Source organism: Pipistrellus hanaki (genome assembly GCF_964339955.1).
Source record: "Pipistrellus hanaki genome assembly, chromosome: 1".
Taxonomy (NCBI): domain Eukaryota; kingdom Metazoa; phylum Chordata; class Mammalia; order Chiroptera; family Vespertilionidae; genus Pipistrellus; species Pipistrellus hanaki.
The window spans coordinates 103,521,980-103,762,288 of record NC_140503.1 but is presented as its reverse complement, the minus strand read 5'-3'; the positions used below and the strand labels follow the sequence as shown (position 1 = coordinate 103,762,288).

The window sequence follows — 240,309 nt, the reverse complement described above, 5'->3', positions numbered from 1 at the left end:
CACTGGCTGGGCCATACAATTGTTTTGAAAGTTAGAAATCTGGTTATATTTTTGTAATATCTATCTCCTTTTCCCTCACTCCCCATATATAATTCTTCACTAGAGAAGGTTTATTTTACCTTCTAAATTTTTGAGAATCTGTTCAACCCCCCCCCCATCTTTCTAGTCCAAGTAAATTGAACTGTTTCATCATCTCATTAGTAGTATTAGTCTCCCTTAAATTATCAATTCTTGTCTCCCTCTCAATTCATTCTTTACTTATTCTTTAATACAAACTCTTTAGGTATTCATTCTGACCATGTCATTCTTTGCTCAAAATTCTCTAGTCTCTTCCCAATGCCCTTGGAATAAAATTGTTCACATGGTCTCTGTGGATCTGCACAAGTAGTCTTCCTTACCTCTCTACCTATTGCCACCAACACTTTCCCGCATATGTCTTTCAAGCTACTCTGGTCTTTTTGTGCTGCAAACTGGCCAGAATTTTCCATCCTCAGGACCTTTGCAGCACAAGCTCTTCCTTTGCCTTAGAATTCTTTCCTAGCCTGCTAACTTTTTCAGCCTTTGTCCCCAAACTAATGCTTTATCTTTTTGGTTTTATTTTAAGCATCTTGTACCTAGGGAAGTTTACCTGTCCAAAGAAGTCTAGATTGAATCTCCCTGTTTATTCGCTGTTACTACTCTATTTTTTCCTTTAGTATTTACCATTGATATTATATAGTTACTAAAGGCCCAATGCATGAAAATTCGTGCAAGAGTAGGCCTTCCTTCCTTCAGCTGCCAGCACTGGCTTCCCTCCCGCACTGGGGACCCCGGCTTCCCTTCTCTGGCCGCCCTCAGGCACCTGGGATCCCAGCTGGCTTCCCGCCTGCCCTGGCCCCGCCCCCGGCTTTGTCAGGAAGGACATCCAGAATGACGTCCAGTCTAATTAGCATATTACTCTTTTATTATTATAGATGTTCTTTTTAATTTTTATTATTGGAAGAAGTAATACATCCATAAAAATTCAAATTGCACACAAAGTATAAAGCCTTTTCCTTTCTGTCCCTCTACTACCCAGTTCTCCTTAAAAGTAACCACTTCTGGATTTAAATATCCTTCCAGAGATATTTTCTAAGTACAGCATAATTAAATACATAATATTGTTCTTTGATTTTTGCCTTCTCTTTTATGAACACACATACTAATACATTTTTCTGTACTTTGTTTTTACCTGTTAATATCTTGACAATTCTTCTATATCAGTATGTATACAGTTGCCTTTCTTTTTCATGTACCATATAGTATGGGCTTATGATAATTTATTTAACCTCAATTATTGAGCATTTGGGTTGTTTTTAGGCTTTGTTTATTACAATCAATCTGTACTAAATAACTCTGTATATAATGTCATTTCCCACATTTTTACCTGTAGAATAAATTCCTAGAATTGAGCTAATTGATTTAAAGAATATGTGTGTTCTTAATTTCAGTAATTGCCAACTGCACTTAATGAAGGATGTACCAATTAGCCACAGATGATGAATGCATGATTCCTCACAACTATGCCAGTGAAATTTTTTGTCCTTTGTCAATGTATGAGGCAGAAAGTATCTCTTGGAAACTTTAATTTGCATGTTTTCTTCCTTGCAAAGTTATATTTTCATATGCTTAACAACCATTTGTGTTTCTTATTTAGTGAACTCTTTCTTCATAAACTTTGCTGTTGTTATTATTTAATGTCTTCTCCCTAAATGTCTGTTCTTCAGGTACAGGGATCCTGTTAGGTTTTGTCCATCACATAGTGGCTGGAATGAATGATGCTCAAGAAATTACTGACTTGCTCTGGCCAGTGTGGCTCATATGGCTGGGTGTCTTCCTGTGTACTGAAACATCACCATTTTGATTCCCAGTTTGGGGCACATGCTCCAGTTGTGGGCTTGATCCCCACTCAAGGGTTTGTAGGGGGAAGTCCATTGATTTTATTTGCTCTCACATCAACATTCACTCTCCCCCCCCCTCTCTCTCCTCTGAAAATCAATAAAAATATTAAAAAGAAAATAAAGCAATGACTGGCTCACATCATGCAATAGTAAAATCCAGAACTTCATATCTGACTCTAAAACCCACCCATATTTGTGATCATCCAGTGGAAAGATCAAGCATTTAATTTACCATACTAGAGGCCAGATAAGCAATGTAGAATGGCTGAAGTGTGCTGGAAGTGAGAACTGGCAAAAAGGTGAACAAAGACCTATCTATAGTTTTCAGACTTATTTTACTGCCTTGGAGGAATGAAGGCCCATTATTAGATCTTTACTTATCCTGAGGACAGGTTTCTGGCTTTCTTGTGAAATCTGACTTTTGTCCATGTAAGAACCTCTAAAGTTGTAGAAAAATTTTATAAATGTTTAACAGAATACACTTGGAAGCAAGATCTCAACAGACAGAAAATTCTCAGAATGAGAGTTTGCAGCTTCTTTTATACATTTGGAATTAAAAAGGAAAGGAAGATTACATAAAGGTGGGAGGAAGCAAGTCGGGGATTAGACTTGCTTTCAGGATAGTTAAGATTATTTGCTGTCTTCTAAAACGCACCATTTCAAAGGTGCACAAAAACAGTGGACAGGGATTGCTTAAGGCAAAAAGATTCACTAAAAAGATTATATCAAGGTATGACTAACCCACTATGACTGCCCAGTTAGCAATTTATGATCAGATTATCATCTGAAGCTACTTTCCCTAACCCCCCCTTTTTCATTCATTTAAAAATATTTCCAATCAAAACAAGATTGTGCTCAAATGCACCCCATCAGCAGTGGGTTTGCAAACTTGGGCATAAACAAGAATGGAAATGTCAATGTAAGAAACATTCAAACCTATAGAGAATTTTTGTGAGTTTATTTGAGCCTATCTGTTGACAATTGCAGGGAAGCAAATTTTTAACAGATTGCGATAATACTCACCAAGAATGGAAGCTTTGCATATTATTTTGTATCCTATAATAATAAAAAGCTAATATGCTAAGTGTACAGTCATCTGTTCAACCAATCAGAGCGTAATATGCTAATGATATGCTAAGGTCACTCATCTGCTCACTGTGATGTGCACTGAGAACCAGGGGGCAGACAGTTGACCAGTTGCTATGATGTACATGGACCACCAGGGGCAGACATTCCAACTGATAGGTTAGCTTGATACTTGGGTCCGGCCAATAGGAACTGAGCGAGAAGGGCCAGATACATCCTGGAGCCCTCTTGCAGTCCTTCCACAGCTGGCAAATGTCCTGAGTCCTAGCCCTGATAATGCCCTCTTGCAATCTGAAACCCCTCAGGAAATGTCGGAGTGTCAGTTTTGGTCAAATCCCGCAGGCCAGGCCAAAGGACCACACTGGTGCATGAATTTGTGGACCAGGTCTCTAGTATTACAATAAAAAGAGAAGACCCATTAAGTTATATGAAATCCATTGGTGATAGATTAGGGAGGTCAGAGAAAACAAAGCAGGGAAACCTCTGGGATTGGACAAAAAGCAAAATGATAGACATATATATAAATACTAGAGGCCCGGTGCTTGAAAATTCATGCACTGGAGGGGGTGTCCCTCAGCTTGGCCTGTCCCCTCTCATAGTCTGAGAGCCCTCAGAGGTGGGAGGTGACACCTCATCACACTTCTGCTGCTGCCATTGCTGGCAGCACAAACCTTGGCCAGCCCTGGTTACCTGAGCCTTGGATGGCCCTTGTGCAGCTGCCATCTGAGGCTTACCTGTGCTTCAGGCCAGCCCTGGGTGGCTGGGGGGCTGAGGGGACTGGGGAACTCTAAAGGGAGGCATGCAGAGCAGCCAAGCCCACCTGAGGGTGGTCCCAGCCTTGCTGCGTGCCTGCCGCCCTGATGGGGCTGAGGGGACTGGCTGCCACCATCTTTGAGGGAGTGACAGTCAATTAGCATATTCCCTCCTTATTGGCTGTGGGTGCTTCCATCTTTGTGCTGGTGTGAGGGTCAATTAGCATATTCCCTCTTTATTAGATAGGATATATATATATATATATATATGTGTGTGTGTGTGTGTGTGTGTGTGTGTGTGTGTGTGTGTGTGTGCATAGGTAGGTATAGAATAATTTACAGTTAATAATTAATATGATAACAATAACAATGAGAGAATTTATGGTCTCAATCTTGTGCATTGGTTGTGCCCTGAAGGGTCTAGAAAAAGCAGAGTAACCCAAAGGAATGTTATTGAAGCTATAAAAGACAATAGACAGGCTCAGTTAAAGTAAAGATTGCCTTTATCAGAAAAAATACCAGCATAAGACATGACTACCTACCATAAACTACTTTTAATGAAAAAGTTTTCATTTCAGACCATCCTTTGTGGTTACTTTAGGTCTCTGAGTTTGCAAGGCTACTATGTAGGCCTTCCCTGAGCTAGTCAGGTTAGTATGTGGCCCCTTTTTGTCCACAGAAGGCTGATGAGGTGAGTACTTCAGCTGATTGGTGACAACCAAGAAAGAAGAAGTTTTTTATGTAAGATAATAATGAGGTTCCTTGCTCTAGGGTTTGGGCTTGGAGGCTGGGCACTTCTGGAAGGAGAATTGAAATACAGTCTTCTTAAAGATATCCATACCTCTTAAAGATTAGGTAACTTGGCATTGTGTGACATCATAGCATATACTTACACACACCTTGGCTATATGGTATAGCCCAGTGATTTTCAATCTTATGGTACACATAAACTTATTACTAAAATAAGTGGTACACCAAAAGAGATTGTTTTACCAATCTGGTAACAAAAAAAGAGTATAATTTTTATTCATTCACAGCAGACAGCTATTGATGTGTTGGGTGTTTTTTTTCTTTCTTTCTTTCTTTCTTTCTTTCTTTCTTTCATTCTTTCTTTCTTTCTTTCTTTCTTTTTTTTAAAATAAATATTTTATTTCCTTGTCAAACTAAATGTTTTATTTTATTTTTTAGGCACTTATATTTATTTATTTATTTTACATTTAATAAATCTTTATTGTTCAGATTATTACAGTTGTTACTCTTTTTTACTTCATAGCTCCCCTCCACCCAGTTCCCACCCACTCTCTGCCCTTATCTGCCCCCCCAAACTGTCCTCATCCAGAGGTGTGCAATTTTTGTCCAGTCTCTTCCAATAATCCCCATATCTTTTCTCCCTGAGAATTGTCAGTCCACTCGTTTTCTATGCCCCTGATACTGTTATATTGACTAGTTTATCCTGTTTATCAGATTTTGTTATTCATTTGATTTTTAGATTCACTTGTTGATAGATATGTTTTTGTTGATCATAATTTTTATCTTTACTTTTTTCTTCTTCTTCCTCTTCTTAAAGAATACCTTTCAGCATTCATAATACTGGTTTGGTGGTGATGAACTCCTTTAGCTTTTTCTGATCTGTGAAGCTCTTTATCTGGCCTTTAATTCTGAATGATAACTTTGCTGGGTAGAATAATCTTGGTTGTAGGTTTTCACTATTCATCACTTTGAATATTTCTTGTCACTCCCATCTGGCCTACATAGTTTCTGTTGAGAAATCAGCTGATAATCATATGGGTGCTCCCTTGAATGTAACTAATTGTTTTTCTCTTGCTGCTTTTAATATTGTCTTTGTCTTTTGCTCTTGGCATTTTAATTATGATATGTCTTGATGTGGTTCTCTTTGATTCCTTTTGTTTGGGATTCTGTGCACTTCCTGGACTTATAAGTCTATTTCTTTCACCAGGTGGGGGAAGTTTTCAGTCATTATTTCTTCAAATAGCTTTTCAATATCTCGCTCTCTCTCTTCTTCTGGCACCCTCATAATTTGAATGTTGGTACGCTTGAAGTTGTCCGAGGTTCCTTACTCTATCTTCATATTTTTGGATTCTTTTTTCTTTTCTGGTTGAGTGTTTTTTGCTTCTTTGTATTTCAAATCTTTGACTTGATTCTTGTGATCCTCTAGTCTGCTGTTGGATCTCTGTATAATATTTTTTATTTCAGTCAGTGTATGCTTAATATCTAGTTGGTCATTTTTCATATCCTCATGTGTCTTGCTAAATTTATCGGCTTTTTCTAGAATATTCTTTAAAAATCTTATAACAGTGGTTTTGAACTCTATATCCGTCATTTGCTTTCCTCCATTTCTTTCATTTGTGATCTGTTTCTTTGTCTCTGCATTTTGACTGCTACCCTGAGTTGATAGAGAGTGGATTTGTGTGATAGGTATTCTATAGGGACCAGTGGTTGAGCCTCCCCAGTTGTCTGAGGTGGACACTTTTGGTGCATCCCTTTGTGGGCTGTGTGCATAGTCTTGTTGCAATTAAGCCTTGATTGTTGTTGGTATCATTAGGAGAAATTGACCTCAAGGCCAATTGGCTGTGAGGATCAGCTGTGTCCAGGATGGGAGAACTTCTGTGCTGGAGACACCCTTATGAGACAAGACTTGCAAAAGCCTTTGTGCTCAACTTGGATTGGGCAGATTCTCGGGGAGGAGCAGACAGCATTGGTTTCCCATCAGTCCTGCCTTAATAGGCCCCTGTGTCTCAGTGTCTTGTGGTGATCACTGCAAGAACCTCTGAGAGAAAGGTGGATGGTCTTGGTACACCCCTTTGTGGGCTGAGTGCAAAGTCTTGGTGTAGTTAAGCCTTGATTCCTGTTGGTACACTGGGAGGAATTGTCCTCCAGGCCAATTGGCTGTGGGGATGTGCTGTATTTATATTGGAAGAACTGCTGTGCTGGAGACATGCTTAAGGGGCAGGAGTTGCTTCAGTGGGCTTTGGTGCTCACTGAGTCTGCCTCTTGAATATGTCACTTATGGATGTGAGGAGTTGAAATCTGTGTCTCACACTGACCACTAGGTACATTGGCTTCTGGAACTCCAATGCAGGAGTTACGTTGAGAACTACAGTCCTCTCCTCCCTGCTTGGGATTTATAGATTATGGAGCTATCTTAACCAGTTTCCAAATTTGCTAGGTTAAATGGTGATCATGAAGGCCATTCATACGCAAAAGCCGCTGCTTCAAGCTTGGCTGAGTTTGTAGATTGTGCAGCTGGAGTCTCAGGGCATCACTAGGCTAGGGCATGGAAAACAGCAATGGCTGGCAGCCAGCCACCCCACGCCTCTGACTGCGTCCTTGCATCTCGCGTCCCAGCACAACAAACAGTTATTCCTCTGTGCAGCTCTGCAAGCAAGCCAGCCTCACTTTCTGACTCTATGGCAGACAGTAGAGCTTCTCCCTGTATGAGTTTGGGTCTCATGCGTCTTCCCTTTGGGTTGAAGAAAGCAACACCCACCACCAGCTGGGATCCGCTGCCAGCCCTTCATTGCATGCTCCCCCATACCTCAGCTTTTCAGTGTTTGTGCACTGCATGCTCTTTTCTCTTTCCTTCTAGTTGTAGAAATTCCACTCAGCCAACCCTCCCATGGCTCTGGGTGATAGACGTTTTGTCTTTTAGTTGTAGTTTTGAAATTGTTGTGCACGGCCGCAGTTTAGGTGTTTACCTACGCCACCATCTTTCAGGTATTGCATGTTTTATTTTTAAAATTTAATAAATCTTTATTGCTTAGATTATTACAATTGTTTCTCTCCCCACCCCCCATAGCTCTCTTCCACCTGGTTCCCACCCCATCCTCTGTCCTTACCTCCCCTCCCATTGTCCTCATCCATAGGTGTATGATTTTTTTTTTCCTGTGAGGCATTTTATTTCCACAAATGTATTACATCCCTAGAAAAAGAATCCCAGGATTTTCCCTCCTGGGTGTTTTCGTCTTGCTTCTTCATGGTCCATGATGCCCGCTGAGGTTGTCAGTACAATGAAACCAAACTGACGGGATGGAAGCAAGTTGTTCTGCCATTTTTCTAGATCTTTGAGTTGCACATCAAATCTGGGGCTGATTACTCCACACTTGTTCAACCTGCCTGTGAGGTTAACAACTATTTTCCTAGCTCTGTGGTCATCAATAATTTCAAATTCACCAATGTAACCATGCTTCATCATCACGGTCAGAAACTGGACGATGACTTTGGAGCACGGCCTAATGAGGACCTGGCGTTTGCCTCGCTTTTTGGCATTGTTGATACTCTTCAGAGCATCAGCCAGGACATTCATGCGCACCATTGTGGCGGCAGAGACTGATGGCGGAAAGAGTCATAGGTGTATGATTTTAATACAGTCTCTTCGTGCACCTCCACACCCCTTTCCCCCTGATAATTATCAATTCACTCCCTTGCTTTGCCCCTAATTCTATTATATACACCAGATTATTCTGTTCCTCAGATTTTTTATTCACTTGATATTTAGATTCACTTGTTGATATATATGTTTTTTGTTGATCATAATTTTTATCTTTACTTTTTTCTTCTTCTTCCTCTTCTTAAAGAATACCTTTTAGTATTTCATATAATATTGGTTTGGCGGTGATGAACTCCTTTAGCTTTTTCTTATTTGTGAAGCTCTTTATCTGACCTTCAATTCTGAATGATAGCTTTGCTGGGTAGGGTAATCTTGGTTGTAGGTTCTTGCTATTCATCACTTTTACTATTTCTTCCCACTCCTGTCTGGCCTGCATAGTTTCTGTTGAGAAATCAGCTGATAATCAAATGGGTGCTCCCTTATAGATAACTAATTGTTTTTCTCTTGTTGATTGTAAAATTCTCTCTTTGTATTTTGCCCTTGGCATTTTAATTATGGTGTGTCTTGTTGTGGTCCTCTTTGATTCCTTTTGTTTGGGGTTCTGTATGCTTCCTGGACTTGTAAGTCTATTTCTTTCACCAGGTGGGAAAAGTTTTCTGACATTATTTCTTCAAATAGCTTTTCAGTATCTTGTTCTCTCTCTTCTCTGGCACCCCCATAATTCTGATGTTGGTTTGATTGAAGTTGCCTTAGAGGCTCCTTACACTATCTTCAAATTTCTGAATTCTCTTCTCTTCTTGCTTCTCCAGAGGAGTGCCCTTTGCTTCTTTGTATTCCAAATCTTTGACTTGATTCTTGTGTTCCTCTAGTCTGCTGTTGGGTCTCTGTATAATATTTTTTATTTTAGTCAGTGTATGTTTAATTTCTAGTTGATGGCAGACAGTCCAGCTTCTCCCTGTATGGTGCTCATATCCTCAAGTGTCTCACTAAATTTATTGGCCTTTTCTAGAAAATTATAACCGTGGTTTTGACCTCTATATCCAGTCATTTGTTCTCCTCCATTTCTTTCATTTGAGATCTATTTCCTTGTCTCCTCATTTTTGCTGCTTCCCTGAGTTGGTCGGTTGGCTTTGTGTGTTTGGTGTCCTATATGGCCCGGTGGGTCAGCCTCCTTACCTGAGGTAGACACTCTTGGTGCTCTCTTTGTGGACCATGTGTGCAGTCTTGTAGTTATGTCTTGATTGTTGTTGGTATCACTGGTAGTAATTGACCTCCAGGACAATTGGATGTATCAGCTGTGTGTACGCAGGGATACCTTCTGTATTGGAGACAGTCTTATAGGATCAGACTTGCAAAATTGCAAAAGCCTATGTACTCAGCTTGGGGCTGAGTCTCAGGGCTGAGCTGACAGTCTTGGCTTCCCTTCAGCCCTTCCCTTGTGCATGAGCCTCAGACCTCTGCCTTCTGCAGCTCCCCTGAGTTTCTGCCTGACAGTCCAGATTCCCCTTAAAAGAGCGTGGGTCCCCCAGAGGCTCGCCCGGAATTGGGTTGGGTCTCTGTATAATATATTTAATCCCAGTGCAGTAGGAACTGGAATTCAGTGCAGTCTGGAGCTTCTCACTCCTTCTGCTATGGAGAGGCCTTGGCAACCTCCGCAGTCAGACCTCTGCACGCACTCACTCGCACACGTGTGAGCACCTCTAGACCCTGCCTGCTGCAACTCCCGGATCCCCCGAGTCTCCCATTTCTGAGTCTCTGGATGCCTTTCTCTACACTCCAGACTCCACCCATATGAGCCTGGGTCCACGGGTTTTCAGCCGGGGTTGGGGTTCAGTGCAATTGGAACTGAGGTTCAGTGCAGTGGGGACTTCCTTTCCCCTGCCACCAGCCAGGCACTTGGCTACCCTACCTCTGTGCGCACGTCTCCCCACCTCAGTGCTTTGCGGCTCCCCTGATCTGTGAGCCTCTCTCCTTCTTTCTAGTAGATTTTTCCACTCAGCCAGCTTTCCTGTGGTTTTGGATGATGTCTGTTCTGTCTTTTAGTTGTTGTTTTGAAATTGTTGTGCGAGGCCACAGCTTAGGTGCTTACCTAAGCTGCCTGCCCTCTTGGTTTCTCCTCAGGTATTGCATATTTTAAAAATTCTTGTGGCACACTAGTTGAAAATCATTGGTAAAGACCAGTGGTCCACAAACTCATTAGTCAACAAAGCCAAATATCAACAGTACAACAATTGATATTTCTTTTGAGAGCAAAAATTTTTAAACTTCTTCTAATGCCACTTCTTCAAAATAGACTTGCCCAGGCCATGATATTTTGTGTAAGAGCCATACTCAAGGGGCCAAAGAACTGCATGTGGCTCATGAGCTGGAATAGACCATTGCTCCTAGACAATACAACATGTTACTCTACTGAATACTTTTGGCAATTGTAACACAATGGTAGTTATTTGGTATCTAAACATATATAAAAGGTACAATAAAAATGTTAGTGTTGCCAAAGGAGGAACACACAAGGCCAAAGTGGAAAGGGATTATAAATTTATTAGGTTATCTGGATACCAGATGGGCTGAGCTCCAAAATGGTATCAGTACCCAGGGATGGGGAGTCAGAGATTTTAAAGTATTCTATGTGGGATTTTTCTGGGCAGAGAATTCTCTAGGTGGTCCAAATCTTAGCAAATGAAATGTGGTCTAAGCAAAAGGGAATGTTGGTTTTGAAGTAGCCAAAAGGTCAGTTCCTGGGGGAGGGGTATTGATTCAATTATTTGATCAGACCTAACATTCCAGCCTTTTTGTTTTATGGAATAGGAATGAAGGTCATATCTTCCTTAGTTACTTCCTGCTAGGGGGAATGTCGAGATCATAAGGGGATGGACTTTGATTGTAGTTGGCTAGAATACTGATTAGATTCCTCACAGTTGGAGTGAGGTATTACAGCAGCATGATTTCCCTGACAGAATAGTTGGTTAAGACTCAAAAATGGTCCTGAAAGAAATATGAAAAATAATGCATAATACAAAATCAAGAATAAGGAATAGGAATGCTAATTGTCCTATGAAGGGGAGTAGTCAGGTATACCAATTTATATTCTTTATCCAGTAGTCCCATGAATTTACAAAATATGATAGAGCAGTGGTTAAGCCCCCTATGCCAGTCCCAACACCTGTTGTCATGTTGAAGATTATGAGGAAAGGGATTATCTGGACTGCTTTTTTGTGTCAGATATAATGAGTTATGGGGACAGGTAAAGACTGATTACTGAAAGCTACATTTACATTGGGTGAAAGATAGATGAGAGTACAGGTTCCTGTCCAGTTGGTCAGGAGGCAGATATATGCGATTTTCCTACAGAGGAAGAAAAATTCCAGTTCATGGAGGCAAGCTAAAAGGTGTAGGGAGAACAGGTACCCTAAAGGGTATGACGCTCCCTTTCCTGGTTCCATGCTCCAAACCAAGAAGGTAGTCACTATGGCACTACCAATAAGTGGTGACAGATGAGTGGTTGATATTCTATTGCAGTGAAAATGGGCAATGAGCTGTTATCCAAGGGAAAAGCCAAAGGAAAGGAAAGGAACAATTGAAGCCTCAGGCCTGAATGGTTGGATAAGAAGTTAAATAGATTGGATATAGGAAATAACCAATCGCTTTTGGGGAGACCTGGTAGTCAACCCCTTTGGGACCAATGGTTGTTGGGTAGTTCTAGGTTAACTGTGGTGTTGCAAGTTGATAATGGGAGATGGTCTATTGATATATATGCCGTGTGACCTTGTAAAGCATGAAAGTGCTTGGATGATTAGTAGGGTGTGTACAGTGATAGGACCTGTGACAGGAATGGAGGAAGGAGTTATCTTAGTAAGACATTGAATATAAGAATGGAAAAGAAGGAAGGCTTGATTTGTCTAGGCTGTATGATAATTACCTAGAAGGGTGAAACCAGGGGCTGTGCCCCGATAGTTTAGCTGCAGTTGGGATAGTTAGGAGTAGATAGGGATCTTGCCATTGGAGCTGTAAATTATGGATGGATTTCCTTTAGGAGAATCCAGTTTCCTGGCTGTAGAAGAGTAGGGGATGTCTCCCATAAAAGGTTGAGCATGTTCTCAAAGTTGAATGAGATTTAAAATGGGGACATAGTCTCCTAGAGGGGTCTCTGTGGAAGGAAGGTTTCCTAATAAGAAGAGTATTCCATACATGAGTTCAAAGGGAGTAAGAAAGGAGGGTACATGAGGGAAGGTGGGGGTTGCCCTGATGCACATAAGGGCTAGAGGTAATAGAGTACTCCAAGGTTCTTTAGTTTTGGAGCATTAATTTATTTAGATGAGAATTAAGGAATTCACATTTTCTACCTTGCCTAAAGATTGGGGCTGGTAGGGAATGTGTAAGTTCCACTGGATGTTCAGAGTGGAGGAGATATAACCTATTGAATTATTGAAATATGAAAGCATTACAATTATCTGATTGTAATGAAGTGGGTAGGCCAAATCTGGAAATTATATGCTGAATGAGAGTTTGAATAACCTCAGAGGACTTTTCAGAAGTAGTAGGGAATATTTCTACCCAGCCCAAGAAGGTATCCACTAGGGTTAAGAGATACTTATTATAGTTCTTTTAATAGGAGACATATGAGTAAAGTAAATTTGCCATTCTTCTCCAGGGATTTGACTCCTAGCCTGATGAGTGGGGAAAAGTCTAACTTTCCTTGGGGAGATAGTGAGTAACAAGTAGAGCGGTTTTGGTATATCTTGTGGTAGGGAGGCTAGGCTAGGAAATGTGATGAGGCATTTTAGGAGTTGTAGAAGTGGATTGTATCCTATATGCAGGGACTTGTGAATAGCTGGTAAGATATCACGGGCCTGTCCATGGGGAAAGATATATTTTCCCTGAAATTTTAACCATGGATCTTCCTGAGTGGCCCCAGTTGGAGAGAAGGGGGTCCCTTCGATGTCAGGGGTAATCAAGTCCTGACTCACCGGACAAACTTTTCTACAAACATTTTTACCCATTCAGAAAGCTTAATTTCCAATGATAACTAAAATGTAAACAATCAGCATTTCTCAGATTGACATTTATGAACACACTTTGAACACACTCTTACTTCTAAGAAAATATACCTCCAACAAAGTACAAGAGACCTAAGAGAAGGTGAATTTAAAACTTGTCTAGTAATCAGTGTTTCAGTATTTTATGTTATTTTAAAATATTTAAATGCTTATTTTTTAACCCAGCAATGCTCCAAAACTGAAATATGGTAGCAATCATACTTGGGTAAAAACTGCTGTTTGAATTTTAACCTTGCTATCTGACTTACTTGCTTAAACAATAGGGTAGTTACAGGAGATTGACTCCCACTGACTCAGTAGCTTCAGGGGTAGAAACTATAGATAACCTTTAGTTCTGCTTTTGTATTATGGGCAAGGTAGGGCCACATTCCAATGTTCAGCAGGGTGTGACTGGGAACCAACCCTGTGGGCTGTCCCCAGTCTTTAGAATTTAGTCTTTAGGATTTAGGAACAGACAACTGATTGGCCAGTTCTTTGTCCTGAGGGGCCAATGAGGGTTAGCCGAGGCAGTGACATCACCGACCTGAATAAAACCCCTGGACTGGGCGAAATTCGCTCTCTTCCGCCATGCTGCCAGCATGAGTGGGATAGCCCATGCTAGCATGGAGATGGCTCTTTTGTTTATTGCATCGGACACGGCTCCCTGGTGGTCCTTGGGGATCATGACTGGAATCCCCATCCAGGACCATGAGGGACCCCCAATCCGGAGAGCCTGACTGGCCGCGGTAGGTGTGTGTTTGTCTGTGTTTTTGTGTGAGCGCTCTGGAGGGACTGCTCCTCCATCGGGGCTCTTACCTGGGTGTTTACCGGCTGCTGCGTCAGCCATGGTTTGAGTCCAGATTCAAATCTGTAATAAATTCTAGCATGCTTAATCAAATTGGCTCCGGTGGTCCATCTCTTGGGGACTTGCTTCGTAACAAAACCTTTAAGTTACCAAATATTTTGAAAAATTACATATAAGCCCAAGAGGCTGTAGAAAAGATAGGGGGAGGAGGGAACAGGTCCTGCAGCCTGTTCTAGGACTGCAGTTTCCAGGGTTCCAGCTACTTGGTTTTAAAACTGCCACATTTTTCCCTAGAGATAACATCTAAGGTTTGGGTGATAATGAATTCAGCTTCTGATAATAGCAAGACTGTTAAGTAAACGTTTGCAATTTTGTAGTAAAGAAAGTTGTTCTTTGGGGAGGAGGTAGCAGGTATTGAGGTGAGAGCAGTTTTTAGAGAATTAACAGGAGTGAGAATGCTAGCTTTGGGATCTAAAGTCTCAGTGAGGGGTCCCTTCACCATATACTAAAATTAAGAACCCAGAGGCAGAATTACCCAGCGAGCTCCAGGAAGGAGAGTATTTCTTGTCTAGAGGAGGGGACAGTGATGGAGGAGATATTACATTTACAGTCTAAAGGTAATGGCTTGATTTTGAGGGGTGAGAATGACACTGAGGTTTGGGACAACTGGGCTTTATGAGGGGATGGGTAGTAGCCCTGGTCAGGCACCAAGGTAGAACATCAAGATAGTGGATAAAGGGGGTGTCTAGTAAGATGCAGTGCAGAGGTTAGGTGGCTAATGGCTGTGAGATTAGTCCCTCAACTCCCATAATAGAGATTGAGGAGGGGACAAGGGTCCCAGCAACTTTGGAGAGGTCAGAATAAGTGGCCCTCGTGTCAATTAAAAGGAGATCAACTTACCTGCCACCACAATCATTACCCGAGGCTTTGTCCTGTGATGTAAGTCTGTGGGGTTTTGTCATGGCATGGGCAGTTTCAGTCTTCAGTGGCCAGTCTCAGGAGGTCAGGGAGCCCCAAACCAGATGCAGAGGGCAGCCTTGCTAGACATGCTGAGGTCCGACCTGGAGAGGCCAGACTACAGTCTGATTTCCAGTGGCCTTCCCTTCTGTACCTTGCACAGGGCCCAGGAGGGGATCTTGGGTTTGGCCCAGTGTCCTTCCTTGTTGCATTTGAGGCATGGGCCTGGAGGAGGCTTATCCCCTGACTTACCCTTGTTCAGAGGATCAGCACTTCATTTGGAGTTCATGAGAATGGTGGTTAGGAGCTGGAAGGCCTCCTTCTGGGCCTCAGCCTTAGCCTAATCTTGCCTTTGTTTTTGGATTTGGGTCTCCTCGTCTCTATTAGTAAAGACCTTAAAGGCCTGGTTAACAAAGTTCTTTTGAGGGTTTTGTGGACCTGTGTCTAAGTTTGTGGCATATGTCAGGGCTAATTAGTATATACAATGGGTGATGAAAGGAAGGGTTCCCTCTGGGCAGGTGGGGTCTAAGGTGACAAATTTCTTTAAGGCTTCTGTGAAGTGGGAGAGGAAGAAGAGCTGGGTTTTCTCCTGAGTGATTTTATTGTTTACTAATAATGGCCTGGTGGATGAAATTTGTGCACAGAGAGGGATACCCTCAGCCCAGCCTGTACCTGTAACCTCACATTTTTACAGAGGAAGAGAGAGGGATAGAGAGTTAGATACATCGATGAGAGAGAATCATCCATCAGCTGCCTCCTACACACCCCCCATCGGGGATGTGCCAACAACCAAGGCACATGCCCCTGACCAGAATCAAACCCGGGACCTTTCAGTCCGCAGGCCAAAGCTCTATCCACTGAATCAAACCAGTATCCGCAGTCTGGAGTCTTTTTAAAGGGAGGAACAGGAGAGGGTTGGACCCAGAGTGGAACAGGAAGGGGTGGGCTCCAGGGCACTTTGGCACACGCTGATTGGTGGTTCAATGTCTTGGGGATGTCTCTGTGACAGATTCCAGTAATGTCATAACTCCGCCCACCAGTTGGGGGGAGGGAGAACCTCACATTCCAGACTCTTTGATATATTTAAAAAATTGAGAGTCTGGGCAGGGATTCAGGGGCTTTGTCACCATCCACCTTGCAGATGCTTTTATTGGCTCTGGGCTTCCCCCCCCCTGCCTCTCTGGCCTTTTGGTGATAGGGGATCTGTATACCCTCTACCTTGAGCTTTACCTGGGGCTCAGCAAGAGTGACAGGGGTAGTCGATTCCAGTCATCTGGCCAACGGCAGATCATAACCTGGAAGGATGGCCCCTCTACGCTGAGATGCAAAGGGCTCGTCACTTTTCCAGGGGCAGTCACTTTTCCAGTGGCCCATCACTTTTCCAGAATGCTGGGCAGGGCTTGAGGGCACTGTGGCCTTCCTTTCTGCACTTGAAGCATCCTCTAGGTGGCGTTCGTCCTTTCGTTGTATCCCCACCACACACAGTTATGCGTGGCTGCTGTCGGCCCCAGGGTAGCAAGCAAAGGTGTAGGTTTTGCAGACTTACCTCCTGTTGAAGACGGGTTTACTCTGCCTGCTCCTCACGGGCATTAAAACCTTAAATGCAGTGAATGGATCTCGGACCTGGGTCTGAGAAGGCGTCAGGAGAGGGGGATGGCAGGGGCGGGGGGGCAGGAGGCTGGAGGTAGACCAGAAGAGCAGCCGGCCGGGCCTGAGGAGGCAGGACTTGGTTGGAGAGGGGAGGGGGCTCGTCGCGCCCAGATGGCAGTGGCCTCCTGGGAATCAGAAAGGGGAGGGACTCGCCATGCCAAGATGGCAGCAGCCATGTGGCAGCAAGGTTGCTTGTAATAAACAATGGAAAAGCAACGAAAAACAGAAAGAAAACTTAGCTGTTGCCATGTCCACCCCGCACTGACTGCAGGACTGGCTTCCAGTGTTTGGTTGAGCCTTCGGTCAGTCATACAGACCCATATATTAGGATTATAGTTGATAATATGGGCAGCCTTTTTGAGTCCAGTAATGAGACAGGTAATCAAATAGATACAGAGCTGGTGTTCTGGAGAAGTAACCTGATAGTCTTATCTCTAGTCAGCTCAGGGAACTGCATTAGTGCCAATTGGCTATATCCTATCCATGAAGGACATGGGCATGGTCTTGAGGTGCTAGCCAGATGTGCTCCTGAGGTGCTAGCCAGGTGGACATAGATGTCATGCCAGGTAAGGTCATAGTGTGAGAATAAACAAGTCATTTTTTCTGTCAAAGAACAGTTTAGACAGCTGCCATTTTGGTCCCTGTGACTTGCAGCTCCCCTGGAGGCCACCATCTTGAAATGGCAAAGGCCAACCCCTTCCCTTGAATTAGTCAATCATGAAAGACTGTGTGCCTGAGCTCCAATCAAGTGCTGATCAACAGAATTAAAAAGCCAAGCAGACTGCATACTCAGTGTGCATGTGCTTCCAGACCATGTGTTCACACCCTTCTACATAGAAGTAAAGATATTTGCCTTACTGCCTGGAGCAGCAGCAGCCACGCCCGGAGCAGCCGGGTTTGCAGTGGCCAGACGAGGAGCAGCTGGTTGTGGAACGAACCAGAGCAACAGAGGCCAGGCCCGGAGCAGCCAGGCCCGGAACAGCTCGCTCCTCGCCTGCCTCCGCCCCAAGGCTGCCTCTCAGACATGGCTGGAAATTTTTGGGGGAACTTGAGGGTCTGCTGAATCAAGTGATGAAGGCTTAGATCTGGATGTGTTGAGTTAGTATAGCACTGGGGTGTTGATTTGTGAGTGCCTTGTGTGGGGCCTGGATGAGGTTGGTTGATCTATTTGGAAATGTCTTTTGTGTGAAGTGTATCCTTGGGCATGTAGAGGTATTATTGACTGGAGAAAATGCTAAGTAACTGATTTAGTATCTGAAAGGTTTAAAGTTCTGAAAGTTTAAGGTCTCTTGCCAAAAAGAGGTTTTAAAGCTAACACCTTAATTTTAATGGAGAAAGGGAATGACAAGCCCTTCCCACCCAGAACAGGTAATCCAATTCCAAACAATGTGTCCATTTACACTTGAATGGCTACACCTTTTGATAGCCTAAGGGCAAGTTTACATGTAAACAAGTTTTCTCTCAACTTCCAGGGCAGAAAAAAAACAAGGTTTAAAATTATTACATTTTAAAATTTATTCTTAGAAGTATAAAGGTTTATTAATTAAAAACAGCAACAACAACAACAACAAAAAAGGAGATTGAAAAACCTGATGAACAATAATAGCGGTTCATTGTAGTAGAGTATGGGAGGGTCGTGAACTGACTGTTCTCGGGGGAAAGGGAGGGAGGAAGAGACAGAACATAAACTGTGCACCTATGGATGAGGACAATGGGGGGTGGGGAGGGGGCAGAGGGTGGGGTAGGAACCTGGTGGAGGGGGGAAGAAATGAGGAACCTTTGTAATAATATAAACAATAAAGATTGATTAAAAAAAATTCTATTTAGGTCCATTGCCCATTTTTTAATTGGATCACTCATTTTCCTTTTATATAGTTGTATAAGCTGTTTGTAGATGTTGGAGATTAAACCTTTATCAGTGGTGACATTTACAAATATGTTCTCCCTCACAATGGGCTTTCTTGTTGTTTTGTTGATGGTTTCTTTTCCTGTAAAAAAGCTTTTTATTTTGATGTAGTCCCATTTGTTTATTTTCTCTTTAGCTTCCATTGCCCTATCAGTAAAGAAGTTCTTTTGGCATGTGTCTGAGATTTTGCTGCCCGTGAATGCTTCTAGTATTTTTATGGTTTCCTGTCTGATGTTTAAGTCCTGTATCCATTTTGAGTTTATTTTTGTGTATGGTGTAAGTTGGTGATCCAGTTTCATTCTTTTGCATGTATCTGTCCAATTTTCCCAACACCATTTATTGAAGAGACTGTCTTGACTCCATTGTATATTCGTGCCTCCTTTGTCATATATTAACTGAGCATAGTGATTTGGGTTGATATCTGGGTTCTCGATTCGATTCCATTGATCTATATGTCTGTTCTTGTGCCAGTACCAGGCTGTTTTGAGAACAGTGGCTTTGTAATACAGCTTGAAGTCTGGTATTGAGATGCCTCCCACTTTACTCTTCTTTCTCAGAATTGCTGTGGCTATTCGGGGTCTTTTATTGTTCCAAATGAACTTTTGGAGAGTTCTTTCTAGGTCAGTGAAATATGCCATTGGTATTTTAATGGGTAGTGCATTGAACCTATAGATTGCTTTAGGAAGTATGGACATTTTGATTATGTTGATTCTACCAATCTATGAACATAGTATATTCTTCCATCTCTTTCTTCCTCTATCTCTTTTTTTCAGTGTCGTGTAGTTTTCCGCATATAGGTCCTTTACTTCCTTAGTTAAATTTATTCCTAGGTACCTTAATTTTTTTGGTGCGATGGTAAATGGAATTGCTTTTTTTAGTCTCTGTTTCTGTAATTTCACTGTTGGTGTATAGAAATGCCATGGATTTCTTGGCGTTAATTTTGTATCCTGCTACATTGCCAAATTCATTTATTAAGTCAATTAGTTTTTTAATGGAGTCTTTTGGGTTTTTTATGTACATTATCATGTCATCTGCAAATAAGGATAACTTTACTTCTTCTTTTCCAATTTGGATGCCTTTTATTTCCTCTTCTTGTCTAATTGCAATGGCTAGTACTTCCAGTACTATGTCAAACAGGAGTGGCGAAAGTCGGCATCCCTGTCTTGTTCCTGTTCTTAGAGGGAATGGTTTTAGTTTTTGCCCATTGAGTATAATGTTGCCTGTGGGTTTATCATATATAGCTTTTATTATGTTGAGGTATGATCCTTGTACTCCCACCTTGTTGAGAGTTTTTATCAGGAAAGGGTGTTGGATTTTATCAAATGCTTTTTCTGCATCAATTGATATGACTATATGATTTTTATCTTTCAATTTGTTTATGTGATGTATCACGTTTATTGATTTGTGGATATTGTACCATCCTTGCATTCCTGGAATAAATCCTAATTGGTCACGGTATATGATCTTTGTGATGTTCTGCAGGAGCATATTGCTAGAATTTTGTTGAGGATTTTGGCATCTATGTTCATGAGGGATATTGGCCTGTAATTCTCTTTCATTGAGTTGTCTTTACCTGGTTTTGGTATTAGGATGATGCTGGCTTCATAGAAGGAGTTTGGAAGTTTTCCTTCCTCTTGAATTTTTGGAATAGTCTGAGGAGGATAGATAGGTTTTAGTTCTTCCTTGAATGTTTGGTAAAACTCTCCTGTGAAGCCATCTGGCCCTGGGCTTTTGTTTGCTGGAAACTTTTTGATGACTGTTTCAATTTCTTCCCAAGTCACTGGTCTATTGAGATTTTTAGATTCTTCCTGATTGATTTTTGGGAGTTTGTATTTTTCTAGGAATATGTCTATTTCCTCCAGGTTGTTCAGTTTGTTGGAACAGAGTTGTTCGTAGTATTTTGTAACAATCCGTTGTATTTCGGTGGGGTCTGTTGTTATTTCACCTCTTTCATTTCTGATTTTGTTGATTTGAGTCCTCTCTCTTTGTTTCTTGGTTAGCCTGGCTAGAGGTTCATCTATCTTGTTTATCCTTTCAAAGAACCAGCTCTTGGTTTTGTTGATCTTGTGTATTGTTTCTTTGGTCTCTGTCATTTATCTCCGCTCTGATTTTTGTTATTTCCTTCCGTTTACACTGGGCTTTTCTTGTTGCTCTTTTTCTAACTCTTTGAGTTGTACAGTTACAACATTTGTTACCATTTTTTCTTGTTTTTTTGCAATAGGCTTGTAAGGATATGAACTTCCCTCTCAAAACTGGTTTTGCTGTGTCCCATAGATTTTGGATTGTTGTGTTTTCATTGTCATTTGTTTCCAGGATGTTTTTAATTTCTTCCTTGATTTCTCTGGTAACCCAGTCCTTATTTAATAACATGCTGTTTAGTCTCCATGTGTTTGATTTCTTGGTGTTATTTTTATTGTAGTTAATTTCCAGTTTTATGCCACTATGATCTGAGAAGATGCTTGATGATTTCTATCTTTTTGAACTTGAAGAGACTTTGCTTATGTCCCAAAATGTGGTCTATCTTTGAGAATGTCCCATGTGCACTTGAGAAGAATGTATATTCTGTGGCTTTGGGGTGGAATGTTCTGAAGATGTCGATTAATTCCATCTGGTTTAGTGAGTAATTTAGGATTGATATTTCTTTGCTGATTTTTTGTTTAGATGATTTGTCGAAGGGTGACAATGGGGTATTAAAATCTCCTACCATGATTGTATTGCTATTAATCTCTCCCTTAATGTCCTCCAACAGTTTTTTTTTTTTTCATGTATTTCGGTTCTCCCGTATTGGGTGCATATATATTTACCAGGGTTATTTCTTCTTGTTGGATTGCTCCCTTTAGTGTTATGAAGTGGCCTTCGTTATCTCTTGTTATGTCCTTCACTCTGAGATTTAATTTGTCAGATATAAGTATTGCTACTGCAGCTTTTTTTTCATTTCCATTCGCCTGGAAAACCTTTTTCCATCCCTTCACCCTCAGTCTTTGTGCGTCTTTTTTTCTGAGGTGAGTTTCTTGTAAACAACAGATGTATGGGTCTTGTTTTCTAATCAGTCTGTTACCCTATGTCTTTTGATTGGAGCATTTAATCCATTTACATTTAAGGTTATTATTGATAGGTACTCATTTGACTCCATTTTTATTCTATACCCGTGTTCCTTCTTTGCTTCCTAATTCTTTAATTTACAGTAGACCCTTTAGCATTTCTTGCATTGCTGGTTTAGTGGAGATAAATTCCTTCAGTCTTTTTGTGTTTGTGAAGCTCCTGATTTCCCCTTCAATTTTGATTGATAGCCTTGCTGGGTACAGTATTCTTGGATTCAGACCCTTCCTTTGCATGATTTTGTATATTTCATTCCATTCCCTTCTGGCCTGATGAGTTTCTGTTGAGAAATCAGTTGCTAGTCTGATGGGGGTTCCTTTGTATGTAACTTTCTGTCTCTCTCTGGCTGCTTTTAAGATTCTTACTTAGTCGTTGGTGTTTGCCAATTTAATTATAATGTGTCTAGGCATCTGTCTTCTGGGATTCATTTTGCTTGGGACTCTGCAAGCATCTTGGATTTGCGTGGTTTTTTTCTTCTCTATCTCAGGAAAGTTTCCTGTCATTATTTCTTGAAATACTTTTTCCATGTCCACCTCAGTTTCCTTTACTTATGGAACCCCTATGCTTCGAATATTATTTTTTTTTGTATTGTCCCAAAGCTCCCGTAGGCTCTCCTCCTGCTTTTTAATTTTTTTTCTAGAAGGTGCTCAAATTGGGTATTTTTTTCCATCTTGTCTTCTAGCTCACTTGTGCGGTTCTCTGCTTCATCTAGTATACTCTTGTTGCTTTCTATTGAGTTCTTCATGGTAGTGATGTCACTTTTCATTTCTTCTTGGTTCTTCTTCAATTCCTCTTGGTTCATTTATTCTTGGTTATTGTCAAATTTCTCTTCCATTCCTTATAGCCATCCTATGATCATTACTCTGAATTCTGCTCTGGTATATTGCTTGCCTCTATCTCGTTTACTTCCTTTTCTGGAGATGCCTACTTTTCTTTCATGTGTGGGCTATTTCTTTGTCTCCCCATGGTCTCTCTTTTCGGGCTGTCAGGTTATGTGGTGTTCCTTCTCCTGCGTTGATTGAAAGGCACAAAATACAACACTACCAGGTATAACACAAGAGGCACTCAAAAGGAATGTATTTACAATATTAATAACCTATAATAAAAGTTACCACTAGAGAAAGGCAAATTATGGGATAGGAGAGAAGAAAGAAAGGTAAAAATAAAATAAAGAAAAAAAAATAAATGAATGAATAAATAAATAAATAAAGATGGATAAAGAGATAGAAAAAGAAGAAAAAAAGTAATGACAAAATGAAGTTTGAAAACAGGGAAAATAGAGAGAGAGAGAGAGAGAGAGAGAGAGAGAGAGAGAGAGAGAGAAGAAGAAGCAGACTAAGAGAGAAAGGGGAAACAAACTATATATATATATATATATATATATATATATATATATATATATATGGAGAAAATTCACATAGAACAACCACTAATCCCAGCCCATGCTAGCAACGATACTTGGAGATTAGTATAAACTACAATATCCACTATTATTAGGTAAGGCTATGATATACAGAAGTCAAAAACAAACAAAAACAAAGGATTTAAAAAAAAATGTAAAATAATAGCCGAGACCGGTTTGGCTCAATGGATAGAGCGTTGGCTTGGGGACTGAAAGGTCCCGGGTTTGATTCTGGTCAAGGGCATGTACCTTGGTTGCGGGCATATCCCCAGTGGGAAGTGTGCAAGAGGCAGCTGATCGATGACTCTCTCCCATCGATGTTTCTGACTCTCTATTTCTCTCCCTTCCTCTCTGTACAAAATCAATAAAATCTATTTTAAAAATAAATAAATAAAAAATGCAAAACAACAATAGCAGCACAAGAATAAGCATAACAATTTCACTAAAAAGCATAAAAATTCACTATAATGGACATTCACGCAAACAATGACAAAACGATAGAGAGGAGAACAGGATTTTTTGTTTTGTTTTGTTTTGTTTTGTCTTTAACTAGTTAATATAGTGAAGAAAGTGGTATTTATACACTTGGATCAGGGGTTGGAAATTAGATCTATATGCATGGTGGGAGCTTTAGCAGGGGGTATACAGAAAGAATAGAGGAAAAACTGAAGCTGGAAAGGGATAGGATAAACAGGAGACAATAAGGGTAAAGATTAGTAAGAGAATGATGGTGTAAAGGTCAAGTTGAGATAGGGTTGAACAATGCTATAGTAGAGATTAAAATAGAATGAAGACTAATCCCAATGTAAAATAAAGAGAAAATAAAATGGTACTGGAGAAAAAAAAAAGAAGAAAAAGGGAACAAAAAAATGCAAAATAGCAGTAGTAATAGTGATGATTGAGATTGAAAGATGTAATAATTGAAAAGGTAAAATCAAGTAAGGAAAAAAGAAAAAAATTCGTTTCTTAAGTAAAAGATGTAAAAAATGAAAATAAAAGATGTAAAAAATGGAAATAAAATAAAGAATAGTAAAATTAGCATAAAAATGTCCAGTAGTGGTCATTCGCTTCCTCTGTTATTGTATTTGGCATGCCTGATTCTCAGACCAGACAGTCTTGCAGTTCTCAGTGTTCCACCATACCTCAGTTATTTGTGTCCATTTATTTTTGATTAGTTAAAAGTTTAAAAAAAGGCAGTTTGTAATTCTGCCCCTAGTTGGCAGTGTTTCTGGTTTGACCTCCCAGTCTTTTTGGTTGCTCTGGCCTTCTTTCTCTATGGCTCTAGCTGGCCGAGTGCCTACTGCTCCCAGACTATCTCTTCTGGCTCAGATCCCTTGTTTCCAGGAAGGCAATTTCCCCCTGCAATTTCCCCGGATATGCCCAATTGGGCAGTCCTTCCCTAGTATTCAGAAGCAAGGGGGTAAAGGGGATCAGGCGCCAAGGTGTCCAGATGTTCTGCCCTTGGTGGGACAGCCCAGATTCTTAACTATCTGTCCCGTGTCCCTGGCGTTTTAAAAAAAGTCCTGCTTCTGGGGAAGATTACACCAAACCCAGCAGTGGGTGTCGCCGGGCAGGATTCTGGCTGCAGCCTTCTTTGGGCGCAGCTCGCTGCGGGCGGCTGCTTGGGTGCTCCGTGGCTATAGTGGAGGCGGGGCCTCTTGGGAGCTCCGCAGTTACAGTCGCTGCTGGCGCAGCGGGGACCCAGAACCCTCAGGCTATCCCTGCAAACTCTGACCTTTCTGTGGGTGATTGAAGAATTCCCTTGAATCCACATGTTTGAGCCAATTGGGGCGTTACAGCTGCTTGATGGACTCCTCTGCTGTGGGTTTTCCAGGCCTCAGAGAAGATCCTCCTTTCCTGGTAAGTTGGCGCAGCCTTCCCACTGAGCCCGTAGCTCCGGGAGAGGTCGCTGCTGCCGCAGTGCTGGCTGCTTGGTCAGGAAATCCTGTCCAGCGGACCCTTCCTTACCTTCCTTTAGAGTTCCGCTGCCCCTTAGCTGCCAATCAATATTCCCTGAGCGACTCAGACGCTGCTTTTATCTCTTCTGGGACCAGGGTCAGAACAAGTCCGTCTGTTCTGTCGCCATCTTGTCCCTTCTCCCCTCGTTGGTGTTTTGTAATTTAATTATAATGTTCCTTGGTGTTAGATGAATACAAACTACAAACAACAACTAATATCAAGTGAGGCGAGGGAAAACAGAAGTAAAAACAACAACAACAATAACAACAACAAAAAACAAAAATAAAGATAAAAAGCAAAACAATCTTACAAACAAGCCTAAAAAATGATGTAATCAACAATCAAGCAAATAGCAACAAAAGGACAGAGAGAGAAAATTTTTTAATGGTGAAGAAAAAGAGAGGTATGTATGGACTTGGAGCAGGGGAATGGTAGAGTGTAATTTTAACAGTTGGTAAAAAGAAAGAATACGGGAAATCTATAGCAAGTATAGGTAAAAGAAATAGGACAGCTGAAACCGGGTTGGCTCAGTGGTAGAACGTCTGTCTGTGGACTGAAAGGTCCCAGGTTCAATTCCGGTCAGGGGCATGTACGTTGGTTGCGGGCACATCCCCAGTAGGGGGTGTGCAAGAGGCAGCTGGTCAATGTTTCTCACTCATTGACGTTTCTAGCTCTCTATCTCTCTCTCTTCCTCTCTGTAAAAAATCAATAGAGATATATTAAGAGAGAGAGAGAGAGAGAGAGAGAGAGAGAGAGGGAGAAATAGGACAATAAAAGAGGAAAAGTGAGGAAGAGACTGATGGCATAAAGGTAAAATTGAGGTAGAGTAAAATGATGCTAAATGAAAGATGAAAATAGAATGTAGTACACTAATGCCAAAGTAAAAGAAAGAGAAAATAAAATGACACTTAAAAAGGTAAAATAGTAGTGGTAATACTATTTATTAAAAATTAAAATGTAATAATTAAAAAGGTAAAATCTAGTGAGGAAAAAAGAAAAAAAAATTAGTTTCTTAAGTAAAAGATGAAAAAAAAAATGCAGTAGTGAAGGTTATTCACATCCTCTACTGTTCTTTTTGGCATGCCTGTTTCCTTGTGAGGATAGTATTGAAGTACTCTATGTTCCACTGCTCCTGAGTTATTCTAAGTCAGTCCTGATTTTCTTATATTCCTTTATTTGTGTTTATGCAAGAGTCAATTTGTCACTCAACCCTGTGTGTCAGTGTTTCTGGATTGGCCTCTGGGTCTATAGGTCCTCTCTAGCTAGTATTTAGATTTTGTTTTCCCTGTTGCACTTAATACCTGTTTGGGGAAGTGGGTTGTCCAGGGCTGGTTCTCTGATGGTTATTCCCTTCTCTGATCCACAGGTTCCACAAAAACAATTTTACCCTGCAGTCTCTTAGAGTGTCTCCAATTAGGTGATCCTATGTATTGGGCTTAGTAATCAGAATCAAGGATTTAAAGAGGGGGGAAAAGTGCCATAGTAAGTGTGCGAACTCCAGGGCTGTGTGCAAGTCTGTGCAGTCCTTTTTCCCCTTGGGTCTAAGTAGCCAACACACTCAAAATTTTTAGGCTGTCCTTTCACACCCAGATCAAAAGGGGTTGCTTTTTAGATTTCACTTATGTTAGCAGCTTTGTGGACCCCCTTCCACATTCATGGATCATGCCAACCCCCAAAACCACAGATTTTTCTAGGTGCAGAGTTTCCCTTGTCCTCCAGCTCCTGCATGCTTGTTTCTCTCTCCTGCCGGGACAGCAGACCTCACCTTATCCCAGGCGAAATCTGACCTTTCTGTGAGGGAGTGTAGAGCTTCTCTGAATCCGCCTGTTTGTGCCACTTAGGTACTATTGTTCTTGGGTTTGCAACTGTTCGGTGGGTGCCTGAGTAGTTGTAGATTCCCTGGGCTTTTCATGCTTCCAATAACATCCACTTTCCCCTTCAAAATGGCACAGTCTTTGTGTCTGAGCTGGTCGCTCAGGGAGGGAACCTAGCAGCAGTACAGCCTGCCTGGTCAGGGGAGTCCTGTCTACCAGTCCCCCACAGTATCCTGGAGTATAGCTGTCCCTCAACAAACACTCCTCATGTGACCACGCATTCTCCCTTTGTTTTCTCACTCACACACTCTTGAAAATTGTTTCTAAAGCTTGTTATTTCGGAAAGTTGTAAGACTTATAAAGGAAGATTTATGGAGATGCCAAGATGGCGGCGTAGGTAAACACACCTAAATTGCTGCCGTGCACAAGTATTTCAAAACTACAACTAAAAAACAAAATGTCTATCACCCAGAACCATGGGAAAGCTGGCTGAAAGGTACCTCTACAACTAGACTGAAAGAGAAAGGAGCATTTAGGGCACAAGCGCTGAAAAACTGAGGTACGGGAGTGCACACGCAATTTAGGCTGGTGGTGGATCCTGGTTGGATGCGGGCATTGCTTTCTTCAACCTGAAGAGAGACAATCTCCCAATCTCTCTGAAATCCAGTTTCTGAAGAGAAGCTAGACTGTCTGCCATTGAGTCGGAAAGTGAGGGTGGCTTACTTGCAGAGCTGTGCAGAATAATTGTTTGCTGTGTGGAGGCGCGAGATGTGGGGAGATGCGGGGACAAGGTTGGAGAGGCAGAGAAGGCTGACAGGCAGACATCGCTGTTAGCCATGCCCCGGCCTAGTGATGCACTGAGACTCCGCCCTGAGACTTCGCCCCGCACAATCTACAAACACACCTAAACTCCAAGCAATGGCTTTTGCATATAAATGGCCTTCTCTAGTACAGTTTAACCTAGCAAACTTGAAATCTGGTGCAGACAGCTCCAAAGCCTCCAAACTTCAAGCAGGGAGGAAAGGACTGTGGTCCTTGCTATAGCTCCTGCAGGGTGGCCTCAGACAATAGCTGAACTGCACCCCATTGGAGTCCCTAGTGGCCAGTTTCAACTCCTCATACCCATAAGTCACACATTCGGGAGACGGACTCAGTGAGCACCAAAGCCCCACTGAAACAAGGTGCTTCTCCAGTGCAGCAGTTCTTCCTTTATAGACACAGTGGGTCCCCACAGCCAATTGGCCTAGAGGTCAATTCCTCCCAGTGTACCAACAGCAATCAATGCTTAATTACACCAAGACTTTGCACTTAGCCCACAAAGGGGTGTACCAAGAGTGACCACCTCAGGTGATTGGGGAAGCTAGGCTACTGATCCCTATAAGTCACTGACCACACAAAGCCACTCCATCAACACAGGGAGGCAGCCAAAATGAGGAGACACAGAAACCATGTTACGAGTGGGAGAGATGGAGGAAAGTAAACTACTGGACGACACAGAGTTCAGAATCACATTTATAAGGTTACTCAAGAATTTTCTAAAAACCTTAAAGAAGCTTAGTGAGACCTTCAAGGACCATAATGAGAATCCAAAATACATGGGAAAAGACCAGTTAGAAATTAAGCATACACTGTCTGAAATAAAGAATATACAGAAACTCAACTGTAGATCAACCTACCCCAAGAATCAAACCAAAGATCTGGAATATGAGGAAACAAAAAACAATATGATCTGCATTGACCACCAGGCCAACGGCCAACCAGAGAGGCAGAAAGAAAGAAGAATCCAAAAGTGTGAGGATAGAGGAGGATCCAAGATGGCTGCTCGGGTAGACACCTAGCCGCAGAAGCTCACAACAATTTCAATGGAATACAACTAAAATGTAGAGTGGACATTGCCCAGAGCCACAGGTAGTCGACTGACTGAAAACTCTACAATAGGAAGGAGGGAGAAAACCAGAAGGAAAATCAGAGGAGCTGAAAAAAAGCCTAAGGTACGGAGACATGCTGCGCGCTCGCACGCACACGGGCGCGGAGAGGTCGCAGCCGGAGAGGAGGAGAGGGCTGGGTGCTGCCCGGCGTTCCCTAGCAGGAAGGAAATAGAACCCCCAGCCTGGGCTGAACCCCCGAACCGGCAGCGCTGAGCCCCAAGTTATGGGCCAGACCCTGGGGACCCAGGCTCCGGCAGGGGGAGACGGGGCTGTGAGACGGAATCCCGGGGGCCGGCGAAAGGCGGGGCCCCCGGAGTCGCGCGCACATGGCGCGCAGAGGACTGAATGTTGACTCTGATGCTGGATTACCCTAGCCGGAAGAAACAAAGCCTCCAGTGGCTACGCTGAGCCTCAGTCCGGACCGCCCCGAACTCCAGGTCTGGGCCAGTCCCTGGGGACCCAGGCTCGGGCAGGGGGAGACGGGGCTGTGAGGTGGAGTCCTGGGAGCGCGGCGAAAGGCCGAGCCCCCAGAGTCGCACACACTGTGCGCAGAGGACAGTCTGTTGACTCTGATCCTGGACTCCCCTAGTGGGAGGGAGAAAGAAAGCTCCAGACTGGAGGAACGCGACGAGGAGCAGGAGCCCCTGCCAGACACTGACAAGCCGGGCGCCAGCAAGGAGCCGGGCGACGGGGCCCCCGGAGGGGGGTGCCCCTGAGCCTTCGACTGCTGAGTGCGGGCAACGGAGCCAAGGATGGGGGCTGCTTCCTGGGCGGCGCCGACCCCGGTAACAGGCTGAAGCAGCGCAGGAGCCTGCGGAGAACAAAGGGGTGCCACAGGCCAACCTGCTGAGCTCCCAGGACAAGGAGGAAGAAACCAAAGAAGTTCTCAATGTGAAGAAATCAAGTGAGAGCAAAAAATAGTAAAATTACTTAAGAAAGAATACAAAGAAGATCTTGAAAAATCAAAGACTAAGTCAGAACTCAACGCACCAGCCAACATTGCAACATAAATGCGTTGTTTTTTTCTAAAAAAAAGAAGAAAAAAAGAGAAAAAAGGAACAGAATGTTGGAACAGCGGCGACCAGGCCTAGAGTGGCCAGGCACAAGGCAGTGGCAGCTGGGCCCGGAGCAGCAGTGGCCAGGCCCCAGAGCAGCAGCAGCCAGAACAAGAGCATCAACGGCCAGCACTGGAGCAGCCAGACCTGGGGCAGTGGCAGCCAGGCCTGAGGCAGAGGCGGCCAAGCCCAGGGTGGCCAGTCCAGGAACACCCAGACACGGAGTGGCCGGGCCCGGAGAAGCCGGGCCCAGAGCAGCCGGGTTGGGAGCAGCCAGGCCCAGAACAGCAGTAGCCAAGCATGGAGCATCCAGGCTGGGAGCGGTCAGGCCCGGAGCAGCGGCTGCCAGGCTGGGAGCGGCCAGGCCCGGAGCAGCCGGGTCTGGTGCGGCCAGGCCCGGAGCAGCGGCTGCCAGGCTGGGAGCGGCCAGGCCCGGAGCAGCCGGGTCTGGTGCGGCCAGGCCCGGAGCAGCGGCTGCCAGGCTGGGAGCGGCCAGGCCCAGAGCAACAGCTGCCAGGCTGGGAGCGGCCAGGCCCGGAGCAGCCGGGTCTGGTGCGGCCAGGCCCGGAGCAGCGGCTGCCAGGCTGGGAGCGGCCTGGCCCGGAGCAGCCGGGTCTGGTGTGGCCAGGCCCGGAGCAGCGGCTGCCAGGCTGGGAGCGGCCAGGCCCAGAGCAACATCTGCCAGGCTGGGAGCGGCCAGGCCCGGAGCAGCTGGGTCTGGTGCGGCCAGGCCCGGAGCAGCGGCTTCCAGGCTGGGAGCAGCCAGGCCCGGAGCAGCCGGGTCTGGTGCGGCCAGGCCCGGAGCAACGGCTGCCAGGCTGGGAGCAGCCAGGCCCGGAGCAGCTGGGTCTGGTGCGGCCAGGCCCGGAGCAACGGCTGCCAGGCTGGGATCAGCCAGGCCCAGAACAGCCGGGTCTGGTGCGGCCAGGCTCGGAGCAACGGCTGCCAGGCTGGGAGCGGCCAGGCCCGGAGCAGCCGGGTCTGGTGCGGCCAGGCCCGGAGCAGTGGCTGCCAGGCTGGGTGCGGCCAGGCCCGGAGCAGCGGCTGCCAGGCTGGGAGCGGCCAGGCCCGGAGCAGCCGGGTCTTGTGCGGCCAGGCCCGGAGCAGCGGCTGCCAGGCTGGGAGCGACCAGGCCCGGAACGGCCGGGACCGGAGCAACCGGGCTCAGAGCAGCCGGGTCGGGTGCGGCCAGGCCTGTAGCAGCAACAGCCAAGTCCAGAGCAACGAGGTCGGGAGCGGCAGTGACCAGACCCGGAGCAGCTGGTTGTGGAACGAACCAGAGCAACAGAGGCCAGGCCCGGAGCAGCCAGGCCCGAAACAGCTCGCTCCTCGCCTGTCCCTGCCCACGGCTGCCTCTCAGACATGGCTGGAAACTTTTGCGGGAACTTGAGGGTCTGCTGAATCAATGATGAAGGCTTAGATCTGGATGTGTTGAGTTAGTATAGCGCTGGGGTGTTGATCTGTGAGTGCCTTGGGTGGGGCATGGATGAGGCTGGTTGACCTATTTGGAAATGTCTTTTGTGTGAAGTGTATCATTGGGCATGAGGAGGTATTATTGATATGAGAAAATGCTAAGTAACAGATTTACTATCTGAAAAGGGATTTACTATTGGGGAAAGGGAGGGAGGAAGAGACTGAACATAAACTGTGCACCTATGGATGAGGACAATGGGGGATGGGGAGGCGGTAGAGGGTGGGGTGGGAACCTGGTGGAGGGGGAAGAAATGAGGAACTTTTGTAATAATATGAACAATAAAGATTGATTAAAAAAACAAAAACAAAAAAAAAACAACAAAAGTGTGAGGATAGTGTAAGGAGCCTTTGGGACAGCTTTAAGCATACCAACATCTGGATTTTTGGGGTGCCAGAAGAAGAGAGAGAGCAGGATATTGAAAAAAAAAATGACAGAAAACTTTCCCTACCTAGTTAAAGAAAGAGACCTACAATTCCAGAAAATGCACAGGACCCCAAACAAGAGGAATCAAAAGAGGACCACACCAAGACACATCATAATTAAAATGCCAAGGGCAAAAGACAAAGAGAGAATCTTAAAAGTAACAAGAGAAAAACAGTTAGTTACCTACAAGGGAGTACCCATATGACTGTCAGCTGGTTTTTAAAAATATATATATTTTATTGATTTTTTACAGAGAGGAAGGGAGAGAGAGAGCTAGAAACGTCAATGAGAGAGAAACATCAACCAGCTGCCTCTTGCACATCCCCTACCGGGGATGTGTCCGCAACCAACGTACATGCCCCTGACCTGAATCGAACCTGGGACCTTTCAGTCCGCGGACCGACGCTTTACCACTGAGCCAAACCGGCTTTGGCTCAGCTGATTTCTTAACAGAAACTATGCAGGTCAGAAGGGAGTGGCAAGAAATATTCAAAGTGATGAATAGCAAGAACTTACCACCAAGATTACTCTACCCAGCAAAACTATTATTTAGAATTGAAAGTCAGATAAAGAGCTTCACAGACAAGAAAAGTTAAAGGCGTTCATCACCACCAAACCAGGATTATATGAAATGCTGAAGGGTATTCTTTAAGAAGAGGAAGAAGAAGAAAAAGGTAAAGGTAAAAAGTATGAAAAACAAAAAGACATCAAATATATACCTACCAACAAATGAATCTAAAAATCAAGTGAATAAAAAATCTGAAGAACAAAATGGACTGGTGAATATAATAGAATCAGGGACATAGAAAGGAATTGGACTAACAATTTACAGGGGGGAAAGGGGTCTGAGGGGTGCGGGAAGAGATTGGATAAAAATCTTACACCTATGGATGTAGACAGTGGTGGGGGTAAGGGCATGGGGTGGGGTGGGGAATCAGGTGGAGGGGAGCTATGAGGGGGAAAAAAGAGGAACACCTGTAATAATCTGAACAATAAAGATTTATTGTAAAAAAATACAAAAGATTTATGAAAGTTATAAAATGTTTTTAAAAAATATTGAAAAGAAGTTGAAGATGTTGCAAAGGCCAGTAAGCCAGAATAAATAGAATAGGAAAATTGAAATAAACAGTAATTTGGAGCATCTAGTTAATTCTATATTCTCTAAATCAAGGACACTTAAGAGTAAATGATTTGCATTTTGCCTCCCTAAGCACAGAGTAAATAGTTTATATCAATGTACTCACAGAGACTGATAACAGAAATTCAATTATTAGCTGAGACCAGTTTGGCTCAGTGGATAGAACGTTGGCCTGTGGACTGAAAGATCCCGGGTTTGATTCCGGTCAAGGGCATGTACCTTGGTTGTGGGCACATCCCTTGTAGGGGGTGTGCAAGAGGCAGCTAATCGAAGATTCTCTCTCATCGATGTTTCTAACTCTCTATCCCTCTCTCTTCCTCTCTGTAAAATATCAATAAAATATATTTTTAAAAAAAGGCCTGTATGCTCACAAACTGATATTGATTGAATCTTTAAAAAAAAATCAATTATTATTGTGGGGGCCTGATGCGTCAGGGATCTCCCTTTTCTGCATCTTGCATGGAAAGAGAGATGAACGAACCAGTTCTAAGTGGAGGTGGCCAGGGATTGAGAAATAATAGAAATAAAGAGAGAAGACACATAGATAGGAGAGGCAGGAAGAAGACGAAGACGACCCTTCCCAGCGCATTTATTTTATACCCCCAATACCAGGAAGTAACACCAACTTATTTGCATTCTTAACTAGGCCCTAGCATGCCTGGATTTACATATCTAGTCCCACCCCTGCTGACATCTGGGCTGATATGAAGGCCAAGCTGACAACATGTCCACCATCGTGGGGGAAACATGTTCCCAAGGTGTGGCTCTGCCTATGCCTTGAGTTCAGCTGACGATAATTAAGGAAAATGCCCATGTGCCTTCCCAGGCGGCCCTCTACAAGTATAATTTGTTCTCTGTACTAAGGACAAATAAAGTTAGAAAATAAACCTTCTTTTGGTTAGTCCTTTTCTGAAGCAAAAGTTCTATAAATTATTATAGGTATGTTACTTCGAGGCCTGGTTTACAAATTCATGCACCAGTAGAGTCCCTCAGCTGGCCTGTGGGATTGGGCCAAAACCAGCTCTCTGACATCCCCTAAAAGGGTCCCAGATTGTAAGAGGTGGGAGGCAGAGGGATCCCACCAGTGCATGATCAGGGCCAGGGAGGGATGTGGGAGGTTGGCCAGCTGGGAGGGGCTGAAGGAGGTATCCAGGGCATATCCAGCCTGTCTCACTCAGTCCTGTTAGGCCAGACCCCACCAGCAAGCTAACCTACTGGTCGGAGAGTCTGCCTCCTGGTGGTCAATGCAGATCATAGCTACTGATTGACTGGTCAATTGTCTGTCCCATGGTTGTCAGTGCACGTCATAGTGACCAGTTGAGTGGTCTTAGCATATAATTAGCATATTATGCTTTGATTGGTTGAATGGCCAACCAGATGACCGAAACACTTAGCATATTAGGCTTCTATTATATAGGATATTAATCAGGTATTTTTAATTTTTAAAAAAGATAATCTTAGTTGTGAGACCTGAAGTTTTATTTGCTTATGTTTGTGTTTAATACCCTCTGAATTTACATATCTAGTCCTGCCATTATATGTCATGGGATTTGTGTATGACATTATATGTCACTTTGAATGCTATATAGTCTTTTGGTAGGATGGGCTTGACAACCTTCCTAGGGTTTAAATTTAAAAAAAATTTTTTTTTCCCCTAGAGTTAGCTGTAGGTGATTCCAATAGGTCCTGGAATGCCTCATGATCTTCCTACAATGGAAACTAGGGACCAAACTACTTAAGATACTGGGTATCTCTTCTACTTTAATCTCTCTCAGGTTAGAAGGCCTCCTGACCCAAAGCCCTCTTGATTTTCCAGTTCATCACCAATGATCAGAAGACTTCGTTTGTTCTAATCAAGATTTGGAAGGGAAGCAAGTTAGAACCCTCCTGGGAAGGACCCTAATTGTCTTGCTTGCCACAGAGATTGCTGTTTGGACTGCCGAGTAAGGTTAGACCCAACACATGGCTTAAGGGCAGACACACCTCAACTTGAACAGCAATACCAGGACAAATCCCCTTGAAATTGATGCTAAAAACTGTGAGATGTCTTAATAGCCATCATGTACTGAGTTCTATTTGCTGTAGAGGTCTGGCAAATTGCAGGGGCTTACAATGTGGGCTGGGAAAATGTGTACAATCTGGATCATGCATATCCAGTTAACTTAAATGATTTGGATATTTCACCTTTAGGTCAAAAGATTGGCTAGGGCTAGATTTAGGAATAGATGTCACAGGACAAGAGCCCCTAGGCCAGTGGTTGGTAAACTTATTATTAAACAGAGCCAAATATCAACAGTGCAACGATTGAAATTTCTTTGAGAGCAAAAACCAACTTCTGTGCATGGGCCACAAAGTTTCAATCACACTGTACGTGCATACCCGCACGTGGTATTTTGTGGAAGAGCCACACTCAAGGGGCCAAAGAGCAGCAGTTTGCTGACCGCTGCCTTAGGCCACTGCCACTACCATGCAAATAGAAGTAGGATATAAGGGAACAAATGCCTGGGTGGAATGGATGAAATATTCTGTACTTGCCCTAAATAAAAATGACTGTTATGCTTGTGCAGCAGGAAAGCTAGAAGCCCAAGTGGTTCCATTCCCATTTGCATGGACCTCAGTCAGTAACAGGATGGAATGTGTGCTTGGCCTGTATCAGGAGGAAACTGCCTGGGGAAATGCTTTCTGTAAGACTCTCCCTGTTGTCCCAATCCAACAGATTCAAAGAGCAAGGATCCCCTCCGCACCCCCCCCCCCCCCCAAAAAAAAAAAACAACAACCACAAAACCCAACAATAACAACAATAACAACAATAACAACAAACAAGATTCAGCCCTGTCCTCCACGTAAACTATACCTCCTGCCTCTCAAGGTGGGGGCGGGGGGGAGGGGAGGGAAGGGAGAGACAGTGCGCAGAGTTCATGAGAAATTTATCGGGAAGCCAATCATGCTGCACTGTCTATTCCCATGCTGATGCCTGGTGGTGTTATGGGGAACCCTTACTTGTGGTCTTGCTCAGCAAATGGGAGTGGAACTTGTGCTCTGATATAATTGGTTATCCCCTTCACTTTGGCATATCGTAAACCTTTTTCAATAGACAGACAGTCTAGGAAAAGGAGAGAGTATCCAGGGGGCTCCTTTGATCCCCATATATACACAAATCCCATTGGGTTCCAGGAGGAGTGCCAAAGAAGTTTAAAGCTAGAATCATATTGCTTCAGGATTTGAATCAGTCCCATTCCGGTGACCCACTGTAAACAACTTTGTTGTTGGGTTAATTATATTTACTACTAGAGGCCCCGTGCACGAATTTGCATTTCCTTATTAGCTCCTTTTGTGCCAAACTATATGTGGGGCAACAACAAACCTTTCTCCAGCTTCCTGAAACTCTCAGTGGTGTGGGCAATGGGCAATTCCTCTCCCAATTTCCCTCCCGCCCGGCCTTTTACTTCCTTCCTTCTCTGCTCAGGCCCCTCCCTCTTCTCCAGCCCACAACTTCCGTTTGTCTGGTTGCCTGGGAAACCTCTTATTTCCGGCCGTGCAGCAGCCGGGGGCCGGCAGAGATGGCTGAGGAGAGACACCCAACGGTGAGCACAGATTCTGTTTTTTGTTCCTGCCGCCGCCAGGCGAGACTGGATGGGGCAGGGCCCTAGGGGACCGGGGGAGCCTAACAGCGTGACAGGCCGTCGGGCGGCCTTGGTTTTTCGCAGCAGCCCCTGGACTAGTGGGGAGCCGGGAAAGCGACTCGCGGTGGGCGGGAGACATGGGCCAGACCCCGGGAAGTGGTTTGCTTGAAGAAGGGCTGAATTCTTTGCAGCATTTATCCATGGTTCTCTCGGGGTGACCTGGATGGAAAAGGGGGGTTTTTCATTAAAATATGTCTCTTTTCTAGCCTCATTTCGTCCGTCTCATTGGGTTTGGAGGTACTAACCATCCAGAGGCAGGCAGTTCTTTTTAATCCCCCGGATTAGGAACTGGGGGGTGGGGGTGGGGGGGTGGGGGGTGGATTTCTCTGCTGTGATTAAATTTAGGATAGGACCCTAAGGATTAAACTCCCCAGAATTGCCATTACGAAGTAGCCAGGTGAATTCGGGGTGACCCAGTAATAATTTTTGAGACGTGTATTCATAATTGGATGTAAAGTTACAATTGTGAAACTTTGTTTTCCTTATTTTAGTATTGGGTTTCAGAGCTTGTTTTGAGCATTTGTTAGAATGACTTTAGTTATTCACTTGGAGTTTATTGTCCTTTGAAAAAAACCCCGGAAAGCAAAGACAAATGTTGGCTGCTACAGAGCAGGCCAATATTATTTATTATCTGTTAGAGGGGCCGTTTGGTTTCTATTTTCTTTATATTAGCAGAGAAACTAAATTATTTTAGTGTAATCAGAAAACTCTGAGTACAGAGCAGGAAGCCCTATGCAAAGATTTCTTTAAGCTATGAATTTAAAAAAAGCATTATTAGTGTTACTACGTTTTCAATATTGGAAACATACTAAAGAAATTACTTCACCTACATAATCTTAAATGCAAAACATCATGTTAGTTATCCTTACTACAAATATTCTTTAGTGTTCATTGTAGGTATAGATAGGTGTTCACGAATAGTCTGTGAACTTGATTTCTGTGAAGGCAGAATACACCTGTGATTTTGAGTTTCTAATACCCTGTTTCCCCGAAAATAAGCAGTGTCTTATATTATTTTTTTCTCCCAAAGTTGCGCTAGGTCTTATTTTCAGGGAATGTCTTATCTTTCCATGCGCTAGGTCCTATTTTCGGAGGATGTCTTATTTTCGGGGAAACACGGTAGTGTTTTAAAGGCAATGGCTTTTAAATATATATATTGATTTCAGAAAGGAAGAGAGAGGGAGAGAGAGTTATAAACATTAATAATGAGAGAGACACAGTGATTGGCTGCCTCCTGCATGCCCCAAACTGGGGATCGAGCCCGCAACCTGGGCATATGCCCTGATAGTGAAGCATAGTAACCTCCATCTTGTATAAAAAACTGGTGTTTGAAATTCTCTGCTATTGTTAGATAGTCCCTAGTCCTGTAAACTCTGTCATTGTAAACTCTGTCACTATAAAATGACTTTGTTTTTAGTTCAAATAATAGAAAAAGCCACTCAATGTAATAGACTAATACTAATAATAATGCCCATATTCTTATGCCAAGTACTAACTCATTATGTATTCAAGGTTACAACTGTCTGTAACAATAACTCACACAGAGCCCTTTGTTTTTTTGTTTTTTTTTAATAAACCTTTAATGTTCATATTATTACAAAAGTTCCTCATTTTTTCCCCCTCCACCAGGTTCCTACCCCAACCTCTGCCCTTTCCCCATTCCCCATTGTCCTCATCCATAGGTGCACAGTTTATGTTCAGTCTCATCCCACATTCCCCTCTCCCCTTTTCCCCAAGAATCGTCAGTCTACTCCCCTTTCATACCTCTGATTCTATTATATTCAACAGTTAATATTGTTCATCAGGTTTTTTTTAATTCCCTTGGTTTTTAGATTCACTTGTTGATAGTTATGTATTTATTGTTCATAATTTTTATCTTTATATTTTTTCTCTTCCGAAAGAACCACCTTCAGCAATTCATGTAATTCTGGTTTGGCGGTGATAAACTCCTTTAGCTTTTTTTTATTAGTGAAACTCTTTATCTGGCCTTCGATTCTGATTATTTTTGGCTGTAGGTTCTTGCTATTAATCACCTTGAATATTTCTTGCCATTCCCGTCTGGCCTGCATGGTTTCTGTTGAGAAATCAGCTGACAATCGTATGGGTGCTCCTTTAGAGGTAACTACCTGTTTCTCTCTTGTTGCTTTTAATATTCTCTCTTTGTCTTTTGCCCTTGGAATTTTAATTATGATGTGTCTTAGTGTGGTCCTCTTTGGATTCCTTTTGTTTGGGGTTCTGTGCGCTTCCTGAATTTGTAGGTCTAATTCTTTCACCAGGTAGGGGAAGTTTTCTGTCACTATTTCTTTCAGTATGTTTTTGGTATCTTGTTCTCTCTCTTCTTCTGGGACCCCCATAATTCTGATGTTGGTTTGCTTGAAGTTGTCCCAGAGGTTCCTTACATTATCTTCAACTTTCTGGATTCTCTTGTCTTCATGCTTCTGCAGAAGAGTATCTTCTGGGTTTTTATGTTCCAAATCTTTGACTTGATTCTTGCGATCTTCCTTTCTGTTTTTAGGACTCTGTATAATATTTTTTATTTCAGACAATGTATTCTTTATTTCTTGTTGATCCCTTATTATTTCTTGTTGATCCCTTATTATTTCTAGTTGATCTCTTTTCATATCCTCATAGGTCTTATCGACCTTTTCTAGGAAATTCTTGAAAAACCTTATAAGTGTGGTTTTGAACTCTATATCCAGTCGCTTTTTGTCCTCCATTTCTTTTGTTTGTGATCTGTTTCCTTGTCTCAGCATTTTCACAGCTTCCCTGAGTTGGTAGCCTTAAAAGTCTCTGTGTTCAGCTTGGATGGGGCGGAGTTTCAGGGTGGAGCCTACAGCCTTAGCTTCCGTCAGCCATGCCCTATGAAGCTCCTGAGTCTCAGTATTCCTCAGGGTCCTTCAGTACTTGTTGCAAGCACCTCTGAGAGAAAGGTGCCCTCGAGTTTCGCCTGCTACCAAACAGTCTAGGCTCTCCCCCAATGAGCCTGAAACTGGTGTTCAGTTCAGTTGCAGTGGAGTTGGAAGTGGAGTTCAGAGCAGTCTGGAGCCCCTGTCTCCCTCCCGCCAGGGCAATCCAGGGGCACAGTCAACCGCCCGTTCTTTGTGTGCAATGTGCGCGCCTCCAGGACTTCCTTTCGCCACTCCCCAGGGTTTCCGCCTTACAGCCCAGGCTCCCTCTGTATGAGCCTGGTTCCCCAGGGTCTGGCCTAGAACTGGGGTTCAGTGCAGTCGGAACTGGGGCTCAGCACAGTCTGGAGCTTTTGTCTCCTTCCCACTAGGGAATCTAGCAGCAGAGTCAATGGTCCGTCCTCTGCCGGTAATGTGCGCGTCTCCGGGGCACTGCCTTTCACCACTTCCCTAAGATTTCACTTAACAGCCCAGGCTCCCTCTGTATGAGCCTGGGTCCCCAGGGTCTCGCCCAGAATTGGGGTTCAGTGCTGTCAGAACTGGGGCTCAGCACAGTCCAGAGCTTTTATCTCCTTCCCTCTAGGGAACGCCAGCCAGGCACTCAGCCACCCCCTCCTCTCCGGCTCTGTCCTCTCAGTGTACGCAGTGTGTCTCCATACCTTAGGCTTTTACAGCTCCTCTGATTTTCCTTCTGGTTTTCTCTTTCCTTCTAGTTGTAGAATTTCCCATCAGTCAACTCTCCTGTAGTTCTGGGTAATGTCCATTTTATATTTTAGTTGTATTTTATTGAAATTGTTGTGTGAGGCTCCAGTTAGGTGTTACCTATGCCGCCATCTTGGATTCTCTCCTCACACAGAGCCTTTTGTAATATCTGCAAACAAAGAGGCTTGAAAAGTATAAATACAAAAGCTTCCTGTTTGCTCAGAGATTTGGAAGAGATGGCTCCCTTTGGGCTGCACACAATAAACCACTCCTAATTGGCTAATTAAGGCATCTTGTATCTCATTCTCTGATTTATGATACAACCACAGTGACCTCCTGGTTCATACGTTCCATAAGAGACGTATGCACAGGTGACCAAGGATGCCTCAGCCAGAAATCTGACACGTACGACCCAAGGTACTTAATTAATAATCCACTGAGCATAAATTACACAGGAGACAAAGATGCAATGCACGAATCACACACGGTTTATTTACCAGAGTCCTGGTGGCAGGCCACCCAGGGATACACACTGGCACACACTGACACACACACACACACACGGTTCACAGAGGACGTTGCAGCTGCGGCTCGATTCCGGGCTCTCAGCTCATGCAGAGCTTGACAGGTGCAGGTAGGGAAAGTGGACAGTGACCTTCTGTGGAGGAGCAGAACGAGTGTCTCTGATCTCCTCTGGGGCTTGCTCTTTTTATGTGCTCAGATGGGTGTCTTCAGTGTGTCTTATCAGCGGGTCCCAGGAGCCTTGCTATCTGGTCTTACATATGGGGTACAGATTACTTTATCTATTTTCTGCATACAGTCCTCTCAAGGGTGCTTATCAATTTGGTTACATTACATTTCATACTTTCTGATATCACACTTCAATTCCACACTTTAATACTTATTCTATATTGTATTTTATCCTTATTACTATTGCTACAACAAGGTGAATGCTCAACCACTGAGCCAAGTTGACTGGGCAGGGAATAGCTTTTTTGTTTTGATATGACTTTAGCACTTGAACCTGAAGTTTAATTATTTTCATTATTGTCAAATTTATTGCCTGCAGTGTTATATTTATAGTAGCTATGTTTTCAAGTTACTACTGCATGGAAATTTGAGTTTCTTCCTTTTTGGAAATGATCTTGCATCTTGTAATAAAATGACATGATAATCCTATCGAAATAGAAGCAAAAGCAAATAGTACAAGTGTGTTTATTGCAGTACTATTTACAGTTGCAAACAGCTGGAAACAGTGAATGTCCATTGGTGAGGTAATTTCCATATGTAAGAAGATTATACAGCCATTAAAAAGAATGTTAGAACTACGTATGTTGACTTGGGGGGTTTTTCATAGTATATATTTAAGTAAGAGCTAGATGTGAAGTGAGGAATATTGTGTGATCTTAATTTTGTGACCCAAAGAAAAAAAACATAGATCTGTGGATGTGGATATATATATATGGAGAAGACAAAGACTTAAAACTCATAGAGAGAACTTTGAACAAATGTATAAGTGAAGTCTGTGATTGAAGGCCTTGAGGCCAGAGATATCCCAGCAAAATGGAATGAAACTAGCCCAATGTGTTGCACATAGGAATTCTGATTTGCTACCCAAGTTATTTATTATTATTTTAAACATATTTTATTGATTTCAGAGAGGATGGGAGAGTGAGAGAGAAATAGAAACATCAGTGATAAGAGAGAATCATTGATCATCTGCCTCCTGCACACCCCACACTAGGGATCGAGCTCACAACCTGGGCATATGCCCTTGACCGTAATCGAACCTGGGACCCTGCAGTCTGCAGGCTGACACTCTATCCACTGAGCCAAACCAGCTGGGGCTACTCAAGTTATTTAGATTAATAGTTCCTTATGGAAGAAAAATGGGGACTGATATTTATATTTTATTTAAGAATAAAATGGTTTAGATATCTTTTTAAAAATACTGAGCAAATAGCTCTGGTTTCTATGATTTATAACATTTTTTGTAATTCCCATTATTTTTGCTTTTTTTATTTTTCAAATATATTTTTATTAATTTCAAAGAGGAAGTGGGGGTGAGGGGAGAGAGAGAGAGAGAGAGAGAGAGAGAGAGAGAGAGAGAGAGAGGAAGAAGAGGAGGAGGAGGAGGAGGTGGAAGAGGAGGAGGAGGAGGAGAAGAAGAAGAGAGTGCACGCAAGGGAGAAAAAGAGAAAGAGACATCAATGATGAGAGAGAATCATTGATTGGCTGCTTCCTGCACCCCTCCACACCAGGGATCAAGCCCACAACCTAGCCATGTGCCCTGATGGGGAATCAAACTGTGACCTTCTGCTTCATAGATCAATGCTCAGCACTGGCTGGGCTAATTCATTATTTAATGTCTTCGTATAAACAACTTTCTTCCAATAAAGTTTAAATCTTTCGGAACATAAAACAAAATACTACTGCTCTAGTTGATTTGGTTCAGATAGAGTACTTATCACATATCAAGCATTACATAAATATTTGTTAGATGCACAAATGATCATAGAACTACATAAAAAGGAAGGAACCAAAAATTTTAATTTTTTATACATCCCAGCTATAAATGCAGTCAGGTGGGTTAATAGAATTTTTTCCATCTTAGTATGTTTTGGGAAGTCTTTTGAGAGAAACATAAAAATATACATAATTTGTTTTAATTCTACTTCGTAGGAAGTAGGGTTGCTGACTTATGAAGATGCTTTTTGAACCTTTAAGAATCCTTAATGCCGAAACCAGTTTGGCTCAGTGGTAGAGCGTCGGTCTGCGGACTGAAAAGTTGCAGGTTCGATTCTGGTCAAGTACATTGGTTGAGGGCACATCCCCGGTGGGGGGTGTGCAAGGGGCAGCTGGTTGATGTTTCTCTTTCACCGACGTTTCTAGCTCTCTATCCCTCTCTCTTCCTCTCTGTAAAAAGTATATTAAAAAATATATTAAAATATGTAAAATATATTTAAAATATATTAAAAATATATTAAAATATATTAAATAAAATATATTAAAAAAATAAAATATATTAAAAAAAAAGAAAAAGAATCCTTACTAAATGTTCCCCAAAGTGAAAAGAAAATCCCAGATCAAAAACAATAGAGGTGCCTGACTGGCATGGCTTAGTGGAGGTCAAAGTTCAATTCAAAGTCAGGGTATATGCCTGCGTTGTGGGCTCGATCCCTGGTGTGTTGTGTGCAGGAGGCAGCCAATCAATGATTCTTTCTCATCATTGATGTTTCTATCTCTCCCTATTCCTTCCATTCTGAAATCAATAAAAGATAAAACAACAAAAAACAATGGAGGTGTTTTTTTGTTAGCACTTTAAAACCAGCTTTGTTGATGTATAAGTATATATACTGTAAAATTTACCCATTTTAAATATATAGTTTGATTAATTTTAGTAACTTTATATAGTTTGCCAACTACCACAACTTATGTCCATCACTCCAAACAATTCTCTTGTGTCCATTTGCAGCCAATCCCTACTTGTAATCTGTGGAGAGTGGCTACAGCGTTTGGACAGGTTCAAACCTTAGACTAATGAGAGGGCATGGTCCTCTCATGGCAAAGCCATGTGCAATTCCTAACTTGGGGGGCAAAGGCTTCCCAGCACAATTATAGTCAAAGGCTATAGTTGCAAGCTTGACCTTATGGTCCAAACCTGTGGTCCCACGTGGCTATAGGTTGCGGGAGGTGCAGCAAGTAAACAAAGCTTGATCAGGTGCATGTTGAGTAGCTTTGAAACCCAGGAGAACATTGTAAACATCTTGACCACACCCTTACTTTGCCTCGTGAATCTGGCTATAAAATAAAGACTTTGCTTGCATTCTGTGGTGTTATCTCTCCATCAGAGAAGCAGCATCCCATCTAGTCCTAGCTTTATTCTCTTGTCTGTCTTTTCCATCCTTCACTTCCCCCTCTCAGGTTCACCCATAGCTGTGCCGGCATGGCACAGTAATCAAAACCCACTGTTGATCTGCTTTCTGTCTCCAGAGTTTTGTCATTTCTAGCAGTTTCATATAATGGAATCATACAATATGTAGTTATATGTGTCTGACTATTAAAATGTATTTTTATTTAACTCACTAGAGGCCCAGTGCATGAAATTTGTTCATGGAGGTATGTGTCCCTCACTCCAGCCTGCACCCTCTCCAATATGGGACCCCTCGAGGGATATCTTACTGCCCATTTAGGCCCAATCTGTCTCACAATTCAGGACTGCTGGCTCCCAACCACTCACCTGCCTGACTGCCTGCCTGATTGCCCCTAACCACTTTTGCCTGCCAGCCTGATCACTCCCTAACCACTCCCTTGCCAGCCTGGTTGTCCCTAACTTCCCTCCCCTGCCAGCGTGGTCACCCCTAACTGCCCTCCCATGCTGGCCTGGTCAACGCCAACTGCCCTCCCCTGTTGGCCCAGTCACCCATAACTGCCTTCATTTTCCAGCCTGGTCACTCCTAACTGCCCTCCCCTGCAGGCCTGGTCCCCCCCCAACTGCCCTCACTTTCCAGTCTGGTTACCCCTAACTGCCCTCCCCTGTAGGACCTAACTGTCCTCTCCTGCAGGCCGGGTCCCCCCTAACTGCCTTTCCCTGCAGGCCTGGGTCCCCCCCAACTGCCCTCTCCTGCAGGCCAGGTCACCCCCAACTGTCCTCCCCTTGTTGGCCCGGTCATTTCTAACTGCCTTCCCCTGCAAGCCTGGGTCCCCCCCAACTGTCCTCCCCTGCAGGCCAGGTCATCCCCAACAGTCCTCCCCAAGTTGGTCTGGTCATTCTAACTGCCTTCCCCTGCAAGCCTGATCACCCCCAACTGCCCTCCCCTGCAGGCATGGTCCCCCAAACTGCCCTCTCCTGCAGGTCTGGGTCCCCCGCAACTACCCTCCCCTGCAGGCCTGGTCCCCTAACTGCGCCCCCCCCTTCCCCCCCTGCAGGATTGGGTCCTCCCCAAGCTGTCTTCCCCTACAGGCCTGATTGCCCCCAACTGCCCTCCCTTGCAGGCCTGGTTCCCCCAACTGCCCCCCCTGCAGGATTGGGTCCTCTCCCAGCTGTTCTCCCCTACAGGCCTGATTGCCCCCAACTGCCCTCCCTTGCAGGCATGGGCCCCCCAACTACCCTCCCCTCTAGGCCTGGTCCCCCCAACTGCCTCCCCCCTTGCAGGATTGGGTCCTCCCCAAGCTGTCCTCCCCTACAGGCCTGATTGCCCCCAACTGCCCTCCCTTGCAGGCCTGGTCCCTCCCAACTGCCCTCCCCTGATGGCCTGATCGCCAGCAACTGCCCTCCCCCTGATAGCCATCTTGTGGTGGCCATCTTGTGTGTTGGAGTGATGGTACTTCTTTATTTTATAGGATTATTAGGATGGTTATTTTGATTTTAATATATATTTCCCTAATGGATAATGATACCTGTTAGCATCACAGAAGGAGGAACATATCAAGTAGGAACAAATGAAAATGAGGAATAGGAATGTTAATGGTCCTATGAAGGGTAGTAGCCAGGTTTACCAATTTATATTCTTTAGCCAGTAATCACATTATTGATGTTCTCTAATATTTGCATGATATTGATTGATATTCTGTAATCTTGGCGGTCCTTTCTGTTAATTTTTGGGTGGCATCCCTGACTAGGTGAGGTAATAATAGAAAATGCTTTGGCCGGACCTCTGTGGAAAGGCCAAGTGTGTTAAGATTATAGAGGAGACATCCCAGAGGAGTGGTTTTTTTTTTTTTTTTTTTTTTTTTTTTTTTTTTTTTTTTGAGGGACAGATAATTCTCCATGGTGTAAATTAGGAAAAGGAGGTAAGCAACAAAGGGATACCTTGGAAGCTAGAGGAAAGGGAACATCCCCACTGTCTACTTAGGCTCCAGAGGAAGGAGAACAGTCTGATCTGCATGGTGGGCATCCTTCTGCCTTCCCTCTGAGGTTTGATGGTCTGTTCCATGCTTCTCTCTCTCTGGATTTATTTTTGTTCATCAGTTTATGTTCATTACATTCCACAAATGAGTGGGATAAGTACATATTCAACTTCATTATTTATGGGAAACTTTAAGGTGGTTATAATAATTTACGTTTCTTCCACTAGTTCCTGTTGCTTATATCCTTGATATTGTTACAACTTTAGCTTTTGTGATTATGGTGGATGTGAAATATTTATGTGGTATTATTTATATTTCCCAGATTGTTAGTGAGGTAGAGCATCATTAGTTGTATTTTTTCTTTTTCTGTGCAATTCCTAGTTAATATGTTTTGATTATTTTTCTATTTTGCTATTTGGGTTTCATATTTTTAGTTATTTCTAGTTTCTGGCTGTTAATCCTTTGTTATTTTTTGGTTGAGTTTTGTATTGCAAACATCATCTCTTAGTTTTCTGTCTTTACTTCCTTTTTGGAACAGAAATTACTAATTTTAATGTAGTTGAATATTTAGATAACCTTATTTTTGAAGTTTGTTTTTCAATCCCTGTTGATATACAATATTATATTAACTTTAGGTCTATAACATAGTGGTTAGACATTTATATACCTTACAAAGTGATCACTGGAATAAGCCTAGTACACATCTGATACCATACATAGTTACTACAATGTTATTGATTATATTTGTGCTGTACTTTACATCTCCGTGATTGTTTTTGTAACTGTCAACTTGTAGTTCATTCTTTTCACCTTTTCCACCTATCTCCCAAATTCTCACTCATCTGGCGACCATCAATTATTCTCTGTATCTGTGTTTGTTTCTGCTTTACTTATTCCTTTATTTTGTTGTTTAGATTTTACCTATAAGTGAAATCATATGGTATTTGTCTTTCTCTTTCTGACTTATGGTGCTGCATTGAACATAAGGGTGCATATATTTTTTCAGTTGGGTCCCCAACCCAATTGAAATTTTAGATTTCTTTGAATAAATGCCTAGTGTTTTAGATTTCTTTGAATAAATACCCAGAGGTGGAATTGCTGGGTCATATGGTGTGGGGGTTCTTCAGCCATGACCAGCATGGCTAGAGAGTGAACGGATCCTGAGTAGGGGTGACTGGGAATTGAGAAAAAGAAAGAGACAGACACAGAGACAGTAAGTAAAGCTGGGACCAGGACACTGTTCTCGGATGGAGAGACTGTGACCCAGACTTAGTGCAGTGTGTTTATTATATACAGCATGATACCGGGAAGTTTCATTAGAGTTTAAAACAAAGGAAATTATGTGAAATTATGCTAAAAGATTAAGCTGCATTCTTGATTTTTGTGGCTTCTCGTAATTGTCAGGCCTGGAGCCCAGATAATTGTGTCCACCCCAGTGCCTGGCTGAACTTAGATAATGACATCCACCCCCTGGCACCTGAGCAGTAGGTCAGGACTGACAAAATTTCTGCCTTTGGCAAGGTATGTTTCCAGGACATGGCTTTGCCAACGCCACTGGACATAGCTGACAACCTTTGCTCAGGTGCTGTCCCAGGTGCTCTCTCTAATATGGTAGTTCTATTTTTAATTTTTTGAGGAACCTTCATAATGTTTTCTATGGTGGCTATACCAGTATATAACCCCAGCAACAGTGCATGAGATTTTCCTTTTCTCCACATCCTTGCCAACACTTGTTGCTTGTTGTTTTATTAATGATAACCATTTTGACAGGTATGAGGTGATATATCATTGTGGTTTTAATTTGCATTTCTCTGGTAATTAGTGACATTGAGAATCTTTTTGTTTGTTTTGCTAATCCTCACACAAGGATATTTTTCCATTAATTTCTAGAGCACATGTGTCAAACACAAGGCCCGCGGGCCAAATCCAGCCCGCCAGGCCTTGCAATGTGGCCCGCACCGCGCTGTCATCACTGCACTCCGCTGTCAGTTTATGACATTGTCAGTTTATGACTGTTCAGTAAACCATTCGGCCGGCGATTTAGGCTGGATTTTAGATTTTGGCCCCTTCTCTAATTGAGTTCGACACCCCTATTCTAGAGAGAGGGGAAGGTTGGAGAAGAGGCAGAGAAACATGGATGTGAGAGAGACACATTGATGGGTTGCTTGCTGCACATGCCCTGTCAGGACTGGGGATTGTGCCTGCAATCGAGGTATATGCCCTTGACTGGAATAGAACCTGGGGCCCTTCAGTCCTCAGGCCAACACTCTATCTACTGAGCCAAACTGGATAGGGTGCATCTATTCTTTTTATAAATGTTTTTTTTATTGACTTTTAGAGAGAAAAGAGAGGGAGGGAGAGAAAGAGAAACATCTATGCAAAAATGAAACATTGATTGGCTGCCTCCTGCAAGCCCCCCCCAGTAGGCGCTGGAAAGATGGGGATTGAGTCTACAACTCAGGGATGGACCCTGACTAGGAATTGAAACAGTAACCCCTTAGTGTACAGGATGATGCTTAACCAACAGTCAGACCAGGGCAAATATATCTATATATTTATATATCTATATATCTATATATCTACCGTGTTTCCCCGAAAATAAGACATCCTCCGAAAATAAGACCTAGAGCATGGAAAGATAAGACGTCCCCTGAAAATAAGTCCTAGTGCAACTTTGGGAGAAAAAATTAATATAAGACACTGTCTTATTTTTGGGGAAACAGGGTATATATCTATATATCTATATCTATATCTATATCTATATCTATATATCTATATCTATATCTATATCTATACCTAATCTATATCTATATCTATATCTATATCTATATCTATATCTATATCTATCTATATCTATTTATCTACATCTACACCTACATCTACATCTACATCTATGCCTAAGTGACCATTATGCCCGGTTGACCAATCACTATGATGTGCACTGACCACCAGGGGCAGAAGCTCAATGCAGGAGCTGCCCCATGGTGGTCAGTGCACTCCCACAGCCAGCCTCCTGCAGCTGGCCAACCTCCCACAGGCCCTCCTTTAGGCTACCCCTGATCAGCCCTGTTAAGGACTGGGTGAAATGGCCCCAATCGGCCCCAGTCAGCTCCAATTCCCACAGGGCAGGCTGAGGGACCCCACCCATGCACGAATTTGTGCATCAGACCTATAGTCTTTTCATATGTCTATTGGCCATATGTATGTCCTCTTTGGAGAAGTGTGCATTCAAGTACTCTGCTCATTTTTAATTCAAATTGTTTTCTTTTTGGTGTTAAGTAGTATGATTTCCTTATATATTTTGGATATTAACCCCTTAAAGCATATATCATTCATGAATATCTTCTCCCACTCAGTATGTTGTCTTTTTGTTTTGTCAATGACTTTCTTTGCTGCACAGAAACTTTTGAGTTTGAATTTGTTTCCCTTGCATGAGGACACATAGCCAAAAATATTGCTAAGAGCAATGTCAAAGAGTTTACTGCCTGAGTTTTTTTCTAGGAGTTTTATGTCTTACATTTACATCTTTAATTCATTTTGAGTTTATTTTGTATATAGTTTAAGAAAATTGGTCTAGGATTAAAAATGGTGATGGTGTAAGTGCTACACAGATATGCTCCCAGGACCAAACTGGAATTACAAGTGAAATGAAAAAAAAAAAAAAAAATCCTGAAAATCAATTGAAAATTAGCTGGAAGAACCTTGATAACCACAGATGGAAAGTGGTGACCACATAGAGACTGGTAGGAAGGTGGAAGCTAGAAAGGGTTGGTCAGGCTTCCACAGATAGCAACTGAAGATCTGGAGAGATATCTCTGCTATGGGGGGTTACCACTGAGAACTCAGGGGTCTAATCCCCAAGCTACCCCATCCCCTCCGCCCCCACATCCCAGCAGAGAGCCCCAGAACTGAGAAAGGTGTACACCTAACTTCTGAATGTGAAAAGTTCACATCCCAGCAAGGTTGCTGTCTGCCAGGGAAAGATGGCTGGAAATACAGTCACCCTCTTAAAGGGCCCCTGAACAAAATTCCCTGTGCTGACACTCACCATGGGCTCAGGCAGAGGAAGGGCAGAGTGGACTGGAACTGTGTGAGTAGAAACCAGGATTGGGGGTTCTGGAGTTAGAGCTCAGAAGGCAGATACTTTGGCTTCTTGTGCTGAGTTAGTCCCGCAAGCTGTAGGTATCTTTTTCAGGAAGAGAGTTGTTATCCTGGTAATTTTGCCTAGGGCAGTGGTCGGCAAACTGTGGCTCATTGGCCCCTTGAGTGTTCTAACACCGTTTCTTCAAAATAGACTAGCCCAGGCCAAAAACCAACTTCTGCACATGGGCCACGAAGTTTCAATCGCACTGTACATGCATGCCCGCACGTGGTATTTTGTGGAAGAACCACACTCAAGAGGCCAAAGAGCTGCATGTGGCACGGGAGCTGTGGTTTGCTGACCACTGGCCTAGGGGGAAGACAGTTGATGCACCCTATTAGAAAACACCTTGCCCCACCTGTGGAAAAACTCACCACACCTGTGGATGATTGCCTGAGGAGTTCTCAAGAATGAATCCAATCAGTCTGCAGGCAGAGCTGGTCTCTGGAGGCTTAGAGATTTTTCCTGATCTAATTAGTCAGAAACAGTGACACTGTCCTGCACTAGAGATTGGGAGGCATAGCAGATCTACCTAATACTTAGTGGCAAACCCAAACAGGCAGCCAAAATGAGGAGACAAAAAACAACCCCCAAATGAAAGAACAAGACAGTTCTCCAGAAGAAGTAATAAATGAAATGGGGATAAGAAATTTATTTGAGGAGGATCCAAGATGGCTGCTCGGGTAGACACCTAGCCGCAGCAGCTCACAACAATTTCAATGGAATACAACTAAAATGTAGAGTGGACATTGCCCAGAGCTACAGGTAGTCGACTGACTGAAAACTCTACAATAGGAAGAAGGGAGAAAACCAGAAGGAAAATCAGAGGAGCTGAAAAAAAGCCTAAGGTACGGAGACATGCTGCGCGCTCGCACGCACACGTGCGCGGAGAGGTCGCAGCCGGAGAGGAGGAGAGGGCTGGGTGCTGCCTGGCGTTCCCTAGCAGGAAGGAAATAGAACCCCCAGCCTGGGCTGAACCCCTGAACCGGCAGCGCTGAGCCCCAAGTTATGGGCCAGACCCTGGGGACCCAGGCTCCAGCAGGGGGAGACAGGGCTGTGAGGCGGAATCCCGGGGGAATCCCGGGGGACTGCAAAAGGCGGGGCCCCCGGAGTCGCGCGCACATGGCGCGCAGAGGACTGAATGTTGACTCTGATGCTGGATTACCCTAGCCGGAAGAAACAAAGCCTCCGGTGGCGGCGCTGAGCCTCAGTCCGGACCGCCCCGAACTCCAGGTCTGGGCCAGTCCCTGGGGACCCAGGCTCGGGCAGGGGGAGACGGGGCTGTGAGGTGGAGTCCTGGGAGCACGGCGAAAGGCCGAGCCCCCGGAGTCGCGCGCACTGCGCGCAGAGGACAGTCTGTTGACTCTGATCCTGGACTCCCCTAGTGGGAGGGAGAAAGAAAGCTCCAGACTGGAGGAACGCCACGAGGAGCAGGAGCCCCTGCCGGACACCGGCCAGCCGGGCGCCAGCAAGGAGCCGAGCGACGGGGCCCCCAGGGAGGGGGGGTGCCCCTGAGCCTTCGACTGCTGAGCGCGGGCAACGGAGCCAAGGACGGGGGCTGCTTCCTGGGCGGCGCCGACCTGGCAACAGGCTGAAGCAGCCCAGGAGCCTGCGGAGAACAAAGGGGTGCCACAGGCCAACCTGCTGAGCTCCCAGGACAAGGAGGAAGAAACCAAAGAAGTTCTCAATGTGAAGAAATCAAGTGAGAGCAAATGATAGTAAAATTACTTAAGAAAGAATACAAAGAAGATCTTGAAAAATCAAAGACTAAGTCAGAACTCAACTCACCAGCCAACATTGCAACATAAATGCGTTGTTTTTTTTTTTAAAAAAAGAAAAAAAAAGAAAAAAGGGACAGAATGTTGGAACAGCGGCGACCAGGCCTAGAGTGGCCAGGCACAAGGCAGTGGCAGCTGGGCCCAGAGCAGCAGTGGCCAGGCCCCAGAGCAGCAGCAGCCAGAACAAGAGCATCAACGGCCAGCACTGGAGCAGCCAGACCTGGGGCAGTGGCAGCCAGGCCTGAGGCAGAGGCGGCCAAGCCCAGGGTGGCCAGTCCAGGAACACCCAGACACGGAGTGGCTGGGCCCGGAGAAGCCGGGCCCAGAGCAGCCGGGTTGGGAGCAGCTAGGCCCAGAACAGCAGTAGCCAAGCACGGAGCATCCAGGCTGGGAGCGGCCAGGCCCGGAGCAGCCGGGTCTGGTGCGGCCAGGCCCGGAGCAGCGGCTGCCAGGCTGGGAGCGGCCAGGCCTGGAGCAGCCGGGTCTGGTGTGGCCAGGCCCGGAGCAGCGGCTGCCAGGCTAGGAGTGGCCAGGCCCGGAGCAGCAGCTGCCAGGCTGGGAGCAGCCAGGCCCGGAGCAGCCGGGTCTGGTGTGGCCAGGCCCGGAGCAGCGGCTGCCAGGCTGAGAGCGGCCAAGCCCAGAGCAACAGCTGCCAGGCTGGGAGCAGCCAGGCCCGGAGCAGCCGGGTCGTGTGCGGCCAGGCCCGGAGCAGTGGCTGTCAGGCTGGGAGCGGCCAGGCTCGGAGCAGCGGCTGCCAGGCTGGGAGCGGCCAGGCCCGGAGCAGCCGGGTCTGGTGCAGCCAGGCCCGGAGCAGTGGCTGCCAGGCTGGGAGTGGCCAGGCCTGGAGAAGTGGCTGCCAGGCTGGGAGCGGCCAGGCCCGGAGCAGCAGCTGCAAGGCTGGGAGCGGCCAGGCCCGGAGCAGCCGGGTCGGGTGCGGCCAGGCCAGGAGCAGCAGCTGCCAGGTTGGAGCGGCCAGGCCCGGAGCAGCAGCTGCCGGGCTGGGAGTGGCCAGGCCCGGAGCAGCTGGGTCTGGTGCGGCCAGGCCCGGAGCAGCAGCTGCCAGGCTGGGAGCGGCCAGGCCCGAAGCGGCCGGGACGGGAGCAACCGGGCCCAGAGCAGCCGGGTCGGGTGCAGCCAGGCCTGTAGCAGCAACAGCCAAGTCCAGAGCAACTAGGTCGGGAGCGGCAGTGACCAGACCCGGAGCAGCTGGTTGTGGAACGAACCAGAGCAACAGAGGCCAGGCCTGGAGCAGCCAGGCCCGAAACAGCTCGCTCCTCGCCTGTCCCTGCCCCTCGGCTGCCTCTCAGACATGGCTGGAAACTTTTGCGGGAACTTGAGGGTCTGCTGAATCAAGTGATGAAGGCTTAGATCTGGATGTGTTGAGTTAGTATAGCGCTGGGGTGTTGATCTGTGAGTGCCTTGGGTGGGTCCTGGATGAGGCTGGTTGACCTATTTGGAAATGTCTTTTGTGTGAAGTGTATCATTGGGCATGTGGAGGTATTATTGATATGAGAAAATGCTAAGTAACAGATTTACTATCTGAAAAGGGATTTACTATCGGGGAAAGGGAGGGAGGAAGAGACTGAACATAAACTGTGCATCTATGGATGAGGACAATGGGGGATGGGGAGGAGGCAGAGGGTGGGATGGGAACCTGGTGGAGGGGGGAAGAAATGAGGAACCTTTGTAATAATATGAACAATAAAAATTGATTTAAAAAAAGAAAAAGAAAGGAAAAAAAAATAAGTACAGCATAATATCTTGTTGAAATTACTGTTAGGTCATTTTTGACATAGAAAATTGGCTCCCCTAATAAAATACATTCATTTTAAAACTGTTAATTTTCCATTACTATATGTGAATATAGTGGCTTTTCTTTTTATTTTCTTAAAAAAAAAATTTATTTGATATAGAGTTCAGAATAATGACGTAAAGATGCCCATGACCAGGAGAAAAGATATAGTATCTATGAAAGAAGAACAGTTGGAAATAAAGAATGGCATAGCATAAATAAAGAACACATTGGAAGGAATACACAGCAGATTATGGGAAGCTGAGGGTCGGATCAGTGACTTAGAAGACAGGGTTGAAAAAAATCACTCAATCAGAGAGCCAAAAAGAAAACAATTGAAAACAGGACAGCTTAAGGGATCTGTGTGGGACAACATGAAACGTAACAATATTAGAATAGCAGGTGTGTCAGAAGAGGCAGAAGGGATAGAGTATGTATTTGAAGAAATAATTGTAGACCCCTAGCTGGTTTGGCTCAGTGGATAAAGTGTTGGCCTATGGACAAAAGGGTCCCAGGTTCGATTCCTGTCAAGGGCACATGCCCGGGTTGTGGGCTTAATCTCTAGTGGGGCGCATGCAGGAGGCAGCTGATCAGTGATTCTCTCTCATCAAGATGTTTTTACCGTGTTTCCCCGAAAATAAAACATCCTCTGAAAATAAGACCTACTTAAGGTTTCCTTCTGAGTGAAATATAAGGCATCCCCCAAAAATAAGGCCCCCCAGGCTCTGTCTTAGAATGAAAATTAATTTACTGTAAACTTTGTGAAAACCTAAACTGCAAGAAGTTGTGACTTGGGTGAAGAATTCCATGGGAGAAAATCACTGACAGTTGCATTGCAAATGCACTGCGAGCAGGCTACCTTGACAAGAAGTACTCATTTAAAGACAGTGCTATTGCTAAACATGAGAGATTTGGTCCACTGATTCTGAAAGAAATGGAGTCACAAGAAATTCACCAGGAAATTCAGGAATTGGATTGTTATGATGACGTTACAGAAGATGATGACATGATTGTCATTGAATAAATGAGTAGATTCTTGATACTGTAGGATTAACAGTTTGTCTGGTTTGTGTTAACAACTACCGTACTACCGTACCGTATACAGGTAATAAATTTCCTTTATTTTCATTTAACAATAAATGTGTACCGTATTCTTCTTCATGGAAAAATAAGACATCCCCTGAAAATAAGACCTAGAGCATCTTTGGGAGCAAAAATTAATATAAGACACTATCTTATATTCAGGGAAACAGGGTATCTGTCTCTCTATCTCCTCTCTGAAATCAATAAAAATATTAAAAGAAGAAGAAGAAATAATGGCAGAAAACATTCCTAATCTGGTAAAGGAAAAAGTCACACAATTTCAGGAAGACAGAGAGCCCTAAACAAGAAGAACCAATACAGGCCCATGCTCTGATACATTATAATTAAAATGCAAAAATTTAAAGACAAAGAGAGAACCTTAAAAGCAGCAAGAGAAAAGAAAACTTTCATATAAAGTAGTTCCCATAAGGCTGACACCTGATTTCTCATCAAAAACTACAGACCAGAAGGGAATGGCATGAAGTACTCAAGTTAATGGAAAGCAAGGACCTGAGACCAAGATTACTATATTCAGCAAGACTATCATTCAAAATAGATGGTCAAATAACAAGGTTCTCAGACAAAAAGGCTAAAGGAGTTCATCACCAAGCTAGCATTACAAGAAATGCTCAAGGGATTTCTGAGAAGAAGTAACAGAGAGAAACCTAGCTGTACAGAATTAAAATGGCTATAAATAAGTACCTCTCAGTAAATGGACTAAATGCTCCAATCAAAAGGTCTAGGGTAACTGAATGGATTAAAAAAATATGATGTAACTCTATGCTGTCTACAAGGTACCACTTCAGAACAAAATACTCACACAAGATGAGAGTGAAGGGATGGAAAAAAAATGTTTTCATGCAAATGGAAAGGAAAAAGAAATAGACTTAAAAATGAAGGCCATCAAAAGAGACAGCAAAGGTCATTACAAATACTAATGAGATCAATCCAACAAGTGGATAAAACCCTTTTTAGAAGTGGTAAATATATGCACCCAATAAAGGTGCACCTAATTATATAAGAAACTTTTAGAGGACTTTCAGGGGGAGATCAACAACAATACAGTCATAGTAGGGGACTTTAACACCCCACTGACTTCACTGGATAGATCTTCCAGACAAAAAATTTAAGGAAACAGTGACTCTAAAAGACTAGTGTCTCAGTGTGTGAATTCATGCACTTTGAAAGGAAATTAATTAGAATATTTAAATATTGCTATCCGCCCTTTCTCTATAATAGAAGTGTCAACCATATTTGTGATTGTCAATGACAGATCGAAACACACACATGCCATTGGTGCCGAGAGCTTTATATGTATGATGCATCTGTGAGTCAACTTAGCCTTTTATATGTATAGAATAAACTTGGTTTGTTAGACCTGCTTTCTGATGCAGCTAAACGTTCTTCCAATCTAGTGAAGCACCCCAACATCTCTTAATTGTCAGCAGAACAACAGTAAATATCAATTTGAAGCCGATTATTATTGTAGATAATGCAGGGAGAAGAAAAAGGGTAAAATATTTAATTGCATTAGAATATTTGACTATATTGTGCACAATAAGAAAACCTGAAGTCCTTTTCAAGGTCCACCATTTCTTCTTTTAAGTTGGGTCAATAAGTACCTCTCAGTAACCCTAAATGTAAATGGACTAAATGCTCCAATCAAAAGGTCTAGGGTAGCTGAATGGATGTTTCTAAACTTTCTAAATCTCTGTTTTTTCCCCTAATGAAAAGAAAATAGGATTTTACCGAGTCTCTCATCTATCTACTCCAGGACTTCTGAGAAGATCAAATGAGATAAGGCACTGGAAAACACTTCACAGACATTTGGTTATAGTGTAAAGTGTTTCCACCTGGCTATAAAGCAAGCTGTGTTCCTGGGCTGAAGAAACTGCAAGGAGGCTAGTCGTTGCTAGGAAGAGGAAGCCAGGCATTGCTATGTGATGTCATTACTTGGACAGAGGGAAGGACACTTACCATATTAGCCTTTATATATATATATATATATATATATATATATATATATATATATATATATATATATATAGGGTCGGCAACTAAGTAATTGCGGGTTTCACACATATATGGCTTCAGTTGAATTTTTAGGTTTGCAGACGTAGTACAAATGTAAAACACATTTTGTTATTTGATAGTTGGCTATTCAGCTGTTAATCAGTAAAAAAAGTTTTTTGATATGTTTTGTAGTTTTCGTTTGGCATTCGTTGAAAAATGGAAAATCAAAAGGAACATTTTTGTCATATTTTGCTTTTTTATTTCCGCAAAGGGAAAAACGCATCGCAAGCTCATAAAAAGTTATGTGCTGTTTATGGTGACGAAGCCTTAAAAGAACGGCAGTGTCAAAATTGGTTTGCCAAATTTCGTTCTGGTGATTTTTCACTCAAAGATGAAAAACGCTCTGGTCGTCCAGTTGAAGTTGATGACGCCCTAATCAAAGCAATAATCAATTCGGACTGTCACAGTACAACACGTGAGATTGCAGAGAAGCTTCATGTATCACATACATGCATTGAAAATCACTTAAAACAACTTGGCTATGTTCAAAAACTCGATACATGGGTTCCTCACGAATTGAAAGAATCACAGTTAACCCAACGCATTAGCAGCTGCGATTTGCTAAAGAAACGTAATGAAAATGATCCATTTTTAAAACGACTGATAACTGGCGATGAAAAATGGGTTGTTTACAACAATATCAAGCGGAAAAGATCGTGGAGCAGGCCAGGTGAACCAACTCAAACAACATCAAAAGCTGATATTCATCAAAAGAAGGTTTTGTTATCAGTTTGGTGGGATTACAAAGGAATTGTCTACTTTGAACTCTTACCACCCAACCGAACGATCAATTCTGATGTCTACATTGAACAACTAACGAAATTAAACAATGCAGTTGAAGAAAAGCGGCCCTAATTGACAAATCGAAAAGGTGTTGTATTCCATCATGACAATGCAAGGCCACACACATCTTTGGTCACTCGGCAAAAATTAATGGAGCTTGGTTGGGATGTTTTGCCACATCCACCATATAATCCTGACCTTGTACCATCTGATTACTTTTTGTTTCGATCTTTACAAAACTCCTTGAATGGTAAAAATTTCAATAATGATGATGATGTCAAATCGTACCTGATTCAGTTTTTTGCTAATAAAAACCAGAAGTTCTTTGAACGTGGGATTATGATGCTGCCTGAAAGATGGCAAAAGGTCATTGATCAAAATGGGCAATACATTACAAAATAAAGTTATTTAGTTCCATGAAAAAATTGTCTTTGATTTTCTTTAAAAAATCCGCAATTACTTAGCTGCCGACCCAATATATACACACACACACACACACACACACACACACACACACATATATGTATATACATACATATATACATGTATATATACATACATATATATATATATATTTCACCCCAAAGTTGCAAATATACATCCTTCTAAAGTGCACATGGTTCATTCTCAAAGATAGACCACATGTTGGGACATAAAATAAGTCTCTACAAATTCAAGAAGATTAAAATCTTATCAAGCATCTTCTCAGATCATAGTGGAATGAAATTAGAAATCAACTACAATAAAAATGCCCCAAAACATTCAAATACATGGAAGCTAAATAGCATTTTATTAAATAGTGAATGCTTTACCAATGAGATCTAGAAAGAAATAAAAAACTTTCTAGATACAAATGAAAATAAACACACAGCAACCTAAAATCTCTGGAATCCAGCAAAAGCAGAGAGCAACGTTCATAGCACTAGAGGCCTATCTAAAACAAAACAAAACAAAACAAAACAGAAATATTAATAATAAAATAACTCTGCAACTAAAATAACTAGAAAAAGAACAAGAAAAGCCTAGAGTAAACAGAAGGAAATAAATAATACAGATTAGAGCAGAAATAAATAACATAGAGACTGAAAAAAAAAATCAATGAAACCAAGTCCTGGTTCTTTGAAAGGACAAGCAAAATTGATAAACCGTTAGCCAGACTCATCAAGAAACAAAGAGAGAGGACCCAAATAAATAAAATAAGAAATGGAAGTGGAAAAGTAGCCACTGACACCACAGAAATATTAAAGATTGTAAGAAAATGCTATGAATAACTATGCCAATAAGCTGGACAATGTGGATGAAATGGATAAATTCCTACAAAAATGCAATCTCCCAAAGTGGAGTTAGGAAGAATAAAAAAACCTGAATAGGCCAATAACAACTGATGAAATAGAAGCAGTAATAAAAAACAAAAACAAAACAAACAAACAAAAAAACCCTCCCACAAACAAAAGCCTGGGTCTGGATGGCTTCACAGGGGAATTTTAAGAAACATTCAAAGATGAACTAATATCTGTACTTAAAATATTCCAAAAAATCCAAGAGGAAGGAATACTTCCAAGCTCTTTTTATAAGGCCAGCATTATATTAATTTCAAAACCAAATAAAGACACTACAAAGAAAGAGAATTACAGATCAATATACCTGGTGAACATAGATGCTAAAATCCTCAACAAAATATTAGCAAATCAGATCCAGCAATATATTAAAAAGGCCAAGTGGGATTTATTCCAGGATGCAAGGCTTATACAATATCTGCAAATCAATAAATGTGATACATCACATAAACAAAATGAGAGACAAAAATCACATGATCATCAATGCAGAAAAAGCAAGCATTCAACAAAGTCCAATACCCTTTTTTGGTAAAAACTCTAAGCAAAGTGGGAATTGAGGGAGTATTTCTCAACATGATAAAGACCATATATGATACACTTCCAGTGAACATTATATTCAGTGGGCAAAAACAAAAATAATTTCCCTTAAGAACAGGAACAAGACAGGGATGTCTACTTTCACCACTCTTATTCAACACTAGATGCCCAGTGCATGAATTTTGTGCACAGTTAGGGTTCCTAGGCCTGGATGGTGATCAGGGCCAGTTGGCACTTTTATAGTTTTATGACTTACATTTAAGTCTGTAAAACTGGAGCCTTTCTTCTCTGGATGCTGGCTGGAGCCTTTCTTCCCTGGGTGCCGGTTGCTAGCTGGGACCTTCCTTTATTCTGAGTCACCCCCTGGTGGTCAGTGCATGTTGTAGCAAGTGATGGAACTCCTGGTCTTCTCATCGAAATATGGAGGGGACACTGCATACTATATATATATATATAAATAAATGTAATAGATGGGTAGATAGATAGATAGTACTAGAAGTCCTAACCACAATAATCAGACAAGAAGAATAAATAAAAGGCATCTAAATTGGAAAGGAGGAAGTAAAACTCATTATTCGCAGATGATGTGTTGTGCATAGATAACCAACCCTAAAGACTCCACCAAAGAAAACTAGATTTAATAAATGAAATTGGCAATGTAGTAGGACACAAAATCAACACCCAAAAATCGATGGAGTTTTTTATACATCAATAATAAATTCTCAGAGAGAAACTAAACAAACAACCCCACTTACCACTGCAACAGCAAAATATAAGAAACTTAGGAATTAACTTAACAAAGGAGGTAAAAGACTTGTATTAGGTCTAGTAATAATTAATGTCGTTTTCTAATACTTTTTAAAATCGAATTTATTTAAACAATATAACAAAATTTAATCAACAATATAGTTGTCGTTGTTTTCTACTACTTGTGCCCAACGCTCAGGAAGCATTTTAATCCCTCTGTTGTAAAATTCTTGTGATTTTGATGCAAAAAATTCGGTCAATGCATTTTTGAGGCATTCTTCATTATTAAATTTTTTTCCAAGAAGAAAGTTTTGCAAAGAACGAAACAAATGGTAATCGGAAGGGCCAATATCAGGAGAATATGCAGGTTGAGGGAGAACTTCCCATTCCAACTGGCACAGTTTTTCAGTAGTGATTCTTGCAGTATGGCGGTCGTGCTTTATCGTGGTGAAGAATTACGCCCTTCCGATTAATCAGCGTGGGTTCTTTTTCTCTTAAAGCTTGGGCTAACCTTTCCAATTGGGCACTATACACTGCACTTGTAATGGTTTGGTTAGATGGTAAAAGTTCATAATGAAGAATTCCTTTAAAATTCCACCAAACACACAACATCACTTTTTTCGCATGCAAGTCAGGTTTTGGCGTGGGCTGCGGAGCCTCATTTTTGTCCAACCATTGAGGCCGCCTTTTCAAATTAACATACAGCACCCATTCTTCATCTCCGGTAACAATTTGCTCTAAAAACGGCAAACGGTTTTGGCGAGAGAGGAGCGAACTGCAAATTGTGACTCTTTGATTACGGTTGTTGTCTGTCAACTCATGAGGAACCCATTTTCCAAACTTTTGGACTTTGCCAAGTGCACGCAATTGATTGGAAATTGTTTTTTGTGAACAATTTAAAGTTGTCGCAAGCTCTTGTTGGGTAATTTGAGGATTTTGCACCAAAAGAGCTTGAAGAGCTTCTTGATCAAAATTGGACACACGGCCTCGACCACTCTTGTCATCTAACGAAAAATTTCCCTCGCGAAATTTCTCAAACCAATGCTGGCATTTTCTGGCGCTAACTGCATCTTGACCAAGAGCACTACAGATGTTTTTTGCAGCCTCACTTGCTTTTCTTCCTAATTGGAACTCGTAAAGCATGCAGTGCCGAATATGCTCTTCATCCGCCATCTTCTTAGCCCTAGTTCTGCAACAAAAACCAAACCAAACACAAACTTTTTCAAGCAAAACTTGTTAATTGCACTTCACACATTCTGTAGATACCACGTGTTTGAAGGTTATATCAATACAAGTCAACGCCAAGCAAGATTTTAAACGAATGTTAAAAAACGATATTAATTATTACTAGACCCGATAATTCAGGAAACTACAGGACATTGGAAAAAAATAAGATAGAGGGAGATAAATTTAAGTGGAAGCATATTTTGTGTTCATGGGCTGGTAGAATTAACATCATTAAAATGTTCATACCACAGAGTCAATGCTATCTTTATTAAAATGCCAAGAGCATATTTCACAGATTTAGAACAAATTCTCCAAAAATTTATAGAGACCCAAAAAAGACCCTTGAGAAAGAAGAATAAAGCTTGAGGAATCACAATACTAGATATCAAGTTATATTACAAAGCCACTGCAATCAAAATAGACTGGTATTGGAAAAAGAACAGGCATATAGATTAATGGAACAGAACAGAGCTGTCAGAAATTGACCCAAGGCATTACACTCAATATTTGACAAAAGAGGTAAGAGCATACAATGGAGTCAAGACAGTCTCTTCAATATATGGTATTAGTAACATTGGACAGGTACTTGCAAAAAATAATAAAACTAGTCCACCAATTTATAGCATACATAAGAATAAATAAGAATTACAGCATACATAAGAATAAATAAGAGAAAAGACTAAATGTAAGTCATAAAACTATAAAAATCCTAGAAGAAACCACAGATATATCTCAGATATATCTCAGCAATAACTTTGCCCATATATCTTCTAGGGCAAGGGAAACTAAAGAGAAAATACATGGACTACATCAAAATAAAAAGCTTCTGCACAGCAAAAATAACTATCAACAAAATGAAAAGGGAGCCCATTTTATGGAAGGAAATATTTGGCTGTGATACATGTGATAAAGGGTTAATAAAATATATAAGGAACTCATACAACTTAACAAAAGGAAGACAAACAATCCAATTAAAAAATGGACAAAGTACCTAAATAGACATTTCTCTGTGGACATGCAGATGGCCAAGAGACATGAAAAAATGCTCAAGAGACATGAAAAAATGCTCAAAGTCACTGATCATCAGAGAGATGCAAATTAAAACAACAGCTAGGCTAATGTGGCTCAGTGATTGAGCTTCAACCTGTGAAACAGGAGGTCATGGTTTGATTCCTGGTCAGGACACATGCCTGGGTTGCTAGCATCATCTTAATGAGGTGTGTAGGAGGCAGCTGATCAATGATTATCTCTCATTATTGACGTTACTAGCTATGTGTACCTCTCCCTTCCTCTCTGAAATCAATCAAACACACACACACACACACACACACTGGAGGCCCGGTGCACAAAATTTGTGCATTTGGGGTGTCCCCCAGCCTGGCCTGCACCCTCTCACAGTCCAGGATCCCTCAGGAGTTGTCCGCCTGTCAGTTTAGTAAGCTGGCAGTCAGACATTCCCTCTTGCACTCCAGGACTCTCGCAGTCCAGGACTCCTCGCTCCTTACTGCCGCTGGGCTCACTAGCCGTTAGCCCGGCCTGGGGCTGAGTGGTGCTCTTCTTGTGGGAGTACACTGACCACTAGGGGGCAGCTCCTGCATTGAGCGTCTGCACCTGGTGGTCAGTGTGCGTCATAGTGACCGGTTGTTCCACTGTTTGGTCGATTTGCATATTATGCTTTTATTATATAGGATGTATGTGACCATGAGGTATCACCTCACATCTTTCAGAATGGCTGTCATCAACAAATCAACAAATGACAAGTGTTTTTGTGGATGTGGAGAAAAGGGAACCCTGGTACATTAAAAAAACAGTATGGTATTTCCTAAACAATTAAAAATGGAACTGCCATTTGACCCAGTGATCCACTTCTAGAAACCAGAAACACTATTAAGAAAGAATGTATGCATATCTATGGTCATAGCAGCACAACTTATAATCACTAAGATTAGGAAATGGGACCCCGGACCTTTCAGTCTGTAGGCCAACGCTCTATCCACTGAGCCAAACCAGCTAAGGCTGCCTTTTCCATTTTAGTCTTCAATCCATTTTAATTCATTTTAATTTCCCTGATAAAGCCTTTTCTCTTGAAGTCTATTTTGTCTAATGTTAATATTGCTAATTTGGGAGGATCCAAGATGGCTGCTTGGGTAGACACCTAACGGCAGCAGCACACAACAATTTCAATAGAATACAACTAAAACGTAGAGTGGACATCGCCCAGAGCTACAGGTAGTCGACTGACTGAAAATTCTACAACAAGAAGGAAAGAGAAAACCAGAAGGAAAATCAGAGGAGCTGAAAAAAAGCCTAAGGTACGGAGACATGCTGCGCGCTCGCACGCACACGTGCGCGGAGAGGTCGCAGCCGGAGAGGAGGAGAGGGCTGGGTGCTGCCTGGCGTTCCCTAGCAGGAAGGAAATAAAACCCCCAGCCTGGGCTGAACCCCCGAACCGGCAGCGCTGAGCCCCAGTTATGGGCCAGACCCTGGGGACCCAGGCTCCAGCAGGGGGAGACGGGGCTGTGAGGCGGAATCCCAGGGGAGCAGCGAAAAGCAGGGCCCCCGGAGTCGCGTGCGCACATTGCGCGCAGAGGACGGAATGTTGACTCTGATGCTGGATTACCCTAGCCGGAAGGAACAGAACCTCCGGCTGCGCTGAGCCTCAGTCCGGACTGCTCTGAACAGCAGTTCTGGGCCAATCACCGGGGACCCAGGCTCAAGCAGAGGGAGACGGGGCTGTGAGGTGGAGTCCTGGGAGAGCGGCGAAAGGCCGAGCCCCGGAGTCGCGCATATTGCTTGCAAGGGAAGGAACGTTGACTCTGATGCGGGATTGCCCTGGAGGGAAGGAAACAGGAGCCCCGGCTGTGTTGGGCCCCAGTTTCGACTGCTCTGAACCCCAGTCCTGGACCAGACCCTGGGGACCCAGGCTCGAGCTGGGGGAGACGGGGCTGTGAGGCGGAATCCCAGGGGAGTGGCGAAAAGCGGAGCCCCCAGAGTCGCGTGCACTGCGCGCAGAGGACAGTCTCTTGACTCTGATCCTAGACTCCCCTAGCGGAAAGGAGAAAAAAAAAGCTCCAGACTGGAGGAATGCGACAGGGAGCAGGAGCCCCTGCCGAACACTGGCCAGCCGGGTGCCGGCCGGGAGCCGGGCGACGGGGCCCCCGGCGGGGGCGGGGTGCCCCTGAGCCTTCGACCTCTGAGTGCGGGCAACGGAGCCAAGGCCGTGGGCTGCTTCCTGGGCGGCACCGACCCCGGCAACAGGCTGGAGCAGCGCGGGAGCCCGCGGAGAACAAAGGGGTGCCACAGGCCAACCTGCTGAGCTCCCAGGACAAGGAGGAAGAAACCAAAGAAGTTCTCAATGTGAAGAAATCAAGTGAGAGCAAAAGATAGTAAAATTACTTAAGAAAGAATACAAAGAAGATCTTGAAAAATCAAAGACTAAGTCAGAACTCAACTCACCAGCCAACATTGCAACATATATGCGTGTTTTTTTTAAAAAAAGGACAGAATGTTGGAACAGCGGCGGCCAGGCCTAGAGTGCCCAGGCACAAGGCAGTGGCAACCGGGCCAGGAGCAGCAACGGCCAGGCCCCAGAGCAGCAGCATCCAGAACCAGAGCAACAACAGCCAGCACTGGAGCAGCCAGATCTGGGGCAGTGGCAGCCAGGCCTGAGGCGGAGGCAGCCAAGCCCAGGGTGGCCAGTCTAGGAACACCCAGACCCGGAGTGGCCGGGCCCGGAGAAGCCGGGCCCAGAGCAGCCGGGTTGGGAGCAGCCAGGCCCAGAACAGCAGTAGCCAAGACTGGAGCATCCAGGCTGGGAGCTGCCAGACTCGGAGTGGCCGTGCCCGGGGCAGCAGTTGCCAGGCTGGGAGCGGCCAGGCCCGGAGCAGCAGCTGCCAGGCTGGGAGCGGCCAGGCCCGGAGCAGCCGGGTCTTGTGCGGCCAGGCCCGGAGGAGCGGCTGCCAGGCTGGGAGCGGCCAGGCCCGGAGCAGCGGCTGCCAGGCTGGGAGTGGCCAGGCCCGGAGCAGCGGCTGCCAGGCTGGGAGCGGCCAGGCCCGGAGCAGCAGCTGCCAGGCTGGGAGCGGCCAGGCCTGGAGCAGCCGGGTCTGGTGCGGCCAGGCGCAGAGCAGCAGCTGCCAGGCTGGGAGCGGCCAGGCCCGGAGCAGCGGCTGCCAGGCTGGGTGCGGCCAGGCTTGGAGCAGCTGGGTCGGGTGCGGCCAGGCCCGGAGCAGCAGCTGCCAGGCTGGGAACGGCCAGGCCCGGAGCAGCCGGGTCGGGTGCGGCCAGGCCCGGAGCAGCGGCTGCCAGCATGGGAGCGGCCAGGCCCGGAGCAGCCGGGTCTTGTGCTGCCAGGCCCAGAGCAGCGGCTGCCAGCATGGGAGCGGCCAGGCCCGGAGCAGCCGGGTCTTGTGCGGCCAGGCCTGGAGCAGCAGCTGCCAGGCTGGGAGCGGCCAAGCCCGGAGCAGCGGCTGCCAGGCTGGGAGTGGCCAGGCCCGGAGCAATCGGGTCTGGTGTGGCCAGGCCCAGAGCAGCAGCTGCCAGGCTGGGAGCGGCCAGGCCCGGAGCAGCGGCTGCCAGGCTGGGAACGGCCAGGCCCGGAGCAGCCGGGTCGGGTGCGGCCAGGCCCGGAGCAGCGGCTGCCAGGCTGGGAGCGGCCAGGCCCGGAGCAGCCGGGTCGGGTGCGGCCAGGCCCGGAGCAGCAGCTGCCAGCCTGGGAGCGGCCAGGCCCGGAGCAGCGGCTGCCAGGCTGGGAGCGGCCAGGCCCGGAGCAGCCGGGTCTGGTGCAGCCAGGCCCGGAGCAGCAGCTGCCAGGCTGGGAGCGGCCAGGCCCGGAGCAGTGGCTGCCAGGCTGGGAGCGGCCAGTCCTGGAGCAGCCGGGTCGTGTGCGGCCAGGCCCGGAGCAGCAGCAGCCAAGTCCAGAGCAACTAGGTCGGGAGCGGCAGTGACCAGACCCGGAGCAGCTGGTTGTGGAACGAACCAGAGCAACAGAGGCCAGGCCCGGAGCAGCCAGGCCCGGAACAGCTCGCTCCTCGCCTGCCCCTGCCCCTCGGCTGCCTCTCAGACATGGCTGGAAACTTTTGCGGGAACTTGAGGGTCTGCTGAATCAAGTGATGAAGGCTTAGATCTGGATGTGTTGAGTTAGTATAGGGCTGGGGTGTTGATCTGTGAGTGCCTTGGGTGGGTCCTGGATGAGGCTGGTTGACCTATTTGGAAATGTCTTTTGTGTGAAATGAATCATTGGGCTTGTGGAGGTATTATTGATATGAGAAAATGCTAAGTAACTGATTTACTATCTGAAAAGGGATTTACTATCGGGGAAAGGGAGGGAGTAAGAGACTGAACATAAACTGCACCTATGGATGAGGACAATGGGTGATGGGGAGGGGGCGGAGGGTGGGGTGGGAACCTGGTGGAGGGGGGAAGAAATGAGGAACCTTTGTAATAATATGAACAATAAAGATTGATTTAAAAAAAATATTGCTAATTTGGTTTCATTTGGTTTCTATTTCCATGGTGTATCTTTTGCCATCTTTTTACTTTGTGTTTTTTCCTTGTTTTAAATTTTGCTTTATATAAATAGCATATATCTGTATTTAGAAAGTTTATTTTTATAATTTGTTTCTTTTTTTAAAAAATTGATTTTTCACAGAGAGGAGGGGAGAGAGATAGAGAGTTAGAAACATCGATGAGAGAGAAATATAGATCAGCTGCCTCTTGCACACCCCCTACTGGGGATGTGCCCACAACCAAGGCACATGCCCTTGACCGGAATCAAACTTGGGACCCTTCAGTCCGCAGGCCGATGCTCCATCCACTGAGCCAAACTGGTCAGGGCTATAATTTTTTCTTAATTGGGAAATTTCATTTTTTTCTTCTTTCTCTTTTCATGCTATACCTCCCACCCTTTTAGACTGATTTTCTTTTCCCTCTCCCTTCTGCTTTTCTCTTTTTTTTTTCTTCTCATTTTATTCCTTATATATTTTATTCTTTGGTCTTCCTTTAGTGAGTACCCCAGTTTTTAAAATCGTACATACTTAAAGTTCAAACATAAGTTTGAATAACACAAGGATCCTTGAATGCTTTATTGCCCCTCATCTTCTGCCAATGCATGCCAGTATTGTTCAGTTTCACAGTTTTTCTTTTTTTTTTTTTTTAATGTATTTTTATTTTTATTATATATACTAAAGGCCCGGTGCATGAAATTTGTGCACGGGGGGAGGGGCGGTGTCCCTCAGCGCAGCCTGCACCCTCTCCAATCTGGGACATACGTCTCACAATCCAGGACTGCTGGCTCCTGACTGCTTGCCTCTCTGTCTGTCTGATTGCCCCTAACCACTTCTGTCTGCCAGCCTGATCACCCCCTGACCACTCCCCTGCCAGACTGATCAACACCTAACTGCTCCCTGCCAGCCTGATTGCCCTTAACTGCCTTCCCCTGCTGGCCTGGTTGTCCTAACTGCCCTCCCTTGTAGGCCTGGTTGCCCCCAACTGCCCTCCCCTGCTGACCTGGTCATCCCTAACTGCCCTCCCTTGCCAGCCTGGTCACCTCTGACTGCCCTCCGCTGCCAGCTTGATCACTCCCAACTGCCCTCCCCTGTAGGCCTGTTTGCCCCTGCTGGCCTGATCACCCCCAACTGCCATTCCTTGCAGACCTGGTCCCCCCAACTGCCCTTCCCTGCTGGCCTTATTGCCCACTTCCTTCCCCTGCCAGCCATCTTGTGACAACCATCTTGTGTCCAGATGGGGGCAGCCATCTTTGGCCACATGGGAGTGGCCATCTTGTGTATTGGAGTGATGGTCAATTTACATATTACTCTTTTATTAGATAGGATATGTTTTTATTGATTTCAGAGAGGAAGGGAGAGAGAAATATCAATGATGAGAGAGAATTACTGATTGGCTGCCTCCTGCATGCCTCCTACTGGACGGATTAAGCCCACAATCAGGGCATGTGCCCTTGACTGGAATCGAATCTGGGACCCGTTAGTCTGAAGGCCATTGCACTATCCACTGAGCCAAACTGGCTAGGGCATTAATATATTTTTATTGATTTCAGAGTGGAAAGGAGAGAGGGTGAGAGGAACATCAGTGATGAGAGAGAATCATTTATCAGCTGTCTCCTGCCCGCCCAAACTGGGGACTGAGCCTGCAACTCTGGCTTGTGCTCTGACTGGGAATTGAATCATGACCTCCTGGTTAATAGGTTGATGCTCAACCAATGGGCCCTGCTTGCTAGGCATTTCCACAGTTTTTATATTTCTCAATTCAACACCACAAAATTATACTTATTTTTCTATATAAATTCAATTTATCCTTAGACTATTTTTAAAAGAAACAGTGGTGTGCTGTTTTTCTAAAAATATGCTTTTATAGATTTATATATAATATGTATATTATAAAATCCATACATGTATTTACATGATTGCTACATGCAAAAGTACAGCACTGTGTTATTACATATCTATAGGTATATTCCTTCTGCTCATCCCTGCTGTGCTGCTCCTAGGTGAAGCAGCTCTCCGCTGGCTCAGCCAGGTGCCTCTGAGTGAGGGCCGCCGTAGAGAAGGTGCGTGGCTGCTGAGGGAGCAGCAGGTTGCAAGACTTGGTGGGCAATATCTGGAGCCATCAACCCATGGTGACAATGCTGTCCTTGAGATGGAGGTGGCTGCAGAGCTTCTGGGGCCATTCTATGTCCAGGACTTGCTTGCCTGAACCAAGAACTTGTATAAGTGAGGGGAGCAGAAGGCTGGGAGGCAGTGACTCCTTCCAGCCTTGGTCCCATGAAGGGGAAAAGGCTGGATGAAAATTATAGTTTTGATTATTTCTTTTATTCAGTCAGTAGATACTTAGAAAAGTTCCATATTTTATCAATTCCTTTGCTCATTTTACTTCATTCTGGTGCTATTTTCCCTTTATATAATGTATATCCTTTATAAGTTTATTTGGTGAGTCTAAACACTCAAATTTTACTTGTCTGAAAATTATTTTAATCTGCCATTGTTTTTTGAAGTTAGTTGATTGGTTTAAGAGTTTAAAAGAACAGGGGTTGGCAAAGTGGTTTTTTAAAAGGTCAATAATATTTTGAGTTTTGTGGGCCATATAGTCTCTCTCAAGTAACTAAATTAGTCAGTTTGTAGTAAACAAGCAACCTCAGACAATATGTCAACACGTGAGTGTGACAGAAGATTTTGTTGATAGACACCAAAGTTTGAATTTTATGTAATTATCATGTGTTATGAAATGCTAATTTTTTAAACCATTAGAAAGTGCAAAAGCCATTCAGCCGGTTTGTGGGCTGTGTAAAAACAGGCTGGAGCCCTAGCCAGTTTGACTCAGTGGATAGAGTGTTGGCCTATAGACCCGAAGGGTCCCAGATTCAATTCCAATCAAGGGCACATACCTTGGTTGCAGGCTCTTCCCTGGCCCGAGCCCTGGTTGAGGCTTGTGTAGGAGGCAACCAATCGATGTGTTTCTCTCACATTAATATTTCTCTTTGTCTTTCCCTTTCTCTTCCACTCTCTCTGAAAACAGGCTGGATTTGACCTTAGGCTATAGGTTTTGCTGACCTTTTATCTAGATTAGCATTTATTTTACTTAGCACTGGATATTTGGTAGTAATCCTATATAATAAAAGGCTAGGTGGCATCATGCTCTCATGCAATGTTCTTATGCAATGTCATCACAAGATGGCTGGCAGGGGAAGGCAGTTGTGGGTGATCAGGCCAGCAGGGGAGGGCAGTTGAGGGGAATCCAGCTGGTAGGAGAGGGAAGTTGGGGGTGAGATCAGGCTAGCAGGGGAGGGCAGTTGGGGGTGATCAGGCCAGCAGGGGAGCAGTTAGATGTGAATCAATCTGGCAGGGGAGCAGTTAGGGGGCAATTAGCAGCAATTGGGCGGGCAGGCAGGCAGGTGAGCAGTAAGGAGTCAGCAGCCCCGGATTGTGTGAGGGATGTGATTAGGCCTAAACTGGCAGTTGGACATCCCTCAAGGAATCCCAGAGTGGAGAGGGTGCAGGCCGGGCTGAGGTACACCCCACTCATGCATGAATTTTGTACACCAGGCCTCTAGTTATTCTTATAATGTCTTAATGTGATACTATCTTGCATTTTTAATTATTGAGAAGTCAGCTGTCAATCTAATTATCCTTTATTTTTAGGTAATGTGGTGATATGTTTTTCTTTGGTCATGCTTTATTTATTTTTTAATATTTTTATTAACTTTTAAAGAGAGAGGAAGGGAGAGGGAGAAAGAGAAACATTGATATGAGAGCAGAACATTAATTGGCTATCTCCTGCTTGCCCCCTACTAAGGATTGAACTGGAAACCTGGGCATCTGCCCTGATTAGGAATCCAACTTGTAACCTTTCAGTGCATAGGATGATGCTCAATCAACTGAGCCACACCTGGCAGGGCTTCTTGGTTGCTTTTAAGAATGTCTTAGTGTCTCTGGTGTGAGTCCCTGTGATATATTTAAATGTGGCTTTATTTTCATTTAACCTGGTCAGGATTGGTTGAGTACCCAGAATCTGAAAATTCGTATCTCATTATTTATGGAAATTTTCAGCTGTTATATTTGCTCATATCATATTATACCATATCATATAAAACATAGGAGGTAGAAAGATCCATTTGAAGTTTCTTTGCAATTATAATGTAAGCTATTATCTACTATACTAGTGGCCTGGTGCATGAAATTCGTGTTCATTAAAAGGGGATTAATTAGAGGAAATATTTTAATATTGCTATTTGCCCTTTCTCTACAACAGAAGTGTCAGAGATGAAAGAAAATTAGTAAAATAAATATGAAAATATTCCTCCTGTCAGAGTCTGGGGCACACCACAGAACCCGGAGTCAAGTCCCCACCCACCACATGCTCCTCAAAATTGCGTGAGACCTGGGTCTAGATTCAGCCGGCCCCCCGCCATTGGACTAGATCCAGACTTGGCTGGTCTTACCCTTGTAAAACCCCACTGTGTGTGTGTGTGGGGGGGAGTGCAGCTTCAGGTTCCCTGGCCCAGTACTGGAGTGGGGGGCATGACCTGAGGTTCCCCAGCCCAGGCAGTGCACCTTTAGGTCCCCTGTCAAACTCTGCCGAGTAGGAGAAGTGGCCTGAGATCTCCTGTCAAGCCCTGTCAGGTGGGAGGCATGGCCTGAGGTCCCTGTCAAGCCCTGCCACCAGGCAGGGAGCACAGCCTCAGGTCCCCCATCAAGCCCTGCTGGGAGGAAGTTGCGGCCTGAGGTCTTCTGGCCCAGCAATAGAGTGTGGGGGGCACGGCCTCAGGTCCCCTGGCCTGGCACTGGGGCAGGGGGCACAGCCTGAGGGCCCCCATCAAGCCTTGCCAGGTGTGTGTGGGGGTGCACAGCCTGAAGCCTTGCCAGGTGGGGATGGGGGTGGGGCACAGCCTCAGGTTCCTGCTGATTTCTTGTTAAGGCTCATTACAAGAACTTGGACTCCATTGTGGGTTCAGCCATTTTGTGTTATGATTCCACTGTTGGCGCCGCCATTTTTGTGGTGGAGGGATGGTCTTATTTAATATAATGTGTTACTTAAAAATAATTCCCTCCTACTATTGAGTCCTATACAATTTCTGTGTAGTTGACCTCATAAGCTTCCTTTTAAAATGTTTTAAAATTTTATAGGTACAAGCTTTTAATAGAGCTCAGTTATTTAAAGTACGGTACTCTCTAAAAGATGCTGAAAACTAGAGTTTCAAGTCTTTATTTAAAAAAGACATTAAGCTTCATTGAAAAACCAACTGTAGAGAAAAAGACTGCAACAAGGGCCACGGCAATTCCATGGCATCTATACCCCAAGTCTTTCATGCAGTCGGTCAGTGGATATCACACTGATCTGCTGTGTGGACACAAGTATGTCTAGCCTAGGGGTGGGGAGTTGAATCTGGGTCCTGTTGTAAATTTGTTATTCTTGAATCAGAACAGGCCAAGAAGTAACTGGCATGAAGGATTAAGTTGGAATGAGCCTCTCCCCTCCCATACCTCCAACCTTCAACTTCTGGGTTTTGGTTCTTCCTATGATCTATGTTGAGTCCTTGTAAGTTTACTGTTAAATGCTGTCCATGATAGGGCCTTACAGCTTGGTCTAATGGTAGTGATTTCTGTAGCCCTTTCATGTACTGCCACTCTCATTTCACTGAGTGCTGCAAGTGAACCTTTTCTCACTATCCCTGATCTACCATTCATGAACATCTCACCGGCCAGTTGCTTGAAATATTCTGGAAGATCAGCATATTCATTTCTGTAGATGACCTTACCCCTTTATCCAGCACGCTTTCTTAAAGCTTCTTGAAATCATCTACATCTCCTTCAAACCAGTATGAAATATTCTAAGTCAGTTTTATGCTTGACAGCCTCTAACAAAAAGGGCTTAGAAAGTGGTATCATCCATAGTCCAGCCACAGTCCAGGAAAAGAAATGACTTGTTTTCATAGAGTTTCTGAGTCTCTTGTAATTTCATTGTCCCTGAGCACATTCTGATACCCTGCTGGTTAAAGACAGTGCCACTGTGGTTGGTATAACCCCAGAAGCTTCTACTTACTCTTGAGTTCACTCTAAAGCCTTTTTTCCACCAGTAAGGTCAAGGATTCAAGTTGTTTTCTCTGCTCTGCTGCATACAGTTCCAAGAGATTGTCAAAATTTGTAGTCAATACCAGGGCTCCACTTTTCATCAGGTGGAAAATTGACTGAAGTAGCTGTTTTCCAGAGTCTTCCATTTTTACTCCAAGCCATTAAATACTTCATATAAACAGTTCTTGAAAAATGTATATCGAACATTACTAGTACAAGGAGAGTCTTTGAATAGGCAACAACATATTTGTTGTTCATAATTTTTATCTTTATTTTCTTCCTCTTCCTAAAGAACTCCTTTCAGCAATTCATATAATTCTATTTTGGCGGTGATGAACTCTTTAGCTTTTTTTTATTTGTGAAGCTCTTTATCTGGCCTTCGATTCTGAGTGATAGATTTTTGTCTCCATGGAGACATTTCTGAAATTTTTTGCGCTCATCTTCTCAAAATCAATGGCAGCATCCTTAAGGCCTGAATTAACCCCTTCCAGGATTTTAGGGCTGGAACCTGAGTTGCAATTGCAGCACTAATGCTTGTTCCAATCACCAGCACAAGTTCCCAAGGCTTCTTACTTTTTAAGATTGGAAGCAGCTTCTTGTGCTTTTTGGTGGGGGGTGCACCATCTCTGAAATATAAAAAAAATATTGTTCATATCAGAATTCTGGCTCTAGGTAGAAGTCATTCATCCAGTTTTGTGCAAAGAATGAGAATTTCGTTGTCACTGCTTTTCCTCCTATGAAGCTTCTGAGAAGGCATATTCATATCTGCTCCAAATGCTGCAGCTCTAACTCATAAACTCTCTTTTATTAAAATTATCACTTTTTTGGTTTGGTTGCTGAGAAGTATAGCATTACATATAATACTAATATGTAATGTCTAAGAAATTAGTATATTTTTTTAGCACATTTTATCCTATATATAATTATAAATGATAAATACACATAAGTATTTTTATATTATTAATATGCATTTTATTTTTTAAAATTTTTTTTATTTTTATTTTTTCACCCACAAATACATATTTAATACCAACTAAGAGAATACAAATGGAGGATTTTTTTCATTTCCACTTTTTTAAAAAAATTTATTTTATTTTATTTTTAAATAAATTTTTATTGTTCATATTATTACAAGTGTTCCTTTCCCCCCCCCTTCCCACCCCACCCTCTGCCCTTTCCCCACTCCCCATTGTCCTCATCCATAGGTGCACAGTTTATGTTCAGTCTCATCCCACATTCCCCTCTCCCCTTTTCCCCAAGAATCATTAGTTCACTCCCCTTCCATACCTCTGATTCTATCATATTCAACAATTAATATTGTTCATCAGATTTTTTTTTTAAATTTCCTTGGTTTTTAGATTCACTTGTTGATAGTTACGTATTTGTTGTTCATAATTTTTATCTTTATTTACTTTCTCTTCTGAGAGAACCCCCTTCAGCAATTCATATAATTCTGGTTTGGTGGTGATGAACTCCTTTAGCTTTTTTTTATTAGTGAAGCTCTTTATCTGACCTTCGATTCTGAGTGATAGCTTTGCTGGGTAGAGTATTTTTGGCTGTAGGTTCTTGCTATTCATCACCTTGATATTTCTTGCCATTCCCGTCTGGCCTGCATGGTTTCTGTTGAGAAATCAGCTGACAATCGTATAGGTGCTCCTTTAGAGGTAACCACCTGCTTAGCTCTTGCTGTTTTTAATATTCTCTCTTTGTCCTTTGCTCTTGGAATCTTAATTATGATTTGTCTTGGTATGGTCCTCTTTGGATTCCTCTTATTTGGAGTTCTGTGTGCTTCCTGGACTTGTAAGTCCAATTCTTTCCCCAGGTGGGGGAAGTTTTCTGTCACTATTTCTTTCAGTATGTTTTCGATATCTTGCTCTCTCTCATCTTCTGGGACCCCCATGATTCTGATGTTGGATCGTTTGAAGTTGTCCCAGAGGTTTCTTACATTATCTTCAATTTTCTGGATTCTCTTGTCTTCTAGCTTCTGCAGAGGAGTGTCTTCTGGCTCTTTATGTTCCAAGTCTTTGACTTGATTCTTGCGATCTTCTATTCTGTTTTTAGGACTCTGTATAATATTTTTTATTTCAGACAATGTATTCTTTATTTCTTGTTGATCCCTTTTCATGTCCTCATAGGTCTCATTTATTTTATCGGCCTTTTCTAGGAAACTCTTGAAAAACCTTATAAGTGTAGTTTTGAACTCTATATCCAGTCGCTTTTTATCCTCCATTTCTTTCGTTTGTGATCTATTTGGTTTAGGCATTTTCGCAGGCAGCTTTTCTGATGGGGCGGGGTTTCAGGGTGGAGCCTACAGCTTTGGCTTCTGTCCGCCCCGCCCTATTCGACTCCTGAGACTCAGGGTCCTTCAGTACTTGTTGCAAGCACCTCTGAGAGAAAGGTGCCCTCGATTTTCGCCTGCTACCAAACAGTCTATGCTCTCCCACAATGAGCCCGGTATTGGGGTTCAGTTCAGTTGGAAGTGGAGTTGGAGGTGGCGTTCAGAGCAGTCTGGAGCCCCTGTCTCCTTCCCGCCAGAGCAGTCTTACGGCACAGCCGGCCGTCCCTTCTCTGTGCACAGTGTGCGCACCTCTGGGACCTCCTTTCGCTGCTCCCCGGGTTCCGCCTTACAGCCCAGCTCCCTGTGGATGAGCCTGGGTCCCCGTGGTCTGGCCTAGAACAGGGGTTCAGAGCAGTTGGGGGCCCAGCACAGTCGGAGTGTTTATCTCCTTCCCGCTAGGGAACACCAGCCAGGCACTCAGCCTCCCTCCTCTCCGGCTCTGTCCTCTCCGCGCGCGCCGCTTGTCTCCGTACCTTGGGCTTTTACAGCTCCTCTGCGCTTCCTTCTGGTTGTCTCCTTGCTTCTCGTTGTAGAATTTCTAGTCAGTCGACTTTCCTGTAGTTCTGGGTAATGTCCATTTTATATTTTAGTTGTATTTTATTGAAATTGTTGTGTGTGGCTGTGGCTAGGTGCCTACCCGAGCAGCCATCTTGGATTCTCCTTAATATGCATTTTACATTATTAATGGTTTGCTTGACCTCTGTTTTTTAAACTATATTCAGGACAATTCTTTGTACCTGTATGCAGTTAATGGATTTATTGGAAAGCTACTGATTGTTATTTGAATGCTTAAGTTTGCAAGATTTATGCTAGTACATTAATATAGATTCTTTCATTTTAGAGAACTCAGTTTCCTGCAGCTGCTGAATCTCAAAAACCCCACCTGAAAAAAGGTCTGTATACAATTTCATTGTATATTTGCAGATTTCTCTTATTATTTCTTATTATTTCTTAATTAATGCATATTTTCTATATGCATTAGAGCTTTTCAAAATATGATTGTTGATGAAAGCACTATTATTGGGTTCTTCCATAGCTAGTTTTTATTTTATGGAATTGTTAGATATTGGAAGGTTGATTTTTACCTGTAAATGAGTTTAAATGGTTTTAAATATGTACTAATTTTCCACTTGTGAAAAAACCACTCTAAAATTCCCATAAGTACATATGAGGCCTCAATAATCTCATGTATATGTTAAATAAATGTGTTTGGTTTTACAAAAATTGAGTCTGGGAAGCCTAACTTGGTAAGGACCTATACTGTACGAAGTACATTTTATAATCTGATAGGAATATGACATATTTTATTTAGAGGAATAGGTTATCTTCACTTGTTACCTATAATAGTCTTAGGAAGGTTTGCATCAAGTTGTAGGTTAATACAGTATTGGATATTTTCCTATGCCTCAACTTCTTATTTCACCAGGCTATACTTCCTTTGCAGCATGTTCTTTTCCTATAGTCTGTTAAGAGTTTGAAATTTAATTTATCAATAAATTGTTTAGTTTACTCGGGGCGTTTCTGTTATTCTTTGAAATTATAATGTAAGTTAGAAAATCTGATTGCCTTTCAGGAATTTATTTTCAAGTGTTTTCCAGGATTATATCTTTCATTGAAAGAGCAGTACATATGTAATTTTGATTATTTGTTACATTTAGATGTAATTCTCCAATCCTGTATAATAAAAGGGTAATATGCAAAATGACCCTAACGGCGGAACAACCAGAACGACAGCTGGACCAGCCACTATGAGGTGCACTGACTACCTCTTGGTCGTTTTCCCTTGCCAGCAGGCTCTGATTGCCTGATGGTGAATGGGGTCTGGGTGTAGGTGGCAGGGGATGTGGGTGACACCAGGCCAAGGCTCCCACCCTGCCAGTCACCCCACACACAGAGGGTGACCCATAGTGGGGGCAGGGCACCTCATGGTGAAAGGGGAACTGGAGTTGGGTGGTGATGGTGGGCGGGTTGAGGAAGATGGCCCTGATTGCAGGCCAGAACTATGGACCATATCCAGGCATGAATTTTGTGCATCGGGCCTCTAGTATCTATACTAATAATAGCCTAGGTGGCGTCACACCCTCATGTCATCACAAGATGGCTCTCACAAGATGGCCATATGCACAGTGGAGGCAGGTCCCAGCAGCCACTCCCCATGGTGAGGCCTGGGAGTCCCGCTGCTCTGTGTGGCAAGGAGGAGGCAGGTCCCAGCGGAGGAGGTGGGACCAGCAGGGGAGGGCAGTTGGGGGTGATCAGGCCAGCAGGAGAACAGTTAGGTGTCAATCAGATTGGCAGGGGAGCAGTTAGGGGGTGATCAGGCTGCCAGGCAGAAGTGGTTAGGGGCAATTAGGCAGCAGACAGGTAAGTGGTTAGGAGCCAGCAGTGAGAGGAATGTCCCAGGTTGGAGAGGGTGCAGGCCGGGCTGAAGGACACCCCTCCCCCGTGCACAAATTTTGTGTACTAGGCCTCTAGTCCTATCTAATAAAGAGGGAACATGCTAATTGACCCTCACGCCATTGCAAAAATGGTGGCGCCCACAGCCAATAAGAAGAGAATATACTAATTGACTGCCCTGCCCTGCACCCACAGCCAATAAGAAGAGAATATGCTAATTGACTCCTCTGCCCTCAAAGATGGCAGCACCCACAGCCAATAAGGAGGAAATATGTTGATTGCCCCAACCTCAACGATGGCAACACCCATCCTACCTAATAAAAGAGTAATATGCAAATTAACCACTGGTCTGCTACACCAGCCACACCCACCAGCCAATCAGAGTGAGTATGCAAATAAACCCAACCAAGATGGCTACAGCCACAGAGAGCAGGAGGGAGGTTTGGGTTTCCCAGGCAATGGTGGAAGCCAAGCTTTCCGCCTGCCCTTGCGGGGCTAGGCCTCCACTCAAGGCTACAAAATTTCAATTATAGAAGGTAAACAAATCCAAACAGAAATGGCGGCAGCCACAGAGTTGGAAAGAGCAGGAAGCTAGGGTTGCCCCGGGCAATGGAGAAAGCAATGCTTTTCCGCACACCCTGGCCAGCCCAGGCCCCACTGCAGGCTACAAAGTTTCAATTATAGAAGATACATACCAACAGAAATGGCTGCCAGCCATGGAGTGAGCAGGAGGCTTGGCTCTGCTCCAGGCTACAAAGTTTCAATTGTAGAAGGTAAATTCCAGATAACCAGGACCTCCACTTGGGTCACCAGGGGGCGTGGCTGGCCTGCAAATCACCACAGGCTCCTCGCTCAGGCCACCCCTTGCCCCATGGGAACCCCCACCTGATCCAGGACACCCTTCAGGGCAAACCAGCTGCCCCCACCCGTGCACCAGGCCTCTATCCTATCTAAGAAAAGATTAATATGCAGATTGACCATCACTCCAACACACAAGATGGCTGCTCCCATGTGGTCAAAGATTCTGCCCCCATGCAGACACAAGATGGCCACCACAAGATGGCCAGCAGGGGAGGACAGTTGGGATGAACCAGGCCTGCATGGGAGGACAGTTAGGGGTGACCAGGCCAGCAGAAGAGGGAAGTTGGGGACAAATAGGCTGGCAGGGAATGGTTAGGGGGTGATCAGGCTGGCAGGCAGAAGTGGTTAGGGACAATCAGGAAGGCAGGCAGGCAGCAGTCCTGGATTGTGAGAGGGTTAACCAACTGCCCATTTAGGTCCGATCCAAGCGGGCGGGCCTAAACGGGCATTTGGACATCCCTAGACGGGTCCCAGATTGGTGAGGATGCAGGCTGGGCTGAGGACACCCCACTCCCAACGCCGTGCACGAATTTTGTTCACTGGGCCTCTAGTAGCCAATAAGGAGAAAATATGTTAATTGACTGCCCTGCCTCAAAGATGGTGGTGCCCACAGCCAATAAGGAGGGAATATGCTAATTGACTGACACACTCTCAAAGATGACGGTGCCCACAGCCACAAGATGGCTGTGCCCAATCCTCTCAGCCCTACTATGTGCCTGCCTCTGGAGTCCCCCAGTCACCCAGGGCCACCCAAGGCTCAGGTAACCAGGGATGGCTGACGCTTGCACTGCTGGCAGTTGCAGCAGCAGAGATGTGATCAGTTGTGGCCTTCTCCTGATCATGGGATCGTCTCCTGAGAGCTCCAGGACTGTGAGAGGGCACGCTGGGCTGAGGGAACCCCCCTCCAGTACATGAATTTTCATGCATGGACCTCTAGTTTAACATAATTGCTAATATTTTTATACTATTTCTGGGCATGAGAAATCTTCTTATGTATTACTTCATTCAATCACCAGGGTAATTTGGCTAGTTAGGTGGAGGTAGTGGTATTATGATTATCTCTCCATTGTTCTTTCCACACTTCCTCTAGAGTCAAACCCAGAGGTTTCATTGATTCCTAGACTGGGAGAACTGTGATTAGTATATACCAATCGAGAATTGGCCCATGCCCAATCTACATTAATAAGATACAAAGTTTATAGCTATGAGGAAAAGAGATACAAACTATGCTATAAAATTTAATAGTCCTGTCCTGCCCCTTCTCATTAGTTCTTTCTCCCTTCTTCACTACAAAGTAACTGCTTTTTTATTTCTGTTATTGAAGTTTAGAATTTCCTGTTCTTGAACCTCATGAATACTTTTTACTAGATTCCAGGACTAGTGATAGGTGTTTGGAATACAAATATAAATGGGGCATTGATTCTGCCCTCTGGATTGACAGTCTTCAGGGTATCTCATATAATAAAAGCTAATATGCTAAGTGTCCAATCGTTCATTTGACTGGTTGACCAGTCGCTATGATGTGCACTGACCACCAGGGGGCAGACACTCTGACTGGTAGGTTAGCTTGCTGCCAGGGTCTGGCTGATCGGGATTGGGTGAGACAAGCTGTAAACACCCTGAAGTCCTCTCATGGTCCCTTCAGAGTTGGTCAACCTCCTACGGTCCCTCCCTGGCAAGCTGCCCCCAATTGGGACTGGGTGAGATAAGCCAGACACGCCCTGAACAAGTCTGTGCACAAAGCCTTTAGTATAGAGTATAAGCTAATAATTAAAGTTCAGTATATGCTTCCTAAGCCCTTTCTTTTGAAGGTTAAACATTTCCAGTTTTTTTCAACTCTTCACATGAGATATTTAGAACACTTTGCTATTATTGCTTTTGTTTTCTGGTGAAATGTGTTGGTATCCTAGGAAGTATAGAATTCAGGACTAAGTAGAATATTCTAGGTATGGTGTGAACGGGGCCATATGGAATGTCTAGAAGATAAAATCTCTTCATCTGCACTTTTTATTTATGTTAGCCCAGCTCAAGGTTGCATTGCCTTTTGGGCAACCATTTAATACATTTGCAATACAACTGTATTATTACACAGTGGCAGGAATATCATTCATGTAGACTGCAATAAAAATGATGCTTTGGAGTTGTGCATGGAGGTGACACTGGCCCCTAAAATATCGAGGTAATAACAACGTGCTCTTAATCTTCCCTTAATTTCTGACTCCCATAACCCATAATTTAATATATTGATATGGTGGATTACATTGAATTTTGGAATGTTGTATCAACCTTGCATTTTGGGATAAATCTCACACAGTCACGATATAGTAATCTTTTTATATATGGTCAGATTCAATTTGCTAATATTTTGTTATTGATTTCATACTTGTGTTCATGAAAGTTGTTGGTCTATAGTTTTTATTTTTTGTGATGCTTTTGTCTATTTTGGGTATCAGGGTTATGCTGGCCTCAAACAAATTAGGAACTATTTTCTGTCCTATTTCTTGGAAGATTTTGTATAGAATTGATATTATTTTGTTCTTAAATGTTTGCTAGAATGTGACAGTGAAGTAATCTGGGCCTGAATTTTTTTTGTTGTTGTTGGTTTTTACTTTTTTTTTTTTTTTTTTAAATAAGTTTTTATTGTTCATATTATTACAAATGTTCCTTTTTTCCCCCCCTCCACCATTGCTCTCCTCCACCAGGTTCCCACCCCACCCTCTGCCCTTTCCCCACTCCCAATTGTCCTCATCCATAGGTGCACAGTTTATGTTCAGTCTCTTCCCACACCCCCCTCTCCCTTTTTCCCCAAGAATCGTCAGTTCACTCCCCTTCCATACCTCTGATTCTATTATATTCAACAGTTAATATTGTTCATCAGATTTTTTTTAAAAATTTCCTTGGTTTTTAGATTCACTTGTTGATAGTTACGTATTTGTTGTTCATAATTTTTATCTTTGTTTACTTTCTCTTCTGAAAGAACCCCCTTCAGCAATTCATATAATTCTGGTTTGGTGGTGATGAACTCCTTTAGCTTTTTTTTTATTAGTGAAGCTCGTTATCTGACCTTCGATTCTGAGTGATAGCTTTGCTGGATAGATTATCTTTGGCTGTAGGTTCTTGCTATTCATCACCTTGAATATTTCTTGCCATTCCCTTCTGGCCTGCATGGTTTCTGTTGAGAAGTCAGCTGACAATCGTATGGGTGCTCCTTTATAGGTAACTACCTTCTTTGCTCTTTCTGCTTTTAATATTCTCTCTTTGTCTTTTGCTCTTGGAATTTTAATTATGATGTGTCTTGGTGTGGTCCTCTTTGGATTCCTTTTGTTTGGAGTTCTGTGTGCTTCCTGGACTTGTAAGTCTAATTCTTTCACCAGGTGGGGGAAGTTTTCTGTCACTATTTCTTTCAGTATGTTTTCGATATCTTGCTCTCTCTCGTCTTCTGGGACCCCCATAATTCTGATGTTGGTTCGCTTGAAGTTGTCCCAGAGGTTTCTTACATTATCTTCAATTTTCTGGATTCTCTTGCCTTCTAGCTTCTGTGGAGGAGTGTCTTCTGGTTCTTTATGTTCCAAGTCTTTGACTTGATTCTTGCGATCTTCCATTCTGTTTTTAGGACTCTGTATAATATTTTTTATTTCAGACAATGTATTCTTTATTTCTTGTTGATCCCTTATCATTTCTTGTTGACTCCTTATTAATTCTAGTTGATCTCTTTTCATATCCTCATAGGTCTTATCCATCTTTTCTAGGAAATTCTTGAAAAACCTTATAAGCGTAGATTTGAACTCTATATCCAGTCGCTTTTTGTCCTCCATTTCTTTCGTTTGTGATCTATTTTGTTGTCGCATTTCGCAGTTACAGATGGGAGGGGATTTCAGGGTGGAGCCTATAGCCTTGGCTTCCGTCAGCCCCACCCTATGCGGGTCCTTCAGTACTCGCTGCAAGCGCCTCTGAGAGATGGGTGCCCTCGATTTTCGCCTGCTGCCAAACAGTCTATGCTCTCCTCCAATGAGCCCAGTATTGGGGTTCAGTTCAGTTGGAAGTGGAGTTGGAGGTGGTGTTCAGAGCAGACTGGAGCCCCAGTCTCCTTTCGGCCAGGGCAATCCCGCGGCACAGCCGACCGTCCCTTCTCTGCGCGCAATGTGCACGTTGCCAGGACCTCCTTTCGCCGCTCCCCCAGGGTTCCGCCTTACATCCCAGCTCCCTATGGATGAGCCTGGGTCCCCGGGGTCTGGCCTAGAACTGGGGTTCAGAGCAGTCAGAACTGGGGCCCAACACAGTCGGAGTGTTTATCTCCTTCCTGCTAGGGAACGCCAGCCAGGCACTCGGCCTCCCTCCTCTCCGGCTCCGTCCTCTCCATGCGCCGCTTGTCTCCGTACCTTGGGCTTTTACAGCTCCTCCGTGCTTCCTTCTGGTTTTCTCCCTGCTTCTCGTTGTAGAATTTCCAGTCAGTCGACTTTCCTGTAGTTCTGGGTAATATCCATTTTATATTTTAGTTGTATTTTATTGAAATTGTTGTGTGCGGCTGCAGCTAGGTGTTTACCTGGGCGCAGCCATCTTGGATCTCTCTCTTTTGTTGGTTTTTAAATATGAACTAAATTTCTTTAGTAGATGTGGAACTATTCAGATTATATATTTCTTTGGAGAGAACTTTGGTAATATTTTCCTTTCAAATAAATTTGTTCATTTCATCTAGTTTAATCAAGTTTATTTATTTATTTTTTAATAAATATACTTTATTAATTTTTTACAGAGAGGAGAGGGATAGAGAGCTAGACACATCAATCAGCTGCCTCCTGCACACCCCCCACCAGGGATGTGCCCACAACCAATGTACATACCCTTGACCAGAATCAAACCTGGGACCTTCCAGTCCGTTGACTGATACTCTAACAACTGAGCCAAACCGGTTTCGGCTTAATCAAGTTTATTGGCATTAGGTTTATAATACTCCTATATTTTCCTTTTAATATCTGAAAGATGTGTAATAATCTTCCCTCTATTGTTGCTTTTGGTAATTTTTGTCTTTTTCTTGATCAGTCTGGCTAGAGGTTTATACATTTATTGATCATTTCAAAGAATGAGCTTTTGATTTTGTCTCCCCCCGCCCCTCCTCTTTTGCTTTTCTGTTTCAATTTTATTGGTTTCTGCTCTTATCATCTAATACTAAAGGCCTGGTATACAAAATTTGTCTACTGGGAGGGGGGAGGTCCCTCAGCCCAGCCTGCCCCATCTTACGGACAGGGAGCCCACAGAGGATGTCCTAAGCTGCAGTCTGGCCTCACCTCTGTGGCAGGTGACTGGGCTGATCAGGGGAAGGGGCCAGCCTCATCACCCCACTGCTGCTGCCACTGCTGCAACCACCAAGGTGTTTTCATTAACACGAACTCCAGTCCCTTTGCCACAAAAAAAGACAACTTTCTTTAGGCATTTTCAAGATGTGATTTTCATATGATATGACCTTTCTTTCTTTCTTTCTTTCTTTCTTTCTTTCTTTCTTTCTTTCTTTCTTTCTTTCTTTCTTTCTGTCTTTCTGTCTTTCTGTCTTTCTGTCTTTCTGTCTTTCTGTCTTTCTGTCTTTCTCTGTCTTTCTGTCTTTCTGTCTTTCTGTCTTGTCTTTCTTGTCTTTCTTGTCTTTCTTGTCTTTCTTGTCTTTCTGTCTTTCTTGTCTTTCTTGTCTTTCTTTCCTTTCCTTTCCTCCTCACCTGAGGATATGTTTCCATTGATTTTTAGAGAGCTTGGGAGATAGAGGGAAAGACAGAGAGAAACATCAATATGAGAGGGACACTTTGATTGCTTGCCTCCTGCATGAGCCCCGACCTGAGCCCTTGCCAGGGAGGAGGCTGTAACCTAAGTACATGCCCTTGATCAGAATTAAACCCTGACCTTGTGGTCAGCTGGCTGAGGCTCTATCCACTGAGCCAAACTGGCTAGGGCAGAATATATTTCTTAGCCCCTCCAGCAGTGGGCCTTAGTTTTTTCCTCCAAGAGTGTGGTAGAAAAACCCTAGATCACCTTTTTGGATTCTTATTACCCAAGTTACCAAGAACATTACAAGTGGCATACAGGGAGCTTAGGCAATGAGTAATCAGAAAAGGTGTTTCCTCTGCAGCTCATGCGCAGAGGACCCCCTGTGTTTTTGTCCGCTGGGCTGGGGGCGTTCTGTCTGCTGGGCTTCTGTCTGATGGACTGGGGGCATGCTCTAAGCCCTGAGGCAGCTACAGGGGGCACGCCCTCAGCCTGGCATCCCTCTTGTGTCCCCTGGGCTAGAGGTGTGCCCTGAGCTGTGCGGCAGCGGCTCAGAGCACACTCTCAGTCCAGCAGCCCTGCATTGTGTCCAAGCCCTTCCTCCCTCTGTGTCCCGCCACGGCCACTATGGGTGCCACCATCTTTGTTGCGGAGTGATGGTTACCCTTTTATTAGATTAAATTTTCTTGTGTTTAATTTGCTTTTCTTTTTTAGGGTTCTTAAGAGAGAAACTTGGGTAATTAATTTGAGATCTTTTCTTTTGTAAGCATTTTGTATTTTATATTTTCCTTTAACCGCTGCTCACTTGGTTTATACACATTTCAAGTGTTATATTTTAACTTTTATACAACTCTTTATTTTTAAATTAATAGTCATTTTTAATATCAACAGTCATTGTTCACATTTTCTTTATTGCTTCATAAATATACAATTCTTTTTAAAAAAATATATTTTATTGATTTTGTACAGAGAGGAAGGGAGAGAGATAGAGAGTTAGAAACATCGATGAGAGAGAGTCATCGATCAGCTGTCTCTTGCACACCCCCTACTGGGGATATGCCCACAACCAAGGTACATGCCCTTGACTGGAATCGAACCCGAGACCTTTCAGTCCCCAAGCCGACGCTCTATCCATTTAACCAAACCGGTTTCGGCCATAAATATACAATTCTTAATTTAAAAAAAAATGTTTTAATTGAGTTCATAGAGAGATATTAGAGAGATATAAACATCTTTGATGAGAATCAGCTGCCTCCTGCACACCCCTTACTGGGGATTGAGCTCACATCCTGACATTGACTGGCTTATTTCACTCAGTATAATGTTCTCCAATTCCATCCAGGTTGCTGCAAATGATGAGAATTTCTTCCTTTTTATGGCAGCATAGTATTCCATTGTGTAGATGTACCATAGTTTTCTGATCTAGTCATCTGCTGATGGGCACCTAGGCTGTTTCCAAATTCTAGCTATTGTAAATTGTGCTGCTATGAACATAGGAGTGCATATATCCTTTTTTCATTGGTGTTTCTAGTTTCTTAGGATATATTCCTAGGAGTGAGATTACTGGGTCAAATGGGAGTTCCATTTTTAGTTTTTTGAGGAAACTCCATACTGTTCTCCACAGTAGCTGCACCAGTCTGCATTCCCACGGGCTGTGCACGGGGGTTCCTTTTTCTCCGCATTCTCGCCAGCACTTGTCACTTGTTGATTTGTTGATGTTAGCCATTCTGACAGGTGTGAGATGGTACTGCATTGTTGTTTTGATTTGCATCTCTCTGATGATTAGTGACTTTGAGCATGTTTTCATGTGCCTCTTGGCCTTCCTTCTGTCTTCTTTTGAAAAGATTCTATTTAAGTCCATTGCCCATTTTTTAATTGGATCATTTATCTTCCTTTTATTAAGCTGTGTAAGCTGTCTATAGATGTTGGAGATTAAACCTTTATCAGTGATAACATTTGCAAATATGTTCTCCCATACAGTGGGCTTTCTTGTTGTTTTGTTGATGGTTTCTTTTGCTGTAAAAAAGCATTTTATTTTGATGTAGTCCCATTTGTTTATTTTCTCTTTAGCTTCCATTGCCCTAGGGGCAGTATTAGTGAAGAAGTTCTTTTGGGATATGACAGAGATTTTTCTTTCTATAGATTCCTCTAGTATTTTTATGGTTTCCCTTCTTATGTTTAAGTTTTGTATCCATTTTGAGTTAATTTTTGTATATGGTGTAAGTTGGTGTTCTAGTTACACATTTTTGCATGTATCTGTCCAATTTTTCTTACACCATTTATTGAAGAGACTGTCATGACTCCACTGTATGTTCATGCCTCCTTTGTCAAATGTTAATTGAGCATAGGGATTTGGATCGATTTCTGGGTACTCTATTCTATTCCATTGATCTATATGCCTGTTCTTGTGCCAATACCAGGCTGTTTTGAGAACAGTGGCTTTGTAATACAGCTTGAAATCTGGTATTGAGATCCCTCCTACTTTACCCTTCTTTCTCAGAATTGCTGTGGCTATTCGGGGTCTTTTGCTGTTGTTGTTGTTCCAGATGAATTTTTGGAGAGTTCTTTCTAGGTCTGTGAAATATGCCGTTGGTATTTTATTTTAATTTTTTTATTTTTTTAAATAAATCTTTATTGTTCATATTATTACAAATGTTCCTCATTTTTCCCCTTCCATTGCTCCCTTCCACCAGGTTCCCACCCCATCCTCTGCCCTTTCCCCACCCCCCATTGACCTCATCCATAGGTGCACAGTTTATGTTCAATCTCTTCCCACACCCCCCACTCCCTTTTTCCCCAAGAATCGTCAGTTCACTCCCCTTCCATACCTCTGATTCTATTATATTCACCAGTTAATATTGTTCATCAGATTTTTTTTTTAATTCCCTTTGTTTTTAGATTCACTAGTTGCGTAGCTTTGCTGGGGTAGAGTATTTTTGGCTGTAGGTTCTTACTATTCATCATAATTAAAATTAAAATTCCAAGAGCAAAAGACAAAGACAGAATATTAAAAGCAGCAAGAGCAAAGCAGTTAGTTACCTATAAAAGAGCACTCATAGGATTGTCGGCTGAGTTCTCAACAGAAACTATGCAGGCCAGATGGAAATGGCAAGAAATAGTCAAAGTGATGAATAGCAAGAACCTACAACCAAGATTACTCTACGCAGCAAAGCTATCACTCAGAATTGGAAGTTAGATAAAGAGCTTCACAAATTAAAAAAAAAGCTAAAGGAGTTCATCACTGCCAAACCAGAATTACATGAAATGCTGAAAAGTATTTTTTCTTTTTGCTCTTCCGGTTGGGTGTTTTTTGCTTCCTCTTATTTCAAATCCTTGACTTGATTCTTGGGATCCTCTAGTCCAGTGTTTCCCAAACTTCTCTCATGACGAGAATCACCTGGTGGAGTTGTTAAAATACAGATTCCTGAATTCCAACTAGTATACAATTTTACCTATATGTTCCCAAAACTTCTAATTAGCACTTCTTAGTTGGGATTCAGGAATCTGTACTTTAACTACTCCACCAGGTGATTCTCATCATGAGAGAAGTTTGGGAAACACTGCTCTAGTCTACTGTTAAATCTTTGTATATTATTCTTCATTTTAATCATTGTATGCTTAATTTCTGACTGATTTTCCCCCATTTTTTTGGCATTCTCACTAAGATCCTTGAAGGTCTCACTAAGTTCCTCAGAGGTTTCTAGAAGATTCTTGAGTAACCTTATAACTATGATTTTGAACTCTATATCCAGTAGTTTGCTTGTTTCCACACCTATGCCAGCAGGTGGACATCCCCTGAGGGGTCCTGGACTGCATAAGGGCGCAGACTGGGCTAAGGGAATCCCCCTCCTGAGTGCATGGATTTTCATGTACCAGGCCTTTAGTATATAATAACATTCCTGAAATATTTTTAAAAAGTCTTCATATTTACCTTCCATATCTAGGGAGAGTGAGAGAGGAGAAGGGACAAACAATGATTTTATTTTCTTTCAGGCCAACTTATTTGAAAAACTAATATATGCTACAAAAAGTAAAAGAAACATATTTAATTTGTGCTAGTAGGACTTGTATCTCTTAGTTTAATAGTATTTACATTTTTGATGCACTGTGTTATGGACAGCAGCATGAAGAATTTAATGTTATATTGTAAAATGTTTGTGGTTAGTTTATATGTGAGGACAGTGTGATAAAAGAGAAAATCTTACAATTAACTGTGTTGTTTGTTTTGTCAAAATATGCTGCCCAGCTCCAGAGTTTCCTATTTTGGAGAAGCAGAATTGGCTGATACATCTCCACTATATCCGGAAGGATTATGAAGCATGCAAGGTGAGAGATTGAAATGATAGGCAGACTTTGGTTAGGCGGCTGACAGTGTCTTTCACACATTGTATCTGTCCCACTAATAATGTATGAATTGCTGTTTTCCCATACTTGGTGTATTTGTTAGCCTTTGCTATGATAATTCCATTTTAGAAACAACTTCAATTCCAGTGGTCTCCAACAACAGATGTCTATTTATTGCCCATGGGCCTTCCTATTGGCTGTGGGTTGGCTGGGTTTGACTACAAGTTGTGGGTCAGGTTCAGTTATGTTCCATGTGTCTTCTCATTTCAAGACCAGATGAAGGGGCATTCATTATCTGGGACATGTTAATCTCACAATGGAGGGCAGATGTTCAACCAGCATAGTATTTTTTACTTTTTGATCTCTGGATAGGTGAAAAGTGGTATTTTATTTAGTTTTATTTTATAATTCTCTTATTCTGGTGAGCTTGATCATCATTTGTTGGTTATATTCAAAATCCATCTGTATTTTTCCCCCTCTAAACTGTGTGTATGTTTATCACATACTATATGTTACATACTTGCTGGCAGACAATAGTATTAACATGCAAAATACATCCTTGGTATTGTCTTTTTTGGCATTCAGAGATTTGTAATGTTCCTAAGGTTGTGGTTTTTTTGTTTGTTTGTTTGTTTGTTTTTTAAATATATTTTATTGATTTTGTACAGAGAGGAAGGGAGAGAGATAGAGAGTTAGAAACATCAATGAGAGAGAGTCATCGATCAGCTGCCTCTTGCACACCCCCACTGGGGATATGCCCGCAACCAAGGTACATGCCCTTGACCGGAATCGAGCCCGGGACCCTTTAGTCCCCAAGCCGACGCTCTATCTATTGAGCCAAACCGGTCTTCAAGGTTATGGTTTTTAATTTATACCTGTAGTTTTTATATCTATGGCAATGCACAGACCTAGCAATGTTTAGTACCAGTCTGAATCTTGAAAGGTTTCTTTCTTTCCTTCTGTGATAATTATTTTCTTTTTGTTTCCCTTTTTCTTTTTTAACAACTTTCTCTGTTTCCTTTTTTGACTTCTCTTTCTCTGCTTATTTTTTAAGAGTTGGGACTGACCCCTTTCTCTGCTCATTTCACATACTCCCTCCTGATCTCCAGACTAATGTGATACTTACTGAATATTTCAGTCATTTCAAATTTATCTTTTCTGTGGCTGAATTTATTGGCTTCCTTCCAAACCTATTCATTCTCCTGTTCCATATCTCAAGGATAGTTACTATCATTCACCCAGCTGTCTATGTGAGAATACCCTGACCCACTTTCCCTAATATAATATAGATAACCATCAAGTTCTGGTGCTCCTTCTCTTATTGTCTCTTGAAATTGCTTCTTTATCCTCTCCATGCCTTAGTTTAGGGGTGTCGAACTCAATCAGAGAAGGGGCTAAAATCTAAAATCCAGCCTAAATCGCGGGCCGAATGGTTTACTGAACAGTCATAAACTGACAATGTCATAAACTGACAGCGGAGTGCAGTGATGACAGCGCGGTGCGGGCCACATTGCAAGGCCTGGCAGGCTGGATTTGGCCTGCGAGCCTTGTGTTTGACACATGTGCTTAGTTAATCCCCTTCATTTTAATTTAAATTAGCAAAAGTGTTCTTATACCAACTTTGCCTCTATTCTTGCACCCTTCCCATCTATTTTCAACAATGCTTCCCACAATTTTTTTTTTTTTTAATAGAGCAAATAGAATCAGGTTACTTACTGCTTAAGACTTTTTAATATTTCCCCATTGTTCTCAGCCTTTTTAGCATGGCATTTGAAAACTTTCTCTCTGACTTTCCTGGCCACCTCATATTTTCCACCTCCTGCCAACACAGGATTTAAAACTGTTTACTCTGGAAAGCTTTATCTGGCTCTCAAAGTTAGAATCAGGTGCTTGCCCTCTGAGCTCCCATAGCACCTGGGGCTTAGCCCACCATAGTAGAAAGTGGAGCCTGTATTTTGCTCATCAGAGGTTTTTTTTTTTGTTGTTGTTGTTGTTGTTTTTCTTAGCTTAACTAGATAGGTTTTAGGTAGGGTTAGCAAACTTTTTCTTTAAGGGACCAGATGGCAACTATTTTAGGCTTTGCAGGCACAAATAGTCTCTGTCTCATAAGCTTAATATTCTCTCTCTCTCTCTCTCTCTCTCTCTCTCTCTCTCTCTCTCTCTCTCTATTTATTTATTTTTTCACTTCTTTATTGATTAAGGTATCACATATTTGTCCTTAACCCCCCCATTACAATCCCCAACCCCTCCCCACTCATGCCCCCAACCCCTTATTGTCCTTGACCACTGGTTAGGCTCATATGTATGCACAAAAGTCCTTTGGTTGATCTATCCCTTTTATCCCCACCCTCCCTCTGAGGTCCAACAGTTTGACCCATGGCTCCTTATTTCTGAGTTTGTTCTTGTTCATCAGTCTATGTTGTTCATCATTTCCCCTAGATGAGTGAGATCATGTCCTACTAGAAATATAAGAATCGAAAATAAGACAAGCAATAATGCTCATGCTGAAAGGCATCTGAATCAGTCTGTAGTGAGTTTCTTTCTGGGCCAACAGTTCTTTTGAGGCCCAATTTCAATGTCAACAGATCCTTATGTGTATATGTCAGCAATGATATTTCAGTTCTGGATGGTGGACAAATGGAGGTAATACAGGTCCAACTCTTTCTGGTTTGGTCCTGGACAGCCTGCAGTGACACACAGCTGCTGACTGCTTTTATGGCAAGGTGATGTCAGTGTCTTCCATATCTGGACTGCTTCTCTTCTGTCTTCATGGCTATTCTGTAGTCCTGTCAATTCCTCTCTGTTGCAGAAATCCATATGATCTCGGAGTTGTTTTCTGAAAATATACAAACATATTCTCTACCAAAAGTTAATAAAGGAATATTTTCTATAAATTTGACTTGGGATCCTTTTTCATTTTTTGCTCAAATGATTTTCCTCTGACTTGTTTTGAGACCATATGTGTTTTTCATGGGTGTCTTGCTGTTAGCATTACAAATAATTTTCTAAAGTACAAATTTTCTAGATGTAATTTACTTACAGGATATTTTTCCTTACATGGTATTCTTCTACTTTCCTCCTTTTTTGATTTAAATATTAGGAGGCTTTTGAAAATTTTATAATGTAGTCTTGATAGCTTTTAAATTTTAATTTTTTGCACTATAATATGACTGCTTTAGGTTCGTTTCCTGTTGTGCAATTTTATCACAACATGAACTACCAATAAAAATTTTAGTTAACACTTTAAGGACAGCTTTTAGTCTAGTACAATGAATTTTTTTTAGAATATTTCCTTATTTCAATTAGCCAATTTAAATTAGCTTGAAAACTTGACTACTATTTTACTGTCAAATTTATTACTCTAAAAACACTCGTATTTTACCCTGTAAATATTAGGGGAAAGGATTATTTGCCTTCTTGAGTAGGCTCTGAGCATTCCTGGTGCCAAGCTGGGTTTAGATATCAAAACCCACCTCCTCACACCATGGGTTCAAGACAACTCAAATAAGTCTTGTTGCAGTGAGAGGGCAGCTGCTGTCGTCCAAGTTGTCTGTTACCTGGGTCCCAATTTGAGCTGGGCATGGGAAGCTTAGCAGCCATGGGGGCAGGAGACCTCTCCTAGCAGAGATGAGGGTTCAGGCCCCTGCAGAATTGGGGGGGTGAAGGTCTGTGCCCCACCTCAGTTGACCCCCAAGTTCTCTCCTGATGGTCCCTCTTTGATTGTGCCTGTCTTAGGTTGTTCCTTCACCGAGGAATCTCTGGCTAACCAGCCATCCTCTGGGGCCAAACAGGGTGATGTGAGGTTCAGTTCTGTCTCCTTGGTAACCTATGCCCCCATGGCCTCCACACCCAGCTCTTACCTTGTGATCCTCTCATCTAACAAGAGATGTGTTACCTTTGTCTCCAAGCACCAAAAAGATGATTTTTTATTGATCACATATCTTGGGGAACCCGGGTTTCTTCTCCAGGGAGGGTCCTGCTTGCCCCACTGGGTGAGAGACAGATCCATGGTACCAGTCATCACAAGGCTTCGACATGAACAAAAAACTCAGGCAATAGCTGTATGCAATTGGATTGTGAGAAGAGGTTCCCTCTTGGCCAAAAGGGCAAGAGGGAGCAATATAGAATGCTCATGTGCCTGCCCAGGTGGCCTACACAATGAATTGATTAAATCCTTTCATGTCCTTTTAAATTGCTGCCAGACATTCAAAGAGTTAATTTGGCCAAAACTGGTTTGGCTCAGTGGATAGAGCATCGGCCTGCGGACTAAAAGGTCCCAGGTTCGATTCCGGTCAAGGGCATGTACCTTGGTTGCGAGCACATCCCCGGTAGGGGGTGTGCAAGAGGCAGCTGATCGATGATTCTCTCTCATCGATGTTTCTAGCTCTCTCTCTCCCTTCCTCTCTGTAAAAAATCAATAAAATATATTTTAAAAAAAAGTTAATTCATAAGTTTGCTTGGGATAATTGTATAATATCCTGTTGTAATTCTAAAATATCAAGAGATGTGTTACCTTTGTCTCCAAGCACCAAAAAGATGATTTTTTATTGATCCCCAGGGGTGCGCGGTAATATTATAAGTAATTGAGGTAACACAAATCTGGAAAAATTTTAATGACATTGTAGAATAATATCATGTAAGGATATTCTTTGTTCTAGGCCATGGCAATTCCATTTCATACTGGCTGTCCATTTCCTTTTCTATGGAACAGATCTTAGTTACATTTTCTGGCCCTCTCAGAGGGGCTAATAGTGATAGTAGTGACACCCTTTCTTTGGTGTCCACATAAGCCAGAAACCTCTCTTTAATTTTACACACAAAGGGGCAGTGTTTTGATTTTGTGTCATACAGAAGGGAAGCTTTCATGCCTCACCCATGGTCCTCCTGGATGACCAAGGTATTTGGTATTATTGGTAACTACATTAGGCAGGGGATCAGCCCATGTAAGGGGTCTTACCCGTGAAGGATCAGGAGCATAAGTACAAAATACTTCCCCATTTGCCCCAGGTAATATTACTGTACAGCTGATGATTGCTAGCATTGCTAGAAAGACGTTATCAGGCATTCTTGGGTTTCTGATTACCTTACAATTTCTTCCCTGAGGTTTGACGTTCTCATTGATGTTTCTCTGTCTCTGGATCTATTTTTGTTTTCATCAGTTTATGTTGTTCATTATATTCCACAAATGAGTGAGATCATGTGATGTTTATCTTTCTCTGCCTGGCTTATTTCACTTAGCATAATGTTCTCCATCTCCATCCATGTTGTTGCAAATTGTAAGAGCTCCTTTTTTAACGCAGCATACCGGTAGTATTCCATTGTGTAGATGTACCACAGTTTTTTAATCCACTCACCTGACGGGCACTTAGGCTGTTTCCAAATCTTAGCTATGGTGAATTGTGCTGCTATGAACATAGGGGTGCATATATCCTTTCTGATTGATGTTTTTAGTTTTTTGGGATATATTCCTAGAAGTGGGATCACTGGGTCAAATGGGAGTTCCATTTTTAGTTTTTTGAGGAAACTCCATACTGTTCTCCACAGTGGCTGCACCAGTCTGCATTCCCACCAGCAGTGCACAAGGGTTCCTCTTTCTCCGCATCTTCGCTAGCACTTGTCATTTGTTGACTTGTGGATAATAGCCATTCTGACAGGTGTGAGATGGTACCACATTGTTGTTTTAATTTGTATCTCACTGATGATTAGAGACTTGGAGGAGGTTTTCATATGTCTCTTGGCCTTCCTGTCTCCTTTGGAAAAGTGTCTATTTAGATCAGTTGCCCACTTTTCGATTGGGTTGTTTATCCTTTTTGTTAAGCTGCATTAGTTCCCTGAAAATGTTGGAGATTAAACCATTATTGTTGATATCATTGGCAAATATGTTCTCCCATGTTGTGGGCTTTCTTGTTGTTTTGTTGATGGTTTCCTTTGCTGTACAAAAGCTTTTTATTTTGATGTAGTCCCATTTGTTTATTTTCTCTTTAGCTTCTATTGCCCTAGGAGCAGTATCAGTGAAGAAGTTCTTTAGGCATATGTCAGAGATTTTTCTTTCTAAAGATTCCTCTAGTATTTTTATGGTTTCCCTTCTTATGTTTAAGTCTTGTATCCATTTTGAGTTAATTTTTGTATATGGTGTAAGTTGGTGTTCTAGTTTCATTTTTTTGCATGTATCTGTCCAATTTTCCCAACACCATTTATTGAAGTGACTGTCTTGACTCCATTGTATGTTCATGCCTCCTTTGTCAAATATTAATTGAGTATAGCGATTTGGATCAATTTAGAGGTTCTCTATTTTATTCTATTGATGTATTTGTCTCTTTTATGCCAATACCAGGTAGTTTTGAGAACAGTGGCTTTGTAATATAGCTTGATATCTGGTATTAAGATCCCTCCTAGTTTGTTTTTATTTCTCAGGATTGCTGTAGCTATTTGGGGTCTTTTTTTTTTTTTATTCCAGATGAATTTTTTTTGGAGAGTTCTTTCTAGGTCTGTGAAATATGCTGTTGGTATTTTAATGGGAAGTGCATTGAATTTTTAGATTGCTTTGGGTATTATGGACATTTTGATGATGTTTATTCTGCCAATCCATCAACATGATATGTTCTTCCATCTGTTTATGTCTTTCCCTATCTATTTTTTCAGTGTTGTGTAGTTTTTTGCGTATAGGTCTTTTACCTCATTAGTTAATTTTATTCCTAGGTATCTTAATTTTTTGTGTGTGATGGTAAATGGGATTGCTTTTATAGTCTCCCTTTCTGTAATTTTATTATTGGTGTATAGAAATGCTATAGATTTCTTGGCATTTATTTTGTATCCTGCTACTCTTCCAAATTCACTTATTAAGTCTAGTAATTTTTTGATGGAGTCTTTAGGGTTTTTTATGTACAGTATTATATCATCTGCAAATAAGGACAGTTTTACTTTTTCTTTTCCAATTTGGATACCTTTTATTTCTTCTTCATGTCTGATTGCTATGGTTAGTACTTCCAGAGTTTTAGAATCTTCCTGAGTATGTTTTGGCTAGTACTTTCAGTACTGTGTCAAACAGGAGTGGTGAGAGTGGGCAATCTTGTCTTGTTCCTGTTCTTAAGGGAAACGGTTTTACTTTTTCCCATTGAGTATGATGTTGGCTGTGGGTTTGTCATATATGGCTTTTAGTATGTTTGCGAATGATCCTTCTGTTCCTACCTTGCTAAGTTTTTAATCAAGAAAGGGTGTTGGATTTTGTTAAATGCTTTTTCTGCATCAATTGATATGACTATGATATTTTTATCTCTCAATTTGTTTATGTGATGTATCATGTTTATTGATTTGTGAATATTGTACCATCCTTGCATCCCCAGGATAAATTCTACTTGGTCATGGTGTATGATCTTTCTGATGTATTGCTGGATCAGATTTGCTAGAATTTTGTTGAGGATTTTGGCATGTATGTTCATGAGGGACATTGGCCTGTAATTCTCTTTCATTGTGTTGTGTTTATCTGGTTTTGGTATTAGGGTGATGCTGGCTTCATAGAAGGAGCTTGGAAGTGTTCCTTCCTCTTGAATATTCTGGAATAGTCTGAGGACAGGTTTTAGTTCTTCCTTGAATGTTTGGTAAAACTCCCCTGTGAAGCCATCTGGCCCAGGGCTTTTGTTCGCTGGAAGCTTTTTGATGACTGCTTTAATTTCAATGACTGCCTATTTAGATTTTTTAATATCTTCTTGATTAAGTTTGGAAGCTTGCATTTTTCTAGGAATGTGTCCATTTCCCCCAGGCTGTCTAGTTTGTTAGAATAGAGTTGTTCATAGTATTTTTTTTAATAAGCCTTTATATTTCTGTGGGATCTGTTGTTATTTCACTTCTTTCATTTCTGATTTTGTTTATTCAGGTCCTCTCTCTTTGCTTTTCTGTTAGCCTAGCTAGAGGTTCATCAATCTTTTTTATCCTTTCAAGGAACCAGCTCTTGGTTTTATTGATCTTTTGTATCTTCTTCTTTTTTTTTTTTTTTTGTCTCTGTGTCATTCATTTCTGCTCTGATCTTTATTATTTCCTTCCTTTTGCTCACTGTGGGCTTTACTTGTTGCTCTCTTTCTAATTCTTTGAGCTGTTGAGTTAGATTATTTATTACCCTTTTTTCTTGTTTTTTTGAGGTAGCCCTTTAGAGCTATACATTTTCCTCTCTGAACTGCTTTCATTGTGTCTCATAGTATTTGTATTGTTGTGTTTTTATTGTTATTAGTCTCCAGGAATTTTTTAATTTTTTCTTTGATATCATTGTTAACCCAATCATTATTTAATTGCATGCTATTCAGCTTCCAAGTGTTTGAATTTTTTGGAGTGTTTTTATTATAGTTTATTTCTAATATTATGCCATTGTGCTCTGAGAAAATGATTGATATGATTTCAGTCTTTTTGAATTTGGGGAGACTTTGTTTATGACTCAATATGTGGTCCATTTTTGAAAATGTCCCATGTCTACTTGAGAAGAATGTATATTCTGAGGCTTTGGGGTGAAATGCTCTGAAGATGTCAATTAAGTCCATCTGACCTACTGAGTCATTTAGAATTGCTGTTTCATTGCTGATTTTTTGTTTAGTTGATTTATCCCAGTGATGTCAGTGGTGTATTAATGTCTCCTACTATCATTGTATTGTTGTTGATTTCACCCTTGATAATTTCCAGGAGATTTTTTATGTATTTGGGGTGCTCCTGAATTGGGTGCATATATGTTTATCAGGGTTATATCCTCTTGTTGTATTGATCCCTTTATTATTATGAAGTGGCCTTTCTTATCATTTTGTTATGGCCTTTACTTTGAGGTCTATTTTGTCAGAAATAAGTACTGCTATCCCAGCTTTTCTTTTCTTTTCTTTCTTTCTTTTTTTTTTTCTTCATTTCCAGTTGCCTGAAAGATGTTTTTCCATCCCTTCACTTTCAATCTATATGAGTCCTTTTTTCTGAGGTGGGTCTCTTGTAGACAGCATATATATGGGTGTTGTTGTTGTTGTTATTTTTTTTTTTTTTTTTTTTTTTTTTTTTTTTGTGTGTGTGTGTGTGTGTGTGTGTGTGTGTTTATCCATTCAGCCACTCCATGTCTTTTGAGTGGAGCATTTAGTCCATTTACGTTTAAAGTTATTATTAAAAGGTACTTGTTTGTAGCCATTTTTATTTTTTGAGACTGTGTTCCTTCCTACCTTTTTATCTTTTCTTTTTACACCAGTCCCTTTAGCATTTCTTGCATTGCTAGCTTGGTAGTGATAAACTCACTAGCATGTTTTTGTCTGTGGAGCTCCTTATTTGCCTTTCAATTTCAAATGATAACTTTGCTGGATAGAGTATTCTTGGATTATGTCCCTTGGTTTGCATCATTTTGTAGATTTCCTTCAATTTTTTTTTTTTCTGGCCTGATGTGTTTCAGTTGAGAAATCCTTTGATAATCTAATGGGGGTTCCCTTATATGTAACTTTCTGTCTTTATCTTAAAGCCTTTAAGATTCTCTCTTTGTCCTGAGTATTGGCCATAGTAATTATGATGTGTCTTGGTATGGGTCTTTTTGGTTTCATTCTGTTTAGGACTCTCTGAGCTTGTATGATTTTTTTTTTTTTTTCCTTCCACATCAGGGAAATTTTCTGACATTATTTCTTCAAATAGTTTTTTTTAACCCTTGTTTTTCTTCCTGTTGTTCTGGTACCTCTATTATTCGTATGTTGCTTCGTTTCATGTTGTTCCATAGCTCCATTAGGCTTGCCTCATGTCTTTTAATTTTTTTCTCCAATTCCAATTCATTTTGGCTGTGTTTTGCTTTCCTGTCTTCTAGTTCACTAATTTGGTCCTACGCTTCTCCTAGTCTACTGTTGAAACTTTCCATGGTGTTTTTTATTGCAGCTATATTACTCTTCATTTCTTCTTGATTCTTATATAAGTTGTTGATTTTTTCATCCATTTCTTCTTGACTCTTGCATATGGTGTTAATTTTTTCTTCCATCCGATTTATGAACTCTATGACCCTTATTTGAATTCTTTTTCTGACATATTGCATACCTCTGTTTCACTTACGAGCTTTTCTGGCATTTCCTCCTTTTTCTTTCCTTTGGTGACATCTTTGTTTACACACTTTTGATCTCACCGACTTATCTATATGTCAAGCTATGCCGTGGGTTGCCGTAGCTTCTCTGGCTGCAGTTGCTCCTTGGGTCGTTATGATAGCAGCTGCTTCTCAGTTGGCAGCAGTTCCTCTGGTGGGTGCTGTTTGCAGCAGTGTTGCCTCCTCTGGCTGTAGGGGGAGGCTCTCGTATAGCTTCTGTTCCTTGGACGGGTTTGGGCTTTTTCCAGGGACTTCTGCCCTTCCCTGGTGCAAACTATCTCACCAGCTGTGTCTCCTCATCAAATTCGGGCTGAATTCCTCTTGTTTCAGCTGCTCCCTCCACCCGCTCCAGGACAAGGCTCAGGATACATCCATCTATTCTGCCACCATCTTTTCTCCCCTGTTTTATTTTTTTTTTTAACGAGAGCTTTAAAACTATGAGAGCTGTTCAAAAATAGGCTATACAGGTTAGATTTGGACTGTGGGCTATAATTTGCCACCCCCTATTGTAGAATACGTGGCCATCAAGAGAGGAGATTTTTTAAACATCTGAATTAACTACTTTATTAGTAATTATTCTGGATTCTTACATCTGCTCCTTGTTCCTATCTACCCTTTCTTTAAAATCCTGGAAGACATTTAACCATTCTTCAAAAGTATTTTTCTTTATCTTTCAGGCTATTATCAAACAGCAGCTTCAGGAGACCCAGGGGCTATGTGAATATGCTATCTATGTCCAAGGTAAGACATATATTTCTTTTCTTGTTAGAGAATGCACATTTTGCCTATATTTCTGGAAAAAGAGCAAACAACTTATGAAATGCTTAAATTCAAGTGAGTACTCTACAAAGGTTTTTTTCTTTTCAGTGTTAGTTTTTTATTTTATTTTTAAATACTGTGCTACATTTGCTTTAATTTATTTTATGTTTTTTTTTTATTTTTATTGATTTCAGGGAGAGAGCAATAGAAACATCAATGATGAGAGAGAAACATCTATCAGATGCCTCTTTCATGCCCCCTACCGGGGAATCTAGCTTTCAACCAAGTCATATGCCCCTGATTGAGTCGAACATGGAACCCTTTAGTCTGCAGGCCAACTTTCTGTCCACTGAACGAAATTGGTTAGCGCCAGTGTTGGTTTTTTAAATTGGAACATATGAAGGGGTGGGGAGATGAGGACACATATGTAATACCTTAATCAATCAATAAATTAAAAAATAAAAAATAAATAAAAATAGGGATTTAAATATTTCTAGAGAATTAAAAAAAATAAATAAAATAAATAGAAACATAATTCTTAGGCTAGATTTGACCTCCAAAATGACTGGTTATGTTTTAAGAAAGATGCTACCATCCTTCACCCCATTTCTAGTTTCTGCCTAGTATTTTTCAGAATGGATATTAGGGTCCTTGCTTCTGCAATAGTGTCAGGCCCAGAAAAGGCTTTAAAAAGGTTCCTTGTAATCAGGCTAAAATAGATGAGGAAAGACTTGAGGATTTTTGGTAAGGTGAGTCAGGATGAAGGGAAGTAGCCCAGAGATATACAGGATAAAGAAGAGAATAAATGAAATTCATTAGAAATAAAATATAGAAACTATTTTCTGAAATTTTACTCTCTAGTGCCAAAGTTGCATCCCTAATTTTCCCATGAACTTTTCTTTTTGAGCTTTTTTTGTATAAATGAATTATTTTGTTGACCACTCATTGCCATTGTGGTCTTCAGATTTGTATATAATTTTCTGGCAAAATTGGTAAAATATTGACACATCTAGGACATCATGGCAAAAAAATAAAGTTATTTTATTCCCAATATTACAAGTTCTGGACTTTCACTTTCTCATAATACTTAAGCATGAAAATTTTTTGGTTTTGTTTTGTTAATTGTTACCTGACGATATTTTTCATTGATTTTTAGAGAAAGTAGAAGGGAAGAGAAGACAGAGAGCGAGAGAAACATTGATATGAGAGACACACATTGATTGGTTATCTCCTGACAGGGCTAGGAATTGTGTCTGCAACCAAGGTATGTGCCCTTGACTGGAATCAACCCCAGGACCTTCAAGTCCACAGGCGAATGCCCTAACCACTACTAAGCCAAACCAGCTAGGGCAAGCATGGAAATTCTTCTGAAAACTTAGGCATAAGAAAAAATATGATTCTGAATGGTTGCTATACTGATAATCAAGTCTGAATATTACTGTTTTGTTTTTTTCTTTTTTTGCCAGAATCTCCTTGTTGGACATAGGGTATGATTGTCCTTGCCCCATTTGGGGAACTCTCTAAAAACGGAATTATGAATTATGATAAATAGAGCATCTAATAATAGAAGGTTAAAAATGTTTATATGTAGTTTATCTGGTAATCTGCAAGGCACCTATTATCTGTGTGATAGATACTGGGAGTGGAGGGGGTTAGGTAAGTTTGAGGCATCTTATTAAAAAGGTTTTAGCCTAGCTGTGCCTCTGCACTGGGTGACCAATTGTGCCAAGGTCCTGTCTCCTGATAGTGCAAACTCTTGATTCCTTCTTCCTGCATCCATTTCCCACTGAGCTCACCCAGCCAACAGAAGCAACAGAAGCAAAAGCAAGGGTAGTAAGCAGACGGAGAGGGCCATGTCTCATCCTCTTCCGGCCCCTTCCCAACTTCAATCCACAGCCCACTGTCTCAGAGCTGTAAAAAACGGGCAGTTTGCAGAGCCGCAACTGGAGCCTGCAGGAAGTAGAAATGAATATCTAAATATATTTTTCTTAAATTTCTTTATTGATTAAGGTATCACATATTTGTCCTCAACCCCCATTCCAATCCCCCACCCTCCCCACTTATGCCCCCATTCCCCTATTGTCCTTGACCACTGGTTAGGCTCATATGTATGCACATAAGTCCTTTGGTTGATCTATCCATTTTATCCCCACCCTCCCTCTGAGGTCCAACAGTCTGACCCATGGCTCCTTATCTCTGGGTCTGTTCTTTTTTATTTATTTATTTTATTTATTATTTTTTATTAAATTATTATCTGTGTACATATTTTAACATTGCGGCCCCCCCCCCCCATACATACCCTCCTCCCCAGAGTTTTGTGTCCATTGGTTGTACTTATATGCATGTATACAAGTCCTTTGGTTGATCTATTATCTCCCCCAGATCTCCCTACCCTACCTGCTGTAATTTGACAGTCTACTTGTTGCTTTACTGTCTCTATATCTATCTTTTGGTTCATCAGTTTATAATGTTTTTTATTATCCATAAATGAGTGAGGTCGTGTGGTGTTTCTCTTTCATTGACTGGCTTATTTCACTCAGCATGATGTTCTCCAATTCCATCCAGGTTGCTGCAAATGATGAGAATTCCTTCTTTTTTATGGCATCATAGTATTCCATTGTGTAGATATGTTACGCCCAGACTTCGTGATCCCCAAGGACCACCAGGGAGCCAAGTCTGATGCAATAAACAAAAGAGCCTTTTCATGCTAGCATGGGCTCTGTCCCACTCACGCCGGCAGCATGGTGGAAGAGAGAGCGAATTTCGCCCAGTCCAGGGGTTTTACTCCGGTCGGTGGTGATGTCACTGCCTCGGCTAACCCTGATTGGTTGGGTGAGGGCTAGGGTTCAATTACAGAATGGAGTATAACTCCGCCCTGCCCTCTCATTCCCCACTTGTCTAATGTGCCTAGTCAAATCATTGACTCAGCATACTTTCTTTCAGCATAAACAACAAATACAGTTACCAAGACCCTTAGTACCACAGTTCCCATCAGTATTGTCCTCACTGAAGTCCAGTTCCCCTCCTGCAGGCATCAGTTCTCCTCCTGGCCTGTAGTTGCCAGGATCCAGGCCATGCAGGAGCTGGGAGTCATGTAGTCAGGTCTGGGTGCCATCTACTTCAACAGCAGTGGGCGTGCTCAGGATAACAGTGCAGCGTCCCTTTGAGTCCTTGGGCAGTGAATTTCTTTACCCACATTGAGTTCCGGAGCTACAGGGTCTGCGGTGGGCACTGGCAGTGCATCTGGAAAAGCAAACTGCAGAGCCTGTAAGGACTTGAGCAAGGGAATGGTTACCATACATGATCCCCTCCCAAAAAAGGGGAAACCTGCCCCAGTAAGGGGTACACCTGGCCCTTAAGAGGGTGAAGGACAGGGGGTTGGTCCAATTTTCACCGATTCTAGGACACATTTAGTTAAACCCCTTTTCCAGAGTCTCACTTACCTGTCCTAAGGCTAGAGCTATACTCTGAGATACCTTAGCTACCAAGGTGGGGCTGTTATTTGATACTGGCAGCCAGAATCTAGGTATAATCTCCTGGAGTAATCTCTTGACTACTATAGAGGCAGTTTCTATCTTAGTGGGGTATACTTCAACCTAATCTGAAGTGTCTACAAAAACTAGACCTTAATGCTGGTGGTTTAATCTCTGAAATCCACCTACCAATGCTCTCCTGGGGAAGTTCCCTGGATCCGAATTCCCAGGGGGACCCCCTTACCTTGCTTAGCATTTACCTGACAGTACTTCTAGCAACTCTGCCTCACAGAAGTTCAGAAGTCTTGGTGACACTTAAGTGGGTAACCTGGTGTCACTGGGCAACTCTGACCTAGAGCCTCTGGGACCAACAGTCTTGTCATCTAGAGGGTCCACCAGCCGATTCCTTCTGGCTGCAGTTGGTAACCCTCTTTTCTCTGTGGATGGCACAGTGTCTCTATCAAAGGGCCTGGATTAACGCCAAAAGTTCTGGAGCTGTGCCCAAATGGTGTGGTCCAGGGTGACTACCACTACCCCTGCATATCAGGTCCCATCCTGAACATAACTGCTCCCATCCGTGAACAGTACCTTGTCGCCTGTTACCTCTGTGCAGTCATGAATGGGTTCCTCCATCATATCTGGAAAAAGGCTGGCAGGGTTGATGGCCAGAGTCTTATGAATCTGAACACAGGGCTGGTCCAGGAGAAAAGCTTGGCCCATCCAGGTTAGCTCCTGTCCCAGTCTGCTTATCTGCCTCCTTCACCAGCAATGCTGTGGTGGCCACTGCCTGGAAGCATGCTGGCCACCCTGCTGCCACAGGGTCCAGTCTCTTAGACAGATAGGCAACAGGTCTCTTCCAGGGACCTAGAGTTTGAGTGAGAACCCCTTTGGCAATGCCTCTTATCTCACTCACGTAGAGGTGGAAGGGCTTTGCGACGTCTGGCAAGGCTAGAACAGCTGCTGAGATGAGAGCCTTATTTAGCTCCTCAAAGGCCCGTTGTTCCACTTTGGACCAGTTCAACAGCTGCATTCCCCCAGTATGTGTTCCTTCCGAGGACCACAGTCCTTCTTGATGTCCAAGGAAAACAGGCAGTTTGTCCGGTGGCTTCCTGGGCTGATGTACAGGTCCTATTGGCTCTCTCAAGACTAAATAGGCTGCCCCAATGCCCATCAGGAAACTAACAGGCTTGCCTCTCCTAGCTAACCTGTAAGGACATTCTCTTTATAACTTTTATAAAAATCTTATCTTCCAAAAATACATAACCATGCCTTAAATTTTAAAGAAAAGGCAAGGGAGGAGGGAGCAGGTCCATACACTGTTCCCAGGCCTCTAACCGCTTGAAATTTAAAATGCCACATTTTTCGTACAGATACAGATTTATCTGCATTTCTAAGCCCCCTTCTAATCCCCCCCCTCCCCCCCCAGGCAGAATATCGGTGAAAATTGTCCTAGCAGTCGAGGGGGGTTAAATCATACAAATAATTGTTTTCACACAATTCTAAATAAATTATAAACCTTTGTGATGAAGTCTACTTAAATCTATAAAGTAGACACACATGACTGAAACCAAAAAATGATTCCCAAAGTTTAAACAAAATACAAGATGCAGGTACAAGCCCAAATTCAAACTTACAATGCAAAACAAAACAAAACAGATCAAATATAAAAGTTTCATATGTTACATTAAACATTACTTCAGAAAAACTGACTTCAAAAAATACTGCATACTGTTTATTCTTAACACATGTTATACAGTTTAGCCTGCCATATTCTAGGCATTTAGTTACTGCAATTAACTTTTCCTAATTCAGTTTATACTTTGAACTTTTAAAGCTGTCAAGTCAAATATATTTGGCATTTTTTTAGATTAATAACATTACATTTCTAATACATCCTGCTTACTTAGGGTAAAGTTTCAGCAACAGATCTGGTCACACATTTTTTCAGATCTCAAAATTTTTTCTGAAGTTCAAACAAAGCACTGAATAATCTCTTTGCAGGAGAGCTAATAGTCTTGCACTCTCCAGCCTCCCCTAGACCTCTCCGCACCAGAGGCAGTTTACTAGGATTTAAGACAATGTCAGAAAAAATGAATTTTGTTCATAGATCAATCACAATTCATACTTAAGTAGCTATATGACTCTGCTTAGCTGATACCAATGACAAGGAAGACTAAACATTGTAAGCAAGGCCATCTGGGCAGCTTCACCATGGAATCACCTGCCACTCCCTGCATATCACTGGAGTAGCATTCAAATGCAAATGAACACATTCTTTAGCTGAAGACTCCCAGCCATTCCTGTAAATTTGTTACCATTACCATCTAGTTTCTGCCTCACAGTGGAGAATTTCAAAAGCTGCTTACAATGACTTGGGAAACCAGTTTTAATTTATCTCCCAGTTATCTGCACTATTTTTAAAGCTCATTCTGTACACAGAAAAGAGTTTTAAGCACAGCCCAAAACTATGCGCACTCGTTTTGAACTGGCCTTTCCCCTTTACTCAGCACAGAAATTCGCCCTTGAGCTCTTCTCCCACTGACTGATGCCTCCACGGCGGCCCAGGCCCCCCGGGCCCAGGCCCCCGGAGCGAGGCTGCTGCCACCGCCGTCCCAGCCATGCTACTCAGGAGGCCCCCGAGGAGGAAGTGCGGGTTGCCCCAGCAGCTTCCCGGCTCCGCCTCCCCTTCTCCAGGCAGCCAGCAAATTAACCCAGGTGCCTGCTCCTGGAGCAAGGCCACCACTGCCCAGCCGCGCTCCAATGTGCAGCCGCGCTCCAATGAGCCCCGTGGGAGCCACCCCTCCAACCCAATGCCGCCAGGGGGCCCCGCACCGCCACGCCGGCCACACTTCGCCTGCTCCATCCTGGGGCGCCATGTCGCCCGCAGATACCAAACTCAGACCTGGGAAAGGTTTCCACAGGTCGTCCTGGGAGAGGTTACCATCCCTCTCCCCACATGAGGGTCCCTCTAGGGCCCTCCTGGGAGGTCAGAACGTCTTCTGACCTCCTGCCCGTGGCCTTCATGGTGCGTCCACCAGGTGTATTTGGGCACCAATTCCATGAGGGGTTTTACATATCTCCAGAGCGCACACACAAGGACACAGACACACACACACCTACCGCGGCCAGTCAGGCTCTCCGGATCGGAGTCCCTCATGGTCCTGCCTGGGGATCCCGGACGAATTCCCCCATATGTTACGCCCAGACTTCGTGATCCCCAAGGACCACCAGGGAGCCTAGTTCGATGCAATAAACAAAAGAGTGGGCTCTGTCCCACTCACGCCGGCAGCATGGCGGAAGAGAGAGCGAATTTCGCCCAGTCCAGGGGTTTTACTTGGGTCGGTGGTGATGTCACTGCCTCAGCTAACCCTGATTGGTTGGGTGAGGGCTCGGGTTCAATTACAGAATGGAGAATAACTCCGCCCTGCCCTCTCAGATATACCATAGTTTTTTGATCCAATCATCTGCTGATGGGCACCTAGGCTTATTTCTAAATCCTAGCTATTGTAGATTTTGCTGCTATGAACATAGGGGTGCATATATCCTTTCTGATTGGTGTTTCTAGTTTCTTGGGATATATTCCTAAGAGTGGGATTACTGGGTCAAATGGGAGTTCCATTTTCAGTTTTTTGAGGAAACTCCACACTGTTATCCACAGTGGTTGCACCAGTCTGCATTCCCACCAGCAGTGCACGAGGGTTCCTTTTTCTCCGCAACTTCGCCAACACTTGTTGTTTGTTGATTTGTTGATGTTGGCCATTCTGACAGGTGTGAGATGGTACCGCATTGTTGTTTTGATTTGCACCTCTCGGACAATTAGTGACTTTGAACATGTTTTAATGTGCCTTTTGGCCTTCCTTCTGTCTTCTTTTGAAAATATTCTATTTAGGTCCATTGCCCATTTTTTAATTGGATCATTCATCTTCCTTTTATTTAGTTGTATAAGCTGTTTGTAGATGTTGGAGATTAAACCTTTATCCATGGTAACATTTGCAAATATGTTCTACCACACAGTGGGCTTTCTGGGTCTATTCTTGTTCATCAGTCTATATTGTTCATCATTTCTCCTATATTTTCATATCCTGATGGAAACATACTTATAGGAATCAAAAATGAGACAAGCGATAATCGTTATGCTGAAAGTTATATGAATCAGTCTATAGTGAGTTTCTTTCTGGGCCAAAAGTTCTTTTGAGACCCAATTTCAATGTCAAACAGTTCCTTATGTGTACATGTCAGCAATGATATTTCAGTTCTGGATGGTGGACTAATAGTGGTAATGCAGGTCCAACACAGCTGCTGACTGCTCTTATGGCAAGGTGATGTCAGTGTCTTCTATTTCTGGACTGCTTCCCTTCTGTCTTCATGGTTGGAGTAGTCCTGTCACTTCCTCTCTGTTGTCAGAATCCACATGGTCTCAGAGTTGTTTTCTGAAAATATACAAACATATTCTCTACCAAAAGTTAATAAAGGAATATTTTCTATAAATTTGACTTGGGATTCTTTTTCATTTTTTGCCCAAATGATTTTCCTCTGGCTTGTTTTGAGACCATGTGTGTTTTTCATGGGTGTCTTGCTGTTAGCATTACAAATAATTTTCTGAAGTACAAATTTTCTAAATATAATTTACTTACAAAATATTTTTTCTTATATAATATTCTTCTACTTTCCTCCTTTTTTGATTTAAATATTAGGAGGCTTTTGAAAATTTTATAATGTAGTCTTGATAGCTTTTAAATTTTAATCTTTTGCACTATAATATGACTGCTTTAGGTTCATTTCCTGTTGTGAGATTTTATCCTGAGATGAACTACCAATAAAAATTTTAGTTAACACAAGATCTAAATATATTATTGTATATTCAACTAGAGCTGCATGCTACCTAAAGGAAGGAAACTACAAAGACTACATTCAAGATTGTAACAGGGCTCTGGAACTTCATTCTCAATCAAACCTCTTTTTCTTTTTTTCTTTTTTAAAAATATATTCTAATGATTTTTTACAGAGAGGAAGGGAGAGAGATAGAGAGTTAGAAATATCTATGAGAGTCATCAATCAGCTGCCTCTTGCACGCCCCCTACTGGGGATGTGCCTGCAACCAAGGTACATGCCCTTGACCGGAATTGAACCTGGGACCCTTCAGTCCACAGGCTGATGCTCTATCCACTGAGCCAAACCGGTTTTGGCAATCAAACCTCTTTTTCAATTGAGAATGACCAGTGAAACTTTACAGAAGTATCAAAAGGCTTATGTGAATTATAAAACAGTGTTATGTAAATAGGCTATGAAATCCAGATAGCAAATGACAGTATGAACAGAAGAATAAGAATTTTAATGGACATGGATGCATCTAGCTGGTGGGAGTAGCTGTCACCCATTGCTTAGTGCCCATTTCTATGTAGTTGTGAGTTTGGCAGCCTACAGTGGAGATGCCCCCAGACTAAGTGGGAGATTCCTGCAGCCATCACCAGCTGGGCATCACAGATGAAAAAAATGTTTAAAATTCTTAAGAAGGAAAATCAATGTGGTAAAGGACGAAAACTATGAAGATGCCCATGGTAAATAACACAAATGCTTAAAGATTAACAATAAGGAATGTGCTATTTATACAAACAGAAGCTGTTACTTGAATCTGTACCAGTTTGCAGAGGCAAAGCAGGATTCTGATTAGGTGCTTCAGATAATGGACATGTGAAAGCATGCTGTAGACACGCTCTTGCTAAAAAAGGAGTCAAGAATCATCAGAAAAATTAAACAATCTCAATAAAGTTCTACTAGACTCAAATATTATTGAGGCAAAGGTAGAACTATTAGCCAAATTCCTTAATATTAAGGACTAGAGGCCCAGTGCACAAAATTTGTGCACTGGGGGTGGGAGGAATTCCTCAGTGCCCTCTCGCTCCTTACTGCCTGCTTGCTTGCTGTGCCATAGTGCTGCCGTGGAGGTGGGAGAGGCTTCCGCCATCGCCGCTGTGCTTTTCAGCCATGAGCCTAGGTTCTGGCTGAGTGGTGTCCCCTGTGGGAGCGCACTGACCACCAGAGGGCAGCTCCTTTGTTGAGTGTCTGCTGGTCAGTTTTCATCATAGCAACTGATCGTTCTAGTAGTTCCACCATAATAGTCGCTTAGGCTTTTATGTATAGATTAGAGGCCTGGTACACGAATTTGTGCACCAGTAGGGTCCCTCGACCTGGCCTGCGGGATCGGGCCAAAACTGGCTCTTTGACATCCCCTGAGGGGTCCCAGATTGCAAGAGGGTGCAGGCCAGGGGCCCCAACGGTGCATAATCGGGGCTATGGAGGGATGCTGGAAGTTGGTCAGCCGGAGAGGGACTGTGTGAGGGCTCCAGGCATATCCAGTCCATCTTACTCAGTCTCTATCAGTCGGATGCCAGCAGCAAGCTCACCCACCAGTTGGAAAATCTGCCCCCAGTGGTCAGTGCACATCATAGCGAGAGAGCAGTTGAGTGGACTTAGCATATCATTAGCATATTATGCTTTTACTATAGAGGCCCGGTGCACGAAATTTGTGCACTGGGTGGGGGGAGTGTCCTTTAGCCAAACCTGCCCCCTCTCACAGACTGGGAGCCCTCAGGAGATGTTCTACTGATGGGAAGTGGGCCTAAGCCACAGTCTGGCCTTCCTCTGTAGGAGGTGACTGGGCTCATCAGGGAAGGCACCAGCCCTATCACCCCACTGCTGCTGCCACTGTCACAGCCACCAAGGTGTTTTCAACACGGACTCCAGTCCCTTCACCATGAAAAAATGACAAATTTCTTTAGGCACTTTCAAGATGTGTCTTTCAAAGGATATGACATTTCTTTCTTTTTTATCCTCACCTGAGTATATATTTCCATTGCTTTTTAGATAGCTTGGAAGAGAGAAGGAAAGACAAAGAGAAACATCAATGTGAGAGAGACACTTCAATTGTTTGCCTCCTGCATGAGCCCTGGCCAGGGAGGAGCCTGCAACCTGACCTTGATCAGAATCGAACCCAGACCCTGCGATCAGTAGGCAGAGGCTCTATCCTTTGAGCCAAACTGGCTAGGGTAGGATATGACATTTCTTAGCCACTCCATCAGCAGACCTTAGTTTTTCCTCTGGGAGTGTGGTGGAAAAACCTTAGATCACCTTCTTAGATTCCTATTACTCAGGTTACCAAGAACACTGTGAAAGGCAGCTTAGCCAATGAGCCTTCAGAAAAGGTGTTTCCTCTTCAGCTCATGCACGGAGGACCCCCTGCATTGTGTCTGCAGGGCTTCTGTCCACTGGGCTGGGGGCTGTCGGGGGCATGTCTCCAGCCCAGTGGCCCCGCTTCCTGTCAGCTGGGCTTCTATCTGCTGGGCCGGGGGTGTGTCCCAAGTCATGTGGCGGTGGCTCTGAGCATGCCCCCAGCCCAGTGTCTGTCTGCTTAGGGTGTCCCAAGTCGCACTGTGGTGGCTCAGAGCTCACCCCCAGCCCAGCACCCACTTTCTGTCAGCTGGGATTCTGTCTGCTGGACCCGGGGTGTGTCCCAAGCCATGTGGTGGCAGCTCAGAGCACGCCCCTGACCCAGCAGCCCAGCATTCTGTCTGCAGCTCTTCCTCCCTCTGTAGCCTGGGAGTGGAACGCACTCCTCCCTGGCGCTATGGGCTCTGCTATCTTTGTAGTGGAGTGATGGTTAATTTGCATATTACTCTTTTATTAGATAGGATAGAGGCCTGGTGCACGAGTGGGGGCCAGCTGGTTTGCCCTAAAGGGTGTCCCGGATCAGGGTGGGGGTTCCCTTGGGGTGTGAGGTGGCCTGGGTGAGGGGACCTGTGGTGGTTTGCAGGCCAGCTACACCACCCTGCAACCCAAGTGGAGGCCCTGATATCTGGAATTTATTTACCTTCTACAATTGAAACTTTGTAGCCTGGAATGGAGTCTTGCTCATGGCTGCTGCAATTTCTGTTTGGATTTGTTTACCTTTTATAATTGAAACTTTGTATCCTTGAGTGGAGGCCTAGGCCGGCCAGGGCAGGTGGAAAGTTTGGCTTCCTCTGTTGCTGTGAGCAACCCTAGCCTGTTCTCTCCAGCTCTGTGGCATCTGCCATTTTTCCTGGGATTTATCTTCTATAATTGAAACTTTGTATCCTTGAGTGGAGGCCTTAGGCTGGCCAGGGTGTGTGGAAAGCTTGGCTTCCTCTATTGCTAGGGAAACCCAAGCCTCTCAACTGCTCTCTGTGGCTGCAGCCATCTTGTTTGGGGTTAATTTGCATACTCACTCTGATTGGCTGGTGGGCGTGGCTGATGGTGCAGCAGAGTGATGATTAATTTGCATATTACTCTTTTATTAGGTAGGATTGGTTGAAAGGCCGACTGGACAACTGGACACTTAGCATATTAGGCTTTTTTTTTAAAAAAAATATAGGATAATATGGCGTCACTCAAGAAAGAAAAGGAGAGAAAGAAAATTGACATTCAAGAGGTGAATGAAGGTTATGAAGAGCCTAAAAGTACCTCAGAGGAGATCTCTACTGGCTGCTTTGCTTCTGAGAAGAGGGAAACAAGCAATGGGCAACTGGAATACTATGAAAAGCTATTGTTTTCCAACAAACAATGCATGTGAAGTTAGTTTATAAATGCTACCAGAATTAGGAAAGATAAGCCAATGCTCAACTTTTAGCCATCACTGAACCGAAAGATTTGGCAATATTGTTGAGTAACAAACTTGAAGGGGATATATTCCTCTTCCCACTTCAGTCTCTGAAAAACAATCTTTGCCAAATATTTAAATGTCTTTCTTCCCTATTTTTTTTTTTCTCTTTTAAGCTTGAGCTTATTTATTCCCTTAGTAAAATATAAAGAACTCCTCATAGTGAAAACTCCTTTGTTATTTCTCACAATAAAACATTCAGGTCTCAAAAAAAAAAAAAAAAAAAAAAGTTTAGCGTGTTAGCCACTTTGCTATTTGTTTCAGCCCATCTGATTGTGTTGAAGATATAATAATCCAAAGACTTTCTTTGATATGACTTTCCACCTCTCGTTTTTCCAATTTATTTATTTATTTATTTATTTATTTATTTATATCAGGCTCTATTCTCAGAACACAACTTTATTTTCTGTTTCTTGGCAGCACTGATATTTCGCCTGGAAGGAAATATCCAAGAATCCCTAGAACTCTTTCAGACATGTGCTGTTCTCAGCCCTCAGTGTGCTGATAATCTCAAGCAGGTGGCCAGATCTTTGTGAGTATCAGCAGTCTGGAGGTCCTGGACACTCATGGAAAACGTTGTGCAATGAGCATTCTTAGGAAGAGGCTACTTCTGGCAGCCTGATCAGCCTTATCCATAGAGGAAGAGTAGCTTAATAGGTATAGTGGGATTCATTTGAAGAGTGTAGGTTAACTTTGAAATATGACCAAAATGTGAGTTATCTCATTTTGGTCAAATTTCAGTTAATCTACACTCTTCTTGCAATGAAAATAAGGTTTTCATATAAATACTGACTTTTGTGTCCTCAGTTCTCTAATCTTATTGGCAACCCATGGAAATTTTTTCATCCAACACTTAGCATAATATTTAACACACAGTAGATTTTTAATGTTTGTTGAGGGGATGCTTTGAAGGTTCCTGAATGCAAGCAATCTTTAAAATCTTTCTAAGCTGTTAGGTGCCCTAATAGCTTTACTACCCCAGTAGTAAAGTTTCTGTGGGGTTCCCAACCTAATTTTTTTTTAAACCTACATTGTGATTTATAACTGTACTCTCTTTGCATAGAGCCTGGTTTCCCCCTGCTTTCTCCAGAGCAGACTTAGGTTTGGGAGTGAAGAGCATATCGCTAATAGATGATGGTGATAAGTGATGGCAGCTCTTGCTTAACATGGTACATTATTTGGTCTGTTTTTTTTTTTTTTTTGGTCTACATTTGTAGTACACTGTAGAAAATAAATTACAGAAAACTCACTAAAATTGGTATAGAAGTTGATCAAGGCACTGGAACTGCTACCAAGAGAGCTTCTGCTGTTGGTAGACAGCAGCCTCACTGACCGAACCAGTATGACCAGCTCATAGGGAAGAGGCTTCAGAAGGCTCAGCTGGATTGAATTTGAGTCAAATGTGGGGTTAGTGGGGTTAGTCTTCTAAAAGGTTTGAGTTAATAATTATGGAAACTGTATTTCTTCCACAGATTTCTTTTGGGGAAACACAAAGCTGCCACTGAAGTATATAATGAAGCAGCTAAACTTAACCAGAAAGACTGGGTAAGTAGGGAACTTTTAGATCTTTGTTATTAGCTACAGCTAATGGCTCCATTTATCATATGGCTGTCTTTTGTTATTACTGAATTCTTACATGCCAAAATTGTTTTTATCCTCACACTAAATTGATGATTCAGTTAGACATAAGATTAAAAACTATGTTTTCGAATAACTTAGCAGATACTGCTGCATGGTTTTCTGGCAGGGAGTGTTGCTGTTAAGCAGTTCGCCATTAATCTGATTCCTGTTGATAATCCAGCTTTCCTGTCTAGAAATGCTCTCTCCTTTCTCTAAATAAAGAGAGACTTAATAAAGGGAATTAAAGAGATTCTGTAGAGCTTAAGGTCAGGAAATACAGGTTGGTCTTGCAATGAACTAGAACTGGAAAGCTGTCAGCACCAAGGTAGCTACTCTTCATTTTTGTTTTATTTCTTCTTTTTATAGATCAGCAGTTGGCAAATGTTCTATGTTTTAAAGGGCCAGTTGGTAAATATTTTAAGCTTTGTGGCTTCATATAGTCTCTGTGACAACTACTGAACTCTGAGGTTCTAGTGTAAAAAAATCATGGACAATAACAATAAAACTTTATTTACAAAATAAGGCAGAGATGGATTTGGTCTGTGGACTTTAATTTACTTTACTGACCTCTGCTGTCTGCATTTGCAGATTGACTTCAAATACATATATTCCATTATAGTACCCTCCATATGGTGCTATCAGTCCCAAAGTCCACATCACTTAGTGAATTCCTAGATTCCTAGGAAAAGGAATACGATTAACACATATACGTATATGTATCTCTTTAGGGTAGGACAGGAGTGGTGGGTAGTCTCTTCGGAGAAGAGGGCACAAATGAAGTTGATCTCTTGTTTGTCCTGCTTTTATGTCTTATTATCTCTGTGTGTGGGGTATATTAAGGAACTCATATTTTTAGAATTAAATATATTTGAATATGAAATCTAGTAAAAAACTGACTGTAATGCATATTTTAAAGTTTAAACTTTGCTGAACAATAACAATCTCTAGATGACTGTTGTTTCACTCTAATATGTAATGTGGAATTTATACCTAAGCTGTTTTCTTTTGTGTGTAGGAGATTTATCATAACCTAGGAGTTTGCTACATTTATCTGAAACAGTTCAACAAGGTAATTTATAGAAATAGTGGTGGCTAGTGATTTCACTGAGAGCATACTTCTTACAGAGGTGCCATTGCTCATTTTGTATTATTCTTAGTGCTTGCACAGATTTTTGGAAGTAAAAGTTTGAAAGTGCCATATACACCTATCTCCATTTTTCTTTTCATTTGCTGTTATCCATATTCCCCTTCGCCCCCCCCCCCCCCCCCTGGCTTTTAACAAGAAAATGAGAAATTCTAGAAATATTATGAGGGAATGGTCATCTAATTTCCTTTTTTCTCTCTTCTTTTTCTCTACTCCAGATTAATTTTCCAGTATAGAAACAAATGTTCAGTAAAACTTAGGTATCAAAAAGTAGACCATTGCCCTAGCTGGTTTGGCTCAGTGGATAGAACATCAGCCTGCAGACTGAAGGTTCCCGGGTTCAATTCCTGTCAAAGGGATATATCTCAGTTGCAGGCTCGATCCCAGGCTCTGGTCAGGGTGTGTGTGGGAGGCAATTAATGTATCACTCTCACATTGATGTTTCTCTCTCTGTGTCCCTTCTACTCTCATGAAGAATCAAAGGTAAAATGTCCCCATGTGAGGATTAATAACAACAAAAAAAGTAGACCTTTAAGTCTTAAAAGTGTAATCATGACCATGGTAACTCTCTTATGCTCTGATAGAAACTAATTTTAGTTTTTAAGGTCATTGGAGGTAAATTTTAAGTTACAATGGATCTGATTTCTGAGTTTCAGTTTCTAAGGTTATTTTCTATATGAGACTTTATATTTCATTGTGATTAAACTGCAGACTCTAAGGCTCTTATATCAAACTAGGTGCCTGGTGCATGAAATTCTTGCACCCTCAGCCCAGCCTGCCTCCTCTCACATACTGGGAGCCCTCAAGGGATGCCCTACTGATGGCTTAGGCCTGCTCCCCATTGGGAGCATACCTAAGCTGCAGTCTGATCTCCTTTTGAGGGAGGCTGATCAGGGGAAGGTGCCAGCCCCATCAGCCTGCTGCTGCAGCCACTACCAGTCACTACAGCCATCAAGGTATTTTCATCAACACGAACTCCAGTCTCTTCACCATGAAAAAAATGACAACTTTCTTTAAGCATTTTCTAGATGTGTCTTTCATAGGACATAACATTTCTTTCTTTATTTTTATTTTTATCCTCACCTAAGGATATATTTCCATTGATTTTATCCCCTTTCCTCTGATCCCAGGCTTGGTCCCTGCCCAAGCCTAAAGCCTCCGCCGCCCCCCGACCCTCCGATCACAGGCTCAGTTCCTTCCTAAGCCTAAAGTTTTTGCCCTGGGCTTTAGGCTTGGAAAGGGGGACCCTCTGCCCCTCTGATCGCAGACTCGGCCCCTTCCCAAGCTTAAAGCCTCTGCCTGATGGCTGGCTGGGAGTGACCTAGTGGAGGTTCCCAGGACCCAGGTATGTATGCAAATTAACTGCCATCTTTGTTAGATTAATTTGCATATTCACTCTGATGGGTTGTGGGTGTAGCAGAGGTAGGGTCAATTTACATGTTTCTCTATATATAAGAAAAAAAATATATATCTTTTTATTTATTTATTTATTTATTTATTTAAAATATATTTTATTGATTTTTTTTTTTTGCCCCCCTCCCTCCCACCCTTCCCCTCCCTCCCCAGAGTTTTGTGTCCATTGGTTGTACTTATATGCATGTATAAAAGTCCTTCGGTTGATCTATTATCTCCCCCAGATCTGAATATATATATCTTAACTGAGGGATAGATTAAATTAATTGAGAGCTCTGAAAATTAATGATAGTGGGCTGCATAGGGTTCCCTTCATAAAACTTCCACTTAGTGATTATGAAGTTTTATTCTCCTTTCCCTAGTGCTGACAGGACTAAGAATCTCAGTTGGTTAATATCCATTTGACAACATTTAATCTATCCCTCAGGTATGTGAAAAAAAATCTGTACATCAGCAGTTGAGGTGTGAGAGTAACTTTTACTCTTGTGAAATATATAACTAGAGGCCTGGTGCATGAAAATTCATGCACTGAAGGGGAGTTCCTCAGCCTGGCCTTCCCCCTCTCACAGTCCGGGAGCCCTCAGGGGCTGGAGGCAACCCAGCAATCAGGGGAAGGCAACACCCCATCACACCTCTGCTGCTGCCACTGTCTATAGTGCAAACCTCAGCTGGACCTGGTTACCTGAGCCTCAGGTGGCCCTGGGTGGCTGGGCAGCCACCATCCGAGGGTTGCCTACACCTTGGGCCATCCCTGGGTGGCTGGGGGGCTGAGGAGACTGGGAGGCTCCAGCGGCAGGGCTGAGGGGACTGGGCATTGCCATTTTGTGGCTGTGGGTGCCGCCATCTTTGATGGCATAGCAGTCAATTAACATATTCCCTCCTTATTGGCTGTGGGTACCACCATATTTGAGGACAGGACATTCAACTAGCGTATTCCTTATTGGCTGTAGGCTGCCACCATCTTTGCGATGGCATGAGGGTCAGTTAGCATATTTCTTTATTAGATAGGATATGTATAAGTAAAATAAAAAAATATTATATATAATGGGCCCCCTGTCCACTGGGCAGATCTACATTGTTAATATACTTGGTTAGGAGATTTTTCTCTCAGAGGCTATTTCAAGCAAGTATATTTCTATTAATAGGATTATTCTGAGGCAAGGGAGAGGCAGGTTGGTCTTTGGTCATATCTGTAAAGGAGAAAAAGTTTATATTTAAATGTTACTGTAAAGCTAACAGAGCAAATACAATACTTGGCATTTATGTAAATAGTTGTTGAATCAGCGAATCACTAAAAAAGCCCTTTTGATCATCAACTAGGAAGAATATAAGCTTTTCCAGAGCAAGAAGTTTGTTTTGTTAGCTCTAATATACCTAGCACCTAGAACAACAGGTACTCAGTGAGTACATATTGAGTGAATAAATGAGAACAATCCATTCATTTATTTATCAAAATATTGGTGAGGAAAATGAAGTCCCCTCTGGGAAAGGTTGTGCAGTTGGTCATTGGTGCAGCTGGACAGTGCTGTATACTGTACTATAATGCCCCTTTTTGACTTATGAAATATGAATCATAGGTATGATTATTAAAAAGCAGAAAATAGCACTGGCTGGTTTTGCTAAGTGGTTGGAGCATCAGCCTGTGGACCGAAGGATTGTGGGTTTGATTCTCTGTTAAGGGCAAGTACCTTGATTGCGGGTTCCATCCCCGGCCACAGTTGGAGTGCATGCGGGACAATAAATGTTTGTCTTTCCAGTCAACGTTTCTTTCTCCATTTCCCCTGCCCTCTTCCTTCCTTCACACTCTGTCTGCAAAACAATGGGAAAAATATCCTCGGGTGAGGATTATAAAAAGAGAGAGAGAAAAGAAGCAAAAACATTCAAAAAGTTAGTCATCTTGTAAAAATTCTTCCAAATGGCTCCAAAGGCAGATACTCCATGTTTCTAGCTGTCCTGGCAGCAAGTACAGTTTTGGTACAAGTTGTAATTTTTTATTATTGGCTGGAATGGAATGTTCCTACATTAGTATAGCGGGAGCTTTGTTTTTGCTTTATACATACATAACCATTGTCCTTTATGGTAGTGATTTCATTCTCTTCATCAATCTTATTAGGCACAAGACCAATTGCATCATGCCCTACAGCTTAATAGGCATGATCTGACTTACATAATGCTGGGGAAGATTCACTTGCTGGTGGGAGACTTGGACAAGGCCATGGAAATCTACAAGAAAGCTGTGGAGTAAGTGTACCTGTTTCCATTAGAGCAGGACTGGGGAACATCTGGCCTATAAGCCAGGTGAGGCCCATGAAATCATTTGATCTGGCCCTGCCAAGGCATTAGTGGTGAGTTAATTAAGTGTTTGACCAAATACAGCAGGATAATCTTTAATTTGATAATTTTATATGGCCCACGAATGATCTTATAAATATCTAAATGGCCCTTGACAGAAAAAAGGTCCACCCAACTGCCCAACTTTGGAGCAAGGAAAAACTTAAAAAAAAAAAAAAAAGGGGGGGGGGAGTAGATATATGAATTCTCAAGCCTACAAGAGAATATATATGACTGATAACTATTTGTATGAATTAGATGAATGTAAATGTTATGCTAAGGTTAAGAGATCCCAATGACCTAAATAAGGATGATTTGTATTTCTCACCAATTAGTATGACTGTGTGGGAGTCCTTTTTTTTTTTAAACAAATCTTTATTGTTCATATTATTACACATGTTCCTCATTTGCCCCCCCACCCCCATTGCTTCCCTCCACCAGGTTCCCATCCCACCCTCTGCCCTTTCTTCACCCCCCATTGTCCTCATCCATAGGTGAACAGTTTTTGTTCAGTCTCTTCCCGCACCCCCCACTCCTCTTTTCCCCGAGAATTGTCAATTCACTCCCCTTCCATACCTCTGATTCTATTATATTCAACAGTTAATATTGTTCATCAGATTTTTTAAAATTCCCTTGGTTTTTAGATTCACTTGTTGATAGTTACGTTTTTGTTGTTCATAATTTTTATCTTTATTTTCTTCCTCTTCCTAAAGAACCCCTTTCAGCAATTCATATAATTCTGGTTTGGCGGTGATGAACTCTTTTAGCTTTTTTTTATTTTATTAGTGAAGCTCTTTATCTGGCCTTCAATTCTGAGTGATAGCTTTGCTGGGTAGATTATTTTTGGCTGTAGGTTCTTGCTATTCATCACCTTGAATATTTCTTGCCATTCCCGTCTGGCCTGCATAGTTTCTGTTGAGAAATCAGTTGACAATTGTATGGGTGCTCCTTTATAGGTAACTACCTGCTTTTCTCTTGCTGCTTTTAATATTCTCTCTTTATCTTTTGCTCTTGGAATTTTAATTATGATGTGTCTTGGTGTGGTCCTCTTTGGATTCCTTTTGTTTGGGGTTCTGTGCACTTCCTGGACTTGTAAGTCTAATTCTTTCACCAGATAGGGGAAGTTTTCTGTCACTATTTCTTTCAGTATGTTTTTTGGTATCTTGCTCTCTCTCTTCTTCTGGGACCCCCATAATTCTGATATTGGTTTGCTTGAAGTTGTCCCAGAGATTTCTTACATTATCTTCAAGTTTCTGAATTCTCTTGTCTTCTTGCTTCTGTGGAGGAGTATCTTCCAGCTCTTTATGTTCCAACTCTTTGACTTGATTCTTGCAATCTTCCATTCTGTTTTTAGGACTTTGTATAATATTTTTATTCCAGACAATGTATTCTTTATTTCTTGTTGATCTCTTATTATTTCTTGTTGATCCCTTATTATTTCTAGTTGATCCCTTTTCATATCCTCATAGGTCTCGTTTATTTTATCAGCCTTTTTTAGGAAATTCTTGAAAAACTTTATAAGCGTGGTTTTGAACTCTATATCCAGTCGCTTTTTGTCCTCCATTTCTTTTGTTTGTGATCTGTTTCCTTGTCTCAGCATTTTCGCAGCTTCCCTGAGTTGGTAGCTTTAAAAGTCTCGGTGTTCAGCTTGGATGGGGCAGAGTTTCAGGGTGGAGCCTACAGCCTTGGCTTCCTGTCAGCCCTGCCCTATGAGGCTCCTGAGTCTCAGTGTTCCTCAGTGTCCTTTGGTTCTTGCTGCAAGCACCTCTGAGAGAAAGGTGCCCTCGAGTTTTGCCCGCTACCAAACAGTCTAGGCTCTCCCCCAATGAGCCCAGAACTGGGGTTCAGGTCAGTTGAAAGTGGGGTTCAGAGCAGTCTGGAGCTTTTGTCTCCTTCCCGCTAGGGCAATCCAATGGCACAGTCAACTGTCTGTTCTCTGCACGCAATGTAAGCGCCTCTGGGACTGCCTTTTGTTGCTCCCCTGAGATTCCGCCTTACAGCCCAGGCTCTCTCTGTATGAGCCTGGGTCCCCAGAGTCTGGCCTAGAACTGGGGTTCAGTGCTGTCGGATCTGGAGTTCAGCACAGTCCGGAGCTTTCATCTCCTTCCCACTAGGGAATGCCAGCCAGGCACTCAGCCTCTCTCTCCTCTCTAGCTCCGTCCTCTTCGCACGCGCAACGTGTCTCCGTACCTTAGGCCTTTACAGCTCCTCTGATTTTCCTTCTGGTTTTCTCTTTCCTTCTGTTGTAGAATTTCCAGTCAGTCAAATTTCCTGTAGTTCTGGGTAATGTCCATTTTGTATTTTAGTTGTATTTTATTGAAATTGTTGTGTGAGGCTGCAATTAGGTGTTTACCTATGCTGCCATCTTGGATTCTCTTGTGTGGGAGTCCTTAACACGACCCGTGTGGTTCAGGGCCCACTCAGGGTCCATTTTCTGGAGAAGGCCACACTAAAATGAAGAGAGAGACTGGAAAAAGAGGTAATTTGGGAAAATGGGGGGGGCAGGCGGGAGTTAACCTCTAGTGGGAAGACTACCATTAGGTGCTCGCCTTGCTATCCCTTTTATTGAGGCAATGGGGATACACCCATTACCCTTAAGCAGCTTTGGGAAACACCCATTACCCTAAAGCAGCTTTGGGAAACACCCATAGCCCTTAGGCAGGTAATAAGTGGATTATCATATCAGTAAGGATTTACATTATTACAAGATGGGAAAGTTGCCTCAGTTACCATTGTCTCAATTAGATAGGAGTGGTTGGTTCTGATCTTTCAGAGCTTCAAGGTTGACCAGCCTCTTTCTATTAGTGAGACAATGATTGGTTTCCAGCATGACTGGTTTAGCCTCGGTGGGCAGCTATGCTCTACAAGGTCAATCTGGGACCCAGGTTCCTTTCTTTTTGACTCACCATTGTTTAGGTTATCTTCATCTGCATAGGTGAAGCTGAGTTACTATAACCTCCATATTCTGGGCTGTGGTTGGGAGAGGTGGTACTGGAAACTAAGTACTAAATAAAAAGCTTGTAGTATTTTAAGTGACCCAGAAGTTGTACACCTTTTTACGCTTGCATTCCATGGTTCAAAATTAATGAGGTGGCCACATCCAACTGTAAGGGAAGTGGGCACACATGCTTGGGAGGAGGGTCTTATTAGCATGTTTCTTTAAAAAAATATTTTAAAAAAATACCTTGTTTTAAAAATATATATATTTTTGAAACCTCCTATTGATATTGGAACTGACTGGCTTTCCCAGGATGGTGTTCCATGTTTTCTCTCTGGACACACGTTATCTTGCCTTTTCTGTATAGGGTTTTCTTTGTTTTAAATGGGATAGCTGTCACCATGATGCTTTAATGTCTCGTTTGTTTGTCCATTTAATAGAATGCCTGGTCACAGAGTCTAGTATTCATGGTAGTTAGACTATGAACTAAACTTAATTTGTTAAATTAACATGTTAATTAACTTTGTTTTCTACCATAGTAATGATGTAGTAACTTTTCTGGTTCCATCAGTTACAGCTTTCTGAATTTTCTTCAGTCAAATTTTGTGCCTAAAAAGAGAAATATCCCTCGGTTAAGTGAAGTTATAAGAGACTTTTATCATCAAGAGGCTATGTATATGTGGACAACTAGGAAGGAGCCCACATAGCATATGTTAAGCTTCTGTGGGGCTGCTGGGAGCCTTAATTTGTAACCCCTGGCTTCTAGAAAATGAGTTCATATAAATCTAAAGGATGACATTCTTTCAGTGGTTGGTCAAGGACTTAAGTCACAAGAATTTCCAAGAGGATAGCTGAGCATTTGGAGCCTTTCTGAGAATGTGGAGATCCACAGCTTGGAGATAGCAGTTTTGGTAGATCATGCAAGTTAGTTTGGGGAAGGGAGATGATGAAAATAGATATTTATTATGGCAAAGTGAAGGGCAAATACTCAGTTGAACTGAGTAAGCTTTGTTTGGCCAGCTCAGGTCTCCCTGTTTGGGGTTTTGGTCCCTCTCATTCTGGTCGCCTGATAGGTAACCAGTGCCCTATCTCATTGCTTCGACTCATGCAACACTGTTCTTCATCTTTGGCATTTTTACTGTTGTTACTGTTTGATTATCCTGTAGTCAGATCATAGCTCAGTTTTGTAACAAAGACAAATATTAGTGAGGGATTGGGAAGGCAGATAATCTTTTACCTAAGTCAGTGGCTAATCTTTCCCAGAGCTGGTATGTCTTCCTTTTTTTTTGTTTAGTGTGGCTGTTTACCATGGCCTTTTGCTTAATGTGGAGAGCAGAGCATTAAGGCCCTTAGGATCATAAATTACACAGGAAATTATGCAGGTTGCCATTGTGCATACAGTGAGAACACGGGGAAAAAGAAATTCTACCAGAAGGAAACTGGCTAAAGCTACCCTGTTTCCCCGAAAATAAGACAGTGTCTTATATTAATTTTTGCTCCCAAAGATGCTCTAGGTCTTATTTTCAGGGATGTCTTATTTTCCCATGAAGAAGAATACGGTACACATTTATTGTTAATAGATAAAGGAAATTTATTACCTGTATACAGTACGGTAGTACGGTAGTTGTCAACACAAACCAGACAAACTGTGAATCCTACAGTATCAAGAATTTACTCATTTATTCAATGACAATCATGTCATCATCTTCTGGAACATCATCATAACAATCCAATTCCTGAATTTCCTGGTGAATTTCTTGTGACTCCATTTCTTTCAGAATCAGTGGACCAAATCTCTCATGTTTAGCAATAGCACTGTCTTTAAATGAGTACTTCTTGTCAAGGTAGCCTGCTTGCCGTGCATTTGCAATGCAACTGTCAGTGATTTTCTCCCATGAATTTTCTCCCATGAATTCTTCACCCATTTTGTGGGACTGTCATTTTGTCACAACTTCTTGCAGTTTAGGTTTCACAAAGTTTCCACGCTGATTTCTCTCCATTCTATTTTCAATGTAGTCATTAATTTCCATGCACGAATTGTCTTTGAATGGCTTATTTATTGCAATATCAAGAGTCTGGAGATAGGTCGTCATTCCTGCGGGCGGCCCTAGCGACCAGTTTACGGTAAATTAATTTTCATTCTGAGACAGAGCCTAGGGGAGCCTTATTTTCAGAGGGATGCCTTATATTTCACTTAGAAGGATGTTTTATTTTCGGGGAAACACGGTATGTATGTTTCATACTGGCATGGCTTATAAAGAATTATTCTTTAATTCTGTCAGTATAATGAAGACAGTCACACAAAATATTCAATAGGTTTTTGTCTTAGGACTTGAACTCTAAGAAATGGTCCTGAAAAAGAGTCTGAATTCTAAGTCCTATTTCTATCTTTTTTTTTTTTTTTTAAATATATTTTATTGTTTTTTTTACAGAGAGGAAGAGAAAGCGTTAGAGAGTCAGAAACATCGATGAGAGAATCATCGATCAGCTGCCTCCTGCACACCCCCAACTGGGGATGTGCCCGCAACCAATGTATGTGCCCTTGACCGGAATCAAACCTGGGACCCTTCAGTCCGTAGACTGAAGTTCTATCCACTGAGCCAAACCGGTTTCGGCCCTATTTCTATCTTGTTGAGCAATCCTCCCTTGTAGCCAGGGTTGAAATGACATACTATTGAAGGCAATTTCCCAATCGTCCTGGGGAATTTCCATGGAGAGTGGGACACACACTGTCTTTCAGATGTTGCATGAGGGCATGTTACTGTGCATGTGCCTCAGCATCTCATTCACATCTTGTTTCCTTTTGAGCATCTCTGTGTTATCTCTGTGTTGCAGGTTCTCACCAGAAAATACAGAACTTCTTACAACTTTAGGATTACTCTACTTACAGGTAAGAATTTTTTACTCATTCATGCATTGATGTTAGAAATACTTTTGGATTATGTGTATTGTGGTTTCCCTGCATTTTGATTTTATTTTAGCACTTTTCACTGAAGTTCATATGAAGCACACCAACCTTACTCTCTGCATTATTATATTCTTTATCTGTTAAAGAAATTAATTTTCTGCTTTCAAAAAAAGACTGAAATTATAATTTTTAAAGGAAAGCACATATATGAGAAATAACTGGTCACAAGGACTGTCATTTTGTTGTGGGGAGAGAGAGATACAAGTTAGCACTATTAGGGTTTTGGAGCTAAAGCCATTTCCGTTGTTCCTTTTTCCCAGCCAGGCCGTATAGGAAAGAGGAGGCAAAACATTGTCTAGAATAAGAAGTCTATCTCCTTCCTGAGTATGAATGAAATTCTTTTAGCTCAATCACTTATTAGCCTGAGAACCGGGGCCCAGAATCCTGGAGGGACCTCTAGTCGTCCCATTTCCCATCAACTCCCAAAGTTCACTGCTTGGCTGATCCTGCCTCCAGTTCTTCCTCTTTGGTAGCCTTTCTGTTTGTTTCATTTTTCTTTAAAAGGAATTTGGAGTTTACCCCTGGTCCTTCCTGGCTTTGTCTTGGGAGGTTGACCCCAAGGGAGATGAGGCTAACCAGCCCATTTCCTGCCAAGAGACATTAGTGTGGAGCATATTATGGCAGAGATAATTCCTGGCAAATAGGTACTTTGATCTTATCAAGGGACAACCTGGGGATTTTTAGTTTTCTTTTTCTATCTGGTATCAGTAGCTCTGTTTTGTAAAGAGAACTAAGAAAAGTCAGGGTGTAATTGGCCAGACTCCTGAACTGCTATCTCCTCGCTGATACAATTCTCTGGTTTGCTTTTTCTCCAAGGTTGGCATTTATCAGAAGGCATTTGAACACCTCGGAAATGCTCTAACTTATGACCCTGTCAACTACAAGGTACTGTAGGCTGTCAAACCCCAGAGCCTTCATATAGATGGTCCACTCCTAGAGGTGATCTGGCCCTTAAAAGCATTTTGAATACCTGAGAAATTACCTTTTACTTAGAAAAAATATTAATAAACATGGCTCTTTTCATTTGAAAATATTGTAAAGTGTTGGTGTTCTGCTTGTTATTTCTCAAAAGAGCACATTTGTTATAACAGACCTATCGATATAACTTATGCAGAAAGCAAAATTGTAGTACTGGTAAAGTTTTATATATTTATGAAATTAGCAAAGCCTCCACAACTATAAAAATACTTCTGGTGAAATGATTTCTAGTTTCTTAATGAATTTTCAGTTACAACCTTGTCTAGATATGTCTTTAGGGGTGAGAAGATCATTAGGTGAATGAATGTCATTGAGGGAGATGCAGCAAAACAGGCTGTGAAGGATACAGACTCAGTCCTATCTCAGTCACATTAGCCTGACTCCATCAGCTCCCCACCTGAACCCTGGACTGATGAAGCCTAAAGCTGTGTCACCTTTGTGCTGTGGCAGAAGGAACTATACTTTAAGTGGCAATGAAAGGAGTATTTGAGTTGTCTGGAGCAGCACTTAATGTATCAACTAGGGGCTACAGGGAACAGATTAAAGATAGTGTGCTCAGAAATATTGCCTTCTCTAGTTAGAAGTTGGAAGAAGTAGGAAACAAATGAGCTGGGTAAAGTCAGTGACATTTTATCTTTTTTTTTCTTTTTCTTTTTTCTGTACTGTGCCAAAGAGAGCCAGAGTCTGGGATGCAGGGATTTCTCATGAGCATTTGTTCCCAATAGCTTGAATATATTTTATATGTCTCTGGAAGTTCTCAGTCATGATGTGCATTATCTACACCCAGGAAGGCTCCTTCACTACTACAGCCTTTTGGGAATGACTGAATTATCAACTTCCCATATCCTGTGTTTTCAGGCAATCTTGGCAGCAGGCAGCATGATGCAGACCCATGGAGACTTTGATGTTGCCCTCACCAAATACAGAGTTGTAGCTTCTGCTGTTCCAGAAAGTCCTCCACTTTGGAATAATATTGGAATGTGTTTCTTTGGCAAGAAGAAATATGTAGCAGTGAGTGTCTCCTCACCTTCCTTCTTTGTGCTATTGGGTCTGCCCAGCTTGTCCCACCCTCATCAAGTGCTCCTCTCTCCTGCAGGCTATCAGCTGCCTGAAACGAGCCAACTATTTGGCACCCTTTGATTGGAAGATTCTCTATAATCTGGGCCTTGTTCACTTGACCATGCAGCAGTATGCATCAGCTTTCCATTTTCTCAGTGCAGCCATCAACTTCCAGCCAAAGATGGGGGAACTGTACATGCTCTTGGCTGGTAAGAGACTATTGTGTGGAAACTGTCTCCACAGTCTATAATAAGGGGGGAAATGAATTAGAATCATTGGAGGTGAGTGGCTACCCTGTAGAAGCCATTCCCTTGCAGGTCCCATAGGAATCTGGATTATTGTGCTAGAGCTTGAAAAACAATGAAGAAAATAATGAGAAAGCATTTGGTTGTTTCTAACTTGGGGCAATTTCACTCAAAGACCAACATGCTAAATCAAGATCATACCTAATTTATCTTTTACCAAAATGGCCAGATTATTATATCTCTGAGTGCATAATAACCTGGCCACTCAGTGTATATACTATATAATAAAAGGCTAATATGCAAATTGTCCCCTCAACCAGGAGTTCGACCAGCAGACAGGCCAGCCAACTGCCCATGTCCCCTCCCCCTGGCCAGGCTGGCTGGACCCCACCCATGCACGAATTTATGTACCGGGCCTCTAATATATATACAGAATGGCCAGATTATTATGCATTCAGAGATCATAATAATCTGGCCACTCAGTGTATATAAAAGCCTAAGCAACGATTACAATCGAACAACCAAAACGATTGGTTGACCTGTCACTATGATGCACACTGATCACCAGGGTACAGACACTCAATGCAGGAGCTGCCCTCTGGTAGTCATTGCGCTCCCACAGCCAACCTCCCACAGCCAGCTAAACTCCCCCTGTTCCTCACCCCCTGCTGGCACACCTCCTGCAGTCCCTCACCGTCTGGCAGGCCCCATCCTGCAGGCCCCGTCCAGCATCTGGCAGGCCCTATCCAGCAGCTGGTAGACCTGGCTCCAATCGGGAATGGGTGAGACAACCTGCATAGGCCCTGATCATTGGACAGCCCTAGGGACCCCACCTGTGTACGCATTTTGTGCACCGGGTCTCTAATCTATAATAATAAAAGGGTAATATGCTAATTAGATCGGACATCATTCCAGACATCATTCTGGATGTCCTTCCAGATGAAGCCAGGGCCAGAGGGAAGTCTGGGTCTTGGGTGTGTACCAGTGGTCAGAGGGAAATATGGGTCCCAGGTGCCAGAGGGAAGTCAATATCAGTAGCCAGGGGACGGAAGGCCTACTCTTGCATGAATTTTGCGCCTTAGGCCTCTAGTGTGTGTGTGTGTGTGTATATATATATATATATATATATATATATATATATATGTGTGTGTGTGTGTGTGTGTGTGTGTGTGTGTGTGTGTGTGTGTATATATATATATATATATATTTTTTTTTTTTTTTTTGAGCCCAGCTAAGTTCCAGATATCATTTAGTGTACAAGAGATATATCTTATAGGGTTGACGAGGGGGTTGCATAATTAAGTAACTGGGAGTTTGAAGAGCCACAGGAAGGAGCTACCTTTCTCAGAATCCCAGGCCTGTGGTGCTGGAGGCCAAGGTGGGGCGTGGCTGGGCTGGGAGCTCTTAGTTGTGAGCTGGGACTTTCCCTCACCTGCCTTCGCTGCTGGTGTGGAGGTTTCCTAGCAGAGTGTTTCTCCTGCCACTTGGCAGAAGAAATCTATGATCCTTCTGGGCAAGTGGCAGCAGCCATCAGGAGTGCTCACAGCCACCACTGCCATGTGGGGGCATACAGGCCGCCCTCTACCAGGCCTGCCGCCCCCGCCTTGTCCCCGCTGCCATTATGTCCCCAATGCTGCAAGTCCCCGCCCACCTATGCCTTCTGTGTGCACAGCCTGCAAATCTGTTGTTACTATGATGGTGTTCGACTAATTTGCCTATTACCCTTTCATTAAGTGAGGCTTCCAGAAAATACTGATTTAAAAAGTGAGATTGTCCTGGTGCTAAACAAATTTTAAAGATCAGGATTATGGGTGATTGGGGGCCAGTGAGGATTCTTAAGCAGGATAGTGTCATTTTCAGATTTGTTTGAAAGTTGTTGAGAAACCTGGCAGCATTGTGACAAGTGGATGGGTACAGATGAGGACATTGCCACAGCCAGAAACAACTTGGGCAGTGTCAGAAAAGAAACTGCAAAAAATTGTGTTCAGATAACTTGGCAACTGATTGACTGCAGAAGGGAACTGTTGAAGATGACACCAGGAAACTAAGCTGAGTGAGTAGATGGTGGTGCTAGACACTAAGGAGGCAAAGGAGCAGTTATGTTGGGGGAACTGAATGAACTGTGGTCTTGAAACATTCCTTCTGCTTTCTAAGCTGGGTTCTCCAGTCTCAGTCCTCACTTTCTTTGTTTCAGTGGCTTTGACCAATCTGGAAGATACAGAGAATGCCAAGAGAGCTTATGACAAAGCAGTCCGCCTGGATAAGTAAGCTGCACCTTGGGGAATAGTATTGGGGAGAGCTAGACTCTCCAAAGCCAAGAAGTGGCATTAGACAACTGGCTTTGCCCGAGTCAGTCCAGTTGCTTGCTCTCCATAGGCTTTGTGCACATGGCATGTGTGGAAGGATGTGCTACTAAGCCTGCAGTGGAACCGACACTGCCACTTTCTAAGAAAGTGTTTCTGGCCCTAAGTTTAGTAGTTAGGAGACCAGAGAAAGTCAGAGCTGGCAGTGGACTTTGGTTACTGGGCTAGATGGAATATCAGATGCAGCTCTGGGCTCAGTTTAATCTAAGATAAATGTGACTCTCTCCATATTTATTCCACTGACATTGGCTAGGCAGCAGGGTAGGAATCACTTCTTCAACCCACCTTGGTGGTCCCTGTTGAGGGCTGAGATGTCAGACTTGGTCCTGATTGTGGGCAATTATCCTTGATTCTTTCCCACAAATCCACACATATTGTAGCATGTGTGTTCCTCTTACCTTGCTGCAGAATGGAGAAATCTCTACTTACAATCAGTTTTGTTTTTTATGTAATGAGAAAATCTAAATGACCATTGATTGTGAAGCCTAAGTTTCATAGAATCCTTGTCTGTTTGCCATAGGTATAACCCTTTAATCAACCTGAACTATGCTGTGCTGCTATACAACCAGGGTGAGAAGAGGGATGCCCTAACCCAGTATCAGGAGATGGAGAAGAAAGTCAACCTACTCAAGGACAGTAGCTCTCTAGAATATGACTCTGAGGTATTTTTTTAAAAAAATATTTTTTTATTAAATATGTTTTTATTAAATATGCATGAAATTTGTGCAAGGGGCTCGGCCCTCACAGCTGCAGCTTTGTCCAGGAGGTCATCTGGCCGGTCATCTGGTCTAATTAGCATATTGTGCTTTTATTATTATAGATATAAATGAGGAAGAAAGAAGTAGAGAGATGCTGAAACCGGTTTGGCTCAGTAGATAGAGCGTCGGCCTGCAGACTGAAGGGTCCCAGGTTCGATTCCGGTCAAGGGCATATACCTTGGTTGTGGGCATATCCCTGGTGGGGGGTGTGTAAGAGGCAGATGATCGATGATGATTCTCTCTCATCGATGTTTCTACCTCTCATCTCTCTCCCTTCCTCTCTATAAAAAATCAATAAAATATATATTAAAAAAAAGAAGTAGAGCAATAAAAACATCAATGATGAGACAGAATCATTGATTGGCTGCCTTCTGCATGCCCCACATGTGGATCAATCTCGAAACCTGGGCATGAGCTCCAATCAGGAACGGAACCTGTAACCTCATGGTTCACAGGTCAATGCCCAACTGCTGAGCTGACACTCAACCAACTGAGCCGCACTGGCCACGGCATGAGATATGTCTTTTATTAGCTTCTAAGGAGCCATAAGCAAGCTGTCAGTACACTTTTGATCAAACACAAATAATTCAAAGATAATCTGTTATAAGCTCATGCCTATTTTTTTTCAGGCTGTCAATTAGTGACAGCCTGAAAAAAAAAGAAAAAAAAACAAACAAAAAAAACAACTTTCCTAGAAGAAAATAGTAAGAGGAAATTCAGGCTTACTGAACCTGTTATTGATAATATAACCTCTCTGAGTTGAGGCCCATATCTCATTGTAGCTTCCTCCCAGTAACATACCAAACTTGAATTGTTAGGTTTGAGATCTTGTATGAACTTTCTTGCCTCAATAAGGGCAGTCTGTGATTTCTGCTGTTTGAGAAATATTTCCTTGTAATAAGTATTTCCTCCCTCAAATGCTAGTACCAGTAGTCACTATTTCAGCTATAACCCACCAGGTGGAAGGCGTAGGAAGCAGGTAGGCTTGTCTCTGCCGGTCATACCTTGATTCTTTTTTTCTTCACATGTGGGTTCAAGATGGTGGAGATGGCTCAGAAGTTGGGAGCTGCTCTCCAGGTTGGGGAGGCACTGGTCTGGACAAAATCAGTCAAAGATCCCAAATCAAAGCAACGGACAACTTCAACTAGCAAAGCTTCCGGTTTCCAGCAGCCTCTGGGCTCTAATCAAGCTCTAGGACAGGCAATGTCTTCAGCGGCTGCATACAGCAAGCTACCCTCAGGTAGGAGGTTACACACAATGCCATAAAGATCTCATGGTCATAGTCACATGTACCAGTGAAGAGGTTACACCTTTGAATGAAGTCTGTACTTTTCAGACTCAGAACCTGTCCAATGTAATATTGTTCGGAAGGGAGAAAAAGTCTTAAGGTAGCCAAATTGGCATTAGTTTCTTTAAAGCAAGTTCTATATTAGGTAACAGTTACTGGCAGGCTTAATTGGATGGTTAGCATACTGGGTCTTTACAATATTCAAATTTAGAAATATATTACAGTACTTTCTATTATATAGTCTTGTTTTAAATCTCACTGCCTTATCATAAGTTGACATGGTGCAGATAATTAAAGATTTCTTTTAGTTACTCATTGAAGGCAAACTTGACTGTTTGCTTCATTTCTTGTTATGGCCTAACTTCACAGCTGCAAAGATATACCACAGTTCCAGTGATGCTAGAAAACATGGGGTTTCTTGAAATTCAACAGAATTCTTTGGGAATTCTGGAACAAGAATTCAAGTCACCATCTCTTCCTCTGGAGTTGAAGCCCATGTGGAAGCATGTCCAAGTGAAGCAGCAGCACAAATAAGAGAAAAATAGGAATAGGATGACCATAGAGTAGGGGTTTCTCTGGTGATGATTAAGAAAGGTCACATGACAGGTAGAGTGGAGGTCAGCACATTCCTTGGGAACCACAGAACCCAGCATATGTTGTGATGATCATGTGGAGCCTGAGGTCTCTGTAGTCATCATTGGTCCCCATCACCTCACCCAGGAAATGAGAAGCCAGCCAGACAGATCCTTTAAGAATTGGTTCTAAGTATGTAGTTCTAAGAGCCAGCAGGGTACTTTAAAAATTTTTTAAATTTGCTTTAAAAATTTTTTTTGTTATTTTAAAATTTTTTATTTAAAAAATGTTTTAATTTTTTATTAATTTCAGAGAGATAAAAATATCAATGGTGAGATATAATTATTGATCAGCTGCCTCCTGTATGCCCTCTACGGGGGATCAAGCCTGAAACCTAGGATGTGCCCTGACCAGGAATTGAACCATAACCTCCTGGTTCATGGGTTGACATTCAACTACTGAGCCACACCAGCTGGGCTTGAAAGAACTTTTGTTTCCTGGCTGATCCATATATCTGTTGTCTACAAGAAACCCACTTGAGAAAAAAAGACGCACACAGACTGAGGGTGAAGGGATGGAAAAAAGTTTTCCAGGCGAATAGAAATAAAAAAAAAAGCTGGGGTAGCAATACTTATTATATATCTGACTAATTAGACCTCAAAGTGAAGGAGAAGGAAGTGTAAGCAGAAGGAAGGAAATAATATAAATTAGAGCGGAGATGAACGACATAGAGACCAAAGAAACAAAACAAGAGATAATGAAGGCCACTTCATAATACTAAAGGGAGCAATCCAACAAGAAGAAATAACCCTGGTAAACATATATGCACCCAACACGGGAGCACCCAAATACATAAAAAAGCTGCTGGAGGACATTAAGGGAGAGATTAATAGCAATACAATCATAGTAGGAGATTTTAATACTCCACTATCACCTTTGGACAAATCATCTAAACAAAAAATCAGCAAAGAAATATCAATCCTAAATGACTCACTAGACCAGATGGAATTAATCGACATCTTCAGAACATTCCACCCCAAAGCCACAGAACATACATTCTTCTCAAGTGCACATGGGACATTCTCAAAGATAGACCACATGTTGGGACATAGGCAAAGTCTCTTCAAATTCAAGAAGATAGAAATCATATCAAGCATCTTCTCAGATCATAGTGGCATAAAACTGGAAATTAACTATAATAAAAATAATCCAAAGAAATCAAACACATGGAGATTAAACAGCATGCTATTAAACAAGGACTGGGTTACCAGAGAAATCAAGGAAGAAATTAAAAACATCCTGGCAACAAATGACAATGAAAATACAACAATCCAAAATCTATGGGACACAGCAAAAGCAGTTTTGAGAAGGAAGTTCATATCTCTGCAAGCCTATTGCAAAAAGCAAGAAAAAATGGTAACAAATTATCTAACTCTATAACTCAAAGAGTTAGAAAAAGAGCAACAAGAAAAGCCCAGTGTAAGCAGAGGGAAGGAAATAATAAAAATTAGAACGGAGATGAACGACATAGAGACCAAAGAAACAATACATAAGATCAACAAAACCAAGAGCTGGTTCTTTGGATAAACAAGATTGATGAACCTCTATCCAGGCTAACCAAGAAACAAAGAGAAAGGACCCAAATAAACAAAATCAGAAATGAAAGGTGAAATAACAAAAGGCCCCGCCAAAATACAAAGGATTGTAACAAAATTCTACAAATAACTCTATTCCAACAAACTGGACAACCTGGAGGAAATGGACAGATTCCTAGAAAAATACAAACTTCCAAAATTCAATCAGGAAGAATCTAAAAACCTCAATAGACCAGTGACTTGGGAAGAAATTGAAACAGTTATCAAAAAACTTCCAGCAAACAAAAGCCCAGGGCCAGATGGCTTCACAGGAGAGTTTTACTAAACATTCAAGGAAGAACTAAAACCTATCCTTCTCAGACTATTCCAAAAAATCCAAGAGCAAGGAACACTTCCAAACTCCTTCTATGAAGCCAGCATCACCCTAATACCAAAACCAGATAAAGACAACTCAATAAAAGAGAATTATAGGCCAATATCCCTCATAAACTTAGATGCCAAAATCCTCAACAAAATTCTAGCAAATCGGCTCCAGCGGAACATCAGAAAGATCATACACCACGACCAAGTAGGATTTATTCCGGGAATGCAAGGATGGTACAATATCCGCAAATCAATAAACGTGATACATCACATAAACAAATTGAAAGATAAAAATCATATAGTCATATCAATTGATGCAGAAAAAGCATTTGATAAAATCCAACAACCTTTCCTGATAAAAACACTCAACAAGGTGGGAGTACCTCAACATAATACAAGCTATATATGATAAACCCACAGCCAACATCATACTCAGTGGGCAAAAACTAAAACCATTCCCTCTAAGAATAGGAGCAAGACAGGGATGCCCACTCTCACCACTCCTGTTTGACATAGTACTGGAAGTACTAACCATTGCAATTAGACAAGAAGAGGAAATAAAAGACATCCAAATTGGAAAAGAAGAAGTAAAATAATCCTTATTTGCAGATGACATGATATTATACATAAAAAAACCAAAAGACTCCATAAAAAAACTAATAGACTTAATAAATGAATTTGGCAATGTAGCAGGATACAAAATTAATGCCAAGAAATCTATAGCATTTCTATACACCAATAGTAAACTTGCAGAAACAGAGACTAAAAAGCAATCCCATTTACCATCGCACCAAAAAAATTAAGATACCTTGGAGTAAACTTAACTAAGGAGGTAAAAGACCTATACATAGAAAACTACATGACACTGAAAAAAGAGATAGAGGAAGATGTAAACAGATGGAAGAACATACCATGTTCCTGGATTGGTAGAATCAACATCATCAAAATGTCCAAACTTCTCAAAGCAATCTATAGGTTCAATGCACTCCCCATTAAAATACCAATGGCATATTTCACTGACGTAGAAAAAACTCTTCAAAAGTTCATTTGGAACAACAAAAGACCCCGAATAGCCACAGCAATCCTGAAAAAGAAGAGTAAAGTAGGAGGGATCTCAATACCAGATTTCAAGCTGTATTACAAAGCCACTGTTCTCAAAACAGCCTGGTACTGGCACAAGAACAGACATATAGATCAATGGAATAGAATTGAGAACCCAGATATCAACCCAAATCACTATGCTCAGTTAATATTTGACAACGGAGGCATGAACATACAGTGGAGTCAAGACAGTCTCTTCAATAAATGATGCTGGGAAAATTGGACAGATACATGCAAAAGAATGAAACTAGATCACCAACTTACACCATACACAAAAATAAACTCAAAATGGATACAGGACTTAAACATCAGACGGGAAACCATAAAAATACTAGAGGCATCCACGGGCAGCAAAATCTCAGACATATGCCAAAAGAACTTCTTCACTGATACTGCCACTAGGGCAATGGAAGCTAAATAGAAAATAAACAAATGGGACTACACCAAAATAAAAAGCTTTTTTACAGCATAAGAAACCATCAATAAAACAACAAGAAAGCCCCCAACATGGGAGAACATATTTGCAAATGTTATCACTGATAAAGATTTAATCTCCAACATCTACAGACAGCTTATACAACTTAATAGAAGGAAGATAAATGACCCAATTAAAAATGGGCAATGGATCTAAATAGAATCTTCTCAAAAGAAGACAGAAGGAAGGCCAAAAGGCACATGAAAACATGCTCAAAGTCATTAATTATCCGAGACATGCAAATCAAAACAACAATGTGGTACCATCTCACACCTGTCAGAATGGCCAACATCAAGAAATCAACAAACGACAAGTGTTGGTGAGGTTGCGGAGAAAAAGGAACCCTCGTGCACTGCTGGTGGGAATGTAGACTGGTGCAACCACTGTGGAGAACAGTATGGAGTTTCCTCAAAAAACTGAAAATGGAACTCCCATTTGACCCAGTAATCCCACTCCTAGGAATATATCCTAAGAAGCTAGAAACACCAATCAGAAAGGATATATGCACCCCCATGTTCATAGCAGCACAATTTACAATAGCTAGGATTTGGATTCAGCCTAGATGCCCATCAGCAGATGATTGGATCCAAAAACTATGGTACATCTACACAATGGAATATTATGCTGCCTTAAAAAAGAAGAAATTCTCATCATTTGCAGCAACCTGGATAGAATTGGAGAACATCATGCTGAGTGAAATAAGCCAGTCAATGAAAGAGAAACACCACATGACCTCACTTATTTATGGATGATAGAGAACTTATAAACTGAAGAACCAAAAGATAGATATAGAGACAGTAAAGCAACAAGCAGACTGCCAGTTTACAGTGGGGAGGTTAGGGAGATCTGGGGGAGATAATAGATCAACCGAAGGACTTATATACATGCATGTAAGTACAGCCAATGGACACAAAACTCTTGGGAGAGTGGGTACATATGGGAGGGGGGGCAATGGTAAAATACATACACAGATAATAATTTAATAAAAATTAAAAAAAGAAAGATACAAGAAATTTAAAAAAAAAAATAGATATACAGAAATATAGCTAAAAAAGACAATAAATTATAATGAAATTCTAAAAAATATTCAATTAGCACTTTCCTCCCCTAAAAAAAATGGACTAGAAAGGAAGAATGAAGGAACAAAAAAGAAAAAGCTGGAACAAAGAGAAAATAAATAACAAATTTTAAATGTAAATCAAATCATGATAATAATTACATGAAAGTGTAACTAGACTAAAAAATATAATTGGATTAAGCATTCCGATTAAAAAGCAGAGAAAGAATTAAAGAAGGAAAAAAGCCCAGTTATCTGGATTGAAATAAAAAGGATGGAAAAATACATATAAACTATGGGCATAAGAAGTCTGTAATAATGTCTAGAGTACTGTATTAATGTCATATAGACTTCAGAATACAGAGTATTACTAGAAATCGACTAATTTGCCTGACAAAGAATTCAAATAAGGATGCTCACCAAACTTAAGTTTGGTGAGCAAACTTAACCGTGCAATTGAGGAACTTAGGGAGCATTTCAACAAAGAAGGTTTAATAAAGAACCAAGCAGAGCTAAAAAATATAATAACTGAAATGAAAAACACACTAGATGGAATTAACAGAAGTACAGAAGAATGGATTAGTGATCTAAAGGATAGACTAGTGGAAATCAATCATCAGAATAGTGAAAAGAAAAAAGCGATATTTTAAGAGACCTATGACATAATCAGTGACAGAAACATTCACATTATAGGGATCTCAGAAGGTGAAGAAAGAAAGGAACAGAAACTTTACTAGAAATGATGACTGAAACTTTCCTAACCTGGGAAAGGAAATAGACATCCAGGTCCAGGAAGTACACAGTTACAAACAGATGAACTCAAAAGATACCCACACTAAGACACATTATAATTATAATGGGAAAAGTTAGAGACACTTTTGAATGCAGCAAAGGAAAATAACTAATTATATGACAAATGAAACCTCATAAGGTTATCAGCCAATTTCTCAGCAGAAATTTTAGAGGCCAGAGGGAGTGGCAGGACATCTTTAAAGTGCTGAAAGAAAGGAACCTACAACCCAGAATAATTTACCTGACAATATTATCATTCAGAATTGGAGAAATAGTTTCTCAGACAAGCAAAAACAAAGGAGTTCATCAGCTTATTAAATCAGCTTTATAAGAAATGTTTAGCAGAAAAGGAAAGTCCATAACTACAAAATAAATATGAAAAAAGAAAACATTCACAAACCAAATATTTAATAAATACAGCAAATCAGTCATTTCAAAAGCTATTATAAAAGACAAAAATACTAAACTCAACCCAAACTATAATAAGTAGTTAGGAGACACACAAGACAAAGATTGGTAGTTATAAAATAGTCACAGAGATATAAAGTACATCACAGGGAACATAGTCAACAAAATTGTAATAAATATGTATAGTGTCAGGTGGGTACTAGACATATCAAAGTATCACTTTGTAAAATATATAAATGTCTAACCTCTATGTTATATATCTGAAATTAATCCTATATAATAAAGAGCTAATATGTAAATGGTCATCACGCCCTCGTACCATAATGGCTCAGACACTAAACACTGAGGAGAGAGGGATGGGGACTAGCCAGGCACAAATGAGCTTATGAGATAGGAATGTGGACCAGCCAGGCTGTGACCCAAGATAAAGACAAGCTGCCTGCCCTGCAGTCCTGGGCACCAGAAGCTGGGGCTGTGGCTTGGGAGGGGGACAAGCCACACACCCTGTGGTCCCAGGTGCCAGCGGGTGTGCCTGTGGCCTGGGAGAGGGACAGGTCACCTGCCCTGCGGTCCTGGGTTCCAGAAGCTTCACCTGTGCCTATGGCCCAGGAGAGGGACAAGCCACCCACCTATGGCCCCAGAGGCCTGTGGCTGCAGCCCAGAAGAGGAACAAGCCGTGTGGTCATGGGACCAGCGCCTATAGCTGTGGCCTGGTGAAGCTCTCTGCCCACTGTCCCCTGTGGTTGCAGCCAGCCTGGGCAAAACCGGCCTGGGTCATGAGTGCCTGTGGCTGGCCAGAAGTGGGTCCCAGGTGTGGGGCAAGGCATAAGTGGTTAGGAGTGGTCAGGCAGGCAGAGGGTTTAGGGATGATCAGGCAGGCAGGCAGGTGAGCAGTTAGGAGCCAGCAGTCCTGGGTTGCGAGAAGCAGTCAGACATTCCCCAAGGGGTCCTGGATTGGAGAGGGTGCAGGCCGAGCTGAGGGACCCCCCATGCATGAATTTTGTGCCCTGAGCCTCTAGTATAAAATAATATTGAAAGTGAACTCTAGTGGAAAAATAAAAATACACATTTTTAAAAAACAAACAAACATAAAAGATCTAAAAATGACATAAAAAAACAGGAGTGTGGGCCCTAGCCAAGTAGCTCAGTTGATTAGAACATAATCCTAATAAGCCAAAGTTATAGGCTCTATGCCAGTCAGGGCACATACAAGAATCAACCAACGAATGCATAAATAAGTGGAACAACAAATCGATGTCTCTTTCTCTTGCTCCCTTCTTTCCTCTCTCCCCTCCCTCCCTCTTTCTCTCTAAATATCAATAATAATTTAAGAAAATGTACAAAGTATGGAGGGAGGAATAAAAATGTCCTTTTAGAATGTACTTAAATGCTTATCAGCTTAAAATAGGCTGTTGTAGATACAAAATGATATACACAAACCTCATAGTAACCACAAACCAAAGACCTACAAAAGATACACAAAGAATAAAGAGAAAAGAACCTAAACAAAACTCTAAAGGAAATCAGCTCACCACAATGCAAGAGCTCAAGAGAAGAAGAAAGGAATAGAACTACAAAAACAACTAACAAAATGGCAGTAAGTACATCCTCCCTATCCTACATAATAAAAGAGTAAAATAACCATCACTCCGCTACACCCACAGCCGCATCTACCAGCCAATCAGAGCAAGTATGCAAATAAACCCAACCAAGATGGCTACTGGCCACAGAGAACAGGAGGGAGGCTTGGGTTTCCTAGGCAATGGAGGAAGCAAAGCTTTCCGCCTGTCCTTGCCTGCCTAAGCCTCCACTCAAGGCTACAAAGTTTCAATTATAGAAGGTAAACAAATCCAAACAAGTGGCAGCAGCCACGAAGCTGGAAAGAACAGGAGGCTAGGGTTGCCCCTGGCAATGGAGGAAGCAAAGCTTTCTGCACACCCTGGCTGTCCCAGGCCTCCAAACATCTACAAAGTTTCCATTGTAAAAGGTAAATAAATTCCAGATACCAGGGCCTCCACTTGGGTCTCCAGGGGATGTGGCCAGCCTGCAAACCACCACAGGCCCCTCGCTCAGGCTGCCCCACACCCCAAGGGAGCCCCCACCCTAATCCAGGACACCCTTCAGGGCAAACCAGCCCACTTGTGCACCAGGCCTCTATCCTATCTAATAAAAGAGTAATATGCACATTGATCATTACTCCAACCCACAATATGACTGCCCCCATGTGGTCAAAAATCCTGCCCCTATGTGGACATAAGATGGCCACCACAAGATGGCCAGCAGGGGAGGGCAGTTGGGAGGGACCAGGCTTGCAAGGGAGGGCAGTTGAGAGGGACCAAGCTTCAAGGGGGGGCAGTTGGAGGCAATCAACCCTGGAGGGGAGGGCAGTTAGGGGTGACCAGGCCAGCAGAGGAAGAAGTTAGGGGCAAATAGACTAGCAGGGGAGCAGTTAGACATCAATCAGGCTTTCATGGGATCAGGCTGGCAGGCAGAAGAAGTTAGGGGCAATCAGGAAGGCAGGCAGGCAAGCAGTTGGGAGCCAGCAGTCCTGGATTGTGAAAGAGATGTCTGACTGCCCATTTAGGCCCAATCCCAGTGGGCAGTTGGACATCCCTCGAGGGGACCCAGATTGGAGAGGGTGCAGGCTGGGCTGAGGGACACCACCCCCCCGCCCCCGTGCATGAATTTCATGCACCGGGCCTCTAGTACTTAATAATTACTTTAAATATAAATGGGTTAAATGCTTTAATAACAAGACAAAGGGTTGCTGAATGGATTAAAAAGATGACCCATTTATACACTCCTTACTACAAGAAACTCACTTCAAATTGAAAGAACTGAAAATGAAGGAATGGAAAAATATATTTCATGCAAATATAAATGAAAAGGCTGGGCTAGCAAAACTCATATTAAACAGAAAATACTTTAAAACGAATAAAAAAAAACCCCACAAAGAACATTACTTAATTATAAAGGGGGCAATCCAAGAAGAGGCTATAACTGATAAATGTATACACACTCAATATAGGAGCACCTAAATATATAAAGCAAACATTAATGTACATAAAAGGAGAAATTCACATAATACAATAATAGAGGATTTTAATACTTCACTCAACTCAGTGGAGAAAATTAATAAGGAAATAATGGTCTTAAATGCCACATTAGACCAGATTGACCTAATAAACATTTATAGAGCACTGCATCTCAAAACTACATAATATCACATTCTTTTCAATTATACATGGAACATTCTCCAAGATAAAATATTAGGCTATAAAACGTGCTTCAACATATTCATGAAGATTTAAATCATATCAAGCATCTTTTCTGGCCACAAACATGAAACTAGAAATCAATCATAGGAAGAAAACTGTAAAAAAACAAATACATGGGAGATTAATCAACATGCTACTAACCAACTAATGGACCAAAGAGGAAATCAAATAGGACATTAAAAACTACCTTGAGACAAATAAAAATGAAAACAACTTTTCAGAATTTATGGATGCAGTAAAAGGAGTTCTAAAAGGGAAATTCATAGCTATACCAGCCTACCTCAAGAAAAAAATCTCCACAAAAAAATTCGAAATAAACAATCTAACTTTATGCTTAAAGGAACAAAATCCACAGTAAACAGAAGGCAAGAAATAAGATCAGAGCAGAAACAAACAAAGATAAAAATATAATAGAAAAGATCAGTGAAACTAAAGTGGTTCCTTAAAAAGATAAACAAAATTGTCAAACCTTTAGCCAAACTCATCAATAAAAGAGAAAAAATAAAATCATAAATTAAAAAAAAGTTGCAACAGACACCACAGAAATAAAAGTAATTAAATAATTCTGCAAAAAATTATATATCAACAAATTTGATAACCTCAAAGAGACTGATAATTTTTAGAAGCATATACTCTTCTAAGATTGAACCAAGAAGAAACAAAATCTAAACAGTCTGATTACTAGCAATGAATTTGAAGCAATAATTAAAAAAAAAAAAAAAACTTGAACAAATAAAAGTCCAGGAGCAGAAGGCTTCACAGGTGAATTCTACCAAACAATTATAGAATAATTACATATCCTCCTTACACTATTTCAAAAAATTGAAAGAAATGTTTCCAAATTCACTCTACAAAACCAGCATTACCCTAATATCAAAACCAGACATGAAAAAAGAAAGAAAACTATAGACCAATATATACAAATCAATCAGCATGATACGTCACATTAACAAAATGAAGGATAAAAATCATATGATCATTTCATTAGATGCAGAAAAGGCATTTGACAAAATTCAATATCCTTTTATGATAAAAACTGAGTGGATATAGAAGGAACATACCTAAACATAATTAAAGGCCATATGTGGCAAACACATAGCTATTATCAGACTGAATGGTGAAAAGCTGAAAGATTTTCCTCTAAGATCAGGAATAAGACAAGGACACCTGCTATTACCACTATTAGTCAACGTAGTATTGGAAGTCCTAGCTATAGCAATAAGACAAGGAAAAAAATAAAAAGCATTCAAATTAGAAAGTAAGAAGAAAAAACTCAGTTTGCAGATGACATAATACTAAAGACTCCACCAAAAAACTATTTGAATAAATGAATTCAATAAAATTGTAGGATACAAAATCAATATACAGAAATATTTTTCTGTACATCAACAATAATCAGCAGAATTAACTAAATCTCATTTGCAATTGCACCAAGAAATAAAATACTTCCCCAGCCAGTGTGGCTAGTTGGTTGGAGCATTGTCCCATACCCCAGGAGGACACATACCCAGGTTGCAGATTTGATCCCTCATTGGGGTATGTTTGGGAGGCAACCCACTGATGTTTCTCTCATGTTTCTATTACTCTCTCTCCCTTTCCCTCTTCCCTTTTTTCATTCCCTCCCTTAATCCCCCCTTCCTGTCTCTAAAATAAATAAATTGAATAAATATACATAGGAATAAATTTAACCAAATTGGTGAAAGATCTGTATTCTGTAAAGTATAAGACATTTAAGAACGAAACTGGAGAATATACAAATAAATAGAAGGCTATATCTTGTTCATAGATTAGAAGGATTAATATTGTTTAAATGTCCTTATTACCTAAAATAATATACAAATCATTGATATTAAAATAGCAATGGCATTGTTCTCAGAACTAGAACAACTAATCTAAAATTTATATGGAACCACAAAAGACCTCAAATATCCAAAGAAACCTTGAGAAAGAACAAAGTTGGAGGTACCACATTTCCTGACCTCAAGCTAGACTACAAAGCTACAGTAATCAAAACAGTATGGTACTGTCAATAAAACAAATATTTAGATCAGTGTAATAGAATAGAGAGTCAAGAAACAGATCCTTGCTTATACAGTCAATTAATCTACAACAAAGGAGACAAGGGATATACAATGGGGTAAAGACAGTTTCTTCAATAAGTGGTGTTGGGAAAGCTCAATAGATATAGGTAAAAAAATGAAATTGGACCACTTTCTTACACCACATACAAAAATAGTCTCAAATGGATTAAGGACTTAAATGTGAGACCTGAAATTAGAAGAAAACATAGGAGTAAACTAAAAAACATCAGTTACATGTTTTTGGAAGCCTCTTTGGAAAGGGCAACAAAATAGAAACAAATGGGACTAAAGTTTTGCAAGGCAAAGGAGACCATCAACCAAATGAAAAGACAACCTACTGAAATGGAAAAGATAATCATAAATGATATATCTGATGAGGTAAATATCAAGTATTTATAAGGAACTTATAAAACATTAACACCAAAACCCCCCACAAATAATACAATTTAAAACGGGCAGAAAACATGAATAGATGTCTCCAAAAAAGATATACAGATGGCTAACAGACATATAAAAAAGTGCTCATTGTCACTAATCATCAATGAAATGAAAATCAAAACCACAGTGAGATATCACCCACACCTGTCAATATGGCTATCATCAAACATTAACAAATAACAAGTGCTGATGAAGATGTGGAGAAAAGAAAGCCCTTGAACACTGTTGATCTGACTAAATTAGTGCAGCTACTATGAAAATCAGTATGGAGATTAATAAAAAAATTAGGAATAGAGCTGTCATATCTAGCCAGCAATTCCACTTCTGGGTATTTATCTACAGACAACAAAAACACTAATTCAAAAGACATACACACCCCTATGTTCATTGCAACATTACTTACAATAGCCAACATACAGAAGCAATGTAGGTGTCTATCAATAAATGAATGGGTTAAAAAGATGTGATAGATATATGCAATGGGTTATTACTCAGCAAGAAAAAAGGAATAAAATGTTGCCATTTGTGACACCACCAATGGACCTAGAGGGTATTAAGTCAGATAAAGAGAAATACCACATGATTTTGCTTATATGTAGAACTGCCTCCCCTGCCCCAATAACCAAAAAACAAATGAATAAACAAAACAGAAACAGACCCGTAGACATAGAGAACAAGCTCATGCTTACCAAAGGGGAGCAGTGTGGGGGTGAAATTTTTAAAAAATAAAAAAGGAGACATAGTATAACATTCTATATGGTAATCATGGAGATGTTAGAGACAGCATTACAGATGGTAAAAAAAAAAAAAAAATGAGTTTCTTATCAGAGACATTGCAAGCATTTGTATGATTTAAGTTGAAACCTTACTGATTTATTTTGATCTTATTCTTTAATCTTAAAATGTATGAAATGCCTGAAACCTGCAAAAAGGGAAAATGAAGACTGATAGCAGAGCTAATGAAATAAAGAGAGTGCTATGAATTATTGTTTTATGGTAGGTTCTACTAATAAGGATAATTGGGAACAAATATCCCCAAGGAGATAGGCCATGTTCATGAATTGGATGACTGATTATTATTACGATAAAAATTCTTCCCAAATTGGTCTATAGACTCCTATCATTATACCCAGCAGGTTTTGAGGTAGAAATTGACAAGCTGTTGTATGCATGCATAAGAGCAAAACCAATGGACACAGACATTGTGTGTGGAACGATGAGGGCATGTGCTAGGGTATGGGGGTGGCCAGGTAGAGGTCAATGGGGGCGGGGGAAGGAAATTTATGTAATACTTTAACAATAAAGAATTGAAATAAAAAAAAAAAAGAAATTGACAAACTGGTTCTAAGCTATCATGGAAATAACAAAGGATCTGGAATATCCAAGGCAATCTTGAACAAAATTAGACTTACGCTGTCTCACTTCAAGACTTAATCATAATAGTAATTATGTCGTACTAGCCTAGGGATAGACAAATAGACCAATAAGACAGAATAGAGTCCATAAATACACCTACACTTACATAGTCATTTGATTTTTGATAAAAGCACCAAAGCAATGCAATGGGAAAAGGAAAGTCTTCTTAACAATGGTGCTGAAAACAACTGGATACCCATGTAGAAGAAAGTGAATCTGACCCTCAATCTAACACCATGCACAAAATAACTCAAAGTGGATTCTATATAGAACTAAAGGTACAAACTAAAATTACAAAGTTCCTAGAAGAAGTATGAGATTATATTCATGACAAGGAATAGTTATTGTTTCTTAGGACATAGAAGAATATGATTATCAGTCTGGGAATATATTCTGTGAGAATATAGTCACAAACTATATCTGACAAAGGATTTAAACTGAGTGGTCAGATTATTATGATCTCTGAATGCATAATAATCTGATCACTCAGTGTATTTGTATCTCAAATGGGTACCTAAAGTATTCTAGACTTTTGCACTGAGTTTTCTATCAGCCAGTGCAAAGGGGAAAACTGATCAGGTACACAATTTATAGTATCTCTGATATCAAATAAATGAGGTACTCAAGAGAAGTACACTGAGTGGACAGATTATTATGTGTTCAGAGATCATATTAATCTGGACACGCAGTTTATATCCAGAATATATGAAGAATTCCTACAACTCTGCCGGGACCGGTTTGGCTCAATGGATAGAGCGTCGGCTTGGGGACTGAAGGGCCCCGGGTTCGATTCCGGTCAAGGGCATGTACCTTGGTTGCAGGCATATCCCCAGTAGGGGGTGTGCAAGAGGCAGCTGATCGATGACTCTCTCTCATCGATGTTTCTAACTCTATCTCTCTCCCTTCCTCTCTGTACAAAAATCAATAAAATATATTTAAAAAAAAAAAGAATTCCTACAACTCAAGAATAAAAACTCTAACAACTAAGACTATATATATATATATATATATATATATATATATATATAACAACCCAATTGAAAAAAAGAAGGCAAAATATTTGAACACTTCACAAAAATAGATGAATGGCCAATGAACATATAAAAACGTGATCATCATTCATTATCAGGGGAATGCAAAATAAAATCACAATGAAATAGCACTAATGTAGCCATCAAATGCCTGAAATTAACCATTAGCAACCCCAAATGTTAATACAAATGAAAAGCAACTGAACTGTCATCAATCACTGGTGGGAGTGGTCCAAATACTTTGGAGAAAGGTCTGTCACCCATCCCAAGATATATATATTTGTTCCAGCAATTCCATGCCTGTGGATTTTTACCCAAGAGAAATGAGAATGCATACACAAATTGTTGATAGCATTATTCATAAAGGCCCCAAAGTATAGTAACTAACACATTGTATAGTAAACAGTAGAATACCATCTAACCTAATAATAGAGTAATATGCAAATTAACCATTACTCCACCATACAAGCCACGCCCACCAGCCAATCTGAGTATGCAAATTAACCAAAGATGGCGGTTAATTTGCATATGTGGAGGGAGGGAGGAGTGAAGACTGAAGACAGCATAGAAGGAAGAGGGAGGGAAAGTAGAAAGCAAGGCTGCTGGAGGTGCAGCAGGGTGGGGAATGCAGCAGAGGGGGTGGCGGGCTCAGCGGGGTAGGGAATGCAGCAGCAGTGATAGCTGCAGCGGGCCGGTTGTGGAGGCGGAGGTGGCCACGGGGCGGGTGGAACGGGCAGGACATGCCCCCCTGCCCCGCCCACCCGGCCCTGCCCACCACAAGCAAGAGAGGTGGGGGGGGGGGGGAGGTGGGAGAGATGGGGGTGGTGTGCGGGAAGTCTTGCAGCAATATTCCTGCAGCAGGTGCCTAGTTTAGCTATAAAAAGCAACTACACGGAACATATATTAATCTCACAAACATCATGCTGAATGAATAGAGCTTTATACAAAAGACTCAATATTAAGTTCCAAAACAAGCAAAACTAATTAATGGTGAAAAAAGTATAACAGGTTGCTATGGATGACTTGGAAATGGTACAAGATGATGGAACCATTCTATATCTGACAGGCATTTGGATTTGATAGGTATATGCATTTGTCAAAACTTAGCAAATGATACACTTAAAATTTGTGCTTTCACTGTATGAAAATTTGTAGCTAAAAAAGTCCAAAAAATTTTTTTGAAAGGAGACAAAATGGCAGCAGAATAGGCAGACTTGTCCCAAGCCTTGTCCCAGAGTAGATAGAAGGAGCACCTAAATTGAATAACATGCATACCGAATTGGTGAAGTAGACACAGCTGGTGAGACAATTTGCAGATAGGAAGGGAAGAGGATGCCTGGAGAATGGTAAAATAAGGGATCTGGGCTGGAGAGAGGTGTGAGACTTCCAAGGGGTTGGAAGGAAGTTGCACAGCACCAAGGCTGTGTCCCTTGGGACAGGCATAACATCTGACTGGAAAGGAAGTCCACAGGGCTGCTGGTGGCAGGAGATTCTAGATGAAAGCCCAAAGCCACAAGAGGCTGAGCCCAAAGGAGGCAGCCTGAATAACTGCCCAAGCTGCGCTGTGCCAGGGGGAGAGGCTCTCAGTGGCACAGCACTTTCCCTGCTTTTTGGTCTTTGCTTTTATTTGCTAAATCCAGTTCACAGGACCTTTTAAATACACTCACTCATGGCTGAGGTACAGGTGGAGGTGCGAACTTTTGGAGTCTGAGGAGAGGACCAGGTCAGGGAGAGGTGGCCAAGAGTCTGGCACTGAGACATACCTGACATGCTGGACCTACGCAGCCATTTTTTTTTTCTAAAGAGATAGCCCTTTCCTGCAGTCTCCAGGCAACCAATACAGCTACAGCCAGCCTACACCCTCAGTGTTACAAAGGATAAAAAACAAATTTGAATAATCCCTGAAGAGAGGACATTCAGTCCCGGCAACCTCCCTAACTATGGCCCTGTCAGAAACAGCCACTTGAGAGATTAAGATTGAAAGTGGACAAACAGGCTAAGTGGGAAGATTGGTCCTGCCAGCTGGCAGTCAAGGCTGTGGAGATAGACCCAAACAGAGGAGTGATGTATTACTTGGAACTTCAACAAACTAAAGTGAAACTGAAGTGGAAAACAGTACAGAAGAGTGGGATCTTAAACCAGCCCCATGGGGCATTAAAACTCTGCAGAAACAAATGACAATTCACTTTTTCATATTTTTATTATTATTATTTTGTTTTCGTTTTTCTTAATGTTCCTTTTTTAGTTTACTTTTCATTTCTTTTTGCATTATTTTTTCATTCTATTTTTTTAAATTTTATCCTATTTAAATTTTTCTTTTTTTTCTGCTTTCTCTTTATGCTTATCCACTCATCCTCCACTTTCTCTATACTGAACTGAACTCCTCCCTATATTTATCCAATTCTTCAACCTTTCTTTTTTTTAAATTTCTTTATTGTTTAAGGTATCACATATTTGTCCTCATTCCTCTATTCCCATCCCAAACCCCTCCCCATGCTAGCCCCCAGCCCCCTGTTGTCCTTGACCACTGGTTAGACTCATATGGATGCACACGTCTTTTGGTTGATCTCTCCCCTATAGCCCCACCCTCACCTACCCTCCCTCTGAAGTCCAACAGTGTGATCCATTTCTCCTTGTCTCTGGGTCTGTTCTTGTTCATTAGTCTATGGTGTTCATCATTTCCCCTAGATGAGTGAGATCATGTGCTACTAGAAATACACTTACAAGAACCGAAAATGAGAAAAGCAATAATGGTTATGCTGAAAGGCAAATGAATCAGTCTCTAGTGAGTTTCTTTCTGGAGCAATAGTTCTTTTGAGACCCAATATCAATGTCAAGCAGTTCCTTATGTGTACATGTCAGCAATGATATTTCAGTTCTGGATGGTAGACAAATGGTGGTAATGCAGGTCTCACCCTCCCTGGTTTGGTCCTGGGCAATCTGCAGTGATGCACAGCTGCTGACTGCTATTATAGCAAGGCGACATCAGCATCTTCCATCTCTGGACTGCTTCTCTTCTGTCTTCATGGCTGGAGTAGTCCTGTCAATTCCTCTCCGTTGCAGAAATCCATATGGTCTCGGAATTGTTTTCTGAAAATATATAAACATATTCTCTACCAAAAGTTAATAAAGGAATATTTTCTATAAATTTGACTTGGGATCCTTTTTCATTTTTTACCCAAATGATTTTCCTCTGGCTTGTTTTGACACCATGTGTGTTTTTCATGGGTGTCTTGCTGTTAGCATTACAAATAATTTTCTGAAGTACAAATTTTCTAAATATAATTTACTTACAAAATATTTTTTCTTATATAATATTCTTCTACTTTCCTCCTTTTTTGATTTAAATATTAGGAGGCTTTTGAAAATTTTATAATGTAGTCTTGATAGCTTTTAAATTTCATTTTTTTGCACTATAATATGACTGCTTTAGGTACATTATACGTTATGCAATTTTACCATGAAATGAACTACCAATAAAAATTTTAGTTAACAATTTAGAAACAGTACAATGAATTTTTCTAGAATATTTCCTTATTTCAATTAGCCAATTTAAGTTAGCCTGAAAATTTGACTACTATTTTACTGTCAAATTTAGTACTCCAAGAACACTCTTATTTTACTCTGTAAATATTAGTGGAAAGGATTATTTGCCTTCTTGAGTAGGCCCTGAGCATTCCTGGTGGTAGGCTGGATTTAGATATCAAAAACCCACTTCCTCACACCATGGGTACAAGACAACTCAATCAAGTCTTGTTGTAGTGAGAGGGCAGCTGCTGTTGGCCAACTCTTTGTTACCTGGGTTCCGATTTGAGCTGGGCATGGGAAGTTAAGCAGCCATGGGGCAGGAGACCTCCCTCAGGAGGGGTGAGGGCTCAGGCCCCTGCAAAGTTGGGGGGTGAGGGACTGTGCCCCACCTCTGTTGACCCCCAAGTTCTCTCCTGCGGACCCCTCTGCAACTGTGCCTATCTTAGGTTGTTCCTTCCCTGAGGAATCTTACCTGTCTCTGGCTAACCAGCCATCCTCTGGGGCCAAACAGGGTGATGTGAGGTTCAGTTCTGTCTCCTTTGTAGCCTATGTCCCCATGGTCTCCACGCCCAGCACCTGCCTTGGGATTCCCTTGCCTGCTGGTGGGGCCCCAGCACTGATAGTATCTTGGGAAACGCGGCTTTTTCTTCAAGGAGGGCCCAGCTTGCCCCACTGGGCTAGAGACACATCCAAGATACCAGTCATCACGAGGCTTCAACTTTGACATGAATAGAAAGCTCAGGCAATAGCTGTAGGCAATTGGATTGTGGGAAGAGGTTCCCTCTTAGCCAAAGGGGCAAGAGGGACCAATATATAATGCTCAGGTGCCTTCCAGGGGGCCCTTTACACAATGAAAGGGATTAAATCTTTTCATGTCCTTTTTAAATTGCTGCCAGACATTCAAAGAATTAGTTTGCTTGGGATAATTGTATATTATGCTATTGTAATTCTAAAATATCAAGAGATGTGTTACCTTTGTCTCCAAGCACCAAAAAGATGATTTTTTATAAATCCCCAAGGGTGCAAGATACTATTATAAGTAATTGAGGTAACACAAATCTGGGAAAAATTTTAATGACATTGTAGAATAATATCATGTAAGGATATTCTTTGCTCTAGGCCATGGCAATTCCATTTCAAACTGGCAGTCCATTTCTTTTTCTATAGACCAGGTCCTAGTTACAATTTCTGCACCTCTCCAGAGGCAAATAGTGACACCCTTTCTTTGGTTTCCACACAAGCCAGAAACATCTCTCTTAATTTTACACACAAAGGGGCAGTGTTTTGATTTTGTGTCATACAGAAGAGAAGCTTTCATGCCTCACCCATGGTCCTCCTGGATGACCAAGGTATTTGGTATTATTGGTAACTACATTAGGCAGGGGATCAGCCCATGTAAGGGTCTTACCCATGAAGGTTCAGGAGCATAAGTACAAAATACTTCCCCATTTGCCCCAGGTAATATTACTGTACAGCTGATGATTGCTAGCATTGCTAGAAAGACGTTATCAGGCATTCTTGGGTTTCTGATTACCTCACAATTTCTTCCCTGAGGTTTGACGTTCTCATTGATGTTTCTCTGTCTCTGGATCTATTTTTGTTTTCATCAGTTTATGTTGTTCATTATATTCCACAAATGAGTGAGATCATGTGATGTTTATCTTTCTCTGCCTGGCTTATTTCACTTAGCATAATGTTCTCCATCTCCATCCATGTTGTTGCAAATTGTAAGAGATCCTTTTTTAACGCAGCATACCGGTAGTATTCCATTGTGTAGATGTACCACAGTTTTTTATTTTTTTATTTTATTTTATTTATTTATTTATTTTTTTCAAACTTTATTGTTCATATTATTACAAAGGTTCCTCATTTCTTCCCCCCTCCACCAGGTTCCCACCCCACCCTCCGCCCCCTCCCCATCCCCCATTGTCCTCATCCATAGGTGCAGTTTATGTTCAGTCTCTTCCTCCCTCCCTTTCCCCAATAGTAAATCCCTTTTCAGATAGTAAATCAGTTACTTAGCATTTTCTCATATCAATAATACCTCCACATGCCCAATGATACATTTCACACAAAAGACATTTCCAAATAGTCAACCAGCCTCATCCAGGACCCACCCAAGGCACTCACAGATCAACACCCTAGCCTATACTAACTCCACACATTCATCACTTGATTCAGCAGACCCTCAAGTTCCCACAAAAGTTTCCAGCCATGTCTGAGAGGCAGCCGAGGAGCAAGCTATTCCGGGCCTGGCTGCTCCGGGCCTGGCCTCTGTTGCTCTGGTTCGTTCCAGAACCTGGCCGTTGCTGCTCCGGGTCTGGTCACTGCCGCTCCCGACCTAGTTGCTCTGGACTTGGCTGCTGCTGCTCCGGGCCTGGCCGCACCCGACCCGGCTGCTCCAGGCCTGGCCGCTCCGGGCCTGGCCGCTCCCAGCCTGGCAGCCATTGCTCCGGGCCTGGCCGCTCCCAGCCTGGCAGCTGCTGCTCCGGGCCTGGCCGCACAAGACCCGGCTGCTCCGGGCCTGGCCGTTCCCAGCCTGGCAGCTGCTGCTCCGGGCCTGGCCGCAACGGACCCGGCTGCTCCAGGCCTGGGCGCTCCCAGCCTGGCAGCTGCTGCTCCGGGCCTGGGCGCTCCCAGCCTGGCAGCTGCTGCTCCGGACCTGGCCGCACCCGACCCGGCTGCTCCGGGCCTGGCCGCTCCCAGCCTGGCAGCTGCTGCTCCGGGCCTGGGCGCTCCCAGCCTGGCAGCTGCTGCTCCGGGCCTGACCGCACCCGACCCGGCTGCTCTGGGCCCGGCTACCCCGGGCCCGGCCACTCCGAGTCTGGACGCTCCCAGCCTGGATGCTCCGAGCTTGGCTACTGTTGTTCTGGGCCTGGCTGCTCCCAACCTGGCTGCTCTGGGCCCGGCTTCTCCGGGCCCAGCCACTCCGTGTCTGGGTGTTCCTGGACTGGCCACCCTGGGCTTGGCCGCCTCTGCCTCAGGCCTGGCTGCCACTGCCCCAGGTCTGGCTGCTCCAGTGCTGGCTGTTGTTGCTCTGGTTCTGGATGCTGCTGCTCTGGGGCCTGGCCGTTGCTGCTCTGGGCCCAGTTGCCACTGCCTTGTGCCTGGGCACTCTAGGCCTGGCTGCCGCTGTTCCAACCTTCTGCCCTTTTTTTTTTTTTTTTTTTTTTAAACGCATATATGTTGCAATGTTGGCTGGTGAGTTGAGTTCTGACTTAGTCTTTGATTTTTCAAGATCTTCTTTGTATTCTTTAAGTAATTTTACTATCTTTTGCTCTCACTTGATTTCTTCACATTGAGAACTTCTTTGGTTTCTTCCTCCTTGTCCTGGGAGCTCAGCAGGTTGGCCTGTGGCACCCCTTTGTTCTCCGTGGGCTCCTGCGCTGCTCCAGCCTGTTGCCAGGGTCGGCGCCGCCCAGGAAGCAGCCCCCGGCCTTGGCTCCGTTGCCCGCGCTCAGAGGTCAAAGGCTCAGGTGCACCCCCCCTTCTGGTGCCCCGTCGCCCGGCTCCCTGCCGGCGCCCGGCTGGCCAGTGTCTGGCAGGGGCTCCTGCTCCCTGTCATATTCCTCCAGTCTGGAGCTTTTTTTTCTCCTTCCTGCTAGGGGAGTCTAGGATCAGAGTCAACAGACTGTCCTCTGCGCGCAGTGCACGCAACTATGGGGGCTCCGCTTTTCGCCACTCCCCTGGGATTCCGCCTCACAGCCCCGTCTCCCCCTGCCCGAGCCTGGGTCCCCAGGGTCTGGTCCAGGACCGCGGTTCAGAGCAGTCGAAACTGGGGCCCAACACAGCCGGGGCTCCTGTTTCCTTCCCTCCAGGGCAATCCCGCATCAGTCAACATTCCTTCCCTTGCAAGCAATGTGCGCGACTCCGGGGCTCGGCCTTTCGCCGCTCTCCCAGGACTCCACCTCAGAGCCCTGTCTCCCTCTGCTTGAGCCTGGGTCCCCAGGGATTGGCCCAGAACTGGGGTTCAGAGCATTCCGGACTGAGGCTCAGTGCCTCCAGAGGCTTTGTTTCTTCCCGCTAGGTTAATCCAGCATCAGAGTCAACATTTCGTCCTCTGCGCGCAATGTGCACGCGACTCCAGGGGCCCTGCTTTTCGCTGCTCCCCTGGGATTCCACCTCACAGCCCCATCTCCCCCTGCCAGAGCCTGGGTCCCCAGGGTCTGGCCCATAACTGGGGCTCAGCGCTGCCGGTTCGGGGGTTCAGCCCAGGCTGGGGGTTTTATTTCCTTCCTGCTAGGGAACGCCAGGCAGCACCCAGCCCTCTCCTCCTCTCCGGCTGCGACCTCTCTGCGCGCGCATGTGTGGGAGCGCGCAGCATGTCTCCGTACCTTAGGCTTTTTTTCAGCTCCTCTGATTTTCCTTCTGGTTTTCTCTTTCCCTCTTGTTGTAGAATTTTCAGTCAGTCGACTACCTGTAGCTCTGGGCGATGTCCACTCTACATTTTAGTTGTATTCCATTGAAATTGTTGTGTGCTGCTGCCGTTAGGTGTCTACCCGAGCAGCCATCTTGGATCCTCTGTACCACAGTTTTTTAATTGATTCACCTGACGGGCACTTAGTCTGTTTCCAAATCTTAGCTATGGTGAATTGTGCTGCTATGAACATAGGGGTGCATATATACTTTCTGATTGATGTTTTTAGTTTTTTGGGATATATTCCTAGAAGTGGGATCACTGGGTCAAATGGGAGTTCCATTTTTAGTTTTTTTGAGGAAACTCCATATTGTTCTCCACAGTAGCTGCACCAGTCTGCATTCCCACCAGCAGCGCACGAGGGTTCCTCTTTCTCCGCATCTTCGCTAGCACTTGTCATTTGTTGACTTGTGGATAATAGCCATTCTGACAGGTGTGAGATGGTACAGCATTGTTGTTTTGATTTGCATTTTTCTGAAGATTAGAGACTTTGAGGAAGTTTTCATGTCTCTTGGCCTTCCTTTGTCTCCTTTGGAAAAGTGTCTATTTAGATCAGTTGCCCATTTTTAGATTGGGTTGTTTATCTTCTTTTTATTAAGCTGCATGAGTTCCCTATAAATGTTGGAGATTAAACCCTTATTGTTGATATCATTTGCAAATATGTTTTCACATGCAGTGGGCTTTCTTGTTTTATTGATAGTTACCATTGCTGTGCAAAAGCTTTTTATTTTGATGTAGTCTCATTTGTTTATTTTCACTTTTGCCCTGGGAGCAGTATCAGTGAAGTTCTTTAGGCATATGTCAGAGATTTTTCTTTCTAAAGATTCCTCTAGTATTTTTATGGTTTCACTTATGTTTAAGTCCTCGATCAATTTTGAGTTAATTTTTGTGTATGGTTTAAGTTGGTGTTCTAGTTACATTTTTTTGCATGTATCTGTCCAATTTTTCCTACATCATTTATTGAAGAGACTGTCTTGACTCCATTGTATGTTCATCCCTCCTTTGTCAAATGTTAATTGAGCATAGGGATTTGGATTGATTTCTGGGCTCTCTATTCTATTCCATTGATCTATATGCCTGTTCTTGTGCTAATACCAGGCAGTTTTGAGAACAGTGGCTTTGTAATATAGCTTGATATCTGGTATTGAGAACACTCCTACTTTGTTCTTTCTCGAGGTTGCTGTAGCTATTTGGGGCCTTTTTTAAATTTCAGATGAATTTTTGGAACGTTTTTTCTGGCTCTGTGAAATATGCCATTGGTATTTTAATGGGGAGTGCATTGAATTTTTAGATTGCTTTGGGTAGTATGGACATTTTGATGATGTTGATTTTACCAAACCATGAACATGGTATGTTCTTCCATCTTTCCCTATCTATTTTTTCAGTGTTGTGTAGTTTTCTGCATATAGATCTTTTACCTTCTTAGTTAAGTTTATTCCCAGGTATGTTAATTTTTTGTGTGTGATGGTAAATGGGATTGCTGTTTTTGTCTCTCTTTCTGTAATGTGAATAGAAATGCCATAGATTTATTGGCATTAATTTTGTATCGTGCTACCCTAATACGTTTTTGATGGAGTCTTTAGGGTTTTATATGTACAGTATTATGTCATCTGCAAATAGTAACACCTTTAATTCTTCTTTTCCAATTTAGATGCCTTTTATTTCTCCTTCTTGTCTGATTGCAATGACTAGTACTTCCAGTACTATGTCAAACAGGAGTGGTGAGAGTGGGCATACCTGTCTTGTTCCTGTTCTTAAGAGAAACGGTTTTACTTTTTGCCCAATGAGTATGATGTTGGCTGTGGGTTTGTCATATATGGCTTTTATTATGTTGAGGTATGATCCTTCTATTCCTACCTTGCTAAGACGTTTTATCAAGAAATGGTGTTGGATTTTGTTAAATGCTTTTTCTGCATCAATTGATATGACTATGAGATCTTTATCTTTCAATTTGTTTATGTGATGTATCACATTTATTGATTTGTGAATATTGTACCATCCTTGCATCCCTGGGATAAAAACTACTTGGTCATGGTGTATGATCTGTCTTATGTACTGCTGGATCCGATTTGCTAGAATTTTGTTGAGGATTTTGGCATGTATGTTTATGAGGGATATTGGTCTGTAATTCTCTTTCATTGAGTTGTCTTTATCTGGTTTTGGTATTAGGGTGATGCTGGCTTCATAGAAGGAGCTTGGAAGTGTTCCTTCCTCTTGAATTTTCTGAAGTAGTCAGAGGAGGATAGGTTTTAATTCTTCCTTGAATATTTGGTAAAACTCCCCTGTGAAGCCATCTAGCCCAGGGCTTTTGTTTACTGGAAGCTTTTTGATGACTGCTTCAATTTCTGCCATAGTTATCAGCCTATTGAGATTTTTAGAATCTTCCTCTGTATGTTTTGGAAGGTTGTATTTTTCTAGGAATGTGTCCATTTCCTCCAGGTTGTCTAGTTTATTAAAATAGAGTTGTTCATAACATTTTGTAACAATCCTTTGTATTTCTGTGGGGTCTGTTGTTATTTCACCTCTTTCATTTCTGATTTTGTTTATTTGGGTTCTCTCTCTTTGCTTTTTGGTGAGCCTGGCTAGAGGTTCATCAATCTCGTTTATCCTTTCAAAGTACCAGCTCTTGGTTTATTGATCTTTTGTATTGTTTTTTTGGTCTCTATGTCTTTCATTTCTGCTCTGGTCTTTATTTCGCACAACAATTTCAAAACTTCAACTAGGAGACAGAGCGGACATCGTCCAGAACCACTGGATGGCTAGCTGAGTGGAAAATCTACAACTAGAAGAAAAGATAAAAGGACACAGACCCAGAGGAACTATGGAGGACAGGTGCAGAGACCCGCACACGTGGAAATTGCGGGAGGCTGAATATGTGGCTGGCTTGTGACACTTGGATAGGGCAGGCAGCAAGCACACAGCTAGCTTTCTCATCAGCAAGGGAAACAGAACCTCCCAACTGCACTGAAATCCAGTTCTGGATGAGTCTTTGAATACCCAGACTCATTCGGGGAGAAACGACTATCGGAAGCAGGTGAAACTCAGGGCAGCCTTCTCTCAGAGGTGCGTGCAGCCATTGCCACAGGGCACTGCGACACAGGGGCATCATAGGGCAGGGCTGATGGGAAACCAAGGCTGTTTGCTCAACCCTGTCTGCTCAGCTCCATCCAAGCTGAGTACAGAAGCTCTCCCAGTGGAGACACAGCTGATCCTCACAGCCGGTTGACCTGATGGTCAATTCCCCCCAGTGATACTAACAATAATCTAGGCTTAACTACAACAAGACTGCACACATAGCCCATAAGGAGGCATACCACGGGTGTCCACCTTAGGTAACTGAGGAAGCTGAGCCACTGGGCCCTGCTAGCACACCTACCACACCTTCCATCAACTCAGGGAAGCAGCCAAAATGCCAAGACAAAGAAGCAGGCCACAAATGAAGGAAATGGAGGAAAGTTAATGACTGGATATTGAGTTCAAAACCACGGTTATAAGGTTTTTCAAGTATTTCCTAGAAAAGGCCAATAAATTTGCTGAGACCCTCGAAGATATGAAAAATGATCAACTAGAAATTAAGCATACACTGACTGAAATAAAAAATATTATACAGAGACATAAAAGCAGACTAGAGGATAGCTAGAACCACATCAAAGATTTTATTTATTTATTTATTTATTTATTTATTTATTTATTTATTTTGTGTGTTTGTGTTTTCTTTTCTTTTTTTTAAAAATAAATCTTTATTGTTCAGATTATTACAAATGTGTTCCTCTTCCCCCCCTCAATTGCTCCCCTCCACCAGGTTCCCACCCCACCCTCTGTCCTTTCCCCATCCCCCATTGTCCTCATCCACAGGTACACAGTTTTTGTTCAGTCTCTTCCCGCACCCCCTCTCCCCTTTTCCCTGAGAATCATCAGTCCACTCCCCTTCCATACCTCTGATTCTATTATATTCACCAGTTAATATTGTTCATCAGATTTTTTAATTCCCTTGGTTTTTAGATTCACTTGTTGATAGTTACGTATTTGTTGTTCATAATTTTTATCTTTATCTTCATCCTCTTCCTAAATAACCCCCTTCAGCAATTCATATAATTCTGGTTTGGCGGTGATGAACTCTTTTAGCTTTTTTTTTTATTAGTGAAGCTCTTTATCTGTCCTTCGATTCTGAGTGATAGCTTTGCTGGGTAGATTATTTTTGGCTGTAGGTTCTTGCTATTCATCACCTTGAATATTTTTTGCCATTCCTGTCTGGCCTGCATGGTTTCTGTTGAGAAATCAGCTGACAATCGTATGGGTGCTCCTTTATAGGTAACTACCTGCTTTTCTCTTGCTGCTTTTAATATTCTCTCTTTGTCTTTTGCTCTTGGCATTTTAATTATGATGTGTCTTGGTGTGGTCCTCTTTGGATTCCTTTTGTTTGGGGTTCTGCGGGCTTCCTGGACTTGTAAGTCTATTTCTTTCCCCAGGTGGGGGAAGTTTTCTGTCACTATTTCTTCCAGTATTCTTCCAGTATCTTCCTCTCTCTCTTCTTCTGGAATCCCCATAATTCTCATGTTGGTTCGCTTGAAATTGTCCCAGAGGTTTCTTACACTATCTTCAACTTTCTGGATTCTCTTATCTTCTCACTTCTGCAAAGGAGTGTCCTCTGGCTCTTTGTGTTCTAAATCTTTGTCTTGATTCTTGCGATCTTCCAGTCTGTTTTTAGGACTTTGTATAATGTGTTTTTTTTTTTTTTTATTTCAGACAATGTTTTCTTCATTTCTAGTTGTTCCCTTTTCATATCCTCATAGGTCTCATTTATTTTATTGGCCTTTTTTTAGGATATTGTTGAATAACCTTATAACTGTAGTTTTGAACTCAATTTCCAATCTTTTCTTTTCCTCCATCTCCTTCCTTTGTGTCCTTCCTCTTGTCTGCATTTTAGTTGTTTCCCTGATTTGATGGAATAGCTTTGTGTGCTAGGTGTCCTGGTAGAACCCAGTAGCACAGCTTTCCCAGTTACCTGCGGTGGACAGTCTTGGTATAGCCCTTTGTGGGCTGTGTGTGCAGTCTTGTTGTTAAGCCTTGCTTATTATTGGTATCAATGGGATGCATTGATCTCTAAGCCAATTGGCTGTGAGGATCAGCAGTGTCTCAGCTAGGAGGGCTTCTGTACTCCACTTGGATAGGGTGGGGTCTTGGGGTGGCGCAGACAATCTTTGGTTCCCTCTCAGTCTCGTCTTAGAAAAGTCCTGTTCGCGGAGAGTTTCGGAAGATTGGTTGCAGGCGTGCGCACCTCTTTGGTAAAGGCGCAGACAGAAAAAGCTTTCTCTTTTTCTTTAGAGAAAGCCAGCCTCTGAGAGAGCTTCTGTGCTCAGCCACAGATGGGGCGGAGTCTCGGGTTGGCGCAGACAAACTTTGTTTTCCCTATGGCTCCTCCCCAAGTCCCACAGTAATGGCCTCTGGCTTCACACACCTTGGAGAGATCTCTGCCTGCTGCCTGACAGTCTGGCCTCTCCCTGTCTGGGCCGTCTATCAGAGCAATAGGCTGATTCTATTTTCCTCTCGAACAAGAAAGCCAGCCAAGAGTTAGCTGTCTGCCCTCTCCTTGTGCCAGTAGTAAGCCAGTAGCGAACTCAGCCCGCCCGCCCTCTTCGCGCACGGGAGTAATCCAGCAGCAATCTCAGTCCGGCCCTTCCTCTCCCCGCGCCAGGAGTAAGCCAGTGCCTTTTCGCACACACAGTTTTCCGTACCTTCAGAGTTCCTGAGGTTCAGCGTGCCTTCTCTCTCCTTCCCAGACGGCAGAGCCTCCTTTCAGCTAGCCGTCCGGCGCTTCAGGGCAATGCCTCCCTGTTTTCCAGTTCTAAATTCAAATTTGTTGTGGTAGGCTGCATTCGGGTGTCTACCCTATGCCGCCATCTTGGTTTTCTCCCACATCAAAGATTTTAAATACAAAGAAGCAAAAAACAACTCAACTGGGATAGAAAAGCGAAAAAAGAATCCAAAAAGTTGAAGATAGTGTAAGAATACTTTGGGACAACTTCAAGCGTATCAACATCAGAATTATGGGGGTGCCAGAAGAGAGAGAGCAAGATTCTGAAAACCTATTGGAAAAAATAGTGACCGAAATCTTCCTCCACCTGGTGAAAGAAATAGATTTACAAGTCCAGAAAGTACACAGAACAACAAACAAAAAGAATCCAAAGAGGACCACACCAAGACACATCATAATTAAAAGCAGCAAGAGAAAAACTGTTAGTTACCTACAAGGGAGCACCCATATGATTGTCAGCTGATTTCTCAACAGAAACTGCAGGCCAGATGTGATTGGCAAACAATATTCAAAGTGATGAATAGCAAGGATTACTCTACCCAGCAAAACTATCATTCAGAATTGAAGGTCAGATAAAGAGCTTCACAGATAAGAAAAAGCTTAAGGAGTTCATCACCACCAAACCAGAATGATATGAAATGTTGAAAAGTATTCTTTTTTTTATATATATAAATATATTTTATTGATTTTTTACAGGGAGGAAGGGAGAGAGATAGAGAGCTAGAAACGTCAATGAGAGAGAAACATCGACCAGCTGCCTCTTGCACACCCCCTACCGGGAATGTGCCCGCCACCAAGGTACATGCCCCTGACCGGAATCGAACCCGGGACCCTTGAGTCCTCAGGCTGACGCTCTACCACTGAGCCAAACCGGTTCCGGCGAAAAGTATTCTTTAAGAAGCGGAAGAAGAAGAAGAAAAAGGTAAAGATAAAAATTATGAACAACAAATATGTATCTATCAATAAGTGAATGTAAAAACCAAGGGAATTAAAAATCTGATGAACAGTATTACCTGGTGAATATAATAGAATTAGGGGCTTAGAAAGGGAGGGGACTTATAATTCTTGGGGGAAAAGGACAAGTGGGGGGTGTGGGAAGAGACTGAACAAAAAGCATACACCTATGGATGAGGACAGTTGGGGTAATTACGTAAGTGCAGATGGTGGGGTAGGAACCTGTTGGAGGGGAGCTGTGGGGGTGGGGGGAAAATGGGAATAATTGTAATAATCTGAACAATAAAGATTTATTAGCCAAAACCAGTTTGGCTCAGTGGTAGAGCATCGATCTGCGGACTGAAAGGTCCCAGGTTCGATTCCGGTCAGGGGCATGTACGTTGGTTGCGGGCACATCCCTGGCAGGGGGTGTGCAAGAGGCAGCTGGTCAGTGTTTCTCTCTCATCGATGTTTCTAGCTCTCTATCTCTCTTCCTTCCTCTCTGTAAAAAATCAATAAAAACCTTTTTTTTAAAAAAGATTTATTAAATTAAAAATATCTTAGGGTTTTAGATTTTATAGTTTACAGAAACTGCCCTTGCTCAATTAAGACATGGACATCTTTTCTTATAGAGATGGATTATCCCCCTTTCTTGTTTTATCCTGAGTCTGTTTCTTGTGGTCTGTGAGGCTGTGTACATGCGGGACCCGAGTCTATCTCTGGCAGAATTGCCTCTGCTGAATTTGATTTTATAGTTTACAGAAACTACTCTTGCTCAATTGAAACATGGACATGTCTTAGTGCTAAGATCCAAATAGATCTTAGCGCTCCATGTGGTGCAGGTTTGATTCAATATCACATTCAAAGTGACACAGTTCACTTGCATTGCGTAATCCCTATAAACTCTAATTGTCCAAATGGAGCCCTGGGTTCTACAGAGGTAGGCTTCCACCTATGTTCTCTCTCTCCTGCAGGGGCCAGCAGCTTTTTAGACTTGGCCAAAGCCTGGGACAATCCTGGGATGCTGGGACAGCTTGTCAGGAATATCCAGTGGGAGGTGACCCAACTCTGTAGTGTCCTGTTGTGTGTAGGGGGCACTCCAGACACCTTTTTCCTTTCTGTGTGGTCTTGTAAAAGTCTCCACGTAGCTTCCTGGCAAAGATACTTAATCTTTTTAACTACTTAGCATTGGTTTACAAATTCTTCTAAATACCAGCAGATTAGTCAGTGGAAATCCAAAACTTTAGAAAAAACTAATTGAAAGAGCTATTGAATGGAGGAGGTCCTGCCTGAGTAAATATTTTCTCTATGGAAATGTGATCTAGTCACTTAGTAATCTTAATTATGGTTTTGTTAATTTGGGAGTAGTTTCAGAGAAAATGCTTTATTCCATTAGGAACTATCACTAGAGGGTTTTGAGGGTTAAGAGGGTTTTGTTTTTCATTTACGGTGTTTCAAAGAAAATTCATTCTTGCAAAAGCTTTAGCTATTCTTTGCTCTGTCTGCTGTCTTGGTGCTCAAGGATGACCAGAAAATACCTCTGGCTTTTGTTAATCCCATGGCTGATTCTGTGTGCGCTGTCCACGTTCTCTTTTTACTAGTGCTCCTGGGTAATCACAGCAGATACTCACCCACATGTCCTTCTGAGATGTATGTGCTGAATTTATAAGGAGTTTCCATTTCCTCATTATCTTCCAAATGATGTTCAGACAGGCAGAGCAAAGGTTAAGCCTTTCCAGGCCTCAGGATCTTTGGGTATGCAGTGTCTTCTATTGAAACATTCTCTTCCCCTTTCTCTTCACTTGGCTCTCTCTAAGTCATTCTTAAGTTTCTGGTACTGGTGACTTTATGGCCCACAATGCCCTCCCTGGATACAAAGAACACTGGAGTCATTCTTAGGTTCTTAGTTCTATCACTTCCTCTGGGAAGTCTTTTCTAACTCTTTGTCTATATCCATAGCCATGAACTTGCCTCCTGAACCTCAGACACATGAAATCATTAGTATTGGACGTTTCATTCAATGTCTCGTAGGCATCTCAAATCAACATGTCCTGAATTGAAAACATCATTTCCCTTTCTTCCCACCTCGCTCTCTTCCCTTTCCTCCCTCTAAGCCTGCTTCTCTCCAGGGAGGGCACTGTGGGCCATAAAATCACCAGTAACAGAAACCTAAGAATTACTCCAGAATCTCCTTTTCCCCTTATTCCCATCTCTCTCAATTCTAGTCCATTCTTGCATCCAATGGATCATCCCTCTTAAGTTTCTCATAGATCAATTCTTCCCATTTTCTCTGTATGGATGGAATGTTTGTGTTCCTTCCAAGTTTATGTGTTGAAAGCCTAATCCCCAATGTGATAATATTTGGTGATGAGACTTTTGGGAGGTAGTTAGGTCTTGAGGGTGGAGCCCTCATGAATGGGATTATTGTCCTTATAAGAAGAGGCACAGGAGAACTTGCTTCTCTCTCTGTTCTCCACTATGTGAGAATAAATGGCCATGTGTAACAAAAAGATGGCCATGTGTAAGCCAGGAAAATGGCCCTCATCAAGAACCTGACCATGCAGGTACTCTGATCTTGGACTTCCATACTCCAGAACTGTGAGAAATAAATCTTGTTTAAACCTGCCAGTCTGTGATAATTTTTATAGCACACTGAACAAGGACTCCTTGGTTTTCTTAGCTTGCACTGCTATACTTGTTTGCTTGGATTATTGCATCAGTCTCCGAACTGGCTTTACTGTCTCTGGTCTCATCCTGGCCATTTAGTGATCTCTAATGTGAATCATGTAATTTTACTTTCTGCTCTGGATTTTTCAGTTTCTACAACTCCTATCCTATTGGATGTAATGTAAATTCCCATCTGGCTCTTGCCTATTTGTCTGATTTCATCTTCTGTCACTTTGGTCCAGTCAGGAGTCTAAATTGCAAGGAACAGAAAAGCCAATTCAAATTTATGTAAGCAAAAGGCTTTTATTGATTCATATAATTGAACGTCCAGGGATATATATGGCTCAGCTTCAGGCATGGCTGGGTCTAAGCACTCAGGCAATGTCATTAGAAAGCTGTTTTTATCTCACAGCTAGCCCCCTTTTAAAAAATTGACTCCAATTATGGTAGGCTTCTTTGCACATTATGACAAGATAGCTGCCACAGCTTCAGACTGTATATCCTCACAGGAACAAATCCAGCAGAAAGAGCATTTCTTTTACATTGGGATTCAAGCAAAATCCCAGGATTAGCTCTGGTTGGGTCTAATTGGCTTGCCTTGGGTCAGTTGCTCACCCAATCACAGTGGTCAGAGGAAGGCTCTTGAGACATATGTCTATCTCTGGAGAAGGGGTTGGAATTAGTTTTTCCAGAAGCACATGGAAAAACAGTGTGTGGGGCAGCTTTCCAGTGAGAAAATGGAGAACTGACTCGGAAAAGTTGGAATGGAGATTGGGCAGCAAACAGAATCAGGCACGCTCACTCCCTTCCTTGCAGGACCACTCCTCCTGCCAGTTTCTTTTCAGCTATCCCTCCCTGACTCCTTTTCTATCAATTTGAAACCTAAGTTTTACCCCTCTGTGACACTTCCCTAATCCCTGGAGAGAACTGGCTGCTTTTCCCCCACTCTGTTCCCATATCTCTTGCTTTGGAACAATAATGCTGGCACATATCTTTGCCTTGGATTTTCATATCTCTAGACAGTGAGTTCCTTGAGGACAGGAGCTCTTTCTTTATATTTGGTATTGCTTGTTACTGAACTCAAGGGGTTCACCACTTGGGGTGCTTTACTCAAGAATGAGACATGGTTGATGCAAGGTCGTTTTATTTATTTGCAACATATTCAAAGCTCTGTTTCCCAGGAGGGAAGCTTAGCCATTTCTTATATACACTATTTGCCCAATTCCACTTTGATTTCTTCTTTGGAGTTGGCTATATTTATCCCTTTAAGTCCCTGTAAAACTAATTCTGTTTACAGCTGGTCTGCAAAATACTGTGCTTCATTTTAACATGTAGTAAGAAAAGCATTTAATTATAACTTTTAGAACCGCCCAGTCCTTGAGACCCTTGTCCTATCTATGTACTTGTACCTGGTATAGGGTCTGGTCAACAGGGTTTTCCTACTAAGAGTTGAATGAGAAAAGCTTTAAGGAGAATGCAAATGTCACATGAACGTTAATTCTGCATACTATTTAGATAGGAAGAACAACCAGCATTTTGAATAACAGAATTATGACTATAAAGGGCTCAATAGCCTGAAAAAATAGACCAAATATACCAAGATCAACTGAAATAGGACTAAGTGTAGAGTCCTGTATTTAGGTCTAAAAAACACTTGTTTAAATACTAGGTGAGGATGGTAGGAATATCAGGAAGAGAAACCTAGTGGTCTTTGTATAGGTACTTAAAAATACTAATATCATTTTAGGCCACACTAGTGGAAATATACTAATACCTCCACCACTGATTCTTGGCATATCACCAACATCAATCCACATAAGACCCCTTTCATTTGTTTATTTTTTAATTTACCATGTCTCTCTACATTCCTTGCCAACTTTGAATACATTCTTCCTGTTTCTATGTCTTCTTATAAAGTACCAGAGGCCCGGTGCACCAAATTTGTGCATTGGGGGGGGGGGGGGGGGGGGAGAGGTGTCTCTCAGCCTAGCCTGCACCCTCTCCAATTTGGGACATCCCTCTTACAGACCAGGACTGCTGGTTCCCAACTGCTTGCCTGCCTGCCTTCCTGATTACCCCTAACAACTTCTCTGCCAGCCTGTTTGCCCCTAACTGCCCTCCCCTGCAGGTGTGGGTCCCCCTTGTAGGCCTGGTCCTTCCCAATTGCCCTCCCCTGCTGGCCATCTTGTGGTGGCCATCTTGTGTCCACATGGGGGCAGCCATCTTGTGTGTTGGAGTGATGGTTAATTTGCATATTATCCTTTTATTAGATAGGATTAGATGGTATAGAAGCCTGGTGCATGAGTGGGGGCTGGCTGGTTTGCCCTGAAGTGTGTCCTGGATTATGGAGGGGTTCCCTTGGGGCGTGGGATGGCCTGAGTGAGGGTCCTATGGTGGTTTTCAGGCCAGCCACGCCCCCCCGCGACCCAAGCGTAGGCCCTGGTATCTGGGATTTATTTATCTTCTATAAATGAAACTTTGTAGCCTTGAGTGGAGCCAAGCCTCCTACTCGCCCTGTGGCCCCAGCCATTTTTGTTGGATTTATTTATCTTCTATAATTGAAACTTTGTAGCCTTGAGTGGAGGCCTGGGCTTGCCAGGGCAGGTGGAAAGCTTGGCTTCCTCCATTGCCAGAGGCAACCAAAGCCTCCTGCTCTCTCCGTGGCTGTAGCCATCTTGGTTGGGTTAATTTGCATACTCATTCCTGATTGACTTGTGGGTGTAGCAGAGTGATGGTTAATTTGTATATTACTCTTTTATTAGATAGGACTAGAGGCCCTGTGCACGAATTCGTGCACTTGGGGGGTCCCTCAGCCCAGCCTGCACCCTTTGCAGTCTGGGAGGCCTCAGGCATCTTTAGCACAATCGGACATCCTTAGCACAGTCAGACATCCTTAGCGCTGCCACAGAGGCAGGAGAGGCTCCCACCACTGCTGTTGTGCTTGCAAGCTGAGTCCTGCTTCTGGCTGACCAGCACTCCCCCAATGGGAGCGCACTGACCACCAGGGGGCAACTCCTGTGTTGAGCGTCTGTACCCTGGTGGTCAGTGCGAGTCATTAGTGACTGGATGTTCCACCATTCAATTGAGTTGCATATTACCCATTTATTATATAGGATGTATTGCTGTTGTTTTAAATTTACATAAATGATATGATGTCATAGAGCTCATTCTGTCTTTTTTTTTCCCACTCAGCACTTTGTTGCTAAATTTCCATTCATGTTGCAATGAGTACATGAAGTTCATTGCTTCTAAATGCTTCTATATGTGGACCCCTCTCCCCCACATTTTATCTAACTATTCTCCTGGTGATGGATACTCAGAATGCTTTCAACTTCCTGCAATCACAGACAGCTACAACGGACATACATCCTTGTACATGTCCCCTATGGACCCATATGAGAAAGTATTTGGGATATGTACCCAGGCAATGACCTACTGTTCAGAGAGTAGTAAGTGTATCCTTATTTACCTGGGCTGTTCAAGCTGCTGTCTTGACATCATTTGACACTTTCACCAGTGGTAAGAGTTCTGCTGTTCTCATCTCTCTGCCAACATTTGCTTTTACTCACCTTTTTTTTGCCAGTCTAATGTGGATAAGGTAATTTTTTTGTCATTTTAATTTACATTTCTTTGGTTACTAGTTTGGTTTGAGCATCTTTTCAAATACTCCCTAGCTTTTTTAGTTTCTTTTCCATTCATTGTCTGGTTGTTCTTCTTTGTCTGTTGTTCTCTTGAGGAGCCTATCAGTTTTGATTTTCAGGAATTCTCATATTTTCCTAGATACCTGTTCCTATTTACCTTATTTTGGACATGGCAAATACTTCTCAACTGTCCTGCCACTCTGCTCTGACAGTCTGGAGAATCGTGTTTTGTTCTGGGGAGGTCACATTTCAAGAGACATGATGAGGATGGCATAGAGAAGAGAAACTTGATTTGTGATCCTAGCATAGGGTCACATCAGATCAGAGCTGCATCAGTGAATGGAGTTGCAAGAATGCTGGTTTCAAGTAATATAAAGACGCTATTTGCAGTGATCAGAGCCACTTGATAGTGAGAGGCTACAAGCGCCCTAGACAGGATCAGAAGTGTCAAAACAGCACAGTTCCTTGAGGGGGCAGCTGCAGAGGATTTCAAGCATTAGATGGCACCTTCCAACTTTGAGATTTTCCAGAACTTTAGGAGTCAACATGTGCTGAATGTCTGAGAAGGTCTCATAGAAGAGGAGGGTAAAGGAGAAACAATGTTAATTCCTTTAGTTCTTGTCTTAGTTGTCTTGGGCTGCTGTAACAAAATACTGGAGACTGAGTGGCTTAAGCAACAGACAGTTACTTCTCACACTTATGGAGGCTGGGAAGGCAGATTTCGTGTCTGTTGAGTACCCTCTTCCTGGTTCATAGACAACCATCTTTTCACTGTGTCCTTACTTGGTGGAAAGAGAGAGCTCTCTGCTATAAGGCACTAATCCCATCGCAAGGACTCTGCTCTCAGGACCCAATCATCCCCAAAGGTCCCACCAACTAATATCCCATTGGGGGTTAGGATTTCAAAATATGAATCCCTAACCCCTTTTCTTACTCCCAATATCCTTTATTTATCACAGCATGGCACCTTCCATTGCCTTATGTTTTGTAAGAGCTGCACACACTTGTGCCAAATTCTGTTCATACAAACATTTGTACATTAGTTAACCCACATAAACACACTCACCCACACACAAGTGCACACACACACATATTGCAATTAATATTAAAATGCCCTTCAATATACAGATACTATACATATACATCTGCCCACACAGTGACTCACACATGTTATGTTTGCTTCCAAAGGGTGGGCAATGGTTTTGGGTTCAATGTGAAAGGCTACTGAGCCTACTTTGTGTGGTGGCTCCATCTCTGATGTTTCAATCCTGCTAGCACAGTGGTTGGCAAACTGCAGCTCACAAGCCACATGTGGCTCTTTGGCCCCTTAAGTGTTCTAACACCACTTCTTCAAAATAGACTCGCCGAGGCCAAAAACTGACTTCTGCACATGGGCCACGAAGTTTCAATCGCACTGTACGTGTATGCCTGCACGTGGTGTTTTGTGGAAGAGCGACACTCAGGGCCAAAGAGCTGCATGTGGCTCGCAAGCCATGGTTTGCCAACCATTGTGCTAGAATATCTGAGGGAAGTGGGCTTGTGTTCTGCAGGGTCGTAACTATCCTCCCATAGTTCACCTCATCCCACAGGCCAGAGTCCCATACAGACAGGCAGGTCCTTAGCAACTGGGCTTTGTTTCAACCCTCTCCACTCTCAACTTGGTATCTATCAGAATAATCCTTCAGCTAAACAAACCTCTGGCATTTGGTCTCTTACCTCCCAAGAAGCCTACCCACCAGAAAAATTGTTCTCTAATGTATCCTCTGTCTAGGTTATTGAGCTTCTGGGTCTTGCACATTCTTCACACTGGCTTAGGACTACTTGCTTTGCTAAGCAATTGTGGGTGATATAATTCAGGAAGAATAGTGTGCAGGGAGGCCAAAGCTCTGAACAATGAAAGCTTTTTCTGTGGATAGAGATAATTCTGGGCCTGGACTGATTCTTTCCCTCCTAGGAGCCTCTGGGCAGAGTTAAGCAGCTGAACAGCACCCTGTAGAACAGGGGTCTTCAAACTACGGCCCGCGGGCCACATGCGGCCCGCAGAGGAGTCTGATCCGGCCCGCCAGGTTTTTTGGGCAGTGAGCGCAGCCGAGGTGTTACAGTAGGAATTAGTAGTTCATATAGTCCAGCCCTCCAGCTCTCTGAGGGACCGTGATCTGGCCCCCACTTTAAAAAGTTTGAGGACCCCTGCTGTAGAACAATGGGTAAAGGGTTACATCGGACAGTTAATGAACTAGGAACTCAAAAGGCTAAGGAGTATTTGAAAAGATGCCCAAACTGCTTTATTAATCAAAGAAATGCAAATTAACACAATAATAAAAGATTTTTATGTGATACTGGCAAAAAAAAAAAAAAAAAAAAAAAAAAAAAAGCTGAGTAATAGCAAGTATTGGAAGAGATGTGGGGATGGTGGAGCTCTCACCACTGGTGCAACCAATTGATTCCATGCTCCCTGTCTGCCCCCAGACACAGAGGGACGGTGTTGGCCACATGTTCCTTCTAGTGACAGTGGGGTGTGTGGGCCTCCTAAGAGCTGGAAGATGTATGACAGCGCTGCAGAGGCACCCTCTCTGGTTGTGGAGAAGAGAGAGGGAAGACACTGTGTATCCTGGCTGGGAAGAGCCTTTCCAAAGATGTCACAGGAAGCCTAGAACAGATGTGCCCCTGGGCCCTGCCCCCAGTGATTGCCCACTGAGCCTGGAAAGTGGTCACTGGTGGCTCTGTGTGACTTTAGGGCCCCTCAAGCTCCAGCTCTGGTGGGTTCTCAGCCTCCAGAGGCCTGCAGCAGGCAGCATGTGCACAGGTGGCTGCACCGTTTGAATGCAGATGCAAGAGACTTTGAGAAGCACTGGGTACAGCGAGAACCTGGAGGAAGAGCTTCATCTGGATGGTCAGAGAGGAAGGAAGCCTGGTGCAGAGGCACCAGAGTCTGGGCTAACCAAGAAAGGGAGACTGAGGGGTGAGAAAGGGCCACGTGTTTTTGAAGAAAGATGGCAAGAGCCCATGAAAAGTTTTTCCCCCCATGATAAAAGCTAACCAGTAATTAGGTGTGATTGAGGAGATGAAAAGTTGTGATATTGTGAATTGAACATCCAGCTAAAATACATGTGCTTCTAAGCCTGAGGCTTATTCAGAGAAAAAAACCAAGAAGTTTGCCCAAGGACAGAAAGTGTTCACAAAACCTTCTTTGGTTACTATAAGGGCAGCTTCCACTAGTGAAAGGTTGTGTCGGCCTGGTCTCCCCTGCAGCCCACAGAGCGCTGGAGCTGCATATGCAGTGGAAGTGGCAAAAGCTTCAGGAGAGGGAGAGCTGCTGTCCCCACTGCCCTCTATCCCCAGACCCCTTATCCCCACTGTCTCTGCTGACCCCAATATCTCCACTGTCTGCACTTTCACCGATGTCCTCACTGTGCCCCTATCCCCACTGTCCATGCTATATCTGCTATCACCCTGTGCTCCCTGTCCCCCATGTCCCCACTGTCTTCACTGTTCACACTATCCCTGCTATCCCACTGTCCCCGCTATCCCCACTGTCCCCGCTGTCTTCACTGTTCCCACTGTCTTCACTGTCCCCATTGTCCCCACTGCCCTGCTGTCCTCACTGTCCCCACTGTGCCCCTGTCCTCGCTGTCCCCACTCTCCTCACTGTCCTGTTCCAACTGTCCCCCTGTCCTCATTGTCCTCAATGTCCCCACTGTGCCCATTGTCCTTACTGTCCATGCTATCCCCAATATCCCCTGTTCCTGCTGTCCCCCTGTCCTTATGGCCCCCACTGTCCCTGCTGTCCTCACTGTCCCAACTGTCTTCGCTATCTTGCTGTCCCCACTCTCCCCACAGTCCTCACTTCCTCATTGTCCCCACTGTCCATGCTGTCTCACTGTCCCCCTGTCCCCACTATCTTCATTGTCCCCACTGTTCCCACTGTCCCCGCTGTCCTCACTGTCCCCACTCTCCTCACTGTCTCCTGGCTCTGTTGTCCTCACTGTTCCCACTGTCCCAGCTGTCCTCACTGTTACCACTGTCCCAGCTGTCCTCACTGTACCTGCTGTCTCTACTGTCCCCACTGGCCTATCCCTGCTGTTCCCACTGTCTCTGCTATCCCCACTGTCTTCCCTATCCCTGCTACCCACACTGTCCCCATTGTCCCCGATGTCTCCATTGTCCCTGCTGTCCCTACTTCCCTCCTGTCCCCACTGTTCTTTGTGTCCCCACTTTCCCGCTGTCCCTGCTTCCCCTGCTGTTGCCACTGTCCCTGCTGACTTCACCGTTCCCACTGTCCTTGCTGTCCCTACTGTCTCCCTGTTCCCACAGGCCTCAGAAGGCTCTGTGCTCCTGACCTGGGTGAGACTCACTCCAGGTACAGTGCTTTTTGAGCTGGCTTCCTATGAGACTTCCGGCATTCGAAGGACCAGTGAAAAGTGTTTTTAAAAAAGGAGGTAGTATTAGGTTAAAATTTTAACCAAGTAAGGATGTGAAAATAATGTGCCATCATGAAAGATAGGTGGAACATTACCTGAGAATAATAGCTAGCCTTTCAGAGGGAGCACATTGAAAATGGGTGGGACACTGGTGTGACCCAGTCTCTGCTACTGCTGCCTCCATGCTAGACTCGGCATTTGATCACAAAGTCTCTAGCAAGTGATGCAGATTGTATTGGTGACTCATTTGGTAAAGCAAGGAGGCAGAAGGTGACCTTGCAAATTGAAAAATAGAACTAAAGTCAAACAGCCCTTGGTCACCTGTGTTGTGCCCGGAATCTCTGGTGGACAGTTTCCTCATCTCCATCTCATCATTCCCCATCTGTCTCCACCCTTCCCTGACTCCCAGGAAGTTTGAAGTAGACACCAAAAATGCCAATTTATTGCTTTACTAGAGGCCTGGTGTATGATATTTGTGCATTGGGGGAGGGGGTTCCTCAGCCCACCCTGCCCCTCTCACAGTTCCGGGATGTCCTGCTGATGGCTTAGACCCGCTCCCCATGGGCCTAAGCCACCAGTAGGCCTCCCTCTGCAGGAGGCAATCTGGCTGATCAGGGGAAGGTGCTGCCCCCATCACCCTGCTGTTGTTACCATTGCTGGCCACTGCAGCTGCCAAGGTGTTTTCATCAATGGGATTCCAATCCCTTCACCATGAAAAAATGACAACTTTCTTTAGGCATTTTCAAGATGTCTCTTTCATAGGATATGACCTTTCCCTTCTCTTTCCCTTTCCTTTCCCTTCCCTTTCCCTTCCTCTCCTGTCCTCTCCTGTCCTCCCCTCCTCTCTCAGCCTGTATCTAGGCCTAATCGCAGCCCCTTCAGTAGTCAGTGCTGGGTCACCCCGGCTGACTTCCGGTGTTTGGGTGAGCCTTCGGTTGTTATGGACCCTGGCTCTTTATATATATATAATGAACCTACAGAAAGAGGGATTAAAAAAAAAATACCAGCCCGTTTGGCTCAATGGATAGAGCATCGGCCTGTGGACCGAAAGGTCCCGGGTTTGATTCCAGTCAAGGGCATGTGCCTTGGTTGCTTGTAACAAGGAAGGAACTCCTACCATTTGCAACAACATGGATGGATCTGGAGAAAGGTCATGCTTATTATGCTTAGTGAAATAAGTCAGCTGGAGAAAGATAAATATCACATGATCTCACTCATTTGTGGAATATAATGAACAACATAAACTGATGGACAAAAACAGATCCAGAGACAGAGAAGCATTGATCAGACCATCTAACCTCAGAGGGAAGATAGGAGAGGGTGAGGGTAAGGGGTGAGATCAACCAAAGGATTTATAATCATGCATATAAGCACAACCAATGGACACAAATACCAGGGTGTGTGTGAAGGCATGAACAGGGGGGAGGGGGGGGTTTGGAGTTGGAGGGTAATGGGGGAGATATTAATACCTTAATAAATAAAGAAAAAAAAATTTTTTAAATTGAAATTGTTATGGGTAACATTTTAATGATTTAAAATAGTTCGAGTCCAAGTAAATTCTCTGTTCCGTTTAGTAATAGTAACTGACAATTATCAAACCTTTAAATATATGCCAAGTACTGTGCTAATTATTTTGCACAGCATTATCCTTTAGTCATCAAGAACCCTATGAGGGTAGGGACCACTATTAACGGGTTTTACAGATGAGGAAAGTGAGCCACAGTATGTCATACTGGTCCAATGTTATATAATACTTGTCATCTCAAAACCTTGCATAGAATTTGGATTTCTACGGATGAATAATTACCCTTTCCCCACTTAAACTCGACAAAGAATAAGATGCAAACTGAATTTACATCAGACATTACTGATTTTTTGGCCAAATTCTTATCTCATGATTAATTTGTGTGTGTGTGTGTGTGTGTGTGTGTGTGTGTGTGTTGTAGCTTTTCCCCAGTGTTAAATCAATTTCAAATGAAGGCAAAAGTGAGTGTTAAAATATTTTTAGGAAGTCTCATTTTTCACCAGGTATTCTTTCTAGTCCAGTGGATTTTCACTCTGCATCAAATCATATGTGGAAACCTTTGTAAAATATAGTTCAAAGTGAAGGGTTGAAGGGTGTGCTTTTCCCACCCATTTCTGCATGGTCTGCACTAGGTGGTGGAAATTCATACATATATGCACTCATGCAGGCATATATTAAATTCTACAAAACAATACTTACAATACCTATTCCTATAATGTATGGTGCATTGATACTTTTTATGATAACCAAAAAACTGACTTGCAAGTATTAAAAGTTCAAAACTCGTCTTTTGAAAAACTACTCTAAAGTATATGCTGACAACATATCCTGGATCAGTCTTTATTGATATCACCAGTGAAAACTGGAGAACTTGCTGAAAATAAACTAATATCAGGTCCTGAGAAGACACATGGAGAACACTTTGGAACTCTCAAAGTGTTTTCAGGTTTAGAACATAAATGTTATCTTATTTCAGTTCTTTTTGAGAAAATAGAGATCTCTTCTCACTTAAGCCTTTCCAGTAATATAGGCTAGAACTGTGGTTGGCAAACAATGGCTCTCGAGCCACATGCAGCTCTTTGGCCCCTTGAGTATGGTTCTTCCAAACTTAGAAGAAGTTTAAGTTTAAACAATTTGGCTCTCAAAATAAATTTCAATCATTGTACTGTTGATATTTGGCTCTGTTGACTAATGAGTTTGCTGACCACTGGGCTAGAAGATTGGTATTTAATTGAAGTTGGAGACAGAGACTGATGAGGTAGCAGCCAGACATTTCCTTAAATTACTTGTTTTGAATTCAACCTGCATAATTCTCCAGGCTTAAATTTTCTTGAAGGATTAACAAAGCCTTTTCTTCTTACCCAAAGTAGGGAAGGAGCGGTCACAAATGAAGAACTTGAGCTAGCTTTGAGGTTCCAGAAGCTGCTGCTGCGAGCCAGCAACTGCCATATCAATACTGCTCTTTGAACAAACCAAGAAGGCTCACCATCCTTTAAGCTGCTGTTTCTCACTGGATTGGCTACTTGATATTAGTATTGTCTGTCACTTTAAAACACAGAGGCTCAGTCTCAGGGACTGCCAACCAGTGATTGGGAAGAGAAGACAAACACCTCAAGAGTGAGTAACAGAACTCACAAGTAAAAGTTGGAATGAGTTCTACTGTATCTGGCTCCAGAATGATAGGTAGAACAAAATCAATTGCAAATGGTCTTAGGACTCCTGAAATGTAATTGTTTTTAATATATTTAAAAGCACACAGAGGTCTCTTTGATTTATAAAAAAAAATAAATACATAACATGACATATTTCTTCATGATCCTGGGCTCTTATGAGTTCAAACTCTTAAACGGATGTGGTATGGTCACACATGATCAGGTACACACACAAAAGCATATTCCAGTTGTAAAAGCAAATTCCTTCAAGGACAAGAATAAACAGATTAGTTTTCTACTGGAGAAAGTATGTCCAGAGCTTGGCAATAAGGTTGGGCCCAGTATGGTAGTCTCTGACCAGCTGGCCTACAATCTAAGAAGCCAGGGCAGGAAGGCACAGCCCTTCAGCTCACATGGTTACCCACCCTACGGTCAGCCAGGCTTCTAAACCAGTGCAGAATGGCCAATTCTCTCCTAGGCTCCACAGGGCTCCCACCTAACTGAGAATGAAGCACAGGAAGAGTGATTTTGTCTATACTTGAGGCTCTGTCTTAGAAAACTAAGGTGTGCTCATCAAGTATTTTCATTATAACACTGAATGGAAGTCATGACCCTTCCCATGAACGCTGAGCAGAGAACACGAGAGGCTCACCATGGGCTTTACTAGACATGATGAGTGAGCAAGCAGTTCTGAGTGGGAAGGAGAGAGGTGTTTTTTCCAGCTGGCATGCACTCCAGCCAGGGTAAAGACATTTGGCCTGAAATACCTGACAAAGCTATGTAAACGAGGGGTTTCAGAATCTTGTTTTTTAATCATATAACACAACATAAAAAAACTAAAAATCCAGTCTCGGTAAATTTGGATTAAAACCTGAAACATGTTTGCCAGCAGGTAGGAATGTATCTGATAGTTTAATCTATTATTGTGTTATTGGCTATCTTTGAATTAAATCTAGAAATCTGATACCTCAATCTTGTTTTCCAAACCACTTAATTCCTATTAATTCTTAAATTGGTTAGTTCTCCTTCTTCAGAATAATTATCCATAACAACCTTCCTAATAGCGAGGGTGTACTTCTGAATATAAGAGACCTTCAGTTGAAATGGCATCTCCAAGGCCCACAGTTCGGATAGGATCTTTACATACCAATACGGGTGTGAAGTGGAAGGACACCCCCTCCCTGTGCCATTCTATCACTGGCTCATCGGGGTTGAATATGACCCTAGAACCTACCTCCGAATGGGAAGTCAGAAACTCATGTGGTGCTCTCAGGGACACTCGGCTGGTATCTATGGTTTCTGTAGCACAGGCTTGTATCCCAGCCACACGAGCTCCTGCAGCCACGGCTGCCAACTGGTTGGCCCACTGTCCATCTACAGTTGCTAAGATGTGGTAGACCAGCGTGTGGAAATGGATCCTGGTGAGGTCTGAGGCTCTGCTTTTACTCTTCCCGTGTTCCTTCAAGATCCAAAATAGGATGTCACTGACCATGCCCACATCAGGAACACCACTCCAAGAAGAGAGGGAAGAGTGAGGTCCAGCTGCTGACTGGCTAAGAAATAACAGCTCCTGTTCATTCAGCCCAAGGGAAGTCACCGCATGGAAGACCTGCTAACAAAAACAAAATGACAGTCTCTTTCCAATTCACATAAAAAAGGCATTTTAGGACACAGACAATGACCAAAGCCAGGGAAGTAAGACAGGATAACCTCTTCCTTACAAGACTTCCTGCCCCTGAAGTCTGTGGTGGGGAAGTGACAGATCATATGTCAGTTTTTACTATTACACCTCTATTTCCACCTTATTTTCCTCAGGATAAACTGGAAAGTTGCAGTAACACTCTTAGAGCCAGTCTTTTGTTATATGCCATTACAAGACAAAGGGCAGAGATATACATATTTTGTATTTCTTTTCATGGTGCCTAGCTTTGCATACATATTAGATCCTCTTACCATTGATGGGACATGAGTCTCAGTTCCTCATTGTCATCAGACATTATACCAGTGAAATGGAGAAGGCTCTAGCAACACATAGTCAGGATTATAGTGGTTTTGTGTATAACCACCAAAGAGCAAGAACAGTTTCATATTAGCGCTAAGCTTTTTAGGCAGGTGTTACTACTAAATAGAGTATTCCTTTTCTATTTAGTAATAACACTGAAAAAGGGCACCACATAGGAGCCATTGAGCCTGTTTCCTTTTCGTTCTGTTTTTAAAAAAATTATTTCTAAATTTTAGTTGATGTACAATATTACATTAGTTTCAAGTATACAACAAAGTGATTAGACATTATATAACTAAGTGATCACTCCAATAAATCTCGTACTCACTTGACACCAGTTATAATATTGACTGTATTCCTTAGGCTGTACTTTATATCTCTGTGACCCTGTAAGTACCAATTTGTACTTCTAAATCCTTTTCACTCTTCCCACAATCCCCTTCCCATCTGGCAACCATTAAAATGTTCTCTGTATCTGTTTTTGTCATTATTTTTTTGGATTCCACACATAAGTGAAATCATCAAGCATTTGTCTTTCTCTCTGACTTATTTAATTTCGTCTAATACCCTCTAGGCCCACCCATGTTGTTGCAGATGGCAGGATTTCATTCTTATGGCTGAGTCGTAATCCATTGTACACATATACCACTTATCAACACACCTATTGGTGGACACTTGGGTTGTTTCCATATTTAAATACTGTAATAATGATGAAATAAACAAACATATGGATGTATATGTCTTTCTGATTTATTATGTTTCTTTGAATAAATATATAGAAGTAGAGTTGCTGGGTCCTTGTTTCTTGTTGTATCCTTTGTTTTAAAGTCTAGTTTGTCTGACATAAGTATTGCTACCCCAGCTGGTTTTTTATTTCCATTTTCATGAAATATCTTTTTTTTCATCCCTTCACTTTTAGTCTGTCTTTTGATATTGTGTTTTGTATAATTTTTATCTATTCTAGTCACCATGTATCTTTTTAATAAATCCCAGTCTGAGGATTTTTTTTAAAACTGATTTTAGAAAGAGGGAGAGAAACATTGATGTGAGAAACATGGCTCAGTTGCCTCCTGTATGAGCCCTGACCAGGGATCAAATCTGCAGCCTATCTGGGATCAAACTCACAACCTTTTGGTATATGGGATGATACTCAAACCAACTGAGCACTGTATATGTCTTTTGATTTAAGCATTTAAAGTAATTGCTGCTGAAACCGGTTTGGCTCAGTGGATAGAGCATTGGCCTGCAGACTCAAGGGTCCTGGGTTCAATTCCAGTCAAGGGCATGTACCTTGGTTGCGGGCACATCCCTGGTAGGGGGTGTGCAAGAGGCGGCTGATCGATGTTTCTCTCTCATCGATATTTCTGACTTTCTATCCCTCTCCTTTCCTCTCTGTAAAAAATAAAATATATATATAAAAAAATAAAGTAATTGCTGTTAGATATGATTTATTGTCCTCTTATTTTTTTATTTTTTTTCTTAAAAGCCCTTTTAACATTTCATGTAACACTGATGTGGTGGTAAACTCCTTTAGCTTTTTCTTGTCTGGGAAGCTCTTTAGCTGACCTTTGATTCTAAATGATAGCTTTGCTGGATAAAGTAATCATGGATGTAGGTCTTTGCTTTTCATCATTCTGAATATTTTGTGCAATTCCCTTCTGGCCTGCAAATTTTCTGTTGCAAAATCAGCTGGCAGGGCATGGGAGCTCCGTTTTAGGTAATAACTACTTTTTTTCCCTCTCTTTTTTAAAAAAAAATAAATCTTTATTGTTCGTATTATTATAAATATTCCTCATTTACCCCCCACTCCATTGCTCCCCTCCACTAGGTTCCCACCCCTCGCTCTGCCCTTTTCCCACCCCCCATTGTCCTCATTCATAGGCGCACAGTTTATGTTCAGTCTCTTCCCGGTCCCGTACCCCCTTTTCCCCTTTTCCCTGAGAATTGTCAGTTCACTCCCCTTCCATACCTCTGATTCTATTATATTCACCAGTTAATATTGTTCATCAATTTTTTTTTTAATTCCCTTGGTTTTTAAATTCACTTGTTGATAGTTATGTATTTGTTGTTCATAGTTTTTTTTATTTACTTTCTTTTCTGAAAGAACCCCCTTCAGCAATTCATATATTTCTGGTTTGGTGGTGATGAAATCCTTTAGCTTTTTATTTATTTATTTATTTTTTTATTAGTGAAGCTCTTTATCTGCCCTTCGATTCTGAGTAATAGCTTTTCTGGGAAGATTATTTTTGGCTGTAGGTCTTGCTATTCATCACCTTGAGTATTTTTTGCCATTCCCATCCAGTTTCTGTTGAGAAATCAACTGACAATCGTATGGGTGCTCTTTTAGAGGTAACTACCTGCTTTTCTCTTGCTGCTTTTAATATTCTCTCTTTGTCTTTTGCTCTTGGCATTTTAATTATGATTTGTCTTGGTGTGGTCCTCTTTGGATTCCTTTTGTTTGGGGTTCTGTGCGCTTCCTGGACTTGTAAGTCTATTTCTTTCCCCAGGTAGGGGAAGTTTTCTGTCACTATTTCTTTCAGTATGTTTTCAGTATCTTGCTCTCTCTCTCTTCTTCTGGGACCCCCATAAATCTGATGTTGGTTCGCTTGAAGTTGTCCCACAGGTTTCTTACATTATCTTCAACTTTCTGGATTCTCTTGTTTTCTTGCTTCTGCGGAGGTGAGTCCTCTGCCTCTTTATGTTCCAGATCTTTGACTTGATTCTTGCAATCTTCCATTCTGTTTTTAGGACTCTGTATAATATCTTTTATTTCTGACAATGTATTCTTTATTTCTAGTTGATCCCTTTTCATATCCTTATAGGTCCCATTTATTTTATCGGCCTTTTCTAGGAAATTCTTGAAAAACCTTATAACTGTGGTTTTGAACTCTATATCCAGTCGCTTTTTGTCCTCCATTTCTTTCGTTTGTGATCTGTGTCCTTGTCTTGGCATTTTAGCTGCTTCCCTGAGTTGGTAGGGCGGCTTTGTGTGCTAAGGTGTCCTATATGGTTCAGTGGGTCAGTCTCCCAGTTACCTGAGGTGGACATTCTTGGTGCCCCCTTTTGTGGACTGGGTGTACAGCCTTGTTGTAGTTAAGTCTTGATTGTTGTTGGTATCACTGGGAGGAACTGACCTCCAGGCCAATTGGCTGTGAGGATCAGCTGTGTCTATGCCAGGAGACAGCCTTATTCGACTAGACTTGGAAAATTGCAAAAGCCTCTGTGCTCAGCTTGGATGGGGCGGAGTTTCAGGTGGAGCCTACAGCCTTGGCTTCCTGTCAGCCCCACCATATAAGGCTCCTGAGTCTCAGTGTTCCTCAGTGTCCTTCAGTACTCACTGCAAGCACCTCTGAGAGAAAGATGCCCTCGAGTTTCGCCCACTATCAAAGTCTAGGCTCTCCCCCAATGAGCCCAGAACTTGGGTTCAGTGCAGTTGGAAGTGGGGTTGGAAGTGGGGTTTAGAGCTGTCTGGAGCTTTTGTCTCCTTCCTGCTAGGGCAATCCAGCAGCACAGTCAACAGTCTGTCCTCTGTGCGCAATGTGCACGCCTCTGGGACTGCCTTTCGCAGCTCTGAGCCTGGGTCCCCAGGGTCTGGCCTAGAACTGGGGTTCAGTGCTGTCGGAACTGGTATTTAGCACAGTCTAGACCTTTTATCTCCTTCCCGCTAGGGAACACCAGCCAGACACTCAGCTGCCCCTCCTCTCTGGCTCCGTCCTCTCCTCCGTGCACACCATGTCTCTGTACCTTAGGCTTTTAGCTCCTCTGCTTTTCCTTCTGGTTTTCTCTTTCCTTCTAGTTGTAGAATTTCCAGTCAGTCAACTTTCCTGTAGTTCTGGATAATGTCCATTTTGTATTTTAATTGTTTTTGAAATTGTTGTGTGAGGCTGCAGTTAGTTGTTTATCTATGCTGCCATCTTGGTTTCTCTATCTACTTTTCCCCTTTTAAGATTCTCTTTTTACATGATTATGGCATTTTAATTTATGTGTCTTGTGTAGGCCTCTTTGAATTTGTCTTGTTTGGGACTCTATCCTTCCTGGGCTTGAATGTTTATTTTCTTTACTAAGTAGGAAAGTTTTCTGTCATTATTTCTAAAAAAAAAAAAAAAAAAAAAAGGTTTTCAACACTAGCTCTTCCACCTTCTGATGCAAATTTTGGTAGGTTTGATGTTATCCCAGAGGGACCTTAAACTATCCTCATTTTAAAAATCCTCATCTGAGGTTATGTTTCTATTGATTTTTAGAGAAAGCAAAGGCGGGGGGTGGAGGGAGGAAGCGGAGGAGTAGGGGCTAGAGAATCATCAATCTATTGCCTCCTGTATGCACCCTAATCTGTAATTGAATCTACAACCCATGTATGTGCCCTGACCAGGAATAGAAATTATAGTCTTTTGGTATATGGGATGGTACTCGAACCAACTGAGCCACTATTCTCATTTTAAAAATTCTTTTTCTTTTTGCTTCCATATATTCAGTCACTAATTTGATTCTCTGTTTCATCAACTCTACTGTCTATATCCTGTAAATTATTCATTTCAGTTAGTATATTATATCTTTCATTTCTAACTGGTTATTTATGGTTTTCATGTACTTTTTCATAATTGAAGTTTCCACTAAGTTCCTTGAGCATCCCTATAACCACTGTTTTAAATTCTGTATCTGGTAGATTCCTTGCTTCTACTTAATTTAGTTCTGGAGATTTCTCCTGTTCTTTCATTTGGGACCTGTTTTTGTTGTTTGTTTTTGTCTCATTTTGGTTCCTTCCCTCTGTTTGTTTCTATGTATTAGGCAGAGCTGCTCTCTCCCAGATTTGGTAGTAGGTGTCCTATAGGGCCCAATGGTGCAGCCTCCCTGGTCACTGAGCTGGATGCTCCAAGTGTACCCCATGTGAGCTGTGTGCACTATCCTGTTGTAGCTGAGTCTTGATTGCTGTTGGCACATTTCTAGGAGAGATTTATCTCCAGGCTGATTGGCTGCAAGGACTAGCTGCAATTACAGCAGAGGAGCTGCTGTGCATGAATCAACCCCATGGAGCAGGTCTCACTTCATTGGGGCTTTGGTGCCTGCTAAGTCTGCCCCTTGAGTGTGCCACTATAAAGGTGGTTGGGTTGTAATCCAGTGTGGTCTGTAGTTATCCACCAGGTCCACTGGCTCTTGGGCATTCTGAGAGGTAAAAGATTAGCCACTGCCTGGGGCCATCTGGTGTGAGCAATAGAGCAATCTGCAGATGGCTGCTACTTGTGCTGGGCATGGAGGTACCCAGGAAAGGTCAAGCTGCTGAGGCTGGTAGCTGCTAGGCAGGTGTGGGGCCTCTTAGCAAAATGTATGGGGTATGGTCAGGCCAAATCATGTTTAATAGATTTTAGAAAGTCTAAAGCATGAGTCAAGAGAGGCTATTTGTATGGGAAACTACTGGGAAAGGCTTGGGTGGGCCCAAAAGTTGGGTAGGGTGGGGTTTCAGGAATCACCAGAGCAGAGCTATGAGTGTTAGCCAGGTTGACGGAGACTTAGAAATGGCATCTGGCTGAAACCAGTTTGGCTCAGTGGATAGAGCGTTGGCCTGTGGACTGAAAGATCCCAGATTTGATTTTGGTCAAGGGCATGTACCTTGGTTGCAGGCACATCCCCCATGGGGAGTGTACAGGATGCAGCCGATCAATGTTTCTCTCTCATCGATGTTTCTAACTCTCTATCCCTCTCTCTTCTCTCTGTAAAAAAAAAAAAATCAATAAAATATATTTAAAAAAAGAAAATAAAGAAAAAAATGGCCTCAGCCTGCCAACTCTGTGGAACAATGGCTTCTGCCAGTACTTCTGTCTGAGAGACTGTCTGCTCCTCCAGCCCTTGCTAGACAATTCAGTTCCTCCTTGTATGTCCCTATTTTTTTAAGCTGCCACCCCAGTACTGGAGCTCAAAGTGCTCAAAATGTGTCCAAGCTAAGTTTGTGCATTGATGGGCCCTTTAAGAGGAACACCTGGGACTCTAGCAGACCTCCATCTCACTTAGCTGTAATATCCATTGGTCTTTACAACCAGAAGTTATGGGGACTTCTCTTCCTAGTACTTGAACTCTGGACTGGGGGTTCTGATGTGAGGCTGGGACCCCTTACTCCTTATGGGAGATCTCTACAGCCAAGATATCCCTCCCAATTATTAACTGCACATGTGGGTGTGGGACCAGCCTATTCCAAGCCTCTTCCCTCCTACAGTCTCAATGTGGCTGTTTCTTTATATTCTTAGCTTTAGGACTTCTGTTTAGCTAGATTTAGGGGGTTCTGAATGATGGTTGTTATGTAATTGTAACTTTGTTGTGGTTGTGGGAGGTTCTAAGTACCACGTTTACTTACACCAACATCTTTACCAGAACTTTCTGTTGAGCCAGTCTTCTATCTTAAAGAGAACTACTATGTCCACCTCACTATCTTTCTTACTTAGCACTTTCCTCCTTACAGCCAGAGAAATACATTTAAGATGACTGTTAGTGCAAGAGAGATATGCCCCTATATATATGCAGGCATGTAGATATGGGTAAAGGGATTTATGTGTATGCATGTATTTATATTTATTTAAAAATCAATGACCTGTACCTCTGCAAATATAATAGCACTTTCATTTACTGCATGTTCTTTCCTAGCACTGAACTAATGGCTTTACTCAAGGGAAGGAAGGAGGGATTAAAATAGGGAGAGAGGGAGAAAAGGAGGGATTACCTCCATTTTACAGATAAGGGGACTGAGGAGAGATTAAGTAGACAAGTTACACAGAAAATGAGATAAAAATGGCTTCCTTTTAAAAAAAGTAAATAGATAACCTAAAAAAGAGAAATGCAAATAAAAACTATACCGAAAAACACCAAGAGTGAACCCTAATGTAAACCACATATTTTATGTGGCAATGATGTGTGAGTGTAGGTTCACCAACTGTACCAAGTATCCCACTGTGGTGCAGTGGGTGGGATACTGGGGGAGACTGGGTGGGTTTGGATAGGAGGTATATGGGAACTCTATATTCTGCTAATTTTACTGTGCACTTAAAACTTCTCTAAAAAGTAAAGTCAGAGGGGGGTCGGGCAGCAAGCTGGGTGGAGAAAGGCAAATGGGAGGGAAATGTGGGACATCTGTAATAGTATCAATAAAAAAAAGTAGTCTAATTAAAAAAATATTTCTCACCTGTTGCACTAGTGACAGTGCATGATTTTACTGGTTTTTTTTTTAACAAAATTTTTTAAAAACTAAATTTTATTGCTTTATCAAGAACTTTATTTATTATCATTTCAAAGAGAAAGGGAGGGGGGTGAGAGAGAGAGAGAGAAAGAGAGAGAGAGAAATACATCAATGCTGAGAATCATGGATTGGCTGCCTCCTGCACACCCCTACTGGGGATCAAGCCTGCAACTGAGCATGAGCCCAGACCAGGAATCAAATCTTGACCTCCTGTAGAAAATAGAACAAGATGGCAGCTGGCAAGACGGAGCTGAGAGAGAGGAAGTGGGCGAGAGTAGGAAAGGATTGTGTGTGGATGGGCGTGGGGTGCATGAGTGAGTGAGGGAAAGTTAAATCACACAGGAGCAGCAGGAGCTGGCAGAAGGCATCTCCTTGACAAGGAGTGACTAGCATCACTGCGAGCTCTCCCGGGATGGTGGGATCCCAGCACAGAGCCCAGGCCATCTTGAAGGGGAGAAGGGCCTTTTTTAGAAACCCATCAACACCATCAACAAGACAGACCTTGGAACTGCCCCGTGACCCAGCATCAATTCCAGCCAATATCCTGCTACCCCAGCTGCAGACTCATGGACCTTCACATCCAAAGATACGCTGATCGCGGCAGCTAGAAGTGCACTCCCCCTTCCCAACCACAAAACCCGGGTTCGCGCATCTGCCCCACCCCACCCATTCCCCCCATCCCCCTTGGGTCCGCTCGTGCCTCATAGCAAAATCCTGGTTTGCCGGCAAATGGCATTTGTGGGTTTGCGCCTAAGCCATACCCTGGTTCCTGCACATCTGTGGGCTCGTTCCTGCCCCGCCTCTTCACCCCCCCTTGCCCGGATTCCGGAGTTCGCTGCCCCTCACGCTTGCTCTCGCCCAGCAGCAAGACCCCAGTTCATGCGCGTCCATGGGCTCATGCTTGCCCCCCCCCCCTTTTTTTTACTCCCTCTCGCCTTTGCTCAAGCCCAGAATCCCACGTTCACAGGTTTGTGCCTGATCCGCCCATTCGTGTCCCCTCACGCCCACTCAAGCCGACAGAAAAACCTTGGATTCACCGGTTTGCAGGCTTGCACAGGCTAAGACAAGCAAGAACACCCCATCCCAGGGTTGCACGCCTATCCTGGTGCACTCGTTACTTCAACCCCATAGACAATAGGACATCCCAACCCCGGGATGCACGTCTCTCTGAGGACAGTGTGTGGGAGACACCAAGAACACCCGAGAGTGGATTCTGTACAGACAAGAGCTAGAGGCCCTGCAGTGGAAATTCTGAACGCCTTCTTCCTTGAGGCTAGCCAAGCTGCTCAATCGAGTGCCGGGACCCCTAGGTGTACATCGGAGCTCAGAGGCCTGAGAGTGCGTATCCATGGATACGCCACTGCAGAGGTGAGGTTCCTGCAGACCTTTGTAAGCCACTAGTGGGAACTACTGTGAGCTTGCCTTGGATGCAATCTTGAACAAGCAGGAGGCGCACACCCATCCAGCAATAGAAGCTTTGAATTCACTTTGCCTAGATTCTGACACACAGGCACCTCAACTGCGCGACTACACTGCTAGGGCCCTTCAGAGTCATTCAGTGCACCTCACTGGAAATCTAATGTGGGTTTTCCAGTGAACCACCACTGGGAGTAAGCACCTATTCACCACAGGTGCAACAACAAAAGCTGGGTCCGCCCATCCCACATCTGCATATCTCTGGGCACCTCACCCACGCCTTTCCAAATAGCAGGTCCCCTGAACAGCAACACCCCAACAGACTGTTCCTGGGGACCACTGCGAGTGCCTGCAGGGCACGTGTGATTACAGTTAAGGATGCAAGATAGCAAAAATTAAGAAACTCCTCCACATCAGCTGACTTGTAGACACCACAGTTGTACCTCCCAAGTTTACAGACCTACATCAAAAGAACCCAAATAGCTTGAGAAGGGAGCTACACTAGATTAACAAGCCCAGGGGAACTAAGAAATTACACCAGTAGCACCATCCCCAAAGGAACCTGGGAAGCAAGGCAATTGGATCTACAATTAAAACACTACAGGAAAACATGGGAAGACAAAAAAGCAATCCACAAAGGAAAGGGAAAGAGGAATCACCAGAAAGGGAGTTAAATGAATTTGAAGTTAGCAGCTTATCAGAGACAGAATTCAGAGTAATGATTATAAGGATGTTTAAACGGCTAGAGGATAAATGCACACAACTCAATGACAATTACACACAACTCAATGAGAATTACAAGGAGCTGAATGAGAACGTCACCAATATGAAAAAATACCAAGAGGAGATGAAGAACGACATAGCTGCAATAAAAAACACAGTGGAAGGTTTAAAAAGTAGGCTAGAAGAGGCCGAAGACTGCATTAGCAAAGTAGAAGACAAGGTAGAAAAAAGCATACAAATGCAGCAGCAACTGGAAAGAGGACTTAAAAAGCAAGAGGAGAGCCTAAGGGAGCTATGGGACAACTCAAAATGAAACAACATTAGAATAATAGGGATACAAGAAGGAGAAGAAAAGCAAGAAAACCTCCTGGAAGAAATAATGACAGAAAAATTCCCTGATATTGGCAAGAAAAAAACTATCCAAGTCCAAAAAGTAAGGAGAGTCCCAAACAAATTGAACCCCAAAAGACTGACACCAAGACACATCATAATTAAATTGACAAACCACAATGACAAAGCAAGAATCTTAAAGGCTGCAAGAGAGAGACAGAAAGTTACATACAAGGGATCTCCTATTAGAATAGCAACTTATTTCTCAACAGAAACACACTAGGCCAGGAGGGAATGGAATGAAATATACAAAGTGATGCAAAACAAGGGACTGAATCCAAGAATACTATACCCAGCAAGGCTATCATTCAAAATTGATGGTGGGATCAGAAGCTTCACAGACAAAAAAGGGCTAAGAGAATTCATCACTACCAAGCCAGCAATGCAAGAAATGCTAAAGGGACTGCTGTAAAAAGAAGAAAGAGAAAGGCAAGAAGAAACACAAACGCTAAGGAAGAATATGGCAACAAACAGGCACTTATCAATAGTAACATTAAATGTAAATGGATTAAATGCACCAGTTAAAAGACATAGGGTAGCTGAATGGATAAGAAAACATGACCCATATATCTGCTGTCTACAAGGAACCCACCGTAGAGCAAAGGATTCACACAGACTGAGAGTGAAGGGATGGAAAAACATTTTTCAGGCAAACAGAAATCAGAAAAAAGCTGGGATTGCAATACTTATATCTGATAAAATAGACCTCAAAGTAAAGGCGGTAACAAGAGATAAGGCAGGCCACTACATAATACTAAAGGGAGCAAGTCAGCAAGAAGATATAACTCTGGTAAACATATATGCATCCAATGCAGGAGCACCAAAATACATAAAAAATCTGAAAGATATAAAGGGAGATATAGACATCAATACAATCATAGTAGAAGACTTTAATACACCACTGACATCAATGGATAAATCCTCTGGACAAAAAATCAGCAAAGAAACAGCAATCCTAAACGACACACTAGACCAGATGGATCTAATTGACATCTTCAGAGAATTTCACCCCAAAGCCAAGGAATATACGTTCTTCTAAAGTGCTCATGGTACATTCTTAAAAATAGACCACATATTGGGTAACAAGCAAAGTCTCTCCAAATTCAAAAAGATTAAAATCATATCAAGCATTTTCTCAGATCACAAAGGCATAATATTAGAAATAAACTACAATAAAAACATTCCAAAAATTCAAATACCTGGAAGCTGAATAACATACTACTAAACAATGATTGTGTTATCAGTGAGATCAAAGAAGAAATTAAAAACATCCTGGAGACTAATGACAATAAAAACACAATACTGCAAATCCTATGGGACACAATGAAAGCAGTCCTAAGAGGGAAGTATATAGCTCTACAGGCCTACCTCAAAAAACAAAAACAAAAAACAAAAACAAACAAACAAAAAAACACCAAAAAGGGTTAATAGATGATCTAACTCAACAACTCAAAGAAAAGCCCACACTGAGCAGAAGGAAGGAAATAATAAAGATCAGAGCAGAAATGAATGACATAGAGACCAAAGAAACAATACAAAAGATCAATAAACCAAGAGCTGGTGCTTTAAAAGGATAAACAAGATTGATGAACCTCTAGCCAGGCTCACCAAAAAGCAAAGAGAGAGGACCCAAATAAACAAAATCAGAAATGAAAGAGGTGAAATAACAACAGATCTCACAGAAATACAAAGGATTGTTACAAAATACTATGAACAACTCTATTCTAATAAACTAGACAACCTGGAGGAAATGGACACATTCCTAGAAAAATACAACCTTCCAAAACTTAATCAAGAAGATACTAAAAATCTCAATAGGCAGATAACTAATGATGAAATTGAAGCAGTCATCAAAAAGCTTCCAGTAAACAAAAGTCCAGGACCAGATGGCTTCACAGGGGAGTTTTACCAAATATTCAAGGAAGAATTAAAACTTTAATACACCACTGACATCAATGGATAAATCCTCTGGACAAAAAATCAGCAAAGATTGTGTTATCAATGAGATCAAAGAAGTCTTCTACTATGATTGTATTGATGTCTATATCTCCCTTTATATCTTTCAGATTTTTTATGTATTTTGGTGCTCCTGCATTGGATTTCTTATCCATTGACTACTTCAGAAAATTAGAGAGGAAGGAACACTTCCAAGCTCCTTCTATGAAGCCAGCATCACCCTAATACCAAAACCAGATAAAGACAACTCAATGAAAGAGAATTACAGGCCAATATCCTTCATAAACATACATGCCAAAATCCTCAACAAAATTCTAGCAAATCGGATCCAGCAGTACATAAGAAAGATCATACACCATGACCAAGTAGTTTTTATCCCAGGGATGCAAGGATGGTACAATATTCACAAATCAATAAATGTGATACATCACATAAACAAATTGAAAGATAAAGATCTCATAGTCATATCAATTGATGCAGAAAAAGCATTTAACAAAATCCAACACCCTTTCTTGATAAAAACTCTCAGCAAGGTAGGAATAGAAGGATCATACCTCAACATAATAAAAGCCATATATGACAAAACCAACATACTCAATGGGCAAAAACTAAAACCTTTCCCTCTAAGAACAGGAACAAGACAGGGATGCCCACTCTCACCATCCCTGTTCAACATAGTGCTGGAAGTACTAGCCATAGCGATCAGAGAACAAGAAAAAATAAAAGGCATCCAAATTGGAAAAGAAGAAGTAAAACTATCCTTATTCGGAGATGACATGATACTGTACATAAAAAACCCTAAAGACTCCATCAAAAATTATTAGACTTAATAAATGAGTTCAGCAAGGTAGCAGGATACAAAATCAAAACCAAGAAATCTATGGCATTTCTATACACCAATAATGAACTTACAGAAAGAGAGACTAAAACAGCAATCCCATTTACCATTGCACCAAAAAAAATTAAGATACTTAGGAATAAACTTAACCAAGGACGTAAAAGACCTATATGCAGAAAACTACATGACACTGAAAAAAAAGAGATAGAGGAAGATGTAAACAGATGGAAGAACATAACATGTTTGTGGATTGGTAAAATCAACATCATTAAAATGTCCATACTACCCAAAGCAATCTATAGATTTAATGCATTCCCCATTAAAATATCAACAGCATACTTCACAGACCTAGAAAGAACACCCCCAAAATTCACATGGAATAAAAAAAGACCCCGAATAGCAACAGCAATCCTGAGAAAGAAGAATAAAATTGGAGGGATCTCAATACCAGATTTCAAACTGTATTACAAAGCCATTGTTCTCAAAACAGCCTGGTACTGGCACAAGAACAGACATACAGACCAATGGAATAGAACAGAGAATCCAGATATCGACCCAAACCACTATGCTCAATTAATATTTGACAAAGGAGGCATGAACATACAATGGAGTCAAGACAGACTCTTCAACAAATGGTGCTGGGAAAATTGGACAGATACATGCAAAAAAATGAAACTAGACCTCCAACTTGCACCATACACAAAAATAAACTCAAAGTGGATCCAGGACTTAAACATAAAATGGGAAACCATAAAAATACTAGAGGCATCCACAGGCAGGAATATCTCAGACACATGCCGAAAGAACTTCATTGATATTGCTCCTAGGGCAATGGAAGCTAAAAAGAAAATAAACAAATGGGACTACATCAAAATAAAAAGCTTTTGCACAGCAAAAGAAACCATCAATGAAACAATAAGAAACCCCACTACATGGGAGAACATATTTGCCAACGATATCAATGATAAGGGTTTAATCTCCAAAATTTACTTGAGAGAACTCATATAACTTAACAAAAAGAAGATAAACAACCCAATCAAAAAATGGGCAACTGAGCTAAATAGACACTTATCGAAAGAAGACAGAAGGAAGGCCAAGATACATATGAAAACATGCTCAAAGTCATTAATCATCAGAAAGATGCACATCAAAACAACAATGCGGTACTATCTTACACTGGTCAGAATGGCTATCAACAAATCAGCAAACAACAAGTGGTGAGGATGTGGAAAAAAAGGAACTCTTTTACACTGCTGGTGGGAATGCAGACTGGTGCAGTCACTGTGGAGAAACAGTATGGAATATCCTCAAAAAACTAAAAATGGAACTCCCATTTGACCCAATGATCCCACTTCTAGGAATATATCCCAAGAGACTAGAAACATGAGTCAGAAAGGATATATGCACCCCTATGTTCATAGCAACTCAATTCACCATAGCTAAGATTTGGAAACAGCCTAAATGCCCATCAGCAAATGAATAGATTAAAAAACTGTAGTACATCTACTCAATGGAATACTGAGCTGCGGTAAAAAAGAAAGAGTTCCTACCATTTGCAGCAACATGGATGGAGATGGAGACCATTATGCTAAGTGAAATAAGCCAGGCAGAGAAAGATAAACATCAATGATCTCACTCATTTATGGAATATAGTAAATGGCATAGATTGAGAACAAGAACAGACCCAGAGACTGAGTAACATTGATCAGAACCTCAAACCCCAGGGAAGGAGGGGATCGCTGGGAATAAGGGGGAGAAATCAACCAAGAGACTTTTGGGCATACATATGAACCTCATCAATGGCCAGAGATAACATGGGGGTGAAGTATGAGTGGAAGGTAGGGGATAAGGGGAGGATAAGAACACATACGTAAAATAATAATAATAATAATAATAATAATAATAATAATATGAGAGAGAGAGAGAGAGAGAGAGAGAGAGAGGAAAGAAAGTGTGAGCCAGAACTCCAAGAACACCTGAGAATGCCTTACTGCCATGCTAATAGGCATCAGCTGTATGGTAATATAACCTGGGGCTATTGGGCAAGTATTTCTGGACTTATGTTCCTACGTAATCCTTCACGGGTGGGAGTTCTTACCTGGGCTGATCCTCCTGCCCAAAGTAGTCACTGATGACACCAAACACCTTGGTCATCCAGGAGGACTACAGGTGGGACAAGGAAGTATAATTACATAGGGGTCACCACCCAGCTCCCCTTCTGTATGACACAAAATTAAACCACTGCTCCTTTGTGTGTAAAAGTAAAAAGTGGTTTCTAGCTTGTGAAGACACCAAAGGAAGGGATCATCACTCCTTCCTCCTGGGAGAGGTATAGAAAATGAAACAAAGACCCTGTCCATACAAAAAGAAACTGACAGCCAGTTTAAAATGGAATTTCCCTGGCCTAGAGCAAAGAATATCCTTACATGATATTATTCTACAAGGTCATTATAATTTTTCCCAGATTTGGCTTATCCCCATCATTCATTTTATATATTTTGTGCTTGGAGACAAAGGTAACACAGCTCTAGATATTTTAGCATTATAACAGCATATTGTACCATTATCCAAAACAAACATACAAACCAGTCCTTTGAATGTCTGGCAGCAATTTAAAAATGACATGAAAGGACTTCATCCCTTCCACTATGCAGAGGGCCCCCTGGGAAGGCACCTGAGCATTCTATTTTGGCCCGTCTTGCCCTTTTGGCCAAAAATGAACCTCTTCTCGTGGTCCAGGTGCCCACAACTGTTGGCTGACCTTTCAGTTCATGCCGAGGCTGAAGCACCATGGTGGCTGGTACCATGGATCTCCTGCCCGCCCAGTGGGGGGAGCTGGGCCCTCTCTGGAGAAGAAACATGAGTTCCCAAAAATATGAGATCAACGCCCAGGCCTCGCCAGCAGGTGAGGAGTTCCCGAGGCAGGTGCTGGGTGTGGAGCCCATGGGGGCCTAGGCTACCAAGGAGACAGAACTAAACCTCCCATTACCCTGCTTGACCCCGGAGGATGGCTGGTTAGCCAGAGACAGGTAAGATTCCTCAGGGAAGGAATAATCTAAGACAGGCACAGTCGCAGAGGGGCCATCAGGAGAGAACTTGGGGGTCAACAGAGGTGGGGCACAGACCCATACCACCCCCCTCTACCCCCCCCAACGTGGCAGGTACCTGAACCTTCTCCCATTCTGAGGGAGGTCTCCTGCCCCCATGGCTGCTTCGCTTCCCATGCACAGCTCAAATTGGGACCCAGGTAACAGACAGAGACTTGGCTGACAGCAGCTGCCCTCTCACTGCAACAAGACTTGAGAGGTCTTGTACCCATGGTGTGGGCAAGTGGGTTTTTAATATCCAAGTCCAGTCTAGTAGCAGGAATGCTCAGGCCCTTCTCAAGAAGGCAAATAATCAATTCCACTAATACACACATGGTAAATAAGATTGTTGCTAGAGTGTTGAGTCTGACAGATGAATAATAGCCAATTTCTTACAGGAAATTAATGTGGCTAATGGAAATAAATGAATATTCTAGAAAAACTGAATGTACTGTACAAAAAGCTGTTCCTAAAGTATTAACAAAAATTCTTATTGGCAGAGCATTTCATGGTAAAATTGCACAACATGTTATGAACCTAAAGCAGTCATAGTGTAGCGCAAATAATTAAAATGTAAAAGCTATCAAGCCTACATTATAAAATTTCCAAAAGTCTCCTATTATTTAAAGTAAAAAAGGGGGTGACAGTGGAAGAATATCATGTAACGAAAAATATCCTGAGAATAATTTACATTAAAAAATTTGTACTTTCGAAAATTAACCTTCACCTGAAACGCTAACAGCAAAATACCCATGAAAATACACACATGGTGTCAAAACAAGCCAGAGGAAAATTATTTGGGGAGAAAAAATGAAAAAGAATCCCAAGTCAAATTTAAAGAAAATATCCCTTTATTAACTTTTGGTCAAGAATATGTTTGTATATATTCAGAAAACAACTCCAAGACCATCTGGAATCCTGTAACAGAGAGGAATAGACAGAAGTGCTCCAGCCATGAAGACAGAAGAGACACAATTCAGAGATGGAAGATGCTGATGATGCATCACCATACCAGTAGACAGAAGCTGCATGTTGCTGAAGGATGCCCAGGATCAAACCAGAGACGGTCGGACCTGCATTACCACAATTTGTCCACCAACCAGATCTGAAATATCATGGCTGGCATGTACATATAAGGAACTATTTGACATTGAAATTGGGACTTAAAAGAACTGTTGGCCCAGAAAGGAACTCACTACAGACTGATTCATTTGCCTCTCAGCATAACCATTATTGCTTGTCGCCAGTTTAGGTTCTTACAAGGGTATTTCTTGGATCACATGATCTCACACATCTAGAGGAAATAATGAACAACATAAACTGATAAATAAAAAAAGACCCAGAGAAAGAGAAGCAGCGATCAGACTCTCAAACCTCAGAAGGAAAGTAGGGGAGGGTGGGGGTAAGGGGAAGAGATCAACCAAAGGACTTGTGTGCATGCATATGGGCCTAGCCAGTGGCCATGGACAACAGGGGGGTGGGACATATGTAGGGAGGGGTTTGGGATGGAAATGGGGGGATAAGGACAATTATGTGATACCATAATCAAAATAAATAAATAAAAATAAAAAAATAAAAAAAAATTTTTTTGACCTCCTGGTTCATAGGTTGATGCTCAACCACTGAGCCATACCAGCTGTGCATGTATTTAATTACACTTTGGTCACTGATATGAGGAAATAATAAGCACTTGTAAAGAATTCTAGTGGAAGTAAATTGGTATAATTCTCATAGAAGGCAATTTGGCAATATCAAATTTATATATGCTTTTTCTGCTCCTATCCAGCCAATTTTACTTCTGAGTATTATACATATGTAGTTGCTTATGGACAAAATAAAATCATGTACAAAGTCACCGGTTGCAGGCCTATATGGAATAGCAAAGGGTAATGCACCATTGAAAAAATTCAGGTTCAGCCGGGACAGGTTTGGCTCAGTGGATAAAGCGTCGGCCTGCGGACTGAAAGGTCCCGGGTTCGATTCTGGTCAAGGGCATGTACCTTGGTTGCGGGCACATCCCCAGTGGGGGGTGTGCAAGAGGCAGCTGGTTGGTGTTTCTCATCGACGTTTCTAACTCTCTGTTCCTCTCAATTCCTCTCTGTGTAAAATCAATAAAATATATTAAAAAAATAAAATAAAATAAAATAAAATCAATACATTAAAGAAAAAAAAAAGAGAAAAAATTCAGGTTCAATAAACTGAGGTGCCCACACATTCCTTTTAACAACACGGCTGTGAAAAGACGAGAAAGTTTTCCAAGTGATGACAGAAAAAAGATCTTCAAAATTTGCTTGTGAGAAGTATTTGAAATCTTGCTCCCTAGCATATGCCATCAGCTTGGCTCAAATAAATTCTTATAGAAAAATTTTAAAACCCAATAAAACAAATCCACTTAGTAAAAAAGAACAAAGTGTAGAATGTGTATTTAAGTATGCTATGATATATATTTTTTTATTAAAAAGGCTTAAAAATAAGGACATATTCTCGTGTGTGTGTGTATTAATATTTTATGAATATATTAACCATTATAAAGGTTAAATAATAATAAAATGAAAGGGTAAATAACTTGTCTAAGTTCATAAAGCTAGTGAATGGCAAAGCCAGCATTTTAACTCAGGTTCCCCAAGTCTATGTTCTTAAGCATCACCCTCTCAAATTTTTTTAATCACTGTAGCCGTCCCAAGGCAGGAATGAACACATGATGCCTGGAGGTAAGGGAGTTAAGCTCCCCCACTTTCCTTTTTCTGAGTTTCTTGACATTCAGTTGAAAGCAGCTGAGCTGGGCTTTCAGTTTTCCTCTTTGAGTTCTACTGTAGACCATTCACTCCCAACTTCTCCATTCTAGAAGGAGAAACAGCCCATGAACCCATCAGATGTATTGCCATATTTCTAACCTAGGAGGAGATCCTGTTCCAGAACAGTTCTGGTTCGTTATTTAGATCTTGAAGGACCTAAATCTGAGTGACATGACAGCCATGCCTCAGTGAGCTGGCCCCTGAGCCCAAAACAGCTGGTCCTGCTGGACAAAGGCACATCTTTGCAAGGCCTCATGAGAGTCAGGGCCAATGAGGGCCCTATGTGCTGCCCACATAGTTACCTGATGCATAATGCTGCTCATGAGCTCCCTATTGGTCATACTGGCCAGCTCTAGGTGAATTGGAATACCAACGGGGATGTCAGAAATGGAGGTCACAACCTGTAAAAAGAAGACAGCATTGCTATTAGATATAGAGGTCAGACAAAAGGAAGAAAAAATCAGGTTCTAGAGGCAGTGTGTATTGTTAATGTTTTCTTTACATCCTCATGAAAACTAAGCTATGTAGGCCTCTGTGGATGAGGGATGCTTTTCCTAACTGGAACACCTAGGGTCAGCAGAGAAGCACTGGATTACAGACTCAGAGAGCACAAAGGACTGTCTCTGTATGTTCATGTAGTCAGCCTATTTCTGGGGACCTAAACTGAGCAGTTGGCTTCAACTTCTGTATGAGTCTGCAACAATAGCTGATGGGAAGTGAGATGACACAGATAATACAAAGGACACAAACTATAAACACTGCAGCTTTCAGCCACATTCAGTTTAGCACAGGATATAGAGGCTTAGGCAGTAAAATGTTCTGACCTATCCTATTCAAGCTGCTGCCTGTGTCTGAAAGAATACTGTGAGGTGCCTCCCTAGAGCAAGAGGCAGGTTCAGAGCCACCTGCCCAGATATCTCCTGAGAAGGCCAGAACTGAGGGCAAAGCAGCATAAGCTATAAAGGTCAAAAGAAGCAGGATTCTGAAGAAACACACTGCTGAGATGTGTGAAATTCTACAATAGAACAGTGTTATTACCTCCAAGAGTCTCTTTCTCTGGAACTCCTTGCTTTGTCCCTCCATCATGTGCAATCCAGAGAGGACCACCAGGTCTGGCTGAAACTCCTCCAGGCTAGACACAAACACCTCCAGCATATTCATAGCCCCGTTGGAGAGGTCGTGGGAGAAGATGAATCGGTTGGCATGGGGAGCTTTTAACTGGCCCCACTCCTCCCCTAGAAAAGTCCAGACAACACAATGGGAAGAAAAGAAAGAGGCTTTAAGTCTCCTAGCTGTGGGAAAGGAGGGCTTGCAGCCCCCCCACCCCCCAGCCTTTTCTTGGGGGAGGCTGGCTTCTGGCTGAGGAGAACCTCACTACAATGACCTAAGGTAAGCCCAGCATTGCATCCGTAAAGGCAGTGGTCAGTAATGAAACAAATCTAAAACACAGAAACACAGTATGGGTACTATACACCTTTATCAAAGGGTAGCAATTAGTTCACCCTGAGTACCAGGAAAGCTCTGCTGTCCATTGAGCTTTTCAAACACAGGATGCCTGTATCCTTTCCCAGTTAGAGGACAGTAGCATTACTTACAAATACCAGGCTACAGTGCATAGCACACATGTCCTTGCACTCAGCAATGCTGCCTTTCTCTGTCTCCACCTCACAGCAATGTCCTGAGCACCTTTCACTTAGTTGGGACCTAAGAAGGCTGAAATTCCAAGAGTCCAGCTGACTGCACTCCCTCCCCACTGCTGCCCACCGGTGGTTTCCAGGCACTTGGTCCAAAAGGTAAGAGCATCTGATTGCTCTTAAATCCTTTGAGTGAGGTGCTGTGGAATGACTGCTCAAGACCAAGTTCAAGTGCAACTTCATGAATGATGTGACTGCTCCAGCCTGAAGTACACTTTTAGTACTTTAAGCATCCACAGATATTTTCCTTTCCATGGTCTGTGGTAATCACTTTGCTTTGACTTATCTCTTCTACTATTGAGAACTAGTAGTCAAACCTCAATCATTTTTCATACATTTGTGCTACATCTCCCTGAACAGATTGCCAGTTCTATAAAGGTAACATGTATGTCTGGTTCCCACAGCATTTGTCACAGCTCCTGGCATAGAGTGCCCATTCAGCACCTACTAATCTGATCCCAGTAGAGCAAGCATGTCAAACTTGCGGTCCCCAGGCTGCATGTGGCCCACAATGAATACTTTTGTTGTCCAGCCCATATAACAGTATGTAAGAAACATTTTAATAAAATTTCGTAACTTACTTTTTTCAATATTCTGTTATACATAGATACTAGTAATGAAATACAATGTTCGCTAATGACTGATTACTATAATTATATTGCATTCATTTCCTTACATGCCTTAGGCACAAGTTCACCATTTCTCTCCATTAATACTAGCAGCATTGTTTGGTGTGCGCAACAGGAAATATTTTGCTTTTGGAAAACAAGAAAAATAGATTAATTTGTGTTATGCTTATTTGTGCAGTTATTCAGGGTCTGGTAAGTTAATGTTCAAGAAAATATATTAATTTTTATTAAAATGTTCTGTTATTTTATGCTAACAAATATTTATTTCAGCCCTATGTATTCAGCATGTCTCTATAAAAATAAAATGTTTCTATAAAGTTGAAGTTTTTGGTTTTTTTTGGTGGCCCACATAAACGTAAACCTTATGTCCTGTGTTAGCCTTTGAGTTTGACATGCTTGCAGTTGAGGGAGGCAGATCAATCCTGGGGTGGGTCTTCTGACATAGGGAGGAGTTTGGATCTGTACATCTATAGAAGTGGCTCTCAGCACTGGCCATGTATCAGAATCCTCCAGGAAACTAGCTTTAAATGTGCAGGTGATGAGGCCCCATCATGGGAGATCTTGGCAGGCAGTTAGGTGGAGAACTACTAATTGAGGCCTCACTGCTGCCAAGTACAAGATAGGAGTGCTGCACTGTGAATCCTAAAGCAGGGAAGGGGACAGCGGCCCTCTCTGAGCTTGCCTCGTGAAGCTATGCAATCAGAGGCTTTACCACACAGAGTTCATCTTCTTGTCCATAAAGACTTGGCAGAAAATCTTGAAATGAAGTCAGCTGAAGGGCTGCCTAGGCTACACAACTGCTTAGGGCAATTCTTACATGAGGCTACCCCCCTGAATGGGGGTGGGGTGAGGATAAACTTATTACCACCAGCAGGGACACTCTGGGGCAAGGACTTAGTATAATTCAGGTTTACGTGGCTTTCCCTTGCATGAAAGATTTGTCCCATTTATACAAGGGAAGCCCATATGCTGAAAACTAGTTGAAAAACTTGGGTTACTATCACATTTACTGGATATTCCTCCAGAAAGTTTTCTCCTAAGACAAACAACCCATAGCAGATGGTTTCTTCATCTTGCAGGTGATCTGCCAACTGCAGTTAGCAACCTCCTTCCTCCTTTCTACAATGGGCTCTTCAAATAGAAGCTCTGCCTCTCTGTGGAGAGCACCTGTATGCACACATGTGTAGGGCTTCCTCTAGGCAAGTGTCAAAGCTGGGAGAATCCATCCTTACTTTAAGTTCAGCTTTCTTTTTTTCTTTCTTTTTTTTTTTTTAAATTGATTTTAGAGAGAGACCAAGGGAGAGTGGGAGAGAAACATCGATAAGAGAGAGAAGCATCAATCAGTTGCTTTCTCTACACACCCCAACTTGAGCTCGAGCCTACAACCTGAGCATGTGCTCTGACTGGGAATCGACCTGGCAACCTTTCAGTGAACAGGATGACACTCAACCAACTGAGCCATACCAGCCAGGGCAATCAGCTTTCTTGAATCCATTCCGCTGAAGAAACATTTAATTGTGCGTAAACCTCAATGCAATAATTATATTTGTTAAAACTATATTCTTTTCTTAGCTCCTGGTCATGTCCAAACAAAATACCCAATGGTGGTCCACAGAGTAGAGTGTAGTAGTCTAGCTCTACTTCATTTAAAGAGCAGACACCAGGACCTCCCCATGAATCCTTTCCTCTGTCACCCCCAATGACTTCCTTTTCTGCGCTATAGCTGCACCCAGTTGTAGGAATTGGCACTTTACTTTGCAATCATTTGTTCAGGAATCTGTCTCCTGCAGTAGATGGTAGCAGAGGGCAGAGTAGTGTCTCCTACTATCATCAGACTCCTGCTCACACCGGACCTGGCACTCAGCCACATGAACAAACAGCAAGATACATGAGCAAGAGAACAGACTCTAATGCCCACAACAACAAAAAATATGGGTATGAACTCCAAGTCCAATATTTCCCCCATCTGCAGTGATGAGTTATACATGGGGAAAAGATGTGGCATTAGTATTCTCTGCAGGGCAAGACCAGGATCTGGCCCTTAAAGAGTGAAGCTGCTAAGACACACTGCCTAAGTTAACTTAGGGGGAAAAAAGCCACACAGACTTCAAAATAAATAAATTCCTTCAGCAAAAAAAAAGTGAACGAGATAAAAAATAAATAGGCTTTTGCAATGTGAAGACAAGGAGAGATGTGAAGGGCTCTACACTGGCTGGCTGCACAGGGCTGATGGAGCTGACTAAGAAGCAAAGTGACTGAAACTTAGACAGTGTGCGCTCCTAATAATAGGTTAATGCCCCTCTTTTCTCATAAAGCTTTGAATTTATTTAAGCGATTTATTCTATCAATTTATCATCCTGCCCTTCAACCACTGAGTAAGCAAAACCTATGTAATGACTCATTGGATCCCTGGCCCAATGACTGAAAATAAGCTTCTCTGGAGATGTCTGACAAGAGAGGATGAGGGAAAAGTTGACAATTCTTCCTGGGAATTTATTCATCCAGGTTAGAGAGAAGTAGGAGATGGACTTCTGTTAAGAGAGCTGACCCAACAGCTGCTGCCACCAGACTAGATTCCCTACAGAGTTTGATAAAAATGTAAATGTAAGTTTAATAAAAGATCTGCTTTATTCTAAAAAATATAGCCAAGAAAAGAAAAATTGAAGTGTAAGCTTCTCAACCCAAGGATGAAGACAGTCTCCTGTGAAAATCAGCTGTGCCATATATGTAAGGCACATATGTCAAATACAACAGCAGTCTTCGTGAGGAAACAGTCTCTCCACTCTTGTCCCCAGGGGAAATGACAGAAACCAGGAACCAGAAAGGTCCCAAGTCCAGAATGTGAGTGCCAACAGAAATGAAAGTGAGAACATGGAACTGGCAGTAGCATCAGCAGCACATCAAAGACACACCTTTATTTATTCTAGATTCTTTCAGTCAACAGTCTTGTTCATGCCTTTCATTTGAGCAGTTCATAGTGCTTACACATAGTATCCTAATTTTTACCACAATCTTCAGGCAGTAAGAAACATCACTCTGATTTCCCATTTGGGGAAACTAAAGCCAAAAATAGCTCAAAACTTATATATTATTAAATGTGAGCTGCCTGCGCTAACAATCGGTCCCTAATTTTCAGACCCTGACTGATTCTAGTAAATACCCCAAACAGGGGATTGTTCTTGCTTCTGGTTCCCAAAGAGAACCAGAAACAAGAACAATCCCGTTTTGTACTTGAAGAAAGGCATAATTTTCAGGAAGCACTATATTTCATAATTTACATTAAAGTTAATTACTCTAGTAGGTGAGGTTCTCTTAATTTCTGACTTGGAAGCAGTTCACTGAAGCAAATTAAATACATACTGCTTTAAGGTGCCAATTAGTCTGTTTCGATGTTTAAGTCTTTAACTTGAATTAACGTGTTGAATCAGAAATTCAAGAGGCTGGCTTCAGAGCAGAGAAAAGATACCACAGCAAATACACAGAACTAAATTATGTTCAGGTATTTAGAATTCTTTCAGAAATCAGATCTGCAGACTGTGTAACAAAATATACTGGGGGAGGGGAGCTAGATGGAGTGGTTTGGAGTGATAAACATTGAGACATTATATAACAACAGGGAATAATATGCATTGTTAAATATGTAACACTTCCAGTTATACACCTAAGGGAAAACAAAACAATTCAAAGAAAGCTTGCCAGAGGCCCAGAATCAAATCTGAGCAGTTTGAAAACAGTTGCCCAGAAAAGCCTTGGACAGAATCTAGCACAGAGTTGAACAGGTATTATCTGCCCTTTTCTTTCTTTGTAATAAAGAAAAACTTTACAGGTATGTATTTAAGATGCCTGCTTTCCTACATCTTGATTCCTCTTGGTTTCAGATCAATTCTGTTTATTGATCTGGAAGTTTTCTTCACTGTTGTAATGCTCTAGCACTCTCCCTTGAGACAATGGCCAGCATCAATGCAGCAAACCTGTGGTAAAGCAAGAACAGGGGCTCCTACTAATTTACACAGAGAAATCTGTAGCATAGTTACTCCTCAATATAACATTATACACTCCCCTGCCGAGTCTTACACTGTTACTCATTTCTCTTACCTGCTTGATACTCTAAAATTAGGTGGAACTCATCCACTTCTTGCAGTGACTCTGGTGGAACAAATACATTGTCATCAAGAAGTTCATGCAGTTTTGGACCAACTGGACCACAAAGAAGAACCTGGAGATAAGAAATATGAAGTCTATCAGATTTGTTCCTTTTCCCATAGAATCTGTATAGTAACCAAAAAGATACATTGAAGCTCCTTCTTTTCATTTTAATAAAGTACTGGAATCCCAATCTAATTTTGAAAGTTATGTAATAGACGGACTATTATCAGGGTCTCAGCCTCTGGAATATATGGCCACAATGTACCCAGAAATGAGAGGCTACAAAAGACCCATGTCACACATGCTAGGTCCTATGCAGCTGCTATGGACTGCACATTAATGTCCCTCCAAAATTCATACGTTAAAGTCTCATTGCAATGTTGTAGTATTTGGAGATAGAGCTTTTAGGAGGTACTTAAGGCTAAATGAGGTCATATGGGTGAGGTCTTATAGGATTAGTAGCCTTATAAGAGATTTCTCTTTTTCTACAACATACACACTAAAGAAAGGCCATGTGAGGTCACAGCAAAATGGGTTTCCATCTGTAAGCCAGGAACAGGGCCCTCACCATAAACCAAACATTTCTGGAACCTTGACCTTGGACTTTCCAGCCTCCATACTATGAGAAAATGAATTTTTGATGTTTAAGCCATTGGTATATGACATTTTGTTATGGCAGACTAACTCACATCCTGTGTAGGAAAATAGATATGGAATGTTATAAATAATTCTGTTTGAATTGTACAGAGTATAAAAAAACAAACCTCAAGGATCACAATACCCTCCACAACCAGGTGACCTGACTTATGAGACCAGGCCCTACTATACTTAGCTGTTATGTGAATAGAACAGTTTTCCAAATATGAAAATTAAAAATTACTACAATTTAGAAAGTTTGGGGGCAGGTGCTCTGCAATTTTTCCAAAACCTTTTCTTCAACTCTCCCAGTCTATTCTTTTTAGAAGCTATTTCACAGTACTGCTGTTTCTGCCATGCCAGTTCTGGACCTCACTCAGAGCCAGTCCAACAGGCTCAAAACCATTGAATGAGGGCTTGGACCACAATTTAAAGGAAAGTACACAGAGATAACACCATTTGAGATCTAATATGCTCCACCCAGAAGCTTCAAAGGCATTTTTACTTGCCAACTGGCTGCTTGTTTATACAGAGGCACTTTTATGTGTCTGAGAAATCCCAGCTTCTGAGTGAAAGGAAAATATACCTCTCTCTCCTTGACCTACTTACTGCTCCCTTTCAGCCTTGACATATGTCCATTATTTGCCAATTCTGAAAAGTCTTGCCCCTAACATTTTATTTTGTTTTATTGAATTCTTGACTAGAACTTCAGTTTTCAAGATAAGGTAACAAGGGGAGACACAAAATGGCGGAATAGATGGACGGGTTCTGAGCCTTGTCCCGGAGCAGAGAGAGCAGCTGAGGGTCGCACTGGAAGTGTTTGTTAGCAAGCTAAGAGATAGGTGAACTCCAGAAAAAGGTGCGGGACTGCTAATTAGAGTGCCTCTGATTGGGAAGCACCCACAGCAGGGATGGGTCCCCTCCCGGAGTACCTACGGGCTTGGATGGGGAAATCTCGCCATCTTTAAAGGAAAAATGAATCTTGTCAGAGGCCTGAATATCCACAGCCTCGCGACCACCCAGCAGCTGTGAAACCCAGAACACCGGTCCTAGGAGGCACCAACACTTGGACTCAAAAGAGCGCTCCACAGCACGACGAAAAGGTCAGATTTCGCGTAGATAGGGTGAGTCCCCTGAAGACAGAAGCTGGAGGACTGGGGTGGTGTTTACAAGGAGAAGCCCAGGGCTGTTGGTTTGGTGTCACCAGTGATTGTGGACGGGGCTCTTATAGGGGGGTTATATAAAGATATCAACCCGTTTTGATCTGACACGGAGGGATAGCCAGCGAGCTTCAGGCAGCGTAGTCGGCTCAGACTTGCCAGCCAATTTCCGCAGATCAGTGGAGTGTCATAGAGAAAAAAAAAAGCTAGAGAGGCTTAAGAGCCCTGGAAGTCAACTCAGAAATACTGCCACCCAGAGGTTAAATCACAAATTGACCCTAGTGTAATAAAAAATCAAAGCAAGGCCTGCTTAAAAATCAGGACTGGATTACAACACTGAGGAGCAGAGAAACACAGGGAGCTCCAATACTGTTCGGACTGGGAAACAGGCGAGCCAAACAGAACGGAAGTGAATGACTTTTACTACTGAACATTTTAATTTTTTTATTTTAATTTTTTAATTTTTGTTTTTATTTTCATTATTTGCAACATTTACTCAAGAAACTATTTTCTTGCCAAAACCGGTTTGGCTCAGTGGTAAAGCGTCGGTCTGCGGACTGAAAGGTCCCGGGTTCGATTCTGGTCAAGGGCATGTACCTTGGTTGTAGGCACATGCCCGTTAGGGGGTGTGCAAGAGGCAGCTGGTCGACGTTTCTCTCTCATCGACGTTTCTAGCTCTCTCTATCCCTTCCTCTCTGTAAAAAATCAATAAAATATATTTAAAAAAAAAAAAACAAGAAAAAAAGAACTATTTTCTTATTTTTTCCTCACTTGATTTTACCTTTTTAATTATTAATTTTTATTTGTAATCAGCATTACTACTACTACTATTTTACCTTTTTTATCTTATTTACTTTTGTTTATTTTTATAATTTTTTTTTAAGTGTCATATTATTTGCTCTTTATTTTACTTCAGGATTACTGTTCTACAGTCTATTTTTACCTTTCTTTCACCAACGCTTTATTCTATCTCAACCTTACCTTTATGCCATCACTCTCTTCCTAACCTTTCCTCCTTTAGTGTTCGGTTTATCTTAATCCTTTCCTGCTCTAGATTTTTTTATTATTTCTGTTTACCCCTTGTTAAAATTTCACCTTCCTTGTGTATATCTAATTTCCAACCTCTTGCTCCAAACCCACACACATCTCCCTATTCACTGTCCTAAAAAAACAAACAAAAAAACAAAACAAAAATAAGTCTTTCTATCCTTTTGTACTTGTATGTTGAATGTTAACTGTATCAAAATTTTATGCTTTTTTTGTGAGATTGTTTTGCTTATTCTTTATGTTTGATTCTATGTTTTTGTTAGCTGTGTTTTAGTCAGTTTTTACTTCTGCTTTCCCTTTCCTTGCTTGATATTAGTTGGTGTTGTAAGTTGTATTAATCTCCAGATACCTGTTGCTGGCATTTGCTGTGATCAAGGATTGTTCTATTGGAGTTTCCTTCCCATATATATAGTTAGTTCCTTGTTTCTCTCTTAGTATTGTTCTAGTTTCTCCCTCCGTCCCTCCCTCTCTCCCTCCTTCCCTCTCTCCCTCCCTCTCTCTCTTTTTCCCTCCTTCACGCAATTTCATTTTGCCACTTCTTTTTTTTTTTATTCTTCTATCTCTCCAACCCCCTAATTTGCCTTTCTCTAATGGTTACCTTTATTTGAGATTATTAATATCGCAAATACATTTCTGTTCAGTGCCTTGTGTGTTGTACCTGGCTGTGTTGTATTTTGTGCCCTTTAATTAACGCAGGAGAGAAAGAACTGTTCATAACCAGACATGCTGAAAAGAGAGATCATGGGGAGACAAAGAAACAGTCTATATATGAAAGAAAAGCAGGCATCACCAGGAAAGGAAGTAAACAAGTTAGAGGCAAGCAACATTCCAGAGCAAGAATTCAGAGTAATGTTCATAAGATGGCTAAAAAGAATGGACGACAAATTTGATAATATGAGTAAGAACCAAGAGGAAATGAAAAGTGACATTGCTACTGTAAAAAACTCAATAGAGAGCATCAAGAGTAGACTAGAAGAAGCAGAGGACCCCATCAGTGAGCTAGAAGACAAGATAGAAAAAAATACCCAATTAGAGCAGCTTCTTGAGAAAAAAAATTAAAAAGCAGGAGGAGAGCCTAAGGGAACTTTGGGACAATACAAAACAAAAGAATATTAGAATAATAGAGGTTCCAGAAGGAAAGGAAACCAAGGAAGGCAGAGAAAAAATGTTTGAAAAAATAATGACAGAAAACGTTCCTGAGATAGAGAAGAAAAAACCCACACAAATCCAAGATGCTCGAAAAGTCCCAAGCAAAATGAATCCCTAAAGACCGACACCAAGGAACATTATAATTAAATTGGCAAACACCAACGACAAAGTAAAAATCTTAAAAGCAGCCAGAGAGAAACAAAGTTACATATAAAGGAACCCCCATCAGACTAGCAACTGATTTCTCAACAGAAACTCATCAGGCCAGAAGGGAATGGAATGAAATATACAAAGTCATGCAAAGGAAGGGTCTGAATCCAAGAATACTGTAACCAGTAAGGCTATCAATCAAAATTGAAGGTGAAATCAGGAGCTTCACAGACAAAAACAGATTAAGGGAATTTCTCACCGCCAAACAAGCAATGCAAGAAATGCTAAAGGGTCTGCTGAAAAAATAAAGAAATAAGAAGCGAAGAAGGAACACAGGGGTATAGGAAAAAAAATGGCGACAAATAAGTACGTATCAATAATGTCTTTAAATGTAAATGGATTAAATGCTCCAATCAAAAGACATAGGCTAACAGATTGGATAAGAAAACAAGACCCATATATCTGCTGTCGACAAGAAGCCCATTTCAGAAAAAAAGACACACACAGACTGAGGGTGAAGGGATGAAAAAAGGTTTACCAGGCGAATGTAAATGGAAAAAAAAAAAAGCTGGGGTAGCAATACTTATATCTGACAAATTAGATTTCAAAGTGAAGGCAATAATAAGAGATAATGAAGGCTACTTCATAATACTAAAGGGAGCAATCCCACAAGAAGAAATAAACCTGGTAAACATATATGCACCCAATACAGGAACACCCAAATACATAAAAAAGCTGCTGGAGGACATTAAGGGAGAGATGAATAGCAATACAATCATAGTAGGAGATTTAATACCCCACTATCATCACCTTTGGATAAATCATCTAAACAAAATCAGCAAAGAAACACCAATCTTCAATGCCACACTAGACCAGATGGAATTAATCGACATCTTAAGAATATTTCACCCCAAAGCCACAGAATATACATTCTTCTCAAGTGCACATGTGTCATTTTCAAAGATAGACCACATGTTGGGACATAGGCAAAGTCTCTTCAAATTCAAGAAGATAGAAATCATATCAAGCATCTTCTCAGATCATAGTGGCATAAAACTGGAAATCAACTACAATAAAAATAATCCAAAGAAATCAAACACACGCAGACCAAGCAGCATGCTATTAAACAAGGACTGGGTTACCAGAGAAATCAAGGAAGAAATTAAAAACATCCTGGCAACAAATGACAATGAAAACACAACAATCCAAAATCTGTGGGACACAGCAAAAGCAGTTTTGAGAAGGAAGTTCAAATCTCTACAAGCCTATTGCAAAAAGCAAGAAAAAATGGTAACAAATTATCTAACTCTATAACTCAAAGAATTATAAAAAGAGCAACAAGAAAACCCCAGTGTAAGCAGAAGGAAGGAAATAATAAAAATCAGAGCAGAGATAAACGACATAGAGACCAAAGAAACAATACAAAAGATCAATAAAACCAAGAGCTGGTTTTTTGAAAGGATAAACAAGATTTATGAACCTCTAGAAATGCTAACCAAGAAACAAACAGAGGGGACCGAAATAAACAAAATCAGAAAGGAAAGAGGTGAAATAACTACAGACCCCAAAGAAATACATAGGATTGTTACAAAATACTACGAACAAATTGGACAACCTGAAGGAAATAGACATATTCCTAGAAAAACATAACCTTCCAAAACTCAATCAGGAAGAATCTATAAATCTCAATAGATCAGGGCCTTTGGAAGAAATTGAAACAGTCATCAAAAAGCTCCCAGTAAACAAAAGCCCAGGGCCAGGTGGCTTCACAGGAGAGTTTTACCAAACATTCAAGGAAGAACTAAAATCTATCCTCCTCAGTCTATTCCAAAAAAAAATCCAAGAGGAAGGAACACTTCCAAACTCCTTCAATGAAACCAGCATCACCCTAATACCAAAACCAGATAAAGACAACACAATGTAAGAGAATTACAGGCCAATATCCCTCATGAACATACATGCCAAAATCCTCAACAAAATTCTAGCAAATCGGATCAAGCAGTACATCAGAAAGATGACCAAGTAGGATTTATTCCTGGAATGCAAGGATGGTACAATATCCACAAATCAGCAAACGTGATACATCACATAAACAAAGAGATAAAAATCATACAGTCATATCAATCAATGCAGAAAAAGCATTTGATAAAATCCAATACCTTTCCTGATAAAAACTCTCAACAAGGTGGGAAAAGAAGAATCATACCTCAACATAATAAAAGCTATATATGATAAACCCACGGCAAACATCATACTCAATGGGTAAAAACTAAAACCATTCCCTCTAAGAACAGGAACAAGACAGGGATGCTCACTCTCACCACTCCTGTTTGACATAGTACTGGAAGTACTAGCCATTGCAATTAGGCAGGAAGAAGAAATAAAAGGCATCCAAATTGGAAAAGAAGAAGTAAAATTGTCCTTATTTGCAGATGACATGATATTGTACATAAAAAAACCAAAAGACTCCATCAAAAAACTAATAGACTTAATAAATGAATTTGGCAGAGTAGCAGGATACAAAATTAATGCCAAGAAATCTATGGCATTTTTATACACCAATAGTGAACTTACAGAAATAGAGACTAAAAACGCAATGACATTTACCATCGCACTAAAAAAATTAAGATACCTAGGAATAAACTTAACTAAGGAGGGAAAGGACCTATAAGCAGAAAACTACACAACCCTGAAAAATAGATAGAGGAAGATGTAAACAGATGGAAGAACATACCATGTTCATGAATTGGTAGAATCAACATCATCAAAATGTCCATACTTCCCAAAGCAATTTATAGGTTCAATGCACTCCCCATTAAAATACCAATGGCATATTTCACAGACCTAGAAAGAACTTTCCAAAAATTCATCTGGAACAAAAAAAGACCCCGAATAGCCACAGCAATCCTGAAAAAGAAGAATAAAGTAGGAGGGATCTCAATACCAGATTTCAAGCTGTATTACAAAGCCACTGTTCTCAAAACTGCCTGGTACTGGCACAAGAACAGATATACAGATCAGTGGAATAGAATAGAGAATCCAGATATCAACCCAAATCACTATGCTCAAGTAATATTTGATAAAGAAGGCAAGAACATACAATGGAGTCAAGACAGTCTCTTCAGTAAATGGTATTGGGAAAATTGGACAGATACATGCAAAAGAATGAAACTAGATCACCACCTTGCACCATACACAAAAATAAACTCAGAATGGATACAGGACTTAAACATAAGATAGGAAACCACAAAATTACTAGAGGCACCACAGGAATCAAAATCTCAGACATATGCAGAAAGAACTTCTTCACTGATACTGCCCATAAGGCAATGGAGGCTAAAAAGAAAATAAACAAATGGGACTACATCAAAATAAAAAGCTTTTTTACAGCAAAAGAAACCATCAACAAAACAACAAGAAAGCCCACTGTTTGGGAGAACATATTTGCAAATGTTATCACTGATAAAGGTTTAATCTCCAACATCTATAGACAGCTTATACAACTTAATAAAAGGAAGATAAATGACCCAATTAAAAAATGGGCAATGGATCTAAATAGAATCTTCTCAAAAAAAGACAGAAGGAAGGCCAAGAGGCACATGAAAACATGCTCAAAGTCACTAATTATCCAAGAGATGCAAATCAAAACGACAATGCAGTACCATTTCACATGTGTCAGAATGGCCAACATCAACAAATCAACAAACGACAAGTGTTGGCGAGGTTGCGGAGAAAAAAGGAACCCTCGTCCACTGCTGGTGGGAATGCAGACTGGTGCACCACTGTGGAGAACAGTATGGAGTTTCCTCAAAAAACAGGAAATGGAACTCCCATTTGACCCAGTAATCCCACTCCTAGGAATATATCCTAAGAAGCTAGAAACACCAATCAGAAAGGATATATGCACCCCCATGTTCATAGCAGCACAATTTACAATAGCTAGGATTTGGAAACAGCCTAGAAGCCCATCAGCAGATGATTGGATCCAAAAACTATGGTACATCTAGACAATGGAATATTATGCTGCCATAAAAAATAAGGAATTCTCATCATTTGCAGCAACCTGGATGGAATTGGAGAACATCATGCTGAGTGAAATAAGCCAGTCAATGAAAGAGAAACGCCACATGACCTCACTCATTTATGGATAAGAACATTATAAACTGATGAACCAAAAGATAGATATAGAGACAGTAAAGCAACAAGCAGACTGTCCAATTATAGCGGGGAGGGTAGGGAGATCTGGGGAAGGTAAGAGATCAACCAAAGGACTTGTATACATCCATATAAGAACAACCAATGGACACAAAACTCTGGGGAGGGAGGGCATGTATGGGGGAGAGGGGCAATGGTATATGTACACAGATAATAATTTAATTTAAAAAATTAAAAAATAAATAAATTAAATTAAATTAAAAAATGGGCAATGGACCTAAATAGAATCTTTTCAAAAGAAGACAGAAGGAAGGCCAAGAGGCACATGAAAACATGCTCAAAGTCACTAATTATCCGAGAGATGCAAATCAAAACGCCAATGCAGTACCATCTCACACCTGTCAGAATGGCTATCATCAACAAATCAACAAACGACAAGTGTTGGTGAGGATGCGGAGAAAAAGGAACCCTCATGCACTGTTGGTGGGAATGCAGACTGGTGCAACCACTGTGGAGAACAGTATGGAGTTTACTCAAAAAACTGAAAATGGAACTCCTATTTGACCCACTCCTGGGAATATATCCTAAGAAACTAGAAACGCCAATCGAAAAAGATATATGCAACCCTATGTTCATAGCAGCACAATCAATCTACAATAGCTAGGATTTGGAAACAGCCTAGGTGCCCGTCAGCAGATGACTGGATCAAGAAACTATGGTACATCTACACAATGGAATACTATGCTGCCATAAAAAAGAAGAAATTCTTATCATTTGCAGCGACCTGGATGGAATTTGAGAAATTATGCTGAGTGAAATAAGCCAGTCAATGAAAGAAAAACACCACATGACCTCACTCATTTATGGATGATAAGGAACATTATAAATTGATAAACAAAAAGATAGATACAGAGACAGTAAAGAAACAAATGGACTTTCAAATTACAGCGGGGAGACTAGGGAGATATAGGGGAGATAAGAGATTAACCAAAGGACTTGTATGCATGCACATAAGCATAACCAATGGACAAAAAACTCTGGGGGGGGGAGGGCATGTATGGGAATAGGGGGACTGGAGATTGGTAAGGTATGTACACATATAATACCTTAATAAAAAAAAATGAGAAAAAAAAGATAAGGTAACAAGGACCAGTTTACCCTCTTGCCTAAATTAATAACAAGGGAAAACAGATACAATATATGAAACAAGAGTTTTCAAAGCATTTGGACATTGGGCAAAAAAGAACAGTGATTCTGAAGAAACAGGAAAAAACTAAGCAAGTCCTACAAATACTTCAGCATAATATCTTAAAAGAGTTTCCTTAAAGGAATTCCCTGATACACAATTCTGAAAGAATTCACCATCAGCAGACCTGCACAATAAAAGTGTGAAAGGAGATCTTTCAGGCAAAAGGAAAATTATACTAGATGGAAATACAGCTCTAAACAAAGGAATGAGAGCACCACAAATGGTGCTGGATAAGTAATATCTAGATAAGCCATATTTCTTATTATTTAGAGATCTTTAAAAGATAATTAACTGCTTATAAATATTAACATATAGAGAGGTTTGTAAGATATGTAAAGGTAAACTGTATAGAAATCTATACTAATAATAGAGAAATATGCAAATTATCTGTTACAGCTTCACATTACCACATAATCAGCAGGCTGTGTCCCTGCCCTCTGCTCAGGCAGCTGCAAGGTCAAGGGCAGGATATGATATGATATAGGAAGGGATAAGAAAGGAGAGGGAGAGAAAGGCAGGCCTGCATTCAGACAGGCCTAGAGGAGAAACAGAAATTCAGAAAGGGAACAACAAAAAGACGCAGGAATGGAAAAGGGAAGGAAACGTAGGGCTGCACGAAGGAGGGGGTGGCCACCTGGGGAGCGGGGGGAGCCCAGCAACATGGGATAAGGGTGGGATATGATATGATATAGGAGGGGATAAGAAAGCATGGGCCATTAGCAGGGAGGCGCCCACGGGTCCCAGACAGAGTAATGGATGGTCCAAGGCCTTCTGGGCAGAGGTGCTCCTGCTTTGTGGCAGCAGCAACCTCGGCCACCCTTGCTGGGCTGGGAGTCCTGGGCAGGGAATGGGAGTAGGTAGGAGGCAGGGAGGCCTGGGAAGGGGGGACGGTGAACACCTGGCCTGGGCTGAGCCCTGGGCTGGGGGTTAACGCTCCCTCCCCGCAATGTAAGCTTTAAAAGGGGAGGGAGGGAGGGAAGAACTTTATAAAGAAGTCAGTAGAGAGCAGAGTTAAAGAAGGAAAGAGGATGTATGAGTGAACTGTAGGAGATATAATGAAAATCAAGTATAGTTGTCTACTGGGGGCAGATTTTAAAAGTAGGAGTCAGAAAAAAAGGATAAATGATAGTCAATAATTAGGCAGGTAGATAGATATTAAAACAGTGGAAGTAAGTAGAGAAGAATGTCTGGGAAAGGTAGGATGAGAGAGAAAGAGGGAGGGAAGAAAAGTTTTAACGGGGAGCCAGTAGAGCTTAAAAGGAGAATGGGAAGAAGGAAGAAATGGAGGAGGTAGCAAAGCAGTTCCGAGGAAGGAAGTGAAGAAAAAAATTAAGGTGGGAAGGAAGGAAAAGGGGAGGGAGGGAGGGAGCATAGGAGAATGACAGGAAGAAGGATGATGGAACAGAAGTGGGAAATAAGGAGGAAAGAAAAGTTTATAAATGATGAATCAGTAGGAAAAAGTGTTACATAAAGGAGAGTGAAAAATTGTGTGAGAGGGAAAAGCCGATAAGGAAGTCAAATACAATTGCAGGTGAAGGGGATAAGGTTTAAAAAAAAAAGTTAATAGGGGAGCCCAGGCTGGCAGGGGAGGGTAGTTAGGGGGATCAGGCAGGCAGGCAGGCAGAGTGGTTAAGACAGGCAGGCAGGTGAGCCAGAGGTCCCAGATTGCGAGAGGGCTGTCCAACTGCCAGTTTGGATGTCCAAAGCTGGCAGTTGGACATCCCCTGAGGGCTCCCAGATTGGAGAGGGTGCAGGTTGGGCTGAGGGACCACCTCCCATGCAAAAATTTAAAGCACCGGGCCTCTAGTAATAGTATAAAGACAAGAAGGGAGAAATGGAGGTGTACGCTGTTGTAAAGTTCTTACATTCTACAAAGTATACTAATATCATTTGAAATCAGACTGTGATATATACATTATAACCCTAAAGCAATCACTAAAAGAACAAAGAATTTTAGCTAATAAGCTTAGATAATACGAAATCACAGAAAATAATATAAAGAGTGCAGAAGTGGGTATGGCTCAGTGGTTGAGCATCAACTTATGATCCAGGAGGTCCTGGTTTGATTCCCAGTCAGTGCATATGCCTGGGTTGTGGGCTCAATCCCCATTAGAGGGTGCACAGGATGCAGCCGATCAATAATTCTCTCTCATCATTGATGTTTCTCGCTCTCTCTTCCTCTCCCTTTCTCATACATATATATTCTATATATATATATATATATATATATATATATATATATATATATATATATTTTTTTTTTTTTTTTAAGAATGCAGAAACAGAGGAAAAAAGGAAAGGTAAAGAGGTGGGACAAATAGAAAACAAGTAGCAAGATGTCAGATTTAAACCTAACCTGATAAAGCAACAATAACATTAAATGTAAATGGTCTAAACACTCCAATTAAAACACAGATTGTCAAAGTATTAAAAAGCATGCCTCCATTATATGCTGCCTATGAGAAATAAGATTTTTAAAAATATATATTTTATTGATTTTTTACAGAGAGGGATAGAGAGTTAGAAACATCGATCAGAGAGAATCATCGATCAGCTGCCTCTTGCATATTCCCTACTGGGGATGTGCCTGCAACCAAGGTACATGCTCTTGACTGGAATCAAACCTGGGATCTTTCAGTCCACAGGCCAATGCTCTATCCACTGAGCCAAACCAGTTATGGCGAGAAATAAGTTTTAGGGAGGAGGATCCAAGATGGCTGCACAGGTAAACACCTAACCGCAGCTGCACACAACAATTTCAATAAAATACAACTAAAATATTAAATGGACATTGCCAGAGCTACAGGAAGTCGACTGACTGGAAATTCTACAACAAGAGGAAAGAGAAAACCAGAAGGAAAATCAGAGGTGCTGTAAAAGCCTAAGGTACGGAGGCATGCTGAGCGCACGTATAGGACAGAGCCAGAGAGAAGGGGGAGGCTGAGTGCCTGACTGGCGTTCCCTAGCGGGAAGGAGATAAAAGCTCCAGAATGTGCTGAACCCAAGACCAAACAGCAGTTAACCCCAGTTCTAGGCCAGACCCTGGGGACCCAGGCTCCAACAGAGGGAGCCTGGGCTGTGAGGCGGAATCCCAGGGGAGTGGCGAAAGGCAGAGCCCCTGGACTCACGCACATTGCATGCAGAGGACGGACTGTTGACTCTGATGCTAGATTGCCCTAGCGGGAAGGAGACAAAAGCTCCGGACTGTGCTAAGCCCCAGTTCTGACTGCTCTGAACCCCAGTTCTAGGCCAGACCCCGGGGACCCAGGCTCATACAGAGGGAAACTGGGCAGTAAGGCGGAACCCAGGGGGAGCGGCAAAAGGCAGAGCCCCCGGAGGCACACACATTGCGCACAGAGAAGGTACTGTTGGCTGTGCCGTGGGATTGCCCTGGCGGGAAGGAGACAAAAGCTCCAGACTGGGAAGAGCCCGATGAGGAGCGGGAGCCGCCGCTGGGTGCCGGCAAGGAGCCGCTGTAGCCAGGTGACAGGGCCCCTCCGGGGGAAGGGGGGGGGGGCGGTGCGCCGCTGGGCCCCCGACCGCTGATTGTGAGCCATGGAGCCAAGGCCGGGGGCTGCTTCCTGAGCGGCGCCGACCCTGGCAACAGGCTGAAGCCATGCAGGAGGCCCCGGAGAACAAAGGAGCACCACTGGCCAGCCTGCTGAGCTTCCAGGAAGAGGAGGAAGAAACAGAAGTTCTCAATGTGAAGAAGTCAAGTTATAGCAAAAAGATAGTAAAATTACTTAAGAAAGAATACAAAATTCTTGAAAAATCAAAGATTAAGACAGAACTCAACTCATCAGCCAACATTGCAACATAAATGTGTTTTTTTTTTAAAAAAAAAAGGCAGAATGTTGGAGCGGCGGTGGCCAGGCTCAGAGCGGCCAGGCCCAGGGCAGTGGCGGCCAGGCCCAGGGCAGTGGCAGCCGGGCCCGGAGCAGCAGCAGCTAGGCCCCGAAGCAGCAGCAGCCAGACCCGGAGCAGCAGTAGCCAGGCCCGGAGCAGCTGGGCCTGGAGCAGCAGCAGCCGGGCCCTGAACAGCCAGGCCCGGAGCAGCTGGGCCCAGAGCAGCAGCAGACAGGCCAGGAGCAGCCAGACCCGGAGCAGCTAGGCCCCGAGCAGCCGGGCCCGGAGCATCCAGGCCTGGAGCATCCAGGTCGGAAGCAGCCAGGCCCAGAGCAGCAGCAGTTGGCCTGAAGCAGCCAGGCCCGGAGCTGCCGGGTCGGGAGCAGCAAGGCCCGGAGCAGCAGCAGCCGGGCCCGGAGCAGCAATGGCCAGACCAGGAGCAGCTGGGCTCAAAGCGGCGGCTGAAGCAGCCGGGCCGAACAGCTCACTCCTCGCCTGATCATGCCCAGGACTGCTTTTCAGACATGGCTGGAAACTTTCGGGGGAACTTGAGGGTCTGCTGAATCAAGTGATGAAGGCTTAGATCTGGATGTGTTGAGTTGTTGTAGCGCTGGGGTGTTGATCTGTGAGTGCCTTGTGTGGGGTCTGGATGAGGTTGGTTGATCTATTTGGAAGTGTCTTATGTGTGAAGTGTATCCTTGGGCATGTGGAGGTATTATTGATTTGAGAAAATGCTAAGTAATTGATTTGCTCCCTGAAAAATTTAAAGTTCTGAAAGTTTAAGGTCTCTAGCCAAAAAGAGGTTTTAAAGCTAACACCTTAATTTTAATGGAGAAAGGGGAGGACATGCCCTTCCCACCCAGAACAGGTAACCCAATTCCAGCCAGCAGCTATCTTTAAACAATGTGTTCATTTACATTTGAATGGCTATGCCTTTTGATAGCCCAAGGGCAAATTTACATGTAAACAAGTTTGCTTCTCAGTTCCCAGGGCAGAAAAAGCAAGGTTTAAAATTATTAGATTTTAAAATTTATTCTTAAAAATATAAAAGTTTATTAATTAAAAAAAAACAACAAGGAAATTAAGAAACCTGATGAACAATATTAACTGTTGATTATAACAGAATCAGAGATACGGGAGGGGAGTGGACTGACACTTCTGGGGGGGGGGGGGGAGGGAAAGGGGAGTGGTGGATGCGGGAAGAGACTGAACATAAACTGTGCACCTATTGATGAGGACAAAAGGCAGAGGGTGGGGTGGGAACCTGGTGGAGGGGGGGAAAAAATGAGTAACTTTTGTAATAATATGAACAAGAAAGATTGATTTAAAAATAAATAAATAAATAAATAAATAAATAAATAAAAGAGAAATAAGTTTTAAATATAAAGATACAAATAGGTTAAAAGCAGAAGGATGAAAAAAAGGTATATCATGCTAACAATCAAAAGAAAGCTAGAATGGCTATTTTAATCAAAACAGATTTCAGAACAAATAATTTTATAAAATGATTTTCTTTATCCTTGGTAATGATAAAGAGTTCAATACATAAAGAGATATAACAATCCTAAGCAGTTCAGCACTTAATAATAGAGCTTAAAAATACATGAGCAAAATGTTATAAGGACTGCAAAGGAAATAGATAAGTTCACAATTATAGCTGAAGATGTTAATACATCTCTCTCAATAATCAATAAATCAAATAGACAGAAAATCAATAATATAGAATGACACTATCAACCAATGTGGTCTAATTGACGTTTATAGAACACTCTACCTAACAACAGAAGAATATACATGTCACCAAGATAAACTTTACTCTGAGCTGTAAAAAAGTCTCAATAAATTTAATAGGAGTCAGAGAAGCACATTGTCTAACTAACAATAGAATTAAAATAGAAATCAGTAACAGATATCTGGAAAACTCCCAGATATTTAGAAACTAATATACTCCTAAGTAATCCATGGATAGGTTAGTAAATAGCCCATTTCCAGAAATCAAAGGGAAATTAGAAAGCATTTCAACCACATGAAAAAAAAAAAAACACCCACAATGCATAAAAAACTGTGGAAGCAGCTGAAATAATAATTCTTAAGGAGAAATTTATTGTATTAAACATCCTAAATCGGAAAACAAGAAAGGTTTCAAGTCAATGACCTCAGCTTCTTAAGAAACTAGAAAAAGAGCAAGTTAAATTCAAAGTAAACAGAAACCAATAAAATAGAAAAAAAAAACTATAGAAAAATCAATAAAACCAAAAGCTAGTTATTTTCTAATAAGATCAATGAAATTGATAAACCTCTAGCCAAACTAATCAAGGAGAAAAACCACAATTTACTTATATCAGAAAAGATTGATAACTTCACTACAGATTCTAAAGATCTTAAGAGGATAAGGGAATATTATGATTAATTTTATGTCAATAAGTTTAAGATCTTAGATGAAATTCCCTGACTGGGAATCCCACAATCTTCCAGTGTACGGATTAACACTCCAACCAACTGAACCACCTGGCCAAGACACAACTTAGATTTTTTTTTTTAAATAAATCTTTATTGTTCATATTGTTACAAAAGTTCCTCATTTTTTTTCCCCTCTACCATGTTCCCACCCCACCCTCTGCCCTTTCCCCACCCCCCATTGTCCTCATCCATAGTCACAGTTTATGTTCAGTCTCTTCCCGTAACCCCACTCCTCTTTTCCCCGAGAATCATCAGTCCACTCCCCTTCCTCTGATTCTATTATATTCAACAGTTAATATTGTTCATCAGGTTTTTTAATTCCCTTGGTTTTTATTTTTATTTATTTATTTATTTATTTATTTATTTATTGCAAGGTAAACATCTTTTTTTTTTTTTTAATAGATTATGGTCTCACATAATTGTCCTTATTCCCCCATTCCCATCCTAAACCCCTCCCTAGATATGCCCCCCCAACCCCCGTTGTCCGTGGCCACTGGCTAGCCCATATGTATGCACACAAGTCCTTTGGTTGATCTCTTCCCCTTATCCCCATCCTCCCTTACTTTCCCTCTGAGGTTTGAGAGTCTGATTGCTGGTTCTCTTTCTCTGGGTCTGTTTTTGTTCATCAGTTTATGTTGTTCATTATTTCCTCTAGATGTGTGAGATCATGTGATCCAAGAAATACCCTTGTAAGAACCTAAACTGCAAGAAGCCATAATGGTTATGCTGAGAGGCAAATGAATCAGTCTGTAGTGAGTTCCTTTCTGGGCCAACAGTTCTTTTGAGTCCCAATTTCAATGCCATATAGTTCCTTATGTGTACATGCCAGCCATGATATTTCAGATCTGGTTGGTGGACAAATGGTGGTAATGCAGGTCCACCCGTCTCTGGTTTGGTCCTGGGCATCCTTCAGCAACCCGCAGCTACTGTTCACTTGTTGATAGTTACATTTGTTGTTCATAATTTTTATCTTTATTTTCTTCCTCTTCCTAAAGAACCCCCTTCTGCAATTCATATAATTCTGGTTTGGTGGTGATGAACTCCTTTAGCTTTTTTTTATTTGTGAAGCTCTTTATCTGGCCTTTGATTCTAAGTGATAGCTTTGCTGGGTAGAGTATTTTTGGCTGTAGGTTTTTGTTATTCATCACCTTGAATATTTCTTGCCATTCACATCTGGCCTGCATGGTTTCTGTAACTTTGATTTTTTTTAAATAGGTATAGAAAAATTCAGATTTTCTCTTTTTGAATGAGCTTCGGTAATTTTATTCTTTAAGGAATTTATCCAGCGAGGATAAAAAAAAAAAAAAGTTGTTAACTTCACATAAAAAGAAATCCAGGTCTAGAGTAGCTTCACTGGTGAATGCTACAAACATTTAAGGAAGGTATAATATAAATTCTTCACAAACTCTTTAAAAAAAAACAACACAAAAAAATAAATATTTCCCAACTCATTTTAAAGGTCAGTATTGTTGGGAGCCAGCAGAGTTGAGGCAAGCAACTCAGTCTTAAGGAAATAGAATTAAGTTCCTTCTAGCAGAAGTTATGCGGTGCCCTGAGGGCTTGGCCAGAAGATAAAGATTAACCTGCAGCTTAGCATCTTCCTGCCACTTCCCCTTCCCAATCCTCCCCCCTAGATAGCCCAGCCTTGGAATGTTGCACCTTGGAATGTCACACCGCCCCTGGCAGTTAGCCAATCCTGTGTTGCCAGATACCAAAGACCCCCCTGCATAGGCAATATTTTCTTTGCTCAATATCCTACTGAGGCCCAGACATGTTTTACCAGAATGCTTCCCAACAAGACTAGTCCCAAGTCCAACCTCTCCAGAAGTCAATATTGAAAAGTCAATCTTGTATTAATAATCCAGGACTTCCAGGGTGCTGTCCTTCCAGAGTCAGAATTACTTCTCCGAGTCAGGAGGGTGGCCTTTTAGGGACCCACACAAACACCAGGGTTCTAATGGGAAGGGTACAGGCACTCTCTAATGAGCTTATGATTGATCTTTTCTTTCCTATTATTTATTAACTGGTAATATTTCTGAAGGGTAGCCCTGGAATTTCCAATCTTCTCTACTTTGGAGTTAATTATGACTACAAAGATAATGACTGAAAAATCTTTATTTTCCACCCTAATTCAAGAGAATTTTAATTCTTTTTAAAATGCAAATGTTCACACTTTACTATGCCCTCCACATATAAGTACACCCATCTCCTGCTGTACAGCTTGGCTCCAAATAAATTCCCCCTCTCACACTACTGATCAGCTATCTGTATTAGTGGGCCCATCTCTGCCCTTGACCCATATTTCTATTTTCAGGCTGGTTCCCCCTAATTGTTTAACGTTCCTTTTCTCCATCGGTAGTCACATCTATTCCACACTTATCAAGTTTGCTTACTCCGAAATCATCTTTGTTAAATCTATCTTCTTTGCCCTCAAGTGTGATCTAGCACCGAGTGATTCCAATATAGTGAGTTTTAGACAGGTGAGTTTCTCCTTTTATGGCTGCTCTAATCCAAACCTTAATCATTTTACAATAGGGCAACAGCAGTAACCTTGCTGGCCTCCCCTACATACATATTTCACTCAGCAAAAGAACCTTCTTATTTAGATGTTGTTCTGAACAGCAGGAATTTTGAATTCTATTTTAAACTAATAGTTGAAGACTTGAAGATACCCTCCTACTGACCTCCATTAGTGGACTTCATTTTTCAACACTAAATCTAGGCTCACCCAGAGCCAACTAAGTTTTCTCTCATCACTGTTTAATCCTCAGTCTCAGGTTCTGACCCCAAAGCCTACATGCTTTTAACCAATACATGATACATTACTTAAGAACGAGGACTCCAGGTCCTAGGTTAGAATAGTTCCATTTATTAGCTGTGTTGTTCTATGCCTTAAGCTTCATGTGGAAAGATAGTAACAGTACCAACACCAGTATTAGCCTTAAAGGTTGTTGCAAGAATTAAATGATATAATCTATGTAAATCACTAAAAAAAATAAGAGGCAAAGACAATGTCAGACACAAAGTAAGCACTCAGGAAGCATTAGCTGCTACGATTCTCCTACTATTATTATATTGGCTCCTAACAAGGTGGTCTGTACGGTGAATAAGATATTCATTCTTGCTCCTAAAATTATTGAAAAGTAGTGGAAGGGACAGATTTTAATCTGGGAATTTGACCTACCTTTAGATCTGAGTTGGCTGCAAATTTCTGTCCAATTAAAGCTGCATTTCCTCCTACATAGTGCTGTAAGATACCGTAGTTCAAGGTTATTAGACATATTTAGCACAACTATGTTATCAAACCTTAATAATTCTTAAATTTTGAATTATATTTTTTTGCAAAAAATATTTTGAGGTGACTTTACAAGGACACTGAAGTGAAGCTAATAAAATATTAAACCCACAGGTAAATGGACTATGAGTTATAAGGAAAGGTGAAGAAAACAAATATGCTAACCAAGGAAATTTGATCCTTAACCCTGGATCAAATTTGGCCTTGAACTTTTAGGCAGACAGAACAGATAAAGGAAACAGGACAAGTGTGCACAGATCTTATCTTCTACAATGTAATCCTTCTAAGAGTTTATGATTATGTCACTCTCCTTCTGAAAGTCATCCAATAAACACTACAATGAATTGAAACCCAACTCCTAAGTGAGGCACACAGGGCTTCTTTAGCTTTCCCTGCTCTCCTTTCCACCTTCCACATCGTACTTGCAGTTCTCCAAGTTTGTGTTCCTCTGTGTGCCTGCCCTTCTCATACACTGGTATATCCCTGGTCACTCCTTAAGAGTCAGCTGCAGTTATCACTTCTTCTGCAGCGCCTTCTATTTCCTCTTCTCCACTGCCATCCCAGCCTCCACACCCTTCCACCCAGACAGGATTCCAGAGCCTCCGCTTCCCCTATACTACGAACAAACCGCTACTGCAGCCCCTGTCCACTGGGACTATTATCATCTGGGTACATGTCTAGCTCCTTCAGGGTAGGGACTGTTTCCCCCCCCTTATAAAAAGTGCTCAAGAAACTTTTGTTGCTACATTTTGAAAAAGAAACAAACAAACTGATGTGTTAGGAAATACAAAGGCTTTCCTAGAGGACAATGCTGCTTCCTAAACACCATATCTCTCAGCCCAGGACACAGACCTGGAGAAGTGATAATTCAAGGCTGCTATTTCATGTTGCTGACTAAAGATGAATTCATGTGCTTGGAAATCTGACAAGTGGGAGATAAAACTGATGTTCTATTATGAAAGCTTAGCAGCCTTAGGTAGAATGCTGCTACCTCATCTTCCTGGTCCTCAGCTCCACACAGAGGCACAGACTAAATACTAGTAAATAATTCAATTCTAGATGTTAGACATCACTGTAATCCCACTGTAATTTGTGTCAACCAATCACTTCCTATAGGTGAGTCAATAATAGCTTTCTAGGGACAAACTTAAAACTTTCTGTTGATACATAGGTTGAAATTTGGCCTTTAATATGTTAGCCTTAACTTTGTATTTAACTGTGATGGCTAGAATTTACTAAATATGTTGGGGAAAATATTAAGATTCTAAGAAGTGGATTTAAGTTTTCATTTAATAGTTACTAACTGCTGTTTATCAGTCAATCTGCCTTAAGGAAATTAGAAAAGGCACCAAATGAAGTATTACCCTAGTGGGAAATAAATAACACATTTTAGGTTTTACAAGAAATAATTTGGATGTTCTAAAAGCTAGGTTAAGTTTTGTAGAAAGAAATTTTGTTATGAAACAAAAGGCATGATCAAAGCAGAGAAAATAGAAACCAAACTGGTGATTTAAATACACCGTCATAAAGACTAAACTTGTCATCATGTTAAAACTATCAAGATTCTTTCATAAGAGATCAGACCTTCACTACTGAGCTCAGATGCAAAACTATCATAAATAAAATTTTAACAGTTGCTATCTCGTTTAGAAACTCAGTTGGGTAATGCCCATGCCCATTTCTAATGTTCAAATGGGCAGCTTCAAAGGAAAACCCCCCAACAATGTTTAAATCTGAAAAGTTATCAAAATAAAAGATAGCCCGTGGAAGTTACCAATTAAAAATGGCATTAAGAGCCTCCCTAGTAAGAGTCACAACCACGGTCAGGTGACTAGCCAAAGGAAGATTTTAGGTAAGAAGAATCAGGGGCGAGATGGAGTGGGGTGGAGAAATGTTTAAACAAACCACCACAATTCAACTTCAAGAGGCATAGGGGCATGTGTGACAAACAGGTGTGCTGGCCCAGGGCAAGAGCCATGGTTGGTCAGGTCTCCTGCCCCAGCATTGCTTCTTACTCCAAGTGAGCCTCTTGAAAGTTGTCTGGACCTTGCAGGCCCCAGAGCTTTGTTTATGATCACCAGATGGGCTTGAGGTTCCCCTAATTGTATCTCTGACAGATTCTACCCTGTGTACTTGTGATTCTCAAAACAACATGCTCAGAACAATAACATCAATATAACCAGGAAACTTGCCAGAAGGATATATTCTTAGGTCCCATGCCATATACACTGAATCAGAAACTCTGGGACCCAGGAATCTGTGTTTTCAATACCACATCCAAGTGATTCTGATGCACATGTTCAACTCTGAGAATCATCAGTCTAATCCTGAGGTTCTCAACAAGGGGTGATTTTACTTCCTTCCTTTTCCCCATCCTGGAAACATTTTCAACTGTCATAGTGGGGGAAAAGAGGAAGTGCTACTGTCATCTAATGGGGCCAGAGATGCTGCTAAATGTCTTACAATGTGCAGGAAAGCCCCCACAACAAAGAATTGTCCAGTCCTAAATGTCAGTAGTGCTGAACTGGAGAAACATTCATTGCTTGGGACCAGTGGAACAGAGGTGAGGCCCAGGCAAAAGCTGGAACTGATGGTTTGGCCTTGTCTTCTGCTCAGGAAGGTCTAGGCCATGTTAGGATTATTGCAAGTTAATAGTCACAAGCAATTTCCAAACCAGTTAGAAGATATCTTTCCTACCTTAAACTTGGGTAACATGGATGAATCAGAACCAAAATTTTAGTAAATATGCTCCATAAATGCTGACTGATCTGACCAGAAGCAGCAGAGTTAACAGAAGGTCAGATAAACAGTTTTATAAAAGAAAACATTGCAGAACTGGATTCCCAACAGTCATTCCCTTGGGAAAACTGGAGGAAGAAGTTGCTTGGTTGCTTCTAGGAACCATAAAGAAAAGATATATTTTCCCATCCTCTTAACATACTGCTAGCCAACCAAACAGACCTGGGCTCCTGGGAACTTCGATGCAACCAGGGCAACATCATGGAAAGTTTCCTTATCGCTGAAGAAGCGCTCTGCAGCTGCTCCCTTCCCCATGAAGTGAGTGAAGGCTTCTTTCAGATCATTCCTTGAGTGCAGGATGGAGTGATCTTTCCCATCCCCAGGATTCAGGCCAAGTGCCTGCAAAAGCTTCACCCCTGAGAGCACCACATCCACACATGCATTGACTCTGAAAGGAAGGACATAGATCATGAGATAAATTAGCCGAAATCTTACTCCTCCCCTTCCACTCTCTAAGAATCAATAGAAAAAATATCCTCTGGTGAGGATTTTAACCAGTTAACTGACATGATATTTTGAATTTAATTAAAAAGGTCTGCCGCTTTTGTCTATAGATGCCTATGGCGTACAAGTGGTTAAAAAAAAGAAGAAAGTTCTGGCTTGTATGTCAGCGTTTCTTTGCTAAAAGTCATACCCTAAAAGAATGACTGAATAATTTGGGTAGCTAGTTGAGGTCTTTCCACTGCAAGTCACTATTCCTGCCTCTGCCAAATGGGGATGTCATTCTTGGCAGTGGGGCTAATGACCACACAGGCAGCTCCTAGCCTCTGAGAAGAGCAAGGCTCATAGCAGGCCAATCAAAACAGTTCCTGGTGATAAAGGTGGCTGGGGCTTCCAGGTTAATGCTGGGCAGCTTTGAAACCAGAAGGTAAACTCATCAATATAGGGAACTGAATGGATTGAATTTTAGTGTGAAATATATAACTATGTTTACCTTCTAGTTGCTTTAAAAAAATATCTTGATCTGGAAATTAATACACCAAATCATTAATGATTGCAAACTCTAAGAGGAATGAGACTGTGGTAAGGAGAGGAATTTTATTTTTTTATTAGATATATTTCTAATGTTTATAAGCACACATTACTTTTCTAACTTAACAAGTAATATTTTTTTTTATTTGTTTTTGTTAATCCTCACCTGATGATATTTTTTTTCCATTGATTTTCAGAGAGAATGGAAGAGAGAGAGGAAGGGAGAGAGAGAAACATTAATGTGAGAGAGACACATTGATTGGCTGCCTCCCACATCCACCATGACTGGAGCTGAGAACTGAACCTGTAACCCAGGTATGTGCCCTTCCTTGACTTGTGAACCTGTGACCCTTGAGTGCATGGGCTGACAGTCTAACCACTGAGCAACACAGACCAGGGCAACAAAGAACACTTTCCAAAGGTTTGTATGTAGGCCAGATATTATTTACAATACTCAAGTAAGGCTTACAAGGTTGAGAAAGAGACACATCCCTCCTCATGACAGAAAATGATTGAATCCTCATGGTAAAAATTCTTTTATTAGTTCCTCCTCTATGGAACCTATATTTAGGAAAGAATTTTGTCTACAAAAATGTAAACAAAATACTCAAATTTTCTTATTCTTTTACAATCAAGGACACATAATTACTCTGGCCAACTAGGAAAGGCTCTAAGCATTAGCATGCCTTTTAGAGCATAAAACACACTGACATGCATGTGGCAGGTGCTGAAAAATGTTTAAAATAAATTTCTTTCACAGCCTTATATGATAATAAACCAAATACACCTTGTAAACATGTCCCAATTGAACCTCAGACAGTATCCTTTATTCCTACAAATGCAACATTAGATGTCTATAGAGTAGAATCTTAGTAAGAATATGGGATCCTTGACTTTAGTAGGTTTCAGACAGTGAGAGTTTGGATAGCCAGGGATACTATTTCCACCAAACAGTTCTACCTGGAAAGTGTATCCAAATGGATTTGGGTCCTGAGTCTGTACAGTAAAAATTCAGATATTGAGAGATACCCATATTTGGAAATAATAACTTCAATAAACACATCACCTTCATATCTAGTTCTGCTGAGACCTTAAAAGTGTGATTCTTCAAAGATGATAATGGAGAAATCTGAGTTTGCAAAAGTTACAAAATAATAAATCTGAAAGAACAATGTTCAACATATTTTGCAACACAAGACAAAACACAACAGGGCTAATTTTGAGTTTAAAAAATCGTGAGTACCAAGGTAACATTTAAAAAAAAAATAAAAAGAATAGGGCTTCCTGCAACCTGAGTGAAGCAAAGAAGGGAGTGAAGCCTGCCCAGGCGGGCTTCCCTCCTGCCGCCACCCCTCTACTTTTCCTCCCTCTTCTAAGCTGTCTTCAGTCTTTGCTCTGTGCCTGCGTATGCAAATTAACTGCCATCTTTGTTGGGTTAATTTGCATACTGATTGGCTGGTGGGTGTAGTGGAGTGATGGTCAATTTGCATGTTTCTCTTTTATTAGTGTAGATATATATCCCTATTGATTTCAGAGAGGGAGAAGGAGACAGAAACATCAATGATGAGAAAGAATCATTGATAGGATGCCTCCTGCACACCCCCTACCGAGGACTGAGCCCACAACCTGGGCATATGCCCTTGACGGGAATCAAATCTGGAACCCTTCAGTCCGCAGGCTGATGCTCTATCCACTGAGCCAAACTGGCTAGGGCTAAAGTAACATGTTTCATTCCCGTCCCCAATCATGCCATGAATACCAGGGGGAAAACAATCTTATAGAAGAAAACTTTGTATTTAATGGTCACTCATAAAAATAAAAAGATCACTGACATCACTATGTGCCAATCTTCCTGCAACAGGCCTCTAGTGTTTTCTAGATATATATTATTAAACTTTAACCAGAGTAGGAATCTTTCTCTGCACTTACCTCATGCAACAGCATACTAAAATGTAAGCAAGCACATTGTTTACAGGCTAAGGTGCTTTATTATCATATCTAATAAAGAGGGAATATGCTAATTGACCCTCATGCCATCGCAAAGATGGCAGCACTCCACAGCCAATAGGAGGGAATACGTTGACTGCCCCACTCTCAAAGATGGTGGCACTCTCAGCCAATAAGGAGGGAATATGCTAATTGACCACCATGCTCTCAAAGATGGCGGCGCTCACAGCCACAAGATGGCAGCTCCCAGTTCCCTCAGCCTCTTCTGCCAACCCCTTGCACCACCTCCAGGCAGGCCTGGCCATTCTGCACACCTGCCTCCAGAGTCTCCCATCCCTTTAGCCCCCCCGCCACCCAGGGCTGGCCAGAGGTGCAGGCAAGCCTCGGATGGTGGCTGCCTGGATGCCTGAGGCTGAGGTAACCAGGGCTGGCCGAGGCTTGCGCTACAGGCAATGGCAGCAGCAGAGGTGTGATTGGGGCATCGCCTTCCCCTGATCGCCGGGTTGCCTCCCATCCCTGAGGTCTCTCAGACTCTAAGAGGGAGCAGGCCAGGCTGAGGAACTCCTCTTCCAGTGCATGCATTTTCATGCATTGGGCCTCTAGTTAGGAAATAAAGGGAGTGAAGGGACAAAAGAATCAGAAGACAAAATTATGCTTATGTGACAGGCAGAATTTCACACTTTAGTTTAAAAAAAAAAGTATATATATATATGATTGTAATGTGTTTGGAGAAAATATAGACACAGAAGAAATAACTGGAAAATAAAAGGAAGACAACAGATGTTGAATACCCAAACAAGAGGCTGAAGGGGCAAGCGGAGGGAGCTGGAAGACTGGGCTCCCTTGCCTATTATTAGAGACAGGTTGGGGGCAGGGAAGGGGACACAGTTCTCCCTTTTACCCTCTAAATTCCTTAAAGGCACAAGCAATGGTTCTTACTGTTATATAGGCAGCTAGAAAGATATGAACTGGGAAAGGTTGGGAGAGGCAGCTGGGACTTGGAGGGAGTACGTGTGAGACTTGACAAACTAAAAATAGACAATGGAGGTGGTAGGCCCCTATGTGAGCAGGAAAGATTCAGAGCCCTCCAGGATGTGTTCTAACTGGTGGCAAAACACCTAGGTGAAGGAACCTTATAACTTAGAGATACAGTGTGTGTGTGTGTGTGTGTGTGTGTATGTGTGTGTCTTTTGAGAAATAAGGGAAGGGGAGACTTACTGAGTGGCACTCCAGTCTAGGGATATAAATATCTCAAACCCCACCCAAGCTTGGTTTTGTTTCAGCCAGCTGAGTTGCCCACTCAGGTCCTATCTGAGTGTATTTCTTTCCTACAAATAAATCCTGTGTGTTTTTGCTGCCATTTGTTGTCTCTTGTTTGAATTTATTCAAGCAAGACAAGAACTAGGGAAGCAGAATACTTTCTCTGGCCAGAGATCCCCTTGACCACTGATGGCATTATCACTTCCCTTCTGTTTCATCATCTGTAAAATGTTTCCTACGGTTCTTTTAAGCTGTAACACCACACTTGAGATATTAAAACAGCTAATCACAAGTACTACAAAGTAGAGAACTGTAGAAATCTGAAAGGGAAGAGGCAATAGTCCCAGGGCTGTCCCTTGGATGGTGCTCTGGAGAAAGAAGGCAGGCATTTTCAGGTAAATGACACCAATTTGCAAAACATCGTAAGACAGGAGAGTAGTCATCACCACTTTCCACTGAGAAAAAAGAAGTCCTCTAACATTCCAAAGGCCATGGATGGAGAAGCCAGTTTCAAACGATTTATCTGACACTGAGGCTTAGGCATTAACTTTGTGTTTGGACACCATAAGAATGTTGATCTAGTCAGAATAGAGTGTTTGAGTAGGGAGAAGAGTAAGATAGGTTTCAAAGGTGAGGGTGAAGCCAGGTATGGGGGAACATAAAGAGATTGTTCCCAAGTTAAGGGGTTCATCATTCACCTAATGAGCCTTCGGTATCAGGTCTGATTTGAAGCGGGAAGGTGAGGCACGTTCTAGAAAGATGTGGTGGTGGACTTGGCACTGACAATTTTCTTAAAACTTCTTTTATCCTATATTTCTCTGGTTCTGATCCAACACCTTACATGACAGTGCCTCCCCAAATGCCATCCTTGCCATTTACCTTCCTTTCTTGTTTTCTTCTTGGGTGATGCTATCCACCTCTGGCTTCAACCTAAGTTCTGGCATCAAAATCCGCAGCCAACCCTACTATTCCTCAATATACTCCTAACTCCAGGCTCTTGTAGTCAGCAGCTGTGGCTCCCTTTCACCTGCAATTCCACACCATGTAAATTTCCCCTCCTTTGAAATCAAACTGGTTACTTTGCACCACAAACTTGTTCCTTTTTCTTAATCTCTTAATTGCAACACTGTGGCATGAACATGGATGGGCCAGGAATGGGTTGGAGTTGGGCTTCTGGCATTTGCTAATTGGTCTTGGGCAAACCAATGTTTCTAGTAAGCTTCAGTTTACTCATCGGTGAAAACTAGATGATAATATCTGTATCTACATATAGAAGATTGCTATAAGATCTTACATACTAAAAATCTGTCGTTTTTGACAGCCTTTCTTTAGCACTTTCAACCTATCAAATCTCTTGTGTTTGACATCACTGGCAAGCAAGAAAAGGTCATTTTCTCCCTTAACACAGCCTTTACATTGGCCTCTTAACGAGAGTCAGGGTCTCAGTACTTTCCTCCTTATGAATCACATTAAATTGTGTGTGTGTGTGTGTGTGTTATTCTAGTAATTCAACTAGTAAGTCAAATTATCACACACACTTCAAAAGGGGTTCTGGTATATGTACTGCACTTTCTCCTGCCTACCCCTTGCACAACCCCATCTTTAGGATAAAAATCTCTTGGAGTAATGAGAAATATTACCAATGGATACCTATTACTCATGAAAATGATGTGAAACAAACATCTTTCACATTCCCACCAGAATTCTACATCATTTACCTGATTATTAAAAAAATAATAATAATCACCTATCTTGATATTAAAGGCCCTTCTTGGTAAGAACTAAGATGGTGACATAGGTAAATACCGGTACTCACATTCTCCCACAATCACATCAAAATTACAACTAAAATACAGAACAACCATCATTCAAAACCACCTGAAATCTGGCTGAATGGAGGTCCTATAATTAGAGAAGAAAAGAAAGTATACTGAGACTGGTGGGAGGGGCAGAAGCATGGGGTGGGCTGGTCTGATGCCCACATACAGTGTTTTTTTTTTAATCAGGAGGGATATCTAGGCTGCAGAGATTGCCCATGAGGAGCAAGGGACCCCATTCCCACAACAGACCCCCAGCCCAGGGATCCAGAGCTTGAAAGAGAAGTCCCCTAACTTTGGGTTCTAAAGACCAGCAGGGATTGTGGCTGAGTGAGGCTGTGGAAGTCCCAGTTGTTCCTCCTAAAGGGCTGGCACATGAACTTACTCAGACTCATTTCTCTGGGCTGGAGAGGTGGCTTGAAAGGAACCTGGGACATTTGGGAAAGAATTGAATTATCTGGCATCAAGGCAAGAACTCTCAGACTGGAATGCTCACAGGAGTTAGGTTCCTATGCTTAGACTTTCCCCGTTGCAGAGCTAACTGGCAGCTATACCTGTTTCCAACAGTGTGGCTCACACTGTTTGCTCTGCCCTGGTGATTTCCTGAGACCACACCAATCCAATTTGCAGCCTTATCCAAGCTATTTACAATGGCTTTTCCATATGAATGGCCTGTCCTGGATCAGGCTTTAGACTTTATTAAAATATTTTAAACAAGCAGCAGCTGATATCAGTGTGCCCCATACCTATCAATAAGGGGCCTAAGACCAGGCATTAGCCTGCTTTTCTTCACAGCTTGGCTTCATCTGGGTACCTCCAAACCCAACATAAGTAGCAACCATTTGCAGATGGCTCTTTAGCTCCTGATTGGGTGGCCCCAAGCACTGGCTGACTTTAGGCCCTAGAACCAATGCACCTGGTGGTCAACTTCAGACCATACCAGATTACAACTCTACACATCCACAAGTGACACATTCAAGGGACTGATTCAGTGAGCACCAAAGCCCTACTGAAGCAAGTCCTGCCCCATAAAGGTGTCTCCTGCACAGCAGCTCTTCCATTGTAGACACAGCTGGTCCTCACAGCCAATTGGTTTGAAGGTCAATTCCTTCAAACAGCAATCAAAGCTCAACTATAAGATGATGCACACAGACCACACAGTGGTCCACTTCAAGTGCCCCACTCAGGTGACTGGGGCAGCTGAGCCACTGGACCCTATAGGACAACTCTATACAAGGCCACTATACCAACTCCAGGAGACACAGCAGCTCTACCTAATACACAGAAACAAACACAGGGAAGCAGCCAAAATGCAGAGACAAAAAAAGATGTCACAAATAAAGAACTGAAGAAATAAATAGAAAAAGATCTAAATGAAATGGAAGGAAGAAAACTAGATAGAGTTCAAAAACAATGGTTATAAGGTTGCTCTTCAAGGGACTTAGTGAGACTTTTAAGAACCTTAGTGAAAATTTCAAAAACATGAAAAAGGACCAGTTGGAAAGAAAGCATACACTAACTGAAATTAAGAATAATTTACAGGGATTCAATAGTAGAATAGAGGATGCCGAGAATAAAATCAATGATTTAGAATATAAGGAAGCAAAAACACCCAATCAGAAAAGTAAAAAGAAGAATTAAAAAATATGAAGATAGTGTAAGGAGCCTTTAAGACAACTTCAAGCATACCAACATTTGCATTGTGGGGTGCTAGAAGGAGAAGAGAGAAAGCAAGATATTGAAAACCTATTTGAAGAAGTAATGACAGAAAACTTCTCCTACCTAGTGAAAGAAATAGACTTAAAAGTCAGGAAGCCCTAGAGTCCCAAACAAGAGGAACCCAAAGAGGCCCACACCAACACACACCAGAATTAAAATGTCAATTATTAAAGACAAAGAGAGGACCCTCTCCTCTCTCCACCATGGCGTGTGCTCGTCCACTGATATCCATGTACTCTGAAAAGGGGGAAACATCTGGCAAAAATGTCACTTTGCCTGCTGTGTTCAAGACTCTTATTCAACCAGATATTTGTGAACTTTGTTCACACCAACTTGTGCAAAAACAATAGACAACCCTATGCTGTCAGTGAACTGGCAGGTCATCAAACCAGTGCCGAGTCTGGGCTGGCAGGGCTATGGCTTGAATTCCCAGAGTCTGAGGTGGTGGAACTCATCATTCTGGCCAGGATGCTTTTGGAAATATGTGTCATGAGGGCCGCATATTTGCACCAACCAAAACCTGGCGCCGTTGGCACCTCAGAGTAAACACAACACAGAAACAATATGCCATCTACTCTGCCCTCACTGCCTCAGCCTTACCAGCACTGGTCATGTCTAAAGGTCATCGTATTGAGGAAGTTCCTGAACTTCCTTTGGTGGTTAAAGATAAAGTTGAAGGCTACAAGGAAACCAAGGAAGCTGTTTTGCTTCTTAAGAAACTTAAGGCCCGGAATGATATAAAAAAGGTCTATGCCTCTCAGCAAATGAGGGCTGGCAACGGCAAAATGAGAAACCAACGCCATATCCAGCGCAGGGGACTTTGTATCATTAACAATGAGGACAAGGTATCATCAAAGCCTTCAGAAACATCCCTGGAATTACTCTGCTAAATGTAAACAAACTGAACATTTTGAAACTTGCACCTGGAGGGCATGTGGGCTGTTTCTGCATTTGAACTGAAAGTGCTTTCCCGCAATTTAGATGAGCTGTATGGCACTTGGGAGTAGAGCTGCCTCCCTCAAGAATAAATACAATCTTCCCAAGCACAAGATGCTCAATACAGACCTTAGCAGAATCTCGAAAAGCCCAGAGATCCAAAGAGCCCTGTGAGCACCACGCAAGAAGATTTATCGCAGAGTCCTGAAGAAGAATCCACTGAAAAACCTGAGAATCATGTTGAAGCTATATCCATATGCAAAGACCATGCGCAAGAACATCATTCTTCACCAGGCCAAGAACCACAAGCTTTGGATGGATAAAGCAGAAGCAGCACTAGAAGCCAAATCAGATGAGAAGGGGGTGTAGTAGGGAAGAAAGGAAAGAAGGCTGTTGGCCTTAAGAAGCAGAAGCAGCCTTTGGTGGGGAAAAAGGCTGCAGCTACCAAGAAACCAGCAGCTGAGAAGCCCACAGAAAAGAAACCCACCACAGAAGAAAAGAAACCCGTGGCATAAACTTAAATTTGTTTATTCCATAATGGTCAAGTCACTTTGGACAGCTAATTTTGAATAAAAATATGATCAAAGGCAATGATGGGGGAAAAAAGAAAAGACAAAGAGAGAATCTTTAAAAGCAGCAAGAGAAAAACAGTTAGTTACCTGCAAGGGAGCACCCATACAACTGTCAACTAATTTCTCAACAGAAACTTTGCAGGCCAGGAGGGAGTAGCAATAAATAGTCAAAGTGATAAATAGCAAGGACATACAAACAAGATTACCCAGCAAAGTTCTCATTTAGAATTGAAGGTCAGATAAAGAGCCTCACAGATAAAAAAAAAAAAAGCTGAAGGAGTTCATCACCACCAAACTAATATTACAGAAAATGTTGAAGGGTATTCTTTAAGAAGAGGAAGAAAACAAAGAAAGATTTAGAAAATGAATAATAAACAGCTACAGGATCCATACCAGGAGGGTATCCAGCAGCACCTTGGTCTTCAGAAGGACAATGCCTGCTGAGCTTGTAGGACTGCCTGGAGCCCCCAGAGGTCAAGAGGAGAGGCTGCCCTTGCTGTGGGTCCATCCCTCAGCCCCCACCTGAATGAGACCAGAGACTGGACTTTTCACTGGGTCCCTTCCCTTCCCTGCTCCTTTGCTCCCATGTTTGTGAGCTGCTTATAAAATATTTGGTTCTCTCAAGTTTTATAATAAACTTGATGTTCCAGAGAGAAAAAATAATAGAAAATGAAATAATAAAAAATAAAAAAATAAAATGGCAATAAATATATATCTATTAACAATTGAATCTAAAAATCAAAACCAATGAACAAGGAATTTAATGAACAAAATAAACTGATGAATAAAACAGAACCAGAGGCATGGAGACATGTAACAGAATGATGAATCTCAGGGGGAACTGGGGTGGAGGGGAAGAGATTAACCAAAGATCTTATATGCATAACCTATGGACACAGACAACAGGGTGGTGAAGGCCTGGGGCAGGGTGGGAACCAGGTGGAGGGAGGCAATGCAGGGGAAAATGGGGGACATCTGTAATACTCTCAACAATGATGATTTTATAAATAAATAAATACAAAAAGTCCCTTCTTGGCATCATTTCTTGACATTTCTCTGCCATAGGTCCTTACCCTAATATTTTTTTTTAATCGTATTTTGTTTTATTCTTCTTCTTCTTAAAGAATACCCTTCAACTTGCTGTTCCCAAACTATGTACTTCTTCACATTTGGTTCTCTCTGCCTAGGTAAATTTATTCCTCCACTTTCATATGGAGAACTCCCACTTCCCAGGACTTATCCCATGAAACTCTTTGTAAATTTATTTTAACTGCTATATAATATTTCATTGCTTTGTTTATGCATTTTCCTGTTTCCAACCAAGAGAAAAAAACAGATATTGAATTTTTGCTACCATAAATAATGCTTTAACTGGGGAGGGAGGGAGGGGGAGGTGTTCCATTCCATATGTTCTTTTTTTACACTCTTCCCATCAACATTTGTTCTATATCCTCCCCTTAAAACCAGTTGCAGCTAATAACTATAATCAACTTTTAAGATGATCCTGGTCCCAGCCATCATATAACTGAAACTGTACAACCCAAAGTGAGAATTGCCTGGCTGAGCCCAGTCAAATCTCAGAATCATAAGAGATAATAAAATAAAATGACATGAGATGTTTTAAGCTACAAAGTTTTTAGGTGATTTGTGATAGAGCAATAGCAAATGGAATGTCCCTTCTCAGATAGAGCTTTTCTTTTTGAAACCTCATCCTAGGAAGAATGAGTAATCATTCTTTGGGACACAAACTACCTTGTTTTTACTACTAGTCCAGCAAAGCACTTCTCATAATTGTTATGGACAGAATTGTCACTCTTCCCCGGGCCCCCAATTCATATGTTGAAATCCTAACCACAAATGTAACTGTATTTGCAGATAGACACTATTTAAAGAAGCAATTAAGGGCAAATGAGGCCATAATCCAACAGGACTAGTGTCCCTATACTAGTAAGAGGAGGAGGAGACAACAGGAAAGCTCATGCACAGAGGAAAGGCCATGTAAGTACACACATCAAGAAGGTGGCCATCTGCATGTTAGGTAGAATAACCTTGCAAGCACCTTGACCTTGGCCTATCAGCCTCTAGACCTGTGAGAAAATACATTTCTGTTTTTAAAGCACCCAGTTTGTGGTCTTCTTTTACAGGAGCCCAAGCTAACATAATGAATATATATTTCCACAAATGAGATAAGGACCTTGCTTCATCAATCTCTGTATCCTCAGAACCCTATTGTGGACCTGATACACATGTAGTTGATGAATCAATGTGCATAAAGCCAGAGAAGCCAATGAAGCTGGTAAGGAAGTGGGTAAAAGGGCCCAACTTTGAAAAACAGAGATAAAAATCAAACATCTAAATAAACAATGAATATGTGATATAAAAAAATACTAGCTAACGTTCGAGTGTTCTTTAAAGTAGACAACATGCTAGATTACATAGATTATTTATTTGTCAGGAATAACTTTACTTTCTGCCTTAGCCTTCCTGGCCCCAACAATAACAGAAACTAATAGTATAAGACTGTTTTTCTATGGTGCTTTTGAGGTGATATCAAGAGAACTGAAGTTGAACTAAGACAGGAACTTAAGTTACTGAAAGGAAATAATTACATTCCCAGAGAGGAATACAAAGAAAGGAGGCATGGTGACTTGGGAGAATCCTAAATATGCAATATCACTAGATTAGTAAGAAATGAGTTTCAGGGAAGGGCATGAGGCTGCAAAGAGAGTCCATAATGGAGACTAAAAATGGCAGCTGAATTTGAAAATTACCAAGTCACCAGTGAGCTTTGAGAGGAGTTTCTGTGGAGTGCTGGTCTCCAAACTACAACCTTAAGGAAGGGGAAGCAAGGCATCTATACTAATAAAAGGGTAATATGCTCATTAGACTGAACATCTTCCAGTCTTCTAAACAAAGCCATGTTGACAGGGCCAAGGAGGTTAGAGGCGATCAAGCAGGCAGGGGAGAGCAGTTAGGGGCCACAGATCCTGAGGGGTCCCAGATTGGAGAGAGTGCAGGCTGAGCTGAGGAGACCCTTTTCCCATGCACAAATTTCATACACTGGGCCTCTAGTAAAGAAATAAAGTCGGTAGCTAAAAGTATTATTGCACTCCTTCCTTCAAGAAGTTCAGAAGCAAGAGGAAGAGTGCTGTTTGGACTGCAAAAGAGCAGTAGCTAGAGGAGCAGGAAGAGCTGAAAGTGGAATGGAGGCACAGAAAGAAAAGGCTGAGCAGCGGGATTTCCCAGAGGCTATGAAGACGGAACTACGCACTCAAGGGAGGGGTGAAGGTCAGCCAAGAGAAAAAAAGCAGTTTGGTGAGTCCCTGCAGCAATGGCCAAGGGGCTGACTGGATAGTCCGACTTAAGTCGTGAAGAAGGCCTTCCCCGGTCCTCGCAGAACCCGTTTCGCGCGGGCTTGACCTCCGCCAAGGTGGCCCTCGGAGGCAAAGGGCCACACCTCCAGGAGAGGCTGAGACGCACGCCCCGGAGGCACTCACCCAACGGCCACGCGGCGCCAGCGCTGGGCCGGCCGCACGATGAGTGCGTCCCAAGCCGCCGCCAACCGGCCCTCAGGGGAGACGGGTCCGGGGTACGTGGGCCCAGGCTGCAGCGCGCTCCAAAGGGAGTGAAGCGCCGAGTGGGGCAGCTGCGGCTCCAACAGGAAGACACAGCCCACTGCCAAGGCCAGGAAACCCACATACGCAGAGCCGCGCCACAGCGCCATGGGGACCCTGCAGTCCCCACGTAGCCGTCTTGTGCCTTTCCAGGCCGCGCCTCTTCCGGACTCGGCGCGCCCAGGTCCACGCCAGCGACACGTCACGCCGCGCGCCACTGCCCCTGAGGGGGCGGGGTACGGGGGCCGCAGGGGGCGTGGAGCCCTTATCCTCCCATCAGATCCTGGCATTTACAGGCACCGTTTCAGGCCCTGAAGTACATTGGACAAAGGCGGTCGTGCTGGTTGGGGCGCTGCATCCCTTCCCGGAACTCTAACCATTTCCAAAAGTAGAGGGGTGAGGATACCTTTGCTTTCCCAGTAAAACGAAAAGGAGGGATTGTAAAGAAGTGGGCAAACTTCCATCTGAGCCATTCAGTGTCCCCATTTGAATTGTGCCTGTAGTTCCCAGGGGCACGAACCACACCCCGCTTTTAATCCGTTCCCTAGTGGCTGAAGGTCTTAGTCTCCTCTTCTCTCGTGATATGGCTTAAACCCAGCAGACCCTGGATCTTCGCTCTGAAGTCTGGACCACCTGCATGGAGTAATGATCTCCTACACTAGTGTGGCCAATGAATCAGTGGAGACCACAACCCTGAAAGGACACACTTGGAAAGTTGCTAAATATTCCATTAGATCTTCCCCAGGACCTCCTCTAAAATCTCCATCCTTAAAACCCTTAGGATGGAAGACCCAGTGCACTCTTTCTCCTGGGAGCACACTCGGTGCCTTTCCCTTTCCCCCTCCTCCTCTCTCTACCTCTCCCTGCCCCAGACTGTTACCTTTCCAGTCCTCACTCCAAAGCTCCAAGGGCCCTTCCTTTACCTCTATAACCTGTTTCCTAAGTCCATTTATTCTAGAAATTACTTCTCCTACCACTATGATTTAACAAATGTTCTCTTACAGTTTGGATCTGTGAAGGAAAATAGCCACATGCTAACCTGACAAGCTCAAGAGAGGCTTGAGTGGCAGTCTTGCAAACTCAGAGACCTGAAATAATCACAAAAGATGGTTTGAAAATTAAATATCTAACTACAAACAGGTTATAGTGGGTAGTCATGTCCTAGACCGATATTTCACCTGACAAAGAACAACTTAGATCTTCTTTACTTAGCCCATTTGCCTTCCTGCCTCTAAGATAACATATCTATGAGATGTCTGGGTAACTTGTAACTTCCCTTTTTCTGGAGCCCCTGGGGCACAACCAAATGTGGTGGGCGCCAGGACAGATGCCTCAAATTCCTTCGTTATCTTGTTAATTGCTCCTGCACTCACTTAAGTACACTTCCATCATTTTACTTTTTATCCAATCCCAGGGGTTTCCCACCGCTTTGCTTTCTTCCGCCTCCTTAATCCATCACCAATGAATTTCAAGTAACCCACCTATGTCCCTCCTTTGGTTGCAATGTATAAATAAAAATGTAAGCTGCCATTCTTTGGAGCATTATCTCAATCCGTTGAGGTTCTGCTTCCCAGCATATGTCGACAGTTTGGCTCAAATAAACTCACAAAAATTCTTTGCAAGTTTCAATGGTTTTTCATTAACAGGTCTTAGCTCTGAATTCTTTCCTAGCCAGAACCCAAGTACAGAGGTTGCTGAACCCAGATTTTGTCTGACCCCAATGGTCCCACACCTGGTGTGGTTATTCCTGCCACCTACAACACATCCTCCATAGTTTACTAAATTCCTTGTCTTTCACACGCAGCTCTTAGGGCTCCCTGCAGGAATTGGCTCTAATGACTGCAGCACTACAGCGAGCTCCTGGGGCCCTTGTGGCAGGGGTATTCTGCCCCTTTGGAGGGAGGCTAAGACCTTCAGCCACTAGGGACATATGCCAACACTAAGGAGAGCTTGCAGCAATCATCCTGGCTGAATGACCAGATTAAAATCGAAAATAATCCTTTTGGGGTCGCTGTTCCCTGGAACAATCTCAGAAAAATGTATAAATCCATACATATTGTGTACAACACAGGGAGGTTATGAACCTCAGTTAAGAAATCCTGGTTTCTCCTCTTTTCCCTTGTGATATGGCTTAAACCCTGCAGACCTTGTTGTCTTTGTTGAAACCCTTGTGTGTGAGCCTAGGTTGGGACACAGTGAAGTTAGGCTTAGTGCCAGCTCAGTTAGTAGCCAGGCCTTGTCTTGTTCTCTGGCCTGTTTCTGTTTTTCCAGTCCTGCTGTCTCCTGACTTGGCTCTGTGTGGGATTTTTCCACTCTGTCTGACCTTTGGAGTTGGTAGTGAAACTTTATTTCCCTAACTTTGATCTTGAGCATTAGGCTTCATATCCTTCCCATCCCCCAGCACCACTGTATCAGCACTTACCCATTGCACTCTATCATCCCACCCTCTCGTCTTACCATCCTGACCACAGCCCTCCTGACTGACCGTAGCATTTTTTTAAATATATAAATCTTTATTGTTCAAATTATTACAGTTGTTCCTCTTCCCCCGATGCCCCCATTACTCCCCTCCACCTGATTCCCACCACACCCCATGCCCTCATCCCCTCACACTGTCCTCATCCATAGGTGTAAGATCTTTGTCAAATCTCTTCCCACACCTCCCACACCCCTTTCCCACTGAGAATTGTCAGTCCACTCCCTTTCTACATCCCTGATTCTATTATATTCACCAGTTGATTCTGTTCTTCAGATTTTTTATTCACTTGATTTTTAAATTCACTTATTGATAGATATGTATTTATTGTCACTTTGTTGTTCATAATTTTTATTGTTACCTTTATCTTTCTCTTCTTAGAGAATACCCTTCAGCATTTCATGTATTACTGGTTTGTTTGAGATGAACTCATTTAGCTTTTTCTTGTCTGTGAAGCTCATTATCTGACCTTCAATTCTGAATGTTAACTTTGCTGAGTAGAGTAATCTTGGTTGTAGGTTCTTGCTATTCATCACTTTGTATATTTCTTGCCACTCCCTTCTGGCCTGCATAGTTTCTGTTGAGAAATCAGCTGACAATTGTATGGGTACTCCCTTGTAGTTTTTCTCTTGCTGCTTTTAATATTCTCTCTTTGTCTTTTGCTTTTGGCATTTTAATTCTGATGTGTCTTGGTGTGGTCCTCTTTAGATTCCTCTTGTTTGGGATTCTCTGTGCTTCCTAGACTTGTAAGTCTATTTCTTTCACCAAGGGGAGCTTTTCTGGCATTACTTCTTCCAATTGCTCTTTCTCTTCTTCTGGCACCCCCATAATTCTGATATTAGTATGCTTGAAATTGTCCCAAAGGCTTCTTATACTATCTTCATACTTTTGGATTCTATTTTTCTTTTTGCTTTTCCATTTGGGTGTTTTTTGCTTTTTTGTATTTCAAATCTTTGACTTGATTGTTGGGATCCTTTAGTCTGCTGTTGTATCTATGTATATTATTCTTTATTTCAGTCAGTGTATGCTTAATTTCTGATTAGTTCTTTTTCATATTCTTGAGGACCTTATTAAATTTATCAGGTTTCTAGAAGATTCTTGAGTAACCTCATAACCGTGGTTTTGAACTCCATATCCAGTCTTTTGCTTTCATCCATTTCTTTCATTTGTGACGTGTTTCTTTGTCTCAGCATTTTGGCTGCTTTCCTGTGTTGGTTTCTATGTACTGGGTAGCTGCTAATTCTCCTTGAGTTGATAGACTGGCCTTGGGTAGTAGGTGTTCTATAGGGCCCAGTGTCTCAGCCTCCCCAGTCACCTGAGGTGGACGCTTTTGGTGCACCCCTTTGTGGGCTATTTGCACAGCCTTATTGTGGTTAACCCTCGATTGCTGTTGATATCACTGGGAGTAATTGATCTTCAGGCCAGTTGGCTGTAATGACCAGCTGTGTCTATACTTGAAGATCTGTTGTGCAGGAGGCACCCTTATGGGGCAGGACTTGCTTCAGTAGGGCTTTGGTACTCACTGACTCTGCACGTTGAGTGTCTCTCTTATGGATGTGAAGATTTGTTATCTGATATGATCTCACTCTGACCACTGGGTACACTGGCTCTTGGATCTCCAAGATCTCTGATCTTTGTATGGGGTTTGAAAGTGTTCAGACGAGGCCCAACTGTGAAACAAGGCAGATTCTGCTGCTGCTGCCAGGCAGTGGGCCTTCTTTTTCAATTTCTGGGGTTCTCTGACCCAGCTGCAGTTTATTTTAGGGGAGAGAACAGACCATTCATATGCAAAAGATGATTCACACAGCTTGGGTTGGGTTATAAATTGGGTGGGGTGGGGTCTTTGAGAATCACCAGGACAGAGCAAACAGCAATGGCTGCCCTGAACCAGAGAAGTCCCTGGTCTCCGTGTCCCACACCCTGTGCAGGAACAATGATCACTGTGAACACCTCTAAGAGTAAGCTGCCCTCAAGTTCCTGTTAATGCCAGACAATCCAGTTTCTCCCCATGTGTCTGGATCCCCCAGAGTCTCTCCCTCTCTCCTGGAACTGGAGTTCAGAGCAGGTGGGAGCTTGTATCTACATCCCGGTTTAAAAACTGCATCCCAGGAGATAGAGATTGAGGAAGCAACCTAAATGGTGTCCCACCAAGCAAAGGGGAGATTGCCTTTTATAGCAAAACCAACTAGCTACTGTGGACCCTAACAAGATCAAC

General features: G+C 42.2%; 3 protein-coding genes and 2 pseudogenes across 24 annotated transcripts; 2 read left to right on the top strand and 3 right to left on the bottom strand.

Annotated features, from left to right (window-relative positions):
- Positions 1-7,649: 7,649 nt before the first annotated feature.
- Positions 7,650-8,114, bottom strand: LOC311629789 (small ribosomal subunit protein uS8-like). Its single transcript, XM_084898191.1, has one exon. The coding sequence runs from the start codon at positions 8,088-8,090 to the stop codon at positions 7,698-7,700; it is 393 nt and encodes a 130-aa protein (XP_084754317.1). The 5' UTR covers positions 8,091-8,114; the 3' UTR covers positions 7,650-7,697.
- Positions 8,115-36,270: 28,156 nt separating this feature from the next.
- On the top strand, positions 36,271-200,736 carry BBS4 (Bardet-Biedl syndrome 4). 8 transcript variants are annotated; one of them, XM_084898034.1, is made up of 16 exons: positions 36,271-36,335; positions 76,152-76,203; positions 88,560-88,639; positions 99,404-99,467; positions 112,053-112,164; positions 113,105-113,177; positions 114,268-114,321; positions 117,923-118,050; positions 123,914-123,968; positions 124,863-124,931; positions 125,883-126,035; positions 126,121-126,292; positions 128,523-128,592; positions 129,212-129,353; positions 130,488-130,689; positions 196,038-200,736. In XM_084898034.1, exons 1-16 carry the CDS (start codon positions 36,312-36,314, stop codon positions 196,046-196,048), a joined length of 1,461 nt encoding a protein of 486 aa, XP_084754160.1. In that variant the 5' UTR covers positions 36,271-36,311; the 3' UTR covers positions 196,049-200,736. The 8 variants fall into 8 exon arrangements, with proteins under 8 accessions (XP_084754160.1, XP_084754159.1, XP_084754158.1 ...); XM_084898033.1 differs by lacking the exon at positions 196,038-200,736 and adding an exon at positions 173,660-173,867; XM_084898032.1 differs by lacking the exon at positions 196,038-200,736 and adding an exon at positions 173,657-173,867.
- Positions 69,014-73,993, bottom strand: LOC311612291 (protein FAM118B-like; annotated as a pseudogene). The gene is made up of 4 exons: positions 73,986-73,993; positions 73,311-73,598; positions 72,600-73,197; positions 69,014-69,096 (listed from the first exon to the last, which is right to left on the bottom strand). The product of its transcript is annotated as a protein FAM118B-like (transcript).
- Positions 106,899-235,812, bottom strand: ADPGK (ADP dependent glucokinase). Of its 13 annotated transcripts, none has more exons than XM_084897851.1 (9): positions 235,502-235,811; positions 222,944-223,169; positions 219,872-219,934; positions 200,785-200,905; positions 195,405-195,601; positions 194,669-194,767; positions 175,176-175,550; positions 117,498-117,618; positions 106,899-107,388 (listed from the first exon to the last, which is right to left on the bottom strand). In XM_084897851.1, the coding sequence occupies exons 1-9, from the start codon at positions 235,726-235,728 to the stop codon at positions 107,342-107,344; spliced, it is 1,476 nt and encodes a 491-aa protein (XP_084753977.1). In that variant the 5' UTR covers positions 235,729-235,811; the 3' UTR covers positions 106,899-107,341. The 13 variants fall into 13 exon arrangements, with proteins under 13 accessions (XP_084753977.1, XP_084753976.1, XP_084753969.1 ...); XM_084897850.1 differs by having other exon boundaries at positions 106,903-107,388; positions 175,176-175,553; XM_084897841.1 differs by lacking the exon at positions 106,899-107,388 and adding an exon at positions 116,914-116,999 and having other exon boundaries at positions 175,176-175,553; positions 235,502-235,812.
- LOC311614623 (large ribosomal subunit protein uL4-like) lies at positions 230,667-231,947 on the top strand (annotated as a pseudogene). The gene has a single exon. The product of its transcript is annotated as a large ribosomal subunit protein uL4-like (transcript).
- Positions 235,813-240,309: the final 4,497 nt, after the last annotated feature.

Excerpts from the sequence above, each read along its gene's own strand:
- LOC311629789 (XM_084898191.1), bottom strand. The coding sequence starts at position 8,090 with ATGGTGCGCATGAATGTCCTGGCTGATGCTCTGAAGAGTATCAACAAT.
- BBS4 (XM_084898032.1), top strand. The coding sequence starts at position 36,312 with ATGGCTGAGGAGAGACACCCAACG. Across the intron at positions 36,336-76,151 it reads CTGAGGAGAGACACCCAACG|AGAACTCAGTTTCCTGCAGC; the intron begins GTGAGCACAGAT and ends CTTTCATTTTAG. Across the intron at positions 114,322-117,922 it reads ATCTGAAACAGTTCAACAAG|GCACAAGACCAATTGCATCA; the intron begins GTAATTTATAGA and ends CAATCTTATTAG.
- ADPGK (XM_084897841.1), bottom strand. The coding sequence starts at position 235,728 with ATGGCGCTGTGGCGCGGCTCTGCGTATGTGGGTTTCCTGGCCTTGGCA. Across the intron at positions 223,170-235,501 it reads TGGCGCCGCGTGGCCGTTGG|AGTCAATGCATGTGTGGATG; the intron begins GTGAGTGCCTCC and ends CCTTCCTTTCAG. Across the intron at positions 195,602-200,784 it reads AATTTTAGAGTATCAAGCAG|GGGAGGAGTGGGGCCAGTTA; the intron begins GTAAGAGAAATG and ends GGACTTTTCTAG.